The 288,358-nt window shown below is 43.7% G+C and overlaps 1 long non-coding RNA gene across 1 annotated transcript; it reads left to right on the top strand.

The window, feature by feature from the left end:
• Positions 1-81,280: 81,280 nt before the first annotated feature.
• On the top strand, positions 81,281-224,210 carry LOC138480884 (uncharacterized). Its single transcript, XR_011274157.1, has 3 exons — positions 81,281-81,367; positions 126,380-126,485; positions 223,776-224,210. It is a non-coding gene; the product is annotated as an uncharacterized lncRNA (long non-coding RNA).
• The last annotated feature ends 64,148 nt before the right edge of the window (positions 224,211-288,358 follow it).

Genomic DNA, 288,358 nt, shown 5'->3' with positions numbered 1-288,358 from the left:
GGATGTTAATGGAGGGGGGAGGAGATTTGCTCTGCTGCTCTGAGGAGAGACAATAGACTTCCTGGACTGAAAGGGTGTGCAAATTCAAGTGTCAACAGAAACCCCTGCCAGCAGGAAGAGAGGGCTGGATTGCTCTTGGCCCAGCAAAACTTTGGGGGACGAGACAGTCAGATATGTGTATCCGTAAACCACAAAAATATCTTTTTGAAAGAGACTCACAGAGAACTGTGCAAAATTGTAAAAATCTGTAAAATATAGGGTTGTTAACATGAAAATTCCAGTCAACTTTTGAAACTACTCAGAACTGTGCTATGGTCAGAGACATGACTACATACATTGTGATTTTGTAGCAGTTGTGATGATGCTAGAAGTATGAAACTTCACATGATTATGCCCAGGTGACATGCGCATATATGTAGAAAAATGCGGACAAAACTGACATTGGGTACCCAACCAAAACCGTGAAAAACTGTCAAATCTGAACCGAAGCTCTCGCCGAGATGGAACTCGGGCGGATACTTGCGCCACTAAATCTGTGATGTAAATATGTTATTGCTAGCAAGTTGGTAATATTGTAAATATGCCTTATATGAAAAATTAGATTTACTGTGCAGAAACAAAGGGGAGGGTCTCCCTGGATTGTAAAATACAGCACCATCATGGCACCGGATTTCCTTCTCAAATCAGGGGAGAGGACAGACCCTAACCAATAGGATTCCTAGAGGGTGTGCCTAGTATAATTCAGCCTACCCACCCCTTTGGGAAATACATAAATAGAGACAGCTTAGGACCGAGAAACACACACACATTCACTCATTAACTGGTTGCTGGCAAAGCACTTTGCAAGAAAAATCCAGATCCAATACTCCAGGTCTTTGAAAGCAGAGCAATCTGATTCAAAAGCTGAACCCTTCTCAGCTGGCCTTTTAAAATCCTGAAACCAGATTTTACCCCAGATCTCCAAGGGGCACCAAAAGAACAGCCTGGCTGTGCTGTTTCTGCTTTCTTGCCAAGAACTCTTGCTAGAATCCAGAGATCCAAACCAGTAGAGCAGACCTGTAACCAGATAGCTGCAACCCAGAACCGACCCATCAGATCCAGTCCAGAGTGCCGTGCAGTGTCCAGAGTGCTGTGCTGAGTGCAGAACCCATGCACCCTGAATCCCGTCCGGTGGACTAGCAGAATTCCAGTCCAGAAATCTTTGACCAGATCCCTGAAGAGTCCATTCCAAACAGTAGTAGTGAGTATCTATAGCATAGAATTGTTCCTATCATAAGTAATCCTATCCAAACCCATTCTATCATATCCAGAACTGCATTGTAGAAAATCATTTGTTATTCCTGAATCCTTCTCTCATTCCTATAGTCCTTTGATAATGGTAGTGATAATATCATTTTGCGCTAATATATTTGCTGAAGAAAGACAAGTGTCTCGGCAGGCAAAAGCCAGACAGAGGCGTCACTGATCTGATGGCTGTACCATTGGGTATCTTGTATCTTCATGGACTCCCTAGTGTAAAGAAAATCTTGGTTGTACATTCAAAAGCGCATCTTTCATTTGAAAATTTTGACTCTTTCTGAGAAAAAATTACCTCTACTAAAACCTTCCTAACGTCTGTACCGTTCATGCTAGAAACGAAATTTAAGTGTCAAATTGAAGCTAACTTCCTCAGCTTTCCAACGTCTTATAGTTTTTCCACAATTGCGCTTCTCGCATGCGGAAAAGTTTGCCGCAAATTTTTCATTTGGCTCAATTTCATCACGTGTAAAACAGCTGTCCTTTGCATCCGACCTCAGAATTAACTGTTCAATCTGCTAGTGACTCAATAATCATTGCTAATGTTTATCTGAAACTATACAAAGTGGCTCCCACTAGTTTTGAATCCAATTTAGTGAATTAAACCCATTTTTCTGTGTTTTTAACCATTCATTCAAAGTCACATTCAAAAGCATTTGACCTGTTTTGCCATCATTCCTGTTTCTCTCTGAGTTGCTGGGGGAAATTGGGATTGAAACTGTATTTGTTGAGTGTATATTCCTGAAACCTGTTTTCTCCCCTTCCATCTCTTTATCCTGCATATTGGGGGAATTGAGTAGTGTGCAGGGGGAAAGAGTGACATTGCATTTGACTGAACCCACACAAAGTATTATTAGATGTTGCATTATTTTTCCTATCCATACTCCTTCTGATTAAAGAGATTGTTGATTGCAACATCACCCCATTCCATAAAATAAATCTTTTAACTTTGCAAAACAGCCTGCTTCCTGGTTCAGTGAGGCCGGGGGGGAGGGGGATTCAAAGAGAGGGGCGTGATATAAAGGTACATCATTCAGAAATAAAAGAACTTATAGACAAAAGTATATAATTAAAACATATACTTTTGTCTATAAGTTAAGGTTTTCAATTGTGCATCCCACGCTAGGCATTGACTTAGGTGAAGTGCTGGGTTGAAATCACTTACAGCAACTTTATATAATATGCGCATGATGACACCAGGCTGCTTACATATGGTCTAATGGTAAAATGCTGGCCAAGTACTACTCCAAGAGGTTTCACTTTCTTCAGTGGAGCAATCATTTCTGTCCCTATATGAAAACTCTCATATGCCATGGCTAGTTTCTGTAGCATACAAATAGACCCAGTTACCATCAGCTTGGTTTTGTCCTTATTGAGTGCTGATTTATTGTGAATCATCCATGACTCAATGGGGTCAAATACTTGGTTAATTTCTGTTTCATCTAATTCATGATTCCCGGTAAGGGGGACGACTCACTGGGCCTCATTATAAGTTTTCTGGTCTGTGACCTACGTTACCAGTAAGCTTGCCGGCATCGTAGTTCCCGGACTGGAAAACTATGAGTTGTGCTCGCGGCAGCGTGGCACCCGCGAACACAGCATATCGCATGCACCAGCACCATTCAGAACGGTGCCGGTGCATCCGACCTCACCATTCCCATTGAGCCCTATTCCGTTCCTGGGCCCGCGAAAGAGCAATTACCGGGTCTGGCAGGGCCATAATGACCTGGTAATTGCCCATTCGCAGGCGCCACAAATTTTCGGAAGCTTGGCGGCAGCCTGCTGGTTTTACCGGCAAAGCTAGCGCCAAACTTCTAATGAGGCCCATTGCGTGTCGTCAGCGTAATCCGTAAAAACTACACCCTCATGTACCAGCCTAGCAAACAGTGGAACCGTGAAAATATTATAAAATATGGTGAGGTGCATACCCCTTGAGGGACCCCACAACCAACATTAAATGGTACTGATTCAGCTTCTCCAAGGTAAACCCTACTTTCGTGATTGCCAAGAAAAGAGGACACCCATTGAATAGCAAGTGGTGAAAAGTTTGCAACTTCCTTTACCCTGGTGGACATGATTGAATGGTCCACCAGGTCAAAAGCAGCCGATAGATCCAGCAACATTAATAATGAGGCTTCATTCCTGTCCATACAAGTAAGTAGCTTAGATTTAAGCTCAAGGAGTGCAGTCTCAGTACCAAACCCCACTCGAAAGCATGATTGATGGTCATTAAGGATGGGTGGGTTTTAAAATGGGCTGAGATTTGTTTGTACGCCACACAATCTTGGATTTTCAGTAGAAAGGCAGTATTAATAATAGGCTGATAACTACTAGGCAAATCGTGTGGCAATCCAGTTTTTTTTCAGAATTACACTGGTTGTCAAAGAGTTATTAATAAATGTACATATTGCTCCTAACAATTTGGGTGGGCATGATTTACTAATCATTGTTGATTACATCTCATTTTTTCATTTTGTGGGTTTGAGCCGTTTAATGATAGTATCCAGTTCCTTTAGTGAGATTGTCGTAAAGTTAATGGAATGGAGGGGATTTCTCATAAACCCACTTTGGTGTTGCATTTTCTTGACTCGGGTTATTATTTTTCTGCATAATTGTGTTTATGATTTTCTTCAGTTTATCCTGCAACGCTTGTATACAAGGCTCATCCCCTCTTATATACAAAAGGGATTGAGGTATTGTCCCAACTTTTGGCGACAACCTCTTTTGATTATACAATGGGTCATGCCTCCAGATTTAATTCCTAGAGAATGATATAATGTAAATTTGGTCACTACTGTATATCGGGCGAGGAAGGCAACTGACTGTTAGTTTGGATCACATTTCTTGAAGGCCCCCAAAGCTGTTCCATTATTATACATGCTCATCAGCAGCTTCTTGTGGGGACAGGATTATGAAGGACGTTCCATCTTGTGCTCATGTTGATGTCAGTGAAGATGGTTGTGAGGAATTTGGATTGTTTAAGGCCAATCAAGCACTGGGGTTATGAGTGAAAATGATAGTATCAGTAACCTTTTCCCTCAAATTGTAGAGTATGTATCCTTCATCACATTCCTTCTCCTTCATCACAGTCCTCCTTCTTCATAGTCATTTTCCTTCACTTCAGACATTTATCAATCCATTTCCTTCATCACTTTGATTTCCCATTTCCTTAGTTCTCCATCATAGTCCTTCATCACAGTCATTCTCCTTATCCAAATCCTCCTTCATCACACTCATTCCTCAGAGTCCTTCTTGTTCATCAAAATCCTTTGGCAATGTCTTTTTTCTCCCTCACAGTCCTCTTTATTCACAGTCCTTCATCATAGTCCTGCTCATTTACTATAGTCGTTCTACTTTTTCACAGTGTTTCTCCTTTATAGTAGTGAGTCCTTCCAGTCCCCTTCTTTCTCCTCCAATCCACTTCATCTACCTCTTCTCTTTTGCCCCCTGATATGCCAATCTTCTCTCTCTAATTTCTCTGTCACATTTCACTCTTGCATTCTATCTTTCTCTCATTATCATCACTTTATTGTGTAACAAAAATATTGTATGCCATTATTTAACTGAATAGTAGTTTGTCCATTCTTATACACTATTCCTATTGCCCTGCCCACCTCTTGTCTTGCCTCTGTCTATCCTTCTGTATCCTAAATAGGGTATTCCCTTTCTCTCTTTCTGGCACAGGTCCCACTCGCACCCACATTCGTCCTGTAGAGTTTAACTAGACTCTTTGAAATCCTTGCACCACTGATAAGCTGCCATGTAATAGTTTCTAGATAGTGCTAGATGGTTGGTGGAGAGCGGTTCGAGGAAGGACGGTTGAGGATAAAGGAAAGATTGGGATGGAGCCAAGAGTGGTGTGGGGGCCCTTATGACACATATACCTTATCCGCCATTATGAAACTAGGTGCAATTTAAGTCATCTGTGTGCACATGCCTTCTTAATAACAATGCATTTTAATGTAAAACGATAAAGATCATCATAGACATAAGGGCTAAAAATGTAATGGGTAAACCAGAATCTGTAAAATAAGGCATTACCAAACTAAGAAACAAGCAATATAAATGATGTATTAAATTACTAATTGCCCACACCCTCTGCTCACAGCTCTCCCAATCTATGTGTTAGCAAGGGCAAGAAGGCACGGGAATCTAGGGAGCAAAGACTCTTCTTTTATAGTGTCTGGTCTCACTGAAATAGAGGGTCACTACTTAAGTCACCCTATCATATTTAGTGGATATGCTGAAATCTATGGGCATTTTACACGTTCTATGTTTGTTAGACCTAAAGAAGGATAGGAATTTCTTTTGTCTCCATCTATGATAATGTTGGCATAAACATAAAAAGGGCACTGCAGTCTCAACAGTCTAAATATCACATTCACAAAGTGCAACCTCCGGCTCTAGGCTCCCTGCACCACTTAGCAGTAAACATATCCAAGAGGAAGGTTTCCCAAACTAAACAGCATACATAGCTCTGTGCCCTCCTTTTTTATACTTGAGGTCATGCAAGTCTCCATCACATATACATCACTCCCCTGCTTACATCCCACTATCTCTCCCTCACTTCCCCAAGGCAAGGTTTAGCAATCATAGGCAAAGAAACCACACATTTCCAAAGTCAAATATATACACTTCCTTCACTAAGGCCAGCTGGAGGATCTTCATTAAAACATCAAGCATAAAATATCGTTCAGTGTGACTTGGTGTGCCCTAGACTCCAGGTTAATACATAAACTAATCCAATTTGCAGTTGGCACAAATGCAACACAAACAGCCATAGGACACAACACAGTTTCGTGAGTCAGTGGTCTGGTTGGAGCTCAGTTTGATAATGAAAAGTAGATTCAACGGAAGGACCTTTCAGCTTCAGTCACCCCAGCACATGGTGCATAGTCGCAAACATCACCACCATAAATAGCTACAGGTACACAATTCTGCTGATGGACATCAAAGGCCTGTGCATGAGAATTTCCTAAAAACATCATATTGAGCATCAGAACCCTGCCAGCAGATTGGTCCAATTCATTCCCAGATTTAGTCCTGAATTATTATCATTATAGCAGAGGTGAGATACTACCTCTAGACATCTACCATTTTAATAGCAACTTGCCCTGAGGCATATTGCTGGGACTAACACCATTACCTATGTAATACTCCTTTAATGCTCCGCTTCTTACCAATGCAGAAATCACAAAGGCTTCCCAATAGTATATGCATTGTTACTAGCTATTCACAAGTAGCAGAGCGGCATCCACAAAGAGCAGGAGCAGAATGCCCTGGCCTCCAACCCTGGGTACATCTGCCGGCCAACCTGAAAGTCCTTTAAATTGATTAATATTGATTGATAGGTTATTTATAACGTGCTTAATACTCAGAGGTTTCTAAGTGTGGAACCCGGGGATCGAACCTGTGTTGCTCCATGTTGTCTTGCTTCCAAAGCAAACGTGTTGCTGCTGAGCTATCCTCCCCTGACCTGAGCTATCCACCCGAAATCATTCCGCAACACAGTTGGGAGCCACCACAAACCTTTTCTAATACCCATCATGTAATTTCTTCATTCAAGCCATGTTTGACTCTTGCCAGGTTTTGATTGAAAAAATATCTCTAGTATCACTGCATATTCTGTTCTAGGTCAAAAGACCTTTATTTAAAAAAAACAAAAAAACAAAAGAAGACCGGTTTAGAAAGACCGCTCTGTGACCGCACAGAGCAGTCTTTGTAAATCAAAGTGGCAGCCCATGCGACACACGCAAATGCGCGAAGGGGCTGAAAGGCTCACCAGGACCCGGAAGAGCCATCTCGGGAGTGTCAGGTAAGTGTATGTCGGTGTGTGAGTGTGCGTGTTGGTAATGAGTGTGTTTTGTGCTGGGAAGGTAGCGGTGCGTGGGGAAAGGGGGCGTTGGGGAGTTTGCCCTCCCGCTTAAGTATACGACCTGCGGGAGAGGGTGGGGTGGGGTGGGGATCACCTTGTCAGGGGCGCAGGTGGGGAGGACATATTGCCACATTTTAAAGCCGGCTCAAAAACGACAGAAAAAAATATTTTTTTTTGTGTTTGGTTTTTAAAATGCAGTACTAACAGAGAGAAAAGTAGGATCAGAGTATCCTCTGTTCCTGAGTGTGCTCACTCGTAACTCTCCTTCCGGAGTTTTATTTATGTTCAACAAGCTTTAATTCCTTCAAAACACTGTCCATCATCAGGGCTCTCAGGCACTGAGTGACAATTATTAAACAACTTTTCACAGTTTCCACATTTATGTGCTGTGAAGCTGTGAGTACACTGAAACGTACCACTGTCCCAGATGTGAACCTATGGGGCCCGTTCAGTATGGGAATCTCTGGCTCGCTGATATGGATATGCTGCTCAAAGGCTGATGATGGACGGAAGTCCGAAATGCATTGGCAATAATTAAAAATTGGGCACTGATGCCTCAGGCAAAAAATAAACAAGATATGATATTGGAGTGACAAAACATGTATTACTCTCTATTTTTACTTTATGGACCAAGTTAAACAACAGTGTTTTGAAGGAATTAAAGCTTGGTGAACATAAATAAAACTCTGGAAGGGGAGTTACGAGTGAGCACACTCAGGAACGGTGGGTACTCGGATCTTACTTTTCTCGATTGTTGCTCATAACCTAGTGCCAAGGCTACAGGGTGTGCTCCCATTGACATTTTGTTTACAATAATTATGGATTCGACAGCGTTTGAGTATAACTAAACTTTGCGGTGCACACCCTACCCCCTTGTTTCTTGTAATAACACATAGAACCACATGTTCTTCTCTCAGACCTCTCCTTCTCGGTGACTGCTGCAACAACTCCCTATTCATAGAGTAGAAAGCTGCCTTCACATATTTTCCCCTCACTTTCCCTTCATGTCACTGGGGAGTGTGGTCCCAGTTGGGATGGAAAGACTGCAAGAGAAGGCTACTAAAGAATTAAAGGCTGAACAGAGAGTTCTTAAGCGGGCTCGACTCCAAAAGCATAAAATGTGATGCAATGCATGAGAATATGGCTATGTTATGCTGAAACAGCTACACCCCCCTCAAACATGTATATGAATCAGTGTGGTATTTCACTGGTTTTCATCTGGGATCCTCAGTTGGTTGGAGGGTTTACACTTAACCTCAGTTATTACGTGTGAAACGTGCAGATCAAGGCTAAAGGAGCTGTTGCGTCATTTTTCAGAAAGATTCATGGTGAGGTATGATGAATGTTGCTCAAATGCTCCTTAGCTGGAAATGGACATATGGCCTTCCCACTGTTGGACCTTCCTTACATTAACTGTAACTAGTATGTTTACATGAATGTTGATGCCCCTTTTGCATGGGTGGCAATCTGTTTTTGCGACCTGGTACAACACAATGTTCTTTGCCAGCTGCAGACTGTTAGACAGAATCATACGCAGTACCCTTTGGGAACACCACACACAATTAAGACTACAATTGACAGTACAAATTCACCTTTGGTACAAGCCCGTAGTACACAGTAAAGTGGTAGCGATGGCTGAGCAGCCAGACTTATCTCAAGAGTAAAGTGAGCGGTATCAATAGTTACACAAAGGACAGCAAACACTATGGTTAAAAAAAACACTGACTCAAGGTTTCTGAGTAAAATAATATACATTTATTTACACATCAGTTATGAAACATTTCACTATTATCAAGCAGTCGAAAAACCACAATCTTAATACACTACACCACACCCAATAGATTGTGCACAAGTTAAGCTCAAAATGAAGTGTGAGCAAAATGGCACTCCAGTAATTTAAAAGGGAGGGAAAGACATAGTTAGACAAAAGTTGAACATAACCAACAAGTAAGTAAGCAGGGCAATGTAGAAAAAGTAACTACAATGAGGAAACCAAATCATGAGACCTGGGCCAAAGTCAATGGACCAAAGTCTTTGCAGAGGATCACACAGTTCAGAGTAGTTCACAGTTAAGTCTTTGCCAAGAGTTCAGAACAAAGTTGGTCGGATGAAAAGTTACTTTATTTATTTATTTATTTTATTTACTTTATTTAAAGTGCGTTTTTAGATGACTTGCATCTTGTTCACACTATATCACATGATACATCTAAAATATACATTTCTTATACACTTCATTTAAAAACAATTCTGCATAATTTTAACAAACATTCTTAGCTCACATCAACACCTGCTTCACTTCTGGAGTGTATAGTACATAGAACAGTCAAGTCTATACAAATGGCCGATGTTCAATGTTTTGCAAATTCTCATACATCGAATCCATTTACACAGGGTTTCTCTCCTCCATTTTGGCCATCTTTTGAATTGTTATCTCCCATATATGAAAGGCTGCATGGCTTAAAACGGATGCCTTGGCCATAAATATATCACTCCAGAATAGGTCAGAATTATAATTTCCATATTTTCCATACGCCAACCTGTGCGTTGCTTCCAGTTCCTGACATTGGGTTCGAATGTGTCTAGCCGTTTCGATACATCTCCCACATAGGCGGCATAATCTTTCCTCTCTTGGTATGCCACTCCAGGCACCAGTATTTTCCAGGACTTTGTTTGCAGTGTGAGAGACAGAATGAATCTGGTCATCTTTGGGTAGCGCTTCCTTACCAAGTAGGGGAAGAGCCTACCTCTATCAAAGGCCTGCCTTACATACTCTCTACATTTCTTTAACATGCCCAGATGTATTAAGGAGGAGTCCAGATCATTGGTCCTTGCCTTGAAGGGAATTTCGGCCAGGTTAAAATCTAGCCAGGTTTCAGGGACCTGGGTTATTCCAATTTTATATAGATAGTTTGTCACTCTGCCTTCTAATTCCATGTACCATTTACTGGATTCATATCGAAGGGCATGAGGGATCGTGTGTGCTAGTAAACTGTCTGGTCCGGCCAGGTCATACTTTAAAAGTTACTTAAAAGAATAGAGAAGGACAAGCCCTCAGATTGGCTAAAGATTTCAAGCACTTTTACCGCGGTCAGACGGAACGAACGACCTGATTTGAACAGTACCTTAAATGAAAAAGAAGGCTGTAGCTGAGGCAGACATTCCAGGGAGGTCCTGTAGGCTCACGGTTCCTGAAGTGACTGTCGGACTGACACAAAGTAGGAAGGCTGGAGGGTCCTGCACTGCCCAGGGAAAAAAACCAGCAGCAGAGCAAAGCAACAAATAAAAGTTACGCTCCTTAAAACCCAAGCAGGGTCCGGTCCTCCTGGCTATTCGGTTCACTGTAGCTGTGCACAGCAAATTCGACCAGAGTAGGGAGGCCTGGCTTGCAGTTTGGCGAACTAGTTGTTCCCACCAGCTCAAGGGGAGAAGATTCCTTGCGGATCTTCCCTGTCGTCGAAGTTTGTAGATTCAGACCCACAGCAAGGCTTCACCGGGAGGTTCAGTCGTGGTAGAGGTCCTCTACTGTCAGCTTCTCTTCGGTTCTCTTGATCCAGCGGCGACTCTGCCTTCTCAGTCACAGAGACCTGCTTTTTATGCAGTTTTACCCCATTCACACAGCCTGGCTGTCAATCACACAGCAGGGTGGCTGTACCGGCGGGACAGTCACCACAGCCAATCACACAGAATGCGACATGGGTCTCCAAGGAGACCCTGTGCAAGGAGTCTCAAACCCATCCCTCACATCCTGTCCCCCTCAGACATTCAGGTACCTAAGGAGGGCTTCTGTTCAGAAGCCCGCCAAAGGACGGCGAACAAAGGAACCAAACCTGGTTTGGCATGCAGAGTAAAACACGAGAAAGACTTTTACAAAAAGAAATGCTGAATAAACCCAGCCGGAACCAAATAAAAGTCATTGTGGTCCACCGGGTTTAAGTTCAAGGCTACTACGATAGCCTAAAATAATAACAAGGCTATTTAAAATAACCGCGGTAGGAAAAATAGGCTAGATGCCACTGCCACCAGCCAAATCTTAATGAAAAGGGAACGGAATAATGTTCCATGAGAAACAGACAAAAAGGGATAACTATTAACCCTTTCCAGAACTCTATGTAAGATAGTTTGTACTGGTTCTGGGAATTTAAAAAGACTAATAAAGTCAATGGCAACTTTACATGTTCTGGGAGACAGTAGTCAGTCCCGGAATATGGAGTTTAATTTGGGAAGTCTGAAAAATACAACCCTGTGTCACTGCACTAAAGGTGCTGTGTAACACGCAGTAAAAAGATGATGCCTATGGAGCAGGTGAGGCTCCACAGTCTATGAACACAAAAATGTTCAACACACACAGCAAAACACATGTAAGAGTGGGAAAAAGGGCTCATACTCTTACCAGGTGAACAAGATAAATTCTAGAAATCCAGCAAAGCTGCTGAGGGGCTCAGTAGGTAAGGGAAATTAGCCATTCTGGAGAAGTCTCCCTAACACAGACAATAGCTAAGAAACAGCATGCTTGCTCTCGTATATCATGTATGTTTGTATTGTGTTTCAGAGATGTACAGTGTTAGTTTTTTTGTCGTATGGTAAATAGATTGATATGGGTTTAAATATTCTGTTGTGCGTATTCACAGCCTAGGTAGTTGGGAGTAAAAGGTGTGTTGTAGCATTGATCATTGCATGATGGATTGTACAAAGATGGACATAATTGTATGGGTGTTTATCGTAGGCTGTGTAAGTTGCTGATTTTAAATGTTAGAAGAAGTAACAGAGGCTAACAGCTCACCTAATGACAGTCACGTGATGACTGGCAATTTAACCTGCATGTTCTTGGAGCTGTGCCCATTCTTTGCAGGGCCAATACAAATGCATGCCTACAAATGTAAAATGCAATCAACTGTAAACAGCAAACCTATTTGCTTTGCCAATACTTGTATGATTAAAGCAATCTAGGAACATTAGTGAGAGGATGTTGGTATGTTATGTTTGGGAGGGAATCTTCCAACAGGATCACTCAGCTATGTTCAGATGCATCTGCCCATGCGCAATTGGTATCCTAAAGAGTGCTGTTCTGAAAAGCACCTTTCATATCACCAGAGCCCGCGGGTAAACGCCAGGACCGGTGGCATTTTCATTTGCAACGCAATATTGCATTTGCGATGGCGCTGCGGACGCACAGCCCACTGATTCAGTTCAATGGACACGTGATCATGAACATCTGGGAAGGCATTGTTTTGGCCGCGCTTGTGTTTGTGGCTGCCATGATGAAATGCAGCAACAATAAATCATTCTTAAAACCGCTTCATTGGGAGTGACAGTCTGCGTCACATCCGTGCAGGCGAGTTATAAGGGACACAGATTCTCTAGAGCACATATTTCGTAACATGTTCTGTTACAATAACGTCCTTAATGTATTTTTCTGCGCATTCTTCAGCGAACAAGGACTATATGTATCCCATGCACTCACGAAGGGTATACGTATGAATGACGTTTAACTCTATCCAGGAGAATAGCACCGGAATGTGACCGTACGTCACTCTGTGATAATACAATGACATAAGGGACTGGGCGAGGTGTTGGTTTTGTGTCTACCCTGCTGCTGAATTTGCTTTATCCACAGCACATGGCAGCACTAAAGACACCCCAGCACAATTTATCCGACCATAAAATGCTCATTAGTAGAGCCTACCTAGAGGACACAAAAAAATGTCAGCCACTCACTTTTAACAGCTGCGTGCTCGTCTCGCAACAGTAGCAATGTTCCAAGCACATTTTTATTTGAAAATGATGAATTGCTCGAAATTAATTGCTCAAAACTGCAAGGCTGCTGATATGCATCGTGCACTAGGGGATGTGCAAACACACCATTCCCGCGCGACTGGGGAGGAGAAGTCTCAATGTTACACGTGATTGCGGGGGGTGGGGGGGTGGTCAGCAAGAGGCAGGGCCGGATGAGAAACTGGGATACGTGCTTGGCGGGCCTTTCATCCGGCGTGTGAAGAGGGGCATGTTTAAATGGTTTGGCGGGCGCTTGGACTTGATTGTGTATTTATTATATTTATTTATGTGTTGCATTTATAAAGCCAAACAAAACAGGCACTCTGCATGCCTGCTTTCTCACATAGCGAAAGGATGGATGGGTCCTTGGGTCAGAAGTGAACATATCTAATCACCTTTGATGACTGAGGTCCACCCGTGCACTCCGCGTGTTACACTATGGAATTCCAGAGGCTCCCTTGTGGTCATGTCCTGTCTTCCCTATTGTGAAGGAACTTACACTCGGATCCTAGCAATATACTGAAGAAGCAGCAGTGAGTACATAATCCAGCCGCCCACCTCATGCTTAGTTTCTCTCCAGCTATAAGACGCGGCATTACCTCATTATCTGCCATTCACATCACATGTCGTCATCACACGAGGTGTACAGCTACAGACAAACTCTGTCTGCCCTTTCCAACTCAATATATCAGAAAGTCTACCCAGTCTTCCTGACACTGCTTTCATAAAATCAGGTCCAATCGCTTTAGTTTCATAACCCTCTGACCCAGTTCACCCAACTTTTGTTTTCAATGCTGGTCTCCGCTGGGCGATCACCGTCAGCCACTTTCCAGCTACAACCAATAGGCACTCAATAATTTGTGTCATGGAGATGCTTAATTTAAGCTGTTAACCTTTCAGGAATAACTTGCATAATGTTAGGCAGTCCACAAAAGTTATTTGCATTTTCAATATCTTCAGTAAAATGGGGAAGTGTATGCACACCGGGTATGGCACACTTCTCTCTGGATCACAGAGGCACTCCGAAGGCGGACACTGTGCGCTAGATAGAGCAGGGCTGGGAAAAGACAATAGAACAATGATGGGCAGGTGACTGGTGAAATAACCACACCAACTTTCTACTGGTATTATACAACTAGTTGGCCAATCATTGAGAATTGCGGGGCCACGTTGATGGGACAATTCTGATCCGTGAAGCCTCATTTTCCTGGAGAGGGCCAGATCCCACAGGCTGCCTGACTTGAGAATGCCAGCTCTTCAGAGGTCTTCAGTGGTCTCCTGAGCTACCATAACTAAAGCCTCTGGTTTGCTGAGACTGGACGCTGAAGCACAGCTATACGGATGGATGCTTATCAGGGCCGCAGGGCCCGCAGCAAGCACGCACGCACGCACGTGGAGATTGCTGATGCACGAGAGCACGCAGCCACTCCTTTTATGTGAACTGGATCTGCCGCGGCTCCACCTGGGTAGGTGAGGAGTGGCTTCACCAGAGAATTGTCGCTGCTCTTATGCAATGGGAAGCTGACAGATTTTAAACTGTGTCAACCACAACGATAGTGGTATTGCAGTGTGTGCCAAGGGTGTGTCCTGAGTGTGGCGTTTGTTGGCTCTGCCTGGGGTACCTGTTTCTATTTCTATGTGTTTATAGAGCGCCAAAGCCGTCGGGAATCCAGGCGCTACATAGGAGACATACCAAGACCTTCGTCTGTGAAGGAAACGGGGCAGGAGGAAAGGAAAATAAGTGGGGGAAGAGGGAGTAGGAAGGAAACTAGATTGGATTGTATAACAAAACATGGCGTACTATAATATGACATGGTCGAAGTGTACGACAAGAGGTAGTGGAGCTATCTCTGCTGGTCTGCCCCGCTCCCTACAAACCCAATCCGTGCGCCCCCTCCCACACACAATCCAAACACCCAAACAAACACACCTGCTGTTTCTGGGAATGTGCAGTGCAGTGCACTGAAGTGCAAGCTTCAACTTCTTTCTACAATTTTATTTTAAAACTAAACCATTCCAGAACGGTTTCTTTTTAAAATAAAAGTATAGGAACTGTGAGATGTAAAAATAAAAAGTATGGGAGCACCGCTCCCGACCGCTCCCGCCCACTTCGACCTAACCCGACTTTCCATAACAAGTTAGTATATCAAAACTGACACTATGTTAAAAAAAAGAAGGAGGGATACATACACAGATAAATAAGAAAAAACATGAACAAATCTGCCTTAAAACCCATAAATTTAGTTCAGTTACAAAATAGAAATTGGAAAGATAGAAATAAAATAGTAAAACACAAGGGTGGAACAAGGTTAGGGACAGGTGCAGTGCCAGAGGAAGTGGGAACCCCCACAAAGCGTACGAAATGTTACCATGTAACCGTGTTACAATATCCAGCGAAGAATAAAACATGTAGATCCTAAAAGACCAACATTGCATAACATGTCACAGGTAGAGCAGGTCTGGGAAAAGATAATCTAACGATGCGGGGGCAGGTTATTGGTGAAATAAAAAAAAAACGATTCTCTCCTGTTATCATACAAAGAGTCGGCACTCGTGCATTGCACAGCAGCATAACATGGTTGGCATAGTGTGGCATAGCATAGCATGCCAAACCTAAGAAAGCATAGCATTTCCAAATAGGGTACAGCATAGTAAGGGTAGCCTGGTACCACCAAGAAAAAAGAAATCACGGTATAACGCAGATTTCCCAACAAATCATAATGTAAACGAGCAAAAAGTGCAGTGGAAAGATAGCATCCCCCAAATACGAGAGTTCAGGTGGTGCTGGAGTGCTTGGTGTGGGGATAGTGATAAGCTCAGCATGACATTCTTATAACGGTGTACCGTCCTTTGATCGCGGGACTTTTCATCGCAGGGTTTTTTACCGCAAATTTATTTTCGAAAAAAAAACTCGTTTTTTTTGTTGGGGGGGTTAAAAAATTTTAAAAAATTGTGTAAGGGAATAAAAAAATTAATAAAGTGAACGGGGGGTTTGTCGGGGTAACCCCCCCCAACAAAAAAATAATAATTTGATGGGGTTTTTTGGAAAAATATTCGCGTCAAAAAACCCCGCGATGAAAAGTCCCACGATTAAATAACGTAGAACCCTTATAACAGGGCTCGAAAAACATGAGAATCAGGAACCTTTAATGACAAACATACTTTTGATCCCCGACCCAGCGTAGCGTAAACATGCCATGGCATGCCACCACACATATATAGGCTTTCCCTACGTTGCTGCAACTGTGTCTGAATACCAACCTTGTAAGCACTTACCTCCCCTGAAGTCTTATCTTACAAATGTGATTATAGCAGAAATAAGTTCCGAAAAAAATCATTACAAATGATCTTTTTTCAAATTTGCAAACATGCCTATTTTAATCATGTCTATGGCACCATCGTTGCCGCGCCTTTCATCATTATTCGTGTTTGGAATGGAATGCATCCATACTCAAATGCCTAAATGTTTGCTTTGTAATATCTATTCATGTTATACATGAGTATCTGGCTGCATTCAAGCGTGCCACAAAAGATGGATTTTGTTTGAGTGTTCACTTAAAGGCAATTAATTCTGACATGAAACCATGCTATTTATACTATAATGGACAATTACATCAACTGTAAGGATTGCGCTTCTCCAATGGTTGTAATTTCTGGAATATGTTTCCCACGAATTCAACTTAGTAAACACATCAGTAGATATAATAAAGTAGCTCTGGTACATCCCAGCTACTTGTCATGAACATTTCCACTTAATTATGTCCCCATTAAAGTTACTAGTCGACATGTGTTTCGACCCCTATGTCTTTCTCAAGACTGTTGCACTATTTATGGCATATTTTCTTAACATATCTTTTAACTTCATAGAAGTAAAAGCACAATCTTCAAATGTATTAGTATCGGTTTCCTATGCTATGTTATCCAATTCTACTAGTTTTGTCATGTGAACAACTCGATTGGCTACTGCCCGTGCTGACCAATAGTTGTATGCCCAATCACTCACGTATGCACACAATCTTTCAAAGATTACCCCACTTCTAGAAATGACAACCAGTGGAGTAGCACAATCCTTACAGTTGATGTGATTGTCCATTACATGGTTATAATAGGTGTAGGGTAACACCTAGATCAGCTGGAGTTGCAGCTTTCTGAATTACAAACAAATGTATTACAAGGTCCCAAAGCACATCTGTACCCTGAGTTTACCCTACCGGTGTTTGACACACTATTAAAACCCCAAATGTGCCAGAAAAGACAACTAATGTACTGGCAGGTGAGACAGGTGTCCACACTATGGTCAAAAGTGCTGGCATGTTTACATGTTTTTGTGGAGGTAAATAGCGCTAACGGATACAAAAAGCCATCTGAGTGCTGAGTCCTCAAAGATGAAAGCAGAAAATACTCAACAAGACGAGGTGCTAAATAAGGTTTTCTGTTTTTCATGAAAGGGAGAAAGAAGGCCAAACGCTTGACTCTGTAATAGTATTCCAACGTTTGACCACTTTGAATTGAAAAGAACGGGCCATGAGGTTTTTGCCTCAGTATTGTGCCACAGAAAGCAGAAATTATCAAACTATCTTTGAAGCACTTCACTAAATTCTACAGAGAAATGAGTGCATTCCTTGTGAGCAGGGTCAAAGCTGTACACTTGACCCGAGACTTACTAGGAACCCAGTGTAGTTTCCTCAAGTCCTGGCATATGTGAGCCTGCCGAGGAGAGTTAGTAACAATGTAGGCATGCTTATTTTTCAGAACCGTAAGCCATCCAAACAGGTCCTTGTTAGCACCCATGAGAAAAACACGACATAGTCCAACTTGGCGTAATTATTGTATGGCCAATAGTTGCGAGGTTTTACATATTAAAAAGGGGTTGATATGTCGAAACAACATGAGATAGTACAAAGGGGAACTGATTATAGTATGTTCTTGTAGCGGCACAGACAGGGTTTGTCTAAAACAACACCTAGAGACTTGGTTTGATCCAGAGTGTCAATCCTTGCATGAGAAAGAGGAATGCAAGGATAGATGGATGAAGCCAATTCCTCCTTGTTCACATGTCATTCAGGTCAAAGATATACTAGAAACATGTAATATTTTTAGTGGGGTCTCCACATGAATGCTCAGCGGGATATATTTGTGGAATGACAATTATTCTGAAGCAGTAAGTCAAGAAGCAGAAAGGGAAGGGAACAATCATGGACCCTATAGGAAACCACAGTCCAGTTCATTTGGGTAAGATTTGCAGACATCAAGCTTGACTGAGGAACAACTGATTTATACAAAGGAAGAAAATCAGCATTTGGCAAAAGCTCCAAGCACAATCTCATCACTTAGACTGTTGAGCAGGATGCTTTGATCCACATTGTCAAATGCAGCCAACCGATCGAGCATTCACAACATATCTAACATATTGACTTTTAAAATGCATAGTAATCCCTCACATATCTCGGAGGGTAATCACGGTTCCTCAGTTTGAGTGAAGCCCAAGCTGCTTATCACTGAGGTGGTAACATTTTTCAATTAAATCCTGCAACTGTAAAAATACAAAGCTTATCCAGAATGGTGAGAAGAAAGGTGACATCAGAGCTGTGTCTATATTTAGAGCAGGCAACATTATCCAGTAACGTTTAGATAAGTAAAGCATAAATCCACGTTATTCCATGGCTTTCTGGTATAAAATCTCTCTTCAATGAACGTATTACCAATAGCCACAGGAGGTATTACTAAACCAATAGCACAACCATTGACAGTTGCCATTGGGCAAGGATCGCCATATAATTAGTCAATTTAAGGATACTAAGATCTCAGATAATATAATATCATCACAGCTAAACTGAGTGAAAAGAATACTCCCAGTTGACATAGCAAAGAGGCGGGGGCCATCCAATAATGGACAAAGAGGGACTTGTATCCATATCACCACTTGTATTAAATGTACACAGGACATTTATATTCTTATTTGAAAACAACATCTGGAGTTTATTGCAGCATAAAAAGAACGTAAAGTAATGGACTTGAATTCATTTGTCACTGTGTCACAGCTGCACTCTTCCGTACTAAGCCACCTAGAATGTTTATCAAGAGTCTGATGCTAAAGCTATTATTGTCATCTTTGGGCTTCTCTATGATGATAATGAAGTCAATTTCCCAATGGGGATGCATGTGAGTATGGTCATGTTAAAGTGCCCAACAAGATGGTTTGTGAAGATGGTGAATTCCCCATAGAAATGGTGTGTGTTAATGGTGATGTCTGCATACACCAGAGAGACAGCATTATTATAATGATGTTAAAGTCCCTATAGAGATGGTGCCATGCTGATGATGTGGTCACAGGGTTGGTGTTTGATTGGATAAAGCAGCTGCATTGTCATGCTGGCTGACTTCAAGGATCAATTTGCTGTGATGAAGGCTGTGTCGATTGAGGAAGACATCCTGTAGAATATCCCAAACATTAATATGACAATTCCAGCAAAATGCCCTAAAATGAGCCTTGATTTGTTCAGCATGGCATGAGATCCTGTAATGGGCATTTTTCCTAGTCATTATCCTGTACAACCCACATACGGGAGGAACCGTACATTTAGCCATCTGTATTATATCCTGGAAAACTTTGCAGGTTGTCAAAGAGGTCGATGACCTGGTAGTGAACAAAGAGTGTACATTGATCGCAACACAGTGGGCCTCATTACAAGTATGGAGGTAGCCATGCCGGGTACCGGGTCCGGGTTCCTGGAATGAGGAATTACCGGGCCTTTCCAGGAATCCGGACATGGTACATCCCCATTCCCATTTGAGCCCCCATAAGACTCAACGGGATTGTGGAGGATGCTAACAATTGGCCCGTTAATGACGGGCCCATTGTTAGCATCCTGGTCTGCTAGCGGGTGCCGCTAAGGACGCCTGGTATTACCAGACATCCTTTGCGGGACCCGCAAGCAGACCTCGTAATGAGTCTGTAGGGGTTAACTGTGCCGGCAGCTCTACCGGCGCTGTTAACCCCCCACCTGGGTCGTAATGAGGCCCAGTGAGTCCAAGATGATTGTTCTCCCGGGTGAAGTAAAAAGAAGGTGAAGACTATCACACAAACAGCAAATGCTAATTGTTGGATAATAATTTCTTAAAACAAGTGAAATGGTCATGTTTCGATTTAAAATTTCTTTTTCACAACCTAGTTATACAGGTTTACTGCCCGCCTTACATATATATATTCACTGTACTTTACATTTATACTAAGAATATAATTCCAGCCTTAATTTGCACCGTTTAATGGACAACATCAAGGTCTTTTTCACCAATTATGCAGATGACACCCAGCTAGTATTGGAACTAAGTGGAAACTACTCAGAGGATAGCAACTCAGTTACATCAGTATACAACTACATTGAATCACGGATGTTTCAAAACTGGTTATGCCTCAACAGCAAGAAAACCGAGCTAATGATCTTTGGCTCCCATCAAGCGTGAGCCAAACTAACCCCTCAATACAAATCTTTCCACATCAAGGACTTCCCAATTCAAGTTGAAGGAAAGGTCAAGACACTGGGTATGATCATGGAGGCATCTATGAGGTCTGATGCTCAACTTGCACATGTCACAAAGAACTGCCTATATCATCTTAGACTATTAAGAGTGTTAAAGCCCTACATTAGTGAAGAGAACTGTAGAATAGCCAGAGAAATTATACTACCGCGGCTGGACTGCGGAAACTCACTAATGCTTACTGCAAATAAACAGTGCACCACAAAACTCCAACATATACAAAACAAGGCCATAAGGATTATCAAGCAGAAACCCAAGACCAAACACATTAGTAATGACAGAAGGGAACTTCATTGGCTCAAAGTGGAGGACAGGGTATAGTTCAAGGCCATGACGCTTGTCCATAAATGCCTTTATGGGAAAGCCCCAGCATACCTCAAATCATACATTTCCAGATATGTTCCAGGCCGCTCATTAAGATCTGAACACAGAGGCCAAATCACAGGAGCCGCCCCACAAACGAACCAACGGAATGGGCAAGGCCTTTCCGATATATCCGCATCTGTCAAATGGAATAGTCTGCCTGTAGATCTAAGACTAGAAAACAACCTTTTGTGCTTCAGGAAAAAGCTGAAACCCCTCCTCTTCAAATAACTCCCAGAACTAAACTTCCATCTTTATATTGTCCTGTCTCCATGTTATTCTATTTTTTGTCTGATGTGTCTTCATGTGTGACGCCCTGATGCATGAGGGTGACCACCGCAATACAAATAAAAATAAATAAATAAATATGTCACAAAGCCAGATTCCCAGATGAAGCAGAATATACTGAATACTGATTACTGAAGATACCTGTAATTTGATAGGAAATGTACAGAGAATAATGCATCTTTTCTCCTAGGTTTAAAAACAAAAAGAAAGATGAGTAAAGAGGATAGGATCAATGACGTCAGAATATAAGCAGTTACAGGCAAATATACCAGGCATTTTTGTGACCTATATAATGATAGATCCAGGGTGAACTGTAATAATGATTATGCCTTTCCAGATGGTAGTATAAATGTGCCTTCAGTATTTTCTCCCAATAAAATAAAAAACACCTTGGACATGCAAAGAAATTAAAGGTGCCTCGCATCGACCAGGTAAACATCGAGTTATTTAAATCTGAACTGAAAATCTTGGTTCCATTATCAACTAACAAGATAGTTGTTGAGTTACTATTTTTAAGAATAACCCACCTGTTAGTGGTTGGGTACAAGGAATACAATCAGTTAATACAATCACTTAGTACAAGTATGGAAACAAAGATACATAATTTTGTTATGAACTACATTTTTTTGTTTCAGATTTCATATTATAGAACAAAGAAGAGAACATGTATAAAGGTATTTGGTAAGTAGTTTAATAAAGTCGATATATATAATTGTAATGCACATATACAGAGTTATATATATTCTTAGTTGCTGGTTTTTGCTTGCGCGGATAAGGCTAGCAACGACTTGGTTGCTTTTGTTTGCGGCTAAACTGTTTCCCCTGTTAACATTGTAACTGCGGCTACAAGCAAACAATATTGGGGTTTGATTACTGAAACTGCATAAAATAAATTACAATATGTATTGTGATATATTTTTGCAGTTTCTGTTCATTTTGTATCTATTTTTATAACTTAAAAGGTGGCCCTTAAAAGGGCTGTTTTGGGGGATGGAAAAGGGGGTGTGGAATAGGGGAGGAAAACACATAAGGATGAAACATATAACAAAGGGAAATAAAATTAAAATAAGCATTTATTTTTATGTATATTTGTTTTAGGAAAAATGGCGGGGATTGCCCCTTAAAAAAACTAACGATGACAGTTAATCTGGTTTTCTGCCATTTGTTAAATGTGGCCCCTTCCATGACTACCCATTTGCTGCATGTATTACACACGTGATCCTCCCTTGCTTGTTCACCACCAGGGTCAGGATCGAAAAGCGATGGACTTTCCCTGGCCACTTGAATACGGGATCACCAGGGACTAGGTTTTAAAAGACCCTCTGGCTTTTCACAGCGGGAATGACATATGAAAGGCATGGAATGTGTGAAAAGGGGTGCAGGAAACCCCAGCACAGGAAGGTTAAGAGATTTATGAAAGTAGAAGAAAAGGAGAGGCGTTATCCTTCAGAGTGGTCGTGCTAAGAAGGAGCAAAGAGACTGGCATTCTCGATAGTCTCTGTTACTGCCCCTTAAAAAAACTGTGATTAATGAAGGGTGGATACTGACAAGTGTAAATGTTGTGTTATGTAAAAAAAGGCCTAAGCTTGAAGAAGGGAACTCTGAAAGGCCTACAGAGTTATTGGAAGCTGAACGTTTGTGTGTTGCATCAAAGGGGCCTAAGCTTGAGGAAGGAAACCCGGAGAGGCCTATCAGGAACTGTGTTGTATTCTGTTTGGAACTTGAAAGAATTAAAGCTTTGGGAAGGTTATCCCAAGGAAACAGAGACCTTGAAAGTTTTTTGAACATCATGTTAAGATTGGGTTTCGGTAACAGAGCAGTCAGTGTAGTGGATACCACTGCTGATGTAGAGGCTTCATTTCCAATTAGAGTTGTTGATGCACTGGTAGATGGAGGGTCTGCAGGTGGTGCTGATCGCCTTCTATGCAAGGAATAAGCCCCATGCATTTTCCTTTTATGATGTTTGTGTGCTTTTCTATACTCATCATCCACCTCATCCCAATGAGCTTGCACTAGATGGTTTGTCACTATTGATGTTCCTAGGCTTTGATATGGAACATCAGAAGGACCACGGCATAGAGACTTGTTACAGAAGTTGCAAAGTAGCTTCTCCACCTTTTTTGTTGCACAGTGTTCCTTCACTTTGAAGAAGAGTCAACTGTCTGCTGTTTTTTTCATTCCCGTTTGCGTTTTCCTCAGTGTTGATGGATTGTCGACCAAAATGATGACGTTGTCTCTACTCGTGCTCCCAGGTGCAGACATGTTGCAATGTCTAAGTGGGAAGGAAAAAGTAACACTTTTAAAAAGACAACACAAAAAAGACAATGCTGCAAAAAATGAAAATGTTTTTAAAAAAATGAAAAAGTAAAACAAGAAATACACAAACCGAACAAACCACTGGACAAAGGGAAATGGGATTAGGGGAAAAGTGGGTAAAAAGGATAAGGAGTTTAAAAGGCAAAGTGCCAAAAGTTCTTGCAGTTACTCAGATGACTAGCAAGTACAGAAAGCAATGATAAATGTAAACTTCTTTTTTGTGGGAGTGGTTATTATTCGCGACTGCATACTTCCATGCCCGCTGAATGGACAGTGTAGTATGCGTGGATATCATCATACAGCGTGGGCGTAGCTACGTCAATTCCTCTGCACATGCAATTGGTCAGTCTTTAGGCGCATATGACAAAGACGCATAGATGCGAGATCGTAGTTTGTGATATGATCGGTTGGAGAGAGAGGGTTCGGGAATGCATAGCCATGTGATTCATTTTTTTGTGCTATTACGTGATATTGCATGTGCGGGTGATGGCAATGGCTTGGGCGTAGTCACGTTTATGAATCCCGGTGCGCAATTGGTATCTTTGTTAACAAGGCTACGCAAATAAGCAATGGATTATGTGATTGCCGGTAAAAAGATGTGCAAAGGCGTGTAGCCACATGAAAACAATTTTTGAACCAATTGGGCCTTCCATTGACTCAACTATACCATGTTTGTTTCGCTGTATTTAGTCGCGAATGCACGTTGGGTAGACAGGGCTATAAAATTAATTTATACAAAAAAATGTATACATATATATATTCAAGGAAAGCACTTTAGTGCAGGGACGTTAATGTGAGCAATACATTGTGACAAAACCTTTGAAATTGCAACTAAAGTTTTTTCCTTGAATATATATATAGATACATATATATTACCGGGCCTGCAGCAGCGGCCATGCAGTTATGGTTAAGTTGCTCAACTCATAGAAAGAGCACTTTTTGGCAAGCTTATAACTTTGGCACCATTTCGACAAATACTCACCAAACTCTGCAATACAAATATATGGCCAACCCAGAACGATTTCACAAAATTTGATATAGTTATGTCCGCTGGGGGGCAAAGTTATAGGGGTGGTGCCAAACTTTTTGAAAACATCATAGATGCAATGGAAAACAGATTGTGCTTGCACCCATAGCTCAAACCGCTGGATGTTTATTTTACCAAATGTGTTCCAGGAGAAGCGGCCTGGTCCCAAAAGCATGCTTTTGTAAATTTGCTTTAAATCTGTCCTGTCATTTTTTTGAAAGATGCCAAAAAGTAGGTAAAAAAAAGATTAGTGATATCTGGGTCCGGTCTGCTGACTCATTTCCTGTTTCGGAGTCTGCGGATGCCTCTGGGCCAATCAGGTGGTGAGGTTCGCGGACATCATACACACCCGCTGATTGGATGCTCAAATGCGTGAAGTGCGTCAGAATTTTGTAAACGGTCACCATATTGGATCCGCAGACAGCCACTGGTGTCCATGGACAGCACGCTGAGAAAAGGGTCTGGAAATTGCATTTAGGGTTATTTCGTGCCTGAAAGAGGGCCTGGAAAGGGTGGAGGAGTGGGAAAAAGGTTGATAGGTAGGAGTTTCAGAGGTGAAAAAAATCTGTGCAGCTGCTGCCGTGTACACATTCGCTGATCGTGCTCGCAGACACGGTAGCAGATGCACTGCTTTTTGTCACATATGATTTAAGGTGTACTGTATGTACTGTTATGTGGTTTCATTGTATTCTGGTGGTTGCGACCAGTGGCCAGATTCTTATGAGCATGACCATAGGACAAGTCCTCAAGAATCTGGCCACGCGTCAGATACACTAAAGTAATATGTGTACTGTTGGGGGAGTATACCATATTTGTAATATGATGGGATGATATAATTGAAGTGTATATGGTATTTATGTTTGTAGTACAATTGATAATAGTGCTTATGCAATCTGTAGGGGAAGAAAAAAGAAAGATAACACTGGGTATGGATACTTAGTTGCATATGGATATAATGCTGGAATCTGTGGTTAATTGTCTGTGAAAAAAAATGTATCATTTGCTAAACAAAATACTTTACAACATTTATTTGCATTCAATTGTACATATACATTTAGTTTTTAGACCCACATAAACAATATAATGTAATTACTATTTTTGGTACAACATTAGTGTGTCTTACACTGTTGTTGTATTGACTTGAAATAATCATTGGTCAATGGAGGAAAAAAATCCATAGCGGTTTAAAAAAAAAAAACCTACAGCATTTTAAAGAATATACACGTCACAGAGTACATGTGTGTAGTAGCATTGATATATGTTGTGAGTCTAAGTGTGATAGGATGTTTGTTTGAAATGTGTTGTAAGTACGGATATGTTTAAAGTAGTTAGATACACATTGGTGTATTCTAACTATATTGGATTTTAGATGAAGTATTGCAGTAACAATAAGTGATATGACATATATGAAGTGTATTAGTATGAAAGGGATTTTTAAAGTAGTTAGATACCCGTTGGTGTACTCCTACTGTGTTGGATATTAACATTACTATTGTAGTATTACTGATGTAGTTAGCTACCCATTGGCATATTCTAAATGTATATTGAACTACAGTTTAGTGAGCAAATATAGGTTGAAGGAATATTAAGTAGGTATTTGTTAGATTTGCTGGTAAGCTACGTTTTTGAGTAACGGAGGCGTTGTTACATTCAAACTAACCTCTTTCTTTTAACCATATGCAAACAATGGTCTCAAGTGGTTGTGGCACCAGTGTCGTATATTATGCCTACTGTTGTGAAAGTGTTCTTGCCAAGAGATTACTTGGCAGTGTGTGAAGCTAATCAGCTTACAGTTATGTTTTGTACCATCTGCATTGTACCTGGGAAGCATTAGTATCACATATTGGCCATGTGAGTTTATGTTATGCTGGAACGAGTACCTGAATAACAAAAATGGCATAATATGCCATGATTTGCATTTTGAAGAAGCTGCTGAAATAGAATGAATTCAGAAATTGCATGCAGAGAGTGCATGTATGTTTCCACATGTATGAAATCTGGAAGATTTCTCGTATAAGGATGTTTTTGTTTTTTAGTACTTGTAGTAAGTGCACTAGGAATTATTGGGGCTCTTCCTGTGTGTTTATGGTGAATTTTGCCATTCATGCACTGTAGTCCAATTCTTGCCTTATACATGAGACACTATAAATGGTGTTAGGATTATTTGTGTCATTTCTATGATGGATCAGCATTTGCAAACACAACCGGTCTGAGCCATTTAAGTAAATGTTGTAAACCATTGGTGGCAATTGGAAGAGAAAATTGATTGCTACATTTGCATAGCAATTTACTCCAGTTGTATTCTTGAATTTGAATGGACCAGATAATTGTTCCTCTTTATCCTTTGATGGGCCTCCGGCTCTTTATTGACAAGGGCCATTTCTCTCTTTGTTTTCTGATGCACGTGCTGTTATTTTGGAAAAGACAGTTTTGTAGTTGTATTATGTGATGGAGTAGTAGTTGTTCTTTCTTTTTTATCAGTGTTGCTGTGAGATCTGCTATGGCTTATGTTTGAATTTGTTTGTCTTTTTAAATGTTATTTATTTATTTTATTGTGCATTTATAGGTTTCTAGTACATCAAGAAATTGTGCTTCAAAGGTTGTTTTATAGGTACACAGTGCATAACTAGGTGGGGGGTGTACAGTGCACGTAGCCTGTTGTTTTCTAGGTACCACCGAATGTCAGTGTTGACTTTGTTTGCATCAAAGTTAAATAGAAATAGACCATTGAGTGTAGGAAGATGTGAAAGCGCTATGTAACTCATACCATCTTTGAAGAATGTGCTGCCAATGTCAATCAATTCCTGACATAGGGTAAGACCTTGTAATTTGTGAATAGTGACAGCATATGCAAGAGATGGAGAAAACAGTTCTCTGCAAACATACATGTCTTTGAAAAGAAGGAAACGTGATATTGTGCAGCCTATTTTATTAACTTCTGCAAGTTTGTCAAAGTGGATGTTGACAAACTGAATGTTGTTCTCATGTGGATATGTTTGGAAGCCAACAACTGTACCAATTTTAAATTGACTAAACCTTGTTCTATGTCAAGGTTACGTTTTAGGATTCCTCTGCAGTTTAGACACATAGATAATATTTTTTCTGATTCAACTGAGTTAGAAATACATTTTTCTAAGCTATTTAGTCATGCTGTTGCTTGTTAACACATAGGGAGCGAAATGCACTGCACTTCCAGTTTGTCTGTGGAGCTGATATGCAGTATGGATTGCATTTTTCTTTCAACATGGTAACGTTGAATTGACTACAGCTTGCAAGGGTTGACATGCATGGATTTGTCTTGTTTTTAAGATGGATTTTGTATCTTTAGTATGACTCCTGTTTTCAGTTCGGTCTCTGCTGTGAAAATATTGCCGGAGATTTACATTATCAATGCTGCAAAGTGTGTTACACCATTGTTTGTGTCCTAATGTTTTAAAGATAGGTTGACCTTTCACTGGTGTTAACTGTAGGAGGTCTCCGAAAACAATGACGTGTTTCCTTCAAACAGTTTTTCATAGTCTGTTTTTAGGACTTCTTGCATTCTGAGATGAATGAAAGCCAACATGATGTTGGAAACCATGCTTACTTCATCTACCAGGAGCGCGTTCATTTGTTTCAAAATTCTGCGTACTTCACGAGCAGCTTCTGCTGATAATTTGTAGTAGTCTAATTTGTTTTGGTGATCTACTGGGAGTTCACACCTCCTATGTTGTAGGCTGCTTATCCCGTGGGGGCTGTTACAACAACTGAAAGCGTGTTGTTTGTTAAGTCTTGTAGACATTTGCTGATTATTTTAATTAAGACATTTTTTATCAGAAGCATCTTCACCACTTACATACAGGAGCAGAGGTTTATCATTTTTACAGTTGCAAGTTTTAGTTTCATATTTAAGACCATGTTCAATTTCTTCAGTGACTTGAAGATAAATGGTGAGTTGTTCATCATTTAGCTGTGATTTGTACATGGACACATCTTCTTCAGATTGTTTAGATTGATACATTGTATTTTCTAGGTCAGTCATGTCTATTTCTGCTTCAATTTGAATGAGTGGTTCGCCAAGTGGTTCTTGGCTTTCTGTAAGTGAAGGTTGACTGCCCTCTGGAGTGTCTTTATATAGTATATCTTCAATTTCTTCCTCTTGTTGGCATTCATTGTCCTACTTTTTTTGTATTGTTTGAAATTGACATTTGTTATACTGCTTTCATTTGCTTTGAATGCAGCTTCAAGCGAGTCATGGTCACCAAATAATTCCCAATCTTTGCTCCAAGGTTTAAAAAGTTGTAGTAGGGCCATGTCATAAAGTTCTCAATGTTGAAGAGATTTAAATAACTTTATATGATTAATTAGGCTGGGTTTCATATGTTTTACCAGGCTTCCTTCACAAGCACAAGTTGAGACTTAATATTTGCCAGTTGTCTCATCTGGTGTGACATTCTTTTTGTAGGAGTGTTTTATGCTATGTTATACAGACACATGTTATCCAAACTAATACTTCTGTTTGGGTAGCATGTGTTAGTTAAATTGTTTTTTAAAATGTCCTGGCTGTTGGAATCAATTGTGGCTGTTGTTTCTATCTCTTGGTAGGAATTCAGTACTCTTTTACGGGATGAAGCTGGACCAAGTTTTAGCCAGACAATGTGTTCTGATTTGCCATATAACGATGTAACTGTTAAACGATCTGCAGCTTCATAGCACCCACATTCTCTATGCAAGAACATTTTTATACAGAAGCTGTACAGTTTGTGTGACAGTGTTTTGCCAGATGATATATCATCCGAGAAATCTTTTAGCTCTGTTTTCTCAGATCTTGTGGGATAGGCTATAACATATCTTGCAACAGCAGTGGAATTGTCTGCAATGTATTTTACGTCTATATATGGGGTAATGATTGCTTTGTAATAATTGATGTACTTCGATGCTTCATCCCTTTTAATGTTGTATGTGTTTTTAGGGGATTTGCCTTTTAACCTGTGTCTAACAGACAACATCAAGCTATTTGCCTTGGTGCAAACTGGTATAGGGAAGACAAAGCAACATTTGGTAGGTAAAGTATTTACCTTTGATTTTATATCTACGTCGGCAGTACTTGCCACACTTATGTTATTGGAAGCTTAAGATTTGTGTACTTAGGTCACTATGTGTAGTTTCTAAAGGGATGTCTCAGGTAATGTGTTTTTCAATAAACTGTATAACAGTGGCATCACTGTCATGGTCAAATTTGGGAGCATCTTTTATCCACAAAAGCATTTGGATGTGTGGTGCTCCTCTGGATTGATATTATTTTTTTCAAAAGAAGTGTTCCACTTCTCCTAGTGGAGCGTTTTATTGCAGATGAAGTGCAGCATGGCAATGAAGCAATGGTGAAAGTACCTTGATACATTGACAGCACAGGAGAGCAGAATTCTTTATTCCCACTTTATTTTGGTTTGCTGTGTGTAAGAAGTCATGCAAGCCAACCCATGTGTATTCTGCACAACTTAAAGTAACATACCATGTGGGTGGCCCAAGGTTCCTTAGCATACAACGTACATCAGCGTGACATAAGAACAAGTACTGCTTTGTACCACACTTGTATGCCAATAGATTTGTGATACTTGACTGCAAAACCCCACCTTTGTCTTTTGGCTTTTGAAGCAGTTGGGTAGCCGACATGTTTAAAACATTTGAGCCTGTTTTTAATGTGTGTGCAAATCCATAACATAGAGGTGCTACTTCAGTTTTGAACAGGAGGTGGAAAAACGTATTCTCTATTTTGTCTGAATCTGGGATCTTCAGAATACATTTGTAAAGAGCGATATCCAGATGCAGTAATTTGTGTGGATCTTTAATCATATCTTTCTCCTTTTCTTGTAGGAAAGAGTAAAGGAAAATAACGTGCTTCTACTCTTTTCTCCCATATGCTCATTGAGGATCCTTTGGCTTGACACATTTGATATGTTCCTAATGCATCTTCTATAATGTATTTGGAGTCTTGTGGGTGAATTGTATACTGGTCTAAAATTATGGCTGCAGTAACAGGATCTACATGTTGAAATTGGACAGTTGGTGTTGAATCTTAAATTATTTGGGTGTTTTCTCTTAGGTTTTCCACTATGTGTATATCTGTGTAGTATTCGTTGTTTTCTTTGAGATGTTTTAGGGCTTGTCTAACTTTGTTTAAGTTGATTTGTTATGGAATAGTAAGGAAGTACAATTGTCGTATAGACGTTGATGAGAAATGGATGTGTTGTTCGCCAGTAAGGAATGGGTGGTATATTGAATAAAGACCAATGTTTCAATGGGAATAGAATAGAATAGAATAGAATGAGTGTGAAATTTTCAATATCATGAGTAAGTCTGAAATAAATGTTGTTGATTCGAAAATAATACTCTAGGCTAATATCATAGTATGCATGCTATTTTAATGTACTTACTTTGTAGGATGTGAAGAGTGTTCTTTTTTCAGTAGCTGTCTTCTGCAATCTTCTTTTTTCCAGTAATTATATAAGAAAGTTAGTGGGTATATGTGGTAATGGTGAAGTACTTTTAGTTAGGGAGGTTGTTATTTGTGATGGTAGGAGGAGTTGTTAGGAAACAGAGTTAATAAAGTTGTGTTATGGGTGGTGTAATAAAGTATGTTAACTATGTTCTTAGAACAATTTGAGTATGAGAAGTGCTGTTTGGAACATTACAAGGAACAGGACATAAATGGGTTTGAAAAAAGATGCATATCTAGGTTATTTTTGTGCTAGTGATTTTAATAAAAGAATTGATGTGTTTGTGGTGCAATGTAGTTGTAATGTGTTTCAGTGGTTTTAAAGAATATGGAAACTGTGGCCTAGTGGTAATGCAATTGCAGTTTGTTATTGCAGCAGTGTTTGGTGTCTTATAGTAGAGGTTGGGAAACAACTGTACTTTATATGTAAGGTGAAGTGTTGTATATAGATACTTTTACAGTATACACATATTTGTGAACAGGTGGAGAATGGTGGTAGTATAAGGGATGTAAAGAGAGAGGTTGGAAAGTGTGACATTTCTATGGAATTAAAAATGGAAAATGCTAAGCGTTTAAAAAAGGTACTTTTGGGAGAAATTTCATGAAAGTGAAAAAATGTATATGTATAACAGCATTGTGATTAACTTTTTTCTAAAAGAAAGGAAAAGCAAATCGATGTTGATCCCAAAACCACTGGGACGACAAAGAGGCAATCTGGAGCTATGAAGATTACCCCTAGGAAGCAATGTATCATGTATTCCTATGGGCAGTCTCCATCTTGTCCAGTTAACGAAGGCAGGCTAAGTCAGACAGCGCTGGGCAACCACTCACGCCTGACTCCTCTTAAATCTCCCATCGCGTAGAAAAGAGTAGCTTACAAGCACACTCTGAGTGAGCTGGAGATGCTGGAGGAAGCACAGATTTCAGAAGGAAAGACCCAGAGCTGAGGGTACTCTGGAAAGCCTGGGACAAGAAGGAATGCAAAATAACTGAGCCTGTGAGTACAGGGGAGGCTGCAGAATGGCAATGGAGTTGTGACTCCAGGGAGCCAGCCCAGGGTCAGCTGGGGTTACTTGGCAGTGCCCAAGACAGAGCTCCACCCCTGGGTCAGATACTAAAACCCAGGCCTTTGAGAGGCAGGTGGTGAGACCCTGACCTCAGGAAACATCCCATTGTAAAGCCTGCAGCTCCCAACACCACCAGAATGCTGTTTTAAGGGGAGCTGGCGAAGTGGCAGCAAAATAAAAACAGTGCACTGTGGGACTTGAAGTCCAATGAAATGTTTTGTTCTGGTAACAGGAGAGCACGGTGAGGTATGAGGAAGCCAGGCGAGAGATCCATGTTTCCAAGAGATGTTTGCTGTAAGAAGCCGAAGAGCTGAAGGGAATATTCCTTTGATGTGCTAGAAAGTTGCCAGCTTCCCTCCTGTGTCAAGAGGAGTGTTGGGGAGGAAACAAAGGGCCGATGGTGGAAGCCCGACCTTGAAAAGACAAGAAGGAAAAGACGCTAAAGCCGAACACAGCCGGTGAGTTCTTGAATGTAGTGAGAGCCCGGTTTGTGAAAGGCACGTGTGATAACAGTAACAAGCAAGGTTCTGCATCTGAAATAAAAGCAAGAAGAGAAAGAGACGACTGTTCTGAAGCTATACTACAAGTTAGCAGAGTCTCTGTGAGAAGTGTTTATGAACTTTAAAGTGAACGCAATGAAAATAAATCAAAGCAGGAGGTTGCAAGAAAGTGAACCGTTATCCCAAAAAGAGTGTTTCTGAACTTTAATTTGCTTGTGAGAAAAGCAAGGCCAAGCGGAAGGTTGCCAGAAAGTGAAACTACAATACCCGAAAGGCATTTCATGACACAGGCTCGAGCCTGGCAGAGCCCAGCCTACAGTGGAGCTGGGTTGGTCGAAGTGATCATGCAGAGGTCTAGTTAAATCCTCTGTAGTTTCAAAATTCATCGACTGATGTTTTTAACTGAACACTCAAGCCTGACTGAGGGAGGTCTGATGGTGAATAGACTTGAGCCCGACTGAGAGAAATCTGATGGTGCGTTTTGTGTAAGAACGCGGGGAAGGAGCCCCAAGAGAAAGGACAGGTTTGAGGCCACAGAGAGAAGCATGTAATTGAACTGTGTACATGATTTGTGTAACAACTTGGGGAAGGGAACCCCAAGAAAGAGAAGGCTTGAGCCCAGCAGAGGGAAGCTTGTAGGAGTTTGTGTTTAAAGACATTGTGAGGGATGAGCTGCTCATTGATGCTATGGCTTAGGAAGCTTGGAAGACTGACAGAAGTATTGAGCTGTCCCAGCAGAGGCATAGACAGGGTAGGGCCTTAGTGAGCAAGACCCATCCAAAATCTGTAAATGCCCACTCAGCAGTGCTGGATGGGCATTTACAGATATTAATGTCCCTGCGGTGGGCCCAACTACATTAGCTTCAGGCCCCACTTGTTAGACAATCCTGGCTGTAAGCTAGAGTGTATTGAAAGTGATGAAACTGTGCCAGCCACTAGTCCTCATGAACTCTCAAAAACCCTGTGATATTAAACGTGGGAAGGGAACTATTATTTAAGCCATTCTCACATTTCTTTTGCACACACATTTCTTTCTTTATTTTCCCATACGCATTTGTTGTTTAAGAAGGAGGGCTAAGTTAGGTTTATTCAGTATAGGCCATTTATTTTGACCAAGACTGATGGGACTGGCTTTTCTTTTGGTTTCATGGCCGAGATTACTCCCATGTTAGGTTTAGGGCCAGTTAGGAATTACTCCATCCCCAACCAACATTCAATAAAGGTTTCTAACTTGAATCCATTGTCTTGCGTTGTGTACTGTTGATACCATGCCTTCCTTTCAGTCTACATATATATCACCTTTTCAATGTTCATATTCTGACTGTCAGTTACCAGAAGCACCTGGCCTGGATATGTCAATGAACAAAAACAAGTGTGCCAGATAGAATATTGTCATAAGTGATGTCATCAATGACATTTGTGATGTCATCTTTGTCCTGGGTGTTAGTCTTAGCAGTGCATTTTGGTGGCATGCTATGGTTGCTTAACTTACTATAACTGCCACATTTCTGGGGTTTTATATATATGTGTATATAAACAGAGAAAAGAATGAATTTTCAATTGAGTAATTGAGTAAAAACACACATTTGGAAATAGTTCCTGGCATATGGGTTTTTGTTTGAACCGCTGGTAACCTTTACTAATGGCAGAAAATAAATATCCAGCCTTTTTTGTTTTCCTTCACAAATGATTTTTCATGCACTGCGTAGCATTTGTGTGCTTTATTAAACGCACAGCACATATATGTTTATGTCCTTAAATGTGCTTCCTCACGAAACATGTTGCAAACAGTTAATCATTCCATTTACCTTCAAAACTAATTTAATGAAAGAAAACATTTGACCTATGTTTGCAAGACGTTTATTAAACACAAACAACAAAACAAATTAAATACATAAAGAAAAACGGTCATTTTCTTGAATGTCCTTTTTGGGAAAAGGCTTTAATCGTGTCAGGGCAAATATTATTCCACATAAACCTGCCTAATAAAAACATCGTCACACATACAAATTGCCTTCAAATTGACCAAATAAGACTGTTGTTTGCTGAACATAAACTAAATTCAATTTTTTTTTACTGAGTTGTATCCACACAATTATGGGTTTGTTAAATTTTCTGTTAAAACATTGGTATGCAGTAATCACAGTTACTTCCTGCAGAGACCTCAAGGCACGATTTTGTTTTTTCCACGGGGCATGCAGTAATCGTAACTTCTGCATGCAGAACATTTCCAAACTGAATGTATGCTATTTGGAAAATGGCATTATAACATCAGGAATGTCCAAGGACACATGAAATAGGAAGAAATGCTGCAGTCATTGTACACGTTGTACACGTCATTGTACACGTTTTTCTTTCAATCAATTCAAAACCACCTGTTTCCTGCATCCATCCATGCAGGAAGTCAAATGTTCAGATGAAGAGAAAATCATCAAAGAGCCAGACTGGCTCATTGGAAACCTCCCCTTCCAAAGTAACCCCTGGGAGTGCACCCAACTAAGATCTTCTGACCAAGGCAGGGTTGCTTCTGTCTTCACTCACATTCCATATTGCTGAACAAGAAGTGGCGGAGCGACATTGTTAGAAATGTTGAATCGTTTAGTCATTTTCCCTCTATATTCCATAGGGCCCAAATATTTTGCTTTTGTTTTTACACCATGTCCAGAGGAATTTGCAGAGAAGTGAAGCCTTCAGCTTCACCATATTGGCCTTTTGCTCATAGTTATGGGAAAACCGACTAGTCCTTCAGTCTGTCAGTATTGAGAAACTATGTTTCCCTTAGTCTTTTGACTTTGTTGCCTGTTTGGGTAACTTTGTTACATTGCACAATGTATCTTCCAATGCAGTGCAATGGGAGTTCTTGTGTATGACCCTAGACAACATTCAACGGCATGTTTTGTTTACCTAAGGACAAACTGGTGGCAGCAGTTATGATATGATATGGTATTTATAATATGCGTAGTACCCAAAAGTTTCTAAGTGCCGAACCTGTGGTGCTCCGTGTCGTCTTGCTTCCAAGGCGAGCATGTTGCCGCTGAGCTATCCCCCCAAAGACAAGTTCTTGTTACTTGTTCATACTTTTTACTATATTTTCTAGTTTCCCAACATGGGTATGCCACAAGATTTTTTGTTTGCTTTCTTCCTGCCTTGCCAGGTAAGGAACATCCTTTTATGGTCATGCGTTGCCTGGGAAAGGCAATGCTTTTCTCAGGCGGGTGCCTGCCTTGTCTGGTAGCTCCAAGGAAATGGACTGGGATGGTCGCGTCCCAATCTACATACTGATGCCTGAATGTCTAGTGTGCATCCATTGGCCAAATTCACAGTTGTCCCTGAATGGACCACTGCTAGCGTGCATCTGTGGGACAGATTTTGCCAATGGAGAACTGAGTCTAATCACTCATCTGACTTTGGGATAAGAAGTAAAGCCCTGCAGCCATTCCCGCAGATCCAAAGAGGAGCTAGGTATCCTGAGTACCCAGGCAATAGAAGGAAGATCCTTGGTAGCATCTAGAGAGGCCTGGCAACCAACTCTTGCTGCAGTCGCGGTGGAGCTCTGCCTGGCTACTGATCTCTGAAGACCCTTGACAGGGCTTCAACCCTTTGGACCAGTGGGAATAACTGGTCCCGGCATCTTCGGGTATCATAGCAAGATGGAGCCTTTGGAAGTGTCCCTGTACCACCCAGCGGACTGACAAACTCTAGATTGGACTACCGTGATAGAAGCTCTGTCATTCTAAGTTTCGGGCCAGAACTCCAGGGTTCTACAGCCCATCCATCAAGTAGCCCTCCTGCAAAATGTTGACATACCAGTATCCAGGGGTCCTGAGAATGGGGCTTTCTTCAACAGCAACATCTGTGTTCTCTGCTGTCACTGTGCATCAGTGACTGTTGCTGAAACTGGCTTTCCCACATCTGGTTGAGTGCCTAGAGGAGACATGCATTGGTTTGTGCTGCATTCATCTGCAGGAACAGGTTGCACCAGCTCCTGGACCCTACCTAATGTTTCTTGCACTTGCAGATACTGGGCTTCTTTGACTGGAAACCAATGGCGGGAAAACCGACCTCTGATGATGCTCGATCAGGAGTACATGGGTAAGTACTTACCTGCTCCCCTATTTCTACCCTTTTTAAAGTTGTTGATAACATTTTGAATAGTTTTACAACTGTTTGGCTTTGGCAATACTTGTTTCCGAAAGACCTCCAAAATCTAGGAACATTCTTAATCACCAGTACACATCCGCTTCTGACATTTGGACTCATCTTTACATCCCCTGGGTACATACCCTAACTCTTTCCCAGCTCTACAAACTATTGGAAACTTTGTGAACCTTTTTGGCACAGGGCCCCATTCAACTTAGAAATGCAATTCCTGTGGACAGTTGGTGCTACCACTAATTATTTGCCCCTTTTTTTAAGGTATGGGGTGGGTGATTTGATTTTTCTGCGCAAACTACAGTGACTGTATATTTTATAGTGTTTGGTATTGTGCGATAATATTACCATTTATTAGTCATTTTTCATAGTGTGTTTTCTGGGTCTAAAATAAATATAGCATTGTTTTAACTAACTGTCTAAGTGTAATCCCTGGTGTTTCATGGTGTGGACTCATTGTGGACCCCTGACCACTCACATCTCCTAAGACTTAGCCTTGTCCATTCTCCATGCTACGTTGATTGATTTGGCTAAACTCCCAGAAGATTTCCCTGCTCACTACAAGGGGGCTTCCTAAACATATGTCCACCAACACAGAGTTTAGAAATCCATTCTAACAAACTGGTGTACAGAGGTGAAGGTCATCTAGGGTACCCCAGTGTTGTCCACTTGTGTAGTTCCTGGATTATATTTACACAGAAGCACAGTGATTTGATTTTTCTGGTAATATAAAAGTCACCTACTATTGAATGCATCTAAAGTTGATCAGTTGTGAACGTTTTGACAGAGGACTCACATCTGCTGGAAACAAAGCTGAACTAATACAGAGGATATTAGATCAAAAGGAAAGTAGGATTATTCCTTTACCTTCCAATGGTGATGCAGGAGGTACTGGGGCTGCTACCGGTAGCAGTAATGGTGTTTCTGTGACTGCCACTATTGAGAGGGAAGAGGAGGAGGATGATGATAGTTCTAATGTCTCTGTAACAAATTAAGAGACTGAAGTGATGTGAGAGTTGAAAAAGGAGAGCGCCAGCAAAAAGAGCTTGAGTTTAACATGGCAAAGATTGAATTTCAGAGAATTGAGAGGCATAAGGACAGGGATCATAAACTGGAGCTTGCCAGGATTCGGGGTTCACACGGTTCTTCCAGAGGGTGTAGGAATGGTTCTGGTCCTTCTTCTTATCCTAGTACAATCTACAATCATGGCATCTGAAGCAGTTGTGCATGCAACAGCATTAAAAAACAAAGACAATAAATACATGGATAGTTGCATACATGTTGCACTCACACTAGTAAAGGTACATTTTACTGGATGACTGCGTGCACCATACAGTAGCCATGTATTTTTTATTTGATTTGATTGGCTGAAGCGTACACCTAGCCGCGAGCAGTGGAGGGCTGTACAAAGTGTGAGTAGCAAGCATTCGGGGTGGCATCTTTTAACAGTAGCACAGTACTGTGAGTTGAGGTCTGTGCATTGTTATGTGCATCCACTGGAATTAGACTTTGGTCAGGTCTTGTTGAAAAATACATGTTTTGAGAGATATCCAAAATTGAAGAATTGTGGGGGCAGTCTGAACCTACGTCAGGATCGTGTTCCAGAGGGTGGGTGAATGACAAGAGAAGGAATGTTTGGGGGTCCTCTTTCGGACGAGTTGTGATTCAAGGCAGTTAGTCAATTTGCTGTGCAAGAAGTGTGTGCCTTCAGATATGTGGAGCTTAGCCGCCACGTATGCTGGTGTGCTACTCGTGGCGGCTTTGTAGATGATAGATGCGTTCTTGAACTGTATCCTGGCCTGGAGTGGGAGCCAATGTAGTTTGCGTAAAACAGGGATAATTTGGTCAAATTTCTGTGCATCCATAATAAGACGTGCTGCAGCAAGGTACACTGATTTTAGGGGGGCCAAGTGAGCAGTTGCTGACCCCATCAGGAGGGCATTTCCCCCATCGATGTGTGATACAACAAGGGCTTGCACTATTATGGTCTGGAATTCCTACAGCAGAATAAAATCTGTTTGTGTCTTATTGGTTATGTTTTTTCTGGAAGGACAGGTTGCTCTAAATGGTGAAGCCTAAGGATTTTGCTGAGTCCAAGAGGTGCGGATCAAAGCAAGTTAAGCCAATCATACTTCCCCAATTGGCTGAATTTCAAAGGTTTTATTGTGATGAATCCGATCAACTTAACTAAACTTCAACTAAAGCTTTTTCAGCGAATAATATAGTCACCCTATAGTTAAGGTGAGATACTTAGGAACCCGTCAAAATTCTATTGTTAATAACTTTTGGTTCGAGTAAAAGATTTGACTGAAATTCTGAAAATGATTGAAAGTATTTGGATCTCCCCAGTTTCGTAAAGATCCGTTAAAAAGTAAGAAAGTTATTTAGCGTAAAAAAAAAAAAATGAAAAATGTAAAGGTACTTTTTTGCCAAAGCGCAAAGCCCAAACCTCTGGATGGATTTGGACCAGGTCTGAAACAACTTGGGCATTAAGCGTTCAAAAGAGTGCTTTGCTTGGTTTGGGGTTATTCTGTGGGTATAGGCCGATTTTACTGACAAAAATTGGTTGCAATGACCAAAAGGTCTAAAAATGCTACCACCAAAGGTTCGAACACCAAAAGTTCGAGCCTTTGGTGGTAGCATTGGAAAAAAAAACAGGGGCTGCGGGGGGTGTCCCCCGCATTGCCCCGCTCACTATACTCCATGGTATAGTGCGCGGGGGTTTGCGAGAGGCCCCCCTGCAGCTTTCCATTTAAAAAAGAAAAATGGGAGGGTTGCGGGGGTGTCCTCTGCATTGCCCCACTCACTACACTCCATGGTATAGTGAGCAGGGGTTGCAGAGGACACCCCCGCAGCCTTCCGTTTGAAAAAAAAAGAACAGAAACGGGGGCTGCGGGGGTGTCCCCCACATTGCCCCGCTCGCTATACTTTATGGTATAGTGAGCAGGGGCTGCGGGGGACACCAGTGCAGCCTTCCGTTAAAAAAAAAAGAGAGAAAAGAAAAGGACCCTGTGGCGCCGGTTCCCGATCACGGAAGTGAAAAGGAACTGGTGCTGCAGGAACCCAGCGTGAAGATGATGGTAAGTGGGATTTTATTATGTTGGGGGTGTGGGTCGGGGTGTACTGAGGGTGTGGGTGAGGGGGGTGTTATGGGTGTGTTGTGTGTGTGGGTGTGAGTATGTATAGGTGTTCGCATGAGGAAGGTGCAAACCTTTGGTAGTTCTCACCTTTGTCATGCGAACGTTTCGGCCGAAGTAGTTTCAGCCGCAGCCAAATCACTTAGATTCTATTCTGTGCAGTAGTTATTTAAATATTTGATGGAGAAGGGGTGTCCCCAGCCCCAGAAAATAGAGATATCTCCCATGGTGTACTGCAGCATCATGGTTTTCAGAAATGAAACAACAGCCATCTTGTTTTTGTCTCAATGCAAGAGATAATATCGGCTATAGCCATGGTTATGGGGAAATGAAATGCATTAAAAAGCTGTTTGCAGGTGAAAAAGCATACAAATGCCATCAGGGTAGAGGTGGGGGATGGCTAGAGGGCACTTAGTGAAATTTGGGAGTTGAAGGGGGTGATAAACCACTGGCCAGGGCCAGTTACTTGAATGACATCCATGTCACCCAGCCATACAGTAACCAGGACAAACTTTGCGTAGCTTCATAGCGACGAAGGGGCCAGCCTCAGCAGGCCTTGTTGCCAGACAAATGAGCCAAACCTGCAAGACCACTTAGAGGAGCGGTCTGGCCCATTCCTTGCTTTGAAGATGAGCAGGGTCAGTCCTGGTTACTGCATGGATAGGTGACCAAATGGGAATCAGAATTATTATTAAACCATGCTACTGTCAGTCCTTGAATGTTTTGCGCTAAGAGACCATTTTCTGCCTTTTGTTGAATTGCATTCTGGTATTTGTGGTCTCTCAGTCAATAATAATAAAATATATATATATATATATATATATATATATATATATATTTTCACAGCAACAGTGGGTTTCCCATCCATGCAGTAACTAGGATGAACCCTGCTTAGAATCAAAGTGAGGAAGGGGTGATCCCCCTAAGGGCACATTGCCTAATATATGAGCCTACCTTACAAGACCACTTACACAAACATGGCTTAAGGGTGCTGGATCGGTCCTCTTTTGAAACTAAGCATTCGGTGCTAGTCACTGCCTGGATGGCGGACAGTCTACAGTCCTGAATGCCGTGTGTGTTCTTAGTTTTAAATATCTCATAACACACGACATCAGCATTATTCTTTTTTTAAACCGTACTACTGTCAGTCCTTGAAAGTTTGCACTCAGCGACCATTTTGTTGGCCTTTTTGCTGAATTGCTTTCTGGTATGTTTAGTCTCACAGAGTAGATGGGGGAATAATGCCACAGTTTGACACTTCTGCATAACATATTTCTATAAGGATTTATATATATTTGAATGACTCCCTGGCCTGGAAACCTGGTAAGGCCCTGGCCTGTTTGACATCCTTTCTCACTGATTGACCCTACCAGGTCCTACTTGCGTCTTTCTTCTCTTCTATCTCTCTCTCTCTACTTGTGGTGTTCCCCAGGTGTCTAACCTTTCTCCCTGGCTTTTCATCCACTACCTGGTACCTCTTGCACACTGCATCGCTACATTCTGCTCTAACTTTCAGTGTTATGCAGATTGCACCCAGCTGCCCTTCATCCTCCCCTCAGCCACCTCTGCTCTTTCTCTCATACCAGATGGTCTGGCCGCAATTCAGGAGTGGTGTGCCACCAATGACCTCGGCCTCAATGCCAGTAAGACTGAGATCCTCCTCATCGGGACACCTTCTCCTTCCTTTGCTCTCTCTCTCTCTCGCTGCCCACCATAGGCCCTCTTCCTGCTCCTTCCAGTGAGGCTAAGAATTTTGCTGTCATCTTCGACTCCACCCTCTCCTTCTCTCCTCACATCTCTGACATCTCTAAGAAGTCACATTATCAGCTGCACCTCCTCAGTGCCATTCTGCTTTTTCTCCCTTTCCCCCAGAAGCTCACTGTCTCAAGAGCCCTGGTCCTCTCTAGGCTGGACTATTGCAACAGCCTCTTTCTAAATCTGCCTGTCTCTACTCTTTGACCTTTACAGCTTATCTAGAACAGTACTGCAAGACTTGTCCTTGGCCTCAAACCCAGGTATCGCATCGCTCTAGCTCTGAAATCTCGCCACTGGTTCCATGTGGCTGCAAGGATCAAAGATTTGCCCACAAGGCTTTCTGGGGCATGGGACCACACTACCTCCAATGGTCTCTTCCTAAACACCTTCCTTCTCGAGCCCTCCGCTCATTCACCTCCAACTCTCTGAGGGTCAGACGCTTCTCCAAGCAGAGAGTAGGGGGTAGATCTCAGTACTCGGCTGGGGCTTCCTTCTGGAACAGCCTCACTGCCTCTCTCAAACTTGAGCAGAACCACCTCCGATTCTGGAAGCAACTCAAGACCTTCCTTTTCTCTTCTGCTTTCTCTCTACCTCTCCCTTGCTGATGTCCCTGACTGCTCCACACACTGATCACCTGATCACCTTCTGAACTCAGGCACAGATGCCGGCATGTCCAGTTGCCCTCGCAACTGCCTCTGGACTCCCCCAGCACTAAAGGGTCTGTATCTGTAACCCTACAGTCCCTTGTCTCTCTGCACCTATGGGCCAGCGTCTGGCAGCACATTTTGAGTTACCAGCACTTCTCCCCCCTCCTCCCCGCACTTGTGCAATCTGAATGACACAAGGCCTAGTAATATTGTGGTTTTGTCCTCCTTCTGCCCCACCCTCCTTATCTAATCACGCCTAGAAACATTTGTGTACAGTTGCATTATACATGACTTATATCATATCATATGGTATGTGTAATTTTCAAGTTAGCTTTGTGAAGCAGAGTATTGTTGAAAGCCAGATATGGAGGCGAGGAGAAGGACTGATAAGAGGGCAAGTACGTCATGAGTATTTTCCCACGATGTGGCATGAGAATTTGCAATCCTGGACCCTGGTGCAGTTATTTTTCCCTGATTGTGGCTGCTTTTCAGGGCACCAGTAAAGGACACATGTGGGTGGACAGTGTAACCTTTTTCAGAGGGCGAATTAAAGCCCTTGTTTTTTTTTAGGGTGGTAAGCTTGTGCAAATATTTGGATACTAGTATTTTACTCAGGTTGTCATGTTCCCAGTGCAGGCGCTTACCTACAAAACCAAAAGCACTTGCTTCATAATGGAATATTTCACTACAGGTTGCTGGGTTTAAAAGGCACGCACCTTTTATACTTTGCCAGAATATTTATTGGAATATTTCTTCTCTCAAGTTATTTTTCTGGTGTTCATCACATTTTGTAAAAGTCCAATTCTTTTTTTTTATTGTGATATAACCAATTTAGGTCTTTTACACAAACATTCTTACATAAAGAGAAATAATTCATTACACAAATAAATCATTTCAATACAAAATTATCTTCTTTTAAAAAAGAACGTGAGGAATATCCACGTAGTGAAAATTAATCAGAATAAAAATAACATACAAGGAATAATAAAAAGATTTTTCCCTACCGGTAAGATTACCAAAATTCTTGTGCAATGAATCCTGTATGCTGTAGCACTCTGATGACATTTAATGTCAATTTAGTCTCATACCCAGACAACATTCTTTCCCAAAAAGTGCTTGATGAAAGGCGGTCAATAGAGCTAACTGAGCTATTCAAGTATTTAACCCTGATGTCCCAAGTTCTTCTGCTGAATCTCAATATATGCTCGGTCGTCTGATACATTCGGGACACAGAGTCCGAAACCCCTCTGCGATTCCCCATTTGGCCAGAACCGAGCCCGTTTTAATAAGGTTCAGACATACTCTCAAGACATTTTGCCTTCCTTTCACATCTGGGAACTTCGTTGAATACCTTGGAACGTATGCCTGCTTTTTACCATACTTGAAGAAAGAGACAGGTATTGAGGAAGCCCTCACAGTATCTAATGCTGTAATCCGATCTCTTACTGCGAGAGCATTCTTAGTAATCAATGTATGGTTGTTTTGCTCAGAGTAGACTAAGATCTCTTCTCCTCTTTTCTTGAGTTCTATTAAAGTTAAGGAAGAATCAGCGTTCAATTGGTCCAAAGGATCTTGATAAAGGGTATTGGTCATTGGCACCTTTATTGATCTATACAGAGAGAGCAATTTCCATTCAAAAAATGTCTTGAGCGATCTTAAGCCTAATTCATACCTTAGAGTTGACATCTGGAGGCTTTTAAGGATACTTAATACTTGCTTCCAGATGGTGGCTTCAATTTTTGCCAGTCCATGGTCCAGAGTTGGGGTTTAGCCTCGATTCCATAGAGTAACACTGGAATCGTTTTTGCCATGTAGAATTTTATTATCGGCAGAATGGAACATTTACAATAGAGGCCCAAGATCTTCCTCATTTGAGCTGTTAGCTGCGCATACTTAGCCAGTATTTCTGCAAGTTGCTTCCTAATGTAGGAACTGCATGCAAAGTATATCCTAAGTATACCACTTCCTTGACCACGGGAATTAACCAACCTCCTATTGTCCTGGGGAACCCGACTCCTTGTGCACCCCTTTCTCCAAAGATTACAACCCTCGATTTCTGTGGGTTAACAACCAGATCATTTTCTCTCATATACTGGTCAAGAGCTCTCAGAAGCCTTTGCAGATCTACTGGTGTCCTGTCTAACAGGACAATATCGTCTGCGTACATAAGCCACTTGATAGCCAAAGACCCCACCTTTCTACTTGCTAATGCTGAGGAATCTATTGCCTGACCAAAATCTCCCAGGTAGAATTTAAAGAGAAATGGCGCCACCATACATACTTGTCTGACTCCCCTATTTATGTTTATGTAATCGGATAGGTGGCCTACCAGATCAAGGGCCTCATCACGACTTTGGCGGCAACCGTTGAATCCGGTGGTAGTGCTATTACCACCGGATTTAAGGGTCCACCAAATCAGAAAATGTGCATTCATACCGCCGGCGGAAAATCCGCCGGCGGTATTAGCGCGAAATTTCCCCATTGAGCCCAATGGGGAATGGGGCATTCCCGAATGGGTTCAATGGGGAATGGGGATTTACGTTACCGCCGAAATCGTGATCCAGCTCTATTAGCGCCGTGGAGTTCGGCGGTAGGGCAGATAGCACCGGCGCTAATAGCGCTGGCGTTACCGCCAAAGTCGTGATCAGGCCCTAAGTCTGACTCTGGCTGTGTTACCTTCATGAAGACTTACCAGAACATTCATCAATGTTTTCGGCACCCCTTTCTGCTCCAGCTTAGACCAAAGCCTGTCGTGATTAACCAAGTCGAAAGCACTCGATGAGTCAATGAATGCTCCATAAAGTCTACCGGCATTGTTTTTGTCTTTTTTGTTTGTTAGTGAGGCAAGTATTATACCATTCAGTGATGTTGAGTTGCCTCTTCTGAAACCTGTCTGCTGTTTGGGTAGTATGTTTCCCTCTTTTGCCCAGGTTTCAAGTACTCTAAGTACAAGACTAGTGAACAGTTTGCTCTCTACGTGCAATAACGTGATTGGCCTGTAACTTATTGGACTTTTGCGGTCCCCCTTCTTGAAAATCAGCACTATAATTGCTGACTTCCAAGAAGGGGGAATCAATCTTTTGTCTACAATTTCTCTGAATAGTGTGTAGAGGATCTGCATCCACAAGGTCACATTTCCCTTAAGCACTTGATAGGTAAGGCCGTTTGGTCCCGCGGATCTAGATGAAGAAGATTTGTTAATCAACTCTAGAATGTCTCCCCTATTGAAATTTAGCCCACATTTTCCTCCATCCCCTTTGAAGACTGGCTCTCCTTGTGGTTTTTGATATTTTTCTCCAAAGTAATTCAGCCAGCTTAACTTGGTACATTATTCATTTGAGCAGCCTTCTGGTCGGTTTTAAGGTTATTAATAAGTGACCAGAAATTGCGCGCAGAGTTGTTGCTCAAAGCACGCAACATTGCTTCACCATCAATTAGCAGTAGCTCCCCTATATGATGTCTGGACCAACTCCTGTAGTTGTTTTTAATTATTTTTATTGCCACAATACGACTAGATTTGTTTTGTGCCTTCTTCCTTGCTGTTCTTATTTGTTTTCGTGTTTCACACTTTTTTGCCCAAATGGCTTCATCAAAATTGTGTTTATACACACACTGACGACCCCTCTGCGTGTTCTGTAGGTAATTTATGAAAGGTAAGTGGATTGTAATTTTTATCTAGAACTTCAGGAGGCGTCCAATTGTAGAGTTTGTCCAGACCATCATTAAGGCGAGCTCCGTCTCTATGATATTTAGCTAGACGGTTTTTCTGGGTGTTAACAACCCCAGGTTATCCCATACCTCTATTGTATTGTCGGTGTGCCAGCTTATTTGGGTTTCCAATCGCTTGTGATCGCTGGTACCCCCCTCCTTAACTGAGAAGTTTGTAAATTTCCTGAACCAATTTGAAGACAAGTAGACATAGGTCCTCATTCCGAGTTTGGAGGTAGCCATGGTGCTATTAGCGCCATGGCTACCTCCAAACCCGGGTCTGGGTCTGGTGTCGCTGAATGGGGACTTACCGGGTCATTCCGACCTTGGAGGACCCAGTTAGTCCCCATTCAGTACACCATTCCCTATTCCCATTTACGCCCTGGTCCCTTAGCGGGACCCGTAAACGACGTGTGGTCAGACCACATGCCCTTTACGGTTCCCGCTAAGGGACCTCAGAATTGGGCGGTAAGTGTTTAACGGCACCCGTCTCCTTACCGGTGACCGTTAACCCTTACTGCCCAACTCAGAATGAGGCCCATAGTCCAAAGTTGATTTTGTGTTCCCCCTTCCCCATGTAGTGGCGGGAGGGACATCTTCTATTGAACCATTCAGAAGCTTAAGGTCCCAATCGTCAAAAAAGCTTAGCCACCTTCTACCATTTGCTGTTATGTCCTTCCTTATTTCCTCAGAACCTTTAAGGTCATCTCTCAGCTTAACCTTTATTCCAATTCTGTTGGCTTCATTCCAATTCTGTTGGCTATCTCCATGATCACCAGTCTGGCTTCAGAGCTGCTAGAAGCACAGAAACTGCTATCCTGAACATCCGTGAAGATCTGCTCTCCAACCTTAACTCTAACATTCCCTCTGTCCTCATTCTCCTCAATCTCTCTTCTGCCTTCGACATGGTCAACCATACCATCCAGCTCAACCGTCTCTGTGAAAATCTGGGTATCACTGATCAGGCTCTGGCCTGGCTGACGTCGTTCCTCTCAGATCGACCCTCCCAGGTCCAACTTGGGTCCTTCCTTTCATCTATCTTCCTGTCTACTTGTGGTGTTCCCCAGGGCCTAACCTCTCGCCCTGGCTTTTCAACTAATACCTGACAACTCTCGCCCACTGCATTGCCACTTTCTGCTCAAATGTCCAGTGCTATGCTGACGACACTCAACTCATTTTCAGGCTGCCCTCTGCCACCTCCTCTCCCGCTCTCATCTCTGATTGCCTAACCGCCATTCAAGATTGGTGTGCCGCCAGTGATCTTTGTCTGAATGCCAGCAAGACAGAGATCCTCCTCATCGGCACACCTTCACCATCCTTTCCCCTCACTATCTTGCCGGCCTCCTTTGGCCCTCCTCCTACCCCAACTTGCGAGGCTAACAACCTCGAGTCACCTTTGACTCCACCCTTTCCTTCTCCGCCCACATCTCTGAGGTCTCTAAAAAGTCAAATTTCCTACTGTACCTCCTCAGAGGTACTCTGCCTTTCCTCTCCTTCCCCCAGAAGATCATGGTATCCCAAGCTCTTGTTCTCTCTAGCTTGGACTATTCTAACAGCCTCTTTCTAAATCTACCTGCCTCTACTCTCCGCCCTCTGCAACTAATCTAGAACAGGACTGCGAGACTTGTCCTTGAACTCAATCCCTGGGATCGTTTCTCTCCAGGTCTGAAATCTCTCCATTCGTTCCCAGTGGATGCAAGGTTTAAATTCAAAAGACTCTGCATTGTCCACAAGGCTTTCTGGGGCCTGGGTCCAAAATACCTTCTGCTATCCCTCCAGAAATATCTCCCCTATCGAGCTCTGCACTCCTCTACCTCCAACTCCCTCAGGATCAGTTGTTTTTCAAAGAAAGGAGCTGGGGGTAGATCTCTGTCTTTGGCTGGGCCTCTCTCTGGAACAGCCTCCCTGCCACTCTAAAACTTGAGAAGAACCACCTCCGGTTCCGGAAGCACCTCAAGACCTTCCTCTTTTCTTCTGCCTTCTCTCTCCCTCTACCCTGCTGATCTGTTCTCTCTTGGCACCATGCACCTGGCCACCCTCTGTCCTCCCGGCCCAGGTACCTGATCACCCTGCCACCCTCCTGCACTGCCTCTGCGCCACCCATTGCACTGGGGTCTGTATCTGTACCATACAGCCCCCCCCCTGTTTCTTCCTGCACTTATCAGGTCTACCCTGTCTGCTGTCTTAAACCTAGCACTTGCAACTTGCTGGCTGCAATACCACTGTTTGTTGCCTTTATTATTTATTTATTGTTATTTATCTGTTTCTCCTCTGCTTAGCACTTTCCACTTTTCCCCCTTTCATGCATTTTTCCCCTCCCCCTCTCCCATGCACTTGCACGTTCTCAATTTCACTGGGCCTAGTAGGATCGCTGTTTTGTTCTCCCCTGTTCCCCTCCCTTGCCTTGTCGCGCTCTGAAACACTTGTGTACGAGCGCAATAGAAATAAACTATCAATATCAATATCAATTCGAAAGCATTGTGAATTTAAGTCCCCTGCTGCAACAATGAATGCCTCAGGATGAGACAACTTGACTTCACTAAGGACAGCTGAAACTGAAGATATTCCAGCAGTTTTCCCAAGCAGGGTTCCAGTATAGATTTATGATTATGATCTTTTTTCATGATGAGCCGTTTGAGGGAGTGTCTGCCTTCATGAATTCCTTCTTGTTTACAAGGGATGATTTGTATTTCTTTAAACAAAGCCCATCTACATGCTATTAATAGACCCCCCCATCGGTCTTCCCTTAGCTTTACTTGTTGCTGGCTGTATTACCAAATTGAAACCCTCAATTTTGGGTGTATTAGCCAGCCATGTTTCCTGTAGTAGAATCACATCATTCCCCCCAAACAGCAATGCTCTCATCTCATTGTTCCTAAAGGAACTGGAACCACATGTACTCCAGCTGGTGACTCTTATGTTTTCACTACTGAAGAGAGGCCTGTGCTACTCCCAGCTTCTGACACACTTGCATTATTATTTCTGGTAGCATAGGCCAAGGTAGTGATTGCGTTCCCTCCTTCGGATGATTGTCTTTGCTCATTTGCCTATTTGTTTGTGCTTGTAGATCTTTTTGCTGTACTCCCCCATTTTATTCAGGAATTTCAACTCTCGCACCATAGACTGGTCTTATTTTGTGGACTTCCAAGCCCAAGTGGCGCAGTTCATCTGACACGTTTTAGAAGGCTTTATCCCCCATTTTTGAGACAAAACCGATTTCCACTAGGCTTGTCAGACCTGACTCTGGGAATCAGACATATTCGATATCTTTGGTGGCGAATAGGTAGAGTTCTGGGATCTTTTTTACTAATGTGAGAATCGCTGCCCTTTTCAATGGGCCTCATTACGACTTGGGCGGTAAGGGATACCGGGCACCGGTAAGGAGACCAGTGCCAGTAATCCCTTACCGCCCAATTCCGAGGTCCCTTAGCGGGAACTGTAAAGAACGTGTGGTCTTGTAAGCCATAATCTCGGGGCAGCAAAGGGAGCCAAGTCACCTGACAACAGCCTTTCACCAGGATCTGGGCTTCAAAGGATTCTATTCTTATTGAAAGAATCCTGATCCTGATTTTGAAAAGAAACTAATGATTTAGAAAGGTTTAGAAATCTATCAAAAGGCCTAAATAAAGCAACATTAAGCTTGCTCCTATTTATAAAAAGAGAACATCCCAGTGGCGTCATAACTTGCCTTTCAACTCATTCAAGTTAGTGCTATCTAAATTCCCTGAGATGCTGTCATTCCAATTGACCAAAGAATAGTGCCCTTAGAGAGGCATAGCATACAATAGTCTTAAGGCAAAGGATCAATATACCAGCCCCACCCTTTTCCCCATATTGTAGCAAATGCAAACATATCCATTAATTAATTCTATTTAAAATTACGTGGATCACATTCATAAAAGACAAAAGGGTATTGTTTGTAATAACCCCGTCTGTGTTGGGAATCCCTAGAGGATAGAGTGTGCAGATGCACGAAAGGAGAAGACATAATAGAAACATTTATCAGTGGATGTCAAAGTTTCGAATGGACGCACCCCCCTTCAATATACCAAAATCCTAGAGCGATGATTACTGTTAGACCAATTAACAAACTCAAGAGAAAACAATCAGTCCTCAAGGACCATGTTTTATCTGTCCAATGTCTTTTGTTAGCCACACAATCGATCAATTGCTCCGTACGAGTAGAGATAACTACAGGCACTGTTCCTCAAATCTCTTACCTGAAAAGTTCCTGCGAAAAAATACTGTAGTCCGTTTGCTGGTGATCTCCTGATCACAAGATTCTTAATTGAAGGTAGTATTTTCCGGTCTCCAGCCACTTGCTTATGTTTCAGCGCAAAGGTGGCAAACGACAAGCTCAACAGTCATTTCCTGTGAGCAAAGCCGTGCTGTGCAATAAGTCTAGTGCGTGGGTGCAGACCGTACCTTAAGACTCCAGGAACTACGTGATCTGCGAACAGAGTATCGTTGCTTCCTGATGGAAAACAAGGGAAAGATTGCTGAAGAGTGCAGAACGATCCAAAGAATATTTCAAAGACAAAGCAGCTGTCTTCTCAGGCCCCAAGGGCTCAGGAAGTATCTACGAAACGCCCTTGATGTTATTCAAAAATGATTGGTCCTCAGAAACAGAGCAAGTAGTTTTTCTTCTTTTCTTCTCCGTCGAGTGACAAAAGGACAAGGTATTATCTTGATGTGTGTCGATCCAGTGTCTTTTCCCATCTACTTGTACAGCAGTCTGTGTGGCCAACGGGACCCGGAACGGTCCTCTTCAGCGTGATGCAAGACTGGATGCTCTCTCAAATGACTTCGGGTGCACCCATCTACCTGGTCGGATACTGTGACATGGCTCCTCGTACTTAACTGGGAGGGTTTCTCGCACCTGTTGATGAATCAAAATACAAGTTTTCAGTTAACTGGTCACAGCATTCAGTAAAAAGTAAATACTCCACATTTTCTAACAATTTAGGTTTTTGGCAGGCTCCAAATATCAGCTGGCCTTCCCACCATTATTTCATCCAGGAGGGTTTCCAGTTCTAGTCTGTGGGGTCATCCATATGGAAAGTAGAGCTATACATAAGTTTCTAGTTATTTCAAATTACTGAGATGTTTTGCGTTTACCCAGACAGGTTCTACTATTTTATGGATTTGTCTAGCACATATGTAAACGGGACCATGAGCCATTGTGATCATGGAGGTGGCATGTGTATCGGATAGCATCCATCTTCCCTTTGAACTGTCTAGTAGCATCAGCTTGAATATCCTTCATCAAATCAATCCCTTCATCTACTGTACATATATTTGTGGTTTCTTTCCTGACATACATTTCCGAGTATAAATCAATAGAGGTCTGTTTAGCTATCCTGTCAGCAAAACCGTTTCCTCTCCCTACTTCAACTACTATCTTTTAATGTGCGGCGCACTTCATGATTGCTAGTTGAGAAGGAAGCACAAGTGCTGAGAGTAGCTGAACTATCGGGTGCCATATTGGATTTTTATGTTCTCTGTGCGAGGTCAAGAAACCTTGTTCTACCCATTGTCAACCCAAATTATGAACCACCCCAAAGGTATACCGGTTATCTGTAAATATATTCACTCTAAATATTTCTGAAAGTTCACAAGACTAAATCGGTGCAGTAATCTCTGCGGCCTGCACGGAGTTATGCAAAATTCTCCTGGTTTCCACAATCTTGCTTAGTGTAGTGATGGCATAAGCAGCAATGGAGGTACCATCCGGAAGTTTGAAGCAGGAGCCATCGAAAAACAGCTCCCCTTGTGGATCATTCAAAGGTGCAACATTTAAATCAATCCTGCCTTTAATTTCCTACCCTGTGGTATAAAGACAGTCATGTGACATTTTGTCACTGCAAGCAATATCTTGTGGAAGAGGAATCAATTCAGCCAAATTCAATACACAACACCTTTAAATTTAAATATGCAGTGCAAATCGGATCAGTTCATATTTTGTTGATCGTGCAGAAGTAAGGTGTTGCGTTTTGTGTTCTACTTAATAGAACATCTACAGAGTGAGGTGTCATGCCGGTTAAAGTATGGCCTAGAACCATTCCCTCACTGTGCTTTGTGAACGCAGCAGCAGCAGCGACATCTCTCAAATATTCATCTCTCAATTCAAGTGTATCGAACTGCCCTTTCAAAGCCCTTCTATAAATGCTTGGACTCTCCGTGTACCCTTGTGGTGCACGGGTGAATGTAAACGAGCCTCCCCCTAGGGTGAACGCGAACAAATATCTACTATCCATGTGTATGGGAATGCTAAAGAAGGCATTCGTAAGATCCACAATACTAGAAGGAGTAGCAGAAGCAGGAATCATTGTCAGTATCGTTGTTACATCAGGCACAATTGGAACTTGTGGAGCAACAATCTTATTGATAGCGCATAAATCGATAATGAAATGGAACAGGATCGCATTATCCCCTTTCTTGTACTCCAGTAAAATCGAGCTATTGCACAAACTTCCTGCAACTTCCTCAATCACTTCATGATGTAAAAAATCAGAAACTATACACTTCAAAGCTTGCTCACCATCAACTGAAATCATATGTTGTGGAATTCGTGGCAACTTAACTCCAAGTTTCAAAACAATTATAACAAGCTCAATCTGTAAAATACCGACATCATTGTCATCAACCACCCAAACACGCCGGAACTTCGCTAAATTCTGGTGGTAAAGGTCTTGTCAGAAACTGTGAGGCAGAAAATTGCTGAGGTGAAATCGTCAAACGCACTCCAGCCGAAGAACAATGAATTACCGCATTTAACTCCTTCAACAGATTCAACCCCAACAAATTCTCTCCACAGTTTGTTGTCAAAAGAAATGGACAGTGATCCGTAAATGGACCCAGTGAGATCGGTATCGGCAAAGAAACCAGACTAACCACTGGTGTACCAGAAAACCCTGCAGAAACGTTAGTCTGCCCTGACAGTGGAATGTCTGGAACCCATGAATGGTCAATGGAACACTTCTGTGCCACCGTATCTATGAAAAATAGATGCTTCCTATTCCCCACCATCATCTCCTAGACATCCGTTCCAGACCTTGCTTTGGGCTGTCCTAACGGAACAATAGATCGTCAAAGACAAGACCTTCAGAAAGATAGACAGTGGAAGGATTATGATTGATATTTCTGCTATCCACATTAGGTTGCTGATTATCTTGCGAAAAGGACTGAGAATTTTGAGCAAACTGGCTTCTCCTAGGACCCCCTACTCTAGGGCGGCCTCTGGGTCGTCTACTCATGACACCATATGTGTTATTCGACCTCTGCTGGAGGATCGTGCAATGTGCTCTCCGATGCCCCTCTTGTCTGTAATATGCACATTGGTTCATGTGTACAGGATCCAACTACTCATTATTCTGTGGAATAGACTGACCTTAAAACTATGTATTCTCACTTCCAATCCCTCTAACTATCTAAATCTCAAAATGTCGGAGGACCCTCCCTCATGGGCAACTGAGAAGTAGGAAACTCCGAACGTTTGTTGAGCAATAAAGCCAGATCGAGCGCTAAAAGTGGTAGGAATAGTATCAGGTGCAAAAAGGCTCTCTTATAAACAATCATCAATTCTGCAGGACAACAAATCTCTTTTTTTTTATACACTCATCCTTCAGGTATTCTACCATTACCTGTAAAACTTACCTCTGCATTTCTGGAGTATACTGACTATACATAGCATATACTTCTGTGGGAGACATCGACACATTCAAGATCCACCTAAGCGCATCCCCTGTGGAAATTTGCGTTTCTTCACTCATTGACTTACAAGGAGGAAGGAACCGTTTCTGCGCATAAAAACGTCCAAACTATCACCATCTATTTCATCATTCTGTAACCGTCCTAACTCCCTTCACAACTCAAAACCCTCTCGACATGCTCATGTACTTTCTCTGCAGAATCTGTTCAATAGTAAAAACCTTCAAATCCCTCAACCCTTGTGGGATATCTGCATCCGTCAATCTATTCCACATTACAATTAAATGTATCCCCTTCCCCTCAATAAAGACATCCTAATCTGGAATATTTTCTAGATTAAGGAGTTTTAGCTAAAACAGCAAATATTTCACTTTTCTCTATACATTGCTTAGCCCAAGCATTCAAATCTTTCCTCTTCTCTTTGGAAACCATGTCCTACGTTACAACTTTTGATTCAGTGCTCGTACCCTTTATCAGCTTCAAGCGGAGCAGAACTGCTTGGGAAAGAAAGAGAGTAGGCAAATCTTGTACAATAGGTAGTGGAGATACTACCACTAGCAACAAAAAAAAATGAACTTACTGGAACAGTAACAGTTGGTAAAGGTGGAGGTACAAGTAGAGGAACAATAATAGAAAGTGAAGCAATAACTGGTGGCGGAGGAACAACAGGAAGAACAGGAATTGCTACGGGAGAAGGAGTGACAGCAAGAAGGGGTAAGACAGCAGGAATAGGTACATAAGGAGGTGGTGCAGCGGCACCAGGCCTACATTCATTTTCAGAGTTTATCAATTAGTTCATCTAAGACATAAAAATCTTTAGACAGATATATTTTCAGTACACCAAGTTAGAAAAAACCCTTTCCATGTTTCTAACAGACTGTAACTGTTTTTGTTGATCATAAAATGATGGTTTTCTTCAGAATTTGTAGCATATGATGACGTGCATGCTTCTATTTACTTTCAGTTTGCTACATAGCTTCTCTTTTAAAATTCTGTATTACATCAAACACTGTAGATCTAGCATTTTTTCTTTAAAAATATAGTTTCTAAATACTCTATTCAGGCAATCTCAAAACTACCATTGACTGACCACTGAAATTTGGAAACATGTCTAGTTTGTCTGTGCCAAAAACTATCGAATACTCTACTACCAAATGCCGTTCTTACAGTTCATAGACATGCCGGCAACCCCTCCTGTGGTGCCGGTCGGACAAATATCAAAGATTGTCTGTCTCTGCAGAATAACGCCCTGGAACAAGCAGACAATTTCCAAGTTATATCTGATCACTGGTGTTACCTGGCATCGTTTGTGCTCATGAGGACAAAACTGCAACTAAATAGCAGGATACTTAGGTATCGGGGCACGACTCACCTGATTCAAAGGACTACGGGAGGTCCGATCGGATTACAAAGGACAACAAAGGACCCACGCGGTTGGTGATTTCGGCAAAACTGCCCGCCTCTATATATGGACCCTCGTCAAGATGCCGTCTCGGATTGCGTGCTCACCGTCCATGGATCGGATTGTGCAGTATTGTTGAGGTATCGCATCTCATCCAAAAAGGGGCCCCCTTTTCTCACCATCTGATCCTGGTCCGATAGCCGCGGCAACTCTTCAACAAGGTGGCATCAATCTAGACTCTAGATTCTAGAGGGTCCCTATTCGGGCGCCATCTGAAAGAACAGGGAAATATCGAGGCTGAGTACCACAAAGGAAATATACCAACCACGGGCTAAAAAGATTCACAGATCTTTTATTACTGTACAGTTTGCAAAGAAACAGATAGCTATCTAGCTTCCAACACCCTGCAATGTGTACCAGCCCAACAGAGAGAGGTGAGAGAGTGGAACATTTGTGCTTTTATACAATTCTGTGTAATATTGTCCAGCCTCTCTACATGTTAATAATTTGTGGTCTAGAGTTTGTGCCTAGTTCACATACAGCTTATACAATAATATGCAAAGGATTACATAGGTTTGCATTTCCATGAAGGCACAATGACGATGAATGTTCACAAATCCTGCAGCAAGCACCATTTGTTGTCTCTTCACAATTGCATTTGGCCTGTGTCTACGCTCGAGCTTTGCTTTGCATTGTCCCATTGTTTATACAAGGATAAGGGTTATGTGCGCAGACAATACTTAGATGACAGTTCATATGGAGCGCAAGGTCTCTTCACCTAGTCTAAACAGTCGGCTCTCGGACAGTCTAAACATTAACAGAATTCAAAGGTCAGGAGACTTAGTTGCAAGCTGAAAACATAGTCCACCATTTTAAAATGCAGAACACACAAGTATAAATCAAAATGGCGGATGAATCTCAAAATGGCGACGGAGCTAACTAAAAAATCAGAACTTTGCAACGCGGTCTTCTGTGTAAGGCGATTGGGCGTAGGCCAATATAAATATAAGGAGGCACTATATAATTACCGTTTAACATGTCATTCACTGATGTGCTGGGGCATGGTGAAGCTTTGTCTATTTTAGTTTCCGTTTCCCGGTGTTCAGATGACTTTATCGTTTGCCTAGATCTGAGATAAGACAGAGAGTCCTTTATCTCCTTATTTTCCTTCAACAACGCAATCAGTAGATCTTTTATCTATGTTTGCTCACCACTTTGCTTGGAAAATCCATCTTCCATCTTTGTCAACATAGGCAGTACCGAGCAATGTATTACGGTGCTTTCACCCACACAGTGAATTCAAATTGCTCAATATCTTTTCTCATTTCCATAAGAATCCCTGTGTGGGTCTGACCGTCTCTTTTCAGTAGTTCAAACACCTTCACTATTGAGTTCAGTACAGAATTAAAGGCTGTCAAAGTTGAATCCCCACCTCTTGTATCTTGACTCAAACTCCCAGGGACAACACTTGGTCTGTAGTCTTGATGGCTCTGTTTTGATTCACTAGAGACCGCTGGCTCCCTTCTAGATTCCTCTGTTGAGCTTAGCTTGCATCCCTGGTAGAATGGGTTTTGAATCAAGTTTGACAGGTGATTAGGGGTCCTTGAGAGATCCATAACTGACCCCGACAGTTCGGGTTGCCTGTTTTCGGCGATAATATTTAGGTCTTGATATTCGGGCCTAGGTGTGGTTGAAGTAACGGACCCATGCTATTGTGTCGTCGTCTTTGGAAATAACGATCAATAGTACCTTTGATGTTTGTAGATGACAAGGTGAAGTCATGTGGCCTTGTGCTTGTTATATTTTTCATTTCCTCAATTCGACTATCTTTTGTTAAAATTGTATTTGTGTCTGAGTCTTGGTGGATTTGATGGATTTGAGCCACCGCTTGAGTGGGGCTGCCTGATAAGGTAATAGAATTCACCGGGCCCGTGTTATCAATTTCCACATGTGTGGATTTCTCCATGTAAGAGCCGTCCCATTGAGGAGCTCTAAGATCATCTGCAAAAGGTCCACTCCTTATGTTATAACGGTTTGACATTTTTCCCTATGTGCGGGACTCCAAAGGAAAATATTCTGCCGTTGCCACAGCACAAGCCTAGTATAACTGACTTAGGTGGACTTGATGTGTAAATTCCCACTCAGGTCTAGTAACTCGTTTTGGGCTCCACCACAGTAGTAAAAATTCAGAACAGGATCAAAGGAGAATAAACTCCGGCAGTCTCCCGTTTCTCTACCGCTGCCTCTACAGACCTTTGTTAGGCTATCACTAACCAGAGGCCAAACTCATATTCCGCCCCTTTTATTGTGCCCCAAGATGTACACTCAGCGTTTGAATATCAAGGTGTCAGTCCTGCACACCTAACAGAATTGTACATCAAAGTGGGCGTTTATTTAAAGGTCTGGAGCACTTACCGTATTTGGTACTGAACGGCTTCCAGCGGAGTCCGAATATTCCTTTTCCCCTCACGCCAGCAGAGCAAAACAGCAGCTAAACATTGTCAGTATTCCACAAAAAGCACTGCCCTTTACACCGCGGCCGGGCTTCACGCCACAAGGTTCACGGGTGCTGTTTTTTCACTTCCTGCTTTCTTGGGGGCGTGTCTTGAGCCTCCCAAGTCCTTAAAGTCACAAAGCTCCAATTTCAGCTTCAAAATGCTGGGTTCGCATTCAATTAACAAAGTGTTCTCGAGTGTAACTCTATGCTCACTCCTTGCTTGAACTATCTCTGATTTCACCAGTTCACCAGGTCCACCAGAGCCAGCAGTAGCAAAACAGCGTCAGTATTCCACAAAAAGCACCACGCTTTACACCGCGGCCAGGCTTCACAAAAGTCCAATACTATTTTGCCTTGGGCACCTCCTTCTAAGGAGAATGTCAATTGAACTACATTTGTATATTTCACTTTAAAATATATGGTCACTTACCGTGTGTATATTCATGGGTGCCATGTTTTGATTTCGCTATGGGGGCAAAAGTACCTGGGCATGTGTTATTCTTGCAGCTGATAATGTTTTACCCTTTTCCGTGCTGCTTAAATGTGGTTAGTTGGGGTTGTGCAATGTATCACAACAGTCACCAAGTGACGGCCATAAAATAAGGGGTTTATAGCACAATGCTTCAAAGTGTGTGATCCTTGGCAATGTAATCACTCAGGTACATTAACTAAAAACATTGGGAGTACTCAAAACGTGCAATCTTTTATGCATAATAAAAAAATGGAAATGTTACAGCTACAATGACATCAAGGGTGAAAAATCACTAGTGATCCGTATCTCCCATCCATGCAGTAGCAAGGATCGACCCTGCTTAGCTTCAAAGTGAGGACAATGCCAGTCCCTTATGGGCATAGTGCCTAATAAGTGAGGCCACTTAGAGCAACATGGCCTGGATGGGAATTTTGCAAATTATATGGAGACATGCACACCCACACACACACACACAAACTGACATTGAAAACTCACACTCAGTGTGTCACAATGCTCACCTACATATATGGGTGCACACGCATGCACACACACTAACACTCACCTTTATGGAACAAATGAACACTGCACGCAAACTCCCTCACAAACCACTTCACACCATGCACACACACACACTTACATGCTCACATCAAACATACACACATTGCCTGCACACCCTCACTGAAGATATGTACACCGTCACACCACACATTCCCCTTTACACTGCACATATATTCACAAAGAGGACTACACCGTCTTTGGACAACATTAAAAAAATAGAAAAATAAGTCACATATTTGCTGAAATTGAAAGAAACCTGGACTGAAGAAGTTTGAGACACAGCACTTAACCATTATGCTACAATGATGTTATTGTTTGGATTCTCACACGATTCATACCTAGCCTTTTATCATTAAAATAGGCTAAGTATGAAATGTATGCTCTATGAAGCACCAAGCCATTGTGGCCTGGTGGTTAAATGCTAGGCAATAAACTCTTGCAGACTAGTGGTCAAGGCTGTATGTTATTTATTTTTTTATTTAACTAATTTCATTTAATTAAAAGAAAAGCAATGCAACTGGTAGGTGGTGAAGTTTATTGCAGTGCAGTCCTGTGATCTTATTTAGTATGAGAGCGTTTAAATCTAGCTGCAATGTCAGCCATGTCCAGATATCCCTTGCACCAAAATAACAGCGCCGGAATGGCTTTCGTGCCGAAAAGGGCGTGCCAAAATGGGTGGGGTGGTGGAATGACAGCACCAAATTGGCCTGTGCCAAACTGATGGTGCCGAAAAGAGGTGTTCCACTTGGAGCACGCTACTTAAGCAAAGTGTGTGCTCCATGGCAAATAATTTAATCTCATTGCTCATTGCCTAAAAACATTGGGTGTTCTCAAAGCCTGCAATCCGAAGGCCATGGCTAGTAGTCTGGTAGCGTTTTAAAATGGACAGTGGGCACAGCCAAAGGCCATGCCTACTGACCATGGCCAAAGACCATGCTAGTGGCCTGGAAGCATTCTAAAAATCTATGGAATAACAAAACCCTTGAAATTCAAGGAAAAAACTTTAGTTGCAGGAACAGTAAGGTGAGCAATACATTTTAACAAAACCTTTGTAATTCAAGGAAAAAACGTTAGTTGCAGGGACGTTATGGTGAGAAATACATTGTAACAAAACCCTTGAAATTCAATGACAGCCCTTTAGTTGCAGGGACGTTAGTGTGAACACTACATTGTAACAAAACCTTTGAAATTCAAGGAAAAAACTTTAGTTGCAGGGACCTTAAGGTGAGAACTTAATGCAACAAAACCCCTAAAATTCAGCTAAAGCCTCCTTAAATGTGCACCCCCTGTTGCGCAGCCTATGACCAAAATGATGATATCACAGATCACATCACTGAAGACTTCACTAATTACATTACAATAGTAACTGGCATGGGCAAATATATTTTAACACATGAATGGGTACTAGTCATGGCCCTCCGCTATGGACAGTGGTCACAACCTTCAACCATGTACACTGAATATTTTAAAACACAAACAGGGAACCAACCATAGATTTTGGCCTTTACCAGTGGATATAGCTTTCAACCTTGTCCACTGTATATTATACACACTGATTGGGCACTAGCTGTGAACTTTAACACAATACTAGCCACTGGCCACAATCTTTGGCTGTGCCCACTATCGGGGTAATTCAAAGATTTCAGTGCAGAGGCAGCGCACGCAAGCAGTGCAGAGAGGGATCGTGCGCCAGCGTGCGCCAGCCGTGTGCGCTAAACAGCATTCTGGCGCACCACGTATTCATGGAATTCCCAAGGAAAAAAGAGCCCTGGAGCAGAGAACATCCCGCAGCGCCAGTTACGCCCCCAAAAACGCCCCTCGCGCAAGGAAAAGCCATCAAAATCCCCAATCCAGCACAAAGGGCTGCGCTAACCCTGGACCAGCTAACAGGGACGCTACACATCAAACACCGAGCGGGGAACGTGTATTCCTGGGGTGCGCTGAAATCATCACATGCGGTAGGCCCTGTGCGAGTGGGGTACGTGTATTTGTGGTGTACGCAGGGACTATCACATGCGATCGCCTTGACCGAGCAGGGCACGTGTATTACTAGGGTTCGCGGGGAGTTTCACACGTGGTAGGCCCTGTGCAAGCAGGCTACGTGTATTTGGGGGGTTCGCGGGGACTATCACATGCGATAGGCCTTGGCTGAGTGAGCCACATGTATTACTATGGTTCGCGGGGAGTTTCACATGCGGTAGGCCCTGTGCGGGCAGGCTATGTGTATTTGGGGGTTCGCGTGGACTATCACATGCGATAGGCCTTGGCCGAACGGGGCACGTGTATTACTAGGGTTCACAGGGAGTTTCACACACGGTAGGCCCTGTGCGAGCAGGCTACGTGTATTTGGGGGGTTCGCAGGGACTATCACATGCGATAGGCCTTGGCTGAGAGGGGCACATGTATTACTTGGGTGCGCAGGAAGTTTCACACGCGATTGGCCCTGTGCGAGCGGGATACGTGGATTTCGGGGGTGCGTGGGAAGTTTCACACGCGATTGGCCCTGTGCGAGCGGGGTACGTGTATTACTGGGGTACGCGGGAAGTTTCACACTCGATTGGCCCTGTGCGAGGGGGTACGTGGATTTCGGGGGTGCGCGGGAAGTTTCACACGCGATTGGCCCTGTGCGAGCGGGGTACGTGTATTACTGGGGTACGCGGGAAGTTTCACACGCGATTGGCCTGTGCGAGAGGGGTATGTGTATTTCGGGTGTGTGTGGGAAGTCTCACACGCGATTACGCTGTCAGAGCGGGGTACGTGTATCCAGTGATATGCGCGGGGAGTCCCACACGTGAATTAGCAGTGTGGGTCCTCCCAGGTGTGCCCTCTACCCCCTCCACAGCCCCTGCAGGCAGCCTACTCCACAGGGGACTACACTGCACGCCTGGTCATGTCATGCAGGCAGCCCATCCACCATGGCCATGCCCCCCCAGCCTGGCCATGTGTCACCTTGCACTAGTGATCACCAACTCATGTCCCCCTGCACCCCCACCCCCCAGCAGTGAGGGGCACCAGCCACCAGGCCCCCACTCATGCCCCCCTGAAACCCCACCCCCCAGCAGTGAGGGGCACATGCCAGCAGGCCCCCACTCATGTCCCACTCATGTCCCCCTGCACCCCCACCCCCAGCAGTGAGGGGCACCTGCCAGCAGGCCCTCACTCATGTCCCCCTGAAACCTCACCCCCCCGCAGTGAGGGGCACCTGCCAGCAGGCACCCACTCATGTCTCCCTGCACCCCCACCCCCCAGCAGTGAAGGGCACCTGCCAGCAGGCCCCTACTCATGTCCCCCCAACACGTCAACATGACCCACAATCATGGCCCTCATGGCCACCCAAATCCCACGGCACGCCACCCCTGCCCAAATAACCAACCAAGCATAACATACACCCCAGATTGAAATGCCCATTACATGAAACAACCCAAATGGCATGTATGTACATTAACACATGTCCGTCACACACACACAATGGGTGCCAGTGAATGTGAAAACCCAAATTGTGACATGCATGAAACCAATGAGAGAATACCACACATTGACACATTGAAATATGGGAAAAAATGTATTGAACAAAAAATGTGGTGAAACAAATTCAAAGACCAAACAATGGACATAAGGAAAACAATGCAGAATTTCACATAATGATAAAAAAAGGAAATCAGAATCCAAAATGTATGAAATCAAAAATGTCTCCAAAGTCTCCCTCCAACAAAGCAAATCCAAACAGAAATGAAAAAGTAAAATCCATTGCTCCATGGAAAAATCAAAAAAGAAAATGCCGACAAATCCACACTCCAACTATTTAATGAAATCCTGGGTCCATGAGCCCAACAGTCCAAATGAAACCTACAAAAATACACTAACTAATGAAGAACTATATACAAAAATGTGGGGTATTGTCCAAGCACCCCCAAAAAAAATGAAAACAAAAATGAAACCTTACACTAACTAACTAACTATTTACAATGGCAGCGGGCTAGTCCGACGGCTCACTTTTTGATGTCCCGGGACAGGACATCATCGAACTCCCACTGAATGTCCTGGAGGCGGTCCTCTTCCATGGCCCGGGGGTTTGCAGTGATGATGACATGTTGACCTCCAACTCCCTGCGAATTGCCTCGAGGAGCCTGGCCCGCATGGAGTTCTCCACCCTGACCATTGTGAGCCGTACCTCTTCCGCCCGCTGCTGCTCCACATCTATGTTGTGGCCCAACCGCTGCCACATGGAAGACACTTGCAATCCTGGGTCCTCCTGCCCTCTGGCCAATGCCTGTCCCTCCGATGTTGAAGGCCCCGAGCCATCATTGCTCCCACCATGTTGCTGCTGCTGCTGTGCCTGTGCCTGCGCCCTGGCTCTTGCTGCCTGCATGTCCTCCTCTGGCTGGGGTGCAGTTGTCGTGGTGGCCACCCCTGCTGGACGTCCGACTCCCGACTGTGGCAGGGATGTGTCCTCCACCAGCCTGGCCGCTGGGTCAGAGGCAGCTCCACAGGGTACCCAGGTGATACATGGGTGGGAAGATGGCATGGAGGACGACTGGCGCGTAGTGGGTTCAGGTGAGGAGGGCGTCGCAAGAAGGTCCAGCACACGGAGGAATCCAGCACTGGTGACCCGTCCCAGTAGGTCAACGCGGTCAAAGAGGCATCCGAGATGACGTGCAGTATCTTCACAAAAACACTGCAGGTCACCTTGCATGCCCCGTTGACGCGACACTATCCCAGCCAGGACAGGCTCAACCCGGTCCCGGATAGCCACGTCCGCAGGGAGAGGAAGGCCAGTTGTTGTGCGCCCATCCCCTCCCTGAAAACGGTTCTGGACATAGGCATCCCTGATGGTGGCAGATGATGCAGTCACAGGATCAGGGACAGGATTACACACAGGCACCTCCGTGGCGGCCTGTGCTGCCTCCTGTCCCTGCCCCTGCACTGCACCACTGGCACCAGTGGAATACCCACCTCCAGACCCCGTGTGTGTCCCTTCCACGCCTCCTCCTCCTCCAAACCCCCCACCAACCTGGATGACTCCATGCCATCTTCCTCCATCGGACCCTGTAGGGTCTCAGCTGCCCCTTCTGCTGCCGAGGAGTCCATCTCCAACCTCCGCCTCTTGGACCTACCCTCGGCAGCTGCGACCTGGGACGTGGCACCAGACTCCTCACTCCCCGAAGAGATGACAATCTGGGGGGGGCGCCGGCCCTTGCGTCTCCGGCTGGTGGTGCGATCCCTGCCGCTTTGCTCCACAGCACCCACGCCGCCCTCTTCATCAGTTAATGCTGCAGACAGGGAGAGATAGAACACAGGCATCAGGGCACTGTACAATGGACTGATACACACATGACAGTTGTACATGAGTGGCAGTGTCAAACTTCAGACATGGCATCACACTCCCTAACACACATGTCATTTCTACTCACACACATGAGCAATTCCACAGCAATATTGCACCAGGCAACACCATCCATACACATACAACAGCATCAGCATCCAAAGGTGAGCCTGACGTCACATGAAACACAGGGAGTGCACAACACATGCACACACACCAACACACTTAAATGCATGTGTACATGTCCACCAACTGTCACAGTGATGAGATCGCCATCCATGTCACATCTGGCATTCAGCCTTCTACATGTCAGTGCCACATGCATCCATGTTTCATCACAGTTGCACACTTGTCAAATACACACACATGCACATGTACACAGTGCAGATACATGCAGCTGGAACCAACATCCATGTGTGACACCACAACCATGCCAACGTACATACATAGTAATTCAAACATGTGTGCTCCCACATCTGCATTCGGCCTGCATGCTTACCCACACATACACCATCCATGGGTCCCACACATGAGAGGACTTGCATGTGTCAGCCTCACGCCCCTGTACATACACATCCATACTTGGCCCTACAAAAACACATGTGCAACCTGCACACTACTGGCACACCACGACACGCACAGCGTCCAATCAGTATGCATGTACACTTACCGCTCGACTCCAGACGGGTCTGCCTCTCAAGGACCTGGACATGGAGCGCCGGGGATATGCGTTCCAGGACCCTCATTTGGTGGTCGGACATTAGGCCCCGGCACCCCTTGGCATCTGCTGCCTTCAATAGGCACCGGGCCTTGTCGAGGGTCCTGGACCTGAAGTCCTACCAGCGCTTCTTGACATGTTTGATGTCGCGGACTGCCACCCCCTCCTCGTTGATGGCAGTCACGATGTCCATCCAGATCCGGGTCCGTCCTTCATAGTTGGCGCGAACTTCCAAAGAGGGCATCATACTGCCCCAGGACTTGCTCCACCAGGACACCAACTTCCCTGGCACTGAAGCTGTTGGCCCTCTGCCTCTCTGGCTGGGGGTTGCCAGTGGTGCCAGATGGTGGTGTGACCGACATGGCAACCCCAGAGGCAGGTGTGGGTGGGCAACTGGGTCCTGGGGCTGGGCTGTGGAGCGATGGTATCCCAGTCGGGAGTCTTCAGATCCAGCAGGGGTGGTCACAGCAACTGCACCCCTGGCTGATGTGCAGACAGCAAATAGCAGGGCACGTGGGCAGCAGGCAGGCAGGCAGCAGCAGATGGCAGGTGGGAGCGTGCTCGGGGCTCTTGGGGGCAGTAATTCGGCCTTCTGGGCAGGAGCGTGGTCTTCCGTGTGTTGTCGCATGGCCAGCTTGATACAGAGTGATTTGGCACGTGAAAAAATTGCATGTCAGTGTGTAATTTGGAGGAAAGGCCCTTAGCGCGTAAGCACATCTGTGACGTGACGTGCATGGGTGTTTCCCTCGTGACAGGTGCATAATGAATCAGCACGTGAAGACACAGCACATACGCGAATTCATTGGACCAAAGGCCCTTTAGCGCGTAAGCGTGTCTGTAACGTGACACGCAAGGGTGTTTCCCTCAACACGGGTGCATGTTCATTGTACACGTGCAAAAACTGCACATCCGAGTGTCAGCTCGTGTAATTGGAGGAAAGGGCCTTAGCGTGTACACGCGTAAGTGACGTTGTACGTGTGGGGCGGTTGAAAAGGTACGTGTAGGACGCCATTTTCGTGTACGTGCTTTTCGTGGAGAGCGAGTGGGTGAATTTTGTACTTCTAGTCGGTTCACATGCGATTACTTCACAATGGTTCAAGTTCATACTCCCTGTTACCTCTGACAGTGTTCAATTCTTATTTTGGCCTGTTTCCTCAAACAGTGTTCACTTCTTCTTTTGTCCTGTTTCCTCAGAAAGCGTACAATTCTTCTTTTGGCGGGGGTGTTGCCAACGCGCACACGCGCGTCCTTTTCACGTTCTTTTTCCAGGCATACGGTGAGTTGCGCACATACTTACCAACTGTGTTTGCCCCGTGTGTCGTGTACCCCTTCAGAGGTCAGTGTAGGCTGCATGTATTACGCGTACGCTTATTTTTGTGTTTCTGGGTGCCACAGTGTAGTGCGGGTTCATTTTTCCACGCACGTGGTCTACGAGGGGTTGCGTGCACGTTCATTTTTGTTTTTGGTGGTGCCTGTGCGTTGCGTGACCCGTCATCTTCCCCCAGGGGTCACAGACAGCCTTGCTAGAGCACTAGGGTACGAATTCCATCTAGTACCCTACCCCTTTCACTCCCAATTGCCCAGGACAATTGTTTACTGCTACTCCCATACGCACAGCAACATCAGTGCCATGGTTGGGAGGCGACCAAGCGGTAAGGGAGGCAAAGGTGACCGACCTCCAAAAGGTGGGCATGATGGGCGCGGTAGGGGACGTGGCCAGGATTTGCAGGGTGCCCCTAGACCCCTGTGTGTGGAGGACCAATCAGGGACACCCATGCCCCCCCCCATGGTTGTGTGAAACATAGCTGACACCATGCCAGCTCAGCCCTTGTTGGACCAGCCCATTTTGGCACCTGAACCGGCACAGGATGACTCCCAGGCTGACTTCCAGGTCAGCAAGTCTAAGCCACGTGTGGCAGTGCAAGTTGCTGTCACCAGGCCATGTGGATCTGGGGCAGCAATGTCATCTGCTGGCCCAAGTAGGCAGGGTGGGGAGGCTGCAGGGGCAGCTGCAGCTCTATCCACCCCAGCTCTGGATCTCCCAGCCGGGACAGTGTCGCTCCAGGTCCATCAAACCGACTTTGGCCCTGCCAACATCACCCTGCAGCCAATGCCTGCACCAAGACCTATGATTATTGTGCATTCGCACACTCCTAGTACCCAGTCCACCGGCACTTCTGCCCCTACTGACCAGAGTGGCGTAAGCCACTCAGGATCCGCACCACCTTTGAAGAAGAAGAAGGGTGCTCTGGCAGTACAGGCTGAGACCCCAGACACGGCTACACACCCCGGCACGTCAAGGAAGCCTAGCTTTAATGACGCCAAACTTGATGCACTTGTGGCCTATGTGTCAGCACATAGCCGCGAAATGGTGGTGACTGCAGGGTGCAAGACCACACCTGGTCAACGTAAGGCACACTGGCAGACCACTGCGGACATCATTAGTGCCCTTGGATTTGTGAGGCACACAGCTGATGATTGCTACAAGCGGTGGAATGACCTGAAACGCAGGTCAAAGAACAAGCTGGCCACAAATTGTGCCTCTACTCTGGTGATTGGTGGTGGGTCTCCATCAGAGGACAACCAACTCACTGAACATGAGTCGGTTGCTGGAACCTTCGTCACAGAGGAACAGATCCAAGGCGTGGGAAACCTACCAGATTACGCATTGTCCGGTGAGTGCCCATGCATGTGTGTGTAATCCATGTGTATGTTGTTTGGATGACGGGTTCTGATTGAGTGCCTGGTGAGGGTGTGTGCTCCTGAGTGGTATGGGTCCCCCATGTGCTTCCTCCAAAACATTCACTGGCCTTGAATTTGGGTATGACAGTATCCCTTCTGCCCACAGTAGCCAATTAGCGCAACATTACTGCAGTTGCCCTTGAACTGTCATCTTGCAACAACATTGTTCAGATTTTTTCAGGGTTCATTCAGGCTGATTGTTTCAATTCTCCAATTTTTGCAACACATTTATCAGCCCTAATGCCACATATGTGACATGCTTCTGTCATTGATTACACCCCTCATTGGCCCACATTTGTTACCTTGTCATGTGAATGATTAGACCATTCAGGCTGATTGAGTATTGGCCTGCTCACATTAATTTTTGGTGCCTATTTGAATGTGGTAAACGATAGTTGTTTCCTGTCATGTTGAAGTGACCAACCATTGATCTGTACATCTGCCTGCCATCACTGTATTATTGTGCACTGGATGTGTTGCAGTGTGTGGCACATGCATATTTTGTCACACTATGTAGCATTTTTCATCTCATCATGTCCATCTCACATGGATGGGTGACAGTACTCATTCACTGACATATGGCATACTTGTCAAATGTACCATGGCTATCCTACATGCCATCTGTGTGCTGGCATGTGTCATGTATGTGTATTGGACATGCCACTCACAGGCTAATGTGTGATGCCAGTGCTACCCAGCATGCAGCAAATGTATTGCTTTTCCATCTTGGTGTCATCAGTGTCTGCTTTTTGCCTCCCCTTCTAACTCACTGACAGTGCATGCATGCCAGGGTTATAGTCATGTGGGACATGTCTAAATCATGTACTGGATCTCTGGCTTGTCAGGCCTATGTGTGTGCTATGGTGCTAATGCCTGTTTTCATTTTTTGTCTTTCATGTTTTTGCAGGTGATGACGCACTTGATGCTGTTGAGGAGATTGTGCAGACCCAGGAGGAATCTCAGGCATGACCGGGCACCAGTGGGGGACGTGGTGTGGGGGTGGGTGAAAACCCAATCTTACTGCAGACCATACTGTCCGGGGTGTCTCTGGGTGCATCTCCCCAGACCTCTATTCAGGTGCTGAATCGGATGATGAGACTTATGTGCCGTCGCAGGTGAGTGTTTCTGGAAGAGATTCTGTTCTGTCCAACCCACCTGCACCAGGGGTAGAACCCTCTATGGGGATGTCAGTGTTGGTAATGCAGGGTCACACTCCACAACATCTGATCCTGTTCCTGGGCCAGCAGATCAGATGGGGAATGCAGTCCTGCAGCCTCAGGCAGTGCCAGCACAGCAAGGTGCAGATCGCCTTGCCCCGAACAGGTGTGGTGCCCGCCGACGCGGTGGCCTTATGCCACCAGGCAATACTGTATGGGAAAACTCCATTTACAGTATAGCAGCCCAACAGGGAGCATCGGTTGAAATGATGGCTCAGGCAATGGAGAGGATGGCCACTTCCATTCTCCCCCCTGAAAGGCAGATGGAGCAACAACAGCAGGCAACAGACTCCATTTGCCAAACACACACGGAAAACATGTTGGCATCCAACAGGGACCGATGGGCGGCACTGGAGACTCTGCGCAAAGCCATATCTATAGAGTCACAGGGAAAGCTTGAGGGTGGAACTCCATAACCTCAGGGAGACTCTGGGTGAACTTGATGTTTCCTGAAATTTAAGGTCAGAACAGCAGCTGGAGCAGCTCACACGTTCGCTCTCAGCTGAGCTGCAGGCAACTCGGGATGAGATCTGGGCATTACGGGAGGCCAAGCGTGCAGAAATGCAGAAATGCAGAAAACCCGTCAGGTGCTGCATGGGTATCTCCGTACTATAATCCTCCAGAACGAGACCTTCCACACCCGCCTGCTTGCTACCATGGAGGACCATACCAGGGCTTTGCATGGGCTACCTCCCATAGCACCTCCACCTCCTGATGCAGCAGCAGAGGGTGATGAGAGTGAGAGTGACAGCAGCACTCCTCCCACACTAGCGTAGCCGTGCAGGCCATGAGCCCATGGAGTTATGTTTTTTTGCAACATCCACGCAGGTGGATGTTGGTGTGCACCCTGTCCTCGAACCTCCTGGGTGGCCTCCCCCCGTCCCTCACATAGCCTTTTTTCATATTTTTAATTTTTTTATTTTTTACATTGTGTTGCCTTGTGTGGCTCCTGTGGGCATCCACTGTGTATTCCAGATGGGCACATGCAGGCTTGTCCTGTGTTCGGGTTAGATGCTTGGGTTCCTGACACACACTCCCCTCCTGCTTCCCTTTCCATGGGCTTGCAAAGGGTGTGACCAAGTGACAGTGACTTACACAGTGATATTGGGCTCCCATGAGCTGTGTGGGCAGTCTGTAGTCACAATTGTGTGTACATCCCTAGTGGGGATTGTTGTTGTATTGAACACTGCATGGTGTATTGATATGTGCTTGTGCATCCATGTCTTCCTCCTTATTCACAAGTACCTTCTTCATGTCTTCACAGGGCCGTCTCCTTTGCGGATGCAGTTCATGTTGTATGCAGTACACTGACACATTTGCCTGACGTCAACACTCTGCAGTTGGAAGGGGTGGTTGTGCTGGCTTATTCAGGTTGTAAAACTTGCACTACTTTTATTTGGAACTGTCATATTTTGGCAATGTTTCATCCTGTGTTGCTGTATTGTGTTGCTGGCAAGTATTTGGTCATGTGTGCTGTTTGTTATTGATTACTGGGAGCATATTGTCTGTGGCCTGTTTCCATTTGGGACAGTGCACCTTGTGACACTTGTTTCATGTGTTGTGCATTCCTTTGTTCCTTTCCCCTCCCATGCGCAGCAGCCGTGCATCTGGTTGGGGATGTGGGGGCACCACCATGTCCACTGGCAGGCCCCTGCGTGTTGCAACGTTGCGCAGGACACATGCTGCTGCTATAATCCTGCACACTACCAGGGGCACGTATAGCAGCTGCCCACCAGAGCGGTCAAGGGAGCGAAAGCGTGACTTGAGCACTCCGAATGTGCGCTCCACTATGCCCCGGGTTGCAATATCTGTGTTGTATCTTACCTCGGGTGGTGTGGTGGGGTTCCAAATTGGTGTCATCAGGTGGGTGCTCAGAGGATAGTCACTGTCCCCTGGGCAGGTGATGATGTGTATCATTAGTGGGGTTGTGACATTACTCAGTATCTGACATGCATGCATGTGCAGAGGCATTTATACTCACCAAGCAGCCATGTATCGCCATGCCGCCCAGCTTCTAGGTCCTGGTTTAGGGTTGACATTCTGTAAATGAAACTGTCATGGGTGGACCCTGGATAGTTGGCATATACTGAGGTGATGATTCCCTTGGCATCACATACTACCTGCATGTGGATGGAATGCCAGTGCTTGCGGTTTCTATAGATGTGCTCAGTTGCCCTGGGAGGACGTAGAGCCACATGGGTGCAATCACCTACGGGGGTGGCACCTAGCACTTTGGGGAAGTGTGCCACCCCCGGAAAAATCCTGGACAGCAGCCTGCCTTTCTGCAGGTGTTCTGGGCAGGTATATGTGCCTGCGGACTGATGGGTATGCAGTCATGATGGCCAACACCTGGTGTAGGCAGCGTGACTGCGTGGCCTGTGACACCCCCCGCCCCCCCACTATGGCACTTGTCCACTGAAATGAACCAGTGGCCAAGAAGTGCAGTACATTGAGCACTTTTTCCAAGTGGCTCAGTGCTTGGGAGCACAGGGTGGGTGATGTGAGGTCATCCTCCCACTCACTCACCAGGTCAAGTATTATGTGAGGTGGAAACCTGTACCTCCCATACACCTGGTCATCAGGCATCCCAAAAAGGCTGGTCCTGGGTGTAAATATTCTGGCCCTGACTATCCTCCTCCTCCTGCGGTGTCCCACGACCACTGCTGCGAGGAACGGTATATGAATCGTAGCGTCTGAGCTTGTTTGTTGTTTGCGCACACTTTTATGCTGCACGGGTCTGCGTACGCCTGCTTCCTGCTGGCGTACGTGTTTCCGGATTAGCGCATCTTTTTTGGCGCACGCGTTTGCCCTGTTCGATACCATGAATACGTGTTGTAGGCGCGCGTGTGGGCGTTCCGCGCATTTGCCTCCTGTACTTCCCCCGTAACGCCCACATTTTCATGCATTGTTCCCCATTCCGTGTGTTACGCCCCGTGTTACGTCGACTTTTGTTGTGTGCGCTGCACTATGTGCGCTTTCGCTGTGCGCGTAGCGCACGTTGTTTGATGAGGTGTGCGCCCACGTGCGCCACGCAGAATTTTAGCGCACATCCCAGATTTTACACACGCACGGACTTCCATGAATCGATGTGTGCGGCTTTTGCACTGCGATTTTCGCACTTGTGCTGCGATTCGCACGCTTTTGCACGCTTGCACAGAGATTTTCGGTGCACATTAATTCCATGAATCGGCCTATATATATTCTAACAAATAAATGGGCCACTAGCCATGGCCTTTCACCTTGAGCAGTTTGTACATATTTTGCCCATGTCTACTGTATATTTAAAAAATTTTAAAAATGCAATAAGAGATGGCCTTAGGCCATGCCCACTGTTTATTATATAGCACTAACCAGCCACTGGTTATGGCCTTGGGCTGTGCCCACTGTATATTATATACACTAACCAGCCATGGTCTTCAACACAATACTAGCCAGTGGCCACGGCCGTTGGCTTTGCCGACTGTATATTATAAAATATTAATGGGCACCAGCTATGGCCTTAAGCCATGGCCACTGACTACAGCATTCAATGTTGCACAATGTATATTTTAAAACAGTGAAGGGCTACAAGGCATGGCTTTTAACCATGAACAATGGTATTTTTTAACATTAACCGACCACTAGCTATGGCCCTTGGTACTAGAAAGTTACCCCAGCTTTGTCATGGCAAAGTCCACGGCCTAGATTTTGTATTAAGGTAATCAAACTTTTCATGAGCTAACTTATAAATGATGTTATGTCTAATTCAATTTTTGATGTAATCAGTTATATTCAATGATATTCGTGTTGTCATCAGTGATGGCATTGGTAATGGGATTTGTAATGTCTTCTGTGTTCTCTTACAACATGTAATTAGTGATGTCATCAGTGATGTGATCTGTGATGTCATCATTGTGGTCATAGGCTGCACAACAGGAGGCACAAAGTTAAGGTGGCTTTAGCTGAGATATATATATATATATATATATATATATATATATATATATATATATATATATATATATATATATATTCAGTGAAAAAAACTTTGTTAAAGGGACGTTATGGTTAAGTTGCGCTACTAAAACCTATGAAATTCATGAAATTCAGTGAAAAAACTTTGTTAAATGGACGTTATGGTTATAAGTAAAACCGATAAACCCTTGAAATTCGCCAGTTATAGTAAGCTAAGCAACCATAACTCACGCCACCACCGTGCACTGTTAAGACTAACACCCACGACATCAAAGATTACATCACAAATGTCATTGATGACATCACTGATGACATCACATGTTTGGCTCCCTCTTTTTTCCATTACTGAAATATCTAGGCCACATGGTTTTCTTCAGTAACAGGCAGGAACTAAAAATTGTAAAAGTACTATATTTGTAGACTTATCCTTCAAGTATGTCCTTATAGTAATTCCCTTAGGGTCCAGTCATATCATATGAAACATATACATAGGGGAAGACACAAGCTTGGAAGATAGCAATCCTTTCTGTGCATGAAGATAATCAGTAGAGTTATCAGCACTTTCTGATAGTTCTGTTGTTTTTTTATTACTGTACTTTCCCTGTATATGCTCATATTTGTATGGATAGTACTCACATTACTTTCCTTAGGGTCCAGTCACATCATGTGATACATGTACATAGGGTAAATAGCAGCTTTCAAACAGAGCAAACATTTATTTGCATAAAGATAATCAGTTAGTTTATGAATTATTTCTGCTACTACTTCTGCTTTTTTGCTTACTTCACTTTCCCTGTATATACCCATATCTGTATGTGTTTTGTCTATTTGTGTTTTGTTTGTAATAATGCAATTATGTAATACGTGGGTTTTATTAGCTACTTATTACATATTTCACAGTACGCAAAACTCTAATAAGAAAACAGTTATCATTTCATTATTCAACATATCAACATTATGAATATTGTACCTTCATCATATATGCTGCACGCAATGCCTATGTTTCTGCATGAGTAGGTTAGTATACTGGATAGAACTTCATAATAGAATGCTATTTATATCAATGCATTGCTTAATGCACTAATTAGCTTATGACATTTATTCTAATGATCCTTGACAGTTTTTTTCTCAACATTATAATAAGAATCCCTTGTACACACATTTCATGAAAAGTAAATACACATGTGATATCATCAGTGATGTCATCAATGACATGTGTGATGTCATCTTTGATGTCGTGGCTGTTAGTCTTAACAGTGCACGGTGGTGGCAGAAGTTATGGTTGCTTAGCTTACCATAACTGGCGAATTTCAAGGGTTTTTCGGTTTTACTTATAACCATAACGTCCCTTTAACAAAGTTTTTTCACGGAATTTCATAGGTTTTTAGTAGTGCAACTTAACCATAACGTCCCTTTAACAAAGTTTTTACACTGAATTTCATAGGTTTTTAGTAGCACAATTTAATAATACTAACTCTGATTTTATCTACATGTAAAATTGAACATACTGAACCTTCTCTAATGAGTTTGATGTCCGGAAACTCTTTCAATGTCCGCGGACATGTTCGGACAACAGTACCACTACCTAAAAACTCTGTGGGGGTATGTTTGATTGTTATATCATAACATATGAACATTTTACAAATTTACAAACCAGCACACATGCACATTATATGTAGTAATACATAAAAAGTGCAACCCATATATGTAACACACTAACCATTCATTTTATGTTCTAAAATGGAATATACCAAAAGAAGATAAATAGGCTTCCAACATAATTACCTCACAGACACTCCACAACTTAGAGCAAGAGCAGACCTACAGAGTACTCAGAACATACCTTACCTGAAATAGTAACTGTACCACATTTTACTCATATATTTATAAATGTTCTGTATTAGATTAAAAAAAATGTTATTATCTTTTTTTTCTCACAGAAATGTCTAGTACTCTGGAATGGTTAGAGGAGCATTTCCCACATGAGGAAATGTCAGAAGATAGTGAAACTAATGGTAGATACTTTACAATATAAACCATTTAATTATTATTATTTTATATACATTTAACATATATATATATTTTTTGTACAGAGCATACCAAAATAGAAAATACCTCTGAAGAAGCTGTTATGGATAACACTCTTGACAGCATAAAAGAAAAAATGGATTTGTTGTTGACCAATTTTAATAATTTGAAAACTTTTGTTGAAGATCATTTTAAACCAAAAACCTCATACCATTGTCCCACGTGTACTTGTCCCCACTCACTATATCCCAGGCAAACCCTCTCTATGACCCAAAACATTTTGATGAGACTTCCATCACTTCTTGACCTGATACAAATCCTGTTGAAACCCCAAATTCTCCTGTTTTTGTTTCCGTTTCTGCCTCACCTTCTCTGTCATAAATTGTTAATATATAAATGGATTTATTGTTGACCAATTTTAATAATTTGAGAACTTTTGTTGAAGATCATTTTAAACCAAAAACCTCATACCATTGTCCCACATGTACTTGTCCCCCCTCACTATATCCCAGTCAATTATCCCCAAACCCTCTCCATGACCCAAAATGTTTTGATGAGACTTCCATCCCTCCTTCACCTGATACAAATCCTGTTGAAACCCCTAATTCTCCTGTTTTTGTTTCCGTTTCTGCCTCACCTTCTCTGTCATAAATTGTTAATATGTGTTAAATAAAGTAACATTTTTATATTGCGTTGTAATAAATTTCAGTTTTTAAAAAACAAAACAATTTAGGTGTTGCGGACAGCGCGGGTGTTCTGAAATGTTCTTAAATAAATGAAAATGGAGGTGTTTTGAAGAACACTATACCTGTTCGTACTGTTCGCTACCAAGTTGAAACTGTTCTAAGAACACACGCGGTGTCCTGAAATGTTCATAAACAAATGAAAATTGAGGTGTCCTGAAGAACACTATACCTGTCCGTACTCTTTGCTAGCAAGTTGAAACTGTTCTAAGAACACACACGGTGTCCTGAAATGTTCATAAAGAAACGAAAATGGAAGTGTCCTGAAGAACACTATACCTGTCCGTACTGTTCGCTAGCAAGTTCAAACTGTTCTAAGAACACACGCGGTGTTCTGAAATGTGCGTAAATAAACAAAAATGGAGGTGTCCTGAAGAACATTATACCTGTCCGTACTGTTCACTACAAAGTTGAAACTGTTCTAAGAACACACACGGTGTCCTGAAATGTTCATAAAGAAACGAAAATGGAAGTGTCCTGAAGAACACTATACCTGTCCATAGTGTTCGCTAGCAAGTTGAAACTGTTCTAAGAACACACACGGTGTCCGGAAATGTTCGTAAATAAACAAATATGGAGGTGTCCTGAAGAACACTATATCTGTCCGTACTGTTCGCTAGCAAGTTGAAACTGTTCTAAGAACACACGCGGTGTCCTGAAATGTTCATAAATAAACGAAAATGCAGTTGTCCTGAGGACGCTATTTCTGTCTGTATTGTTCGCAAGCAAGTTGAAACTGTTCTAAGAACAAACGCCGGTCCGTAACGGTTCGTTTGACATGTGACGCACTTTCAATTACTTCAGGACCCGAACATTGTTCGTAGAACATCAACGCACATGCGCAAACCAATGTCCGTACATTTGGTGCCCCGCGGACAGCCGCTCCCTTCGCGGACATGTTCACGAAGCAATCCTGTCCTCGCTCTCCTCCTCTCTCCCCCCTCCCTCTCTTCCCGGCTCTTCCTCTTGCTCTCTTGCAGCCGCCCCTCCGCCCTCCTTCTCTGCTTTTCCACCTTTTTCTGCTGATGAGGTTTCCAGACAAGTCCGATCTATGAAAGCCTCGTCTAAACAGGTTCACCCCTGTTCCTCCAAAACCATCAAGGACCACATCGACTCCCTGGCTCCTGCCCTGGCTGACTTTTGCAACCACTCATTCGCCTCTGGAGTCTTCCCATCCCCCCTCAAGCACTCCCTTGTGCACCCCCTCCTCAAGAAACCCTCTTCCGACCCCTCCTGCCCGGCCAATTATCGCCCAATCTCCATTACTCCCTTCCTGGGTAAGCTCCTGGAGAAACTGGCCATTTCCCAGCTTAACCTCCATGCTGAATCTGTTGGTAATCTTCATGACCATCAATCCGGCTTCAGAGCGGCCAGAAGCACGGAAACTGCTCTCCTGAACATCCGTGAGGACCTGCTCCTGAACCTCGATTCCAACACTCCCTGTGTTCTCATTCTGCTCGATCTCTCCTCTGCCTTTGACACTGTCAACCATGCCATCCTGCTCAACTGTCTCCGTGATAACCTGGGTATCACTGGTCAGGCTCTGTCATGGCTGACTTCTTTCCTTTCCGGTCGACCCTCCCAGGTCCAAATGGGCTCCTTCCTCTCTGACATCTTTTTCTCCACCTGTGGTGTCCCCCAGGGTTCCAACCTCTCTCCCTGGCTTTTCAACCAGTATCTGGCACTCCTTGCCCACCGCATCGCCGCTCTCTGCCCCTACTTCCAGTGCTATGCCGACGATACCCAGCTCATTTTCAGGCTACCCTCGGCCTCCTCCTCTCCTTCCCTCATCTCCGACTGTCTGTCTGCTATCCAGGAATGGTGTGCCGCCAATGACCTCTGCCTCAACGCCAGTAAGACTGAGATTCTACTCATCGGTACACCCACTCCCTCCTTCCCTGCAGCTCTCTGGCCGGCCTCCCTTGGCCCCCTTCCTGCCCCTACCTGCAAGGCTAAAAACCTCGGGGTCATCTTCGACTCCACACTCTCCTTCTCTCCTCATATATCTGACGTCTCTAAGAAGTCACACTACCAGCTGCACCTCCTCAGAGGTATTCTTCCCTTCCTCTCCTTCCCCCAGAAGCTCACTGTCTCCCGAGCCCTGGTTCTCTCAAGGCTGGACTACTGTAACAGCCTCTATCTTAATCTGCCTGCCTCCACTCTCCGCCCTCTGCAACTTATCCAGAACAGAACTGCGAGACTTGTCCTTGGCCTCAAGCCCAGGGACCGTATCTCTCCAGGACTGAAATCCCTTCACTGGCTCCCAGTGGCTGCGAGGATTAAGTTCAAAACCCTCTGCATTGTCCACAAGGCCTTCTGGGGCCAGGGACCTAAATACCTTCAACTCTCTCTTCCTAAATATCTTCCTTCACGAGCCCTTCGCTCATCCGTCTCCAACTCCCTCATGGTCAGCCGCTTCTCGAAGCAACGATCTGGGGGTAGATCTCTCTCCGCAGCAGGGGCCTCCCTCTGGAACAGCCTTCCTGCCTCCCTGAAACTTGAGGAGAACCATCTCCGGTTCCGGAAGCACCTCAAAACCTTCCTCTTCGCTTCTGCCTTCTCTCTCCCTCTCCCCTGCTAAACCTGCTTAACCCCCCACTGAATTCAGCACTAAACCTGCATCTGGGCCACTCTCAGCAACCTCGGTCCAGGGCCCAGCCACTCTCCACTTGCACTGCCTCCCTGGCTCCCCGTGCACTGTGGGACTGTCACTGTACCCTACAGCCCCCTTCCCAGCACTTGCTCTGCACTTACCTCGCACTTGCCACCAGCTGGCCCTTTTTATTTATTATTTATTAATTATTATTTCTTACGCTACTTACCTTGTACTGCACTTTCCCCCCCACCTCCTCCCCCTGCACTTCCTCCTTTTCCCCTTACCTCTGCACTTGCGCGATCTGAATGACACCTGGCCTAGTAGGATCGTTTGTCTGTCTTCCCCTTGTTTCCCTCCCTCCCTGCCTCGTCGCGCCTTGAAACACTTGTGTATAGGCGCGTTACAAATACCATATCATATCATATCATATCATAATCATGTGACCGTGCCCATGCTGATCGCGTGTTCTAAAATGCGGACACTGTTCATGTCCCCGAACAATTTAAAAGTACATTTTCAAGCAATCCACAACATTTTTCAATAAAAACTCACCATAGCACAAGTCCCACATACTAATCATGAGTTTCTACATACTTTTTGAATCTTTTTGAACCTTTTTTTGTGTTCGATCTGTCCGCGGACAGCGCGCATGTCAGCGAATCGCGTACAAGCACCCCTATAAAAGACCACGCCCTAGAGCTTATTCTCATTGTGTTTCTGGCTATTCTTCAGAGCACAGCGATTTTTCCTGCCACTTGCAGATTGATATCTTCATCAAGATGGCTTCCATGGCTGCACTAGTGCCACCTGGTGCTGCACCTGCTTCAGAACCACCCCACACAGCCTCCGCCACCACCACCTCTCCAAGGGCCTGAAGAGGGGAACAGGAGTGAGGATGCAGAGGAGGAAGAAGAGGATGACGAGAATGAGGTAGTGGAAATCCCTACTACCCGCACTCGGCGTGAGTCTTGGGTGTGGCAGTTATTTACCATTCATGGGAATGGTCCTAAGGCTCGTGCGAACCGAGTCACCTGTAATGAGTGCAAAGTTGTACTCAGTCGTGGGAGGCATGGTTCGTATAGCTTTGGGACCACCACCGTGAAGCGACACCTCAAGTCATTCCACACTGGGGCCGTTCGCAAGGTTGTACCTTGTGAGGAGCGTAGCAGGTTGATTTTCTCTACTTCATCCTCCCTTTCTGATCCTGTCACCACAAGGAACACTCCTGTGGGACAGCGTCATCCTCAAGCTGCCTCACAGGCCATACGCAATGCTGATGACCCTTACTATTTGCAGTACTCTGCAGGGGGGAGTGACTTCGAAGTGTTTTTGAGACTATCGTCTCAGAGCACGATAAGATCTGCTCACTACCCAAATAAAACCCACTCTACATCTTCCTCTCTCAGCTCGCCCTTTCTTATCCCTGTGGTTGGTGTCCCCCCTTTACCCTCCTTTCCCCTCCTCTCCTAGTGTGTCGTGTATAAAAAAACAAAAAAAAATATAAAACAGGAAAATTAAAAAAAAAATAAGGTTCTTTTCAGAGCCGCCTTTCACAGTTAAAAAATAGAAGTGAAAATAAATGAAGCAAGGCCCTTTGTATTTTTTAGAAGTCCGCGGACAGTCCGGGGTCATCTAAAATTTTGGGCTCTTGCGATTTTCTGTGGGAGGAAGTGGTGGCTCTGAAATGAGCCTTTGGGTGGTGTTTGTGTTTGAAAAATTAAAAATATCAACACCTACTTCAAAATGGATGCTGTAATTCTAAAAAAGGTTGCAATGCATTTTGTATGTTTCTTAGAAAAATCTGATTGCCAGCATAAATTAGATGTACTCCATCTCTGCTAAAAAAATGTATGTACTACGAAACATAATATTTTAATTGTGAAAAGAGGACATGCCAAAATCTCTTAGAAAGGTACAAACAGCCTTATTGACATTGCACCTTGCTTTTCTCCATTTGTGGACCAAATTAAGAAGAACAAAGCCAGATTTGTCTCTGCACAATCCGTGAAAAAATGACTTGAGAATTTGGAAACATGTCCATGACCTTCCCAAGTACTTCTTTCATTGCAAATTGCAAAGAAATTCCAGACACATGTCCTAAACTGTTCCGTCCGCAATGAATTATAATTATATCTGGATGTTGCTCTGTCTCCAAAGTAGCACAGAGAGGTAACAAGTCCAACCACTTCATTCCACGTACTCCATGCCAGTGTACTTCCACATATGGGAATCCAAGATCTACAGCTACTCCACAGCTTTCTGCATGCACCTTCAACCAATGTATCCACGAGTCTCCCAAAATCCAAACAATCTGTTTTCTGAAACGCACAGCCATAGCTATCTGTTCTTCTCTCAGCAAAAAGAGTATCTGAGAAACTCTCTCCTGGCACAACACACCCACTAAACTTTCCTGACCAATCCCTTTCTATGCTCATTCTCATTTGCATGGCTTCCTAACCCAAAAATTCCTGGATGTAACACCCGATGTCCGCGAACTACCACCATGTCCGTGGACATATCGTAACATGGATGTAGCTAAGTCACATGACCATCCACCAATCACATCCAAGACCTCTACATCTAACTGCATCATCATAGATCAGCACTGCCAATGTACTGTGAATCTCTCTGAGTATAAGTGGCAATTCATTAGAAAGCACCTTCTACAAGAAATACTGTACAAGTCTCCAAGAATTATACTTGCAGCTCCATGCATATCCATATGCATGAACACAAACTACAGGTATGCATATTTTCTGTAAAGTACATGAACACATTTTCTACTTTCATATAAACAGATTAACAGATTAACTGACTTTTAGCTTGTATAATCTGTAAAATGAATCTACTGTCTTTTTTTCAATCTCCTAAAATCAACTGTCACTTACAAACCTTTATACTATTTAATTTCTTCATACACACACTCAAATTATGTTGAACTAACATTTTTTAAATAAAATATATAGACTACATATAGTCAAACAAAATTGCATGCACTCTATGTTCAAATCTCAAAGAACAATACTTGTACAATTACATAAACATGTTTTAATATTTTTATTTGTTTAATTACTTACATTTATATAGGATAAGCAGCCCATGACATTGAGGCACTATTACTTGCAAAAGCTTAGTTACAGGAATAGTGGTATTCAGTGGTACATTATGAACTCCACAAGGCATACTAAATATATTTTGTTTGCTACAGTTAGTCATTGCAATACAGTTTATTCATTAACAACATATGATTTGTATTCAACTGGTGCGACATATCTTATGTGAATAAGATAGTTTTAATGGTTTTGAGGATGGCGCTGAGGATGTCAATGAAAAAAATCAATGTCTACATTTAAAACAGTGGTATATACAAACAAAATTACTCATACATTTCTTTTACAATTGCAGTGAAGACCAGTCTCCTGAAAAGAAGCAGCCGATTTTGAAGTACAAAGAACAACTAAGAAGTAACCTGCTCATTTTAGAAAAAAAAGTAAGTTGAATACCACCATAATATTTCTATTATTACTCAAACAAACTGTAAGATTAATTCATGCTATTTCTGTGCCTAAAAATAGAGATTCTGCACCATTCTGTCCAAAAATCCCCATTTCTTAAACAGCGATTTACACTAATTCCTATTTTTCGACACACAAATTACCCAACTCAGCCGCTAGAATTTTTATGTTTTAGAACAAACAACTGTTTTAATTGTATAGCATTAGATTTACTATTTGGACTTCTGCACACCACTAGCTTACTTTTTTCTGTAAACTGAACCGAAGTTTAGTAATACATTAATTCAAGAATACCCATCACTACTAGTTGTAGTTGCCCAATGCACAATCACACACCATTGCATACATCTTTATCATCTTACTCAAACACTCATGCACACAGCCCACATACATTGCTGAACACCCCAACCCATTAACAGACCCTAAAGAATGGCTGCCAAAAATCAAGTCCATAGAAAGCAACGCATAAGTAGAGCAAATGAAAATAAAAGTGTCCAACATGAGCATCCATCTCTAGCAGAATTTGCAAAAAAAAGTTGAAACAAAACAGCTAATACAGTCATTTAGTGAAACAAAAGAAGTTTCAAGTACAAAAACTTTACCTCCTCTATCAAAATGTAAAACAAACCAGAAAACAATTAACAGAAAATCAGCTATCACTACAGATAAAAATGCTTCTATAAATCTTGATATAGTGCAAAGTAAGCATACCAAGAAAAGTATTTTAGCCAAAATGTTCTGTCACAAAGTCCTTCAAAATCTTATAAAAACAGGAGAGAAACCGTTTTCAACCCTTAAAATCTATCGTAGGAAATTAATCTTAGAAGCGTTGATAGACAGTGCAATTCTTCTCAAAAGAAAGTTATTTATTTTAGTGTTAAACAAAATGAAACCACTAACAAAACTAATAACTAAATTACAAAAAAGACTTCTCAATAAACAAAATGTCAACAGAAAGAACTTCTTAAGTATCTGCGGAGGTGAATGGAGTCACACTACAAGCACAGAACCATACTTTAATGAAGAAGCATACAAACAAAAGCAAACAAATACAATTGCCATACATAGCAGCGGTCGAGTTTATGAAAAAGTTAATAATACCATAATGGAACAAGAAGTACTCCTTACAAAAATATGCCCTGAAAACTTAGATTTACCCCTCCATTCAACTGAATCAGAACGTCTAGTGTACAAATGGCCGTGCACGTCAATGTGTAACATTCCCAAAAAGAATTTCAAATCTTTACGCCAATTCCTCAATCAATATGTGAAAAGCAAAGACAAAATCAAAATTAAACTACTGCAAAATATGGATACCTTTCCAGTACGCAGGTACACAGGACTACAAGGACATTCATTGGCCTGCATTACAGGACATACTTGCAAAACCACCTTCCATGATATCAAAAGGATATCAACAAATCATTCAACTATAAGAAATCTAGTTTATCAACTGTACTATGCTAAAAGTCCTGATTTAACACTAGCCAATTTAAATAACATTCTTCTACATGGTACAGCAAAAGACCTACTTGAAGAAATCCACTATATCCAGAAAAATATTTTGGAAATGAAAGCCACTTACAGAATGAAATAGCTGTAAACCAAATTAGTAACAATTCTACACATGGCAACCTTTTACTACACATTCAACTTGCCAAAGAACAATACGGACAGAGTCCTCAGAACACCCCCATTTTGTTAATTTACGAACCTTTAACGGACACCACGAGTGTTCTTATAACACTTTCAACTTGCCATCAAACAATACCGACAGTGTCCTCAGAACACCCCCATTTTGTTTATTTACGAACATTTCAGGACACCGCGAGTGTTCTTAGAAAACATTCAACTTGCCAGCGAACAATACGGTAAGCGTCCTCCGAACACCCCCATTTTGTTAATTTACGAACATTTAGCGGACACTGCGAGTGTTCTTAGAACACATTCAACTTGCCAGTGAACAATACGGACAGCCTCCTCGGGACACCCCCACTTTGTTTATTCACGAACATTTCAGGACACCGCAAGTGTTCTCAGAATACATTCAACTCGCCAGAGAACAATATGGACAGTGTCCTCAGGACACCCCCATTTTGTTAATTTACAAATATTTAGCGGACACCATGAGTGTTCTTAGAACACTTTCAACTTGCCAGCGAACAATACGGACAGCCTCCTCAGAACACCCCCATTTTGTTTATTTACGAACATTTCAGGACACCGCGAGTGTTCTTAGAACACATTCAACTTGCCAGCGAACAATACGGTAAGCGTCCTCCAGACACCCCCATTTTGTTAATTTACGAACATTTAGCGGACACTGCGAGTGTTCTTAGAACACATTCAACTTGCCAGCGAACAATACGGACAGCCTCCTCGGGACACCCCAATTTTGTTTATTCACGAACATTTCAGGACACCGCAAGTGTTCTTAGAACACATTCAACTTGCCAGCGAACAATACGGACAGCGTCCTCAGGACACCCCCATTTTGTTTATTTACGAACATTTCAGGACACCGCGAGTGTTCATAGAACACATTCAGCTTGCCAAAGAACAATACGGACAGCGTCCTCAGAACACCGCCATTTTGTTAATTTACGAACATTTAACGGACACCGCAAGTGTTCTTAGAACACATTCAACTTGCCAGCGAACAATACGGACAGCGTCCTCTGGACACCCCCATTTTGTTTATTTACGAACATTTCAGGACACCGCAAGTGTTCTTAGAACACATTCAACTTGCCAGAGAACAATACGGACAGCGTCCTCAGGACACCCCCATTTTGTTTATTTACGAACATTTCAGGACACCGCGAGTGTTCTTAGAACACATTCAACTTGCCAGCAAACAATACGGACACCGTCCACAGGACACCCCCATTTTGTTTATTTACGAACATTTGAGGACACCCCGAGTGTTCTTAGAACACATTCAACTTGCCAGCGAACAATACGGACAGCGTCCTCAGAACACCCCCATTTTGTTTATTTACGATCATTATAGGCCACCGCGAGTGTTCTTAGATCACATTCAACTTGCCAGCGAACAATACGGACACCGTCCTCAGAACACCCCCATTTTGTTTATTTACGTAGAATTCAGGACACCGCGAGTGTTCTTAGAACAGTTTCAGCTTGCTTGCGAACAAAACGGACACATATTGCGTCCTCAGAACACCCCCCATTTAATTTATTTAGAACATTTCAGAACAGCCGTAATGTCCGCAGACAAATTGAACACAACAAGAGTGTCTACCACATAAAAAATACAACATTTAACCTATCTCATACTCTCCCACCCTCCCCAAACACTTTTACACACCAACACACTCTACTAAATACAAATTTGAAACCAAGTTTCACCACGCTGTTCGCGGACGTCCGCAAATCCAACATGGCGGGTGCTACCGAAAATCTGACGCGCTTCACGCTCTACGCCGTCCAATCAGCGAACACGTCACATGTCTGCGGACATGACGCAACCCGATTGGCCAATCAGGACACTGTCCGCGGAGCGAACAGGGAAGTGTGTCCGCGGACCGAACACAGATATCACTAATTTTTTATGACCTACTTTTTGGTAATTTAAAAAAAAACTACTGGATGGATTTTCACCAAATCTGCAAAAGCACGCTTTCGGGACCATGCCACTACTCCTGGTCCAAATTTGGTGACAATCCGTCCAGCGGTTTGGGCTGTAGGCACGAGCAAAGTTTTTTCCCCATTCAGTCCATGGGAAAAAAATAAGTTTTGGGACCCCCCCCTATTACTTTGCCCCCCTGAACGAATCCTCACCAAACTTTGCAAAAAATGAAGAGTGGGCCATATACTTTTTTTGCAAAGTTTGTTGAAGATTCGTCCAGGGAGAGCAAAGTTATAAACTGCCTAAAAAGTGCTCTTCCTATGGAAACACTGTGGCCATGTAATATATATATATATATACACACACACACACATGCAATGATCAGATAAATCAGGCATGCATGACCTGATCCCCATTTGGCAACACAGACTGAGAGGCTGCCAAATGGCACATGTTTTCTTGCGCATTCATATCTAACTATATACTGCATGTTACAGCATGCAGTCTTCATTTCCAACAGGTGTTGCAATTTCCTGTGAGAATATATTGGCAGAACCCAGGAGAACACTGAGACACCAGTCACAGAGACTCCAAACAACATCTGTATCATTATCTCAGTCTCAAGCAAACAACGGCAGTTTCCAATATGCCAGAGGCAGCACATGCATCACAGCAGCTGCTGCCTCTTCCCGTGCCACCTTCACACCTTCATCACCGCAGCCACCTCCACCATCACCACCAATTGTCTCCCAGCCTCTGAGCTCATCCCAGTGGCACCCACAACCTCAAGTGGCCAGAGGGTCATATATAAATAGCTGTGTGATAAGGTGTGCAATGTCCTGCCTCCTGTAGAGACTGTGCCAGTGGGGCAAGAGATGGAAGTAGAATCAAACACAGGTGATTTGGAACATCTACGGGCAGTACTATCAAGATTAGCTATATAATAATGGCAGATCTCATAAGGTGGATCCAGTTCAGAGAGGCACACTCACAAGGATTTAACAGAGGAATTCAGGATGAGTAATAGGTTAGCATGTAACAGACTAAGATCACTATTGACAGACCAGTAAGGGAGCGGACAGGATGATATAACAAGACTGAATGCACAATTGGATTCTGCTCTGCGGGATTGCAAGGTTGAGTATGGGGTAAAACTGCCCGCTCAGCTCCAACACTTCTACAAACAAAGAGTGAACAGAATCATAAAGGTAAAACAGGGACAGTTAAGAGATATATCTCCTTCTGCACGTGGCTAGATGTAAGGCTATACTCTTAAGAGGGGTATGAATGTGATTCAGCAGTGAACCAAATAGCACAGTAATACCGTCTAATATAAAGGGAATGTATACTCAAGGTTCTATAAAGATACATATATAATTTAATTAAACACACCATCTGCAATAGAACACAATAGAAAATAGTGTACACAAACCCCCCTGTCGAAGAAGAGAAAAGATGTAACATACTGCAGAATGTAGCATTCTGAGCGTGAATATAGGGGTGATAGGCAAAATACCAACCACAAAAAGGATATGTTTTTTGGTGAATGAAGATGTAATAGGGACCTAAACAGTTTCTAGAGACCAAGTGGACTGAGTGGGCAGCTCATGAGCAACAGCACCTTGTTTTGGTTCTTAGGTGGATTGACGTTGTCCAACCCGGTTCGAACATTGATCGAAGAGGATCAAGTTTGGTTCGGGTACAGTGGTTTGTGTGGGACCAAGCAACAAGCGGGCGTTGAGCAGTTAAGAATATGGTCAATTTATGTGGTTCAAATGGGAGCTTTCAGTGCCACAGGTCAGGCGAACACCAGGATGTCTTAAGGGTTGTGCCGGGATGAGTCGAGTTATAACCACTGAGAAGGGTCGATGAGTTTCCAGTGGTTCGTGTCAGGAGGCGACGACCATCAAATTGCTCATCTGGTTGTTATGAAGTGTGGTATGGTGAAGCAGCCATTTGAGGGCTAGTCGGGTTGAGATGTAATTGTAACCCCTGTACATATTTGCCATGTGACTCTCCCATGGTTCAGATCAGGTCCCGGCAACGTGCAGTTGATGTAGGCCTAGCAAGTGACGGGCTCAGCAAGGGCATGATGCGTCAAAAGATGCAGGCAATATAGTTTGAATGGGTGTAGGGGAGCAAATGACAGCACCCGCGTATTGCTTCTGGTTCTATGTGTTGTTAACATGGTGTGGTCGGTTCAGTGCAGCAGAACAGGCAGCTGGTCTGGTTCTTCAGATGCTGTGAAGCCTCAGAGTGACTTGAGGACAGGATGGTTCTTTACAGGGTCTGCTCTCCCAGCTTTAGGAGACTCTGGCACAGAGTAGCAGGTCCTGGTAGATAGAAAAGTGACCCCAATGTGCCCTGGGAGTGGGTAAGGGACAGAGCTCTCCTCTGCCTTGGGTGGCTCCTTCTTCATCTCAGGCTGTGGCCTTTGTAAAGAATAACTATCCCAAAAGTTGCCCAATGAATCCATATCAGGTGTTATTGCAGAGTGAATCGAAGAAGGGGTGGGAGACTCATTTTATAGGGACAATTCCACAGATGACTGGGCTAAAGCTAGTCTGCCTTCGTGGTCTATTCACTGCTCTTGGACCTTGCCCTTCTAACATCACCAAACAAAGTGCTTTGGTTTGGAGGAAGTGGAAAGGACCGGAAGGAGTGTGAGGCAGAGAGAAACAATATAACCAGATTGCTTCTGTCTACTCTAATCCCGCCCCTTCACACTAAGAACAAAGGACTTTAGAGATGCAGCAGCCTGGTGTGAGGCTAGACCTTTTGGATGGGTTTGCACATTTGATGCCCGGGCCCAGGACAGCTCCCTGTTGTGTGCCTATCTCTGGCAGTGGTTGTTACCTGCCCTCACAAACAGATCAAAGAAGAGGCATTGCCATTCAGGTTCCTGTCCTGTCATTTGGAAGTCTCCACTAATCTAGCAAGAATACACATCACCTGCCACAGCAGGGCTGACTCACAGCGGTTTTCACATGTGTGATATCAATTTGGATATGGGGCCATGATCCTCAGTTGTGCCATGCACTATGCCTAAACCTAGACATAGCTTTATTTTAGTTTATTCTGCCACCATCATGGGTTACTTATGATCATCATACTTTTAGTATATCTTAAATGCATCCCGGTGTGGCAGAGACCTGGCTGTCACTGTTGCAGTTGGATGGGCACCTCTGACCTCTGAACCTGCTCCGTGCCACTGGTGAAGCAGGTGCGGCAGATCAAGCTACTATGCACATGTACACACTATGCTGTCAGCATGGTGGTTAGGAAAGGGGAATCTTATATGATATGATAGGTTATTTATAATGCGCTTAATACCCAGAGGTTTCTAAGCGGAGACCCGGGGATCAATCCTGTGTTGCTCTGTGTCGTCTTTCTTCCAAGGCGAGCACATTGCCACTGAGCTATCCTCCCGAATCTATGATCATCAGATTACGCTTTTAGAGACAAAAGGACCTACATCATTTTATTTGTTAGTAATATTTTAAAAAGCCAGGGCTTTGACCCTTGCCAGATTGGAATTCCTCACAGGATCCCAGCCAAACACGTTGAGACTCACCCTGCTAAGGGTCTAGAATATCCTACTGATGAAAGTACCAACGGAGGCCATCTGCGTTGGAGTGCTGTGACCCAGGTTTGCATTGGATGTCCAAGTCCAATCCCTGTAGGGATATGGCCAATTCAGTAACTTGGGATTCGCTCTCTGCATGGCCATAAGCCACCTAAGAAGTCTGTGGTCTTTTTGGACAGTGAAGTGAGACCCAAACATGTAGGGCTTCAGCTTGTGTACTGCCCAAACTACTGCAAATGCCTCCTTCTCAAATCTTGATCAAGCACCTACATAGTATGCAAAAAGTTGTTCTACCCATTCAGAGTTCAGTTGCGCTACCACTGCACCAATACCAAATTCACCAGCATCTGTCTGAAGGATAAACACTCAACCAATATCTAGGATCATTAAAAATGGGGCCTGGCACAGGCCATCCTTCAAGCTCTGGAAGGAGGACTGGCAAGCAGTCCATGTGACCTTCATTAGTTTCACTAATTTCACATCATTTAGAGGGGGGAGAGAGTGCCATACCCCTTAATAAAAGGCAGGTAATAGCCCGTGAATCCTAGGAAGACCCTCATTTGAGTCTATGTGGTGGGGATGTCACAATCCATCACTGCCTGGACTTGGTCCTGGATAGGCTGTTTGTTACTACCACCCACTTTGTGTCCTAGGTACGTCACAGTTCCCTGCAGTATCTGGCACTATGAAGCCTTGATAGTCAAAACAGCATTGTTTATGATTCAAAGCACCTGTTTCACTGTTCCAAATGGGATAAATGATCTCATCAGGTGTGGCTGAATACTGCAATGCAGTCTTCAAGCCCTGCCAAGACCTGGATCACCATTCTCTAGAAAGTGGCAAGGGCATTCTTTAGTCTGAACAGCATGACCATGAACTGGTAATGCCCTTCTGGGGTGTAGAGTGAAGACTTCTCTTTTGCTTGATGTGTCAGACCAATCTGCCTGTGCCTCGCTTTGAAGTTGAAGGTACTCATGAACTTGCCAGCAGACTTTGGTTTTCGCACTGCTGAACTTTTTAGGGGCCAGTAACACTTGGCTAGCCCAGGGTCTGCAGGAAATCTTTATAAACCCCAGGGGCCACATCTTAGAGACTTCCTCTTTGATTGTGCCCTTAACTTTGTCAGAAATCCTTTGAATCCTACTTTATGCCGGCTTGCTGTTTCTGGTGTCGATATCATGGACACACCAATCAATATTCCCTTGAGTCAGCGAGAATAGTCTTGCAAATTGATCCAACAGCTCCTGGCAGTTCTGCGATTGCTGCTCAGTGAAGTTTGGGGAGATCTGAACTCCCTCTAGAGAACCGCCAATTGGCTCGGCGTGTAACATGTCTGGGAGGAGCTCCGACTTGTTATCAGTGACCAGAGCCATCACTAATTCATACCAGCTGTAATGGGGTTACAGTCAGTTGGCATGGAAGACCCGGTGCGTCCGCCTCAGGCCTTGGTGTGAAGGTGGTAGTTAACCTCACTGATGTTCTCCAGCACGACATAGGTTTCAGTCCACTTGTCATGCAAGGAACTAGGCTTGACTAATTCCATGATACAGATCATCTGGCTGGGCGTATACTCAGTCATGGTGGTATTCTGGTCATCACTTACAAGGGGAGGAAGCCCGGTATACTGCTGTCTAATTGGGATTAGCAGTGTATACTTTGTCTATATCCGGGAGGATAAGAGTCAGTGTATAGGGAGACAAAGTTAAAGCACAGGTACTAGAGGTGCTAAGCCTTAGCACTTTTAGTAAAACGATACAAGGGACCACATGTAGTTAAAAGGTAGTATCAAATTTTAATAACGGAAAAATCGTACATTTTAAAACGTTCAATTGAATTAATTGGTCAGGATTACAAAAACGTATTATTAATATCACTTCTAATGTGTAAAACCACACAACAATAGGAAATACGTGACGGGCTTGGATACCCAGTTTACAGAGATGTTATTCACAAAATACGACCACTGTGGGTACTTGTTATCTAAATAGTTTGGTACCCATCCAGAAATGGATCGATGTGTCATGAGTTAGAATCCCTGTTTATGGTCCAGAGATAAGTCTCGACATGTTTCTGTTCCGTATGACAAAGTGTGGAACATTCATCAGGAGGTAAGTATTTTACAGTATGGCCTATTTGACAAGAGGAGTAATACACAATACAATTATAGTATCAAAGCACCTGTGGAAGATAAAAAACAATCATCAAAGGGTTAGCTACTAAATAACTCAGTCCTTTGGGGTGCTCGAAAAAATGAGCTCGACAGCAATCAAGGATAAAGTTACCTATCATGGTGCGGGTGGGCGCTCTCTACTTAGATTAGTAGGTGCGGGGAGGCGAACATCGCTACCCTATGAGAGAAGTGAAAAAACACACTTCAGCTAGAGATACAGCTTAAATCTCACGAAGCCCATTAGTACATATAGTGCAACAGCAATTACAGGGAGTGGATTTTAAGCACGCAGCTCATATTGTATGGGGGTAGGAGACCCAATGAAGCGGAAGAGAGGTGAAATCCAGTGGACCGAAAAAGCGGGTGCCTAGGTTCCCGATAGTTACTTATAAACAATTAGCCCCACTCGTAAGGTGGAGGGGCTCGGCACCTAGACATAGCCCGGGTGGCACACATTATCTACACTAAGTCAGAATGTGCACAGTGGCTCCCCATGGAGAAGGACTACCGCGGTGACTTAAAGTGGAGCTCTAGCGTGCAAAGAAGTGAAGGGCACAGCATTGGTTTATTACCTGCAGTTGTCGGCGATGGTGAAACTTCGCGGTCCGCACTAATACAGGGAGATACAAACAGAGCGAATTCTGTAAGTATCAGCGCGTTTACTCAAGGACAGATTAAAACATATGAGCGGTAACCGGGAACCGGTAATCGAGATAGAGAGAACCCCATGACACTTACCAAATGCGGGAGTGAGAAATGTCGCGGTCTGTCGCGCACGGAGGAGCCTGTAGTGAGTGTTCAGTGGCTACCCAGAGCGGCCGATGCTGCCTGGTAGTCTAGGCAACCGTGAGAAGTCCTACAACTATGTCGGAGCTACCGAACGGTACCGTGAATAGGGGAAGAGCGGCGGCCATCTTGGAGTGGAGAGGTAAAACTGGAAACATGGGGCTGCAAAAGACCCTTAATGTAACAGCGGTACTAATAAGTAGAGGGAACAGATATAACCTGCAAACTCGGGTGACAGGGTAAAAGACACCCAGCTGCTGGACCTTAGAAATGATAAATGTATAGAGCCTAGATAAATGCAACCAGAGTCAGCATAAATGATCTGTGGGAGTAAAAGGCAGTATGTTACACATATATTAGAAACCTGCTATTGTTAGGTGACAGAAGGCTACTAGATGTTGTACCAGTCAATCGACTCGTTGAGCCCCGTCACATCACTGTGAAGGGTGAAGATCATCTTTTGCTCCATTTTCAATAGTTTCTTTTCCCGTGTTGTATTATTCGTTCCCTTCAGGGCCATGAGGACCGTCCATGTGAAGTCCTCATATTTATGTTTCAGAAGATTGAAGTGTTTTACCAAAGGGGCATTCTCAGTTCTGTTCTTCAAACAGCTCCGGTGTTCCATAATGCGTGTTTTGACTTTTCTCACTGTTTTCCCAACATAATGCAAACCACATATACATGTAATCATATACACCACGTAATCAGTATTACAATTGGTGAGACTCTTTTGGGTCCAGAGCTTAGATAGGCCAACATCAACTTCTTTAGCTCTAGTTGTTAATTTGCAAACTCCACATGTACCGCAGGGGTAATGCCCGGTGGCATCAGGGAGACCCCATAATGTGGTCAATTTGGGTTCCATGGTGTTAACTGATTTTAGTCTACTGTTACTAACTCTGTTACCAATGGTGGTACTTTTTTTGTAAGCAAAAATCGGTGTGGAGAGAGGTAGAGTAGTGGTCCTGAAAATGTTCCAGTTTTTCTTAATGATGTTGGTGATTTCCAAGCTGTGGTCCGTAAAGGTAGTCACACAGACGATGCGATCATCTTTAGGTTTTGTTGGTTTGGGTTCAAGTAGGGCTTCTCGATTGTTGTTGAATGCCCTTTTGGCTGATTTTTTAATTAGCTTTTTAGGATAACCTCTTTGTCTGAGTTTTTTGCTAAGTGTGGAGGCTTCCACTTCATAGGTTTCTTTATCAGAGCTATTCCTTTTGAGGCGAAGGAATTGGCCAAAAGGGAGATTGTCACGTAGATGTTTAATGTGATGGCTAGAATAATCCAAAAGGGAGTTTTTATCTGTGGGTTTATGAAATGGTTTTATTTTCAGTACACCCCTTTGGTTAAAGATAGTGAGATCCAAAAAATCAGTCGACTCATTACTTGAAGTCAGAGTGAATTTCAAATGGGGATTCAGACTATTCAGCCATGTGAAAAAGTTATTGGCATCAACCTGTGTGCCCTTCCAGAGTACTAGAATTTCATCAATATAACGACTCCATTTCGTGATGTTACTGTTGAAAGGATTATCGTCGTTATAAATGTGTCTTTTCTCAAAAGTTTCCACATTGAGGTTGGCCACACTCAGAGCCATGGTGGCCCCCATGGCTGTACCCTCAATTTGTTGGTAAAATTTCCCGTTAAACTCAAAATAGTTACGTTTCAGCGCGAGTTCTACACACCATAAGATGAATGAGGTCGGGACCGGATCATGATCTGTACGGGTCAGGAGTATCTCTTCGATGGTGTCCAATGTGGCTTGTTGGGGGATGTTAGTGTATAAGGAAATAACATCGAGGCCTATGAGTAGATTTCTGGTAGAGTCAAAGTCCAAATTCTCATAACTATTTATGACATCTCTAGAATCCTTGAGGTAGGATTGCATTTTATGAATATGTCCTTTCAAATAGTGATCGGCAAAAATGGAGAGTGGTTCTAGGATTGAATCAATACCCGCTACTATGGGGCGCCCAGGGGGGTTCAGAAGAGTTTTATGAACCTTCGGAAGAGTGTAAAATGTCGGGATCGTAGCTTTTTTGTTAATGAGGAAATCTGCTTCTTGTTTCGAAATCCATTCCCGGTCTTTAGCCTTGCCCACTTTATCAGTTATAAGTCGTAGTAATTCTGGTGTGGGATCTTGAGTTAGTAGACGATAGTAAGAGATGTTACCTAATTGTCTTTCACATTTATCAATGTAGTCGATACGGTTCAGGATGACAATGCCTCCTCCTTTATCCGCCTTCTTGATAATGATCGTAGGGTTATTGGACAGAGAATCGAGGGCTTGACATTCTTGGTTTGAAAAGTTGTGGAATGCTCTCTGGTGATTCTTTTCCATAGCTATAACTTCCGAAATGACTTTCTTTTCAAACACGAGTGATTCCGGAGAGAAGCTCTGTGGTGGAGGATAAAATGTGGAGGGGTTACGTAGTCCAGTACAGTTGGGAGGTCCTCCATCGATGGCGTTGTCCAGAGAACAGAAGAATTCTTTTAGATGGATTTTTCTCATTAATTTTTTGAACTCAATTTGGAATTCGAAAGGGTCGTGTTCTTTCGTCATTACATATCCCAGTCCTTTATTAAGGACTTGTTGTTCCATTTCAGTAGGTATGTAGTTCGATAGAATAATCAGAAGCGATTCCCGCTTCGCGTTTGTTTTGATCCGTCGTCCCAATTGTTTCTGTTCTGGGCCTGGTATAAAAAACTGCCCCGATTTTGTCTTCTTCCTCCATTGCTTTGTCGTCTTGTGGGTTGACCTCTGCCCCTTCTATTAGGGGTTTTGTTGCCTGTGGAAGTACCTTCTCCTGCATCATCCGGGTCACTACTATCGTTGCTTGTGCTGTAGGACGTATTGCGGAACCTCACCCGCCTGTTCTGTCTACCTGGTCCGTTCGTTTGTAGGGACTTATTGACGTAGTCATCTTTTACATAGGGAAAAGCTTTTTCGTGCGTGAAGCGTGCTAAATCTTTTTTCATACGTTGAATACGTTCATTGGTATTGGTAGATTTAAATTCCTTCATTTCTTTGGCAATTTCTTCTTTAGGTTATCTTCAATCTTCTGAAGCTCAATCTCGATTTTGGTAGATGTTTCTTTAACGGTGTCAATGATCAGAATGAGCCAATCCCGCCCACAGCGGTTGGCTATGTAGCTCCATTGTACTCTGAATTTTTCGTTGTCTAGGAACAATCTTGGTTCGTTAAGGACAGTAAGTCCTTGAGGTAGTGCTTTATTCTTGAGGTATTCGAGCATAATATCCCCATGGAGTTCAGTACGTGTAAGTCTTTTTTTTAATTGAATCAGTTCGTTCCATTCATCTTTATCTTGTGAGATATCAACAATATCATCATGGTTGAGAATTGAAATGGCTTTCATAAGGGCTGCTGCATAGTCATCACTATAAGCTAGAGTTCTATCTTCGGCCATGTTCAAGCGGGAGATAGTGTCAGATACCCCGGAATTGCTGTGCGTGAGTACTAATGTTTACCCACTGGAGAGGAGTTTCCTGTGACCAAAAGGCCACTATGAACCACTTACAAGGGGAGGAAGCCCGGTATACTACTGTCTAATTGGGATTAGCAGTGTATACTTTGTCTATGTCCGGGAGGATAAGAGTCAGTGTATAGGGAGACAAAGTTAAAGCACAGGTTTAGAGGTGCCAAGCCTTAGCACTTTTAGTAAAACGATACAAGGGACCACATGTAGTTAAAAGGTAGTATCAAATTTTAATAACGGAAAAATCGTAAATTTTAAAACGTTCAATTAAATTAATTGGTCAGGATTACAAAAACGTATTATTAATATCACTTCTAATGTGTAAAACCACACAACAATAGGAAATACGTAACGGGCTTGGATACCCAGTTTACAGAGATGTTATTCACAAAATGCGACCACTGTGGGTACTTGTTATCTAAATAGTTTGGTACCCATCCAGAAATGGATCGATGTGTCATGAGTTAGAATCCCTGTTCATGGTCCAGAGATAAGTCTCGACATGTTTCTGTTCCGTATGACAAAGTGTGGAACATTCATCAGGAGGTAAGTATTTTACAGTATGGCCTATTTGACAAGAGGAGTAATACACATTACAATTATAGTATCAAAGCACCTGTGGAAGATAAAAAACAATCATCAAAGGGTTAGCTACTAAATAACTCAGTCCTTTGGGGTGCTCGAAAAAATGAGCTCGACAGCAATCAAGGATAAAGTTACCTATCATGGTGCGGGTGGGCGCTCTCTACTTAGATTAGTAGGTGTGGGGAGGCGAACATCGCTACCCTATGAGAGAAGTGAAAAAACACACTTCAGCTAGAGATACAGCTTAAATCTCACAAAGCCCATTAGTACATATAGTGCAACAGCAATTACAGGGAGTGGATTTTAAGCATGCAGCTCGTATTGTATGGGGGTAGGAGACCCGATGAAGCGGAAGAGAGGTGAAATCCAGTGGACCGAAAAAGCGGGTGCCTAGGTTCCCGATAGTTACTTATAAACAATTAGCCCCACTCGTAAGGTGGAGGGGCTCGGCACCTAGACATAGCCCGGGTGGCACACATTATCTACACTAAGTCAGAATGTGCACAGTGGCTCCCCATGGAGAAGGACTACCGCGGTGACTTAAAGTGGAGCTCTAGCGTGCAAAGAAGTGAAGGGCACAGCATTGGTTTATTACCTGCAGTTGTCGGCGATGGTGAAACTTCGCGGTCCGCACTAATACAGGGAGATACAAACAGAGCGAATTCTGTAAGTATCAGCGCGTTTACTCAAGGACAGATCAAAACATATGAGCGGTAACCGGGAACCGGTAATCGAGATAGAGAGAACCCCATGACACTTACCAAATGCGGGAGTGAGAAATGTCGCGGTCTGTCGCGCACGGAGGAGCCTGTAGTGAGTGTTCAGTGGCTACCCAGAGCGGCCGATGCTGCCTGGTAGTCTAGGCAACCGTGAGAAGTCCTACAACTATGTCGGAGCTACCGAACGGTACCGTGAATAGGGGAAGAGCGGCGGCCATCTTGGAGTGGAGAGGTAGAACTGGAAACATGGGGCTGCAAAAGACCCTTAATGTAACAGCGGTACTAATAAGTAGAGGGAACAGATATAACCTGCAAACTCGGGTGACAGGGTAAAAGACACCCAGCTGCTGGACCTTAGAAATGATAAATGTATAGAGCCTAGATAAATGCAACCAGAGTCAGCATAAATGATCTGTGGGAGTAAAAGGCAGTATGTTACACATATATTAGAAACCTGCTATTGTTAGGTGACAGAAGGCTACTAGATGTTGTACCAGTCAATCGACTCGTTGAGCCCCGTCACATCACTGTGAAGGGTGAAGATCATCTTTTGCTCCATTTTCAATAGTTTCTTTTCCCGTGTTGTATTATTCGTTCCCTTCAGGGCCATGAGGACCGTCCATGTGAAGTCCTCATATTTATGTTTCAGAAGATTGAAGTGTTTCACCAAAGGGGCATTCTCAGTTCTGTTCTTCAAACAGCTCCGGTGTTCCATAATGCGTGTTTTGACTTTTCTCACTGTTTTCCCAACATAATGCAAACCACATATACATGTAATCATATACACCACGTAATCAGTATTACAATTGGTTAGACTCTTTTGGGTCCTGAGATTAGATAGGCCAACATCAACTTCTTTAGTTCTAGTTGTTAATTTGCAAACTCCACATGTACCGCAGGGGTAATGCCCGGTGGCATCAGGGAGACCCCATAATGTGGTCAATTTGGGTTCCATGGTGTTAACTGATTTTAGTCTACTGTTACTAACTCTGTTACCAATGGTGGTACTTTTTTTGTAAGCAAAAATCGGTGTGGAGAGAGGTAGAGTAGTGGTCCTGAAAATTTTCCAGTTTTTCTTAATGATGTTGGTGATTTCCAAGCTGTGGTCCGTAAAGGTAGTCACACAGACGATGCGATCATCTTTAGGTTTTGTTGGTTTGGGTTCAAGTAGGGCTTCTCGATTGTTGTTGAATGCCCTTTTGGCTTATTTTTTAATTAGCTTTTTAGGATAACCTCTTTGTCTGAGTTTTTTGCTAAGTGTGGAGGCTTCCACTTCATAGGTTTCTTTATCAGAGCTATTCCTTTTGAGGCGAAGGAATTGGCCAAAAGGGAGATTGTCACGTAGATGTTTAATGTGATGGCTAGAATAATCCAAAAGGGAGTTTTTATCTGTGGGTTTATGAAATGGTTTTATTTTCAGTACACCCCTTTGGTTAAAGATAGTGAGATCCAAAAAATCAGTCGACTCATTACTTGAAGTCATAGTGAATTTCAAATGGGGATTCAGACTATTCAGCCATGTGAAAAAGTTATTGGCATCAACCTGTGTGCCCTTCCAGAGTACTAGAATGTCATCAATATAACGACTCCATTTCGTGATGTTACTGTTGAAAGGATTATCGTCGTTATAAATGTGTCTTTTCTCGAAAGTTCCCACATAGAGGTTGGCCACACTCGGAGCCATGGTGGCCCCCATGGCTGTACCCTCAATTTGTTGGTAAAATTTCCCGTTAAACTCAAAATAGTTACGTTTCAGCGCGAGTTCTACACACCATAAGATGAATGAAGTCGGGACCGGATCATGATCTGTAGGGGTCAGGAGTATCTCTTCGATGGTGTCCAATGTGGCTTGTTGGGGGATGTTAGTGTATAAGGAAATAACATCGAGGCCTATGAGTAGATTTTTGGTAGAGTCAAAGTCCTTATTCTCATAACTATTTATGACATCTCTAGAATCCTTGAGGTAGGATTGCATTTTATGAACATGTCCTTTCAAATAGTGATTGGCAAAAATGGAGAGTGGTTCTAGGATTGAATCAATACCCGCTACTATGGGGCGCCCAGGGGGGTTCAGAAGAGTTTTACGAACCTTGGGAAGAGTGTAAAATGTCGGGATCGTAGGGTTTTTGTTGATGAGGAAATCTGCTTCTTGTTTCGAAATCCATTCCCGGTCTTTAGCCTTGCCCACTTTATCAGTTATAAGTCGTAGTAATTCTGGTGTGGGATCTTGAGTTAGTAGACGATAGTAAGAGATGTTACCTAATTGTCTTTCACATTCATCAATGTAGTCGATACGGTTCAGGATGACAATGCCTCCTCCTTTATCCGCCTTCTTGATAATGATCGTAGGGTTATTGGACAGAGAATCGAGGGCTTGACATTCTTGGTTTGAAAAGTTGTGGAATGCTCTCTGGTGATTCTTTTCCATAGCTATAACTTCCGAAATGACTTTCTTTTCAAACACGAGTGATTCCGGAGAGAAGCTCTGTGGTGGAGGATAAAATGTGGAGGGGTTACGTAGTCCAGTACAGTTGGGAGGTCCTCCATCGATGGCGTTGTCCAGAGAACAGAAGAATTCTTTTAGATGGATTTTTCTCATTAATTCTTTGAACTCAATTTGGAATTCGAAAGGGTCGTGTTCTTTCTTCATTACATATCCCAGTCCTTTATTAAGGACTTGTTGTTCCATTTCAGTAGGTATGTAGTTCGATAGATTAATCAGAAGCGATTCCCGCTTCGCGTTTGTTTTGATCCGTCGTCCCAATTGTTTCTGTTCTGGGCCTGGTATAAAAATCTGCCCCGATTTTGTCTTCTTCCTCCATTGCTTTGTCGTCTTGTGGGTTGACCTCTGCCCCTTCTGTTAGGGGTTTTGTTGCCTGTGGAAGTACCTTCTCCTGCATCATCCGGGTCACTACTATCGTTGCTTGTGCTGTAGGACGTATTGCGGAACCTCACCCGCCTGTTCTGTCTACCTGGTCCGTTCGTTTGTAGGGACTTATTGATGTAGTCATCTTTTACATAGGGAAAAGCTTTTTCGTGCGTGAAGCGTGCTAAATCTTTTTTCATACGTTGAATACGTTCATTGGTATTGGTAGATTTAAATTCCTTCATTTCTTTGGCAATTTCTTCTAATCTTTTCTTATAATTTTCAAGAGGTAGCTGTTTCTTTGGGTTATCTTCAATCTTCTGAAGCTCAATCTCGATTTTGGTAGATGTTTCTTTAGCGGTGTCAATGATCAGAATGAGCCAATCCCGCCCACAGCGGTTGGCTATGCAGCTCCATTGTACTCTGAATTTTTCGTTGTCTAGGAACAATCTTGGTTCGTTAAGGACAGTAAGTCCTTGAGGTAGTGCTTTATTCTTGAGGTATTCGAGCATAATCTCCCCATGGAGTTCAGTACGTGTAAGTCTTTTTTTTAATTGAATCAGTTCGTTCCATTCATCTTTATCTTGTGAGATATCAACAATATCATCATGGTTGAGAATTGAAATGGCTTTCATAAGGGCTGCTGCATAGTCATTACTATAAGCTAGAGTTCTATCTTCGGCCATGTTCAAGCGGGAGATAGTGTCAGATACCCCGGAATTGCTGTGCGTGAGTACTAATGTTTACCCACTGGAGAGGAGTTTCCTGTGACCAAAAGGCCACTATGAACCACTTACAAGGGGAGGAAGCCCGGTATACTACTGTCTAATTGGGATTAGCAGTGTATACTTTGTCTATATCCGGGAGGATAAGAGTCAGTGTATAGGGAGACAAAGTTAAAGCACAGGTACTAGAGGTGCCAAGCCTTAGCACTTTTAGTAAAACGATACAAGGGACCACATGTAGTTAAAAGGTAGTATCAAATTTTAATAACGGAAAAATCGTAAATTTTAAAACGTTCAATTGAATTAATTGGTCAGGATTACAAAAACGTATTATTAATATCACTTCTAATGTGTAAAACCACACAACAATAGGAAATACGTAACGGGCTTGGATACCCAGTTTACAGAGATGTTATTCACAAAATACGCCTACTGTGGGTTCTTGTTATCTAAATAGTTTGGTACCCATCCAGAAATGGATCGATGTGTCATGAGTTAGAATCCCTGTTTATGGTCCAGAGATAAGTCTCGACATGTTTCTGTTCCGTATGACAAAGTGTGGAACATTCATCAGGAGGTAAGTATTTTACAGTATGGCCTATTTGACAAGAGGAGTAATACACATTACAATTATAGTATCAAAGCACCTGTGGAAGATAAAAAACAATCATCAAAGGGTTAGCTACTAAATAACTCAGTCCTTTGGGGTGCTCGAAAAAATGAGCTCGACAGCAATCAAGGATAAAGTTACCTATCATGGTGCGGGTGGGCGCTCTCTACTTAGATTAGTAGGTGCGGGGAGGCGAACATCGCTACCCTATGAGAGAAGTGAAAAAACAGACTTCAGCTAGAGATACAGCTTAAATCTCACAAAGCCCATTAGTACATATAGTGCAACAGCAATTACAGGGAGTGGATTTTAAGCACGCAGCTCGTATTGTATGGGGGTAGGAGACCCGATGAAGCGGAAGAGAGGTGAAATCCAGTGGACCGAAAAAGCGGGTGCCTAGGTTCCCGATAGTTACTTATAAACAATTAGCCCCCCTCGTAAGGTGGAGGGGCTCGGCACCTAGACATAGCCCGGGTGGCACACATTATCTACACTAAGTCAGAATGTGCACAGTGGCTCCCCATGGAGAAGTACTACCGCGGTGACTTAAAGTGGAGCTCTAGCGTGCAAAGAAGTGAAGGGCACAGCATTGGTTTATTACCTGCAGTTGTCGGCGATGGTGAAACTTCGCGGTCCGCACTAATACAGGGAGATACAAACAGAGCGAATTCTGTAAGTATCAGCGCGTTTACTAAAGGACAGATCAAAACATATGAGCGGTAACCGGGAACCGGTAATCGAGATAGAGAGAACCCCATGACACTTACCAAATGCGGGAGTGAGAAATGTTGCGGTCTGTCGCGCACGGAGGAGCCTGTAGTGAGTGTTCAGTGGCTACCCAGAGCGGCCGATGCTGCCTGGTAGTCTAGGCAACCGTGAGAAGTCCTACAACTATGTCGGAGCTACCGAACGGTACCGTGAATAGGGGAAGAGTGGCGGCCATCTTGGAGTGGAGAGGTAAAACTGGAAACATGGGGCTGCAAAAGACCCTTAATGTAACAGCGGTACTAATAAGTAGAGGGAACAGATATAACCTGCAAACTCGGGTGACAGGGTAAAAGACACCCAGCTGCTGGACCTTAGAAATGATAAATGTATAGAGCCTAGATAAATGCAACCAGAGTCAGCATAAATGATCTGTGGGAGTAAAAGGCAGTATGTTACACATAGATTAGAAACCTGCTATTGTTAGGTGACAGAAGGCTACTAGATGTTGTACCAGTCAATCGACTCGTTGAGCCCCGTCACATCACTGTGAAGGGTGAAGATCATCTTTTGCTCCATTTTCAATAGTTTCTTTTCCCGTGTTGTATTATTCGTTCCCTTCAGGGCCATGAGGACCATCCATGTGAAGTCCTCATATTTATGTTTCAGAAGATTGAAGTGTTTCACCAAAGGGGCATTCTCAGTGCTGTTCTTCAAACAGCTCCGGTGTTCCATAATGCGTGTTTTGACTTTTCTCACTGTTTTCCCAACATAATGCAAACCACATATACATGTAATCATATACACCACGTAATCAGTATTACAATTGGTGAGACTCTTTTGGGTCCAGAGCTTAGATAGGCCAACATCAACTTCTTTAGTTCTAGTTGTTAATTTGCAAACTCCACATGTACCGCAGGGGTAATGCCCGGTGGCATCAGGGAGACCCCATAATGTGGTCAATTTGGGTTCCATGGTGTTAACAGATTTTAGTCTACTGTTACTAACTCTGTTACCAATGGTGGTACTTTTTTTGTAAGCAAAAATCGGTGTGGAGAGAGGTAGAGTAGTGGTCCTGAAAATTTTCCAGTTTTTCTTAATGATGTTGGTGATTTCCAAGCTCTGGTCCGTAAAGGTAGTCACACAGACGATGCGATCATCTTTAGGTTTTGTTGGTTTGGGTTCAAGTAGGGCTTCTCGATTGTTGTTGAATGCCCTTTTGGCTGATTTTTTTATTAGCTTTTTAGGATAACCTCTTTGTCTGAGTTTTTTGCTAAGTGTGGAGGCTTCCACTTCATAGGTTTCTTTATCAGAGCTATTCCTTTTGAGGCGAAGGAATTGGCCAAAAGGGAGATTGTCACGTAGATGTTTAATGTGATGGCTAGAATAATCCAAAAGGGAGTTTTTATCTGTGGGTTTATGAAATGGTTTTATTTTCAGTACACCCCTTTGGTTAAAGATAGTGAGATCCAAAAAATCAGTCGACTCATTACTTGAAGTCATAGTGAATTTCAAATGGGGATTCAGACTATTCAGCCATGTGAAAAAGGTATTGGCATCAACCTGTGTGCCCTTCCAGAGTACTAGAATGTCCTCAATATAACGACTCCATTTCGTGCTGTTACTGTTGAAAGGATTATCGTCGTTATAAATGTGTCTTTTCTCGAAAGTTTCCACATAGAGGTTGGCCACACTCGGAGCCATGGTGGCCCCCATGGCTGTACCCTCAATTTGTTGGTAAAATTTCCCGTTAAACTCAAAATAGTTACGTTTCAGCGCGAGTTCTACACACCATAAGATGAATGAGGTCGGGACCGGATCATGATCTCTACGGGTCAGGAGTATCTCTTCGATGGTGTCCAATGTGGCTTGTTGGGGGATGTTAGTGTATAAGGAAATAACATCGAGGCCTATGAGTAGATTTTTGGTAGAGTCAAAGTCCAAATTCTCATAACTATTTATGACATTTCTAGAATCCTTGAGGTAGGATTGCATTTTATGAACATGTCCTTTCTAATAGTGATCGGCAAAAATGGAGAGTGGTTCTAGGATTGAATCAATACCCGCTACTATGGGGCGCCCAGGGGGGTTCAGAAGAGTTTTATGAACCTTGGGAAGAGTGTAAAATGTCGGGATCGTAGGTTTTTTGTTGATGAGGAAATCTGCTTCTTGTTTCGAAATCCATTCCCGGTCTTTAGCCTTGCCCACTTTATCAGTTATAAGTCGTAGTAATTCTGGTGTGGGATCTTGAGTTAGTAGACGATAGTAAGAGATGTTACCTAATTGTCTTTCACATTCATCAATGTAGTCGATACGGTTCAGGATGACAATGCCATTGCTTCATGAGCTCATGGCTGGAATTTTGGTGCTGAGTGCTCTGCTCTCTGTACTTGGCCATTCTGGATCCAAGACCAAGCACATTGTCTGCTAAATTGTGGGAAGGAGTTTGGGGAATACCTTCCCATCCTTCCCTTGCCACACTTAGCGGAACTCCAACGTATTTGCAAACAGGAGCTCGAAAGGGTTGTACCCTTCATTGTAGGAGTACAGGAGGCATGGCAGGAGAGTATCCCATTTTATCCTGAGGGTCTCTTCCAAACTACCTAGCATGCTCTTGCGGGTCTTGTTGAACTGCTCAACATGCCCATTGGTTTCTGGGTGAAAGGCTGTGGCGAGCTTGTAGGTTACTTCACACTCATCCCACATAGCCTGATATGAATTTGGATCCCCTTTCAAAAATCTTTTGGGAACCATATACAAGAGAATTACACAGTGAGGGCCTTTGCCACCACAGGGCCTTTCAGGCTACTCAAAGGTACAACCTCAGGGGACAGGGTGGTATGGTCTACCACTACCAAGATGCATCTGTTTCCTAAATCGCCTTGGGGATCCAGAGGACTGACAATGTCCATACCTGTCCTATCGAAAGGCTGACCAACCACATATAGTAAAATTATGCAGGATTGGTGGTGTGGCAGGACTGCACACATTATTTGATTTTTGACCCCATCTGGGGCCAATAGAAATGGCCAGACAGACTGTTGGTTGTCTTAGTCAATCCTAGATGCCCTGTCAATGAAATGGATTGAGCAACGTCCAAGAGGAACCTCTTTTGGCACTGGGGGACCACCAAATGACAGATGGCCATTGCCTCAGAGTTCTTGAGCTCACTGTACAAGAGTCAATTTTCCCAGTACACCCTGAATATTCCACTGGCTTGCCCCTGGGCCTGCCTCGCTGCCTGCTCAAGCAGATATGCAAAAATTGGACAATCGTGTTGTGCTTGGCAAATGTCAGCCTGGCTCAGGCCCCCCGCTATGGACAAGTCACTAATCTCTGGGATAACCTTGAGGCCTGAAGCTACTGTGTCCCCCACCCCAGGTTCTGGTTCTATGCTTGTAGGCAACTCTGAGTCTGATGCCTCTGCAGTTGGCACCTCAGTGGCCACTAGACACTCTCCGGCATGAGCAGGTGCTTCTGTGGACTCTGGATCAGGCCTAGGTAGTACCAGTGGACCAGTATTTCATTATCTCCAACTAGAAGAGTCCCTGAACCCATGGCTGCTAGGGCAGCTTCTTGAGTTGCTTCTTTAGCCCTAGATTGTGTGATTGTGGCAATGATTTTGGTTGGATGGAGTAAGATGTATCCTTTTGTAATAGACTGTATACTGGAATGTCATCTTTGACAGTGACACAGAGCTGTGAGGTTTCACCCATCCAACTAAACATAACAACTAGTGGGCATTGGATGAGATCATCAAATCTGCTAAATAGCTCAGGAGGACCAGGAATGATCTGGTCCTCACACACCCACCGTCTTCGGACAGTGTTGATACTCGTAGCAGTATCACAACTTGTTGGACCTCCGTTCCGATTGATGAGCACATGGTCCTAGAAAATTTATTAACCAGGACCTTGCTGAAAGACCAAATACGCTTCCCACTCAGTGATACCAGGGTAAATTTGGCCAGCCCCTGGCCTAGTGGGAATTCACCATCTAAGATGCCCACATTTACAAACTCTTAATTCTCTTCTTTAATAAGAGTATTGGTAATTGCCAATAGCTTAGGTCTACCCCTGCTGGCAGGATCTACCTTCCTATGTCTCCAATCTCTATAGTTAAGGCAGCCCTGTGGGGCTGTGAATGTGGCTGCCTCGGTGCTAGGGGTGCCGGCATTCTTACTTTCTTTGGGAGCAGATGATTGAGGTGACTGGAATTTCTCCTCAAGTTTTTAGGGCACTTTTTTAGAATGAGGGTATTTGTATTTTGTATTTGTAATGTGCTGACAGCCAGCGGGCATAAGGGCACAGAGAGACAAAACCAGAATCAGATAGACAGGTGCTGGTAGGAATACTGTTTAGTGAAGAGTTTACTTAAAAAGGTGCGTCTTCAGGTTTTTCCTGAAGATTTTGTGATTCGGTTCTACTCGCATTGTCACTGGGAGGTTGTTCCATGGCCGGGCTGTCTGGACCGGAAAGGATTTCCCATACCCAGGGCTACATTTGCTGATGGTACCAATAACTTGCCTGGCGCTTGTGATCTCAAGGCCCTGTTAGGGATATCGCGGGTGAACTTGGACCTGAGGTACGACAGAGCTGCGCCATATAAGCATCTATGCACCAGCGGCATGGATTTGAAGAGGATTCTCTTCTCGACCCTGAACCAATTAAGAGATCTCCTGCCCTCTGTCACATGGTCTCTTCTATTGATCCCTTTTACAACCCGAACCGCGTTGTTATCCATTATCTGAGTTTTCTAGATGCCTTTTTTAGATGCTCCCAGCAATAATGAATTGCCGTAATCAAGACGCGACAATATAATGGCCCTGGCTATCGTAGCCACGTTGTTCTCACTAAGGAGTGGGCGGATGGCTCTCAGGTGCCTTATATAGTAGGCGTTGTTTTTTTTCAAAGGTAGTTCGTCTGAGCCTCCGTACCCAGGGTGGATTCCATCATCATCCCAAGCGTTTTTACATACGTTGGGGCAGTAGTTTTTCCGATCCGTATGACATCTTATTCGGAGTCCCACAAGGGGCCAGTCTGTCCCCCATGTTGTTTAACATATACATGCGCACATTGTGCAGTCTACTGGTGAATGCGGGGGTGTCGTTTACTAATTACGCAGACGACACCCAACTCATTCTGGAACTGGGTGGCAGCCACTATGATTCAGACAGTGAAATAATAGCCAGGGTTTATAAGATAATCGACGATTGGATGCAGACAAACTGGATGTGTCTGAACGACTCTAAAACCGAGCTGATGCTGTTTGGATCAAGTAATCAGCTAGGGAACTTGGGGGCTGAGTATAAATTGTTTAAAATCAAGAATGCCACTATCCACGTGGTCCAGGAAGTGAAGCCCCTGGGAATAATGGTCAACTCACAGGTGGATTCTCATGCCCAGACTAGCTACCTACAGAAAAATACGGCATATTACTTAAGGCTCATGAAAGCCATTAGGCCGTTTCTTAATGAGGGTAATATGGCCACCGTAGCCAGGGCCATTATACTATCAAGGCTTGACTATGGCAATGCCCTGTTATTAGGGGCCTCCTCTAAGGATGTTTCTAGTTGTCAGGTGCTTCAGAACAACGCGGTTAGGCTGGTAAAAAATCTGAAGAAAAGAGATCATGTTACTGCAGAGAGAATAGCCTTGCATTGGCTCAGAGTGGAGGAGCATATTAAATTCAAAGCTCTCTGCCTGGTGCATAAATGCCTGTACGGCTCTGCTCCTGAGTATCTGAAAAAGGGCTTAGTGCTTCATACCCCCAGTAGGAATCTTCGTTCAAAGGGTAAATGCCTGTTGATCGTCCCCAAGTTTAAATTGAAATCTGGGCTGGGCAGTTCCTTTTTGGTGCAGGCCCCCAGCTTGTGGAACAGTGTTCCAGAAACACTCAGAACCGTTACCAACCTTACTGTTTTTAGGAAAGGGTTGAAGACTCATCTTTTCAGATGATGAACTGGGATACGGGGGATTATGACCACCTCATGGCTTAGCGCAGACGTTCCTATTGTATTGTTTTGTTTTTCGTTGTTTGCCTAAGCGCCCTGATGCCCACGGGCTATCGGCGCTATACAAAAATTAAATACATACATACATACATACATGGGAGACTACCTTAATACGTGAGTCTTTGTCCACAACTCCTCATATTCTGTTACGAGCTTGTCCCTTGCTTGGCTAGAGCCGAAAATTATTAGCTCTGTTTTTTTGCTATTTATGCACATCCAATTATCTTACATCCATTTGTCAATCACATAGTATAAGGTCATGATCTTATCCTTGTCTGTGTGGTAGTCACCCTCCAGTTCTAACACTGTGTATCATCGACGTAGTTGGTAAAATATACACCGATGGATTCTAGGAGGACACACAGATATTTCATAAAGAGGTTGAAAAGAAGAGGGGATATACTAGCTCCTTGAGGGACCCCTGCACTTATAGGGGTTGGAGTTGAAAACTTCTCTTCCCAGTGTACTCTGGCTACTCGATCTGTGAGAAAAGATGCCAGCCAGGCCAAGGCCGCTTTGGAACATCTTGCTGTTTTCTCCAGTACCTGCTGTAGTAATGGGTGATCAACAAGATCAAAAGCAGCACTTAAGTCCAGAAGCATTAGTATCCCTTTGGTGCCCTTGTCTACTATAGAGAGCATTCGTGATTGCAAATCTAGCATTGCAGTTTCCGTGCTGTGTGCAGCACGGAAACCCGACTGCTTCTCATGCAAAATGTTATTGGCTTCAACATGTGCCTGCAGTTGTTCTGTGGCAATTGTATCCATAATTTCCTTGGGTGCAAACCTTTGTCCTTACCCTCCTTGGATTTACTTTTCTCAATCCCCTTGTCATCTGGTTTGGATGCACTGGCCACTGCGATTTTCTGGACGTGAGTATCCATAAACCTGTCAGCCGCCTTTGCAAGCTCCCGAGGCTCTGTGATAGTCTTGTCTGTCAAATGCTGATGTATGTCCATCGCATATTGTTTAAGGATACTCTTGAATGCAATCAAATTAAACATGCACTCAAATATGTTAAATGTATTACCTGTGACACAACCAAAAAGAGACTGATGTGTAAAGGTCTCAGACATTTGACTAACCTTTTTGGTGAGCTCTTTAAAGCTTCTGAGGTATTGTTCTGGGGTTTTACATAACTTTCTGAGGACTGCAAGCTTCATTAAACAGGCTCTCCTAAGAGTCAATGGAAGAATTACATCAGTTCAAACCCTCAGTAGGCGGCTCATAAGGGCTGCACCCCACAACTCTAAGGATAACTCCAGCTTTTAAAACCAGTCCAAAATGTACCTCCCCTCACCTATGCTGTCCTTTGGAGCCAGCACTGGAGACACTTCCTTCCTGACTAGAAGCTTTGCTGGTTTCCCTCTGGGCCTCAAGCTCGAGCTTGCACAACATCACATAGTCCCTTTACTTGTTTTCACCCAGTGTCATGATGCCTACCCCCGGGGATCCAGATCAAGTCCAGCAGCCCCGGAAGCAGGCATCAAGTTATTCCAAGCAAGCCCACAACCCCTGCTAGGGACCATTTGGGTGCAGTCCTAGCGTCTATGGCGCCAGGCTCATATGGAGAGTCAGTCCTGGCGCCATAGGTGCCAGGCTCATAGATTAAAACTTACCTGATGCAGACCATGCTGCAAACTTACCTGATGCAGACCATGCTGCAGAGCTACAAGCCAAAAGAGGCTTGGAAGGGACTACTTTACCTAGGGACTATTTTTTACTTGGGTGGGGTCGGGGAGGAATACTTACCTGGGACTACTTTGGAGGCTATTTAAACCACGCCCGAAAAGCAGCACATGCTTCACGTTATTCTGCATCCAGCAGCGTAACGCACATCGTGCCTGCAAGTCTGCATCCAGTCTTCTGCCACGCCCGCCTCGCATCTGGAGCCCCTAGAAAAAGGGAGAAAGAAGGATAAAAAGGTTAGAACAAGAGCAATACCTTTGATCCTTACCTGAATTCCCGATCCACCGCGCCTTCGGGCTGGAAGAAAGAAGTTATTTTATGCGCGTCGCCTCGCCTGCTGCAGCGCCGCGCTGAACTTACCGGCCTTCGCAGCATCTTCACTATTCACCGCATCCTTCTGCATGTTCCCGCTGCACTCCGGCACCTAAGGGGAACACAAGAACAGCAAGGTGAGCCAATGGAATAAACTGAGGCAATATTAGTTACCCCCAATAGACTTACCTGATTTTACCGCCGGGGGTACTATTCCCCTTCACGGGTCGGCGCAGCCTCCACCGCATCTTCGCCGTACCCCGGCCCCTAAGGGGAAACAAAAGGACAGCAAGGAGAAACAAAGGGACAAACAAGGGGAATCCTCCTCACCACAATAGACTTACCTAATTTTACCGCCGGAGGCATTATTCCCCGAGACTTCATAATTTCTCTCAGCACCTGAATAAGGGAGAAAGCAACAGGTTACATACTGACATTATTTTATAGAACTGTGTTGGATAATACAAATCCTTACCTGAATGTTACCGGTTGCCACGAGGAACTCTTCGCTAGGGTCAAGTTGCAACCTGCAAGGAATCGGACAAGAGTGAAAGTCAGACATTTGAACTCTTACAAACTAGCGTCTTGCCAGAAATCTCAGAGTCAATATTGTTCTGGAATTAACCTATTCCTTCGAACCAGTGAAGCAACTGCTTATCTACGCGCCCCTGCACTCAATGCAGGATGGAGAGCTCATCTTTCCAAACCATCAGGTGAGACTATAAGAGGGAACATTAAAGGTGGGGAGAACAGCGGGGGTGGGGGTTAACGCTCAACTCCACGGGTGGTTAATTCCCTTTCTCCATTTGCAGGAGAATACTCCTACGGGCCAAGCAAACGAAGCTAGGTGGGCCAGTCCAGTCTGTCATCTCGGCACTATGCATCACATTGGTGGAGACCGCAGCTGTCCAGTTCAGATAGACGCCCCTGTGGGAGCTAGGTGAGCGTAACACCCAGGGCCACAGCAGCCTGCTGCTTTCACTCTGCTAAGGCCACCCACCTTTCTTCCTGGAAACAGAGCCTATTAGAGTCGACCCCAGAAAAGTTCCCTCAGGGCCTGGCTGAAGTGTGGGATCCAACAGATGAGCTCAATTAGTGGGAGGCTTGTGACCCTTGGGACACCAAAGTGCCTTCCATTTTTGAGGAATATTGGGAATTACATTCACTGTCGCTTCCTCAGTGGCTTCCATACCCTCTAGTTGTATGGGGGATAGGACTAAGGGGTTCAGCTTGCTGCTGTCCCCCTGTGAACGCTCTACAACCCAACCTTCCTGAAAAGCTTGGAGGCTCTTTAACAGTTCAGCTTTCCTAACCTTACTGACAAGATGGGGTCCCCTCTATTTAAAGAGTTTTCACAATACCCTTACTTTAACGTCTGAACTATGCTCATGTCGAGTTCCATGGTTGAAAAAAACCTTTGGAGTGAAAACAAACCACAACTGCACACTTTTATTCTGGGTAGCTGAGTTGTAGGCTCTGTTAGGGTTCAGACAATATAAAGGGCGCCTGGCAGAGTCCTGATATGCCCAGGAGGGTACCTGTGTGTAAAAAACTTTCAATCAGGGTGAGAGACCCACAGACAAACTATCAAGTTTTGAAGCTATTTTGTTTTGCCTTCAAAACGATTTTGCACAGATGAATATATTTAAACATTTACAAGACTTTCACTAAGCACGAAAGTTTTTAGGACAGACATTTCTTTTTCAGTGGAAATACAGGTAAGCATCATCCTCATTTCTTGTTTGAGGAACAGTTTCCACAGAGGTGCACAAGTATACAGTACAGGTGAGTGGTGGCTTAGGATTAGACCAAGTGCGACCCAGGACTGTGGTAGGTCCGGGGGTGCTAAACACAAAAGTGTACACAACACTTATCTACAAACACATATATACAGGGGTTGTGCCACAGGACATCGACATGGAAGTGTTTCGGCCAAACAGGGCTTGGTAAATGCCCCAGGGGGTGGTGGCCTTCATCAGGATAGTTGCTTGATAGTGGTGCTGTCCGTATGGGTATCGTCTGCAATGGTGCAGCGGGGACGCTGTGCTAGGAGTCCTGTTGGGGGTGCTGGACTCTTAGATGCATATCTGCATATGACATGCCGAGACTCGTATGAATCGGGTCACTGAGGCTACTCAATACAGCCTATGGTCTCAAGAAGCAATGTCAGAGATTGGCGGATGCGCTCCTCGCGGCAATGGATTCCCTGTCTGGTTAGAATACACATTACCTTCCACAGCAGAGCTGACACATGTGTGATATCATTTTGGATGTGGTGGCAATGATAGTATGTAGTCCCATGCACTATGCCTAAACACAGGCCTAACTCTATTTTAGAGTTTATCCTGCCATCATCACAGGTTGCTTATGATTACTGTAGAGAGGGATATCTTATATGCAGACCCTGTTCAGCAAAGACGTGGCTGTCACTGCTGCAGTCAAATGGGCATCTGTGACCTCGGAACTTGCTCTCTGCCACTGGTAGAGCAGGTGATACAGATCAGACTACTGATGCAGCCGTGCACAAGTACTCACTATGCTTTTTGAATAGAGGTTAGAAAAGGGGAGCCTGATCAGTAAATTACCTTTTTGGAGATGAAATTATCTGCATCCTTTTATTTATTAGTAAAAAACAAACAAAAAACATCTGGGGCTTTGTACCGTTGCCAGATGGTATTTCCTCACACTTGTGGACTGGACTGACACAAGAACCACTTTGGAGTGGGTGACTGGAGCTGGCTGGAGTCTGCAGTGTAAAGAGAGCAGAACAGGGAGGCACTCAAACAAGCATAGGGAACAATGCAAAATGTATTTCAACACCATGAAAGAAAAGATAGTTTGTTGGGTGCATGAATGTGGCCACCTGGTGCTTGCAAAGAGATTAGCAAATCAAGTTGAAGCTGTGGCTCTTATACTGAGACCAATAATCTCTACGGGACAAGCATGCCAAAGTGGTCTCAAAAAGAGCCAACCATTACAAAGCATCCACTCACTGTCAGAATTGGTAAAATATACATATCGCAGGGAAACAGGTACAAATCACAAGATAACATGGATTGACACATTGCCACCCAGCATACTAAAGCTATGACGGAGATCTAAGGAAAGGATGGGATGGATCTTTGCATCAGTGACTGGGGCAACGGAACCACAGCAGGGCCTGTTTCTCCCAACAGGAGAAAAGGAGACAGAGTTAAAGAAGAAAAGGAAAAAACAAGCAGGAAACAGGCCTAGGAGAGCAAAGCTATCACTAACTCAGGAATTAACTAAAGATATCAAAGTCTCATACTAGACTTTGTCACTATCACAGATTCATGAAATGACACTAGAAACTGATAGCAATCCATCATGGAGAAAAGGTATGTGTAACAACAAGGGAAGTTGTAAGGCGAGGCCCTTTTGTATAAAAAATAAATAATCCAAAGAGCCAAAAAATGTGATGCACGAGATATGAGAAAAACAAACATTTATTATACTGCCAGGGCAGGGAAACATCTAACAGACATTCAAATGTAATTAGCGAAAATGGCTGGTTATATGGCAATTATAGAAATGAAAAGACAACACATGCTTCAAACTTCTTCTCAGTTCATTGGTTGGTGTGATCAATAATATAGGTGCTTCTATACATTTTCTAACTTTATAGGCCTATTCTAACCATGTGATAAAAGTTATGTGGTTGCTGGTTAGCTCATGTGCAGTGAAATCATTGACATTCTCACGCGCTCCCATTTGACACTTCCTTTTGAAATATGTATCAGTCAAAACTAATTTACTATTAGCTACTCCAGGAGGAGTAGATTTCGAGTGAACAATTACACAAATCTTGACCAATCATTATGTGAGATGTGACAGTGTGACCCATGAAATATAACTTTTAACTCTCTTGCTATGTACCTCAGTGGTTGGCACCATCGTACTGCTCTCATCTTTGTAAACTGCTTACCATGAGTTCACATTGCAATTCCATTGTTGGAAAGATTACTTGCATCCTGCCTGTCTCCGACCTTATGGGCTCGGGCTCAGTTGCTTGCAGGCTTAGTTCTCTCACAATGGCTATTATATGTATATATATATATATTCACTAACAAAAAACGGTGTTAAAGGGACATTATGGTAAATTGCACTAGCAAAAACCTATGAAATTGAATGGAAAAACGTTGTTACAGGGACGTTATGGTTACAGGTAAAACCGAAACCCCCCGAAATTCACCAGTTATGGTAAGCTAATCAACCATAACTCGTGCCACCAGTGTACACTGTGAGGACTAACACCCATGGCATCAAAGATGCCATCACAAATCTCATTGATGACATCACTGATGACATCACATGTGTGGCTCCCTCTTTTGTGTTCACTGACATAAGAAGGCCAGGTGATTTTCTTCACAAACAGTCAGGAACTAACAATTCAAAAGGTTCTATCTTTGTGTACGGCACCCTTCTCATATGTTCTTGCACTACTTTCCTTAGGTGTTCACTCACATCATATGATACATATACATATAGGGGAAGAAGAAAGGGTACAACACAGCAAGCATTTCTGTGCATGAAGATAATCAGTTAAGTTTTTTTTAATGAATTTCATAGGTTTTTAGTAGGGCACTGTAACCAGAACGTTGCTTTAGCATAGTGTTTTCAGTAAAGGGGATTGATTTTTAGTAGCGTAACTTAACCATAACGTCCCTTTAACAACATGTTTTCAGATAGTACGGACTGGAAAGTACCAAGACCAGAATGTCACTACAATGTAGTAAGCACACTGAAGTTTATCTTCTAACTGCATAGGTGCTGCAGTAAACAATTGTAGAGAAGCATAATATTTTATTTATTAGGGAGCAATGGCAAGCACCTTAGAGTGGCTGGGAGAAAATTCACCTCATGACGCAATGACTTACACTACTAACCCCATTGGTATGCACAGTACTGTGAAGCACACATTATGTAATATATATTGCTATATGTACACCAACCACATTTTCTTTTCTGTGAGAGAGCATATTGGAAAGGAAAGCAAGGCAGCACAAGCAGCAAACCTTCAACAACAGCCTACGGCCATAGCAAAGGAAAGAAATTCTATGCATAGCAAAAAGGACAGGCTGGAAACCAAAGTGGAAACATTTATGAACAAGTGTGCCACCTGAAAAGTTGCATACAAGGGTGTATTATTGTCAAAATGAAACAGCACTAGCAGACCTGCAAGTGTACCCCTTCCCCATGGCAAAGGGTGCCATCCCCTCAAAATCCGTGTGATGGGAGACATTAAGGTGATACCTGAATGTATTCCTCCCCTCACAACCAACTTGAGGAAATCCCCGATTTCCCCACAACAAGTATCCACTTATGCTACTACCCCTTCCCTTTCCTAATGGTGTGTATGAATGTGTACAAGTACGGTAATAAGTGAAAGGGTTTTGAGTGTATATGTGATATTGTTTTTTGTTGAAATGCCGTTCTCTTTCAGCGGCACACAGTCCTCGTTGGAATGACCGCAATAAAGGAAAAGGCAGTTGCACGGCATATACATAAAGACAATGAAGGCATCCGTACGAAGCCAGCACACTCTGCATGTCCGCATCTTGTCCTCCACCTACGATTACATGTGGGAGGGGACATTTGGTCGTTGTGCAAGTACACATATGTGTATCTGTACCTCTGTGTCCTGGTAACACTGCCACTGTGCAGCATATGCGGACGAATGTTATTTAGGTTGCGGTGCCCACCCACGGCCTACAGGTACATATACAGATGAATATCCCACCTGTTATACCCTATAAACAGCAAGCACCTGGCACACGTATGGTGCCCTATTATTCAGTACAAAAGTGGCAATGGTATGCACATGCACACAGCGTATTCTGCCCAAAACGCATCCTGCAGACAGCAGTTGGAAAGGAGTCCAGTGGCGACATCACCATGCGACCGCACCCATGCTGCGCATGGGCCCTTATTTCAGTGCCACAATACGGACCCATGGACAGCAGCAAAGGACAGTGTTGAGGAATGTAGGGAGTGGTTTCTGGAAAGTACACGCTTATAAACACACCACAATGGGCCGTTGTACATGTATATAGGTGTTTTAACAATGTAGGCCTGTTTTCCGGGTGCAGGTTCTCCACAGCAGCCCAACAAAAGGCCACACCCTAAAGCTGCTCCGCAATCTGTTTTCAGCTTTTCAGAACACAGGAGCAGGCCACATAGGTTTGGCGTGTAATTGATATTGGACCAAATGGGCTGTACTACATTGCGTTTGCACATAGTTGCAACCATGTCAGTCCAGCTCAGTGCACACAATAATGGAGAAAATTAAGAACATCTGTTCCTGTGACCTAGTCCTCACTGCCCCAATGCCATGGGTAGAAAGCTGACAATGGGAGTATGTGCACGTGTGTTTCAAGAAGGACGGTGAGTGCGGTGCCCCAATAAAGCAGAAACAATCCTTCTTCCCTTTGTACTGTCTCCTTTCCAGCATACCGTCATTGCTTACTGTTAAAAAGTTCCACACGCATCCACCAATAACACTGAAGATCTCCTGATGTAACAGTATCAATTCTGTACAACAGTCCTCTGCGTACACACCATGCCCAGAAACGTTATTGCACAATCCCTCTGCTTCCACAGTCCCATTTCCATTACCACCATCTTGAAAATCCCCAAATGTGGCTTTCGTGCTGCGTGCAGGCTTGAGGGAATGCATTGCAATCAGGGTAGGGGGAGTTTGTTGTAAGGGGCAGCCCTGAAAAGAGCTTTTTTTGTAGATGCTTCTAGAGAAACACCTTTTTTTAAAATTTGTATTTGATTTTGTGTTTTTTTATGCTCACATTATTACAGTAAACTCTTCAGCGCATCCTGTAAATGAGCAAAGAAAACTGCATTACCAATGGATGACAACAAAATGCCATTTTCCTGGAACAACTCTGCATTTCCACAACTAATGGGGTCATTGTTGCAGCAGAACATCCCACAAACGGACAACAAAGTATATATGCTTGTGTTAATGAGATCCCTTCCGATCTCTAGCTGGCGACATCCATCATTGGAAGAGGTGCATAGAAATCTTGGTAGTATACATGAGAACAGCACCTTGGCAGTGGGAAAAATACACTGCACTACTTTCATCGCCTTCTTCAGTTGACGGGACAGATGGGAACAAAAATTGGAACCCAAATGCAATGCTCCATAGTGCACAACCACACTATATACAGTAGCTAAAGTGGCCACTCGTCGACATACTGAAAGCACAGCGCCAAAGCTGCACACATCGCCACAGCACCACAAAACCTCCACTCCCTCCAAATCGAAATTGCCCTGAAAGCCTTTTTTTATGGCATACTGCAACAGATTTTCCACAAAGGCATCAGCGACTATCAAGACAGTGCGTCCCTCCATCTCTGCCTGCAACTGTCAGGTCTCAGAGTAATGGGAAAAAATATTGCCACCCTTTCCTGTGACGGACACCCTGAGCACCTGATAGGACAATCCCTACAGTCCCATTTCCATAGGCCAGTATGGTGAGAAGCACAGAATGTGGCACGTGCACTTCTCCAAGTACCGCGAGGGCTGTTAGGGAGAATTCTCCAGAATGGCTAATTTCCCTTACATACTGAGTCCCTCAGCAGCTTTGCTGGATTTTTAGGATTGATTTTTTTCACCTGTGAAAAGTGTGAGCCTTTTTTCCCACTTTTACATGTGTTTTGCTGTGTGTGTTTTACATTGTTGTGTTCATAGACTGTGGAGCTTCACCTACTCCATAGGCATCATCTTTTTACTGTGTGTTACACAGCACCTTTAGTGCAGTGACACAGGGTTGTCTTTTTCAGACTTCCCACTTTAAACTCCATTTTCTGGGACTGACTACTGTCTCCCAGAACTCTTAAATTCACAGACCCAGGACAAACTATCTTGGAAAGAGTTAATAGTTATCCCTTTTTGTCTGTTTCTCATGGAACATTATTTCGTTCCCCTTTCTTTAAGATTTGGCTGGTGGCAGTGGTATCTACCCTATTTTTCCTACCAAGGTCTATTTAAATAGCCTTGATACTGTTTTAGGCTAAGTTAGTAGCCTCGAACTTAAATCCGCTGGAACCCATTTATTTGGTTCGGCTGGGTTTATTCGGGTTTATTCGCCATTTGTTTTTGTAAAGGTCTTTCTCGGGTTTTACTCTTTTTTACTCTGTGCAAGGTTTGGTTCCTTTGTTCGCCGTCCTTTGGCGGGCTTCTGCACAGAAGCCCTCCTTAGGTGCATGAATGTCTGAGGCGGACAGGATGTGAGGGAGGGATTTGAGACTCCCTGCACAGGGTCTCCTTGGAGACCCATGTCGCACTCTGTATGATTGGCTGTGGAGACTGTCCCACCGGGACAGTCACCCTGCTGTGTGATTGACAGCCAGGCTCTGTAAATGGGGGAAAACTGCATAAAAAGCAGGTCTCTGGGACTAAGAAGGCAGAGTCACCACTGGATCGAGAGAACGGAGGGAAGCTGACAGAAGAGAACCTCTACCACGACTGAACCTCCCGGTGAAGCCCTGCTGCGGGTACGGATCTCCAAACTTCGTCGACAGGGAATATCTGCAAGGAATATTCTCCCCTTGAGCTGGTGGGACCAACCAGTTCGCCAAACTGCAAGCCAGGCCTCCATCCTCTGGTCGAATTTGATGTGCACAGTTACAGTGAACCGGATAGCCAGGAGGTCCGGACCCTGCTTGGGTTTTAAGTAGCGCACCTTTTATTCGTTGCTTTGCTCTGCTGCTGGTTTCTTCCCTGGGCAGTGCAGGACCCTCCAGTCTTCCTACTTCGTGTCAGTCTGACAGTCACTTCAGGAACCGTGAGCCTGCAGGACCTGCCAGGAACGTCTGCCTCAGCTACAGCCTTCTTCTTCCTTTAAGGTACTGTTCTAACCCAGTTGTTCGTTCCGACCGAGTGCGGTGAAAGTGTTTTAAATCTTTTGCCAATCCAAGGGCTTGTCTATTCTTTAAAGTAATTTTTCTTCTGACCAACTTCGTTCCGAACTCTTGGCAAAGACGTAACCGCAAACTGCTCTGAACTGTGTGAACCTCTGCAAAGACTCTGGTCCATTGACTTTGGCTCAGGCCTCTTGATTTGATTTCCTCACCGTAGTCACCTTGTCTAGATTGCCCTGCTTACTTACTTGATGATGCTGCTTAATTTTAGTCTAACCATGTCTTTACCTCCCTGTTAAATTACTGGAGTGCCATTTTGTTCACACTTCATTTTGAGTTTAATTTGTCCAGAATCTATTGGGTGGTGTGTAGTATATTGAGAGTGTGATGTTTCTACTGCTTTACATTAGTGAATTGTTTTACAACTGATGTGTAAATAAATGTATAAACTTTTACTCAGAAACCTTGAGTCAGTGTGTGTTTGAACGATAGTAACTGCTGTCCTTTGTGTAACTATTGATACTGCTCACTTTACTCTTGAGATAAGTCTGGCTGCTCAGCAATCACTACCACTTTACTGTGTAGTAAAGGCTTGTACCAAAGGTGAATTTGTACTGTCACTTGTAGTCTTAATTGTGTGTGGTGTTCCCAAAGGGTACTGCATATGATTCTGCCTAACACTGGTGTACAGCTGTGAGGATCAAGTATAGTAATTCAACTTAGAGTGGTGCTATTACCTTGGATCAACTAACTACAACGCTAAACATCACTAAAAAGCAATATTAATCATGCCTGACATGGAAAGTTACAGTCAAGAGACCCTCCTTATTTACACTGTGGATTATCTGAAAAACTGTGTAGAGATAGGAATCTCTCTGTTAAAGGCGAAAAGTCACAAAAAACAAAGTTTGGAGGGTTGGTCTGAAATACCTAACCCCCCAGCAAATGTGGAAAATTATGAGGATGATAATGTATCAATTGATGAGTTAAATGAGGCAGATGTGTCTAACAATGTAGGCCTCACTGCTCCTCTGCCTGCTCAGCAACCTCAACCTTTGTCCACTGGGGCCCCTACAGGTCCTACACTCAGTCCTGAATTAATTGCTCTAGAAAAGATGAGGGTTGAATTGGAATTTAAACCTATAAATGCTCAAACTGAACAAAAGCATCAAGAACTAAAGCTCAGAGAAATGGAGTTGAATCATGCCTTAGAAATGAAAACGTTGTCTTTGGAACATGCTGCCCTCCCAGAGTCTTCTAGGTCTTCCAGTCCTAAGAGACCCCATATGCCTAAATAAATTGTTGGTATATATGAGGCTAAGCTTGATATTTTGGATTGGTTGGCAATGTTTAAATATAACCATGGGATTCAAGACATTACAGGGAATCAGTTGCTTCCTTGACTCTTCTCTTGGCTACCCACTTTTGCATATGATGTTGTGATGGCGTTGAGGGAGGTGGATAGGATGGATTATGAGTGTGTGAAGATAGCTTTAATTGCTAGATTTGGGAAGACCCCTTCCCAGTACCTTTAGAGGTTTAGGACCCTCAAAAAGCATGATGGTACCCCTTGGGCTACCTGGGTATGTGAATGTTTGAAAAACATAGATGGTTGGGTTAAGGGTTACAAAGTAAATACTTATGAAGGTATGAGAAATCTTGTTATGTTGGAGTCAATTTATGATGCCTGCTCTCCTGAGCTTAGACAGCACTTGGCTGATTCTAAGGAGATAGATCCAAAGAAGTTAGCTAAGGCTGATGACTTGTGGGTTGCCAACAGGGCTACTCACGAGGATTCTGGGGCAACTCAGAATAAGGATGAGGGAAAGCAGCCAAAGAAAGATAACAAGGAGAATCCTAATACCTCCAATCCAAAAGAGGGCCCCAAACAAAACAATAAGGGTAAGCCACATGGGAAACCAAATCAGGCCAGTACACCATCTGGACCCAAACCAGATGGAGGTCAGAACAAACTCCCATTCATCAAAACATTTGGGAAATGTTATGTTTGTGGGTCAACTGACTATGTGAAAGGGGATCCCAGATGTAAGGTTAAACCTTCAGTGGTCCACAGTGTCTCCTTAGCCTTCTCCCCAGAGGAAGAAGTACCTATGGCAAGTGGAAACTTTCACTTACTGGCTGCTGAGCCCATGAGAGTCTCAGCTAGTGTTTCTTTAGTGTCCCTGGGTTTGTGGGAACAACATAATTTAAATGTCTATAATTCCATCCCAGATAATACTAAAGAGCATTATAAAGATAGTGTTCTTGTGAATGGCCAGGAGACTCCTGCCATCAGAGACACTGGAGCCAGCATAACTGTGGTTTATGAATAATGTTCCAAGGTGGAGGATGTTGCTAAGGCACCCAAATGTCTAACCAAGTTAGCTAGAGGCCCTGTGCAAATGCTTCCCCAGTTACCAGCTCTCATCCAGTGCAATGACATGACTGTCAAAATACCTGTTAATGTGCAGAGTGAAGTGCCTGGGAGAGTCCTGTAGGGTAATGACCTGAGGAATTTGGAGTTGTGTCTAGTAGTCCCAGGTCTCCCAGTAAAAGGAGACAGGAGCTCACTATGCCTGCAAGGGAGAGGACCTTGAGAGGATCTCCTAGAGGAAACTATCACTCCCAGTCCACAGGAGTTGCTCACTGCTATTTCTGGAAAGAAAGAGGCAAAAGGGAAACCCAAGCCCTCCAAGAAAAAGACAGATAGCACCCTGTGCTACCATCCAGCACATCCCCACGGTTGTCCAAATTCACACCTGTGACTCCTCCACCTGCTGATGCTGAGTGTGAGCTACAACCCTGTGTGGTTGATCTAATTTCTGAAGAGTCTGATCTGGAAGAACACATTGTATTAGTTGGAGATCCGGACCCTGTTGACCATCCTGAGCTGCAGTCTTTACTGGCAGAAGGTGGACACAACAGGGCAGACTTCAGCAGAGGACAAAGAGAGTGTCCTACTCTTGAAGGTCTTCACCTACAGGCAGCTTCTCAGCTCGATGGGCAAGAGCCTGGGAATCATAGGTTGCACTGGGAAGATGGCCTCTTCTACAGTGAACCAACTAAGTCTATCCCTGGGGACTGCAAAAAACTTGTAGTGAACCTAGCAAACAGAATCTAGTTCCTACAGTTGGCCCAAGAGATACCTTTGGCTGGTCATTTGAGTTTCAAACAGACCAAGGAAAGGCTCTCCCTATACTTCTAATGGCCTAAGATGGGTTAAGAAGTTGACAAATTCTGTAGGAGCTGCCACACTTGCCAAACCTCTGGCATGAGTGGAGTCAAGAATGTGGCACTCTTGGTGCCCCCCCACAGTGGTGGGAGTTCCTTTTGAGAGAGTAGGAATTTACATTGTTGGTCCCTTAGACCCTCCCACATGTTCAGGAAATAGGTTTATCCTGGTTGTAGTAGACCATGCTACTAGGTATCCTGAAGCTATACCTATGAGGACTGTTACAGCTCAGGCTGTTGCTAAGGCGCTACTTGGTATTTTTACCAGATTAGGTTTTCCCAAAGAAGTTATTTCTGACAGGGGATCCAGTTTTATGTCTCACTACATGCAGGCCATGTGGAAAAACTGTGGAGTAACTTAAAAGTTCTCAACTGCCTACCTTCCTCAGACAAATGGATTGGTAGAGATGTTCAACCGTACAATGAAGAGCATGATAGGTGCTGTAGAGGAACCCCTTAGTAGAAAGTGGGACCTTCTAATGCCATGCCTTCTATTAGCCATCGCTACCACTTAACTGTGTAGTACAGGCTTGTACCAAAGGTGCAATTGTGCTTACACTTGTAGACCTAATTACCTCTAGTGTTCCCAAAGGGTACTGCAGGTGATTCTGCCTAACAATCTGGCAAATTCACTGCATGGTCGCGCAGGAGGCATGTGGGGGCCAGGAAACCTTAGTACGTACTCTGCAAGGACATAAAACTACCCTTCCCAGCAAACCTTGAGGGAAGTCAGTAGTTCCATTTGCGTGCCATTACGCAGCTGAGCTAATTATTCAGGTCTACTTTTACGCCGGCCGCCCGTGCCCAGGTGCGGATTATTGCAGCGTTCGGCACAGGCGGATGCAGCTCCTCACAGGAAGAATTCTCGCAACGTTTACAACGCCGAAGGACTGTTGGTGAGCTACGTGACTTTAAAACAGCATTCCAACCATACGATGGAGATTCAGAGCATGTCCATTTCAGCCTCGAGCATTGTTAAGAGGCAGACGGGGCTGCGACGGTGATTGCACGCTTGGAAGCATTTCTTTGCATCATCTCTTCAGGTCTGGGTGTTCTCAGGGGCACGCTGACACTCAGATAAGTACAAACAAGAAGTATTGATTTGTGCATGTATGATTTTGGGCCAAAACTATGTCAGATAAGGGCTGTATTTTCTGAGTTTACTGGAGCCCTGGTTCCCCTCAAAAAGTCGGAGATTAGAGTTTGCTTTGTGGACTTATTCATGACTAAAGGACGTTCAGTTGGAAACTACCCAAAAAGACTATAGTATTGGGGGCCTTACTGCAGGGTTTTCAGTTTTCATGTACACAGTATGTGCTTCACTCGCCCAATGGGCCATGAGTTTTGTCATATTCATTGTAGGGTGACACCCATGTTTGTTCTATTTTGTGCTATGCTCCATGTTTTTAAGTGTCATAATGTCTCGCTACTGTTTGGGTTGCTGTCATGATACATGGCTTACTATGAATAGGTTCCATTTATAGCAACTAGGTTACAGGTTCAGGCAGGGTTTTGGAGGTATTCAGGTTAGGAGGCAGGTTTTGTAAGTGTATGCATATGTATGTTTTGTTCCTATTTACCCCATTCCTATCCAACTATGTGTCCCTTAATCCTTTTTCCGGTGTTCCTTATCACCCCCTGCCATTACACAATCTCTACCTAATCCCCCTTCCCCACATTGGCTGCCACGTGATGTTCCTGTTACAACTGACATCAGGTGCCCGTGCCAACCACGGTGAGAGGGTCGAATATATTTTGGCTTCTGTGGTTCGGGGGAGAGTGTCGATACTCTACCCCCTCTGGTATATTTGACACAATATTTTAGTCCTTTGGCTTTAACAATTAGAAAACAGAATACTTAGCTGCACAAGACTGGTCAGGTATATGTAGGTCAAAGGCATTTTGCCCGCAGTCCCCGCAATACCTGAGAGGAGGCAGCAGAGAGCGGCTAAGAGCTGCTAGCTCGGTGAAGTAAATGAGACCTACTGTTATATCTATCTATTTCTGTCTGTTTCTGCCTCCACCAAACTGTTGAATGGCAGGGGACCCAGGGCACTTCACCCGCGGCCCCCTCCCAGACCACCAAAGTCGCCCAACCAGGAGAGAACAAAGTTCGATGGACCAAGAACTATGACACCACGCGGGATAGTGAAGGGGAGAGTTAATTAAAGGTTGTACTGAAAGCGCAGGGGGTGTGGGGTTGAACTTCAAAGATTGTTGACAGTACATTTAACAAACACAACCCGACCACTCGATCCACTCAATCCAAACAGTTTAAGAGTGAAGTCAAGCTCTTAAGAACACGACAAACAATCAATAGAGCTCGTAGTATTGCAGCTCGTGATGATGTGCCATTTCCATAATATTGATACTTAGTCCCCAGATTACCTTAAACAATGTTAACAACAGACTCCACAGTTCCGAAAACAGCGCCGCGTACTCCACACATCCACGCTGACCACCACGGACTGCCACAGACTGTAACTATCACTCAGCAGCCTCAGTCCGCGGCCCGATCCGCGGCTGCAATGGGTTTATGTGCACAAACAGTTTACCAGGGAGTATAACAGTTTACCTCCTTCAAAGTGATCATAGCAGAAAGACTCCACAGTTCCACAGACTTCAGCCATCACTCAGTAGCCTCACTCTGCAGCCCGCTCCACGGCTGCAATGGGTTTATGTGCACAAACAGTTCACCAGGGACTCCTCCTCCTTCACAGTGAACACAGCAGGAAGACTCCACAATTCCACAGACTACAGCTATCACTCAGCAGCCTCACTCAGTGCATTTCTTTTTTCAACATTGTATTGTTGAAATGACTACAGCTTGCAAGGTTGGCAATAAGGACATGCATTTTATATTTTGTTGTGTTAATTGTTGCATGACATCAGGGGAAGATGTGTTTTGCCCATATAGCTTATGGATTAATCTCGTTTTTAAGATAGCTGGATTTTGCATCTTTAGTAAGCAGACCAGATCTAATGCTTTTTGAAATGATAAGTGAGATCTGCAGATTGATGCATATTTTCACTTAGTTCTCTCTAGTGAAAATATTGCCAGAGATTTACATTTCCAATGCTGCTGGGTGTGTTACAGCATTGTTTGTTTCCTAATGTTTTGAAAATAGGTTGACCTTTGGTGTTAACTGTAGGAGGTCTCCGAAAACAATTACATGTTTTCCTCCAAACAGTTCTTTGCTTTCGGTTTTTAGGACTTCTTGCTTTCTGAGATGAATTAAAGCCAGCATGAGATTAGATCTAATCTATTAGGAGCACTCTCATTTATTTTTTGTTTTAGAATTCTGCATACTTCAGTTGCTGTTTCTGCTGATAATTTGCAGTTTTCTAATTTGTTTTGGAGTTCTACTGGGAGGAGCAGTAGTTGGTGTAAAATGACACCTCCCATGTTCTAGGCATGTTATAACAGCCTCCTATATTGTGTGCATGTTGCAGGGATTCAAATAGGTTTCAGCAGATAACCCCCACTTTCCATTTTCACTATCTCTACTATCAGGGGATATATAGATATATAATGATTAACAAAGAATACCAAACAAAAATGAACAATTGCAGGTATCAACAAGGGAACACAATTACTTTTCTAAAAGATGTACCAGTACTTTTATCTTGAAAAAAATAGATAAAGTACAACCAAATTATTCAAAAATATATAATTTATTGCAAAAAATAGAGGGACCCTAAAAACACACAACAGTGAATCATATTAAATACTATTGCATTGCTCAATTTTCATAAAAAATCACACCTTTGGACAAATACATGGACACAAATTTAGCAGCATATCACAACATCACAAAACAAATGTATCACATCAAACACATATATTCCCGACATGTAGAATGTTTCAGTTATTTGTGTCTTTACGTGGCTGAACTTTCTTCGGGGGAATACAATTATTTTCATTTAAAATTCCTTCAACATTGTGCGGTAGGGGTCCAAAACACATCCACCAACGGATGTAGTAAATAAGGCTGGCGTATGCACATGGGTGTCCGCAAACTGATGAGCTGTCTGTGTACTAATTAAAAGTGCGTCATGCGAGAACAGGCATGTCCGGACATGGCTTGATGTCTGAGGACACCCTATTTCGTAAAAGGACACCCCAAACAGCCTTATAGTCTTCAGACTATTAATTATTATTATGTTTTTTTTAGACAATTTTGCCAGAACAATATACAAGATATGTATAGTATACAAAATAAATGTATTTATGAAAGGGATGGGGTATAAGAATGGGAAACATAAATGGGAGAATTTGCAATTTCTATACCATGATCATTAGGGGAGGGAAGGAGTGAAGTATTATCAAAGCATCTTTTATTTATATTTTGGGAATTTGATGGGGTGATTGCTAGGGGCAAGTGGAACAGGTACAAGAAAGACAATGATAATCAACATTTCTAATAACATGATTTTTAATATAATTTGAAAGTTCCTTAAAGGCGTTATTAAGTTCATCCAATTTTGCAGACAAGATCATCATTTTGTTTTGTTTTGTTGGGAATGGAGAGTGTCTTTGAGATTCTTGGGATTCTCCATAATTAAATTGTGATGTTTCTTCATGTAAAGTATGTACTAAAAGAAAAGAAGAAATTATTATTTCACTGAGCTCCGTAGACATTATATTAATTATTTATATTGAAAGCTATAGTGTTTCCCAATAGAGATGTTATCATCACTCCTTTTTGTTCATAAGAAATGTTTATATAATGGATGTTAATAATAGAGAAATAAATATAGTATACTTACTATTTGGTAGGAGGTTGTTTTGGAATGAGCGTCTGGTGTATGAGAGTCTATATGAAGATTTGTACTGAAGTGATAATATGAGGTGTACAGTTATTATTTGTGCTTCATGCATTCCCTTGTATTGTGTGACAAATGAAAACATACACTTTCAAATGATGATTTGTACAAAAAGTTATATTTGGGTGCAGTCAATATAACTAATGTTTATTTATGTATATATGTTTCTTGGTTTAAGGTTACAGCATTTTCTGTTGACCCCTGTGCTCCTGAGCTTTGAGAATGCTGCCTGATGTCTGCAGACATTCGTACTGTCCATGGACTCTAGAGCTGCTACAGTTCGGGTGAGTATAATATAAGGAACTTGTATCAAATTAAGGGTGCACTGGTAACAACCTATGACATGCAGTGAAAAAACTTTGTTTAAGGAACGTTATGGTTAAGTTGTACTAATAAAAACCTGTGACATTCAGTGAAAAATCTTTGTTAAAGGGACGTTATGGTTACGAGTAAAACTGAAAACCCCCAGAAGTTCTCCCTTTATGGTAAGCTAAGCAACCATAACTCGTGCCACCACCATGCACTGCTAAGACTAACACCCAGGACATTGAAAATGACATCACCAATGTAATTGATGACATTAAATATACTCTCCTGTATTTTCATACTCCCCTACAAAGTAACAGAATACTATTACAATATGTACAAACTGGAAACAGGAACATAGTATTGCATGGGTTTCTGGGGAACACACAGGGATCAGCACCACACATGAGAGCTGTAAACACAGATTTCAAACTTGTAAGCATGTGTATCAATCTGGAAACAGAACATGCAAACCAGGCTTCAGAATAGAAAATAAGTAGTAATCAGTCCTCTGGCTCAATAGGAGTGGAGCTACCTCTTCTTAATCTAGAAATAAAGTAGAACAAGCAAACCAACAGGGCCACAATCAGGTTCAGAGTGACAAAGGTCTGCAGGAATTATCAGTTGCTGAACCACTGTAGTGAAAAATGAGAGGTCTTTTAAAGGCAGTATAAGCTAATGTATGACTGGTGTGATACGCTCTACCCACTGGTTATACATACATCTGAATTGGTGATGTTATTCCTAAACAGAATTTCAAAATACAGCTAATTGACAGTTCGAAAGAATATATTCTTTTAGCAAAAGATGTCAGCCCACACGTGTTTCGACAAGCGTCATTTTTAAGGCAGTCGTCCAGGATTCATAGGAAAAAGTTTGATGGAATATATTCGCCAAAATGGATTTGCGAAGAATAGAAACTCCAATTTAATGAAGATTCATAATTCTCCATGGGTATAGCGCACATACTGTGGTCCTTCACCCATACCCACATTCAGTGTACGTCATTTAAAAGCATGCTGCTCGCAGTTGAAAACAACTGGCAGTTGACCCAGCTTAAATTTTTTAAAAACTCCTCTTCTTGAGCAGGGTATGTGCATTATTGTAAGAAAGACAAGGCTGCAAAGCCTGAAATTAATTCTGGACTGGAGTGTGGTTCTTTGCTTAATCAGGCAAGCATGCTGAGAAGCAGCAGGAGTCATGAACTGTTCAGTGGCATGAACGTATCCAGCACAGCCCGTGCAAATGGAGATGTACAATGATTTCACAAAGGCAAGACAGTAAGGCAACATTCTGCCTCTGCAAGAACGAGAACTGGATTACATAGTGAAGTCAATTTCGGAATGTGTACTTGATGTTTGTGGATTGATGTCAGGACACTTGAACAGTTCAGGAGCATATCCAGCAGATGACTAGACTCTAAAGCCCCTTCGAGTGCACAACCTGCTGGCTCATTTATATGATCCTGATACCTCATCTTCATACTTATATCTTGGTCACCACACATGACGAAGATGAAGATGATCTTGTGGATGCTGATGGTGCAGTCAATCACCTTCATTGCTCAACACCACAACCTATGGGGTTGGAAAGACAGATTTGAGAACTGATGGTGGCCAGATTTCTTATTGGCAACCAAAGGCTTTTCGAACAGGCTGCAGGAGATAGAAGGACAACATATGACATAGGATCAGATCTCTTACCAGACTGTGGCTGTGCTACATGTAGAAGTACCTTGGACAGTTGGAGAGGTAGGTGAGGTGGTTCTTCTTTACAAAGCAGTGAAGGAGTCTCTAGTGACTACATCAGTGACAGGGGCTATGATGTCCTTGACAAATGGCATCTCCATGCCCTTGTGTGGGAGCAAGGAGACGTTTAGGCCCCCTTCATACATTCAGCATGATGTAGACCACTTGCTCGTACAATAGTGGTGGACGCCTCCATTGCCCGCATGCATGCTAAACAGTGAGCAGATGCAGGGATATCGTGGGGGACATTTGGCTTCCATTTTGTGTGCCCTCAACTCCATCTTTGGACTAGGCCTCACTGCGATAATACGAAAAGGCTTCTCTCCCCTCTGCAGCGCCACACACTCCGCGCTCATGGCCCCCACCTTTTCTCACTCTGTCTGAAAGCTTCACAGCTCCACTTCTCACGGATGCGCCGGGGACAATTGAAACAAATATACTAATGTAACATCTCACTCTTCCTCTGAGATCACTGTCCTGTGTGTGAACCAGCCCTAACCATGACTTGTAGCTCATCCATCTCCACAAACCTGCCTGTGCCCTTTTACCCCTGCTGTTGGAAAATTACTGCCACTATAATCCTGTGCCCCTTAAGGTATTCCCTTGATGTACCAGAAGTGTGACCCTGCTGTGAAGCCCACCCCAATGCGCCCCCTACAAAAACTAGACCTCTGTCACAGTATATTGCACCCAAGAACTAACACATTTCAGCATGCCCCATAGTTGCTTTGATGCGCTCAGACCTACCCCATGATCAATGTTATCACACTGACCAAGACCCCTAAGCCCTGTACTCCATATAATTCCCAATAAGTGGTGTTCTGATTGTATGCATGCAATTTATAGATTTAAAGGGATTTACTTAAGAATATACTAATGATCATTGTTTATTATATGTCTAATGGTAGTTTTTTATGCTAGCTTAGTTAGTGTCTGCCCTGCCTCACAGAGACCTGACCTTCACCCCTCCTGGACACTGGCAGCCGGACCACTTGATGCTCAGCCTCCCACCAACGGAGCAACCAATCAGGATGAACCAGCACCCATAGCCATATGTATCAATGTTATTCACCCAATTCCAAGCAATTGTTGTCCCATATAGAGTGATGTCAGTGATGACGCTTTGTCACTTCATAAGCACATATTTGTGTAATATTTGCCAGAGCGCTCTCAGGGCAGCAGAGTTCTCTGGATTCCAATTTTATATAAACACAACTTAACACTTGCAACCTCTTCTCTTAGTCGTATTCCCTATTGGGGTATGTCAGATTATGTTTGGTATTGCATGTGTAAGTCGGGGAGTGAGCTTTTACATTTGGTGACCCCGTGACCTGATTGGGAGCAGTGCGCTGAGGTCCCATGCCGTGCAGCGAGATCCAGGACTCCCCCAGCAAAACCATTGTGTCCGTGGTTGACCAGTTTGCGTGCAAAACTAAAGGTTTCAAGGGTCCCCGTCATCTTTGCAAATATCCAACTAACTGCTCGCCAAGGCGGGTCACGGCTTGGTTGGGGTGCGGACCAGATTATGGATAGACCATGAACAGCGGCGGCACCCTACTGAACACGTGAGTACTGGTTGCGAGACTCTCAGGGGACAAAGGAAGAAATTGGGAAAGGGGTATAAAAAACAAGAGGGACCAATTAGTGGGAAAATAGAAACTGAGGGTGAGGTTCAGGGCCTGCGTGAATGTGACTGAGGCTTTTACTTATCTATCGTTTATATGGCCATTAGGTTGTTTTGGAAAAAGAGATCAAAAGGAATACAGGATCCTAGCTCCGAAGGGGGGTAGAAGGCGGCGCCGCATAGCATTGTCTCGACCAGTGCAGTGAACAAGTGGAGATAAAGAGAAAAAAGTAGGAGTCTCATTTATTCAGTAGGCTTGGAGTAGTAATTTAGAATATTCTTTTTCCGTGTTGTTCACGAGGAGAGGAATTCGCTGACGGGCCCATTGGTCAGCACTCACCCTATAGAACTTGTAAGGCAAGATAGCTGCACCATGTGAGAACAGGGGGTGCAGGATTCACTTACTCCGACACGACTCAATAACAAGGACTCAGTAGTTTGGCAAAGGGAAGTCCGTTTAATGATACATACATCAAACAGGGAAACAAATGGGAATCAGCTGTAATGCGATCTCCGGTCTCGCTCCGACTTCAACACACTTCAATTGAACAGAGATTCTTATAGGCAATGTCGTCATCATTGACGTCTAACTTTACAAAACTCGACATGCAATATAATTGGTTAGGAAAGGTAACTTAAGTATAGCTGTTATATCTGTACATGATAACAGGGTATGCGGATTGGATAACTCTTATCGGGTGGGCGTCTACGCCCATCCCTCTACATCACGCGTCATAGACGTCACTACAACTGCAACATCCTATAAGTTACAATATCTATAGGACTTAAGATAACTTGGTCCATTGTGATTGGGCAGGTTACACCCCTAGACTTACATTTCCACTTTTAATTAGCAGCATGCAGAATGGACACCCCTGTGCCTGGTGTCCCAAGTTTCACCCTGCCTCCCTTCCATCAATCAGTGTTTTAAGGTGACGTGTCAATTAGTTGGCTAAGGATAGCCTTGAAACTGTAGTCTCTTATCGGGAAAAGTTATGGCATCCTCGGGTCCTGGATGACATCAGGCGTTGGTACTTCTTCACGCCTGGCTGGTCATGTGTTAGTTCACCATGAATCTGCTTCAGTTTCCAGCTTTTAGTGCATTTAATTCTGTGTCAGCCTAGCCACCTGCATGGGCCCCCCTTTTCTTGACCTTCATGAGGCAGGCTGGTATGCTCTGAAGCTTTCTGCTTTTACAAAATGAGTCGCACTTGTATAATGTTCCTTAATCAGGTAGGTATACGGTTGGCGCTTGCCAATCTATCCTCTACTAAGCATTGCAAGCAGTATCGATTTCTTAGCATCTTGCATTTCAAGCCTATTTACACACGTTTAACTGGACGGTTGCTTCCATCTTGTCTCGTAACACTGTTTCCTCACGTTGTAACATTATCTCCTCTCTGTGCCTATTCCATTCAATTTCGTAGTTACTCGCACTGGAGTGTTATCTTCGATAGCTTCTTTTGTTCCTTCACGGATCTGTTCAGGCCCTTGTGTCATTTCTACTGGTCTTCCATTAAGGTCTTTTCATGGACCGTGTGTAGGTACTCCTCATTTCATATCAGTGGCTGGTATGGCTATCTGATAGGTTACCATGCTGCCTAGGGTTGTCTGGTTATGGGTGCTTCAACCGTTATGGATCTTCTGATGTATACTGGGCAGAGTCCCAGTGCAGCTCTTTGTAGGTTCATTGGCTCTTCATATGTCACATACATTGGCGAGCGAGATCCTGGTACCTCGAAATGAGGGGATGGGGTGCAGGCCATGTCTGGGACCTCCTCTACTTTCCCCCCTCTGGTCGGTTCATCGACCACTTCTGCAATCTCCTTTGCATTCATTTCATTTGCTTATTCAGTGTCATGCTCATCGTCCTCTGCGTTGGTACATGATGGTGTGAATGTGTGAGCCTTTGGAGTCCATATTTTTATCATTCCCTTCAAACTCCCTGCTGTCTTCACATGTTCGTCTTTGTTCCATGTCATTAGCTGATATTGTCCATTTGGGCTGCAGTAGATCCATTTTCCTTCATACCTTCTTCGTTTCCTAGGGTATGTGAACTTTGTTCCCTCTGGCGCAAATTTGCTGGCTATCACAAAGTCTCTTATTTCTTCATCAGTCAGGTATCTGGGCTTCCATCCTGGTTTGACATCAATCATTATGTTCATCCCTATGGCTTTCTTTGCAGTTTTCTGGCACTGTGTAATGATTATCTTGATAACACAGAATCCTAGCACGATCATTGCTAGTAGAGCTCCCAGAAACTTGAATATATCTGCCATCCATTGTGGGACCCATGAGAATAGGTCTCCAAACCAGCTGTCATCGTCTACTTCGTCACTTTCATCGATCATCTGGTTTTTCAGGCTTGTCAGCATGCTTATGGCCTCTGTTAGGGTTCTATTTTCTTCATCGTGTGATGGTACGAATGTGCAACATGATTCTCCGATTTTTGCACAAACACCTCCATCCATTGCTGTGATCATGTCAAGCACATATCTGTTTTGGAGGGTCATCAGTCTGATTGTTCTCAGCTCTTCTTTGATCGCGTTGAATCCTTTTATAGTGATAGTGATGGTCTGCAATAGCTCCCATCTGGTTATCTGCAACCATTCAGTATTCACTCCAACTTGGATGTGGGGCAGGAGTAGTGTTGTGAATACTGTTGACGTGAGGCTAAACAGCCTATGTTCGTACGGGATTGCATGGAATGCCTCTTCTGATTTGGGAGAAAAGTAATTTTCCCTCTTCATCCTGGATATCAGTTTCACAGATCTTCTTCTTCTTAGATGAGCATATGCTTTCGGGAAACTGTCCAACTTCAGGTCATTCTTAGGGATCACTAGTGCGGGAATGTGGACGTTCACTAGTGTGCATATGTCTCCCCAGTTTTTCGGCAGCCTTATGTATGCCTTGTATCCACATGCCCAGTAATGGTCCATAATAACTGTGATTCCTTGTGTCATTCCTGGAGCGTCAAAGATTCGTCTGCAGTTTTGATTCTCTCCCATCTTCCTTGTGCCATTGTTTCTGAAGCATAGTTTCGGGCTCTCCAGTGGCACTATCTGTAGGGGTCTCCCTCTATCTTCGACCCATGTTAGTAACTTTACTAGCTTTGGCCACAGAGGTTTGCATAACCTCTGTGAATTCTCTATTGCTTCCCTGCAGGCTCCAAGGACCATCCACGCTCAGCAGATTACTACTCCGTCTTCCCATCCATCTGACTGCCTTCGTCCCACTTCCTTCATGTGTTGGTACCATATGTTGTTTCCAAGATGGGCTGTGCTGTCCAGGTAATCATTAAGTTCATTGTTATCTTCATGAGGGCTTCTCTTAATTCTCAGTGTTCTTCTGTAGTTTGCTATGACTACATCTCTGAATGCATCTGTGCTGCTTTTCCACTTCGGGTATCTCGATGGAGCAGGCTGCCTCGACTGCATCGCTGTGTTAGGAGGAGGATTTGTGCTTCCTTTCCTTGCCTTTTGCAGTCTGCCATAAAATTCCCGTAACCACCGTTGGTTCATCAACTTCCCAACTTGTGGCTGTGTTGTAGGCCTGCGGCTTGTTCCTTGCGTTGGAGCAGGTGTGCTTGCAGTTATAGTTTCTATAGTTCTGTTTTTCAGCTCCTCGTGTAGTTTCTTTGCTTGGACTATGAATGGGAACAAATACTCTATCAGCATGTGAGTCTTCTCTGTGAGTTCTTTTGTGGCCACGTCTGTTCTTTTGAGGGATCTTGCTATTCCCTCCTTCTTTGGCATTTCAGTTGGCTTTTCTTGGTTATCTCCACTATTCTCTGGAATTGAAAGTTCGGCAGGCAGTTTCTCCTTTTCTGCTGCCTTCGTTGGAGGCCTTGTAGCCATTGACACTTGCCCTTGTTTTTGTGCATTCTGTGTGTGGGTGCGTGCCGTAGCCAGTGCTACATGATCATTCATTCCGTGCTGACCCTGTCTCCAGCTTTTTCTCTCATTCATCAGCTCATGTGTATATATATCGCTGCTAATTAAATTTAATTTTAAATCATTTGCTTCATCGTTAGCTTTTCTTGGAACTGGAATTACTATATAGGGTCTGGGTGCTTTTGCGGGATTCGGATGTACATTATCTGGCAGCTGCACTGACATTGGGACACTTTGTGCACCAATAAAAAATGCAGTTCTTATAGTCAAGGATAAAAACACAACGATAATTACTATGCATATACACATTATAGTCTTATAGGATAGCTGGCAGCATTTCCTTCCAGGGAAGCAGGGGCGTCCCTCTGTTTGGGGTAAAACTAAGTTACTGTTCGTGGGGTAAAACTAAGTTACTGTTCTGGGCCCCCATGTCGATCAAGTCCATAGTCAATAGTTTATTTATTTTCTTATTCTGATCTTGTTGCTCCAAGGTTCAGTAACTACTAAAGTGAGGAGTGCTATTCAAAGGTCCCTTCTCACGGGTGAAGACAGTATTCTCTGGATATGCAGTACAGTACTGTGTGCTAAACTATGGAGAAAGGTTAGACTACCGGGTTTAGCACATCACATTCATTCTGCATTTCTATAATAAACACTGTCCCAGGGCACTTCTCCAATTTGCCTCGGCCTCGAGGACATGCAGGAATCTGTTCACTGTGAAAGGCTGAAAAGATGGAACTGCTAAAAATCATACAAAAATAGAATGTCGTAAAAATAAAAACAAAAATAAAAATAAAAGTGAACACATGAAAAAATAGACAAAAATAAGAAAAATGAAGAAACAGGAAAATAAAATGGTAAAGTTCTTGGGTCTGCTCCTTTCTCTCGGTCCCTCAGCAAAAAGTTGAAGAACAGTGTTTCTGTTCTCTATCTGCTCCACAGTGAAATGATGATGACAAAGTTCTCTTTGGATTTCCTCCTTCTAAGGCTCTTCTCAGCAGTGGATGTCCATAATTGCTTCTTAGATGCACTGCAATAGCCCTCAGTAGCCTGTTCCGTTGCGCGTTTTTTGCTGGATTACTGAGGAATGCGGGTATGTCAACATTGCTGGGTCTACCCACTAGTTCTGGAAAGTTTTCAATGAGGTAGAAGAAAACACGGTATGCATATTGTCTGTCTTCTGGTGTTAATGACATTTGCTCTGATTTTCTAGCCTCTAGATCACAGGCCCTTTTTTTTTTCAGCGTTAACAGTTTTTGTCTCCTCGATCTGTCCCACGGCTAAAAATCTCACTGGAATCTCCTTATGAATTCTCGCTGGAAGTTGGACAGCTCCACCTGGAGCATTATGCCTTGGAGGAGTGTGCCCATGTGTGGGGTGTTGGCCGGATCTCTAAGAAAGGTGATGAAGTCAACATCTGCAGGTCCCCCCACCATTTCCGGATACCCTGTGACTAATCTAAACAGGACATTGTGCGCCAGCCGGGTGTCCTCGGGTGACAGAGACATTTGCCCTGTATGGTTGTGTCCTGATCACAAGCTTTTCTTTTGATTCGCACAGTTTTTACACCTTCCTGCTGTGTGGATTGCAACCACGTAATTTAATTTGTACCACTCTTGGTTAAGGAGTTTGTTGTTTCTTGGATCTCTGATGAAGGTTAGGGTGTCTGTGGTTCTCCCAACGAGTCCTGGGCATTCCTCAATGATGCTGAAAAATAGGGTATATGTGAGTTCATCACTGATCGCTTGAGGCGGGAGCATTTGTATCCTCTTCGCTGTGCTCGGGCAGTTTGATGAAGGCTTCCGTTATGACAGTCAGCTGTTGCTAGATTACCTTCTTGTTTGCAGGATCTCAAATGAAGTCTGTGACGCTGGCTTCTCTCCCTATGAGTGACGGGTATGATAACAACACAAGTTGAAAGTAGGTTAGCACATCCCACTTGAGATTTCTGCTGGAATGTACCATGAATTCTGTGATCAAAGTCTCCATACTGGTTGCTTCAGGATACTGTGTTGCACTCTCAGTAAAGGTTTTGGTTACAGTCTATCAGGGTCTTGATTCTTGTATCACTTTGGACATGTCGTGCTTTCAACAGTTCATTTTAACAATGTTGTTGTGGCTTTGGATGTGCTTCCCTTTACCCTGCAACTGGGATGTACAGAGTGTTCGTTATGTCCTTATCCCCCTTTGCTTGGGGAACCTGTCCAGTTTTATGCCACACTTGCATTTGGGTTTTTTGTCCTGGTTTTCTGCTCATGCGTCCTTCTTCTTCACCATGGATCTTGTCTGCACATGCTGAGGTTCTTCCCTGTTGTCTGTTGCTTCTTTGCAGTTGGATGCAGCAGGAGGGGTCTCTCCTATGTAGGGTTTAATGTCATTTAGGAAGATCCAGGCTTTCCTGCCCTGGAGCTTGACAGCTGACGGGGTGCAGTCCTCTACGATGAAAGGGCCATTAAACCTTGGCTCATCCCACCCTTTTCTGGTAAAGTTTCTTACGAGGATGCTGTCACCAGGGAAGACAATAGGCACACAAAGGATGTGAGCTGCGCCTGCATCAGCACTATCTGTTGTGGTTTGTGCTGTGCTGTCCCCCTTCTGCTGTCGCTGCAGTTGGCCTCAAATAACAAAGGCGCTGGATATCAAACAGTCAAGATAGGCTTTCATCTCTGCTCCCAGAACCTCCCTAGTTGGCTGGGCATCACATCTAGCTCTGTCTCGGGGGTTAAGAGGGGTCCTCATCCTTCTACCAGTAACTATTTTGTGCGGCGTGAGGTGATAGTCGGAGCCTGGTTGGTTCCGAAGTGTATACAATGCCAGTGCTAGGCAGTGCATCCATCCCTTTTTTAATGTGAGCTTCAACTTGGATATCCTCTCTTTAAGCAAGCCGTTGATCTGTTCACATATCCCATTCCCCTCTGGATGATATGCCGACGAGAACTTGTGCTTTATACCAAGCAATTAACTAATATGTTCGAACACTGATTTTAGAAAGTGGGCCCCATTATCTGATCTCATTACCTCGCACACCCCCCATCTAGGGAACACTTCCCTCACCAGTAACTTAGCAGCAGAGGCAGCGTTGGGGTGTGTACAGGGGCCTGCTTCTATCCATCTGGAGAAGGGACACACCACCACAATTAAATACCTGTACCCATTGCACACTTGAATCATGTCGACGTAGTCGATATGTAAGTGCTGGAATGGTACATTTGGTCTGGGAATGATTCCTCTCACTACTTTTAATGTGTGCCCAGCTGTGAATTACTGGCAGATAATGCAGTTCACCATAAAAAATGCAACATGCTCCACTAAATTCGGCGTGAACCAGTCTTCTGCGAGCGTTGCAGCAAGATTTTTTTTTGTCATGTGGATGGGGTAGTGCAGTTGTTCTAATGCTACCTTTAGGAGGGCGACAGGCATTACTGGTTTACCAGTGCTGTCTTGCCTCCACAGCCCGTCAGAGGGGTTTAAAGAACACCCTCGATGCTTGAATACATTTTTCTCCTCTTGTGGTGCCTCCCCTTGGAGCTCCATTAGCTGGGTCTGCCCCATATTGCTATAGGCTTCCGGTGTGGCTCGCCATACCTTCGCGCTACCATCATTCGTTCATGGGTACGTGCCACCTACACGTCCATGATTGTTTCAGTTTTGGATGCCATGCGCTTGGCTTCCGTGTCCGCTTCATGATTTCCGCGTGACACGAAATCTGTCCCCTTGGTATGAGCGGCGCATTTCACGACCGCTATGCACACTTGAGCTGTAGTGTTTTTATCAGCCTGTCCAATAAGGTGTACCATCTGCTCGGAGGTAGCCCCTCCTTTTCCAGCGTGCTAAGCCTGCGTACACTGTGGATGTCACATAGGCGGAGTCACTGTACAATGTCACTTCCTGGTCTGCATGATTCTCAATGGCGAGTATCAATGCCAACAGCTCTGCAGCTTGTGCCGAATAACGAGATGGTATTCGTGCACTAACAAGTACTCGAAACTCCCCATTCGCTAGGTGTTTTATCACAGCAACACCTGTATACCTTTGTCCGTCTTCTTGGTCGATTCTTGAAGACCCATCAATAAAGACAATCTCCCCACTCGCCAGGGCATCCTCTTTTACCCTGGGGATCTCATCATAGAATTCCTCATAGTTCGCACAGTCGTATATAGGTTCTCCCTCTGTGACTGGTTCAGCTATGAATGTAGCAGGGTTCACAGTTTTACATTGCACTATTTTGATGGATGGGTTAAAGATAATTACCTCATAGGTGGATGCTCTTTGAGATGTCAGTGTTCCCTTTGGCTTCTCTAGTATGGCAAACAGTGAGTGCTCAACAAACAATGTCATGGAGCATCCCATCACAATGGACGATGCCTTTTTGATAGCGAATGCGGCAGCAGCTAGGTTTTGTTCGCATGGGAAGTGGGTCCAGATTCCTGCTGTAGTATGCTGGGGGCTTGTACCCCAGCGAGGTTCGCTGTGCGAGCACTGCCGTCATAAAACTGCCATCGGTATGTGAGAACAAGTAGGGCCTGAAGCAAGGGCTTGGTGTAAGAGCTGTAGTCAAAGACCCACGCTCTGACATAATTGCACAGGCCTAAAAAGCTTTGCATCTGTTTTAGTGTGCGTGGCTTGGCCCTTTTCATGATAGCTTCAGCCCTTTCTGGGGTTACCTTTTTCCCTTCATGAGAGATCAGTTGGCTTATGTATAACACTTCTGGCTGACAGTACTGCAACTTCTCCTTATCAACCTTGTATCCCTTCTCAGCCAGTATAGTCAATAGCTGCACAGAGTCATGCCTGCATTGCTCTTCAGTGGTGCTGCAGATCAGAATGTCATCTACATACTCCAAAACAACACTGTGCACCGTAATATTGCTTAGGTCCATCTGCAGGATTCTGTTGAAAATGGATGGAGACTCACAGTACCCCTGTGGAAACATCGTACTTTTCAGGCCCATTTGTCTGACAGTAAATGACGTCAGGTCTTGAAAGTCACGGTGCAACAGGATTGAGAAGAATGCATTTTCCAAATCGATCACCGTGAATTATATGGGTATGTTGCACAGAATTGTGGATGTATTAGGGACTACAGGGAATCCGGCTTCAACTATATCGTTTAATGCTCATAAATCTTGGATTAAACGCCAAGACCCTGCTTTTGATTTTTTGACAGGGTAAATCACTGTGTTGCAAGGTGATTCTGACGTCACTAGGATACCCTGCTCCATCATGGCGGAGATTGTCTTCGCTATTCCTTCATCTGCCTCTCTGGACATGTGATATTGTTGCGCTCATGGTAAAATTGCTCCTGGTTTCAGTTTGATTTTTACTTCACCCGCCCCTTTCAGGAGTCCTACATCATAGGGCCCTGTAGTCCATACTGCGGCAGGCACTTGGGCCATGTCGTCCTCAAAGTATTCTGGGCGTACCAGTGCCAACATCATTCTCTGTGGCACCTCTTGTTTGATCATTTTGACCCAAAATATGAGACTCACCTCCACTCTTGTCTCTTCTAGGTCAGGGTGTTCTTCGAACAGATCATCATCAGTGACGTCAGTCACTCGATACCCTTCTTCAATAGCAATAATCGCACACCATTGTCTGCCTTCATCATCATATCCTTCAACCGAGACCACTTTTCCTCACCTTGCGGTGGATTGTATTACCAAGGGAAATACTTGTCCCTCCTCTTCGTGCATGGGTATTCTTGGTCTGAATAGAAACTCATCAGGCGTCCTCATAGAATTATCTGCGAGGCCTGGCAGTCCCGCCATAAGCACCAGCACGGCATATGCGAAGACTTCTGGTTCTAACGGTATAGCTCTCATAGCTATATATCCTGAGTATTCTCTGATCATTTCGCACACGTTTGAATAATGCATTCCTGGAGTGGAGCATACTATACCATCCTCGGTAAACAAGATGGTCATGTTTAGTTTAGTCATCAGGTCCCGACCCAGAATATTTACTGGGGTTTGGTGTGAATATAATAGTGGTACATTCATTTTGCACTCTGCCACTGAGACTGGGAGTGCCTCTGTAAAGGGAACTCTTTACCCCCTATGGTGACATTCACCCTAGGTTCACTATTAGGGTCTGGTGTCACTGATAGGATAGAACACATCAGGGTCTCCCGTGAGCTGTCCTATTTTATATATAGGTTTGGTCCACTGTACACTTGTGGGTTCCCTCATTTCCAGGGTTAATTCCCCCTCCAGGATTATTGCCCTGAGCCATCTGCGGCGGTGCCTGCTGGGGTTGTCCTTGTGGCATATTCCCCATGTTCGGTGGTTGAACCACTTGCTGTGCAACTTGCTGCAAGCCTGCCGCCAGCTGCTGCACTGTGTAATTTTGGGCACCGCCCTGTTGCGGGACGGCAGGTTGATTCGCCATGCCTGCCCCCATCCCTTGATTATTTTACCACATGCCATGACTTCTGCACATGCACACCACGTGTCCAGTCATTGCACACACCCAACAAACTGGCAGTTGTCGTGCCATCTGTCCATCTGGCACAGTTGGATTGCCCATCTGTGTGTTCTTGAAGCCACCTTGAACATTCTGAAACCCTCCTTGGTTACTTCAAAACCCTCCCTGATTACTCTGCCATCCTCTATTTCCAAACCTTCTTCCCCTTGGGTAAAATCTTGTGCTACCTTGATTATTCTGCGAGGGGTTAGTCGCTTGCTGTATGCTTGGTTCGGCCGGGCTGGTGAGCATTGCTCCCTCAAAAGCCTACTTCGAGAGCTTCCTTTGCACCAGCTTTGCCTCCTCTCCCTTATGTGTTGCCTCCTTTTTCCGTTTCTTTTCCTGTAGCAATCTACAATAGTGCGCGATTGTCAATTGTATTTTGGCCCATGGTTTAGCTTCTATTCCCACCAATTTCTTGAGCTGTTTTTGCACCGGTTCTGGTAACCCTTGGCACAATATGTGATAGAATACAGGGATGGATTTCGTCCAAGATTCATGTGTTTCGAGCACCCACGCGTCTTGAACATTCTGGATATAAAGCAACGGATCCTCTGACTCTTTAATTTTTGGAGTCATTATAGCTCCCAGTGTCATATAGCTGAGAGCTTTCTAAGCGCTTATCCTCCCTTCCCCCTTGGGAAATTAGTTCCAGCCCCATCTCATCATAAATTTTATCAATCGTTGACCCGATGCTTCTGGTGTCGAAGTCATCTTCAATATTTGTCCCGCTTGTACCTGGTACTGCATCACTTGCAGGAAATAATTTTTCTATGTCTTCCCATTCTACAACCGGGTTGGGTTTTTTAACTTCCCGTTGCAAATATTCTAGATCTCGTGCCCTCTGTCTGCACTTACGTTCTGCTTCCTCATCTATTTCTTTTTGCTTCTTCGCTTCTTCTCTAGCCTTATCTACTTCCCTCTTCCATTAATTTCTACATTCTTTTGCCCTTCTACTTTCCTCATCTTCCCGCTTCTTTACTTTCCTTTCTTGCACTCTCCTTTCTTCCTCTAACTTTAGCATGTTCTGCCTGTACCTTTCGTAGGCTGTGTATTGTGTGCGACTGAGCGGTATTCCTTGCTTTTCGTGATATAGTTATTCTCGCCTCAACCTATCCTTCTTTCTTACCCTCTCGTCTCTCATGTCATTTTCTTTCTCTTTTTCCTTTCTTTGCGCCTCATCGGACCGTTCACTCAGCCTTACATCATCACTTCCTTTTCCATCTAATTTCAATAGTATATGTCCTCTCATCCATTCGTCCTTTGCGAATGTTAACTCATCGTCCCCTTTCTGCTTTTTTCCCTCTCTCTCTTTCTCGAGAGATGTTCTATTCTGTATCTGATCCTTTTCTTCATCGCTGCGTCTCTCCTTGTCCCTCGGGACTACGGAGGCAAGATTACTTTCCGGCTCCTTTTCTCTGATGTCGTCACTACTGTATGTAGGCGACTCATATGCCGGGCTGCTGAACCCCGTGGCTGCCTTAAGTTCTCTTAGCGGGTAAAGACCCTCTGACTTACTCCCTTCGATCACTGGCTCAAGCGGGGCAGGTGGCGCGGTAGGCGTCTCACCCCCCTCTGTACATACATTTAATATCCAATCTGCGGATGGTTCTTCCTCTTTCATCTGCTCGAACTTTTTCCAAAGTTCGAGGATGGCAAGGCGTTTCTCTAGCTTTTTGCCGGTGTATGTGACATGTAGGAAGGTGGTCATGTGCTGTAAAACAGCCTTAGAGAGTGACCCGTTCTGGGGCCACGACATAAACATCTTATTTGCGGTGCCCTTAACCCACTCCTGGCTATATTTCTTCAGCTTTGTTGCATGCTTGGGCAGTTGCTTGCATAAATGCACAAGCGGGGTAACTTCCTCCATTCTTAATTCCGTCACCAACAATAATTATACAGCTCTTTCAATCTTTCAATAGTATGAGCGAGCACCAAATACGCAAGCTCCGATCCAATATTTTCCCACCAAAATTTTATACCAACAATTTACTCAAAACTCATCAATTCAGTGGCGATTCCCTTTCAGTTACAGAATCGCGTAAATCCAAAATGCATTTTAAACAATCACCAATACAACTATTTTACATTTGACATACAACAGAACACATATGACAGACGTTTGACAGACTAGACAGACACCAGCTGGTCATACGTATACCTGCCTTTTAATTGATACCCCGTCATGGGATTTGAACGAACCCCCTTTATGATTTCTTTAAACGTCATTGTAGCCCAAATTGTCCCCCCATTGTGGGCTCTGGGTTCACGTTCCTTCTGACCACTCTTTAAAGTGCAGGAACAAGATGAATCTGTACGTTTTTGCTCAGTTGCCCCCCTGGTATTCCTTATGTTTTATTCTTCTCGGGTGCCCCCCCTGGTATTCCTTACGTTTTTACTTCAGGTGCCCCCCTGATATTCTTTTATGTTTTTACTTCAGGTGCCCCCATGATATTCTTTACGTTTTTGTTTCAGGTGCCCCCCTGATATTCTTTACGTTTTTACTTCAGGTGCCCCCTGATATTCTTTATGTTTTATTTCTTATGCTTGAGTCATTACCCCCTATATATATACAGTCTTCTCTACTTCTAACTATTTTATTGTTTCTCCGCCACCCTCCGTTACCTTTCCCTTACTGGCTCTAATGCATACACGACATTTGCCAAAGTAACGAGTTGTATTGCTTTACTCACCGATCGCATTGTTTCCTCTCTGGAACTTCGGGATCACCGCCCCTTCCTCTTCCTGCTTTTAAGGTTTTCGTCCGATCCGCTGCCTGTGGGAATGAGAAGGGTTATGCTTGGAAAGGCGGGTTCCTTCAGACCCACTGCAGATTTTTGACATTTTACTCTATCATTGTCCATGGGGAGCTTCTCAGTCTACTCAGCAGAATGACAAAAGGACTTGTGATCTTACCGAAGGCCCAGAGTTACTTCGTGCCTTCGGTCTAAGGGTGTCTTACACTATATCACTCGATAATCTATAATCGATGGCCGGAACCATCCTCTGCTACCAAGTGTTCATGAGGAGAGGAATTGTCTCGACCAGTGCAGTGAACAAGTGGAGACAAAGAGAAAAAAGTAGGAGTCTCATATATTCAGTAGGCTTGGAGTAGTAATTTAGAATATTCTTTTTCTGTGTTGTTCACGAGGAGAGGAATTACCTGACGGGCCCATTGGTCAGCACTCACCCTCTAGTACTGGTAAGACAAGATAGCTGCACCATGTAAGGAGGGGGGGTGCAGGATTCACTTACTCCGACACGACTCAATAACAAGGACTCAGTAGTTTGGCAAAGGGAAGTCTGTTTAATGATACATACATCAAACAGGGACACAAATGGGAATCAGCTGTAGTGCGATCACCGGTCTCGCTCCGACTTCCATGAACTTCAATTGGACAGAGATTCTTATAGGCAATGTTCGTCATCATTGACGTCTAACTTTACAAAACTCGACATGCAATATAATTGGTTAGGAAAGGTAACTTAAGTATAGGTGTTATATCTGTATATGATAATAGGGTGTGCGGATTGGATAACTCTTATCGGGTGGGCGTCTATGCCCATCCCTCTACATCACGCGTGATAGATGTCACTACAACTACGACGTCCTATTGGTTACAATATCTATAGGACTTGAGATAACTTGGTCCATTGTGATTGGGCAAGTTACACCCCTAGACATAAATTCCCACTTTTAATTAGCAGCATGCAGAATGGACACCCATGTGCCTGGTGTCCCAAGTTTCACCATGCCTCCCTTCCATCAATCAGTGTTTTAGGGCGACGTGTCAATTAGCTGGCTAAGGATGGCCTTGAAAGGATGGTACTTCTTCACGCCTGGCTGGTCAGGTGTTAGTTCACCAGGAATCTGCTTCAGTTCCCAGCTTTTAGTGCATTTAATTCTGTGTCGGCCTAGCCACCTGCATGGTACCCCTTATCTTGACCTTCATGAGACAGGCTGGTATGCTCTGAAGCTGGAGTCTTGTGAGCTGACGCTCTCCTCCGCTTCTCTGGTTGACCTCGATTTCCTAGGCATGAGCCGCTCTTTGTTGAGTTTCGATTCCGCTCCTTTTCTTGCCTTTGGCTGGGTTTCGAAACTTGGCCTGTCAGGCCTCTGGCTGCCTGGGTACATTTCTGCTTTTACAAAATGGAGTCACACTTGTATAATGTGCCTTATTGAGGTAGGTGTACGGTTGACGCTTGCCACTCTATCTTCTACTAAGCATTGCAAGCAGTATTGATTTCTTAGCATCTTGCATTTGAAGCCTATTTACACACGTTTAACAGGACGGTTGCTTCCATCTTGTCTCGTTGTGACATTATCTCCTCTCTGTGCCTATTCCATTCAATTTTGTTGTTACTCGCACTGGTGTGTTATCTTCGATAGCTGCTTTTGTTCTTTCATGGATCTGTTCAGGCCCTTGTGTCATTTCCACTGGTCTTCCATTAAGGCTTTTGGGGTCTCTTCGTGAACCGTGTGTAGGTACTCCTCATTTCGTATCAGTGGCTGGTATGGCTGTCTGATAGGGTACCGTGCTGCCCAGGGTTGTCCGGATATGGGTGCTTCAACCGACCGGTATGGATCTTCTGATGTATACTGGGCAGAGTCCCAGTCCAGCTCTTTGTAGGTTAATTTGCTCTTCATACGTCACATACCTTGGCAAGCGCGCTCCTGGTACATCGAAATGAGGGGATGGGGTGTAGGCCATGTCTGGGACCTCCTCTACAGTGTGAGCAGCATTCTTTGAGAGGTAGCCTAAGGGGGCTCAGAAGTGGGGAGTGCCTGAGAAAATAAGAATGAGGGATAATAAACTAAAGTAATTCAAAGGGCAAGTAAAACTGAAAGGTAGTATATGTTACATGTTCAATGTGTTAACGTCTTCTGTGTTGGTTTGTCAGCGAGTACATGTCTATCTGTGTAGTCACAAAGATAAGGTCTGATGAGAAATGTTGGTAAATAATTTGTGATTCCTGAACAAAGGTGTAAGTAAAAAAGGTTATTGGTATTTTTTGATGATTGACAGTGAAAGAAGGTTGAAAGGAGGTGCTAAAGAAGGGAATTTATTTTGGTAACTGACATTGTGTAACTGTACCCAGGAGGAACGTGAACGCTGGTAAGAGTACGAAATACAGTATCATGGGAGGGACTACACTGCTAGCACATATCTGACAACACCTCCCTTTGTATAGTGAGAAAATACAAAAGTACCACGACCAGTGGGTGTCTGAAATAAAAGGAGAGGGTGTGTCACCAATATGGCCAGAGGGAGGGTCGTTTGAGAAATGAGCATTAGATCTTGTATCAACACATTTGCCAGCGAAATACAGTGGAAAGCAATTGCAAAACAGGAGGGAGGTATTAGACCTATGGCAAATGTTCAAAGAGGTAATCTCTAGCAGTGAGCTAAGTAAAGACACATCAATAGAGAAAAACAAGGCCCCGGATGGGGGAGAGGGTGTTGCAGGGGAGGAATGCAGAGTAAAAACAAGACAGAATGACCTCACCAGTATGTACCCGTTATTGACAAGGCCTGCAGTGGGATACAGCGAGCCCATGTACGTGCCGGCGCCAACTGCACCAACTACCCCGGCAGCAGCTGCTGCAAAAGCCCCGCCACCGTATAAAACAGGAGGGTTATACGGGCCAACTAGTGCCCCTCCAGTGAACCTGGCACAGCTGACTGGAAATTTAGACAGGCAGCTCGCACATGACCAAATGGAGATAACACGATTAAGAGTATTGTGCAATAAAGGCCAGATGTTGCCCAGGGGAGGGGAAGTGCCACCATTAGTAGCAGTTGATATCACACCTCCACCAAGTGTAGCGGGGGGATCTACACCATCCCCACCACCCCCAGCCCGAATACCGAAAGGACACGAGCAGGAGTGGCTATCAGGAGAGTTCCTTTTCCATTTAATTGGCAAACATGTAAGAATAATACAACCTGAAACGCCAGACAGCCAAAGAGGGGAGGGACAGGGAGATAGGGAGTCAGAAGAAGAGATAGAGGAAGTATGAAGCGACCTAGACGAATATGAAGATGGGGCAGTAGCGGGGTCTCCGTTGCCATTCCCATTCGACCAAGAGGATGAGAGGGCCAAGCCAAGATGGCAAGGGAGGTTAAGGCAAAGAGTAGGGAACATGCTGGTAAGTAAAACAAAGAAGGGAACAGTAAGTAAGAAAGGAGGAAAGGTGAAACTACAAATGCCCCTGATGCACAAGGGAGCAGGCAGACTACACTATATGCCATAGGCACAGATGGACAAGAATAACCTGTTGAAACTTCTCCCTCCACTTTCGGGGGGGGCGGGTAAGTGGATACATGCATTTGAAAAAAACACAGTAGGAGTGCCAATAGCTATAGGAGATGTAAAAAGTTTACTAGTGTGCATCGTTGGTGACCAGGCAGATGCAGTGTGAGTGAAGGCGGGCTTCCCGGGGGTTACAATGAACTGTGACCACCATGATAAGTCATCATTTAATAACATTAGAGCGCAAGTATGGGATGCATTGCGGAGAACTTTTCCAGACACTCCAGATTTACACTTAGTGATGCAATGCACTATGGGAGAGGAGGAGGAGCATATGCAATTAATTCTCCGGTGGCAAGACCTGTGGAGATCTGAAACAGGCACAGCGTGGGACCAATCCAACACCTTGTTCTACTTTATAATTAAAAAAGGGCTCCCGAAGGAGGTACAGAAGGCCTTGGATAACATAGCTGGGATAGAAGCCAAAGGCTGGCCAGAGATTCAGAGCACATTTGTGCACCATTGTAGGGGGATAAAAGAAAGAGAGTTAGCACAGAGAAGGATGGCAGATGAAGCAAAGCTAGTACAAAATAAATTAGTGAAGGTCGCAGCAATGAATGCAACAACATCCACTGACAGGCAGGGGGAAGGAGAGGAAGGGGTAGGAAACGTACCAGCAAGGACGGCAGCAGTATGGTCTACAAACAGACAAGAGCAATGTGATGGAGAGGAGCAGTACGGATGCCCCCAGTGGCAGGGCAGGCCTGCAAGAGGACGAGGTGGGTACTGAGGACAGAGAGGGGGATTTGGAGGTACGGGAAATAGAGGGTTTGGAGGGCTAGGAATGAGAGGAGGACCACAAGGGTCATGTTGGATTTGCGGGAGGTGGGGCCATTTTTCAGGAGAGTGCAGAATGCGACCAATGGGTTATTACCAAGGGCAACACCCCATGGGAAACGAACAGCAGTATGGCAACCCACACCCAGGCAGTCCCTATGGGTTACCAATGGGAGGGAGTAGGCAGAACGAACAATGTTATAATGAACCACAAATGTAACAACGGCAGCAACCACAGAAGAGGGGTATGCAGCAACAAATGGCAAGGCAGAACACTATGGGAAACGCAAACACCAATATTTTGCAACTTCTGCAAATGCACGCCGGAACCTTTTCACGGTGCAGCCGTAGTGGGGGACAATGTATTCTCCGTTCCAGGAAAGGAGACATGTGCAGATTAGGACAGCCCACAGAAAGCACTTGCGTGTCCGTTCCTATCCACTACCCTACGTGCAGAAGAGGAACCACTAGTGTGGGCGGACATAGGCAACAAACAGTTCATCTTCATTGGGAGCTGAGAAATTGTGTCTCATGGAAGGCCGGTTCCCTGCTCTCGGGGAAATATTTGGAAACGCAAGGGTTCTCTGGGGTTATTTTAAAAGTCCTTACACAAAAGATCTTGACATAAGCGTGGGAGGAAAAACAGTGCGAGCACCTCTACTATATCATGAAGATTCGCCAATAAATTTGTTGGGAAGAGAGTTCCTGAGTAAATTGAATATGACCATCTCTTTTACTGAGCGGGGAATAGTGTGTTCTACCTCGGGGGTGTGCCCAGTAAGAGCGATGTTGATGATAAGCACCATGAAAAACAAAATTGCTGTAAATTGGGTGCCCCTAGATTTGGACATGTTCATATATGGGATAAGGATGCTTGCCAGGGTAGTACCAGAAATAACAAGAAAATAATGGAAAGTGCCTTCTGATTTTGTCCTTCGCCCAATTGTAAATACAGATGTTGTGCCTGGCACAATTTTGTCTATTGATCTGGAAGGGGGACAGGTGTCCAACAAACATATTGCAGTGATAGGACTGGACACAAAGGGCCTCATTACGACCCTGGCGCTAAGTGAAAAACGATGACGGTAAATGGTTACCGCCATCGTTTTCCGCCAGGTCCGATCATGACCCGTGACCATTAACTACGATGCCATTAGCGGCATCGTAGTTAACGCTGCCGCTAACTGCGCTAAGGGTGCGTGCACGCGACCGGCCACACCGTACTTAACGCCATGGCGGAAAGGTACGCAAATGCCGACCCAAGCGGACATGCACCTAACGCCATCACCCAGCCTGTTAAGTACCTTACCGCCATGGTGCTAATTACGCCATCGCGAACCAACCGTAAAGGGCCATGTAAAGTGAATGCAGCTGCCACAGGTGCACAGAAACAGCACAGGTGAAGGCAATACAGACTCAGGAAGTACAAAAAGAGCACACCCCACCCCTTCCCACACCCAGTCACACTCCACAATGATACCAATACGACTAGCAATGTTGGGGCTGGAGGACCTGATAGCAATGCATGTGCTACAACAGCAACAACAACAACAGGCAGCACAGAGGAGACGCATGAGGAGAAGGAGGGCAAGGTAGGCCCAGCAAGCCCCACCAGCACAGCCAGTGCCACCACACAGGCAACCCCCAATCCCACGCATCAGAGCCAATCCATTCAACCTCACTGCTGAGCAGATCCACACCCTGTACCGTTTGGACCGGGACACCATCACCGCCATCGTAGACATGATACACAACGACATCGTCAGCATGATAGAAACTCCAACCGCCACCCCCCCCCCCTACTAAAGGTAGTGTCTGTACTCCACTTCCTGGCCACAGGCACCTACCAGCACACAGTGGAGCACTTTTAACCATTATTCTCACGAAAACTCATCCAAGTGCTCGATGCCCTCCTCAAGCACACAGACGACCACATCTCATTACCACGGACTGCCCAGGACATTGCAAACACCAAAGTGGGTTTCCATGCACTAGCCGGCATACCCGGTTGCATTGGTGCCATCGACTGCACCCATGTGGAATTGGTGGTTCCACGTGCCATGGAGGTACCGTACCGCAACCGGAAACAGTTCCACTCAATCAACGTGCAAATGGTCTGTGACTCCAACAAGATCATCACACATTGTTGTGCCCGATTTCCCGTATCAACCCATGATTCTATGGTCCTGAGGAACTCCACAATACCACGCTACATGGAGCGACATGCAGGCCCAAGATCCTGGCTACTCGGTGAGTCCAATGTCATGGAAGTGGGCAGGTGAATGACGTACCGATGCATACTCCACCTGGCTGAAAGGGGGGGGGGATGATGCATACTCCATCTGGATGATAGGGGGGGGGGATGATGCATACTCCACCTGGCTGAAAGGGGGGGGGAATGATGCATACTCCACCTGGCTGAAAGGGGGGGGGAATGATGCATACTCCACCTGGCTGTGAGTGACACAGAGAACGGAGACAGAGGATGGGCACTCACAATGCACTCAACCCCTCTGCATACATTGGGTGCTGGCATGCAAAACAGGCCAAGGGAACCATGAGCATATACTGGTTGGATTGTGTGAATCAATTAGTGCATGTAGAAATGAGCCAAAGTAACAGTTGGATGCAAGCCATGTTGGCACATCATGTTCTTGATCAGACGACATGACTGACACATACATTCTCGCCTACATACAGGTGATGCAGGCTATCCCCTGAAAAGGTGGCTCCTTACACCAGTCCGTAACCCGCAGAACCAGCACGAGGAGGACTTCAACCGTGCACATACACGTACTCGTGTGGTCATAGAGCAGACATTCGGCCTATTGAAGGCACGGTTCCGAAGCCTCAGCAGGTCTGGTGGGGCACTCCTGTACCACCATGAGAAGGTGGCAAAGATCGTCATGGCATGCGTCATGCTACACAATATGTGCGTCAGACGGAATGTGCCCCTGCCCCCTGACGCAGAACTGCAACCACCTGACGATGAGGATGAGGAGGGTGCAGATGGGGCGGCACCCCATGGAGGAGGCGACGCACAGGAGGGGCGTGCAATGGGCCAAAGTATTATCGACCACTGCTTCTAGCACACACGGCTGGTGTGAATCACATGGAGACTGCACTTGGGGCACTGTGTGTCTCTGGGACATGCACACTGTGGACTGTACACCAATAAAGCACACATATGCAATGAAAATGTCCACACATTTCATTTTGGCAAAGAAAAAAGTGTATTTAAACTATGAAACGTCGTGACACACCCCCTCCCCCCTCCACCCTGCACACCCCAACACACCCCCTCCCCCCTGCACACCCCAACACACCCCATGTAGGTGTTAACAGATGCCTGTGACAGTGGGCACAGGCTGTTAGAAGCCCCCTCTCCCGGCCCCCGGGGCACCCCTGGCTGTGGAGCGCAGGTTACATCCGGAACGTCGGACGGGGCTGCTCTGTGCAGAACTGGCAGTGGAGGATGTCCCTGCCTGCCCCCGTGCATGCACGTCCTGTAGGGTGTGGGTGAGCTCAGTGAGCGCACGATACAAGCCGGCAAGTTCAGCACAGATGTCCCTGGACATGGCCTGCATGGCATCCCTCAGGGTGGCAGTGCTCTGCGCAACTTCGGCCCTTATGGTCTCCGTGGCCTTTTCAATGGTTGCCCTAGCCCCCACACATTCCGCGGCATGCTCAGCCAGCATCGTGGACAGTTGTTGCTGCCGTTCTGTGATGTCCTCGAGGGACTGCTGCCCCTGCTGGCCCATGGCCAGTGCTGGTGGTGTGATGGAGGCGCTGCTCCCCTCCTGTGGACTGAGGACTGGGCATGGGGTAGAAGGCCACTCCTCTACCTCTGTGTGCCCCTGTGTGTGATCCTCATGGGGGCTGGCGTCTGACAAACAGGGGGAATGTAGTAGGTCAGTGGGGCTTCTGACTTCCTGCTCCTCAATGTCTGAGTCTGAACATGCAGCTATTGCAGCTGTCTCACCCATTTTGCTGCTGGCCGCTGACCCGGTGCCTTCTGTGGCAGGCAATTTTGGTAGAGGTGGAGCAGCTGCTGCTGGCCTGCTGACTACAGGGGTGCTTGCCGGTTGGACGTCCGGTATGCTTGCAGTGGGTCCTGCTTGTTGTGGGGTCTGCCTGCAGCTGAGGTCGAGGGTGCGGGGACGGTATAATTGGCCTTCTTGGCTCTCTTCGTCGCAGGGGTGTCCTGGTCCTCGGGGTGTGAATCTGTGCCTGTGGTGGAGCAAAGGAGGGAGGGCGTTATTGATGGGTCTGCGGACTTTGGAATGACAATGATGGACATTATTCTGGTCAGTAGATGAGGCAGATTTCAGGCAGGGCCATGCAGGTTGTCTCCTTTTAGTGTGGAATGTGGATGCAGGTATGCGGGTGCCAGCAGTGTATACAGGGTGGTGCTCGCATGTGGCTATGGGCAGTGTGGAAATGTTTTGCATTTACACTCTAGGGCAACCTTGTGCTACACATGAATGGACTGCAGTGACTATGGCATGTCTTGTTTGAGGCACCTACCTTCATCGCCTGATGTCGGAGCTCCCCTTTCCATCCCTCCGACGCCTTCAATGGCTTCCATGCCAATCGTGGTTGCACAAATCTCCTCCCACGGTTGGAGTTTTAGTGGGGATTCCGACCCTCCACCGGTACCCATTGCAAGGTTGCGGTTCGCAGAGATGACCGCTCTGACCCGTATGCGGAGGTCGTCCCAGCGCTTCCTGCACTGCTGTGGGGTGCGGGGTACAGTCCCCACCGCGCTGACGCGCTCGGCCACCAGGGCCCAGATGGCCTTCTTTTTCCCTATCGCTGTCCTGGTCATTTCAGGGGAGAAAACGACAGCTGCGTTGTCTTGCAGGGTCTCCGCAAGCATGCAGAGTTCCTCCCGGCTGAATCTTTCCTGGCGCTGGAGGTCACATGCCTTCTTAACAGCTTTAGGCATTTTTGGGTAGTTGGATGGGTGGGTGATTGTTTGGGACAGGTGTCAGGGTTGGATCTGGTGTTGTTCGGTAGGATGGCAATGGATTGTGTTTTTAAAGATGGCCGACGTGCTGTTTCCCGTTCCGGCGCGATGACGCTATTTCCGGTCCTGCTTTTTACGGCTACCGCAAATTACGGTGGCCACTAATTATGGTGGCCGCTAATTACGGTGGCCACTAATTACGGTGGCGGAAGTGCACCTTGCTCGCTTTACGATGCCGGTAGGGGCCTTTTCTGCCATGGCGTTAATTGCATTACCACCATGGCGTAATGCTCGTGCGCGATGGGTCGTAATGTGGCGCTCTTTACGCCATCGGCCCATGGCGTAAACGCTCATTACGCCATGGCGGTAATGACGGAAGATTACCGCCTGGGTCGTAATGAGGCCCAAATTGTTGTGGTGAATGGAGAACAGTGCTGTGCATAGACCCAAACATAATGTTACGTGATTTAACTGATGAAGAATTGTTTACTGACAGTGATAATGATGGGGAAATAATGATGGAAATAAGTGTACCATGTGACATCATGATCCAACACAGAGAAATACACCTCTCATGGCTAGTGTTAATGTGCCACCCACTATATTCGAGGAAGATATGGAAAAGGTACTGCCAGAATTATGGACCACAGGCCCCCATGGCATGGGGCTATTACAAGAGGTCACACCCATAAACATAAAATTGAAACAAGGTGCAATCCTGCCTAGAGTAAAACAGTACCCATTATCAAGAGAAGCAGAGGAATGGATCCGAGAAACAATACATGCATTATTACAACAAGGGATAATAGTGCCGTCCACATCACCATGTAACATTGCAATTTTTCCAATCAAAAAAGTAAGGTTAGGGCTTGGAGGATGATCCGGGACCTACGCCCACTTAAGCCCACTTAATGACGTCATACAGAAAGAATTTCCACAAGTGCCTAATCCTGCATCAATTTTATGTAGCATACCGAAAGATGCTCCTTGCTATCACAGTAGTGGACTTGAAGAATGCCTTCTTCTCAGTACCGCCTGACCCAAGTTGCCAGTACCTCACAGCATTCACATTGGGGGAAACAGGTATGAGCATTGTAGACTACCACAAGGGTACTGTGAGAGCACCAGTTTCTTTAACCAAATCTTGCATGAATATCTTGGTAACATAAATGTAGCGAGCACAATAATTCAGTACGTAGATGACTTGCTCATTTGCAGCAAGAGCGAAGAACAGTGCAGGGCTGATTCAATATCATTGCTAAATTTATTAGCCACAAAAGGATACAAAGTGGACAAAGGTAAGTTGCAATATTGCCTAGCAGAGGTACTCTACTTAGGACAACTGATTTCAAAAGATGGTAAAAGGATAATACCAGACAGAGCAGCAGCAATACGCCACATAATAATGACAAAAACAGTAAAAGATATGCAAAAATGCCTTGGTATTTGTAATTACTGTCACACATGGATACTTGACTATGCAGCATACACACACCCACTATTACAGGCTTTAAAAGAAGCACAGAAAGATAACATTCCATTAAAATGGACACAAGAGAAGATAACACAGTATTTCAAGTTGAAGGACCTCATTGCGCATGCACCAGTTTTAGCGAACCCTGACTATGATCAGGAGTTCCATCTGTTTTCACACTGTAATTGCATTTTAATGACAGCAGTTCTAACACAAAAGACAGGCCTACTACAGCGGTACTCTAGATTTAGTAATGTAGGGCCACTTTGCGTGCGAACAAGCTCTCTCCACAGCAGCCTTCACCATAGAAAAAAGCACCGTCATCGTGATGGGTTGTTCAGTGACACTATATGCAGAACACTCACTGTTTGCCATTCTAGAAAGGTCAAAAATTCACCCTCACCACCCAAAGGGCAAAAGCATATCAAATAATAATTTCAAGCCCAAACGTTCATGTAGTAAGGTGCAAAACAGTGAATCCAGCCATATTCATTACTGAACCATGCACAGTAGAAGACATACAGGAACACAATCGTGCTACATATGAAGGTGAAGAAGATGATATTCCAAAGGCAAGTGAGAATGCACTGGAGGAGGGGGAAATATACTTTGTGGATGAGTCAGCATCTATAGACAGCGAGACAAGTAAAAAACATGTTGGGGCGGCAGTGGTAAGGATGGAAGAAGAAGAGTATGAAGTGATTGTACAAAAACGCCTCGCCTCACATTATGCAGCGGAGGCAGCAGAATTGATAGCTCTAATTGAAGCGCTATATACAGCCAAAGGTTGTGCTGTGACAATATATTCTGACTCAGCATACGCAACAACAACCGTGTATTCAGGATTGTCATGTTGGTGGTGAAGAGGGTTTAGAAGGGCAGATGGGTCACCAGTGCAGCATGCAGCCCTGTTGAATGAGCTGATAGAAGCATTAGCGGAACCGTCAGTGGTAGCATTGGAGAAGTGCCAAGCACATACCAATAACACAGACACAATCTCTTTGGGGAACGCGGCAGCGGATGCCGCCGCAAAAGAAGCAGCTTATTTTAATATCCCGCAAGCAGTAGAGTGCATTGTAAAAAGGTCGGGTACAGGTACAGCAGAGGAGTGATACAGCCATACACCAATTGCCCAAATAATTGAGCGCCAAAAACGTGCACCCATGGAGGAACAAGAATTATGGGGAAAAAGAGGATGCAAACAGTCACCAACAGATGTGACATGGTGACAGGAGCTCACAGGGAAGGTAGTAATTCCCGTAGAATTGTTAGAAATACCTTTTCAACAACTGCACTTCCCAACGCATGTGACTAAACAGCACATTGCAGCTGAAATACAGGAACACTGGTTTGTTCCAAATTTGCAGGAACATTTGTCAAGGTTCACAGTGGAATGCACAGCATGCCAAACATACAGTTCAGGAATGACTCTCAGAACCCTGCGAGGAACACTACCGCGTCCTGTGGGCCCATTTAGAGAGCTCCACGTCGACTACGCAGATATGGAAGAAAGATGCAATGGAGCAAGATATCTGATTGTAGTAGCTTGTCCATTCTCAAGATAGGTAGAAGCTGGACCATGTCCTCACCCAGACGCTAAGTGCGCTGCCAAATTTTTAGTACAGGAAGTTTTCTCAAGGTGGGGCATAGGTGACGTCATAAGGTCAGATAACGGCACGCATTTTATAAATGATATTTCAAGGAGGTAACTACATTGTATGCAAAACACTGAGACAGATACCACAATGCCAGCGCAGGACAGCCGAACGGGACAATTAATGCCTGGAGAAAATGTGTATGTGCAAAGTTTTTTGCGGAAGTGTAACTCTCTGAGATTTCATGGACCCTACGAGTTCATATATTGCAAGGGTTGAAATATTGGGTGCATCAGTCAGAGGTGAGAAGAGCACACCAACCCCTCAAAGTGAGCAAAACGAGAGCAACAAAGTTGCAAGTGGCTAAAATAAAGATGTGCGAAATACAACAAATTAAAAAAGGCAACCAAAAAACAGTTTACCAGTAAAATTGCATGAAAAGAAAAAAGGATATAAATAATTGTATATATATAAGAAACAGCATATAGCTCTCTTTCTCTCTCTCTCTCTCTCTCTCTCTCTCTCTCTCTCTCTCTCCCACTTTCGCTCTCTCCCTCTCATTCTCTCTTACTGAACTTTATATTAAAAAAAATGTAAAACATTAAATAGCTGTCATTACTAAAGTGTTTATGGTTTACAAATGAGTGTATTTTTTCCTTCCTTTAAGGAGAAAATTAATAAAATAGAAGAGGATTGTGCAAAGAGAAAGTATAAAGAGTTAAATAATGGAAAAGTAAAACATGTATTTGATATAGATGGAAAAGAAAGTAATGTAAGAAATTATCAAAAGTATGTATGCATTGTATTTAACAATTTTATATCACCCCTTCAGGTGGAAAAATGTCAGAAAGGAGGGTCCTCACTGATAACAAAACAAATGTAGATAGTGATAGAGTAGATAATAGAACAAATATGCGGTATAGCTTTGAATGTGGACTTAAATTTTCAGCAATATTGTTTTCTGTGATGTTATATTTTGCAGCCTGGTATTGGACAGTGTCTTTCATAATTAAGGTTATGAAAGAGAGGGGGAGTGGGGTAAAGCTGATATGCGAAGGCTCAACACTCATATGGGCTGGAGTTACAACTATGTGGAAACATAATGGCTCTGTAAACAACAATCTTACCACATTGTATAAAAGTCGACTGCCAAAACTCCACTTTTCTCTTTTTCCGCCATAGAACTAAGCAAAGATAACGAGAACAATCAGTATGATGAGGACTACTCCTGGGGTAGTGAGCCTGATCTGACAAATACTGATGTGTACACAACCGTAGGATCTACCCCACAAGGTACTGTAATGCACTTTAATCCTGATGTTACAATCACACAAGACACTCCGCACCACAGTCCTGGCAAGCTGCTAGTGAAGTGAGTGATGCAACATGGACAGATGTCGTCCCCATAAATTACCGGAGAGTGAAAATGATAAATAATTGGGAAGGGAGGAGGAGGAGAGGAAAAGGGGGCGGGAGGGAAAATATATGATGTTTACCATGGCCTGGGATTAGATGAAATTGAAGACCCCCGCCACCCAGATCAGTCAAACAAGTGGTACTCAGACATGAGAGCAACAGCAAAACAAGCCACAAATGAGAGCTGTTATGTCTGCTCTCTTATACTGCATGCTTCAGGCACACCAAAAAAACTATACCTCAAGAAGTACCCTTGTTGGATGCCCAATGTTTAATTCATCTCGTATTATGTAGGTTTGTGAGCACCTTCCAGTCACTCACAGTTACAATAGAAATGCTGCAGAACGAGAAAACCTGCATGAGTAAGCCGCAAGGAGTGATTTGTATCAAAGAACCATTTTTTGTAATCAGAGGGACAAGGTTTACAGAAAAGAAGTGGCATGACGAGACAATCACGTGTAAAGCAGAAGCGCTGAGAGGATTAACTGAAGAGAACTTTCAATGGGGCAAAGAAACCTGTACTCCTGTCTGGTCCGAGCATATTGCAAAGCTCACATGGGTTACTGCTCTTGAGAAACCCATCAAAACACAGAATGAAATTCCGCACAAACTTTGTTTTCATGGTGAAGGGAAGGTACAAATGGGTTCCAACAGGAAATGCAACAAAACATTCATCATTCCAGATATGAAAAAAGGCACAGCACCGCTCATGGACATATATTGGGTATGTGGCAAGCAAGCCTACCTGCATCTACCAACAAATCTGAAGAGGGATTCAATGTGGTCAAGGTGGAACTCCACGCCTTGAGCCTAATGACAATGCAGAACCGGTACATCCTAGACCTTCTCACTACAATGGATGGCATTGTTTGCCAAAAAATTGGCAGCGCGTGCTGTACATTCGTACCTTCTGAAGATGCAGATATCGGGACCCTCTCCCACGTCATCTCAGCAGTACACAGCCTGGGGGAGAGAAAGCGGAAGGAAGGAGGAATAGTGCTGAGCAACTGGTTCGACAACATGTTCAACTGGATACCCTTGTGGTTCAGCATTATTGTGAAAATGTTTGTTCCAGTCGTCATTTTTCTTTTGCTATTCTTCTCTGTGTGCCAGTTGGCCATACAATGTTGTGCAAAATCTTTGCCTAGTTCAACAATGATGATGGTAACTATGGGCAAACCGACAACGGTAGCAACCATGATAGACGTGCAAATACAAACTGGGGAGTCAAACCCACCAAAATATCACCTGACAGCTGTTTATCATCAGCATGGGGACAGGGTTGACAACCTATACCACACCACAATTAAAGATCCATGGGAGTTGCAATGGTACAGGGACGTTTGAGTGGACCTAGATGGGGTGGGGGTATATACATGACATGCACACCTGACGAATATGCAAGTAGAGGGTAAAGTTTAAGAGGGGTATGCAGGGCTTGTATGCCAATAAAAGGTACACCGGCATGGGATGAGGCAGTACAAGAAGCAGAGTATTTTCGGAGGGAGAATAATAAAAAGGATTAGTTTGTTACTTTAGATGTAATGAAAGGGGGGAATGTGTGGGGGCGATGGGATGTTAAGGCCCCCCTCATACATTCAGCACGATGTGGACCACTTGCTCGTACAATAGTGGGGACGCGTCCATTGCCCGCATGCATGCTAAACAGTATGCAGGTGTGGGGCTGTTGTGAGGGACACTGGCTTACATTTTGTGTGCCCTCGACTCCATCTTTGGACTAGGCCTCACTGCGATAATACGAAAAGGCTTCTCTCCCCTCTGCAGCGCCGTGCACTCTGTGCTCATGACCCCCACTTTTTCTCACTCTGTCTGAAAGCTTCACAGCTACACTTCTCACGGATGTACCAGGGACAATTAAAACAAATATACTAATGTAACATCTCACTCTTCCTCTGAGATCACTGTCCTGTGTGTGAACCGGCCCGAACCATGACTTGTACCTCATCCATCTCCACAAACCTGCCTGTGCCCTCTTACCCCTGCTGTTGGAAAATTACTGCCACTATAACCCTGTGCCCCTTAAGGTATTCTCTTGATGTACCAGAAGTGTGACCTTGCTTTAGAGCCCACCACAGTGTGCCCCTACTAAAACCAGACCTCTGTCACAGTATATTGCACCCAAGAACTAAAAAATGTCACCGTGCCCCATAGTTGCTTTGATGCGCTCAGACCTACCCCATGATCAATGTTATCACACTGACCAAGACCCCTAAGCCCGGTACTCCATATAAGTCCCAATGAGTGATGTTCTGATTGTATGCATGCAATTTATAGATTTAAAAGAGTATACTAATAATCATTGTTTATTATATGTCTAATGGTAGTTTTTTATGCTAGCTTAGTTAGTGTCAGCCCGGCCTCACCAAGACCTGACCCTTACCCCTCCTGGACACTGGCAGCTGGACCACATGATGGTCACCCTCCCACCAATGGAGCAACCAATCCAGATGAAGCAGCACCCATAGCCATATATATATCAATGTTATTCACCGAATCCCAAGCAATTGTAGTCCCATATAGAGTGATGTCAGTAATGACGCTTTCTCCCTTCATAAGCTCAAATCTTTGTAATGTTTGCCAGAGCGCTCTCGGGGCAGCAAAGTTCTCTGGACGCCAATTTTATGTAAAGAAAACTTAACTCTTGCAACCTGTTCTCTTAGTCTCATTCCCCATTGGGGTGTGTCAGATTCGTTTTGATATTGCATGTGTAAGTCGGGGAGTGAGCTTTTACACCCACTTACATCCTTAAGAAGATTGAGCAGTTCTTGGATATTGAAGGTGACAGGACAAGTCCACACCAATCATGTTTGTCTCCAGAATGAAGGAGTCCTCAACCAGCAAAACTGTCAGAGGTCCCCATGGGCTGCTTTTCACTCCCACACAATCTCTTCTGGCTAAACTGAAAGAGGATGTGATGTTGTGGGGTGTCACCATATCTGTGCTAGTCAAGGAAGGGGTTATTTTGCATGGGGTGTTGTTAGCGAGTAGTGTGAGGGTGTTGATGAAAGGGAGGTATTGTTAGGAAATGGGAGGGTTGATAGGCTAGGGATGTGTTGTTAGGAAGTGGTGCATGTTAATTCACTGGAGGTTGTTGTTTTGAAGTGGGGGGTGTTGATGCGCTGGAGTATTTTTACAAAGTGGGGGGTTCATTGATTGATTGATTGGTTGTGGTGTCTTTGGGCAATAGGGCTGTTGAATGACTTGGCTGGTAAGTGATTTAGACAATAAATGTCAGAGTAATAAATGTGGAAGAAACATAATACTGTTACCCACAGTTACATTTGCAGTAAGGATGTGGTGTGGGTGGTATCCAACATAAAACAACGGCATTTTAATGGTAGGTCTCAGAATAGTTGCTTTCAAGGAGCTAGCACAATAATCACCCCTTCTGTGTCATTACACTGGCCAAGTTGAAACATCTCCTACTCTTCCTTTTTCATAGAGACTGTTTGGATCCTGCTGCTCCAAGTCTGACATACACACCTGGTGCTTCATATCTATATTGTGATAACTGCATAAGAGGATGAGAATCCTGTAAACTTTCTAAGTGCCAGAGCTCACTAACTTTGCAATGTAGAAAATAGAGCTTGGTTCTAAAAGCCATTGAAGATATTTAAGGTTCAATTTGACATAGTATTTCTGTCACCACAAACAGACATGTGCTCTTTACCAGGTGCATGATGCCTGCAATGGCTGTTAGTCTTCTAGCATCCACCACTCACCTCTGTGCGTGGGACTGACATTGCCATCATTTCACACCATCTAAGGGGGACAGAATGTGGGAATGGAGCAATGTGTTTTAATGGAAAGGAGTGTGGGAAGTTGAATGGGCAACAGTGATGCAGAGAGTGGGGATCACATTGGGTTTCCCCTGCCACATACCTTGCAGCCATATATGGGTTTCACTGTACGATTTCACTCAGACCTAGGGAACAAATTATGGCTCAAAGACAATGCCTATCATTCAAGGATTTTCAGTATACCTACATAAACGTAAGACATTAAGCTTAAATTAGGTTCCTCTGTGGCAGAAAAAAAAGAAAATAAACCTTTTTTATAGGGATATGGTCATTGGTCCTTCACTTACTCACTTAGACTTTGGGGCTCATTATAAGTATGCCAGTATCCCCCTGGTAAATCTGGCAGGATACCGGCAAACTGCCCCTACCGTTTCCGTCGTTTGATATCCCAGTATTACTGGCATATTACAAGCGATGGAAAGGGTGATAACTTCCCATTCCATGGAGCCCCGTAGGATTCCATGGAAGGTATTGACAGAATCACTGGCACCAGTATTACTGGTGCCAGTGATTCTGGCATTTATTTGCCAGAAGGTGTCTGATTTAGTGACAGGTCAGGCCTGCTGGTAGATCACTGCCTCTACCAGCAACCAGCAACCTTGTGTTTCCCCGGTCCATAAGAAATGCCAGTGCTGGAATTGTGAAAACATAAAAATTGATATGAGGCTGGGAAGCCCAAAAGAAACACACCAACACAGGTTACAAAGGACATACAAGTGCTTTATTTAAAAGCTACAACAGTTACCAAAGTCAATTGACAAACGGATAGCTATTCGGCTCTCAGAGTAACGTAACGAACTTCAATGAGGGTTCGATGCATTAGTAGAGAGAGCATACATTTGGAATACTTGGGCTTTTATATCCTTTATCCAGCCCTTGGGCAACCCCCTCGCGGGTTAACCATCCTTGGGATCAGGCCTAGGGTTCCTTGCCAGGTCAATCCTATACTGTATGCATTTTGATCAGTTCCGCTGATACAGTTGTTCATTTACACATATGTCAGTAATAGGACAAGGTCTCAGTTTGCGACCCCCACAAGTGGCCTGCAGGTATATTAATTATTCGTGTGTGCGGAGGTCACAACGGCCAGAATCTCACTCAGAATGTCATTCAGCCTCCATTTTGATGTTCAGGGTGACTTCCACATTACAAGAGAACCTAAAATGGCGGCTAAATCCAAGATGGCGACTTACATTACTTTTCGTTAAGGTCAAGACCTTGCCGCGGAGTCTATTTACATGATATTTTAGACAACTTGGCGTAGGCCAATACACATTCAATTACTGCGATAGGAGGAGTAATATTATTTCAATTCCAACAGACCCTCCTTTTGGCCTATGCCAAGTGCTAATATCATTTCTAATACTTTTGCAAATAACTCCATGTATTGTCATCCATACATCCCGAATCATATTCTGCAATATCTATAGCCATTAGGTCGTTCATCAGAACCTCTTGTAACACAAACTCTTTGGATGCTGTATCTGGGGCATACATTCTATGCCCTATTGTGCTCACTGCTTGGGCACAACATCCCCCTAGCATTCCACATATACTCGGAAGACATTGAAAACAGCAACAAAGAAATAGCAGGATCCCCAAAATAACCAGAATAACAGAAAGCACCTTCCAACCCCAAGATCGTAAAGAATCCCAGACCAGGTGCTAAGATTCCAATCTCCTACAGGGATATGTACTTCAGAACTAAGGATATGCAAGTTCTGTATTGCTTTAAAAATTGTCAGCGAGGAATCTGGTACGAAAACACAGCAAGCGGACCCCACCAATTTGCATACTCCACCTCGTTCTGCCAAAATGACATCTAATGCCATCCGATTTTGGAGTGCTACCAATCTTATTGCTTTTTGTTCTAGTGTCATATTGTAGAGTATGTCCGTGGTCCGGTTGATCATTCTCTCCAGCACCCTTGCTAATCCCCTAATGTTCTCAGAGTTTGTTATTTGTCCCCAAAAGGGCACAATTGATTTTGCTATATCTCCCAATACTTGCCCAGGGGTATCTCCGTTCTTGTCCCGCCGTGGGCGAGCCTTAGAAACCTCCAATGTACTAGCTACAAATACCCCGGGTAACAGGAATCCTAAATAACAGGTTCCCTGCCAATCCTTGGGCAACCAGGGAAATGCTAAACTACCACAAACAAAATAAACAGGCCCCCCTACATACAGAGGCCTGTTTTCTCCAGGCAAATTTACAATGTTCATACAACCTTCAAAATCTCCCATTGGCCGAGTGCCATTTCTTTGTACACAAAAGGGGACCGAATCAGGACTATGATTTATAGAGTAAGAAGGAGGCACGGTGTCCTTATTGCCTATCAGAGCCATTTTAAAGGAAATTAAAGTTTGAAAAGGAAGAGACAGTTTATCAGACAGCCTAATAGAAGCGACATTAGGTTTACTTCTATTTGCAAAAAGCGAGCATCCCAGGGGAGTTAATTCACGTTTCTCGAAATCATTCGAATTAGTTCCATCAAAGTTCCCTGAGATGCTATCGTTCCAACGGCCAAAGAATAGTGCTCTAAGAGAGGCATAGCAAGCAGCCGTTAAAGGTAAAGGGTGAATATACCATCCTAGTCCCTTGTTCCCATGTTGCGGTAAATGAGTGCAGATCCAACAATTACTCTTATTAAAAATGGCATGCGTTGCATTCATTACTATCATTAGAGTGTTATTATGATACTTTTGTCTATGTTGGGAGTCTCTAGGGGACAGAGTGTGAAGGTGTACAGAGGGAGTCAAAGCAGTTGGTACAATCTCGGTCGGTAGTAGAGGTTTTAGAGGATAGATTTCTTCAAAGCACCAAAGTCCTACAGCAGTAATTGCAAAAATAACAGTTATCATTATCAAAACACAGCAATACGTTTTCGGGGCCCAGGCACATTGTTCATTGTCCAAGTTGTTCACCCCCTTATTCACAAGTCCAGTGCGGGGAGCAGCGGTGGAGGTGGCAGGCATTGCAGTTCCTCAATCGACGACCCCAATGTTGGTTGCTGGCGACGCTATGGTCGCGCGATTTCTTAGTCCTTCCCAACCCTAGCCAGCAGAATCCCTTTTTCTTCCTGTTGTTCAACAGAAACTTTCTTATACAAAAGAAAACTTTCAATCACTTCTCTTTTCCAAATGCACGGAAAGACCCGTGCCGTAGTTCTATTTTCTTCGTCGAAGGTTGTACCTGGTGGTACCCAAGATTGTTTGATCCGAAAATAAGGTGCCGTCACTTCCTGAGGGAAGCGACGTATCGGAGGCGACGGAAGTCGCAGAACTTGAAACAGTGTTTTCCGGAAGTGATTTTTCAAAAGAGTGCGGAGACGAAATGGACTGTTCCCCAAGCTCCACGGGCTCAGAGAAATTCTCTGACGCACTCACAGTGCGGTTTGCTACTCCAAGATCAGGGACTGTAGCATCAGCGAGGGGATCTGCTTCTTCTGTAACGTGTGGCGTCGGGTGAGGAAGTTTCTTGACATGCGTCGCGTGGATCCAGTGTTTCTTCCCAGCCACCCGCACCGCTGTCCGGGTGACCAACAGCACCTGGTAGGGTCCCTTCCAACGAGGAGCGAGACAGGAAGACCTTCACTAGGACCCAACTTCCAGGCTGTATATCGTGTCCTGGGCCCGTGAACCGTACAGATAAAGCTGAATATACCTGCTGATAAATGAAATACAGGTTTTTAGTTAACTGGTTACAGTAGTCTACAAGCAATACATTTTCCACCTCTCTCAGGGCTTTAGGTTTTGGGAGACCCCAAATGTTAGCAGGTCTCCCCATCACTACCTCAAATGGAGAAAGCCCAGTCTTAGTTTGAGGTGTGGTACGCATAGCCAATAATTCAATAGGTAAGGCATCTGGCCATTTCAGTTTGGTATCGGCACATGTTTTTCCAAGCTTATTCTTTAAGATACCATTATGTCTTTCCACCAACCCAGCACTTTGAGGATGTCTAGCTGAGTGAAATCGTTTCTCAATATGTAATGCTGTGCATATCTGCAAAATTACTGCTGCAACAAAATGAGGACCATTGTCCGACCAAATTACCCTTGGGAGCCCAAATCGAGGAAAGAATTCTTTTACCATAATCTTTGCAGTGGTCGTGGCGGTAGCATCTTTAACGGGGAAAGCCTCGACCCATTTACTAAAGGCACAAATAATTACAAGAACATATTTCAGATTGTTACACCGTTCCATCTCAATAAAATCAAAGTGAATGACCTTGAAGGGAACAGAAGGGGCCCAAAGCTTCCCCTTGGAGTTACTGTCCCCTTACCCACATTGTGCTGTAAGCAGATCATGCAGTTCCGAACATGACGTTTTGCAGTTTCCAGAATCTTGTTATTCACCCAAACTTGTTCTAACATTTTCGTGATCTGCTGAGCACACACATGTGTAGGACCGTGTGCCATCGTAACCATTGCCAGTACATATGAATCAGGGAGCAACCATTTTCCTTCAGATGTATCCACCCAACACCCATCATCATCTAGTTTCCCCATTCCTTCGACCCACCTTTTAGATTCTTCTACTGTAGCATCAGTTTGAATATCCCGCACAGACCCAATACCTTCATCCATTACATAGGCATCTTTTGTTTCTCTTAGCGCATACATGTCTGTGCTAAGGTCTGTGGCCGTTTGCCTGGCTATCAGGTCCGCAAAGGCGTTCCCTTTTCCCACATCATCTATGACCTTACGATGTGCTGCACATTTCATGATCGCTAACTGCCTAGGGAGCGAGAGTGCCGAGAGCAATTGCACTATCAAGGGGCCATGCTGAATCTTGGTCCCATGTGAGGTCAGGAACCCTCTTTCTGACCAGAGCCTCCCAAAGTTGTGAGCCACCCCAAAGGCGTACTGGCTATCAGTATATATATTTACTATACGCCCTTCGGAGAGTTCACAAGCTCGGGTCAATGCTATAATCTCTGCGGCCTGCGCGGAGTTATGCGAAATTCTCTTAGTTTCAACAACTTTACTCAATGTAGTAACTGCGTTAGCAGCTGTAGATGTACCATCTGAAAGTTTGAAGCAGGAGCCATCACAAAACAGCTCCCCTTCTGCATTGTCCAAAGGAGTATCTATAAGATCTATCCTTCCCTTCGTTTCTTGTTCAGTGGTATACAGACAGTCATGTAATTCTTCGTCACCGCAAACAGTGTTTTGCGGGACAGGTAAGAGTTCTGCCGGATTAAGAACACAACACCTCTTAATTTGAATGTGAGGGGCAAACAGAATGAATTCATACCTTGTTAACCGTGCAGAGGTGAGGTGTTGCGTTTGGGTTTTGTTCAATAGGATATCTACAGAGTAAGGTACCATTAAAATCAAATCACGGCCTAGGACCATTCCCTCACTCTGTTTTACAGACGCGGCAGCAGCAGCGACAGCTCGCAAACATCTTGGCAAAGCGCATGCGACAGGATCAAGGGCGGAGGAGTAGTAGCCGCACGGCCTATTCTTCCCTCCGTGTTCCTGTGTTAACACAGCCAAAGCACATCCATCACATTCATGCACAAACAACACAAAGGCCTTATCATAATTTGGAGTACCCAGAACCGGTGCAGAGCATAACGCGGTTTTGAGAAGCTCAAATGATCGTTGATGTTCCGATTTCCATGGCAGTGGCAGAGAAATGCCCTTCCTCGTCAAAGCCAACATCGGTTTTATCACTAGCGAAAAGTTCGGGATCCACAACCTACAGTAAGAAGCCATACCTATTAAGGCTCTGACTTCCTTCTGTGTATTTGGAACAGACATGCCAGAAATGTGTTTTATTCTTTCGGGTGTCAATCTTCTCCCCTCCTTTGACAGAAGGTAGCCTAAATAGGCGACCTCCTGACAACAATATTGACATTTTTTGAGCGAAGCTTTATGACCATTTTTTGCTAGATGAACAAGCAACAGTATAGTGCCTTCTTTACAAGCACTTTCAGAGTCTGCAGCCAAGAGCAAATCATCAACATATTGAAGCAGTGTACAAGTAGGTGGCAATTCAAGGGTATCGAGCTGCTCTTTCAAAGCTCTACTATAAATGCTTGGACTTTCAGTATACCCTTGACGTGCCCTAGTAAATGTAAATGAGCGTCCCCCCAAGGTAAACGCAAACAAATATCTACTTTCCTTATGTATAGGAATGCTAAAGAAAGCATTTTTTAAATCCACAACGCTGAAGTGTGTAGCCGTAGCAGGGATCATTGTCAATATCGTCGTTACATCAGGCACGATTGGAAATTGTGGGGCGACAACTCTGTTAATAGCACGAAGATCAATTATGAACCGGTATGGGATTGCATTGTCGCCTTCCTTATATACAGGCAAGATCGGACTGTTACACAAACTACCTGTAATCTCCTCAATCACCCCACGATGCACAAAATCGGAGACAATGCATTTCAAAGCACGCTCGCCCTCAACTGATATTTTATACTGCGGAATGCGTGGTAGTTTAACTCCATGTTTCAAAACTATTTTAACGGGCTCAATCTGTAGTACCCCGACATCATTGTCGTCAACCGCCCATAAACATTCCGGGACGATGCTAAACTCAGGAGGTAAAGGTCGAATCAGAAACTGAGAATTAGGGAGTTGCTGTGGTGAAACCGTCAGCCGTACTCCATCAGAGGAACAATGAATTACTGCATTCAATTTCTTTAACAAATTCAACCCCAGCAAATTCTCTCCACAGTTCAAAGTCAAAAGAAAAGGGCAATGGTCCGTAAAGGGACCCAAAGAAACAGACACCGGTGAAGAAACCGGACAGACAGACAATTGGTATACCAGAAAACCCTACGGAAACATTAGTTTGCCCTGACAGTGGAATGTTTGGAACCCGAGAAAGATCAATGGAGCACTTCTGTGCTCCAGTGTCTATCAAAAACTGGTGTTTCCTATTCCCTACTAATAATTCAACGTAGGGGCCTTTTTGATTAACGGGAATAGGTGAAGGTTCCAAACCCTGCTTCGGGCAGTCCTAATGAAATAGAGTATCGTCGGAAGGAAGCTCTTCAGAAAGGTAGGCCGCAGAAGGGTGATCAAATATGTTCCTCGAGTCCACACTCGAGGTCTGATTTTACCGCGAAAAAGGTTGCTGAGGATCTTGCAAAAACTGACCTCTATCAGGGCCCCCTGCTCCAGGGAGGCCCCTAGGTCGTCTACCCATATTCCCAAACGCACTGCTTGACCTTTGTCGAAGGACGGGGCACTGTGCTCGCCAATGACCTTCCTGGCGGCAATAAGCACATTGATTAATATTCACAGAACCCAAAGGAGCATTTCCTTTTGGAAGATACTGACCTCTAATCTGTGTCGTGCCTCCTCTGGGGTTTCTAACAATTTGTTGTAATAATACTTTGGTTTTCAAATCTCCTTTCCTCTTTTCTATTTTCTCCTTCTCATTATTAACACGGTTCTCATAATACTGAGCCATGTGCAAAACCTCAGATTGAGATTTTGCCTGCCAAGCGCTCTCAGAGGACATAATCTGTGACTGGATGTCGGGCAACAATCCACGTACACATTTGTCCACAAACAACCTTTTCCCAGACTCTGTACCCAAATCCTGCCCACTGAAGTCAGAAAATACCTGCCCGAATCTGTTAAAGAATTCGGTGGCGCCTTCAGTTTTCCCTTGAACACAGGCTGTAAGCTTGTCCCAAATAATTATTTTCTCTGGAATTATAGTTTTTGATTTTGCGACAATTCTATCAGGCAAAGTAAGTATTACCTGTGGTGGTTTCTCACCTGCTGGTCTTTCCCCATAAATCCTAATCATATTAGCCCACGTATCTCGCAACCCTGGCACATCGTCTATTGTCCGAACCTGCTTCCATATATCTACGGGTAGGAGTAAGGGAATAGCAAGTCAATATCACTTAAGGTGAACACAGAGGACTGCAAGACGGACTCTATCTCTTTGTAAAATCCCGTCAGGTTTTTCCTGATATCGGGAACTGATTGTCTAATAGTGTTCACTTCCTGTCGTCAAAACGGGACGTGAACGAATTGCGATACATAATGTGCAGGCATATCCACAGCGGGTGCACCAGTCCCAGCGTTGGCGGGAATCTCAACCTTTGGGACGAAGGTCGGAGGAACCTCTCTCATAGGCAACTGAGATATAGGTACCTCCGGCCGCTTACTAAGCAACAGAGCCAGGTCGAGCGTTAAGGCAGCCGAAGAAGTGTCGGGCGAGAAAGCCCTTTTACAAATCCCCAACAATTCTATGGGGCAACTAACCTTCTTTCTTGCACATTCTTCTTGCAGGTACTGTACCATTACCTGAATTACCTTTCTTTGCATTTCTACTGTATACTGACTATACGTGTGATATACTTTATCTGGCGGAATCGATGAATCCGAGATCCATCGAATCGCATCTTTGGTACAAATTCGTACTTCCTCAGGTGCCGATCTACGACACGGAAGGAACCGCTTCTGTACATACATACTATCGTCTTCGTCATCCTCATCTCGTGACTTTTCAAAGTCCTTCCTATACTCAAACAATCTTTCAACATGACCATATACTTTATGCTCTGTGTCCCTCGAAAGTGCCAAAGCATTTAGATCTCTCACCCCTTGTGGAAGATCTGAATTTTGTGATCTACCCCACATCACACATAAATGAGTCCCCAAGCCTTCGATAAAAACATTTTTCTCTGGAAAACTGTTCAAATTAGGTAATGTGGAAAAAACATTAACTTGATCACCTTTCTCCATACAGTGCTTAGCCCATGCAAAAAATTCCTGTTTCTTATCTGCAGAAACAGTATAACGAGTGACGATCTTTGATCCTGCACCTTGATCAACTTCAGTCAATACGGGACCACTCGGGAGTGGAGGTGCAGGTAAATTTAATAAAGGTGCAACTATCGGCGCAGGGGGAAGGGGCGGTGCGATAGGTGGAGGAACAACAACTAGAGCAATAGGAACAATAAGTTGTACAGGGGGAACAGGAATAACAGCAGGAACAACAGCAGGAATGGGCAGAGCGCCCAAGAAAGGATCATACGGAGGTGGCGCAGAGGCACCAGGCCTGCGTTCGTTTAATAATTTTTCAATAAATTCTTCGGAAACATGAAAATCTTTAGAGGGGTAAATTTTCTGGATTCCAAGTGAAAAAGCCCTATCCATATTTTTAACTGATTCTAAATGTTTTTCGTTATCATATAACAACGCTTTTTCGGCAGTTTTTTTTATGACGGCGTGCATGTTTATCCCTACTTTTAAGCTGCTGTAACGCTTCTTTTTTCCAATTCTGTAAAACATCAAAGGCTGCAGGTCTAGCCTTCTTTTTTAGCAAGACCGATTCTAGGTATTCAATACGGGAGATCTCAAAACTGCCATTGATTGGCCACTGAAATTCGGAGGTATGTCTGGTCTGTTTGTGCCAAATATCATTAAATACTATACTACCAATGCCATACTTACAGTACATAGTACATGCCGGTGACCCCTCCTGTGCTGTCGGCCGGCTAAATTCCAAAGATTGACGATCGCTGCGGAACAGAGCCCTAAAGCAGCTAGACAATTTCCCAGGCATTTCACAAAAAATTGGTGTTACCTGGTCAATAATTGTGTCTGCAGATACAATACGCCAACTTCAAATTGTCAGGGTTAAATTAAGAACCGGGTCACGACTGCACCTGACCAAACCTAAGGAGGCCCGTACGGTTTATCAAAGAACTTACCTAACAAATTTTACCTTGTGTTTGGTGGTTTCGACAAATATGCCCGCCTCAAAAATGGACCCTCGTCAAGATGCCGTGTCAGACCACATGACTATCGTCCAAGGATCGGATCGTGCAGCGCTGCCGAGGTATCGCGTCTCGTTCGGTCGGGCCCGCAGTATCACACCGTCCGATCCCGGTTCGATAGTCTGTGTCAACCTTCAATGATCCGGCATCAATCTTGAGGGTCCCTATTCGGGCGCCAACTGTGAAAATATAAAAATTGATATGAGGCTGGGAAGCCCAAAAGAAACACACCAACACAGGTTACAAAGGACATACAAGTGCTTTATTTAAAAGCTACAACAGTTACCAAAGTCAATTGACAAACGCGTAGCTATTCGGCTCTCAGAGTAACGTAACGAACTTCAACGAGGGTTCAATGCATTAGTAGAGAGAGCGTACATTTGGAATACTTGGGCTTTTATATCCTTTATCCAGCCCTTGGCCAACCCCCTCACGGGTTAACCATTCTTGGGATCAGGCCTAGGGTTCCTTGCCAGGTCAATCCTATAATGTATGCATTTTGATCAGTTCCGCTGATACAGTTGTTCATTTACACATAGTTCAGTAATAGGACAAGGTCTCAGTTCGCGACCCCGACAAGTGGCCTGCAGGCATATTAATTATTTGTGTGTGCGGAGGTCACAACGGCCAGAATCTCACTCAGAATGTCATTCAGCCTCCATTTTGATGTTCAGGGTGACTTCCACATTACAAGAGAACCTAAAATGGCAGCTAAATCCAAGATGGCGACTTACATTACTTTTCGTTAAGGTCAAGACCTTGCCGCGGAGTCTATTTACATGATATTTTAGACAACTTGGCGTAGGCCAATACACATTCAATTACTGCGATAGGAGGAATAATATTATTTCAATTCCAACAGAATTACCAGCATTTTTTCCTGACCGGGGAACTTATAAAAAAGCTTGTTAGACTTCATAGCAGGAAACACAAAACGTGACTCACTGACTTTGCACTACACTTCTTTCTTGGTTCTTGATATTACATGATAGCCTTTCATAGATATTAGCCTCATTATAACTCTGGGGGTAGCTGTGCCACTAAAAGGTTGTGCTTTTTTTCCGGTGCCTGGCAATGGGGAATCACTGGGGCATTACAGCCCCGGCAGTCCCTGAAGCCAGACGCTGGAAAAGATAACTCCTCATTCAAGTCCCATAGGAATCAATGGGAATGGGGAGGAAGGATGCACCAGCTGCATCCGTCAAAATCTGCGGTCGGGTACCGTTCTGCCCACCAGGTCAGATCTGGCAGGCAGGAGGGCAACCCGTCTGCAAACTTGTACTTTGCCCGTCTGGTAACAACAGTGCCAGCAAGCCTACCAGCAAAATTGTGACCGGACTGGCAATGTTATAATGATGTCAATTGTCAGAATGTAGAACTGTTTTTTAGGTTAAGCTGGTACCTCCTTCTCTTGTACCTGAGGTCATCTAGACTTGGTCCGGGGGGTATCAGACACTTTAAGGAAGATGTGCAGATTTGCATTGTGGCCTCGGCTATCAGGCCTAGCCCCTTGGTAAACTGTCAGAGACCGCTTCTAGTATTGCTTCTACTCCAAAATAGGTATCTTTCCCAGAGCATAGGTGTCGACCAGCCTCCTCTCCTGTGGTCCCTCCCTTTTACGACCTCCTCCTTATATCTTCACCCTTTTCCTGTTCTCGTCTTAGCTCCCCTTGCTCTCTGACTTCTCTCACCTCACTTCCTCCTCCAATCTGCAACACTTCAATCTGGTCTTCAGCACTCACTATCCTGCTGTTGTTTCAGCTTCCTTTTATTGTGGTATGATCACTCTGTCCTCCTTTAATATATTTCCCTCCTACTCTGTTCTCATGTTCCAATCTTCCTCTTCTCTGTCTCCTCCTTAAGCCAACCCCCTCTTTGAGCCTTTTTGCCACCACCATACCTTATGTTCCTTTCACTCTCTCTGAATGTCTCCCCTTCTTCATGAAGCTCCTCTTCTCCTTTCTGTACCTCTTTACTCCATCCATGCCTCTCCTTCTCGTATAAACCGTTTACCGTTGTCCTCCCCTTCTCCTATTTTCAAATCCTCCTCCCTGCTCTACCACACACTAGCCTTCACCTCTCACTGCCTACTCCTGACTCCCACACCTCTCTCTTGTCCCCTCTTCTCTTTATTGTCTGACTTCCTTACATTAAGGTCTCTTGATTGTCACATTGATTTCACTTGTCTTCCTTTGGCATGTGAGTGCTATGATTGTGTGCTATACAAATAAAAATAAATATATATGTATCCTACTGAACTTAAGTTGCAATCACATGTCTAAGGTGCCACTTGTTCACTGTAACCTATGCAATGCGCACATCTGTGTGTATACTTGTAACTCATGATCTCACTGTATAACAGCAGCGTGATGCTCTTGGGCTGATGTGCGCTATACAAATAAAATAAATAAATAAATGTTGAACTTGCCACAGTACTATTTTACAAGCATCCCTGCTGTGGCTGATTGTCAACAAGCAACTGATGGCTTAAATTCTCAAACATAATCCAGGAGGGATCAAGAGTACATGACAAATACAAAGCAAACGAAATCCCTTCGGTATCACGACAGTGTAAGCAGCACAACACTAAATGTTTGCAAATATTTTAATATGGAGGAAAATGATCTTAGTTAAATGTATAGGTTGCATGTGGATAGAAAATTATATTTATTTAGAGTACAACGTGCATGTGAAAAAATAAATGTGAAACATACAGTATATGATCCATATTAAAATATGGGAGACTGGCAGACAATAGGACAGCAACCATATAAATCTCATCTTGAAGTTTAGAGCTGGGTAACCCACCGACAATTGCACAAATAAAGATGAAGTATATCACGCCACAAACTCTAACTCAAAACAAGTCACATACATCACCAACATAAAAGCACCCAAGGCACATCACAAACAAAGCATTGGGGCAGCTAAGATGATCTATTTACAGCCGTTGGATCTGATAAATTGGCAAAGGTGGTGAACAGATGCAACATAAACTGCACATAAAAGGTTGCTGATACATTTTATATTAGCAATAGTATAATCAACTCAAAGCTTGAGTTTTGGATGTAGGTTCTTTCATGTTTGATCAGTTGCCCAGCCTTCTTCGGGATGTAAAGTGTATTTGGTCTCGAGCAATGTGGCTCGAGATGATCTAATATTGGAATTGTTTTCTTATACTTTACTCTTTGAATGTTCCATAATAGAAACTAGTGTCAAGTTGATCAAAATCAACATCAAAATCTATGTGCATCCAGTGGCGTAACACAAAATGTGGGGGCCCCCCTGTGAGCCATGCTGAGGGCCCCCCCCCCAACTCAGCAACAAATCATGGGCGTGCCACACTCTGGGACGGCCTGCATTATCATGCTTGCACAATACGCGCTGATGCTGAAGGAGTAAGCCGTGCACTGTACTAAGAGAAAGATATAAATAAGTGTTTTCATGCAATATACAACTAACACTTTCTGAGAATAATTAGCTAAAAAGGCATATTGTTTGCAATTGTTTTGCAGGGTAACACCAATCCAATACATGAAAGTCACCAACACTGCACAGGAACATTAATGCTTTGCTATTAAAAATGCCATGCCACATTGAAAACATGTCCCACATGCTGCACAATGTAGACCAGTGTAGACACGTAAGAACATTACAGTAGAGCATGCCAGGTCACATTTAGACATACATAGACTGGTTGCACCAAAATGCCAGTCAAAGCAATTACACTCATCAAAAAGAGAGCACATTTTGAACCCAGGTCTCTGCAACCTCTAACAACATGGCCAAACTCTTTAAAATCTGCAAGGATCTGGTCATTCCCGCTGCAGTCTCTACCTCTCCTGTGCCCTGCCAGGCACTCTGTATGGCTCTGCCACTCACTGCTCTGCTAAAACTCAGGGCATCCTGTCATCTATCTCCTCTTCCTCTTCCTCTCCCGGCTCCCCTTTGGCCATCTCTACCTCTCCTCCTCCTTTCTCCTATTTCTCTCTGACAACACCTAACAAGGTTTCTAGACAAGTACGATCTATGAAAGTATCATCCAAACAGGTGCTCCACTGCTCCTTCAGTACCATCAAGGACCATATTGACACCCTTGCTCCAGACTCAGCCGATTTCTGTAATCACTCTTTCACCATTGGAATGTTCCCCTCTCTCCTTAAGCACTCCCTTGTGCATCCACTCTTCAGGAAGCCATCTGCAGATCCTACTTGCCCGACAAACTATCGCCCAATCTACATCATCCCTTTCCTGGGCAAACTCTGGAAAAGGTGGCCATCTCACAGCTTAATCTCCACACTGAATCTGTTGTCTACATTACCATCAGTCTGGCTTCAGAGCTGCAAGAGGCACAGAAACTGATCTCCTGAACACTCGTGAAGATCTGCTCTCTAACCTTGAATCCAGCATTCCTTCTGGCCTCCCTGCCCTTCTAAAACTTGAGCGGACCACCTGAAGTTTCAGAAGCAGCTCAAAACGTTCCTCTTCTCCTCTGCTTTCTCTCTCTCCCTCCCCTGCTGACCTACCTGACCTACCTGTCTGCCGTACTGACTGGTTGCTTGGCTACCCTCAGAGTTTCACTGAATCCAGGATATATCTTGATCAGTCACCCATGCACTGCCTCCGGGCCTACCATGCACTTAGGGGCTGTAATTGTAACCCTACAGTCCCTTGTTCTCCTTGCACTACCCAGAGCCTCGCTGCCCTGGCTGCACTTACTCAGAGCATTAATGCCCTATTTTCACTTCCCTTCTTCCTTGCACTTCCCCATCCCTTTCCTCTTGCATTTCTCATTCTCGAACTTACACTATCTGAATGACACAAGGCATTGCAAGACTGTGTGTCTTGTCCTCCCTTTATCTTCCCTCCCTTGTCTTGTCACGCCTAGAAACACGTGTGTACAGTAATTTTATAAATTACTTATATCATATCATATCATTTTATCACAGATGCCCAGAAAAATATACAATGCAGCAATAAGAAACGGCTGGACAGGAACCCTCCAAATGCCAGTCTTGCCAGGTAATTACACTTAGCAGGACATTTTTATCAGAAATGCGCAGTTCACTAGACAGGCTGCACCAAAATACCTCTCTAACCACATATCATGCTTGCTTAGACTTGACACGGACAACCATTATGGTTTATCACACAATCCCGCCCCCTCATCCTCCTACCACCTACCACAAACTGCAAAATCAGCTCTTTGGCCACCCAGAATTACCCTCACGTCCCTCTTCCTTGTCCCAGAGCTTACGTATGATATGATACGATAGGTTATTTATAACACGCTTAAAACCCAGAGGTTTCTAAGCGTGGATCCGGGGATCGAACCTGTGTTGCTCTGTGCCATCTTGCTTCCAAGGTGAGCACGTTGCCCCTGAGCAATCCTCCTGAGACTCCTACATGGCTACATGACAAGAGGTAAGCAACCCCTTAGTTTACAGTGCCTTTGGTTAGAAGAAAGTGGTTCCAGTTGGCTTCTGTTCCTGTGAAGATCTGCAGATCCTGGTGTTCCTAGGCCTCAGTCATGGGGACAAGAGGGAGGACGTCTGGGGGATCCTGCACTACGAATGGAAGGTCAGCGGCAGCAATGGGCAATCTTCAGATCAGTGGCACTTTGCGGTTTCAGCTCCTCGTTTCTCTCGCAAATAGCACCAGCGCAGTTCATGGATACCACTCTGGACTTTCCTCACATCTGGGTTCCAGCACTCTGTTGAGGTGGCTCAGGCTCGGTCAGTTCCGCTTCCTGGGAGTCTGCAGGATCTTCCTGGAGCTTGGGTCCAACTTAAAGACACTGTTCCGCTCCATGGCACTTGGTTCCTGCAGCACCAATGGAAATTTAGCAAGCTCCAAGAGGATGTGCAGATGAGCTTGTCTTGGAGTCAACTGGTCACACCAACCCAAGAGGAGGAGTTGTCCTTTGCAGGTCTTCTCTAGTCGAGGAGAATTCGGATCTTCAACACAGCAGCAGGGCTTCACTGGGCAAACCAACGGTCCAGGAGGTGCCTTGCCTCATAGGTAAGTACTGGGATGAGGAAGACTGGGACCAGTAGTAAAGAACATACAGTAGTAAAGAAAATTACAGGTAGATAAGTCAGGCATTACCTCCATGTACACCTACCTTATCCCAGTACTTTGTATGAGGCAGAGTGCCTCATACACAAGTACTGCCTCATACACAAGTATAGGGACGAGGAAGAATAGGGCTAGGAGTAATGACGATCACCATTAAGTAATCAAGGCATTAAACACAAGTAGGGGGATAACAACATTGAGTTGACAGGACTTCAGCAATCCCGCCAGCACCCCCCCCTGAAATTTTGGGCAATGTTGACTCAACCTGGCTGACCTTCAGAGCAGTTGCCGGACAGAACAGGCTACAGATGTTAAACGACACCTTGGTTAACAAAGGCCCAGCAATTAGGCAATTTAAATTGTGATGTGGGTTTAGTACTTGCATCTAAGGGGAGTGATTCGAAGGGTAGAGAGGGAACAGGAGACTGCTCATTCTCACAGCAGTCCATAAGTGGGTGCTTTCATACTTAAAGGAGAGAGTTAACTGCTTGTACTATTGAAGCTGCAATAGAATAGTCTCATTAAAATGCGTAAAGAAGTTAGATGCCCCCACACAAATCAGTTTGCCCCACCCCCACCACCCATGAAGTTAGCGCCTCTCCCAACATTTGAAGGATTAGCCCCTCGAAATGTAGGTTTCGTTGCGCCCATGAACAGAAGAACACACACCATTCACCATATACACACATGCACACCCAGCCATCCATACATTTAAGTGTGTAATCTTTCACCGTACAGGCCATGTAGCCATCCCTACATTTAGGTGTGCACCATTTTGTCCATAAAGGCACTCCCAAGCAGCCACCCGTACATTTGAGTGTGCACCCTTTCACCATAGAGGCACACACACCCAGGCACCCACCCATACATTTAAGTGTGCACCCTTTCACCATACATGCACACACGCACACCCAGCCACCGATACATTTGTGTGCACGCTTTCAATATACACTCACACAGGCAGCCACCTACACATTTAAGTGGACACCCTTTCAAAATACACTCACACATGCACATGTCATGAAGTTGAGGGGAGCCCGATTACTTAAAAAAGAAATTGGGCCTCATTCTGAGTCTGGCGGCAACCCTGCCGGTGCTACCGGCGGGTTGTCACCGGACTCAGAATGATTTACTGGTGTCTGACTTTCCAGTGTCCCGGAAGACCGGAAAGTCAGGCGTCGGTAAATTGTAGTCCCCATTCCCATAGAATCCCATAGGACTCACGGGAAAGGGGAACACGGAAGCACTGGCACCGTTGGTAACGGTGCCGGTGCTTCTGTGACAATCTGACTACCATGGCTGCTGGGCCCAGCAGGGTCTGACCTGTTGGGCACAGAGGCTCCGGCAGACAGACCTGTAGTATGCCGGTCTGGAAACAAAGGTACCAGTAAGCTTACTGGCATCATTGTTTCCAGACCGCCATACTTATAATGAAGCCCATTGTTTCTTTTTGAAGTCACTTTGACTTCATAAAGACATTTTTTCCGTAAAGGACCGAACCATAACGGAAATAATGTCTTTATGAAAGCACAGTGCCTTCAAAAATAAACAATTTATTTTTTAAGTCATAGGGCTCTCTCACCCCATAACATGGAGGCCACCAGCCTGGGGTCTTCCATGTCATAGGGTGGAGGGAGCCCTCGGTCTTCAAGAAGATAGTTTCTTTTTGAATTCACTCTACCTTCATAAAGAAATCATTTCTTTAACAAAGTGGGGCCCCCTCCAGGACATGAGCAGGGGGGGGGGGCAGAATGCCAGTGTGTGCATCACAGTGCAGTGGCTCGCAGATGACCAAAAGGAATGCAAAATTTGGCATTCTATAAGTGTCTAAGCCAGAGTCTATATACCTGAGAGTGTTTAGTCTATCGTGCTGATGATCAAAGGGACAGAACCCTGCAGTCTCCTCGCACGTTTAAATGCGCAAGGCTTTGCCTATTGATGTAGGTGTCACACGATGTGCATTATGAAACTTGCCAACAAAGACAGACTGGAAAACCACAGCACACTGCAGGGTAAGGAAGGGATCAATATTGAAATGATGCCAAGGCAGTGGCGGGGAGGGACCCTTTCTCACCTTCTCTCACAGAGTGTGCACTCACTGCTAGGCACTGGCTGCTGAAGTGTGAGGAGTATACCCTGTACTGCGGGCTGTGGGCTATGAGTAGTGGGCTGTGTAGGATCTATGTAGCCCCTCTTCTCAGGGATGCCATTTAGTGGTTGCCAGAGGTCGCAACTGCGACTTCTGAGGTGTCCCTTGCTACCTCGGTGGTCTCCCTTGCGACCTCTAAAAATAAAAAACAAAAAATCTTTTTCTTTTTTGTAATACAAGCTCCTGGGCTGTGGCCAGCACCATGTGGCTCTTTACTTCTGGAGTGGCTGGCTTTCTTGTTCAGGGCCCTTAAAAAAAAGGAGAAAAATAAGAACAGGAGTGCCACAAGTCTAACACTTTCAGCACTGACCCTAAATAAGAAAGAATAGGAATACCAAATAATGTGTCTTTCAGGAATTCTATGCAATAAATACTAGACTCCTTAAAGTTTCATTTCAGGCACACTTCAGGGGGTGAGTCACTGATTTAGTCTGTTCTTAAACACCTCAACTCAGCCTTTCATCCTTCTGAGGTCGATAAATGAGTACCAACACAGGTTGGGTGATATTGGGTGTATATTTTTTCTATACAAAGAGCTTAAGCGTAAGTGCTATATAATAACACATCATTATCATTTGGTCATGGACGTCTGCTTGCATTCACAGTAATTTGGTAATATGGGCCTATACGCACTGATCTTAACGATACATATGGCAATCCATTATTGTATGAAATGTACATCACATTATAGTGTATCGTAACCATGTTTTTCGTAGTGTACAATGCTATGTGATGCCACTTCCTGTTTTGTCAACGGGTGAAAGGTTGTGTTCCATCGCTTCTTGCGATCTCTCTTTGGGGTGGGGTCAAATGACATCACTTCCTGTGATGTCATCAGGGGGTCAAGGGTCATTTGATGTCACTTACACTAACGCTGCCATTTTGGTGAAATTACGTCCCTGCCTCATCTCCTCCTCCTCCTTTCTTGCCACCTCCTTACTTGCCCGCGATGTTTAAAGGTGCTCCAAGTAGGTTTTCAGTTGAGTTGTTCTGCTTTCCCACAGCTCACAAGACTCACAGGGCACAGCACTTCAAACTCGCTAGTAAACTCACCAACACGGACTCACTAGAGGAAGGCACCTAGCAAGGTGAAAAGCAAACTTTGTCAAACCCCAGCAGCCGCTTCCGACAATGTACACCTTAGGCAATCTGGAATTCATTAAATGTGTGTTTTTCATTTCAAAGTTGCGTTTTCAAATGCTCTAGTGATGGCTTTCTTACCTGAAGGTCTCTTTATTGTTGGTTTGATTTCACGTGTGTTCTTATGGCCAGTGTGTGTGGTGATTCGGGAACTTGCCACAGTACTGGTGGATTCCATGGAATGGGGATTTACCACTGTTACCGGCACTCAGAATATGGTGGACATTCGACCGGACAGGGTGATGGTAATGGTAGTACCGTTTGCTGGTATCGTGGTGGTAACGTAACCAGGATGCCGGCAAACTCGTAATGACCCCTGTCGTTTCTGTAAGCATTCCACAACTGTGCCCGTGTTCTTCAGAATCCAGCGGTATCAGCTTCTTTGACATTGCTGGCTTTCACAATGTGTTGGGCCACAAGACAGTACACATATTGCTATGGTTAACCCACCAGGAACGGGAGAGGATGTTTAGGAAATGCAACACTCTCTCAATGAACAGATGTGATGTGCCCACTTTCCAGGATTAACACATAATTTGTTCCTGCCGTGCAAAGGTTTATGCTATCATAGTCCATGACTCATACCATGTAATCCCCGTCCCTACTGAGTCCATAGGTGCAGGGATTAAAATATGCCTTGTGATGTAGGCCCATAGGCAGTTCATGGGGTATCCCTCTGGTTCACCAGTCCATCCCTAGCCTTCTGTGTCTGCGGGCCCATGTAGCCCCAGATAGTACCTTTTCTACAGATGAGGACGTTTCTCATTTATTAATTTTTATTTATTTACATGTTTAATGCGCTCACACAGGCGTGGGCATGGGGGCGCTGTTACAGCAATATGTTGCGTATTTACGCAGAAGTTTTTTAAGTGCGGACCCAGGGATCGAACCGTGCTGCTTTGTGTCGTCTTGTTTCTAAGGCAAGCACGTTGCTGCTGAGCAATCTTCCCAGGACGTCATGCATGTCAGGTAAGGCGTTCTACGTTTAGTATTCAGAGAGAGCCTATGAATTTCCCTTGAAGAAATGCCACCTTTCTAAATCAAAGAGGACGTACTGTGAATGGAGCAGAGGACACATCTAACAAACAGGCATTTGGAGTACAGGTCGCAATCTGTTTTTTTCAAATGGTGAAATTGTAAAAAGTCCCCAACTTCACAATTACACAAAGATCAAATTCCCCACCAGTTCTCGGTGTGCCTAAAAATCACTCAACACATATATGTGTGTGTGAAGTACATGTGCCTGAAGTTCAGGAACATGCAGTTGTTCAGAGATACATATACTCATTTACTGAATTGCATTACTGCTCAAGCATGTTTAGTGGGATAGAAAACATTTAAAACTATATTTGTGTCCCATTTGCAAATTTCAAACCCTCCCAAAAAAGGTTAAAAACTTCACCAAAAATAAACGTATTTGTTCTAATAAATGTCATTTTTTATTATTTGTTTTTTATTATGAATAAAATGTGATGATAACGCAGCCGACCAAAGGATGCATCCCGAGTGATGCAGTCATAGGGCTGAAGTCAAAAGTCACTCCCAAGGCAGAAGTAACAGGAGAAAAAAAAGGTAGTGAAAGTGGAATACTGTTTACCCTACTTAATGCCTGCACTACATGGAATGCCCGTGCCTTTCATCCATTTCAGAGCTGGAAGTAATTGGTTAATAAGACATTATTTCAGCAAATAGTGCTTTCATGAAGTTTTTCTCTGCACCTACTTCTTTGCTTAGACTGGTTTAATTTAGCAGAACTAGATGTTTGGTGACAGCAGTTTGCAGAAGTAAATGGTGGCACCATCTAGCATTCTCATAGTTACATATGCACACTGAAATCGTGCAAAACCTGATTGTGGGCTTGTATTGGAGTTGGGAGGAACCACTCAACTTTGTGAACTTTGTAAAGTTGTGTGGTAAACTTAACCAAGTATGCAAAGGCAAAGCCCCACAACTTTGCAAAGACCTCATTTGGATGCACCTGCAGTTTGGGACAAATGTTGACAAACCAAATTGGGTAACCTAGACGATTCCACTTCCGTATCCTGTGGCTAGAGGAACATTTTGGAAGTATTTTCGGTGGTTTTCCAACTCTTAATCAGGAGGCAAGTACTGTTTTTGAGTTTTTCCTTACAATATGTAAAACATGCATAGTTCTTTTCCATTCTGAAAGCAGTAAACACAGCTTGCAATAACCAACTTGTAGTCATGCTAGCAGCTGCTCTTTAAGGTTTTTATTTGAAGGCAGGATGCCTCGGTGGAAATTCCATTTAGTCATGTCCAAATGGTTTCTATTGGATCTAGTTTATGACGTGAGGGTTTTTGTGCAACTCCTAAATTGCTATGCAGGAAAGTTTAGGTGGTGGTGTATTGTATTCCCCCCGCACGCTGCAACTACCTTAGAAGCAAGACAACACGGAGTAACACAGGTTCGATCCACTGGTCCACGCTTAGAAACCTCTTGGTATTAAGTGCGTTAGAAATATCATATCATATCACACCACTGCACACCTCTCTCTGTCCCCACTTGAGCATTTTCATGAGGCAGCCTGCAACCTCCTTCCTTTTGCTTGCACCTCAATCTCTCTTCCCCTTCAATCCTCACCTCTTTTTCCCTCTGCTCCACTTCTCAGCAGGGGCGTTGCTAGGGGGGGGCTAAGAGGACTATAGCCCCTGATCTTTTGGTTGTAGCCCAGGATAGAATCTCAGGAGCTACAGCCAAAAGTCTAGCTAGCCCCCAGTCCCAACAGTTCCGACATCAGCGGAGCCCTGGGTCTTTTCCAGACCTAGCAACTCCCCTGCTTCTCAGGGAGCCTCTGTTCAAAGCTTAAAACAGAGCACAACTAAATCTGTCAACTAAATCTATCAACTTTGCTACATGACGTCCATTCACGCTATAATCATGTTTTTTGTTCTCTAAACACTGACCCAGAATTAAAAGGTAATATTCTTAAAAGTATAAAAATGGCAATACATTTAAGCAATTTTAGAGAAACAATATAAGACAGAAGCCACCAGAGTAAACGTGTAGCCCATTAGTTTGAAACAGATTACATTAATTTGACAAGGGAGTGTGATTTCATTCGCATACATTTGAAAAACAGGGTGCCCAGAGCAAAGGCACTGGTTAGGGTCATCGAAAACCTTCTTGCAAACACTCTTCAGTTTTTGCTGATGTGACGTGGGCCACAATTGCCTACATGACATGTGTGTGGAGAGTGCGGGGACACGGGTAAGAGTCCTGTCATATATGCATCCCTAAACAAGTGCCATCTTTCTTCCTCAATGCTCTGCACCATTAGTGTGGCCCATAGGGCGGTGCAAAAGCAACTGCTTATCAGCCAACATTCATTTGAAGAGAACACAAACAATGTCATGCTATTTCGATAGGAGAATTGCAATAATGAAACAATTGAATTGTGTCTCTACACTGCTTTGAGGTTGAGCACAGCACTTCTTTCCGCTGATAGTACATGATCAAGCATTGCTCGCCTGTCGGAGGCAATCCATTTGCAATTTCATCAGTGTTAAATAGGGAGTAGGACAGGCTTAAGCTTTTGCAAACATGTTCAAAGAGAAAGGAAATAAGAGCCAATCGGGGGAAATTCCGTAATTGATATATTATGTGAAGTAAGCCAATGCCTAAAACGTTCGCAGATTGCCAGGGAATTTAGTTCACATCCCAGGCATTCACTGAAAAGGCCTTTCAATATATCGGAGCAATTCTAAGGGGACAAACATACCTTCAAGTCCTGTAGCTAAATGATTGGCTTGAAAAATAGAGTTTTAATTAGCTCATTAGCTGAGCATTTGCCTCGTGCAGCCTAGGATGTGGAGGACTGCACGCTCTAAATGATGCTTCAGTTCTTGGAAAATAATGCCCGAGGCATGACGCTCATAAGATGTGAATGTGACAAGATTCTCCATTTAAGATTCATTTTTCCTGAAACTGAAAACCTTGCAACCCTGAGCTTCCGGTAGCGATCATCTCCCGACCGAGGAGCTCGTTTTATGTCCTGTTTGCAGGGGGGAAGGAATGTAGTGAAATGACAGCTATCTGTCCAAGAAGAGGCCAAGGATATGGCATTCGAAAACACGCAATGTTACTTCCCCACAAGAGAGATGTATGAGGCGCGTTATCGGGCTAATGCAATGGCTGCGATGGAACAGCAATAACGCAGGGTGTTGTCAGGACTATTACTCATTGTTTGGTCGAGAAAGAAGCTTGTTGCTGTAATGCTGCAGCTGTGTTTACAGCGCATCATTTTGAAGACACTCATCATTGTGGGAGTAATATTTCATAGCAGAGGGGTCCCTGCATAAGCAAGAACACTTCCTGCTGACGCAGTAGAAGAACGAGGTGGGGAGGGATGTCAAGATTTGTTTAAAAATAGCAGTGAATGGCATCGGTGAAAGGACAATTCAAACCCTGGGTCATTGCTCAGAAGCATGGGTGCCACAATACAAGAATTAAGAAACAAATGTAGCATTGCAAAATTAGACAAATAGAAACATACGTTAGTTATACAGTTAAACTATAGAGGGGTTCATTTTCGACGTCCCCAGTATCCCACGGTGGGGACCTGTTACATGTAGACATACACGGAGGCTTGTCCCCGGCGCAAAGTTTTCATCGTTTGCCTGCCAGAATGCAAAGGTGCAGTGCAAAAGGCAAAGTACAAGCATGCACGTCATCTTTTTCCCTGCACCTTTGCACTTCGCCATGCAAATTGAGTAAACGCTGCCTGCCATGTACGCATGGCAGGCAGCACTAACAATTGATCCCTCTGGCGACCGCATGCGCATAAAGTCCGTGGCCCCTAAAGAGTTCCACAGCATTTTTGCCTACATGAAAATGCATGCAGGCGCAAATGCTTCTGTGTTTGTTTGGTCGGAGAGGAAGGGGGGCAGGGAAACGCAAGTTGCATTGCGCCCCTTCCCTCCACCATACAATTCATTCAAATTGGGCCTTCGCCTAAGAAAAATAGGCTTTTATGCATTGTACTTATGTTATGGTTCATTGAAAATAAGCCCCACACTGTGTGATTATTTTAGTTTTCTCAAAACATCAACACTATTGCAATTCATTTAGAATTTGTATAAATAATGGGGCTACCTCTATCCTTGCCAGATTCTGAGATGGGCCTGAAGGCTAGCCAGGATGGGGCTAGTAGGTCCACCTGCAGCCATTCTCCATCCAGCCTCACACTCAACTAACTGCCACTGCAAAACATGTCGACCTATTCCCCTGCCTAGTCCCAGTGGAACAGGCCCTCTAAAGTGAGGGTGCGTATTGGGGTGCAGAACATCTCTAAAACAGTCCCGCTGGGTGCTTGCACCATTTTGGGTGGACTCAGTATTCTCCGTGGGATTACGGTTGCAATTCTGTTCGGTCAAAACGCAGCTCAGACTTGGAGGCATATTCTGAGATCTGTGGTCCAAATGGGGAACTTGAAACTCGTAAATGGGGTTCAAGCAGACACTTAGAAATGTTCCCTTGGCTCTTAAGAAATGTTGAGGGTCTTCAAAAGGCCCAGTCTACTTCCAGTTTCCTTAGAGTGGTCGGTTTGGCTGTTGAGATGAGTGGGAAGGGCAGGCTCACTGTTTTTTGGAAGCAGTTTTCTGTGCTATTGGATTGTGGTGTTGGCTCATTATTTTGAGATCCATTTTGTTGGGCTGAAGTTTGTAGCACTGTCAATCCGTATTTTAAATCCCTGTTATGTTTCTTAAAGACCTCTCTCTTAAATTTCAATTTTTACTCCTACCCCTTTAGAGTAAATGTTTTAAACATTCTCCTGTAATTTCTAATGTTCCTTTTCAAACTTGGGTCAACTAAAAAAATGGCAATCACCCCCAAAACACATTCCTCTTGTACGCTCCCTAGTTCATGTTTCCCTCTGTGTCAGCTTACATTTAAAAAAAAGAAAAGTTTCCAAACACCTATCCTTTTCACGTAACCTTAGAAACCAGTTTTGTAAACCGGTTAAACCATCCGGTATACTACGGTTTATGTTTCTGAAAACCCTTTCCAATGTTATGTGTGAGTCTTGCATGAATGTGTTTCTTTGTCGGAGTCATCAGGCAGGTCAGTGAAGCCTCCTCTTCGCCCACCTGGCAGATTACTCGACAAAGAAACACATTTCTGGTGGTGGAAGAAGGTGACAGGAGGGGGATGTCATAGCAGCACACACACTCAGAGTTGCTGCTGAATGTGCAGCAGTATGTAAACACTGGATTTGCGATAGAAGTGGTGATTTCCCAGAAGCAAGGAGATGTAGCCACACTGGTGCAAGGGGGCAATGGGGAGCGGGGACAGCGGGTTTTGATGCAAGAGCTTGACAACCTCCATACAGAGGAGCAGGTGCAGTGTTTTACTTATTGCATTTTTGCTGTGGATATGTCAAGAGAAATAGAGGACAGAAGACGTTTTTTGTGGTATTGTTGTGTGTTAGGGGTGATTGGGGGTTGCAACAGGAGAAAGGGCAAGGCTTTTATTTAGCTTTTGTATTTTTGAGGGGAAATACATACATAAAATGGGAAAAATAGAAAATGGGAAACATAGAAAAGGGGCAATACAAACATATAAAACGGACAAGAAGAAAGGGGTGCAAGAAAAGCACTGCAAACTACAAAAAGCTTCACACACTCTCTTCCAAAACTCTTCAAAAAATGTGCAGCACTTATCTAACGTCCAATTGTGAACTTGCCCTCGTATACAACCCTCTGACATCATGACAAACCCCACAATATTAATAGGAAGTGAGCTGGGCCTTTTATAAAGCCTTGTTTCTACTATGAAAGATTCAGGTCTTTTGATTGATTGCTCAAACGCCATTCCTCTAATACTATGCTCCCAAATGGTGTCTCAAATCACTGGAAACCTAGACCCTGGCTCAAGAGTCCACCGCAAATTATATCGCTTGGAATATTATAAGAGTCCGTTCAGAGAGACTTATTGAAATCCCCTGAAAATAATTGAGTATTTTGTCTTGGCTTGTTCCCACCATGGAAATCCCACTCCAACATCTGTGACAAAAAAGGCTGGTTTTAATCTGAATATTCTGTTTACTTTGAAATAATACATCAAGAAATTAAAGGAAGTCCCCTTCCTTCCAATACTGGGGAGGCCACTCACAACGTTCCACATACAGTCAGGCAGATTGACGTAATGAAAAGAAATTCAACCTGCCTGCTATTATCTCACTAGGTTTTATATCCACAATATACACAGACACCCGTTCGTATAAAAGCAGCTTTGAATAACTATACTAGACAAATAATCAAATTCTCGTCAGTATGAAATTCACATTGTCAGTTAGTATCAATTAAAAAACATTTTAGAATATGTTTTTTAAAAATTCACTTAGTTTTCATCGACAAGTGTTGGCATTAGTAAACAATTAGTTTAACTTAGAAATAGGTTTTCTTAGAAATAAGTATGTTGGATACTCTTAGGGGGTAATTCATAGAATTCAGCGCACAAGTGGCGCACGCGGCTGGTGCACAGTGTGCGTGTGCGAATCCCTGCGCCAGCCGCGTGCGCTAAAATCCATTTTCGCGCACAGCGTATTCATGGATTCCAGCTACCAAAACCAGCCGTGGCGCACAGTGGCGCAGCGACCCTGCAGCAGCGCCAGTTACGCCCCCAAGAACGCCTCTCGCGCAGGGAAAAGCCATCAAAATCCCCAATCCAGCGCAAAGGGCTGCGCTAACCCTGTACCAGCACGGCAAGCGGGCTACGTGTATCACTGGGGTGCGCGGGAAGTACCTCATGTCATTTCAGCTGGGTACGTGCATTTCAGGGGTGCGCAGGAAGTTGCACACGCGATTCCATCAGGGTATGTGTATTTCAGGTGTACACGGGAAGTTCCACACGCGATTGGCCCCGTGCGAGCAGGGTACGTGTATTCCAGGGGTGCGCGGGAAGTTCCACACACGATTCCATCAGGGTACGTGTATTTCAGGGGTGCGCGGGAAGTTCCACACACGATTGGCCCCGTGCGAGCAGGGTACGTGTATTTCAGGGGTGCGCGGGAAGTTCCACACGCGATTTCAGCTGGTTACGTGTATTTCAGGGGTGCGCAGGAAGTTCCACACGCGATTGGCCCTGTGCGAGCAGGCTACGTGTATTTCAGGGGTGCGCGGGAAGTTCCACACGCGATTGGCCCTGTGCGAGCAGGGTACGTGTATTCCAGGGGTGCGCGGGAAGTTCCACACGCGATTCCTTCAGAGTACGTGTATTTCAGGGGTGCGTGGGAAGTTCCACACGCGATTGGCCCCGTGCGAGCAGGGTACGTGTATTTCAGGGGTGCGCGGGAAGTTCCACACGCGATTTCAGCAGGGTATGTGTATTTCAGGGGTTCTGGGGAGTACTACACGTGAATTGGCCATGTGGGTCCTCCCAGGTGTTCGCTCTACAACCTCCACGGCCCCTGCAGGCAGCCCACACCACGGGGGACTACCCTGCACCCCTGCTCATGTCCCGCAGGCAGCCCATCCACCATGGGCATGCTCCCCAGCCAAGCCACATGTCACCTTGCACTACTGATCAACAATGCATGTCTCCCAGCACCCCCACCCCCCAGCAGTCAGGGGCACCCTCCACCAGGCCCCCACTCCTGTCTCCCAGCACCCCCACCCCCAGCAGTCAGGGGCACCCTCCACCAGGCCCCCACTCCTGTCTCCCAGCACCCCCAACCCCCAGCAGTCAGGGGCACCCTCCACCAGGCCCCCACTCATGTCCAACTCATGTTCCCCTGCACCCACACCCCCCAGCACTGTGGGGCACCTGCCAGCAGGCCCCCACTCATGTCCAACTCATGTTCCCCTGCACCCCCACCCCCAACACTGTGGGGCACCTGCCAGCAGGCCCCCACTCATGTCCAACTCATGTTCCCCTGCACCCCCACCCCCCAGCACTGTGGGGCACCTGCCAGCAGGCCCCCACTCATGTCCAACTCATGTTCCCCTGCACCCCCACCCCCGAGCACTGTGGGGCACCTGCCAGCAGGCCCCCACTCATGTCCAACTCATGTTCCCCTGCACCCCCACCCCCCAACACTGTGGGGCACCTGCCAGCAGGCCCCCACTCATGTCCAACTCATGTTCCCCTGCACCCCCACCCCCCAGCACTGTGGGGCACCTGCCAGCAGGCCCCCACTCATGTCCAACTCATGTTCCCCTGCACCCCCACCCCCCAGCACTGTGGGGCACTTGCCAGCAGGCCCCCACTCATGTCCAACTCATGTTCCCTTGAAACCCCACCCCCAGCACTGTGGGGCACCTGCCAGCAGGCCCCCACTCATGTCCAACTCATGTTCCCCAGCCAACATGTCATCACAATCTAGATCCCTGGTCCCTATGGTCAGCCTCCAAATGCAAAACACCCACCCGAGTATTGCATCCACCCACTTAGAAATGGTAATAACATGATAGAACACCAATTGCAAGTTTGGAAATGAACACATGTCCCTCACATACACCCAATGGGTGTCAGTGAATCTCAAAACCCATATCATGATATGCATGAAACCAATGAGATGATACTACACATTGAAGTTTGATCAACAAATATGTATTAAAGGAAACATGAATTGAATCAAAAATAAACTAACAGAAATGGGAATGTAAAAAAAGTAAAAAGAAGCATGTCCGTGAAAAAATGCAAAACCAAAAATCAGAATCCAAAGGAATGGTGTCCAAAGTCACAGTCCACAAAAGAAAGTCCAATGGGAAATTTTAATTGAAAGCCATTGCTCCATGGGTAAATTGTAAAAAGAAAAGAAAATCCAACAGTGAACTATGTACAGGTGAACAAGCCAGGGTCCATGATCCCAACAAAAGAAATGAAACCTATCTAACAACACTATCTAATAAAAAATAACTATATACAAAAATGTGGCCCATTGTCCAAAAGGCCCAAAGAAAATGCAAAAACAAAGGAAACCTAACACTAACTACATAACTATTTACATGGGTAGCGGGTTAGTCCAACGGCTCACTGGATGTTGTCATGGGCCAGGGCATCATCGAACTCCTGTTCAATGGCTTGGAGGCGGGCATGTTCCCTGGCCCCAAGGTCTCGCAGGGATAAAGCAGTGTCCAGCTCCAACTCCCTGCGAAGACCCTCGAGGCACTCAGCCCGCCTCAGCGCCCTCCGCATGGAGTTCTCCGCCCTGACCATTGTGAGCCGTTCCTCCTCTGCCCGCTGCCGCTCCGCACCTATCTGCTGGCCCAACCGCTCCCACACGGAAGCCACTCCCATTCCAGGGTTCTCCTGCCCTCCGGCTGATGCCTGCACCCCTGATGTTGATGGCCCCGAGCCATGATGCCTCCCACGTCGAGCCTGCCGTTGCCTCCGACGCAACGGCCTGTGCCAGCACGACGGCATCCAGGCTGATGGAATCCACCGACGCCGTTGTGCACGTGCCCTGCCCGATGATGCGTCACATCCTCCATCTGCTGGGGTCCAGTTGCTGGTGTGCCAACCCCTGCTGGACCTCCGACTCCCGACTGTGGCAGGGATGGGATCCCCATCGAGCCGGCTGCATTGGTCGGGGCAGGTCCACAGGGGACCCTGGTGGCATCTGGGCCAGAAGACGGCATGGAGAACGACTGGTGCATAGTCTCCACAGAGGAGGAGAGGGTCGCCAGATTGGCCGACACATGTAGGAAACCCCGACCATGGCCGATCCCAACTGGGCCACGTCGGCACGGTGCTCTCTGTGATGACGTGCATGCTCCTCCCGGGAAGCACGCACCTCATCACGAATGCACCTGTGCGCAACGCGACACCAATCAGGACCTTCTCCATACGGCCAGGGGTCCCCTCGTCCGCAGGTGGAGGGGAGTCAGATGACATGGACATCCCCCATACCTGCGGACGGGCCTGGGATGGGGCATCCCTGCTGGTGCATGGTGGTGCAGTCACAGTGTCAGGGACAGTGACATGCACAGGCCCCTCCACGGCGACCTGTGCTGCCTCCTGCCCCTGGACTGCAACACTTGCACCAGCAGGGATGCCCCCACCAGGCCCCATGTGCGCCTCAGGAGCGGCCTCCTCCTCCTCTGTGGAAACCACCAACCTGGATGGCTCCACCCCGTCTTCCGCCATTGCAAGCCCCTGTGGGGGCTCACCCACCCCTTCCGCTGCAGCCGTGGGGGCATCCCTGCCGCTTTGCTCCACAGAGCCGTCTCCGCCCTCTTCTTCACGTGGTGCTGTGTAGATGGAGACATAGAACACAAGCATCAGGGTACTGTACAATGGTCCCCTAGACAGGAAGCAATAGCAGATGAGTGGCACTGTCAAAGATCACTTCCATCATGTCCCTCCACAACACATGGCTCAGTGCAGGTAAAACACATGCGGTAACAGGCATGGCGCATGCTATGGACATTAGCATACATGTCCAAGGTATTCTTGAAACATACACTGTTGTTTTGGAACTCACATGCATCATGGGCCAAGCCTATCACATGCACACACTTCACCCTAGTTTCATCCATCTGGCCTCGTACACCACAGACACAGTGGATACAAGGATGACTAGGCTGCATCAGTGAACCTGAACATTGAGACAGACATGTGTCATGCATCCCTGGCATTCATAAGTCACAGACACGCAGGTCAGACACACAGACATGGACAGCATACATGTACATGGCATCAGCACCCATCCCTCACCCCCACCCATGTCCAGGAACAGAGACTGACATGCTTTCATGTGGCCATTTCGCATAGGGCAACCCATGTTGCATTTGAACACATGCACCAACCGTGTGGTTCACACATTACTGGTCTCACATGCATGATGTCCCTGCACACACACATGCATACATGGCCTATGTCACACATACAGGCAAGTATCAGACAACCAGCACACTGCAACATGCCCTGTCTCACACAGCAATGCTTGGCCACTTACCGGTCAACTCCAGACGGGTCTGCCTCTCAAGGATCTGGGCCTGGAGCGCTGGGCCTACGCGTTCCAGGACCCTCATCTGGATGGTACTCATGCGGCCCCGGCCCCCCTCCACGAGGCGCCGGGCCTTCAAGAGGGTCCTAGACCTGCAGTCATCCCAGCGCTTCTTGACATGTTGGTAGTCGTGGACTGCCAACCCCTCCGCGTTGATGGCAGTCACGATGTCCGTCCAGATCCGAGTCCGTCCTTCCTTGTTGGCGCGCTTACTTCCAAAGAGGGCATCATACTGCCCCAGGACTTGCTCCACCAGGACACCAACTTCGGTGGCAGTGAAGCTGGTGCCCCTCTGCCTGTCTGGCCGGGGGTTGCCAGTGGTGCCAGATGTTGCAGTACCCGACATGGCAACCCCAGAGGCAGGAGTGGGTGGGCAACTGGGTCCTGGGGCTGGGCTGTGGAGCGATGGTATCCCAGTCGGGAGCCTTCTGTTCCAGCAGGGGTGGACACAGCAAATGGACCCCTGCAGATGGCTGATGTGCAGACACCAAATGGCAGGGCACGGTGGCAGCAGGCAGGCAGGCAGGAAGGCAGCAGCAGATGGCTCGTGGGAGGCTGCTCGGGGCTCTGGGGGGCAGTAATTCGGCCTTTTGGGCAGGAGCGTGGTCTTCCGTGTGCTTACGCGTGGCCAGCTTGATACGGAGTGATTTGGCACGTGAAAATCTTGCACGTCTGCGTGTAAATCGAGGAAAGGCCCTTAGCGCGTAAGCGCGTCAGCACGCATGCGCCATTTCATTGGACCAAAGGCCCTTAGCGCATAAGCGCATCAGCACGCATACGTGATTTCATTGGACCAAAGGCCCTTAGTGCGTAAGCCCGTCTGTGATGTTTCGCGCACGGGCGTTTCCCTGGCAGGGCTTGTAGATCCCACGTGCCTTTACATTGCTCTGTACGTGCTTTTCGTGGGGTGCGGTGCGTGTGTTTTCCAGCGTTGGGGTTCACACACTACTACTTCACAGTGGGTGTTGGCTACGCGCTCTTCTACACGCAAGGCAGACGGTGAGTGGTAGCCCGCTCCCCCAGGCCTGATCGCGTGAAAAACTTCATGCGAACCCCTGTAATACACGGATCCCGCTCCCCCAGGCCCGATCGCGTCATAAAAACTTCACGCGAACCCCCTTAATACACGTAGCCCGCTCCCCCAGGCCCGATCGCGTGAAAAACTTCACGTGAACCCCCGTAATACCCGTAGCCCGCTCCGCCAGGCCCGCGAACCCGCGTAATACACGTAGCCCGCTCCCCCAGGCCCGATCGCGTGAAAAACTTCACGCGAACCCCCGTAATACACAGAGCCCGCTCCCCCAGGCCTGATTGCGTGAAAAACTTCACGCAAAGCTCTGTTATACACATAGCCCGCTCCCCCAGGCCTGATCGCGTGAAAAACTTCACGCGAACCCCCGTAATACACGTAGCCCGCTCCCCCATGCCCGATCACGTGAAAAACTTCACGCAAACCCCCGTAATACACGTAGCCCGCTCCCCCAGGCCCGATCGCGTGAAAAACTTCACGTGAACCCCCGTAATACACATAGCCCTCTCCCCCAGGCTCAATCGAACCCCAGGAACAATAGCAGTATGGGACATTCATCATTGCTGTATATTGGCGCTTTTGTGATGCGCAGGGACGCTACCGCCTGCCTTCGTGTGGCGGACGTGTTTAGGCCTGTGCGTGTCTTTGGCCATGCGCGGCTTTGTCCTATTCGATTCCATGAATATGTGTGGTTCGCGTGCGTGTGGGCGTTATGTCTGCTTCCCAGCAGTACATCCAGTTACGCCCTTATTTTCGCGCGTTGTTCCCCATTCCGCGCGTTACGCCCCGTGTTCCGCCCCCTTTTTGGTGTGTGCGCCGAGGTTGTGCGCTTTCACTGTGCGCGTATCGCACGCCGTTCAGGATGTTTCAGTGACGTGTGCGCCATGCACGGGTTTGGCGCACATCCCGAGGAAAACACGCGCAGGGACTTCCATGAATCGCACCTGTGCGCGTGCACCTGTTTTTTCACGCTTGCGCCTGCTTGCACCTGCTTGCGCATAGATTTTCGGCGCACGTTTCTTCCATGAATCAGCCCCTTAGTTTCTAGCTTGGGCATAGATATCAGACAGTTCGGTAGGGTTGATCTGCTTATGCTGTTAAACGGGAAATCATATTGTGCCTCCTTCTAATATATATTGGCCTAAGGCTAGTCGCTCTGCGAAGAAAACCGCGTTGCAAAGTTCCGATTTTAGATCGACTTCGCTGCCATTTTAGGATCATCCGCCATTTTGATTTCTGTTCATATGTAATACTGTGTTCTAAAATGGTGGACTGCGTTTCCAACTTGTAACCGAGCCTTCCTGACCTTTGCTCCTAGTTAATGGTTAGACTATCCGCGGGCCAAATGTTTGGACTAGGTAATGAGACCTTGTCCCAAGCACGACTTGTGGTCTTAGGATTGTCTGCACCAACAAGCCTCATCCACGAACATACATCAAGGACAATGTAATATAAATGTCGAGCGTGGACACTGGCTGTAACGCATTGTGAAGGGATATGTGCTAAGGCTTACTTCTAAATCCAGGAATACACTTTGCCATTGTAACTTGTTTGTAAAGTAAACCAAATGTAATCGGTGTGCATATTGTTGTATGAGCCATAAGTGAACTCGGCACGAACTCTAGACCACAGATTATTAACCTGCAGAGGGGCTGGACATTATTACTGAAGTGTATAAAAATGTGAATGTCCAGATGTCCAGTACCTATCACTCCTCACAGTGAAGGGCTGGTACTCACTGTGATGTACTGAGGGCCAGATAGCTATCTGATTTTATTTCTTTGTAAACTGCACAGTCGAATAAAGATCTGTGAATCTTTATAAGCTAATGTTTGGTGTATTTCCTTTTGTGGTACTCAGCTTCGTTATTTCCTTTTGCTTTTACAATGCATTCTTAATGTTTGGGTTTAGTGTAGAAATCTTTGGTTTAGAGAGCAAACTTGCATGATGTATTTTACGGGACACACAAGCCTGAGATAATAACATTGAAATAGAAACAGAATCAGCAAATTAACTTTACTTTGCATTAGGGGTCCACTTAAATCAGAGAAACCTGGTGTTGGTTATTTATATGATGTTCTTGGAAATTGGGGAGAGTAAATAGTGTCCTTCCTATTCTAGGTTTAGGGGTAGAAAACTCTATTTAGGATGTTTCTTTTATGTAGATTCTACAGAATTCTATTTTAAATACCCTTTCTCAAAATGTAATTTACTGGCCCTGTCCTAATTTAGTGACGTAGCTTGTAAACAGGGTTACCCATAATACACTTCCAATTGCTATCTGGGAGTTAAAAATATTATTGATCCATTTATCGAAATGCATTCAGGTTCTTGTACTCACTTTTGGTTTGTCATTTAAATGCCTAGGACAGGGACATCAACAGCTGCAGAGAACTCTGGCAGGTAAGCTATAACCCCCTTCTCCATAATGCCTCCATAATGCCTCTCATGCAATCTGCCCATCTTTTGAGAAAGGCTGCTGCCTTCATATCACCTGGGATAAAGACCTTTATAAGGATGTTTTCCATTGGCAAGATACAGGTGAAACCACAATTAGCTCTTCCCCAGTTCGACAGGCACTCTTCCTCTGCTGCTTCCCCAAAATGTCTCCCAACTTCCTATGCATTTCACTTTCAGTACTCAACAACCTCCACCCATACAGCATTGTTTGATGCAGCGATTTCGGATTGTATTTAGTCTCAAATAGGTTCTCTTCACATTACTCACATCCACCAGAATCCTCATCTTTGCTTGGATTTACCAATGTTTTTGCCTTGCCATAAGGAGATCTATTTAACTAGGAGTTAGACCTTCTTCAGAAATTATTTTTTTTATTTTTTTTTATTTTTTTTTTATTTGTTCTAGTTGAAATTAATCAACCTTTCAAAACAAAATGTAAGTATAAATGCATCGATATTCACACATTTAAAACATTGTAATACACATTATACAAAGGCAAAAAGAGAAAAAAAAGAAATATAAAACATACATAGCAGAATTATGCGATACCATAAAATCAAAATTAATCCAACGCATCACAGGTTTAGCTAATCACTAAGTACCAGAAAAGTGAACCAAAATATTGCGGCATCAATTCATTCTGATTCCAATTCTAAGTGTAAACTTTGCAGAAAGTTTATAGCAGCAATCTGTAGAGGGAGATAGTTTGATCGTATGATTAAGGACCAAGTTAGATCTTCGGATGCAAGCTGTAAATAGTTGCAATGTCGTGCGAAATGTATTTCACGAAGTGGACGGAGAACAGGGCATTCTGTAATTAGATGCCTCATGGTCTCTCGTACCTCCGCCAACAAGCAAAAACGACAAAAGTTTTCTGCTTGAGTTATTAGTTTTCTTTTTGCCAACAGATCTTTGGTGTCCCATAAATTAAGACGCAATTTCATAATGAGGCGTCGGCATTTGGCTGAGGGACAACGTATTAAATATGCAGGCAATATGCGCATTTTTTTGTGAGGGAATCGGATTACATCAGCATCAACATATGTGAGACATCTCTGCCTATTAGCAATCCAGTCTGTTTGATATATTTTTGATTTCGCTTTATCTGGATTATATAACAAGAGGTTTAATGATACCTCTGCTTCAATTAACACATGATAGACAGCTGATAGCCATGATGTAATAAACTGATGCTTACTTGAAAATAAATATGATGAAATAAGTTTCAAGAATGCTTCAGTAGCGTTAGAAACTAGGCATTTTCTAAGAAAAGCACATTTTCGCCAATTTATGACAGCTTGTAGTGAAATTAATCCAAGCTCGTACCTCAACCAGGGGACTGGTATACAGTTTGGCAAATGCAAGACACGGCGCCAGTATCTCCCCTCCCATTTTGTTAACAAGTCAGATGGGATATCTTGAAAGGTGTCTAACCCATATATAAGTGCTGGGATAGCTTTTGATGTCCAGAAGTGCCAAGCTGGTAGGACCGAAAATTTGCCATATTTATGCATCAATATGTTAGCCTGTGATGTAAGGGATGTTAATCTCATTTCAATGCGCAAAATATGACCCTTTGGGTGTTTACCAGTCTCAAACACAATACCCAAGTAGTCATACTGTGGCACTCTCATGATTGGTATGTTATTCATGGACCATACATATGAGTTTCCACGTCTTTTGGGACAATACACAACAATTTGTGTTTTAGTGAAATTCACTTTCAGTTCATTGGAAACAGTATATGTCATAAATGCATTTAAAAGGCGCTGGAGTCCCACTTGTGTCCTAGCAATTAAGACTAGGTCGTCTGCATAAAGGAGAGTTTGTATGGGATAACCGTTCAGTTTTGGTGAATCCGAGACAACATTCTGCAGTGCAAATCTTACATCCTGAATAAAGTAATTAAATATGGCAGATGCTAGTAAACATCCTTGTTTGAGCCCTCTTGTGGTCAAGATTTTTTGTGACAGAAGGCCCCCCAGAGTCAATCGTACCATAATTAATGTATCTGAATGAAGGGCATGTATTATATCCATAAGCATTGTAGGACAATGATCTCCGCGCAGCTTATTCATTAGGAGTACCCGGCTAACAGAGTCAAAGGCTGCATGGAGATCAATGAATGCAATAAAAACTGACTGCTCCCCATGTAGACACTGCATTTTAATTGCATTTAAGCAAAAAAGGTTTATTGAAGTCCCCATGCCCGCCACGAAACCCATTTGATGGGAATCGCGTAAGTTTGTACGGAGTGTCCAAGCATTAAATTGGGATAGAATGATCTTTGCAAATACCTTCCCCGGCGCATCGAGGAGGGCTATCGGTCGGTAACTAGCAGGTAAACACCGATTTCCCTTCTTGAAAATTGGTATTATGATTGACGTTTTCCAAGTTGATGGTATTTTATGGGTATCAAGAATGTTTTTAAATATGAGATGCAAAATACATGCCCATGATTTTGGGTCTGATTTGAACATGGCGTTCGATAGTTCATCTGGACCTTGAGCTTTTGATGAGCTGAGTTTTGCTATAATCGACAAAATCAGCTCTTCAGACACATCAAGTTGCCAGGGATCATTTCTAGCCGGTTTGTATTCAAAATTGGCAAAGGCTGGGTCATCATATAAGTTAGAAAAATGCATGCACCAGTTTTTTTCGGAGACACCATTAATTTGGGCGTCACCTTGTAGAGTGTCATGCTGATTGTTGAACATTTGCCACATTTGTGCTGAATTTTTATGTTTCATGGCTGCCAACATAGTGAGACTATCACGTTGAAATCTAAGGGATTTCCTTTGTCTGAGCCAATTTTTATATCGGCACCTGGCAGTGTTCAAAAGTTGTCGACAATATGGGCCATTCTGGAAGAGTATGTTTTTCCTTATTCTCCGATATTCCACTTTTGTGATCTTGATGGAAGAATCGTAAATATGCGGATGACTGACATGATTATGTTTTACAATGGCAATAGTGCGAGTAAATGGTTTTAAAAGGTCTGAATATGAGACCCCATTGGTACGCCATGCATCATCTTCCAGAATGGTTGTAAAAGTCTCCATCCCCCGAGCACTCCACTTGAGTCGATTTCTAGCATTGTTAACTAATGGTACAGCAGTGTGCATCTGATGTGGTAGGCTGTGATCACAAAACCATGCCAATTGTGCTACTAAGAGACAATTATCACTGTTCGGATGGGGCATGATTGAGAAATAGTGGACACTTTGAAACAACATTGTGCTCACGTAGATGTAGTCTAGCGTGCTTGTGCTAGCTCCCCGATGCCAGGTGAAATTGGAATGTGTATCCCCTTCTACTGACCCATTTAGTTTATGTAGATTTCTGTCTGTCATCAAAGTTGCCCATTTATGGGCCGCAGGGGAGAGATTGGTACCATCACAGCAGTCCAGATTAAGGTCTCCAGCTCCGATGGTGTGAATAATCGATGTTCGAGCAGAAATTAGATTCAATACTTCTTCCATACCATCAAAAAAGACTACATCACTCATGGTGAGGGGATTGCGATAGATGTTCAATAGGGCTAATTCTTGTGTATTGCCCTTAATAAGTACTAATTGGATCTGAGCGCCTACCGTAGCCCACGGAGCAAGGGAAAACCCACTAGCACTGTGAACACCCACTAATAGACCTGACGAGGGACGGCCTCCACTTGGAAGCGCAGGAAGTAGAACGATATCATAGCCGTCCCAGATTGGAGGAGCAAGGAGCCAAGTCTCTTGTAGAGCTATCAACTGATATTTATCATTAAAATCTGCAAAAGTACGCGGAAGATGATGATAGCCCCTCGTATTCCAACTTAATAGAGAATTGGTACTTGCCACATCCACTATTGATGGTTACTGTTGCATATAATCATCAATCGGGGCATCATTCAGCTCATACTTCACACCACCATAAAGATTCGATTTAGGTCTTAGGTATTGGGTTTGCTCAGACATTTTTTTAGGTTCTTGCGCTAATAGAAAGCCCATAGTGAACAGTTGCATTCTGCATTGCCAAATTGCATCTCTAACCAGTCCTGAGGGAATCCATAGCCTAACAATTGATGTTGATAGCTCGGAAATGAATTCTATTTGTTCAATGTCATTAGACACAAGTTTTTTTAAGATTGTTGATGTCTCGGAAGATGTTAAGAACGCTTTTACGGTTCAGATCGTAAGTAGGAAAATTTCCCTCTCTGCATTTTAGAATAAGTGTGTAAAAATGTTCACGTCGTGGAATGAGATGACGTGACACCGTCTCCCTAATATTTTTCGGGGGCGCCCATTGCAAGCTGGGCATACCCTGTAGTTTATACTCACGGTAATCCTCGTCATCTTCTCTCTTTTGATTTTGAGTAGAAGCCAAAGATGGAAGCTTTCTGTCTTCCATAGCACCAGAGGACTTAATCAAGGCATTTTTCGCCTGAGCAAGACTAGTGGCCAGGTAGACATCAATCGTTTGTTTAAAGTTTGCTAACTGTATGGGCAATACAGAATCAGTTGGAGTTAATTTGAGCTTTTGTTTATTTTGCACGTCTAAGTATGGTACAGTACTAGTTGGAGGCATCATTGATCTCAGCCCACTTTTGATATTCAATGTACCTTGACTCTGCTCATTATCTCGTTCTCTCATATTTCTTATGTCAGGAGTGCAACATTTTCCAAAGTGTCTTCTATGAGCATCATTTTGTGATTTTAGAACCAAATATTGCTTATCGGCCTCAATATTCCGCTCTATGGAGGATACCAGCTTTGACAAAGGTGACGAAGAGTCTTCCAATATTTTGTCATTAGACTGTGTCGCTAATATTACAGGTCCATGTGTGTACTCTACAGAGGATTTCACAAGATCAGAGTGAAGCAAATTTTGTTGTGTGATTGATTTAGATTTAGCAGTCTGATCTGCCAGAGATGCCGAATTTGCAAGAATCAACTGAGCCTCCTCATTGATTTTTTTCAGAGAGTAATCAGTCCGTGAGGCACCTGAAAACATCAGCGGTTGCCCATCCTTGAAAGGGAGGTTTGTATGTGGTATTTCTTTACCTTGTAATGCAGATGACTTACCCAGGGCTTTGAAAAAGGAATTCAAGGTTTTTTTTGTTTGTTTTACATTGACCATATTCTTGGTCTTTTTTAAGGCCAGTGGTTTCTTTGGAACAACCTTGGGGTTCCTAGCTTTTAATGCATCCAAATGGCCCATACATTGTATATTTTTTTTGCTATGAGACGACTCAAGTAACAGAGGTACCACTTCAACAACTGATGTGGTGTCTGTTTGAGCCGTCAAATCAGGTTCATGTTGCACTAATGGGCTACCAGTCTCTTTTTCAATTGGGCGAATGATGCCAGTAATAAATGGTAATGCAGTATATTTTACGTTGTCTGGAACCGGCACATGAATAGGGGTAGACTCAGGCATTGCCGACTTCGACGTTTCGCTCCTCCCTGTGTAGTCAGAGTTCGTTGTAACACTTGTTGGTAAAACTATGTTTTTTTCTACAGATGAAACATAATGGGCTGATAGCCATTTCATTAGATTGTTGAATTGTCTTGATTGTTGTGACACCTTTGTGTCTAAGGACTCAAATAACTTACAAAGGCTCATAATAGTTGTATTGATGGCTAACATAGCCGGTTGTATCATAGCTGCGTGTTGTGAGAGTAAATCAGTCTCAGCTATTTTTGGGGGTCTCGGTGTAGGCAATGCAAATGAATGTAACATAGAAACAGAGGTGTGTGATTGAGACAGCAATTGAGACTGATCATTCGTACATAGTTTACTATGCTGTTGATCTACAGGTGGATATACTGACATACTCCATGCGATTGGAGACTCACTTAGATTAGACTCTGCAGTAGAGTTTGTATGATCTTGCAACAGGGGGGGAGAGAAAATTGGAGAAGTGCCAAGCCGTGATGAAGATAAGCGAGGACAATTTCGCGTTGACGCCAGCATTGTAATATCTGATAATGGGCGTGCGTTCGCCGCCGCATTCGGAATGTTGAGAGCAAGAGAATTGCTCTTTAAATTGGAATGAGCCCCTTCCTTTGAAACCTTCAAATGAGAAGTAGACATTGAGGATATGGATACAATAGAATCGTCTGTATTCACATCAAAACAAAACTTAGGTGTTGCCGATGTAGTTTTACCTGTGTCTATGGAACAGACAGAATGGGCAGAGAGGAATTCTTGTGGATTTATATTAATTCTATCATCCAAAATCGGATTTGTGCAGACTGTGGATGGAATATACATGTTTGCAATTTGCAGAGGCATGTTAGTCGTGAGCCGATATGCCATAATTTATTGGAGGTGGATATCAAAACCTCCAACTCAAAATTCACTTTGTATGGACAAGTTTGAATTATGACACACGATCTCACATAAAACAATTAATCAGGGCCGCCCCAGCCGCAGCGCACCTCGCACAGCGAACAGCCAACAGTACTCGTGGTACTCGCTAGGTGCGCAGCGCGGGTGCGCAGAAGTGGCGGTTTTTGAAGAAAACAGGAAGAGGTGCGGCCAAATCTGGGGCGGGCACTCTTTCAACTTCCTGAGTCAAAGTCAGGCAAACAAGTGTTGCCAGTAGAGACGTCCCCCGGCCGAATTGTCACGAAGTGGAGGATGTGGAGGATTCCCAGGCAGCCGGTCCTCACAGCCAACAGTAGCCAACAGAAATTATAATCAAACCTGGGCTGAAATGTATATTTGCCTTATTTATTTATTTAGTTGTTTATTTATTTGTACTTGTATATTTATAAAGCGCACGTAGACCAGAGGCATCTAGGCGCTACACCTAAGCAGTTTAGCCTGATAATTTCACGTACGGGACTGTGCAATACAGATTGCCTATATATTGCGGATCATAATTCAGAGAATTTCTTGAAGCTTATGTAGATGCAAGCATAATATATATATTAAAATATGTGTGTATATTAGATATTACTATATGCATTATATATGTGTGTGGGCTGGGTTGCTTTGATGAATTGATATGTATTTTTGGTTTCTAATTTGAACATAGGGTTCTCAATTATGTTTTTCATTAATTGTATTGGTACCTTTATATACACTTAATTTCCAATGGCTGTAATTAATAAAACCACATTCTGAACAGATATCCTAGACACAAAGGCTTCATTTAAGAGGGTGCTTTTCTTGATAATGGATGATTTGTTATTGTTCTGCGAGGACAGGGTTCAGAGTTTTATATGAACATCTGTTCTTCGGAAGTGGCCCTCTCCTCATAAAATATGTAGGTCCACTGGTTTGAGCTAATTACAATTCATTTATTTTATTTATTTATAAAGCACACAAACAATCCAGAAGTATTGAGGCGCTGTTGCAAGTGAAGGAAGCGTAGCTTGTCATAGAGTTAGCAGATTATGCTACACAATGCTGTAGAGTGAGTGGTGGGTTTGCATGCTAGGAGAAGTGCTGTGTTTTAAGAGCTTTACGGAAGATCCAGTATGATTTCTCAGCCCTGAAGGGGAGGGGGAGGTTGTTCCAAAGTTTCACAGCAAGCTAAGGGAAGCTGGAACCTCCTGCTTAGCATCTGTTGACTTTGGGCAAGACTGGACGGTCAGTGCAGGGAGACCTGGTAGAAGAGGGTGCCTTGGTGAATCTGTGTTTGAGGTAGGGGGAGCATTGTTGGATAAGCATTTGTGGGTGATGGAGAGAGTTTTAAATCTAATGCTCTTCTATATGGGGAGCCAGTGTGCTTCTCTTCTGCTTTTGGAGATGTTGTCTCTTTTTGGCATGTGGAGGGACACTGTCAAGACATCGTTTTGGACCACTTGTACTCTTTGTATGTTTCTCTCTGAGGTTCCTGTGAAGAGGACATTACAGTAGTCTGTTAGGGAGAATTCTCATAAATGTGCTAATTCCCTTCACCTTAGAGACCCCCAGCAACTTTGTTGGATATTTGAGGACTTGGTTTCTCACCTGGAAAGAGTGTGAGCCTTTTTACCCACTCTTTTTATGTATTTTGATGTGTGTTTTACACTTTTGTTCTTTGATTATGCAGTTTTAGGTAACTCCATAGGCATCATTTTTTCATTTGTGTTACAGAGCACCCTCAGTGCAGTGGCACAAGGATGTCTCTTAGACTTCCCAAAGGTTTAAATACCTTCTCTGGGACAAAAAACTGTTTCCCAGAGAATGTAAAGTGAAATTCACTTTACCAGTCTTTTCAAATTCCTAGACCCAGCACACACCATCTTTCAATGGAGTGCTGGAGGGGTTACATAGTATCCCCTATGTCTAAATACTCATGTAGCAGTCAAATGCTACCCTTTACTATTGAAAAGGCTGGTGGCAGTGGTTTTACAACAAACTACCATGGTTTTTCCCAACCGCGAACACCGGTAGCTATGAATCACGGGAGCCATGTTTTTCAAGATGGCGCTTTAAGCCCCTTTGTTTAAACAGGTCCCGGTCTTCTTTTTTCACCATTTCTTTTTGGAAAGGTCCTTCTAGTGTTTATCTCTGCACGCCAAACCAGATTTGGTCCCTTTGTTTGTATGCCTTTGGCGGGCTTCAGGACTGAATTCAGATTCAGATTATGCGATTCACACATAAGAGATAAGGGGGGGTGATCACCACCAAGAACTGGAACTCTCTACCTATGACACTGAGATCTGAACAATCTTACTGGACATTATGGAAACATCTTAAGACATATTCTTCACTCGGAGCTCGCACATCATCTCTGAGGCAGTTCTGTGTCCTTGTACTGAATCTATAAACTTTAGACTTGCTACTATTAATAACCAGCACCTTGAAGCCTCCGTGTTTAGTGCACTTAATAAATGCACATAAAAAATAAAATATATCAAAGTATTATCTCTTATCAACAGACTTAACACAACAGTAATCTTCTCAGAGGATATTCAGGTAATATGTGTTTAAGTCAGCAGGTTCTTCATTCACAAGACTGCAAGTACAAAAACTCCTTTTGCATTAGCTAACATATAGAACTATAGTCATTCAATAATGCACTTTGTTTAATTAACCACATTACATTAATTCAGACAGTTATGATACTGTGTAACAATTGATGATTTCTTTCCCTTTACCCTAATGTAGATGAATGATCAATGGTCCTTTCCTTCATGGGACTAGTGGTTCCTCCTACATGCATTTTCTCACATGGGCCGTTGATGCTGGAAACTATGAAAGAGTTGAGACATGTGGCATACTTTTTTAATTATATTACATGTGCTGATGTAGGGTGTTTGAAAGATTTGTAAGTGATGACATCATTGCATGTCATACACCTCAGATATGAAAATGTTTCTATTTGTCTTTGCATCAACAAATTCTGCATGTCATTGTTACTGATTGAGTTATGCCCTACCGAAGTACAAGGATGAGTATAGGATAGCCCTCACACTTCTACACACCAAGGGCCTCATTACACGGAAGGCGGTAAGGGTTAACGGTCACCGGTTATGGCCAAAGCTGCTTACTACTCCACCACCATTGTGTCAGCTTACAACAGGAGCAAAACCCTCTTTGAAGTAGTAAAGCATTACACCAAACCCTCACTGACCCTGAGATACCAGCAACTCAGAAGAAATTTGATGGAATCAACAAATGTTTCCTTGAAAAATAGACAAAATCTGAGATACCATCGAATCAACCTCTCACATCATTACCATCACCTTCGCCCTGGCATGCACACTGCCCCTCTGAACCAAATTCTCTTCTCTCTTTCCCCAATAACTCCTAAAAATGATTACCTCCCTCAAACCTACTTCTTACTCTGATGATACAATTCTGACCCTTGTCATTAAACAATTGACAGGCCCGGCTCTCAATGTGCGCCTCAGCATCATCAATGCTTCCCTCACAGAAGGATCATTCCCAGACACTCTCAAAACTGGTCTCATACAACCTCTTTTGAAAACAAAATAACTAGATCCAGATTACCTAGCCGATTATGAACCTAGCCAAATCTTGGAAAAAGTAGTTGCTAAACAATTGCCAGAATCAAAGAATTCCACCTCTTAAATGACTATCAGAGTACCTCCCCAAGTGTAACATCGAGACATCCACCATACAGGTGGTGGATGATGCTCTCCAAATCATAGATAAGAGTGACTCATTCCTCCATGACTTCTTGGTTGCATTTGCCATTGTCGACCACCAATCCTTCTCTCCCTCCTTGCTGACAGGATGGGATTCTCTGGCAGTGTCCTGAATTGGCTTACCTCCTACCTCTCAGACAGACACCAGATTGTTCAACTGAAGGTGTCGCATTCTAACCAACTTCAGGACTCATATGGAGTCCTCCAAGCCTCCATCCTCTCACCAATCCTTTTTAACCATTACATGGAGCCTTTGGGCACTGTCCTCAAAGATCCCAATATAGCCATTCACCAATATGCAGACAATACTCAGTTGCACATTAGAGTAGATAGCATGCAGGACATCATTCATCTACCCGATTACCTAGCCATCATCCAGTTCAGGATGTTGACTGCCTACCTCAAACTAAACCCATCCAAGACTTAATTCATCCTCATCGGTCCACCTGCTAAAAAACGACTTGTCCAACAATTGTTCATTGATATGTGCCTAGAAGGGTTTGATCCTCAACTCTCAAACTCAGCAAAATCATAAAGCTTCCCAAATATCCTAGCTCAGAATATCTATCCTTTGAAAAATCAAACCCTTCATCCCACCGCAGGACTTCCGGCCCATAGTTCAGACCCTCGTGGTCTTGCGCTTCGATGGGGGAAATGCTCTCCTGACAGGACTCCCAGCTGCTCACTTGGCTCCACTAAACGCAGTCCACCATGCTTCAGCATGTCTGATTGCAGGAGCACCGCAAATTGATTGAATTACCCCCATCCAATGCAAACTACATTGGCTTCCACTCCTACAAGATACTGTTCAAGACTGCATCTATCATCTACAAAGCATTCATGAGTAGCACATCAGTGTACCTGGTGGCACATGCTTCTCGTTTCAGCAAATTGACCAACTGGCTTGTATCACAATGCAACTGCAAAGAGAGGACCTGCAAACAATCCTTTTCTTGTCATGCAAAGACCCTCTATAATTTGATCCAGGTGACAGCTCGCATGCCACCACAATTCTCTATTTGGCAACTCTCTCAAAACATGGCTCTTTCAGTAACACCTAACCAAGGACTAATTGCAATAGACATACACACACACACACAGACCTCACAATACTGTGCCACTGTTAAAAGATGGCAGCCCAAGTGCTAGCTACTGACAATCTGTGCAGTGCTCTGCTGATCTCGAGCTAGGTCTGCGCTTTAAACAATACATGTAACCAAAAAAAAGAATGAATAAATGAAAGTCATGTGATCAAATGTTTTTGCCCATTTATCAGGTTGTCTGAAGAGTGAAAGAGTGCAGCAAGGATTTTGATGGGGGCAGCATGGTGTGCAGACCCATCAACACTATTTTGCTGCCATCCAATCTGAAGATCACTCAAGCTCCTACTACAGAACAATCAAAAGAGTCAGTGAGGGAATGCAATGTTTAATCAGCTTTAATAAAGACAATTGGCAATTATTACTTTTTTTTAATCTGAAAACATGAGACTTCACATTTCATGTTAAAGGAGAACAGATCACAAACAATGGCTGGAAAGAAAAATGTGCCAAAAGCAGACATTCCTGGAATGCAAGACAAACGTGATAAAATGAAGATTTAGAGTTTTCCTACAAATCCTATTGTGGAATTTAGAGATTGTTTCAGGAAATAAAGAGTGCAATGTAGAGGAAGGTGTTTAGCAGTTAAGACATTGATTAACCAAAGGGAAAACTTCACAAGTTCAATTCAGGGATTCTGGCATCTGGACTGAGAAGTCTAAGGGGTGAGCAGACTCCAGCTGGTCTTTCTGTGATAAATGGGTTTAGGATTGGCAAGGGTCTAGGTATTTGTCCGATTGTTTTTCAGAACTCTGTATATCTTTCTGGAGTTCCTGAAGCACAATAGAGATAACTAGCACACCAATTCCCAATTTCCCCAACTTAGAAAGGTTATAAATTATGCATGCACTTGTTTCTGGGAAGATCCTCTAGTGCAAAACTGCTTAAGTTTGGGCTAACTAAAAATAAATGTCTTTCAGAACCTTGAAGTGGGACTTGCTTTATTCTCCTTGCGTATTCCCTATAACACTGTGTTTCCTAATCCCCCTCCTGCTCCCTACTTATCTTGTACCTCCCAGCACTACTCGAGGGCAGTGTATGTGCCAAACAAACAACCAATCCCACTTAGTATCATGTTGGAGCACTTGCCCCCCCTGCTTCATTCATCTCTCACTGCTGCTGTTCAACTGGCCGTCCTACTCTTAGCTTTACTTCAAGCATGTTTCCAGTTCTCTGGGTTATGTAAGGTGTATGCAAGCAACTAATGTAACATAACAGTATGTTGTCTACTTGCACTTTGAGAGTCCTCCTTCTCTCTCTGCTACCAACCTCTTGCACCCTCTTTAACTTCAATTCTTTGAGGTTTTACAGTGTAGTACATAAATGCAACCAGCATAACATTACAATTGTTTTCTTTCTTTTATCCCTGCTACCTATCTTGCTCTTCCTCTGTTTTCAGCACGTTGAAGTTGCACAAAGGCGGTGAAGCTGCTAACAAAGCATAACATTATGTTGTCTTCATAACCTCCTGCTTTCCCCTTCACATGTAGTTTGCCACCTCCATCTGCGTTTATTATCTTCCCCTCGGTTTGAGATCCCAGAATACAGGATTAATGAAAATTGAGCAAAATCACATTGGCTCTAGGACAAAAACTCATCAAGACTGCATCGTCTGGTGGCATAAGTCTGAAAATGCAAAGGAACCTAGAGTGTGGCTTGGAGAAAGCCTTTGAGCTGATCTGAGGTAAGCACAACTTCGGTCAAACCAGATGATAACTGGTCGATCATCCCCAACAAATGAATGAAACAGAAAACAGTTGTGCTGATTTCGGTGGCTGCCTATTCAGATTCAGATTTTAGTTGCAACATCTCCAGGATGGAGGATTGGTGACATGTTAGAAGTTGTTAACTGACTGGCCCTCACCAAGCTGATTTGAAATTGTTACATTCCCATCAGGGTCCAACTGCAACCTTCTCGCACTTCAGAGAAGTTTGATTTAAGTTAACGTCTACGAATGAATCAACAGGGCAAAACTGAAAGGGTGACCTGATTGACACCTATGCAGCCATGGCCACTGTCAGCAATGTTGTCACAAAGGCATTGTCTTCACTTTCACACCTCATCACAATGAGTTCTAGCAAGACAATCAAAGCCTGCTGAAGTATCTTCAGACATTGCCTATGAACAGCCACCACTTGAGCAAACTGAGGACCTAATTCTGAGGAGGGTGGAAATATAGGATCTCTCCCTCCCTCCCTTCAGGCTTTCCAGCAGAAAAAGCTGCAAAAATCACACATCGTGGGGGAAACATGTTCTCAATTGACATTGCGAGCATGTCTTAATAGACTGCCATGTATCTAGTTTAAGAAAGGTTTTTATAACTAGAAATGTGGTGATGCAGTCTAAGAAATGTATTGTTTATAAATGGAAGTTTAACTGCAACTCAGAGGTGCCGTATTGTTGCTCCTTTTTTGGTCCTAAAAAAACAGTGCTGCTGGGAGGAGAATCCCCTCCATGTGGCTACCCTGCATTCCTGAAGGTTGCTAGGGCTGTTGTCAAGCTATAAATCAGGCACATGCAAAAACCAAAGCGTTAATGTCCCTGTACCAGGTTCTTTCTTCATCAGAATATGGTGTTTGTAAGTCAAGTGTACCTCCTTCATGGCGGAACACTTTCTTACATTTGCACACACCTCAGAATCGGCCCCTGAGTGCCATAAAGTCTTCATATGTCCAAAAGTAATTCTTATAAAGACCAACATAGTGCATCCATAGTCTACCATGGCCACGACTGTGATTGTTAAAATCAGTTTCTTTTCTTAGTTTTACCCATGTCTTGGTGGGGATTGACATTAACATTTAAATTAATTCATTTGTTTTATCCATATGAATATGGTGTGTGTTCCTTTCTCTATAACAAGGGTGTCATTAGTCCATATATTTTTTTTTATTTATTGAATATAGTTGAAATTACATCATCTTTTTCAATTTATAAGAAATAGCAAAATCCATAAACATCAAATCCAAATAACAAAAATATTCATAAAAAATTACAAAATGCTAAAATATCATCATACAAATTTTTTTTTCAGAAAGGGGTAAGCAAAGAACTCTTAATTTCATTCCATATTCAAGGCTTTTAAAAAATTGATGGTTGCAATTCTTATGCTCATGCATTCAGTGGCTGCCATGGCAATCCATCTATTTCTAGGATCAATTTGTGCAAAATACGTAAAGTGGTTAACAAAGTACAATTTTCTTAAAGTAGATAGCGCAGGACAGTTCAATAATAAGTGTTGTACAGTTTCGACAATCGTTATATTTTTGCAAAACCTACACCAGTTAAGGTCAGAGGGAATTTGCTTTCTTTTTGTTTTAACCTCACGGGTGGGCCAGATGTTAAACCGCAACCGAAGAATGGCCGTTCTTATAGCAGCAGATGGTACCAACCGTGAATAAGCAGCTGTGTCTTTATAACGCTTGGGACCAAAGATTGCAGAGTCAAAGTCTTTGTAGGTTAAGCACTGAGTTCTAGTATCAATCCAGTCCATCATGTACACCTTCTTCTTGGCTTGCTCCGGATGAAGTACAAGAAGCTCAAGTGATATGTCAGCGTTCACCATAATTGATAAGATTTTTGAAGACCAATCTCTCGGAAATTTTTCTGCGGAGCAAAGCAAATAGCTAGAAATGGAAGATAGTGTGGAGTTATCACATGGGGATAACAAACATTTGCGAAATAGGGCACATAGACGCCAGTTATATATGGCAGTTAGAGAGGTTAATCCCAATTCATAGCGTATCAGCACACCAGGAATACACTGTGGAAGATGTAAAGTTACACGCCAAAACTTGGCTTCTAATAAATTGAGAAAACCTGGGGGAACAATTAACGTTTCTAAACCATAAAGGATAGTTGCTACAACATTCTGATTCCAATATGTGATGGCAGCTTTGATAGAGAATTTGCCATATTTAGAAACAATTAGTCGAGTTTGACAGATTGCCGTGACTAGCTTATGTTTAATTTTATTCAAATGCGAGTCTAGCGTTGGACAACCATCAAAAGTTAGGCCCAAGTAAACGTAATTTGGTACCATCATTATGGGTATTCCCTCAATTTGCCATTCTAACAAGTGTTTACGTAACCCTTTCGGGACATACGTGACAATTTGTGTTTTCCCAGTGTTTACTACTAGTTCATTTTCTTTAAAATATGAGCATAGTGCTGACAAAAGATTACGTAAACCACTGGGAGTTTTAGATAATAAAACAAGATCATCCGCATACCACAAGGCGCAAATTTTTACACCGTTCAGTTTGGGAGCATTAGTTGTTATTTTGCTAAAGATCCAGCGTACATCATTGATAAAAGAATTAAACAGGGCAGATGCTAAAATGCACCCCTGTTTCAACCCTCTAAATGTTGGAACTGGGGATGAGGGAAGACCCTCAGAATTCAATCTCACATAGACCTTAGTGTATGAATGGAGGGCAAAAATAATATCAATAAGAGTTGGAGGACACTCCGCTATGAGTAACTTATCTATGAGTTTTGGTCTTGAGACCGAGTCAAAAGCGGAGTGGAGATCTAAAAATGCAAAATATGCAAAGTAATTACATTGATGCCAGTACCTAAACCTGCAACAAAACCAGTTTGTGCTGGGTCACGTTGATTTGCTTTATTTGACCAAACATTAAAATCTCTTAACACCAACCTAGAGAATATTTTGCCTGGAACATCCAGTAACGTTATTGGATGATAGCTTTTCGGGTCCATTCGATCACCTTTTTCATAGATCGGAATGATCACAGAAGAGCACCATGAATCAGGAATATGTTTGGTTTGTATGATGTGGTGGAAAGCATTGTTCAAAATTAGTGCCCATTCTGTTATATTTTGTTTGAGCATTAAATTAGTAAGACCATCCAGGCCTGCTGCTCTAGATGAAGAAGATGATTTGATAAAATCTTGAATAATAGATCTTGTACAGTACAAAGCCCACCCATTTATAGCGCTGCTGTTGTACTTATAGCCAGTCATCTTGGAGTCATCATATAGAGTAGCAAAATGTGTGACCCACACGAATTCAGAAACTCCATTGAGTTAAGTATGACCTTGGGGTGATGTATTACATTTGTTCAACAAATCCCAAACCAATGCAGAGTTTTTGCTACGACAAGCTACCAAAAAGTGTTCACTATCTATTTGATACATAGTTGCTCGCCTCATGCGAACCCAATTTCGATATCTTGATACAGCAACCTTAACTGCCTTAATTTGATCGATCATGGGGAGTTTACGATGATTTCTGATCTCTCTTCTGTAAGCCTTTTTTCTTTCACATAGAGCTAGATCAAACCCATGCACATGTCTTTTAGGTAATTTACTATGAGTGGGATAAAGATTCGCAAAAGTGCTTAACACGTATATATACGAACCAGTCTTATGTAACCGTTGGTTGTCTAAAATAGCACCATTCAAGGCTAGTCATTTATTATCAGACCATTTGAAGCGGTTTTTACCATTATTAACAGATACAGATTGATTATAGTAAGATGCAGTTTTCGAATGATTTTCAATTTCGACCGCCCAAAATAGTGCTAAAAGATGGTGATCACTAGATGACTGTTTTACTATGGTAAATTTGGTGGCATTCGTGAAGATACTATTGGACATACAGATGTAATCAATTGTAGATTTTGAGTTGCCTCTCTCCCAGGTGTTCATTGGGGGAATGTCACCTATAATTGCACCATTTGCCATCTTTAAATCGTGATCTTCCATATAGGAGATCCATTTTGCACCCTCACGATTCAACTTTCTAGTGTGCGAATCAAAGCAAGAAAGGTTCAAATCACCCATAAGTAGGATTCCAGAGATATTTTTTTGTGCAGCAGTGTACTCAAAGAAAAGAGAAAGCGTATCATAAAAGCAGTCATCATTGATTCCTACCGGATTTCTGTAAAGATTAATAAGTGCGTATATGTGTGAGCTAAAGGAGATTTTAACCAATTGCATACATTTATTTGGTGCTTTCCAGGGAGATATCTTTAAACCCCTACTCACTTTCACTGCAACTAACAGTCTAGCTGTAGGTCTACCTTTATCAGATTGAACTGCTGGTAACAGACTAATCTCATGGTCATCCCATATAGGGGGATTTACTATCCACGTTTCTTGCAAGGCCACTATGTCATAAGTGTTCAACTCATTGTTTATAGTCCACTGCAGGTGAGAATAGCCTCTGGTATTCCAGCTGGCAAGTGAAAGATCAGTAGTGGGCATAACTGCTCGTGGTTATAAGTGAGGATTACAAGATGCTCTGGGGTCTGATGAAGAGTCTTTAGTGCAAAAATTGCAGGCACAAGATGATGCAAGAGTGGTACCTACGACAGATTTATTACCATCAATCTCCTTAGATTGCTGACGTGCTGGATCTTGGGCTAGTAAAAAGCCAAGGTTGAAAAGATCCATTCTGGCGTTCCACAAAGTATTACGAACAATTCCAGACTTTATCCAGAGTCTAACGATGGAAAGATTTTTGTCACAAAGAAACTCAACTTGATCCAAATCAGTGGAGGAGATGGCATCTAGCCCCTCAATATCTTAAATATATTTAGAACACTAGCACAACATAAGTCGTATTTTGGAAAGGACCCCTCGCGACACTTCAAAATTAAAGTATGGAATTGATTAAGTTTCTTTGAAAATGCAATGTTATCATCATTTATGTAAGGTTTGGAATCATCATTATGTAAATCAGAATATCTCTTATTATTTTGGTTTGAAAGATCTTGAGGACAAGTCCTATTACAATAAGAAGGTTTTGAATTCATACAATTATCTGATCTGCTTGCAAGAAGTGAAGCTTCATTTTGGGTATTATGAGAGGGGTTATGTGTTTGAAGGGGTTGATCAATGGCATGTGAAGCTTCGAGCAACACTTCAGACATTTATTTTAGTAGATAGGAGTCTACAGCAGCTCTTAAGGAGCTTAAACGGTCTTCAGCTCCCACTGTAGAAGCGGCAGAGAGAAATAACTTACTAGCACCTGTGTTAATGACATCACATTGAGTAGGTACTGATGTTTGTACAACAGGAAGGGAATGTTTTATTTGTATATTATCAGGCTTGAATGTTAACAGGTGTACCAACTCATTCAAGGGATCATACATAGGAGGCGACCTTGAAACTTCCTTTAAAGCAATTTGAGAAGATGGAAAGTTGGCTGGCGTAGCTTTAACAACAGGAGAATTTTCGGCTATAGCGGCTGATTCGCTATTCGAAACAACATTGCGACTATCTAAGGGGGCAGTAGCACTGTGAACAGCAATTTCCATCACCGCCAGAGTTTTTTTATTTCTTTGTGTAGCTTTGGATGAGACAGATTTTGTTTTTTTGTTGTTCACTAGTAAAGATCCAATTTTTCGTAGGTTTTGGTTGACGCCCCCTTTTTGTTTACTGGCGGCAGATTGAAGATCACTCTTCACAGGAGAAGCCACACTGATCCAGGACTCATTATTTTTTAAAGTCACAATTTCCTCCACACATTCAATCGGACGGATAATTTTAGGAAATGTTGGCACTACTGAGGTAACAGTCAGAGGGTTTCGAGTCAAATTTTCTAGATGTAAGAGACGTTGTGTAATTGGTACCCCAGAGTATTCATTTGAACCTTGATGGGATAATAAATGAGATTCTAGATGAACTACTCTTTGTTCCAGGTTTCCTAATGAAAGACTTTTAGCACATTTAAGTGAGGTGTCCTTCATCCAATCACTTATATGGTTTAGTTTAACAGTTTGAACAGCTATCTTCTGGTATAAAGAGTTGAACAGCTTAAATAGAGTGGACATAGTAGTGTTAATGGCCCCCAAAGTAATTTCTAATAAGGCAGGATTAGCCGAGGTAGCAAAAGATTGTTGTCAGTAGATTGACAGTGGCGGGGGGTCGGATGCAAGAAAGACACCTCCTCGTCATGTCTTATTGAATCCATGGAGCACGGTTGTGCATAGTCAGTCATTATTGAAGCTCTAGAGCTTTCTAAGTCCCTGCAGTCAGGAGAATTTTGACAGGGAGGAGATGTGGATTTATTTGGACTGGCATATCCCACATCTTCAATAATTACTGAGGCCAGCGAGACGTTCTTGGTCTGAATATCACGTGCTACATTATGGCTTTCGATTGTCGTGTCTTCAATATGAAGAGTCGACTCTTCTAAAACAGTAGCAAAGGTTTGAACGGATCTGATAGGTTTAATAGGCAAATGAGGTACAGTTAATAAAGTTTGATCCGAAATAGTAGAACTCAAAGGGCAAGTAGAAGCCTCATTGTTAATGGTAGGATATTGATTTAAGGGTTCTCTACCTGGACAACAATTAGAAAGCTGTGGATTCGAAGAAACCTTAACAAGAGATGCCAAGTTAATCGGATCAGACATTGCTATACCACCTGACTTTATCTCATAAAACTTACAAATGTCAGGTTGAGTCGGAGTTTTATTAATTGGGGTTAAAATAATATTTTTCTTAGAAATACGAGTTCCACTTTTGGTCTTTTCCTGTGATTTTGGGATATTTTGGTTCACAGGTGTCTTTGAAAGCAAGGCTAGATCCGTTGAACTAGGCATAGAACTTGGAGAAATAACCATGGGGTCTCTAGTGATCTCCAATGGCATGCCTGTTTTCAGGGTATACATGAAATGATTTATATCAAAACGTTAAAAGGCAATGTAATTTTCTCCTTTGATAAAAATGCAGGGCACCAAACTCAATTAGCAATAAGAGCTGATAAAATTTCAACCACACATCAATTCGGGGTTTAAGCGATTAATGTTAGTAGGTGCAGCGGCAATAAACAGTACCTGAGGCAGGGTGGTGGTATCATGCCACCATCCGCCAAACAGCCGCTCAACAGCCGGTGGGCTTGACGCCACAGGGCTTATCGCCGCAAGGGTTCCTTCAGTCGGCTCAAATGGTGTTCCAAAGTCACGTGATTGAACACGTGAGCAACACGGGTCCTGCCTCCTCCTGCAATCACGTGACCAGTAGCAAGAGCGCGACTCGCTTGCAGTGCCACTGGGAGATGAAAAGTACTTGTGCAGCTTGTGCACAGTTCAGGGAACCAGATTTAAAAACACACGTTCTTCCTGGACAGAATGCAATGCATAGTCCATATTGTGTAATGACTTACTCAGCAGCAGAGAGATAGTATAGCTCCTTGGACTATAATACTATGCACTGTTTCAAAGTCCATCAGGGATTTATTATTGGTCTGTTAAAATGCTGAAGGGTCTTGTGAGGTTAGTGTTAAAGTACAAACGTAGGGTCAGACCTGGGGGTGGAACGGCACCTGCCTGCAGAGTTTCACAGAATCACCGACACCGCTATTAATGGTGCCGGTGCTTCCGTGGTCCCCATTCCCATTGAGTCATATGGGACTCAAATGGGAATGGGGATTTACAATTTACCGGCAAGCCGGGTGCCGGTAAATATTGCAAGTCTGGCGGCAACCCTGCTGGTAGCACTGGCAGGGTTACTGCCTGACTTGTAATGAGGCCCCTTGTGTTTTACTGCCATAATCACGCCCTTAAAGTGTCTAAGGTGTCTAATGCTAAAGACGTGCAGCTCTTTACACAAAAGGTTTGCAACCGAGCCATATCTATAGCGCTGATGATGAATGGATGCATGTTCCAGGATATGTGAATGCACCTCCTAGTCTATCACTTTCTGCCTTAATTGCCACCACATTCATTTTACCCTCAGGCTGTGCCACAATGAAACTCATGTTCTTTATTGAGTATTGTAAAATGAATGCGCAAAAGTAACACGTTCAAATTGTGTGTACGAACTTTACTGCTGTAAGGGGGCACGGAATCTAATATCCATTTCTGCTCCCCATCCTCTACGCCACAATGAAGCGACAGCTTTTATACCAGCAATGCACTTTCATGCTGGCATAAAAGCAGTGGATTCCTTTGGAGTCTGACTCCTTTTTACAGCACCAAATAGCAGATGGATTACATAAGAATACTCAAGTGCTCAGTTTAATCAAAATCACAATTTGGCGGCAGGGAGACATTATTTGTTGACATACATGTAGGTGGCTCCCCTAAAGGACATTTTTCATATTTGCATGGCAGAGTGCGAAAGTGCAAGGCAAAAGGCCGCTGACACTTGTGTATGCTGTCTTTAGCCTAGCACTTTTAAACTCTGCCGAGCAAAGTGAGTAAATGTTGCCTGCCATGCTTGCATATGCGGCAGGGTTTAATTGTAATTGGGAACGCTGCTTGCCATGCGTGCATGTTGGGGAGGGTTTTATTTAAATTATGGACACTGCTTACCATACACAAATAGTAAGCAGTGTTCACAATTACAATTAAATGTCTGACAGAGTTTAATTGTATTGTACACACTGCCTTTCACGAAAACACTCTAATTTCGCCAAAATGGCAGAGTATCTATACAAGACTTTATTTTACATTACTGCAATAAGGCGCTGCCACTTTTCAATTCAGTCCCACTGCCCTTAGAACCACTGAGTCAAAGGCATAGCCTCTGTTACCGCAATCAGCCGCACATTCCTTTTGGCACCTGTTAATATAAGAAGGAGCAACTACAATGCAGCTGCACACACATTTCCCATCTGACAGCGTCACTTGCGCCTAGAAGGTATCCTTGACAATTCTGCGCTGCTAGCAAAGCACTATACTAGTTTTATGGATCTCTCTACGGTAAGCCACCTGCACCAGGGCTCAAACCTCTGGTTCGAATGTCCATAGCTTGTTTACGTGAAGACATTTGTCATGGCCAACATTTTGGAAATGTGCTGTCAGCACAGAGCCTTCCTACCAGACTTTTGTACATAGATTCTCACAAAACACAGAATACAACCTTAAAGCAGCAGCAAGATAACAACCCAGACAATTACTATAATTCATAACTTCAAACGTTCTTCTTGCTAGACAGAATTGAGTTAAAAAGTTAATTTAGTAACACGATTTTATTTTGAAGTGCTGTCACCCAGGGATGCTTATCATACAAACAATACTAGATGCTCAATGGCAGAAATATATCGTCTACTTAATAATGGTTTATTGCCTAACATCTGGAGAAGTGTCAGTTTTCTTCACCAGGGAGTTTCATTATTTCATATTTTCTGCCTTAATTACTGCAAGGAATACATCGTAAGAAATGATAATGGGGGTTAATTAAAACTGTTTGACAGAATTCGCAATAGGAACGAAACACAAGAAGTTGAAGTGTTATTCTCACTATAATACCAGAAAATTCAACACCTTTTAAGAGAGTGTTATTAGCAATGCAATTTATGAATGGCACTGATTCATTGTGGCATTAGCTGGGTGAAGCCGAATTCAAGAGGACATGTTTTGCTTTCGTTCACCCTGTTATGGGACCACCTGAAGAAAATGACACAATTATAATTTACACATTCCAGAGTGCCAAATCCCATTAACCAAGATGTGAAAACATTTACAAATAATATGCGAGTTACTATATTATCAAAGTAGCTCAATGCAACAGCCGCAACCTGTCATACACATATGATGTTAATGAGCACCTCAAACAAAGATACAAAGATATTCATGTGTAAAACAGCAGGTATAGTAACTTTGGTCTGAACCACATACACGCGATGTTAAGTAAAACTGTCAGGTCATATTAAGGTCATTGTGAAAGGTGGTCAGTGGAAGGGAGGAAAGAAAAAGACATTGGACCTCATTACGAGTTGGACGCAAAGGGATACCAGGCACCGGTAAGTACACCGGTGCCGGTAATCCCTTTGCGCCCTATTCTGAGGTCCCTTAACAGGTCCCGGTATGGGCGCCTGGTTTTACCAGGCGGCCTTAGCGGGAGCTGCAAAGGGACCAGGGAGCCAATAACAGTACCACAAATTGCGGTACCTTTATTAGCTCCCTCCCCATTCCCATTGAGCCCCATGGGGGCTCAAATGGGAATGGGGATTGCCTTTTTCAATGGGGATTTACCGGTCCCGCAAAGGTCGGACTAGACCGGTAAGTCCCATTGAACCCGGTCGGAGTCGGAACCGGTTTTGGAGGCAGCCATGGTGCAAATAGCGCCATGGCTACCTCCAAACTCGGAATGAGGCCCATTGAAATGTCCAGAATATACATAGTCATTCCGGAAGTTTTTTCAATTTAAAAGTTACAAAAACCCAAACTGTTCAAATGTGTTTCCTTTTGGTGTGTCAAGGCATCTATTCTCCAGCTTGTTTGGTCTTTATAAACAGCTGAAACCGATCCCTTACTATTTGCTGTAATGAGAGGTTTTTAGCAATGTACAGAATATTTGCCATCATTTGTGAATGCCTACAGGACAAATTTGTCGTACAATATAACAAGCAGATCTTCAATGTTGCTCTTTTGTAAAACAAACCAGGAGAACATTTCCACATCTGGAAAGAGCTAAACCACAAACACATGTGTTCCGAGTTGCCCTGGTTTCACACAAAGACTAGCCGATAATTTAGATGCCTACTTCTCAGAGAAAATCTCCAACATCAAACAGAGCATCCAATGAAATCTGTGATGCTCTGAACACTTCCGCCCCTGAATCAAAGCTGCAGGCCCCTTTCTGTCTTTTTGGACCAATCTCTTCAAGTGACCGAGAAAAACTGAAGCAAACATGATACTTCATGGGAGCAGGTCTAATCTAGCACCACCATGATCATTACAGAAAACATATGCACTCTTACACCAGCTCTGGAAACCTTCAAAACTCGCTCATTCATACACATCACCAACCTGGACTGTCTGAAGACAACAAACATCACCACCTCGTCTCAAGAATAACACAGCTGAAACCACTACTATGGCAAACTATCAACCTATTGGCAACACCGTATTTATTGTCAGGATCCTGGAGAAAATTACCACTCTGCAACTTAAGTAACACAGTGAATATAAACATATAATTCACAAGCATCAGTAAAGATTCAGAACGAAAAGTGGAACATGGTTTCCACTCCCGTTCATGAAGCATGTATGCCTGAATGCACTTTCCAAAAATATCCCTCTCATTCTCATCTTCCTAGGCCTTACCTTAGCACCCTTGTCTGGATCAACTCTTTCCTGAAAAAAAAATATATCTCTTCTGAGATCAATCAAATTATTCTTCACTGCTTCCCTGTCTCTCCATGGTCAGTGCCATTGCCTTGGCTTTTCAACTTTCATGCAAATCCGCTTGCTTGCCTCATTGCTTCTTTATCAACTACTTCCAAAGGTCCTCAGTTGTATTCAACTTGTCTTCAAGCAAGACATAAACAGCAACAATGTGAGCACATATCTGCCCGCCTCTCCCACATCCAACACTTGATGATTGAAAACGTAATTTGCCTCCATGACAACAACTCAGAAATCCTTTTACTGGGGCTCACAATTCAAGATCACCTCTCTTTTCAACTGGCCTCCGACCATGGGTTTCCCACCAATCACAGTTAAACATTCCAGGAACTTTGGGACCATCTTTAAGACAATCACTCTTTCAACAATCAAATACATGACCTCACCAAATTATCCCATTATCAGATTCATCTTCTGAAATGTATATATCCCAATGTAAACAGGTCACACACAATTAAAGTTAGCAGGGACGTCGTCCCAACAAGCCATACCTATGGCAACTGCCTTTACTTCTGTCTACCCAAAACACAGATCAATCAAATTCAACTCATTCAGAAGAAAGCAGCCAGTTGGATCTTGGGCTTAAGAAACAAGGGCAATTTGACAGCAGAACTTCAATACCAGTCAGGGACAAAATGTCCTCAAAACTCTGTTTATCATTCACCATGCTTCATAGAAAAGATGCCTAACATACCTCTAATGAATGAAATGAAGCAATACCATCTGTCAAGGCAATTCAGACTTGCTAGCACAATGAAAATCACTCCCATGACTAACAATAAGAAGACTGCCCATGGCAGAACCATGGTCCACATATTTTCCCACCCTGTGGAATGAGCTCGCCATCTCACTGCAGGGGGAGGAAAATGTCATGAGGTGCAGGAAACCTTTGAAAGCTTTGGTCTTTAAACAAGTTTTTGACAACAAGTGGAGACCCTCCTTGGTCTCCCTGAATGAACCGGATCCCCCAACTGACATCCCCACGCATCCTCCACATCTTAGTGTTTCATTACCAGAACCTCCACTAATTCAAACTAAAACACTTGCTTCTACACTAATTGTTGTGCTTTGTATCCTCTATGGTACCAAGCAAGGTTAATTCCTTCTTTACGGTTTTCCATCTTAATTTCTTCTGCCTTTGTCTTTTAGGACTCATTGATGGGCAAATACATTCAGGAACATTTCACCAAATTAAATTCTCCAGCACCTGCAGGACATGCGGGAGCAGGATAACTTCAAAAAGAGAACAGGGTTGTATCTTTGCCCTGCCTGAGCTGTCACTTTTCTTTTTCCCTTTGGTCCTGCGTTTCAAGGGCTGCTCTTGCCTATCAATGTGGAATGTGTGTAAGCCTTCTACGCATGATCTTGGAGGCCTTACAGATAGGCTAGGATTAGACTGCATTACAATGCACACATTATAGCTGGATTTACCAATTTTCTCTGCCAAACATAACAAAAAAGTTAACTATGGTCTCAAGGCTCCGGTGATCCTAACTACAATTTAGATTAACCTGCTCATATTAACCCCACGGGCAAATAACAGTTGCTAATTGGAAGTTATCCATCTCAGTTGGAAATAGAGCACCATAGCAGAGAATCTCAGCTCTGCACCCTAGTAGTTTTCTTTTCCTGGAGCTAACTTCCTAGCAATGTAGTCAGACACTGTGAAAGACTGAAGTGCATGATTAAGCCGTAGCCCCTTACCATAAGAGAAGAGTGCCTATTGGTTATTCTCAGATATTGCTTCAACATTCTCTTTAGACTGTTCCATTAATGGAATATATCTAAATGGTAGCAACAGCATCTACTATGCCGGACTGAAGGCATACAAGCAGAAACATGGGTTGAAATAATGTTGTGGATATGTGGCAGATGCACTGAATCAAATGGCATAAGCCACTGTTAGAATGGTTTCTCAAAGTCTCTGCCTTGGCTAGAATGTGGAGAATGCAACCTGTGGCAACCAATTTGCTTCACCCAGAGATGAACATAACTAGTCTCTTGATAGTGGCAAGGCTGAGCAGTCAGGCCAAAATAAGGAGGGAGGTGGTACTGTTGAGGAGTACAGCTATCACTTCAATGGATGAAAAATAAAAGACATTATACAGGCAGGTAGAAAAATACACCGATTCATAACTCTATCACTCTAAAGCACACTTTACCACTCGACAAATCTGCATGAAACTATGTAAAAAGAGTATATGGCCCGTCATATAGATCTATCCTGCTAAGTTTGCTGAGGTTTCGTCAAGGGGTGCAAAGTTATAGGGGGGTCCCAAAATGTGTGGTTTTACCCACAGAGGCAAAGGAAAAAAAAAATCTCACTTCTACAACCCAAATTGCTGGACAGATTTTTACCAAATTCACAGCAGGATCGGCTTCTTGATCTCGAAAGTGTGCTTTTGTAAATTTGGCTTAAATTTGTCCAGTAGTTTTTTTTAAAACAACCAAAAAGTAGGCTAAAATAAATTAGTAATATCTGGATTCGGTCTGTGGACTTACTTCCATATTCCGCCTGCATACGGGCATCTAATTAGTCTGGAAGGCAGTGTGAGGTCTGCGGGTATCGGACGCACAAGACCGTGATGAGCGTCACATTTTTTGAGATGCCCGCCATGTTGGATTCACGGACATCCACCTCTGACCACGAACATTGCAGTAACAACAAAGTGTGGCAGTGTGGCAGTGAAAGGCAGTGGATTTTACTGCACAATTACATATGTCATAGTAACATTTTACTCAGAACATTTTGCATAAAAAACATGAAAAAGTTCCTTTGGGTACAAGGGCCCGTGTGTGTCCCCCTGCCCCATGCTGCCTCCTTTTGCCACGGCTATGTGAACACGTTTTTTGTACTGCCATTCTCTTTTGTGTTTGTCTTTCTTTTTTTTATTCTTATTTTTCCAGGTGTGTGTGTTGGGTGAAAAAGTGGAAGTCTTGCGGTCGCAGAACGGCTCTTTTGTCCTTCATTCGGAGTGATGTGCAAATGGAGACCCTTGCTGGCAGGGCTCCTTTCATTTGCTTTTTGTGGCCTTAGGCCATTTGTTTGGTGGTGGCCTTGATGCCCTTGTCGGACGGCTGGTGCCAAAAATTGTGCATATGCGTGTGTTAATGCCCCGTCCTCCTATGCCACCCTTCCTTTCTTGTTCTTCAGATTAACACCTCAGTCTTTTTGGCACTATTTTGCGAGATCCTAACTTGCATTTTGGTTCCCTTGGTGGTCCCCTTTTTGTAGTGTGGCTAAAGGAAAGGAGGTGACAAGAAAACGGGAACTTAGGCGGAAAAAGGAGGGATAACAACCACTGTTGATGTTCTGTACTAATTCTGCTGTACTAATATTGTACATATTCAGAGCTGCTGTACTCACCCTATGGGTCCTCAAATACCCCGCTTACGTTCCGGCACCTTCTAGCTACATATGGTGCCTTTATTTCGTGGCACTGGCCCTTGTCATAGTCATCCTCTTACATTTACGTAGAATGAGTGTAGAGCAATGGTACTTTGTAGACAGCATTGCTGTTTGCTTTAAGGATGAAATTGAAGATCCTTGTATTATCGACAAGGCAGACCGGCCGGTGGAAACACACTATCTGCAGCTCTTTCTGACAAACTACTTTTCTTCATGATACATTTGATGTTACGTGCCTGTGTGCACCGCAAATAAGGTTACTTTTGAAAGAAAAATGTAATTGTTTTGTAAACGTGCGACTTGATAACAGTAAAATGGAAGTAAATATTATATGTGGTTTACTTGGAATATATATATATTTTTTATACTACACTGTTTGCAAGTAATTGTGTTAATTGATGTGACATGTGTTTCCAGAAACAAAATCGACTCAGGTATGCTGTGAACGCTTCATGAAGGGTGGTATTGTTATGTGCCCTTGAAAACAGTGGACTAAGAATTTGTGGGTGTAAATGGGTCTACAATCTGCAAAGAAATTATTAGATACACTAGATTAAAAGCACACATCGGAAAGTAGTTTCTATTTCAGAAAACTTGGTTGTCAAGCAGTTCGTTCTGTACAACATTGGAAAAATGGATTTGCAAAATGCAATGCAAGCAACATTTTTAGTGAAAGCTATGGAAGTGTGCAAAGTGTACTGTCTGTCATATGATCAACGCTGTGATGCATGAATTTTGAATTTGCCTCAAACAGTAGATGTTGTACATGTTACGAGAAACATTAATTTATAGTCAAAATATGAATATATTTGTCTATTGAACCATAAAGTGCTTACTAAAATGTGATTTTTTGTTATTTTCTTTACATAGTTACATACTCCCGCTGTGTGCGTGTCATGGGTGTAGTCTACCGGCTCATGGCATTTTCAACAATGTTTGGACAATAATTATCAACAACGCCTCTCTTATAAATATTGTGTGGGATGATTGCCAGACAACAAGTTGTCCATTTGGCATTGCAGTAACAAGAAGCAACATGGTCGCATATAGATTCAAGAAAAGTGCATATGTGAAAGTATTGCATTTATTTCAACTTCAAAGCAGTAATTTGTCCTGAATAACGGAGCGGCATGTGCACAGATTATTCGTTGCTTATGGAAAAGTGAGTTTCAGTGAAAATGTGAATGCTGCGACACCCGGTAGCTATGAAATGTGCTCGAAAAAGTTAAAAACCTTTCGTGGATTTAAGTGAATGTTTTCATCGTTGTGTCAAAACGAAAATGATTTTTTACGGTCCCCACTATTGCTGTTTTCTTCAAAATAAAATATTTCTATCATTTCTGTAAGAAAAAGACCAAAGTTTGGCATTTATTGTGAATGTTTGTGTTTAAGATACCTTGGGCCTCATTACGACCCAGGCGGTAAGGGGTTTACGGCAGCGTAAACAGCGCCGACCCTTACCGCCTGAGTACGAGGTCCCTTAGCGCCATGGCGGATTTAACACCTGCTTTTAGCAGGTGTTAAAATCCATGGCGCTAAGGGACCATGGAGTTAATTACGCCACCGTAATTTACGGTGGCGTAATTAACGCCTTCCCCACTCCCATTATGCCCTATGGGGCAAAAATGGGAATGGGGAAGGGTAAATGGGGATTGGGGACTTACCGCCCCGCCAAGGTCGGAATGGGGCGGTAAGTCCGCCAACCACCATGGCGTAAACATAGTTTACGCCATGGTGGTAAAGTCACGGCCCAGGCGGTAACTTACCGCCTGGGTCGCAATGAGGCCCCTTGTTCAGCATAACATAATGTTATGACATTGGCGATGACTGTGTACATTTGGCTATGCTGCCCACTAATGTAATTGAAGTAGGTGAAGCTCATTCTGAGCGTATAGTGATGTTAGCGTTAGGGGCGGACAAATCAAATCTGTGCCACGCGGCTCTTTGAAGTTCGGACAATATAATCTTATTGAGTCTATCTACTTTATTGAATGATGCTAAATTGATGAATTCTGCAAGATTACCTTTTTAGTTCTATATTATTAACTGTGAGAGGTGGTTCGTACCGGATTGATTCTTTTTAAAAAAAATGGTTGCTTTTTTTTCTGGAAAGGTGACAATGTAAGGTGAGGTGGGAAATTAAGGAATAGGCATCAACCAGTAATATGGATTGGCAGGGGAAGATGTTGCACATGTGTTACATCAAAGGTTGGGGGCAGTGTTGTTCATGCTCTTTGCTTACAGTTTCAAAAGAACTTCAAAATTGCTCCCCCCTGCAGAGTGGTGTGTTGCAGTATATACAGAGGACGGTTGTCTTATAAATATATGGATCAACTGCCTCTTTTATTGCTTGCAAAGTAGTTGGTGAAATGTTGTGTCCCACAGAACCAGGCTGTGTGGTAATAGTGCTGGTTGACAAAGATAAGGTGGAGGAAGACAGGCTACTTCTTGATAAGAAAGAAACAGCCTTTCTGAGAGCATTGTAGGGGTTGCATTGGGTGTGGCGGTGCTTGGAGGTGTTCCCATAGGATTACTGTCCAGGTAGTCTGTGACTGAGTACAGCATTGCACTCAGTGAATTTCACTTTGGCAGCTTAAACCTTTGGTTAATTCCCAACAGTCGTAAAAAAAATTGCCACACCCATGATGTTCTCTTTATGGTAGAGGTAGGCACTTCCTCTACCTCATTTTCCTGGTCCTCTTCTTTATCTTTTGGAAGTGCAGTGTTTTTTATTTATTTTATTTATTTATGCATTTGTAAAGCTCGCAAAGCCCATAGGCAGCTAGGCACTAAAAAAAATCAAAATTTAGGATATGGTTACAAGCTTAAGACACTTAGATAACAAGAATTACGCTACAAAAAACATCATAAACGGTAAATATCCTCATCATGCAGCTAGTAGTCGTGATAGGGGCTCCTGGGAGGAGGGATGTCAGTAGATGATGCAATATTTTATATAAATAGCAGTTTTGCTAATATTTTGCCAAGGATGTGCAGTGTGTAACAAAGTGGACCTCCAGTACTTCAGGTAAGTTACAGGTTCCTTTATTGTCCATGTCCAGTACTCTTCCTCAAGACACAGGGATGGTAGGGGACACAGGATGACAAGGGAAAAACACCGGGCTCACCCCCACACCCATCTTCTCTGCTCACTCTTCACTCTCACTTCCAACCGTCACTCCCAGAACCCTGCACACCAACATTCCACCTCAACATTCCAAGAGGTGATGTCACTCACTCACCTAACCTGAAAGCAGATTACTACACATCTCCCCCCCTTAGAAACACAAAAGCCAAATACTACGCCAACGCTTCCCAGGGAAGACAAAGAGGAATGACAAGGTATGTGACCAGCACGGGACCTTAACACCCCAACACACCACGCTACCAGAAATGCCACAACACAGCGGCCGCCTATGTGTAGAACCTCTGGCAAAACCAAAAGCGGAAATCCAACAAAAGGACAACTTAACTGGACACCAACGGACCAAGAAGGAAAAGATTGCCAACGGCATGCAACCAATCAAAACAACTCCACTCCCTCGGTCACACCTCGAGGCCACAAAAATAAAAACACAGCACTTACGCCTGTCCCGAGCTGCCCCTCAGGACCTAGAGCTGCCACCCCTAGCCAAACTATTGTTAGTTAACACTAACGCAACTAATGCCTAACCAACCTAGCCACCTTAGCACAAATCACCTTCCACTTCGGTCTGCCACCCCAAAGTCTCAGAGCTGCCCCTCCAAGCGCTAACCAACCACCCCCAAAGGAAGCAACAACAAATGCCAACAAACCGAGGGACCACTTAAACCACTTTGACAACAGTATGGGGAAGAACCACAACACCACGCTGCTACTCTGCATAAAACCGTTGGCCATTCCCTCTAACCACAAAATCCATTTCAAACACACCAGGAGACAACCTGACATACCATACATGGAATCAGGAAGCACACTGGCAAAGCAAAATATAGAACACCACCTCGTCCAATATGATGCACTCAACTCAGGCATAGCGATCAAATCATAGATAACAACGCTATGTATCACTACAGCAACAACTGTCCTGAGTATAAACTCCGTCAAAAGTGACTTACCCTGATTAAAGCCCAGGCACTAATGACCACAACATACAGGCCACAGTGACCAAACCTGAACTATCAGGCACTCATAACCACAGTAATGATGGAGATACTAAATCTAAAGTGACCTACCCTGGAAAGACCAGGCACCTAAGAACATCTAAAGTGACCCACCCTGGACAGACCAGGCACCCAAGACCATAATCACACCTCACTCCAAGACACCTAACCTGAAACCACACAGGTAGATACAACCAAAGGTCAAGAGATCAACAACACACGCAACATAGTGACCCACCCTAGCACAACCAATGCCAGGCACTAAGAACCGAATGCAGTTGAAAACACTTGACCTCAATTGCGCCAGAACACTCGCACACACTCATACAGTGCACTACCGGACCAAACACTGATAACATTTACCATACGCAACATGACATAGCAATAAGCATTAATGCAGGCATCATAAAACACATGTCAATATTGGAAACAATTGCACAACACATGTTGAAAACATTGCACAAAACATGTTAATATTAAATGATGACCCCCCCTGCACAGTCCTCAGATGTAAATAGCACTAAAAATGTGTGCAAAGACAATGTCACTGTTGCTTGCTTGAAATCATTGTTCCCAATGAAGGTTGACACGTGGACCACCACCCTCAAGTCCATGAAAATTCTAGACGCTACACTTTTACTTCAAGTAAGAACGCACCCCAATCTACATCAACAGGGTTAACTTCCAAATGGTGGTTAATCAGTACACCTCCGAAGAGCATTTAATTACAAACCTCCCACACCAACCCTTCAATTTCAAAAAGGGACCACCCCGAGCCCTCTATGCTAGGGTACAGATTTCCCACAGGGCCACAACACAGTGACACCACAGGAAACAAACAACGGCCTCAATAACATACTAACTAAGGGCACCCCACAGGATTAAACTAAGGCGCTTGATACCCTACAGGTTACATGGGCCACTACACATAACATGCACCGATACTCATGCACACGGCCCAAAACACTAACCTGACCAAGATAAAATGTCAGACAATATGGAACTCCTGGACGTCACCACCAAAAGGGGCTGGCATAACAGCTGTCAGGATACATGCTCTCCTCTCCGGAAGTACCTCCCGGCACAGACTTGTTGTTTTTTCTTTTTTTCTTACAAGTATGCAGCTGTAGCCACGTCCATTCGGCACTCATATGCGCAACATAAGGCAGTTCATAGACATCCCTGTTAGTCCTCACATACTCTCCAGAAATCCACATACATATGTGGTGTTCCGAACACGCCCACTCCCTGGCGAGTTCCTGCTTCCTTAGGGCCCGCTGGAAACGAGGCTTGTAACGCAGGAAACCAACGTCCGCCGCACACGTGACGAACTGGGCAAGCCTCTGCCAGCTGAAACGTCACCATTACTGTTTGATCGCGCAGGCACAACAACCAAGGATCACGTGACTGCTGTAGGAGCAGCGCCCCTACTGTGACGTCACCACTCTACAGGGAGCACTGACCAGGCAGTACCCCGGGGATTGCTGCCCACCGACATCAGGCGCAGCCTGCATGGAGCGCAGGCACTGGCCCGATCCCTCGATTGAGACGGGACCGCCTCCTCCTTCATCCCGACTGCGACCACGGACCAGCTGACTACACGCCGGATGGAGAGCGGGATCTTGAACTGTTGCCGCTCCGCCCTCCGACGCCGCAGCAAGGAGCCGGCACCGCAAGAAACGAACTGCGGGAACATGTCCTGCCCAAACATCAAGGGAAGCACCATTATATAGTGCCATTGCAGGAAAGCCGGGAACCGCAGGAACACTGTGTGCCCCACACGGCTGCGCAAATAGAAACATGCACATCAACGGCCCCAAAACTCCTCCAGAGCCTAGCGCCTGATACTTGGCATAGCTCCGTAACTGCCCCCTCTTCTTGGACAAGGGAGCACTTAAAATCCATGGGCTACCGAATCCGCGGCCTCCAGGACACACAGCCATCCGCAACCAAAATGGCAACAAAAGTCACAACTGCACCTCCCACAAAATGAGGCGTATTTGGCACGGGCCTCACTGAGGGCAGCAAACAGGATACTCTTGGGCCAAACGCGATAAGGGCCCGCCTGGGTGTGGGGGGACTCACGGGGGCGGTGTTCCCGAAGTGCTGCACCCCCCCCCAGCAGCGCCAACGTGAAGGCAGTCCACCTACCATCCCATCCTCGTCGCCAGTGTAACAAAGTGGACCTCCAGTACTTCAGGTAAGTTACAGGTTCCTTTATTGTCCATGTCCAGTACTCTTCCTCAAGACACAGGGATGGTAGGGGACACAAGATGACAAGGGAAAAACACCGGGCTCACCCCCACACCCATCTTCTCTGCTCACTCTTCACTCTCACTTCCAACCGTCACTCCCAGAACCCTGCACACCAACATTCCACCTCAACATTCCAAGAGGTGATGTCACTCACTCACCTAACCTGAAAGCAGATTACTACACAGTGTTCTAGATTGTTCGTGGATCATTCGTTAGATTAGGTGCAGGAGCTGTGCGAGGGTATATTTTGAGGTTCAAAGTTGCTAACTTAGTAGAAAGTGAATTCTGAACTGTCTGTGAAGCACAGACCCAATCACAAAGTGTGGACGCGTTCATGGCCACGTCATCATGCACGTGGTCACATGACACTGTCCAGAAGGCTCGCAGTGACATTAGACGTTCCTGAACAGAAGCAAAAAAACTGTGGAAAAAGTTGCAAGAAGTGTATAGAAGTGTTAGAAATGATGCTACAAGGTGGGAAATGGCAGAGTTTTAATGTGAACCTTTGCAAACTGGACACACATTTTGCTATTTTGGGGTATGATATTAGTAAGTTGTAGGAAATTAGCATGCACTTGTAAAAACCTATGAAATTCAATGAAAAAACGTTGTTAAAGGGATGTTATGGTTAGAAGTAAAACCGAAAACCTCAGAAATATGCCAATTATGGTAACCTAAGCAACCAAAATTCACACACCACCATGGTGCACTGCTAAGACTAACACACAGGACATCAAAGGTAACATCACAAATGTCATTGATGACATCACTGATGACATCACATATTACATACATTTTGATGAAAAGTCCCTATACGGTGTTGTGTTTATAATAATGCAGCTGTGACCCAGAGTAGAGCCCCTGCCACTCCTAGAGTTTTTTTTGCACCTCTAACTGGAGACTGGGGCTCCAGAGGGGCTGCACCTGGGCTACTCCTGCCTAACCTTGAGTGACATACTGATGGTAACTCCTTCCCCCTCCCCAAAATCGGGGAAAGTTGGATCCTAGCCTGCTCTACACTACAGTAACCAAAATTCCCTGCTGCCTGGTACATACCAGAGGGATTGAACCCTGAACACTTGCATCCAATCAGCCTCCCTGATGATTGCTGAGGCATGAAAGAGTGCTAGGAGGAGAAGATCTTTGGCCCATTTGAGCTTATTGCAGCTTGGACCCAGAGTGGCGCCCCTACCACCCCTCAAGTTTTTGCGTATGTATATATACCAAATGGGCGAGTGAAGACTTAATGGAGGATAATCTAATTAAGTTTCTTACCTCTGCATGTTACACCACACCTACGATTTATTTCCTTCCGAAGATACATAAATCACTTAACTATACCCGAGGCAGGCCTATTGTTACTTTATGTGGCTCACTGTTGGAACATTTGGCCCAATTCATTGACAAAACTTTGTTTCCATTCGTATCAGTGTTGCCTTCCTACCTGAGGGATACTAAGGATTTTCTTCAACATATCACTAGCACACCTTGGGAAGAGGGTTTAATTTTGGCTACACTAGACGTGGTTTCTTTAGATACCTCGATTAACCACACTGTCGTCGTTAATGCATGCAAATATTATTTGGACACTCGCTCTCTCAAATATCTTGGGCACAGTTCTATGATTTTAGATATGCTTTTGTTCTGTCTACAAAACAATGTCTTTCTCTTTGAAGGGTCTTTCTATCGGCAGGTCAGAGGGACTGCCATGGGAAGTACCTTCGCACCATCTTATGCTAACCTTACGATGGGGTGGTGGGAAGCTACTTTTCTCTCTGACTTGCTTCCATCTTGTTTTCCAACACAGATTGTTTCTTGGTGGGGAACATTGATGATGTCGTTGTTATTTGGAAGGGTTCAGAAAATTAGTGGTTATCTTTTGTCAAAAGCATTAACAACAACAAGGTCAACCTTTGCTTTACTAAATGTCAGAGCTATTCTGAGATTGTTTATTTGGACGTCATTGTCATACTGGACAGTACAGGTTTTTATACGGCACTCCACAAAAAAACCTACCAATACCGGTTTGCCACTTCATGCCAATAGTTGCCACCATATGGTGAATTTATCCGGTACCGCCGTAACTGTACCAATATTACGTGTTTTGACGACCACCGTGCACTGACAGCTGCTAACTTTGTGAGACAAGGATATAATAAGAAAAACACCGAAATGGCATATATCCGAGCACGTGAAATGGCGAGAGACAAATTGCTGTATGACACCACTCCCAAAGCCAAAATCAATGATGACCTGAGATTGATCATTACGTTTGATACTGCCTCAAATAACATTCAGAAAATCATTGGGAAACATTGGTATGTGCTCACTCTAGACAATGATCTTAGGCCTATTTTGGCTAATCGTCCTACTCTTACATACAAACGTGTGCCCTTCCTGAGAGATAAACTAGTGCCCAGTTTCTTATCGCCAGGTGGCAAAAACTTGACATCTACGACTTGGCTCCCTGTCTCCAACTTTGGGTTTACAAAACGCATTAAGTGCAAAGTTTGTGCACATACCATTCCATAGAAATCATTTATACCTCCGGTGACTAAAATCTAGCAGAAGATACAATTATCGATCAATTGTGATACCACCTTTGTTGTATATGTGCTCTCATGCCTGTGCATGAGATGGTATGTTGGGAGCACCACATGCAAATTGAAGTTGAGAATTTTGCAACATTTGAGAGCCATTACGAACTCTGATCCGACGTATCCAATGGCCAAGCATTTTAAACTGGAACATCAGAATGATTTTAAACTGTTAACCTTTTTTGCAGTGGCGCATGTGCCTGCTCATCCTAGGGGTGGTGACCGGGTCTTGAAATTGAGACAGCTAGAAACCAGATTTATTCTGGATTTCGACACAAAGTACCCAAGGGGTCACAATATAGATGAGGAGTTATACACTTTCCTGGGCACTTAGGCCCTTCATCCTTGGCATTCTTTTACCACTCTTGAATTGTCTCCTTTCTCTGTTGTTTCTTGTTCCTTATTGTTTTGATCTGCATGTCCCGTTGGACTTTCATTTCTTGTTTTTCTCTAGTTTCTTTAGTTTTGGGATGTTTTGTCCAAATTTTCTTTCATCTGTTTAAATATTTGCTGTTTCTAATTTTGATTTGGCCATGCACTCTGCAATTCATGGGGATTGTTTTTGCACATAATTGTGGTCCCACTTTGGGTTTTATCTGCAGTCTTTTGTATCTCTCCTTTCTCTGGTGGTGTAGGTTTATTGTGTTGTGTTTCTGCTCTTTGCAGTTGGCTTTGCCCATTTCATCAATTGATTCATCTAATGTTATCATTGGCTTAGTGTGTTATTGTGTGCATCCTATATTACCAATTAGGATTGTCCTTGCTGCTTTTGCACTTCCCACCATGAGGCTTGATGGACACTTTGGTGTCTTGCTGCTATATTGGGAATATTACCTGTTCTTGCTGCTTTTGCACTCGCACTTTACTTGCTGCTATATTGGGAATATTACCTGTTCTTGCTGCTTTTGCACTCGTACTTTACTGTGGCTTTGCCACCATGAGGCTTGATAGACACATTGTTGTCTTGCTATATATGCACTTTATTTGGTAATATTACCTGCACTTGCACTTTATATAACACATAACACTTGTCTTTACCATATAACACAATAATGCCAACCTCTGTATGTGTCAGAAGACGAGGCTGGGTGGTCTTTTGAGGTTGCTGGGCATTGAAATCTTGGCTTCTCTATATGATTAGGGATTGGATTTTTATTATCTATATATACGGTTTTTAATCTTTTGCTACAACTGTTTATATGTATATGTGTTCATTTTAGCAATGCTATATTTGGGATTTGCTGTTTGCTGCATGTTGGTTTTAGTACTGTATTACCGTCATGATAATTAGCTTACTGTCATCCATGCACTTGCACTTTAGCATTATGTTTCCTTTTTAAAACAAAGGTTTTATTGTGGTTGCTGGCATCCGTCATATATTTTGTAGAACTCTATGATTATCGATATGCCTTGATTAAGATGGGATGTTTTTTAGTATCTAACTTTCACCCATCATGTATTATTCTGTCCTGGTTGCCAACTTGAGATTCTATATTTCATTATGTGCATGTTCAGTGGTATTTATGCAATGTTGTCATTTCAAGCATTAGACCGGCTATATCCAAAGACTACGCACTTACATCTGCACATCAGAATATACGTGGGGGTTGTTGATTTCTAACTCCATGCAGAATCCGACCATCATTGTGCACTATGCGTTTAGTCTGTTATTATATTATTTGTGCTGTGCTGATTTTCAACACTGGCTGTGTTTAGCTCGCCCATGCATTCAACTATATTATGTCATGCACTTTTACCCCTTTCCATCATGGCCGCCTGCTTTTCCATCCTCAGCTATGACTTGTCATTGTAACTAACAGAGTAATAGGACTGTTTTCCACTGTGTGCATTTTAACCAGTCTTTCTTTCTTTCCCCATACGTGATGAAGCGCTCGGTGTAACGCGAAACGTGTTGTTTGCAAGTCGCATACCATGGCGTCCTGCCTCTGTTTGTCTGTGTTTTGTTGCATTTTTGTACCACATGTTTGTGTGTACAAGTATATTTTTTCATGTTGAACATTAAAGGTATCCGTATTATATACACAGCGTGCCTTTTTTTTGTTTACATCCAGAATTTTGGAGTTTTTGCAACCTATGCCTGGCTTGCGGGAGTGTGGTTCATCTTTCCTCCTTTTTGTTCAATATATATATATATATTTATATACATAAACTTGAGGGGTGGCAGGGCCACCTTAATATATATTATTACATGGCCATGTAGTTATGGTTAAGTTGCTGTTTCCATAGGAAGAACACTTTTTGGGGGGCTTATAACTTTGCTCCCCCTGGACGAATCCTCACCAAACTTGCAAAAAATTATATGGCCCACTCTGAATTTTTTGCAAAGTTTGGTGAGGATTTTTCCAGGGGGGGCTAAGTTATAGGGGGCGTCCCAAAACTTTTTTTCCCCATAGACTGAATGTGGAAAAAACTTTGCTTGCGCCTACAGCCCAAACCGCTGGACAGATTTTCACCAAATTTGGACCAGGAGTAGCGGCTTGGTCCCGAAAGCATGCTTTTGCAGATTTGGTGAAAATCTGTCCAGTAGTTTTTTTTTAAATTACCAAAAAGTAGGTCATAAACAATTAGTGATATCTGTGTTTGGTCCGCAGGCACACTTCCCTGTTCGCTCCGCGGACAGTGTCCTGATTGGCCAATCGGCTTGCGTGATGTCCACGGCAATGCGATGTGTTTGCTGATTGGACGGCGTGGAGCGTGAAGCGCGTCAGATTTTCGGTAGCGTCCGCCATCTTGGATTCGCGGACGTCCGCGGACAACGCGGTGAAACTTGGTTTAAAATTTGTATTTAGTAGAGTGTGTTGGTGTGTAAGAGTGTTTGGGGAGGGTGGGAGAGTATGAGATAGGTTAAATGTTGTGTTTTACTATGTGGTAGACGCTCTTGTTGTGTTCGATTTGTCTGCGGACAACACGGCTGTCCTGAAATGTTCGTAAATAAACAAAATGGGGGTGTTCTGAGGACGCTGTCCGTATTGTTTGTTGTGAAGTTTAAAGTGTTCTAAGAACACTCGCGGTGTACTGAAATGTTCGTAGGGGGTGTCCTGAAGACACTGTCCGTATTGTTCTCTGGTAAGTTGAATGTGTTCTAAGAATACTCGCGGTATCCTGAAATGTTTGTAAATAAACAAAATGGGGGTGTCCTGAGGACGCTGTCTGTATTGTTCGTTGTCAAGTTGAAAGTGTTCTAAGAACACTCGCAGTGTCCTGAAATGTTCGTAGAGGGTGTCCTGAAGACGCTGTCCGTATTGTTCTCTGGTAAGTTGAATGTGTTCTAAGAACACTCGCGGTGTCCTGAAATGTTTGTAAATAAACAAAATGGGGGTGTCCTGAGGACGCTGTCCGTATTGTTCGATGGGAAGTTGAATGTGTTCTAAGAACACTCGCAGTGTTCCGAAATGTTCGCAAATAAACAAAATGGGGTGTCCCGAGGACACTGTCCGTATTGTTCATTGTCAAATTTAAAGTGTTTAAGAACACTTGTGGTGTCCTGAAATGTTCGTAGGGGTGTCCTGAAGACGCTGACCGTATTGTTCTCTGGCAAGTTGAATGTGTTCTAAGAACACTTGCGGTGTCCTGAAATGTTTGTAAATAAACAAAATGGGGGTGTCCTGAGGACGCTGTCCGTATTGTTCAATGGCAAGTTGAATGTGTTGTAAGAACACTTGCGGTGTCCTGAAATGTTCGCAAATAAAAAAAATGGGGGTGTTCTGAGGACGCTGTCGGTATTGTTCTCTTGCAAGTTGAATGTGTTCTAAGAACACTTGTGGTGTCCTGAAATGTTCGTAAATAAACAAAATGGGGGTGTTCTGAGGACACTGTCCGTATTGTTCTCTGGTAAGTTGAATGTGTTCTAAGAACACTCGCGGTGTCCTGAAATGTTTGTAAATAAACAAAATGGGGGTGTCCTGAGGACGCTGCCTGTATCGTTCGTTGTCAAGTTGAAAGTGTTCTAAGAACACACGCAGTGTCCTGAAATGTTCGTAGAGGGTGTCCTGAAGACGCTGTCCGTATTGTTCATTGTCAAATTTAAAGTGTTTAAGAACACTTGTGGTGTCCTGAAATGTTCGTAGGGGTGTCCTGAAGACGCTGACCGTATTGTTCTCTGGCAAGTTGAATGTGTTCTAAGAACACTTGCGGTGTCCTGAAATGTTTGTAAATAAACAAAATGGGGGTGTCCTGAGGACGCTGTCCGTATTGTTCAATGGCAAGTTGAATGTGTTGTAAGAACACTGGCAGTGTTCTGAAATGTTCGCAAATAAACAAAATGGGGTGTCCTGAGGACGCTGTCCGTATTGTTCATTGTCAAATTTAAAGTGTTTAAGAACACTTGTGGTGTCCTGAAATGTTCGTAGGGGTGTCCTGAAGACGCTGACCGTATTGTTCTCTGGCAAGTTGAATGTGTTCTAAGAACACTTGCGGTGTCCTGAAATGTTTGTAAATAAACAAAATGGGGGTGTCCTGAGGACGCTGTCCGTATTGTTCAATGGCAAGTTGAATGTGTTGTAAGAACACTTGCGGTGTCCTGAAATGTTCGTAAATAAACAAAATGGGGGTGTTCTGAGGACGCTGTCCGTATTGTTCTCTTGCAAGTTGAATGTGTTCTAAGAACACTTGTGGTGTCCTGAAATGTTCGTAAATAAACAAAATGGGGGTGTTCTGAGGACGCTGTCCGTATTGTTCGTTGGGAAGTTGAATGTGTTCTAAGAACACTCGCAGTGTTCTGAAATGTTCGTGAATAAACAAAATGGGGTGTCCTGAGGACGCTGTCCGTATTGTTCATTGTCAAATTTAAAGTGTTTAAGAACACTGGTGGTGTCCTGAAATGTTCGTAGGGGTGTCCTGAAGACGCTGTCCGTATTGTTCTCTGGAAAGTTGAATGTGTTCTAAGAACACTCGTGGTGTCCTGAAATGTTTGTAAATAAACAAAATGGGGGTGTCCTGAGGACGCTGTCCGTATTGTTCTCTGGCAAGTTGAATGTGTTCTAAGACCACTTGCGGTGTCCTGAAATGTTCGCAAATAAAAAAATGGGGGTGTTCTGAGGACGCTGTCCGTATTGTTCTCTGGTAAGTTGAATGTGTTCTAAGAACACTCGTGGTGTCCTGAAATGTTCATAAATAAACAAAATGGGGGTGTCCTGAAGACGCTGTCCGTATTGTTCGATGGGAAGTTGAATGTGTTCTAAGAACACTCGTGGTGTCCTAAAATGTTCATAAATAAACAAAATGGGGGTGTCCTGAGGACGCTGTTTGTATTGTTCATTGGGAAGTTGAATGTATTCTAAGAACACTCGTGGTGTCCTGGAATGTTCCTAAATAAACAAAATGGGGGTGTCCTAAGGACGCTTTCCGTATTGTTCTCTGGTAAGATGAATGTGTTCTAAGAACACTTGTGGTGTCCTGAAATGTTTGCATGTTTGCAAATAAACAAGATGGGGGTGTCCTGAGGACGCTGTCCGTATTGTTCTCTGGCAAGTTGAATGTGTTCTAACAACACTCATGGTGCCCTGAAATGTTCATAATTAAACAAAATGGGGGTGTCCTGAAGACGCTGTCTGTATTGTTCTCTGGTAAGTTGAATGTGTTCTAAGAACACTTGCGGTGTCCTGAAATGTTCGTAAATAAACAAAATGGGGGTTTCCTGAAGACACTGTCCGTATTGTTCTTTGTCAAGTTGAAAGTGTTCTAAGAACACTCGCAGTGTCCTGAAAGGTTCGCAAATAAACAAAATGGCGGTTTCCTGAGGACGCTGTCTGTATTGTTCGTTGTCAAGTTGGAAGTGTTCTAAGAACCCTTGCGGTGTCCTGAAATGTTCGTAAATAAACAAAATGGGGGTTTCCTGAAGACACTGTCCGTATTGTTCGTTGTCAAGTTGAAAGTGTTCTAAGAACACTCGAAGTGTCCTGAAATGTTCGCAAATAAAAAAATGCAGGTGTTCTGAGGACGCTGTCCATATTGTTCTCTTGCAAGTTGAATGTGTTCTAAGAACACTCGCGATGTCCTGAAATGTTCGCAAATAAAAAAATGGGGGTGTTCTGAGGACGCTGTCCGTATTGTTCTCTGGTAAGTTGAATGTGTTCTAAGAACACTCGTGGTGTCCTGAAATGTTCATAAATAAACAAAATGGGGGTGTCCTGAAGACGCTGTCTGTATTGTTCGATGGGAAGTTGAATGTGTTCTAAGAACACTCGTGGTGTCCTAAAATGTTCATAAATAAACAAAATGGGGGGTGTCCTGAGGACGCTGTTTGTATTGTTCATTGGGAAGTTGAATGTATTCTAAGAACACTCGTGGTGTCCTGGAATGTTCCTAAATAAACAAAATGGGGGTGTCCTGAGGACGCTGTCCGTATTGTTCTCTGGTAAGATGAATGTGTTCTAAGAACACTTGTGGTGTCCTGAAATGTTTGCATGTTTGCAAATAAACAAGATGGGGGTGTCCTGAGGACGCTGTCCGTATTGTTCTCTGGCAAGTTGAATGTGTTCTAACAACACTCATGGTGCCCTGAAATGTTCATAATTAAACAAAATGGGGGTGTCCTGAAGACGCTGTCTGTATTGTTCTCTGGTAAGTTGAATGTGTTCTAAGAACACTTGCGGTGTCCTGAAATGTTCGTAAATAAACAAAATGGGGGTTTCCTGAAGACACTGTCCGTATTGTTCGTTGTCAAGTTGAAAGTGTTCTAAGAACACTCGCAGTGTCCTGAAATGTTCGCAAATAAACAAAATGGCGGTTTCCTGAGGACGCTGTCCGTATTGTTCGTTGTCAAGTTGAAAGTGTTCTAAGAACACTCGCAGTGTCCTGAAATGTTCGCAAATAAACAAAATGGCGGTTTCCTGAGGACGCTGTCTGTATTGTTCGTTGTCAAGTTGAAAGTGTTCTAAGAACCCTTGCGGTGTCCTGAAATGATCATAGGGGGTGTCCTGAAGATGCTGTCCATATTGTTCGCTGACAAGTTGAGTGTGTTCTGTATTGTTCGTTGTCAAGTTGAAATGTTCTAAGAACCCTTGCGGTGTCCTGAAATGATCATAGGGGGTGTCCTGAAGATGCTGTCCATATTGTTCGCTGACAAGTTGAATGTGTTCTAAGAACACTCGAAGTGTCCTGAAATGTTCGCAAATAAAAAAATGCGGGTGTTCTGAGGACGCTGTCCATATTGTTCTCTTGCAAGTTGAATGTGTTCTAAGAACACTCGCGGTGTCCTGAAATGTTCGCAAATAAAAAAATGCGGGTGTTCTGAGGACGCTGTCCATATTGTTCTCTTGCAAGTTGAATGTGTTCTAAGAACAATTGTGGTGTCCTGAAATGTTCGTAAATAAACAAAATGGGGGTGTTCCGAGGACGCTGTCCGTATTGTTCGTTGTGCAGTTCAAAGTGTTCTAAGAACACTCGCGGTGTTCTGAAATGTTCGTAGGGGGTGTCCTGAAAACGCTGTCCGTATTGTTCTCTGGTAAGTTGAATGTGTTCTAAGAACACTCGTGGTGTTCTGAAAAATTCGTAAATAAACACAATGGGGGTGTCCTGAAGACGCTGTCCGTATTGTTCGATGGGAAGTTGAATGTGTTCTAAGAACACTCGTGGTGTCCTAAAATGTTCGTAAATACACAAAATGGGGGTGTCCTGAGGACGCTGTCTGTATTGTTCGTTGGGAAGTTGAATGTGTTCTAAGAACACTCGTGGTGTCCTGCAATGTTCGTAAATAAACAAAATGGGGGTGTCCTGAGGACGCTGTCTGTATTGTTCTCTGCTAAGTTGAATGTGTTCTAAGAACACTTGTGGTGTCCTGAAATGTTTGCATATTCGCAAATAAACAAGATGGGGGTGTCCTGAGGACGCTGTCCGTATTGTTCTCTGGCAAGCTGAATGTGTTCTAAGAACACTCGTGGTGCCCTGAAATGTTCGTAAATAAACAACATGGGGGTGTCCTGAAGACGCTGTCCGTATTGTTCTCTGGTAAATTGAATGTGTTCTAAGAACACTCGTGGTGTCCTGAAAAGTTCGTAAATAAACAAAATGGGGGTGTCCTGAAGACGCTGTCCGTATTGTTCGATGGGAAGTTGAATGTGTTCTAAGAACACTTGTGGTGTCCTAAAATGTTCGTAAATAAACAAAATGGCGGTGTCCTGAGGACGCTGTCTGTATTGTTCGTTGGGAAGTTGAATGTGTTCTAAGAACACGTGTGGTGTCCTGGAATGTTCGTAAATAAACAAAATGGGGGTGTCCTGAGGACGCTGTCCGTATTGTTCTCTGCTAAATTGAATGTGTTTTAAGAACACTTGTGGTGTCCTGAAATGTTTGCATGTTCGCAAATAAACAAGATGGGGGTGTTCTGAGGATGCTGTCCATATTGTTCTCTTGCAAGTTGAGTGTGTTCTAAAAACTGTCGCTGTGTCCTGAAATGTTCAGAGGAGGTGTCCTGAAGACGCTGTCCGTATTGTCCACTGGCAAGTTGAATGTGTTCTAAGAAAACTTGCGGTGTCCTGAAATGTTTGCAAATAAAAAAATGGGGGTGTTCTGAGGACGCTGTCCGTATTGTTCACTGGCAAGTTGAAAGTGTTCTAAGAACACTCATAATGTCCGCGGACATTAAAAGTTTCCATAGGCCATAGTTGAAATGTTTGACTCTATGGGTGTAATATGCTGCAGTGGTTGTGGCCAGGGCATTAGAGTCTTGGGTGCATAGCCATTTGGCCACGCACCCAAGACTCTATGCCCTGGCCACAACCACCGCAGCATATCACACTCATAGTTGCTTATAACTTTGAGTCAATAACAAATTTATAAGGAACAAAGTTATAAGCCACTATCGGTGTGATATGCTGCGAGGGTTGTACTTATTATAATATAATTACTGTTTGGTTTAGTAACTGGAGTACATGTATTTCTTGTTCATTTCTGTGATAAAAGAAAATAGCATGTTATTATTAGTATTTTGTAATGACTTATTACATTGTATAATCAAATTTTGTTTGAGCGCGTCAGCACGCATACGCGATTTCATTGGACCAAAGGCCCTTGGCGCATAAGCGCGTCAGCACGCATACGCGATTTCATTGGACCAAAGGCCCTTAGTGCGTAAGCGCGTCTGTGACGTTTCGCGCACGGGCGTTTCCCTGGCAGGGCTTGTAGATCCAACGTGCCTTTACATTGCTCTGTACGTGCTTTTTGTGGGGTGCGGTGCGTGTGTTTTCCAGCCGTTGGGGTTCACACGCTATTACTTCACAGCGGGTGTTGGCTACGCGTTCTTCTACACGCAAGGCAGACGGTGAGTGGTAGCCCGCTCCCCCAGGCCCGATCGCGTGAAAAACTTCACGCGAACCCCTGTAATACACGTAGCCCACTCCCCCAGGCCCGATCGCGTGAAAAACTTCACGCGAACCCCTGTAATACACATAGCCCGCTCCCCCAGGCCCGATCGCGTGAACAACTTCACACGAACCCCTGTAATACACGTAGCCCACTCCCCCAGGCCCGATCGCGTGATAAACTTCACGCGAACCCCTGTAATACACGTAGCCCGCTCCCCCAGGTCCGATCGCGTGAAAAACTTCACGCGAACCCCTGTAATACACGTAGCCCACTCCCCCAGGCCCGATCGCGTGAAAAAATTCACACGAACCCCTGTAATACACGTAGCCCGCTCCCCCAGGTCCGATCACGTGAAAAACTTCACACGAACCCCAGGCACAATAGCAGTATGGGACATTCATCATTGCTGTATATTGGCGCTTTTGCGATGCGCAGGGATGCTACCGCCTGCCTTCGTGTGGCGGACATGTTTAGGCCTGTGCGTGTCTTTGGCCGTGCGCGGCTTTGCCCTATTCGATTCCATGAATATGTGTGGTTCGCGTGCGTGTTGGCGTTTCATCTGCTTCCCAGCAGTACATCCCAGTTACGCCCTTATTTTCGCGCGTTGTTCCCCATTCCGCGCGTTACGCCCCGTGTTCCACCCCCTTTTTGGTGTGTGCGCCGAGGTTGTGCGCTTTCGCTGAGCGCGTCGCGCACGCCGTTCGGGATGTTTCAGTGACGTGTGCGCCATGCATGGGTTTGGCGCACATCCCGAGGAAAACACGCGCAAGGACTTGCATGAATCGCACGTGTGCGCATGCACCTGTTTTTTCGCGCTTGCGCCTGCTTGCGCATAGATTTTCAGCGCATGTTTGTTCCATGAATCGGCCCCATGGTGTTTTCTACTTCTATCATAGCTAATTCTGCCTCAATTGTTATTAGTGGCTCTCCCAGTGGTTCTTGGATTCCAGTTACAGAAGGTTGACTACTGTCAGGAGTGTCCTTATCTAGTTGGGCCTGGAGTTCTTCTTCGTGTTGCTGTTCATTGTGCAACATTGTTTTGTACTGTGTAAAGTTTACATCAGTTATAGTGCTTTCATTTGCTTTGAAAGCGTCTTCATATGAGTCATAGTTATCTAGTATTTCTTCTTCTTTTCTCCATGGTTTAAAGAGTTGTAGCAGGGACATGTAATATACTTCTTTATGTTGAGGAGTCTTTAATGACAATTTGATATGATTAATTAAATTTGGTTTGGTGAATTTTACTAAGCTGCCTTCACAGTTTGTCACTCTATATTTATTGTTTTTTTTCATCAGGTTTTATATAATTTTTGTATGTGTAGTTTTGGGCTATGTGGTATAGACACATGGTTTCCAAAGTGGTACTCCTGTTTGGGTAGTATGTGTCCAATAAATTGTTTTTTTGAAATGTCTTGGCTGTTGGGATCATGTTTGGCTATTGTTTCTATATCTTCGTATGATTTTAGAACTCTTTTTCTAGATTTAGCTGGACCAAGACTTAGCCATGCTATATTTTCAGATTTACCATACAGTGCAGTACCAGTTAAACGATCAGCTGCTTCACAGGAACCACATTCTCTATGGGACAGCATTTTTATGCCCAAGCTGTATAATTTTTGAGACACTGTTTTATCTGATGACAGGTCATTCCAGAGGTCTTGCAGCTCTGTCTTTTCTGCTTTGGTTAAGTATGCTGTGACATAACGTGCAACTGCAGTAGAATTGTCTGCAATGTACTGCACATCTATATTTGCATTCCATAAGTGGGCAATGATTGCATTGTAATCATTGATATATTTTTCTTCTTCTTTTCTTTTTATGTAATATTTATTTTTAGGTGATTTACCTTTAACACTATGTCTAACTGAAGACATGAGGTTGTTCACTTGACCTGTATTTGTAACTCGTCTAGGGAAACCAAATCGGCATTTGGTGTAGTATTTCCCTTTGTTTTTGTATTTGCGACGACAATATTTGCCACATTTGTGTCTTTGAAATTGTAAAATTTGTGCATGAAGATCACTATTTTTGGATTCCGATGGAATTTCACAAGTAACATATTTTTCAATAAACTGTAAAACAGTGGCATCACTGTCTTGACCAAATTTAGGAGCATCTTTTATCCATAAAAGCATGTGGATATGTGGTGCTCCTCTGGCTTGGTATTCTTTTCTCCAAAAGAAGTGTTGCACTTCTCCAAGGGGAGAAACAGTTTTATTACAAATAAAATGTAGCATAACAATGAAGCGATGGTGAAAATATCTTGAAACATTAAAAGGATCGAGAGAACAAAGTTCTCCAGGTGTTAGTATATCTATGTTTGTTTAGTTTTTGTTTGATATGCGTAGGAAATCATGTAAATATTCCCATGCATATTCTGCATAACTTAATGTAACAAACCAAGTGGGTGGGCCAAGGTTTCTGATCATACAACGTACATCTCCATGATGTTGAAACCAGTACTCTTTAGTACCACGCATATTTGCTAATAGATTTGTAATATTTGATTGTAAAACCTCATCTTTTTGTTGCACTTTTTGTAATAATTGTGTAGCTGTCATAGTTTGAAAGTGTGATCCTGATTTTAATATGTGTGCCTTTTCGTAACATAAAGTTGCTAGTTCACTTTCAAAGAGTAGGTGGAATATGTATTTCCCATTTTGTCTAAATCTGGGATCTTCAGAATACATCATAATGAGCGGTATTCTGATGCTGATATTTGAATAGGTCTATAATCGTACCTTCCTCCTTTGCCAGTAGGAAAGAGTAGAGGAAAAGCATGTGCTTCTATACTTTTTTGCCATATGCTGATTGGTGATCCTTTTGCTTGACGCATTTGGTACGTTTCCAGTGCATCTTCTGTGGTGTCATTAGAGTGCAATGGTCTAAAGTGTTTGATATTGTAGCAGGATCTAGGCGCTCAAATTGACCAGCTTCTTGTGTCTCTTGATTTATTTCAGGTGTATCCTTCAAGTTTTCTTCAGTATTAATTTCTTTGTAATATTCATTATTCTCTTTAAGATATTGAAAGGCTTCTCTAACTTTATGTAAATCTACCAGCTGTTGCCAATTTTTTTTGTCTTTTGTAGGTACTCCATTTACCAAGAAAATTAAAGATTGTTGCATTGGATGTTGCACTCCTAGAGTGTGCACATTTTCTTTTAGATATAATGGTAAATACACTACTTTTCCACGAATACCTTCCACTAATTCAGAGGGAGGTAATTTTGCAGTGTTTGGTTGAAGGCGTATTATTGTTTGAAATGGGTGCACTGTTTGAATTATGATGCTCGAATATAAATTAAGTTGTTGAAGGGGTTTTGGTAGTGGTTATAATTCCAAATTATTTGTGATAGCACGTGAAGGAGTTTGGATGCTGTCAAGTTTTGTAGTGCAGTAACTACAAAGTATTACGGGGTCAGTTATTTCGCATTTGTTTTCTGCTATAAGGTAGAGAGCTAATTCAAACCATTTAGAATCTTCATTGTGTTCTATTTTGTATGATAGGTCTACAGTTTTTGTGTTACTTTTATAAAAAGTTCTGCGGCAACATACACAGACATGCTTTGGTACTTCAGCTGATGTACTTTTAAATTTGAGTATTTATTTTTTGTATGTGTGTAGTAAAAGGTTGCCATGTGTAGAATTGTTACTAATTTGGTTTACAGCTATTTCATTCTGTAAGTGGGTTTCACTTCCAAAATATTTTTTCTGGATATAGTTGATTTCTTCTAGTAGGTCTTTTGCTGTACCATGTAGAAGAATGTTATTTAAACTGGCTGGTGCTAAAGCAGGACTTTTAGCATAGTACAGTTTATAAAATAGATTTCTTATAGTTGAATGATGTGTTGATATCCTTTTGATATCATGGAAGGTGGTTTTGCAAGTAGGTCCTGTAATGCAGGCCAATGAATGTCCTTGTAGTCCTGTGTACTTGCGTACTGGACAGGTATCCATATTTTGCAGTAGTTTAATTTGATTTTGTCTTTACTTTTCACATATTGATTGAGGAATCGGCGTAAAGACATGAAAAATTGTTTGGGAATGTTACACATTGACGTGCATGGCCATTTGTACACTAGACGTTCTGATTCAGTTGAATGGAGGGGTAATTCTAAGTTTTCAGGACATATTTTTGTAAGGAGTACTTCTTGTTCCATTATGGTATTATTAACTTTTTCATAACCTTGACCACTGCTATGTATGGCAATTGCATTTGTTTGCTTTTGTTTGTACGCTTCTTCATTAAAGTATGGTTCTATGCTCGTAGTGTGACTCCATTCACCTCCGCAGATACTTAAGAAGTTCTTTCTGTTGATATTTCGTTTATTGAGAAGTCTTTTTTGTAATTTAGTTATTAGTTTTGTTAGTGGTTTCATTTTGTTTAACACTAAAATAAATAACTTTCTTTTGAGAAGAATTGCACTGTCTATCAACGCTTCTAAGATTAATTTCCTACGATAGGTTTTAAGCGTTGAACCTGGTTTCTCTCCTGTTTTTATCAGATTTTGAAGGACCTTGTGACGGAACATTTTGGCTAAAATACTTTTCTTGGTATGTTTACTTTGAACTATATCAAGATTTAAAGAAGCAGTTTTATCTGTAGTGATAGCTGATTTTCTGCTAATTGTTTTTTGGTTTGGTTTACATTTTGATAGAGGAGGCAAAGTTTTTGTACTTGAAACTTCTTTTGTTTCACTAAATGACTGTATTAGCTGTTTTGTTTCAACTTTTTTTTACAAATTGTGCTAGAGATGGATGCTTATGTTGGACACTTTTATTTTCGTTTGCTCTACTTCTGCGTTCCTTTCTACTGACTTTTTTGGTAGGCATTCTTTAGGGTCTGTTGAAAAAAATAAAGAAGGTATGGGTTGGTCTGCAATGTATGTGTGCTGTGTGCATGAGTGTTTGAGTAAGATGATAAAGATATATGTAATGGTGTGTGATTGTGCATTGGAAACTACAACTAGTAGGGATGGGTATTCTGGAATTAATGTGTTACTAAACTGGGTTTCAGATGACAGAAAAAAGTAAGCTAGTGGTGTGGAGAAGTATAAATAGTATATCTAATGCTATACAATTAAAACAGTTGTTTGTTCTATAACATATAAATTCTAACGGTTGAGTTTGGTAATTTGTGTGTCGGAAAATAGGAATTTGTGGGCCATTCTGGCTGTAAATCGCTATCTAAGACATGGGGATTTTTGGACAGAATGGTGCAGAATCTCTATTTTATTTTTAGGCACAGAAATAGCATGAATTAACCTTACAGTGGGTTTGAGTAATAATACAAATATTATGGTGATACTCTTCTTACTTTTTTTCTAAAATGAACAGGTTACTTCTTCGTTGTTCTTTGTACTTCAAATTTGGTTGCTTCTTTTTCAGGAGAATGGTCTTCACTGCAATTGGAAAAGGAACAAATTAGTAATTTTGTTTGTATATAGCACTGTTTTTAATTTAGATATTGATTTTTTAAATTGAAATCCTCAGCGCCTTCCTCAAAACCATTAAAACTATATTATTTACATAACATACGTCGCACCAGTTGAATACATATGATATGTTCTTAATGAACAAATTGTATTGCAATGACTAACTGTAGCAAACAAAATATGTTTGCTATGTCTTGTGAAATTCATAGTGTACCACTGAATACCATTATTCCTGTAACTAAGCTCTTCCAAGTAATAGTTCCTCAATTCATGGGCTGCTTGTCCTATATAAGTAATTAAATGAATAAATAAATAAAAATATGTAATTGTACAAGTATTATTGTTTGAGATTTGAACATAGAGTGTGCATCCAATTTTGTTTGACTATATGTAATCTATATATTTCATTTCAAAAATGTTAGTTTAACATGATTTGAGTGTGTGTGTGTGTATAAAGAAATTAAATAGTATAAAGATTTGTAAGTGACAGTTGATTTTAGGAGATTGAAAAAAGAGAATAGATTCATTTTAGAAATTAGACAAGCTAAAAGTCAGTTAGAAAATTTGTTCATGTACTGTACAGAAAATATGAATACCTGTAGTTTGTGTTTATGCATATGGATATGCATGGAGCTGCAAGTAGAAATCTTGGAGACTTGTACAGTATTTCTTGTAGATGGTGCTTGCCAATGATATGACACTTGTATTCAGAGAGATTCACAGTACATTTGCAGTGCTGATCTATGATGATGCAGTTAGATGTAGAGGTCTAGAATGTGATTGGTGGATGGTCATTTGACTTCTTAGCTACATCCAATGAGGGAATGGCACAGAGAGTGAAGTGGGAATGGTAGAAGGGCTGTTCATGTTACGATATGTCAGCGGACATGGCGGTAGTTCGCGGACATCGGGTGTTACATCCGGGGATTTTTTACTTCAGAAGTCATGCAAATGAGAATGAGCAATGAAAGGGATTGTCAGGAAAGTTTAGTGGGTGTGTTGTGCCAGGAGAGAGTTTCTCAGATACTCTTTTTGCTGAGAGAAGAACAGATAGCTATGGCTGTGTGTTTCAGAAAACAGATTGTTTGGATTTTGGGAGACTCGTGGATACATGGTTGAAGGTGCATGCAGAAACCTGTCGAGTAGCTGTAGATCTTGGATTCCCACATGTGGAATTACACTGGCATGGAGTACGTGGAATGAAGTGGTTTGACTTGTTACCTCTCTGTGCTACTTTGGAGACAGAGCAACATCCAGATATTATTATAATTCATTGTGGAGGGAACAGTTTAGGACATGTAGAATTTCTTTGCAATTTGCAGTGAAAGGAGGACTTGGGAAGGTCATGGACATGTTTCCAAATTCTCAAGTAATTTTTTCACAGATTGCGCAGAGACAAATGTGGGTTTGTTCTTCTTCATTTGGTCCACAAATGGAGAAAGCAAGGCGCAATGTCAATAAGGCTGTTTGTGCCTTTCTCAGAGATTTTGGCATGTCCTCTTTTCACAATGAAAATATTATGTTTCGTAGTACATACATTTTTCGCAGAGATGGAGTACATCTAACTTATGCTGGCAATCAGATTTTTCTAAGAAACATACAAAATGCATTACAACGTTTTTTAGAATTACAGCATCCATTTTGAAGTCGGTGTTGAGTATTTATAATTTTTGAAACACAAACACCTCCCAAAGGCTCTTTTCAGAGCCACCACTTTCTCCCAGAGAAATTTGCCATGGTTTTGATAAGGTAGCACCCTAAAATTTTAGTTGTCGGCAGACTGTCCGCGGACTTCTAAAAAATACAAAGGGCCCTGCTTCATTTATTTTCACTTCTATTTGTTAACTGTGAAAGGTGGCTCTGAAAAGAGCCTTATTTTTTTTATTTTTGTTATTTTATATTTATTTTGGTTTTTTATACATGACACACTAGGAGAGGAGGGGAAAGGAGGGTAAAGGGGGGGCACCAACCACAGAGATAAGAAAGGGCGAGCTGAGAGAGGAAGATGTAGAGTGGGTTTTATTTGGGTAGTGAGCAGGTCTTCTCGTGCTCTGAGACAATAGTCTCAAAAGCACTACAAAGTCTTTCCCCCCTGCATAGTACTGTGTCGCAGTACATACACACAACTGTGACCCTCGAAAGGTAAGGGTCATCAGCATTATGTATGGCCTGTGAGGCAGCTTGAGGAAGACACTGTCCCACAGAGGTGTTCCTTGTGGTGACAGGATCAGAAACGGAGGATGAAGTAATGGGAAATCAGCCTACTACTCTATATTGTAAAGTGTGTACCATTAGTTTCATTATCTTCAGACATTTCCTCATGTGGGAAATGCTCCTCTAGCCATTCCAGAGTACTAGACATTACTGTGAGAAAAAAAAAGATAATACATTTTTTTAATCGAATACAGAAAGTTTATAAATATATGAGTGAAATGAAGTACACTTACTATTTCAGATAAGATATGCTCTGAGTACTCTGTAGGTCTGGTCTTGCTCTTAGTTGTGGAGGTACTGTGAGGTAATTTTGTTGGAAGCCAATTTATCTTCTTTTGGTATATTCCATTTTAGAACATAATGGGCCTCATTACGACCCAGGCGGTAAGTTACCGCCTGGGCCGTGACTTTACCACCATGGCGTAAACTACGTTTACGCCATGGTGGTTGGCGGACTTACCGCCCCATTCCGACCTTGGCGGGGCGGTAAGTCCCCAATCCCCATTTACCCTTCCCCATTCCCATTTTTGCCCCATAGGGCATAATGGGAGTGGGGAAGGCGTTAATTACGCCACCGTAAATTACGGTGGCGTAATTAACTCCATGGTCCCTTAGCGCCATGGATTTTAACACCCGCTAAAAGCAGGTGTTAAAAGCACCATGGCGCTAGGGGACCTCGTAATTGGCGGTAAGGGGTCGGCGCAGCTAACGCTGGCGTTAACCCCTTACCGCCAGGGTCGTAATGAGGCCCAATGTATTTAAATGAATGGTTAGTGTGTTACATATATGGATTACATTTCTTATGTATTACTACATATAATATGTATGTGTGCTGCATTGTGAATTTTTCAAATGTTACTATGTTATGATATAACAATTAAACATACCCTCCCAGAGTTTTTAGGTAGCGCTACTGTTGTCCGAACATGTCCGTGGACATCAAAAACGTTTGCGGACATCAAATTCAGTAGAAGGGGTTCAGTATGTTCCATATTACATGTATATAAAGTCAAAGTTATTATTGTTAAGTTGTGCTACTAAAAACCTACGAAATTCAGTGAAAAAACGTTGTTAAAGGGACGTTATGGTTAAGTTGCGCTACTAAAAACCTATGAAATTCAGTGAAAAAAACTTTGTTAAAGGGACGTTTGGTTCCAAGTAAAACCGAAAAACCCCTGAAATTCGCCAGTTATGGTAAGCTAAGCAACCATAACTCGCGCCACCATGGTGCACTGATAAGACTAATACCCACGACATCAAAGATTTTTCACTGAATATATATATAAAGACCGTTGCAATTCTTAGTGATCGCTGCACTTTAAAGAGTTTGTTGTATTCCAATATGTTGCTGGCACTATGTACTTTATAACGATCCTGGCATCTCACTGAGATATCTTAGTGATGAAATCTAATATATAACCATTCGAGTTAAAAATGATTAGATTGCCAATTGATGTTGTTTTATCATTGAACATATTTGCACTTTGCACTTTACAGCGACTATTGCACCTTCAAAGACCGGTGCACTTTACTAAGTTGTTTGCACTATGCACTTTACAGTGATTCTGTATTTCATAGAGGTACTTCAATTATAAGATCTTATATAACTAAGGCCAGCCAATACATGCACTGTATTTCTAACAGGCATTCGGCATATAATGGGGCTCCACGGGGAAACTTTTACTCTTCGAGGCAGACCATGGCAGATCAATATTGAGTTTGAATCATAATCAGTTTCAAACCCAGACCACACACTCTCAATGAGGGTACCACTCCAATTAGGTGGAAGTGGTACGCATAAGCATGCTATCAGTGCGGCACTAACAACACCAAGATGGCCGCCATGAGTTAGTTTCGAATGGGCTGAGTTTTGAAGTGGAGTCCCCTTTTCTGTGTCGGCACAAAAGGTTGCCGTCTGCTCTGCCTAATGGTTTAAAACTCTATGGTTTACTAGGAACGAATTGTTGTGACCAAGCGGCGAGGCAAGCCGCGAAACGCGTTAACGTTCCAAACGCGCACGGATACTTGCACTTTGGGAGAGCCTTACCTTTATGGCTTTTTAAATTGAATTTTGCCACTTGCAAGGCATTAATAAAGAATACATTTATTTCAATCTGGATGTCCGGACTTTGTTTATTTCTGAAACTATGAAGAGTGCTACTCACCGAGCCTGACGTCTTTCAGTGCTTCGAAGATATACATATATATATATATATATATATATATATATATATATATATATTACACAGCCACGTTAGTGGCTGTGTAGTTATGGTTAAGTTGCTGTTTCCATAGGAAGAGCACTTTCTGGGTGGCTTATAACTCCGCTCTCCCTGGATGAATCCTCACCAAACTTTGCAGAAAAAGTATATAGCCCACTCTGAACTTTTGGTGAGGTTTGGTCCGGGGGGGCAAAGTTATAGGGGGGTCCGGAAATGTCTTTTTACCCATAGACTGAATGGGGAAAAAACTTTGCTCACGCCTACAGCCCAAACCGCTGGATGGATTTTCACCAAATTCGGACCAGGGGAAGTGGCTTGGTCCCGAAAGCGTGATTTTGCAAATTTGTTGAAAATCTGTCCAGTAGTTTTTTTAAAATGACCAAAAAGTAGGTCACAAAAAATTAGTGATATCTATGTTCAGTCCGCGGACACACTTCCCTGTTTGGTCTGCGGACAGTGTCCTGATTGGCTAATCGGCTTACGTCATTTCCGCAGACATGTGACATGTTTGCTGATTGGATGGTGAAGAACGTGAAGTGCGTCATATTTTTGGAAACGCCCGCCATCTTGGATTAGCAGACTTCGCCGCTATCCGCGGACATCGCGGTAAAAACATGTTAAAAAACACAACATTGCAGTTGGCAAACTTATGAAATAATCTCTGGGGAGGTTAGGGGTGATGAGGATGGGATGGGATATGGCTGCAAGAAGCAAAAACACTGGTGTTTTTTGCCGCGAAAGTCAGCGAACATTTCGGATGTTCGCGAACAGTTCTGTGAAAGTTTGCGGACACCTCAGCATTGCAGGGTTGGTGAAATGCAGTTCTTGGATGGCTTATAACTTTGGCGCCACTTAATGGAACTACATGAAATTTTCCTGACCCGATTCTGAGTGAATATGCAATGATTGGTGAGATTCTGTCATGAGGGTTCAAAATTAGAGGGGGGTCCCAAAATAATGTAAGGTCTTATAAATGAGGTGCCATTTGAGAAATCTACACTTAATTTGGGAAATTGATCATATATTTAGATATGATTCTTTTTGCGAAGTTTGGTGGGATTTTGTGAAGAGGGGCAAAATTAGAGCGGGGGTCCCAAAATAATGTAAAGATTTATAAATGAGGTGCCATTTGACAGATCTACACTACATTTGGGAAACTGATAATAGATCTAGATATACATGTTTTTGCGAAGTTTGGTGGGATTCTGTCAAGAGGGAGCAAAATTAGAGGGGGGTCTCAAAATATTGTAAAGGCTTATAAATGTGGTGTAATTTGACAAATCTACGTAAAGGTTTGCAAAACTATTATAGATCTAGATATAGATTTTTTTTTCGTAAAGTCTGAATGGATTTTGTCAAGTGGGGGCTAGGTTATATGACGATTGTATGTGCATACATTTGACACTTTTGAAAAAATAAAACATGGGTGGATTTCCAGCGAACTTGGATAAGGAGCATTGGCAAGGACCTACAAGCATGGTTTTGCAAATGTGCCAGTGTTTTATTATTTGCCAAGTGTCATAATGTAGCTACAAAAAATAGCGGTATACCTTTAGTGACTGAGGGGTAGCCTGTGGCCATGGGCAGTTGCCAGATTGTCCGGGTCATGGAATAAGGTCATGATCCAGACAATCCGGCTACTGGCCATGAGCACAAGGGAAAGAACATAGGATTCAAGTGGCCATGTCCACCTAGGACTAGCTTTGTGGTAAAGTTATTCAAAATTTGGATAGATCTGAAAGGGAGAAAAATGTGCTTGTGGTAACATGGTCATAGGGTTCTCTTTTTGCGGCCTGTATGGAACCCTCACCTTCCCTTTCTATGGTGGACATCTTGGAAAAGGATTTTCCTTCCTACACCGGGACGCCTGTAGGAAGAAAACTCCTCTTTTTTAGTACCCCGGGTTCCTGCTTTGGATGTTATCCACCCTTGCTTCACTTGGGCTGATAACTTGGGCTGCTGGGCCGGTATCCACCAATCCGGTCCCTGGAACGGAGGTTGAACGCCACAATATTCCCATTAGCATAACACAAAATGCAAATGGAAATGTTAGAAAATCTTATTGAGTCTATGTACTTTACTCAGAAATATGAAGTAGATGGAGTCATTTTTTTTAGTTCTATTTTTTAACTGTGAAAGGTGGTTCATAAAGGAATATGTCTTTTGTTGTTTTTGGATGTATTTTTTTTTTGGCAGGAGAGCTGAGAACAAAAGGTGGGGAGGGAAATGAGGGAAGAGGAACCAAACGCTAATATGGAGGGGTAGGTGGACAAGGGAAAAGAGTTGCGCGTGTGTTATTCCTAAGGTAGGGGGCAGTGTTTCTCATGCTCCTTGATTACAGCAGTGGTGGTGGCTCTTGGGGAGGAGGGATAGCATTAGCTGATGCCAGTTTAAGATAAATAGAAGTTTGGTAAAAGTATGTACTGTATACTAGATTGTTAATGGATAATGAGTAGGAATAGGTGTTGGAGCTGTGCAAGGGAAATTTTGAAGTTGAAAGTTCCTAGATCAGTAGAAAATGCAGTTCTGAACTGTCTGCGAAGCAGAGATCTTATCGTGAAGTGCAGATGGGTTCGCGGACACGTCATCATGCTGCGCACCAGCGTATGGTCATGTGGCACTGTCCGGAAGGTCCGCTATAAAGTCAGATGTTCGTAGACATTTACTGATGCAAAACTAGTTGAATTAGTTGCAAAAAGTGTATAGAAGTGTTAAAAATTATTCCAGAAGGTGGGAAATGGCAGAGTATTAAGGTGACACTTTGTAAATGGGACACAAATATTGCTATATTGGGTAAGTATGATTTTACTAAGTTGTAGGAAAATAGCATGCACTGGTTAAAACCCATCAAATTCACTGAAAACAACTTTGTTAAAGGGACCTTATGGTTAAGTTGCACTAATAAAAACCTATGAAATTCAAATAAAAAATGTTGTTAAAGGGACGTAAATGGTTAAGTTGCACTAATAAAAACCTATGAAATTCAATGAAAAACTTTGTTAAAGGGACGTTATGGTTAAGTTGCACTAATAAAAACCTATGAAATTCAAGGAAAATACTTTGTTAAGGGGACGTTATGGTTAAGTTGCACTAATAAAATCCTATGAAATAAAATCCTATGAAATTCAATGAAAAAACTTTGTTAAAGGGACGTTATGGTTATGTTGGGCTACTAAAAACCTATGAAATTCAGTGAAAAAACTTTGTTGAAGGGACCTTATGGATCCAAGTAAAACCGAAAAACCCCTGAAATTCGCCAGTTATGGTAAGCTAAGCAACCATAACTCGCGCCACCACGGTGCACTGCAAGACTAACACCCAGGACATCAACGATGACATCACAAATGGCACCAATTATGTGGTGCAAGTTTCCTGAAATGATGTGTAAAATGCATATGGAAATTGCAGGAGCTCTAAAAAAATGCTTGAGGACTTTGTGAAGAGAGGTCAAAATTAGAGGGGGGCGTCAACATTTTTAGATGGTTTATAACTTTGCTGCTGTTTGACGAATTTGGAGAAAAGTTTTCAGAAAGAGTATAGACCCAACCTTAAAAGTTTGTGCAAAGTCTGAATGGATTTTGTGAAGTGGGGGCTAAGTCAAATGATTATTGTATGTACGTACAGTTTGACAGTTTTGAAAAACTAATACATAATATGATATATATGACTGGTTATTGATAATGCACTGAATACCCAGAGGTTTCTAAGAATGGACCCAGGGATCGAACCTGTGTTGCTTTCTGTTGTCTTGCTTTCAAGGCGAGCACATTGCCGCTGAGCTATCCTCCCGAGACTATTCTCCGGAGAAATCCACCCAAAACACTGCTCCATGTATGAGGCAGAGGAATAACTTTGCACATTCCGAAATGAAGCTCTAAGCCATGGGACTTCAAATGTTCTGTATCAAAGCTTGGTGTCACGGCTCGCTCTCTTCGCTCCCGTTCTCGCTCCCTTCGTTCCCGTCCCCGCCACTTGGGGGCATGTTCTGGGGTTTATTCCTTACTGGACATTTCCTTCGAGCCCTATGCTACAGTGTTCTGATGAATGGGGAGCGTTAAAACCTTATTTTCCCAGTTACTTCCCTTCCGGATCCATTCCTGGTTTTTGGCAGCCAGCATGCTATTTAAATCAAATGACTATGTTTCCCAGAATGCCTTGGCTCACTGTTTCACCTCCTGCTTCCCAGAATGCCTGGCTCACTGCTTCATCTCCTCCCTGGCATCCGGCATGCTACTTAAATCAAATGACTATGCTTCCCAGAATGCCTTGGCTCACTGCTTCACCTCCTGCTTCCCAGAATGCCTGGCTCACTGCATCATCTCCTCCCTTGCAGCACAACGCTGGGAGGAGGATAGGCAACACCTGTGGCTGCAGGTGCAGCAGGCGGCACGCCTGAGGGGTGTGCTCGTTAAGCAGCTTTAAAAGCCTCAGTTTGCTTCAGTCCGGCGCTGGTCATTGTAGCAGTGTTCCTGTTGTGACTAGTCCCTGTTTCCTGTACTTAGTTTCTGTGCCTTGTACCTAGTTCCTGTTCCTAGCTTTGTGCCCAGTTACTAGTTCCTGTATCTTGTTCCTCTGTCCTGGATTTCGGATTTATGCGCTTATTTGATTTATGCTTTCTGAATTTCCCTTTCTGTCTTCCTCTGTCTGCAGACAGCCTTTCTCTGTACTTTACTATTTGATGCAGCCCAGTTTGCCGGTGTTTTCTGTCCCTTTATGCTGTCCTGGTTACTGAAAAGCAGGATGTATCTGTAAGAGCATAGTGGGTAAAGAGTTTGCCGACTTTCCTTTCAGTCATAAGGAGGTCCTAAGTGTTTACCCCACATCCCTTTTCCTATATTGGTAATACTGTTTCACCTTATTGACGTTCCTGGGTTTTACATATATACACAAGACTTGGGTATTATATACACGTTGTTAGATTCAGAGTTGTTCACAGTGCAACTGTGTGCATTTTCCCTTTTGCCATAGTATGCCTTCTTCCTTTCTTAACACTTGGGCACATGAATCATTATAAGTTATTTAGTGCAACTCTTCTTAAAAGATGTGGATGATGCGTATCGGAAATTGGACAAGATGGTCTGGCCAATACTGGGCTGCAGTCTTTTTTGATTTATATGTGGTCTTATATCTTTACTGTAGCTGTGAGCTGTTGTTGTGTATAATCAACCTGCACCTATTAAAGGTGTGGCTAGCAACAGCTAGAGTTTTCAAGCATTTGCAGCATTGGCACACTCTTTTTGAAGAGTTATTAGAAATTCTAGAGAGGTGGCTTGATTTTATGTGGCATTGTCTTTTTAGAGTTGTCATTTATGTTATTAAAAATTGTCATCACCAGTTGGACATTTCAATATGTGCAACATTGATCATGAAAACACAAAGATGTGGCCCTTTTAATGTGTTGTCAGAAAGCTTGGGGATGTCACTCATGATAAATCATGTGGGGAGAGTGACCTGAGATGATGTGGATGATGTGTATTGGACATTGCACTAGATGGTTTTGCCCATACTGGAGGACAGTCTTTTTTGGCTTATATGTGATGTTATATCATTACTGTAGCCGTGACCAGTGGTTGTGCAGAATAAACCTCCCCCATTAAAGGTGCTGCCAGCGATAGGCAGGGTCTTCAAACACTAGCAGCACTGGAACACCAAATGAAGAGTTATTGGAAATGCTAGGGAGGTTCAGAGAGGAGGATTTTCATGAAGTGTTTACAGATGTGGTGCTCCTATCTGCAGTGGTAGCACTTGGATGAGCGAGAGGGCTTCGTAGGATCTTTTCTTTCTGATAGCATTCGTCTTTCAGATGTTTTCATCCACTCAATTCTGTGATACTAATAGTGTATTTATTTATTTGGTTGAAGACACCAGCATTTTAGAACTGAGAAAAGAAAAACAAGATGTGAGAAGAAGCTTGGGAAAATCAATTATGATAAAGCATTTGGTGCGAGTCTCTTGGAATGATGTGCATTGGAAATTGCATGAGATGGTATGGACCCTACTCGACTGCAGTCTTTTTTGACTTATATGTGGTCTGATATGTTTATTGTAGCTGTGAGTGGTGGTTGTACATAATTAACCTCCATCCATTAAAGGTGCTGCTAGCAATAGCCATAGTTTTCAAACACTGGGAGCACTCGTGCACTCTATGTGATGAGTCATTAGAAATGCTAGATAGGTTCAAAGAGGAGGCTCATTACGACTGTGGTGGCCACGGTATGAACGGTGTCGGTAAGGGACTTGCACCGTTCATACCGGGCCACCGCATTACGAGTTCTGCAGTGGGTCCCCTCTGTACGCATGGTCTGACCATATGTGCAGAGCGGCACCCGCTAGCAGAACTGGATGCTAACAACGGATCGTCAATAACGGGTCCATTGTTAGCATCCTCCCCATTCCCATTGAGCCCTATGGGAGCTCAAATGGGAATGGGGACGTACCAGGTCCGGGTCCCACAAATGGGAATTACCGGGCCCGCAAAGGTCGGAATGGCCCGGTAATTCCCATTTTGCGGGACCCGGACCCGAGTTTGGGGGTAGCCATGCCGTTAAAAACGGCATAGCTACCTCCAAACTCGTAATGAGGCCTACTGGCCTCATTACAAATGTGGTGGTAAGGCAACAACGGCGCCGGTAGTGGCAGAACTCCTGATTGCACTGGAACCGTTATAAACGGTGCTGGTGCAACCATGCTCCCCACCCCCATACTGCCCTATGGGGCAGAATGGGGGATCAGGAGCCCGCCCACACCGGCACCCACGAATTGGCAATTACCGGCCCATTCATCTCATAATGGGCTGGTAATGGCCAATTCACCAGTGCCAGTGCCGGTAGCGAGTTTGGTGGTAGTCCTGCCCTTAATAAGGTCAGAGATACCGCCAAACTCGCAATGAGGCCCATTTTCTTTTTCGAGTTGAAATCTTTGTTCTTTTATATTTTCGTCACCAGTTAAACAATTGAATATGTCTAACATTGTGCAAGAAAACAGCAAGATGTAGCCCTTCTAATATTCCATTTTTTTATTTTTTGAGGCATAGAACCTCATCACGAGCGGGCCGGTAGCCCTTAAATGCGGCAGCAATGCTATTTCCACCGCGTTTAAGGGTCTGCCTAAACATGGGTCTAGCGTGTTTACCCCCAGCTCAGAGCTGGGGATAAACACACAGGAAATATTCCCATTTTTGGGTGCAATTAGTGCTATTAGTGTGCCCTAGTTGCGCCGACAATTCCCCATTGAGTCTAATAGACCCTTGGGGAATGGGGATTTACAGTTACAGGCCAACCCTTGATCTGGCACTTATAGCGCCGGACTGGTTGGCGGTAAAGCTATTAGCACGGGTGGTAACCCAATGGTAATACTGCCGGGATATCACCCAACTTGTGATGAGGCTCTTTTCATGTTGTCATTTTTATTGTTTTACCTATTCCTTTCTAGTTGGACATTTCCAACATGTCCGACCACGAGAATACCAGTAGTGATGACGTTGTCATTTGGGTTTCGAATCCATCAGCACTGAGGAAGAAGGGAACTGGGATGGAAATCACTGCTGACAGTTGGTGTTTCTTTAAAGTTAAACAACACTGTTCTAGAAAAGAGGCAGAGGAAGTATGTTGCACATTCTGCAACAAAACTCTACATGTTGGGCCTTCCAATGTTCCATCTGAAAGTTGGGAAGATCTATCATATTTAATCATGTAGTGTGTGTCTGAACCCATATACCTAGTCCCCTTTAAGATGAGGTAGCAATACTTAGAGATGGATGCAGATGCAGAATTTACTCAATCATCAATAATCATACTGACTGAGGAAGTTGGCAAAACTTGGTGCTGTTTTATTTGCAATGATCTAAAACAGGGTGTCACAATGGACATCAACGGACGTTCGCTCAATTTCTCACAACACATGTTATAAAAAACAAAAATCTTATAGTAAAAACTCGTCATCGGCGATGTCCCACTATGCTGCAAACTACAAAATCCTACTTGGGGATGTGATAGGATTACAAGGAACATATAAATATACGTTCCATACTGACGGGTGAAGTGATTGAGTCTCTACTGTCAGGTGGCCAACTAAGCCCATCCAAAGTGCAAGTCATCTTCCGTGTCATACTAATACTCAACACTTTATTGGTTAAACAAACTATAGGGATCTTTGATATATGACCCTCTACAATTGGTTTTGCACCCTTGTGCCCTTCCTGAATATTCCACATGCTAGTAGCACGCAGGCTACCACTCTAGGTGCAGGGAGAGTCGGCATGATCATGCCTCCCCTCCCAATTAGCCCAACATATATCATCACTCTTGCAGTTTGCCAGTCAATTAAGACTTTGAACTCGGCCTCGTAGAAGCTCTCTGTGCCTGAGAATAAAAGGAGTATTGGTGTGTAGCTCGACCCAATGTCTATTTTGATCTGACCATGTGATTGGAGACCGCGTTTGCGAGCTCTTTGCTGCATTTAATACTATTAAATGATGAACTCTTGACACATTCAGTGTTTTTCCATTTCACCTCAAACAGAAGTTTGTTTCTTCCCCACGTTCATCTAACTACTGGATGAACAACCAGGCTCATGGTGGCCTCGACTTCTAGATGCTGGGCCAGCCAAGCCTTTGTTGTGTTTCTCCTCCACCATCAGTTATTTTCCAACTGCGTCACACTGAAAACCCTTTCCAATCACAGGGTTTCAAGCCATGCTAAAGTGCATCGTGGAACATCCAGATTCTATACATTCTAATGTACATACATTGGTGCATTTCTGCAAACTATTCACTATGTAGCCAGCCTTAAGATCACTTTGTCTACTTGTGTTACTGCATCTGTAAAAGTGTAAACTGGTTTTGCATTTTCTTCAGTGTTTCTGTAACATGAGCATCTTCATCTTGAGCCCGAAATGTAGCTCATCTTTTACACCTCCTCCTTAGATCTTATAGAATGTTCATGTTCTTTTTTTTATTTTATTTTTTTATTGATTTGGCTGAATAAATCAACCTTTCAAACAGTACAGATTCTCAACAACAAATTGTCATACATTTTAAACCTAATTAAAACCAATTTTAAAAAAAGAGTATATACAAATTTTCACATTTACAAAACTTTGCAATCTTAGCTCATTTGATCAGGAATCACATGGTTAACAAATTGAACCAAAGCAATTTGGAAAGAGGAATTCACACTAGTTAATAGATAATTCCAAATTGCTTCATTAGAATGATATGTATAAAAGTTACATTTTGCATGGAGAAGTTTATACCTCAAACAATTCAGTGCTGGGCGCTCAACCACTCAATGACATAATGGCTCAATTACTTGGTGATTGAGACAGTATCTACAAAAGGTTTGATCTTGAGACACCAGTTGTCTTCTTCCCAAGATCTGTCTTGTCAAACACAAGTTTAGCCGAATTCGCATCAACTGAGTACTCACAAAACTAGAGGGACATTTAATTAGGTAAGGTTCAGGACAACGTATTTTTTTATGATAAGACTTTACCAATTCACAATCCACATATTCTAAGAATTGTTTGTGCGTGTTTATCCAGTCGTAGTGATATAGTTTCAATTTTGCCTTCGTTGGATTCATCAACAGAAGTTCTATCGAAATGTCAGCTTTTACTAAGATGTCTAAAACACACTCAGACCATTTCTTCGGAAGTTTCATATTAGAAGTTATCAGGTAATTAGCTAACACACCCAAAACATTGTGAGATGATGCTCCGATTAAACATTTTCGAAAGAAGGAGCAGAATTTCCATAGTACTTGGCAAAACACAGAAGTTAGTCCTAGTTCATAACGAATCATTGGAATTGGAGTACATTGCAGCAATCTCAAAACACCCTTCCAAAACTGAGATTCAAGACGGTCCCAAAAAGCTCTTGGCTTTGTTGCTACTGTCTTGGCCCCATAGATAAGTATGGGCGTTACATGTTCTTTTACCTCGTGCATATTTTCCAGGAGCATCAGTTCTACTCTGCATGACGTCACCAGTCTACTTTCTCACTCATTTTCACACTTCTTCTGGGACTTTGTCCAAAGGCCATCATATCTTTTTCAAGGCATATAAGGTTTTCTCAATGAATACCTTGTTTCAAGAGTTCTCTGCAGTACAGCATTCTCACTTGCACTGTACGTGTCACAACATATAGGTAACTTGGGGGTGGAGCTTTTTGGTGGGGGTACTTCACTCCTTCTCTACAAGTCCACTGGGATATCGTCTATAATGACTATCGGAAAGCGCACAAACATTTGTCGGGGGGAAATTCTGCCGGGGTCGGCCGGACCGTCCGCAGACCTCCGGGGAGGGAGTCCCCAATCCTCCCGTATATCCCAAAAGAGATAGAGTATGAGACACACGCAAGAAGCAAGGTGACTCTGCTGTTTATTAGACAAAACGGCAGGGATGGGTCAAGGAGCGTACGCGTCCGTCCTGACACACACGCAATCGTGGGGCTCGCAGGCCCTTTTTACCTTAGTATGACGCGCTACTTGCGTCACTTGGAAAGTTTAGCAAAAACCTATCTCCACTCTGGATTGGTTACTCGAGTGGTAGGGTTAGTATAGCGCACATATAGAGAACGGTGTTAGTGGCTGAGGGTTAGTCAGGTGGTATACCTGGGCTGTCCCTTCAATTTGATACATGAAAATTGTTACATGAAGACCTCTGAGGATTGGTCAATGTGAATGGCGTCAGTGATAAGAACCCCATGTTCTAATTGGTCTGCTCGCGAGCCTCCCAGTCTGGGACTATCGCTATTCCCAGCTCGCGGTGCACCTGTCACTTGCAACAATGTTTTAATATGGGTAGGTGTAAACAATGTGAGGATTTATTCATATGTTGGGAGGTCGAATACTCCCACTGCTGCAGATGTCCAATGAGTCTTTTAATTGTATCTGCCTGTGTCTCGAAATGTGGGATTCAGGCGTCTCCTTCCTCCTGGGCTTGGCAGCTTGTCAGGTTTGACTTTGTCATGTGAGGTGGGACCGTGTTTGAGGCAAAATTCAGCACAATTAATATTGTTTTTCCTACTGTGTGCCTGGTTTATCTTGCAGGTGCGACTTTGGCATTGGCTTGCAGCGTGCGAGATTGCAACATCGTGCCCTTGGCCATGTGCTTTAGCCGGGCTCATTTTGCAGGGTCAGCAACCCAGTTCTTGCTCACTCAATGTTCATGGAAGCTTTTGCCTGCGGCCTACTTGGGCCTGGTGCATAGGTGGAACCGTTTGATGCAGAGCGCTTTAGGTTGCGGTACCATATTTCTTTATCCTCAGTATCGTGTCCCCGTTATATTCTTCATTATGGTGCATGGCTCTTAGAAGAAGCGTGAGCAAGCCTTTTTAGATAAGTTCATGATGCGTCTTGCGTTTCTGCATTTTGAGAGCCTATGTGGAAAATAATAAAGATGTACGTTCGTGAGTATGTCTGTCGCCTGCGTCATAGCACTGAGTATATTCTTCGTGTAGATTGGTGCGGGAGTGTCCGGTGTGTATATTTGCACAGGTGTGCTGACCGTTGGCTAGGTCGTCATGGCATCTCTAACGACGTGTAGGTTTAGTCGAGTTGGTCCGTGCCGCAGGTATCGGCATGGACAGGGCGGGCTGCTGGGCAGGTAGATGGGCACATCCGTATGTTCCTGTACCAGGGTATTTGGTCGTCCGGTAGATAGGCAAACTCCTCTCGTGGCGGGTGTCTGGGCCGTGATCCTCTAGGCCAAGCGCGAGAGGGGAAGGGCGGGAGCCTGTTCTTCCATTCTCCCACTTCAGTCCCCCCTCTGGTCGACTTGTCGACCACAAACATATCCTTTTCTTTATCTCCTCTTACTCTCCATATTTTAGTTATTCCTCCCAAATATCCATAGTGGTTAACATGGTCTTCAAATGACCAATACGTATATTCACATGTTCCTCCAGGAGTGCAGTATACCCATTTCCCTATGTAGCTCCTTGAGTTTCTTGGGTTTTCGAGCTTCACAGATGGTGGGTCCAGGTGGTTGGTGATGATCTGGTTGCGCAACCTCTCTCTCTCCTTTATTATTGTGCCTGTGTGTTGGCCGTCATCTGTTGGCATCAAGAGGTGTATACCAACCATTTTGATCATCTCGTCTGTGGTGCGTGCCTTCCGGGCCTTCCAAAATCTTATTATGATCAGTGCAGCTCCAGCCAAAATAGTGCATCCAACTATAATCTTCAGTCCATTTGACGGCCAGGATGGCATCCATGACCATAATATTGAAAACCAGCTCTCATCCTTTTTCACACCTTTACTTTCATCCATCATTTTTGAGTGCATCTGGGCCAATTGTGACACAGCTTCCGTGAGGGTACCATTGTCAGCATTGTTAGCAGGAATGAATGTGCAGCATGATTGTCCTAACTTTGCGCAAACTCCTCCTTCCATTGCTGTGAGGAGGTCCAGTACATATCTGTTCTGTAGTGCAACCATTCTTACTGCTCGCAATTCCTCTTTTATTGCGTTGAATCCATTTACTGTTGAGTTAATTGTCATCATTAGTTCCCACCTAGTTATCTGGAGCCATTTCGCGTTTGCGTAGGCCTGCAGTCCAGGATGTATTATTGAGGAGAAGAACATGGCTGCTCTGCTGAGTAGTCTGTGTTCCGGCGGAATTGAGGCGAGTGCTGTTTCCGACCTTCCCCACAGGTAATTTCCTGCCAGGGGTTCTCCTTGTCTTTTCCTTCTGTTGAGGACAGTGTTGTTGCCGTTGTGTCTGTTCTCTGGCCCTTTCCGAGGCTGTGCAGATCTCTTCTTCCTTTTGTTTCCTTCATCCATCTTGGGGAAATTTGCCATATTCACATGCTTCTGGGGTACCACTAGTGATGGTACATTAACGTGTACTATAGTGCATACACCATTCCACAAAGGGGGCAGTGTGTGATACGCCTTGTCTCCACAGGCCCAGTAATGGTCCATTACTACTGCTGTTCCTGCTCCCCCCTCAGGTAACTCCATCACGCTTTCACAGTTGGTGTTGTATCCTACATCCACCTCTCCTTTATGTTGGTAGCATACCTTAGGCGCAGTTAGCGGCAATATTGTTATTGGGTCTTCATCCTTCTCCATCCACGTAAGCATGGGTACGTACTTGATCCAAGTCATCCAACATCTATGGTTATGTCCATCAATAGTTGAAATATTTTCTCTTGTTACCATGTTGCTGCCAACCACTCCTATGTCCCATTTGTTGTCCATGTACACCTTCCCTGTTATTATCATCAGTGGTCTTTCCCAACATCTGTTTTTACCAGGGACTTCAGCGGCGTACCAATCACATGGTAGGTACTGCAGTGTTACCTTCTTTGTTTCTCCTTTTTCAGGACCACTTGTTATGTATCTGAATCCTTCAGCATGTAGACTGCTCTTGTGGTAACTCAAATAAGTCTTAAGGAAGTTGTTTTCATATGGATATGTATCTCGTGTTTTCCACACCAGATGCACCACTGTCCCTTGAAATCTTCCTTTCGTTTGGAACAGTGCCAGGTATATTATACATCGTGCTATTTTTCCATCTATCTCCGTAGCAACAAATGTTCGAGAAGCGCTCATGGCGTATGGGATCAATGAGCAAACGTAGCAGCTGTCTTCTTTTGTCTGCTTGCCTATTTTGGTCATGTGTTGGTACCACATGTTGTTAGAGACGTGTGCTGAATCTTGTACATAGTTGTCAATGCCTTTATTATCTGAGTATGTGCTGCGTTTAACTCTATTTTCCTGGTGTGGGGTTTTACTAGTACCACCTGACGTAACACCTGTTGCAGCTGGGGGTGGGGGTATATTAGGTTTGGGTACAGCAATAATATCAATAGCATAGCTGTACTGCCATACAGAGGCAGCCAAGAACCCGGTGATCATTAAAATCCCTATCAATTTTATTACAAATGCTAATTTCACCGGCATTTTGCTCTTACCTTGCTGCAGTCCGGCAGCTTATTCTTGCGACGTTACAGTTGCCCGCCTGAAAATTCTTAATATGCTCGTTATTAAGGTTAGTTATTGTTATTAAGCTCTCCCTATCAAGTAGTCATTCAGTGCCCAGGCGAAGAGCTGTTCCCACGCCAATCTAAGCGATCTATCACTTAGGGAAGGCAAGTATGGTTGGAGGTGGGGCATTGAATGTTCTATGGCCAGGAGGAATGCTGTGTAGTAGACACGTACCCTCCTTCCTTTCAGGTACGTTGGCCGTTTTATTTCATATACAAATTGGTGTGACAATTCTTCCAGGTAATTATCGTCTGAGGGTACCATCTACTCCTGGGCAGTGAATTAGTTAGTTATCTACTTTCTTAACAGTACAATAATACGCTTTACCTGCATATGAGAGAGAAAAGAAAGAGAACATTCAGGTGTTTACATGTGTATGTGTGCAAAAACAATGTCCTTCAGTTCAGTTATTACTACAGTGGGTAGGGGATCAATGGGCAGTGGGTTTGGGGCTCAGGCTGGCGGGAGTCTCTTTACCCTTTGATCGTGTAACCATGGGGTGGGCGGTATGGGGATCACCCCTTTCTTTTCTAATAGTTGTCTCTGGGGAATCTGGGGGGTGGCAGGGTATGGGGACACTTAGGCTGTTAGTTGTGGGAGAAGTCTCTTCCTCCGTTGGTGATGCTGTTGTTGTTCTTCCTGTGGCCCTGTCGGTGGCGCTGGGGCGGGTCTGGAGTTTGTAGATCTTTACGTCGTGTAGGTGGTTCCAAGCACGTTTGTCCTGTAACTTTACTGCTCTCGTTGATACCTCTTCTACCAGATGGGGGCCAGTGAATCGTGGACTGTTCCACTTTCTGTTGAAATTGCGAAGTAGTACGTGGTCACCTTTAGCAACTTTGCACAGTCTTTCCTTTTCCAATTCTTTATCCATGTCTTCTTGTTGGTCGCTGTTAGACCCGCCCCGCGTGTGCTCGAGCTGTTGAGACACAAACACTACACTAGTAATCAAAGAAGACACATATTGGTACATTTCATCACCAAGAACACTCGCAGTACTCTCGTGGTCAGTAAATGCTCTTGATGTTGGCGTTAGGGGAAGGCGCATTTGACGTCCGGTAACCACCTCGTGAGGGGTGAGGTGGTGGTCGGACCCTGGTCTATTCCTTAGCTCAAATAGGGCTAATGGAAGGCAATATAACCAACTCTTCTTTGTTGTTTGCTGTATCTTTGCAATTGCCTCCTTTAATAGGCCGTTCAGGCGTTCACATACACCGTTGGCCTGTGGGTGGTATGCACATGCAAATTTATGCTTGATGTTCGGCAAGGATGTAATGTGCTGGAACATTTCGTTTGCGAAATGTGGGCCATTGTCTGACCTTAATACCTCACACACTCCCCACCTAGGGAAGACCTCCCTCACTAGGAATTTAGCTGCTCTAAATGCATCTGGGTGTGAACAGGGCCCTGCTTCAATCCACCTCGAGAATGGGCATACTACTACAATCATATACCTATTTCCTTGACATACGTTGATCATATCAATATGGAGATGTCCGAACGGTCCCTCTGGCCGGGGTATAGTACCTCTTATCACCTTCAGAGTGTGGCCGGCCGTAAACTGTTGACATGTGAGACAGTTGCTGATAAAATTTGACACATGAGAATTTAACTCGGGGCAGAACCAGTCTTCCCTAATTCGTGCTGCAATTACTTCCTTGCCTGTGTGGGCTGGGTAATGTAGTTGGCTCAGGGCGGTGTTCAAAAGTGCCAATGGTATTACAACCTTTCCAGTGTCACCCTGGCGCCATAGTGCGTCGGTTGGTGACATTGTGCATCCTCTTTTTACCCATATTTCTTTTTCGGCCATTGGTGCAGCCGCTTATAGCTCCATAATCTGTGTGGCTGGGAGATGGGTGTACCCTTCTCTATCAACATCTCCTTAGCCATTCTCCTCCCTCTCTCTCTCTGTGACTCTGGGGGGTTCCATATCTCACCAAAGTATGCAGCATACTTCGCATGTGCGTCTGCTGCTGCATTCCCTTTTGAGATGTGATCTTCACCATTGGTGTGTGCGGTGCATTTCACTAAAGCTAATTCTTGGGGATCATTTATTGCTTCAATTAGTTCAGCCAATAGGAGGGCATGTTGCACTGGAGTGCCATCAGCTCTCCTAAACCCTCTTCTTCTCCATTTCGACAGCCCTGAGTGGACAGTGGATGTAACATACGCGCTGTCGGAGTATATGGTCACTCGTTTGTCAAAGCTTTCCTTCAGCGCCAAGATCAGTGCAACTAATTCCGCTGCTTGAGCGGAGTAATGCTGTGGTAATTGTACACATTTCATAGCCACACACACCGGTACCTCCATCATTTTTACCACTGCTGCCCCAGTCCTCCTTACACCATCCCTTTGGTCGATAGTTGATGACCCATCAATGAACAAGAGCTCACCTCCCTCTAGCGCGTTTTCTTCAACCTTTCTAGTACATGAGTACATGTCAGTTATTTGCGTACAGTCGTGGGCATAATCTCCCTCCTCAATTACTTCTGCTAGGAACCTTGCAGGGTTGACCGTGCTACATCTAACAATTGATAGTTCAGTTCTGGATAAGATGATCTCATAACCTGATGCCCTTTGTGTGGTTAGGGTGGACTTAGGTTTATTCAATATGGCAAACAGTGTAGTTGGGCACCCCATGGTGATTGCTGATGCTTTCTCTACCGCAAAAGCAGCTGCGGCGAGACCTTGTTCGCAAGGGAAATGACCTAGCATCACAGGATCTAAGTGGCCGCTGTAAAATGCTACTGGTTTGTAGCCCATGCTTGTTTTTAGGGCCAACACTGCTTTCATTACTGCTGAGTCGCAATGTGAAAATATAAAAAATTGTCGCTCATAGTCTGGGGATGCCAGTACCGGAGCAGTTGATATCGCATCTTTCAACTCATCAAAAGCCTCTTTCTTTTCCATTGTTCACCCCAGCCTTTTCTCCCCTTTATTAGCTTCCTTTAACGCCTCAAGCAGGGGCCCTGTGTATGAACTGTAATCAAATACCCATGCTCTACAGTAGTTGCATAGACCCAGGAACTGCTGCAGTTCCCTCACTGCATGTGGCACTGGTGTGTTTGAAATGGCCTGTGCTCTTTGTGGTGCAATCTTTCTTCCATGTTGGGATATGAGCTGACCAATGTAAAGTACCTGTTCTTGACAGTACTGTAACTTTTCCATGTCTACCTTGTAACCTTTCTCAGCCAATATTGTCAACATCTTTAATGTGTCCTCTCTGCATGTCCTTTCATTTGTACTGCAAATTATTATGTCATCGACATACTGCAACACTGTGCTTTCCACTTCAATGTTACCCAAATCCATCTGTATTACTCTGTTGAAAATTGAGGGTTATTCACAATACCCTTGTGGCAATCTGGTGTGTTTCCACTTTGTGTTCCTGTAAGTGAAGCTAGTCAGATCTTGTGAGTCTGGGTGCAATGGTATTGAGAAGAATGCATTTTTAAGGTCGATCACTGTAAATCGTGATGCTTCTGCTGGAATGCCACACAATATTGTGGCCGGGTTTGCTGCTATGGGATACTCTGCTTCTACTATGTTGTTCAAGGGCCTGAGATCCTGTATGAAGCGCCAAGAACCCCCTTTAGCCTTGCGCACTGGGTATACAGCCGTGTTACATGGTGACTCTGAGGGGACCAATATGCCATTATTTATAAGGGCCGTTATGGTTTCATATATGCCCTCATCTGCCTCTTTTGATAGTGGGTACTGTTTCACTCTGGGGAGTATTGCACCTTTTTTCAATTTTATCCTTACTCCCCCTATACTTTTTATGCACCCCACGTCATAGGGGCTAGTAGTCCACAGTGATGTGGGTACCTTTGTCATATCCTCCTTAAAGAAGGGGACTGGGGTGCATGCGGGTGCCTCAAGTGCCATTGCAATTTTCTGTGCTACTTGTTTGTACGCCACTCTTAGCCATATTTCCACACTCATCATAATCACCATTTCACCTTCCTCCTTTTCTTCTGAGAACAGCTCCTCATCTGACACCTGGGTGAGTCTACATCCTTCCGCTAGTGCTATCACTGACCTCCATGCCCTTCCTTCTCTGTCTTGGGCATGTACAGCAATGTAATCAGCTGTTGCTATAATGCTCTCAATGTCCACTGGAACCACCTTTCCTTCTGGCTCATTGACTGGTGTTTCTGGTCTGAACAGATAGGCTGCTGGCCTCCTCCACATTTTTCCCTCTATCCCTGGCATCCATGCAAATGCCATGTCTGTCCCGTACTGGAAGAGCTTGCCATCTACTGGCTCCGCCCTAATCGCTGTTTGTCCGCAGTATGCTTGCATAATCTGTCGTGCTGTGAGCATGTTAATCCCTGGAGTGGAGCAAATTATGCCATCCTCAGTAAATGAGATCGTCATATTCAACCTGTTCATTATGTCTCTCCCCAGTATATTTACTGGTGAGGCACTATAATATAGAAATGGGACTGACAGGTGATAATCTCCTATAGATAAGGGAATGTTATCAGTAAAAGGAACCAACCCTTTAGCCCCAGAGAATCCTTGGGTGTTCATGGTTTCGCCTGACATCTTAAATTTACCTTCCCTTATGCAAGACCGGGTCGCCCCGGTGTCAACAAGGAATGATAACTTTTTGTCACCTATCGTTACCTCTATGCGTGGTTCCTCCGCACTATTAGGTGTTACTGACAGGATGGGACACACCAAGGCCGTCTGTGGGCTGTCCTATTGAGGGTACAACGAATGACCATTTCCTGTGTAAGGGTTGTGTCCCAGGACCGTCACCCTACCCAGTTGTGTTTGTTGTACTTGGGGTTGTTGTGTTATCGCTACCTGCTGTTGTGGCAGTGAATGTGTCTGTGGCTGTTGTTGTGTTATTAGTTGTTGCTGTTCATTTCCCTGTTGCAACATCTGCTGTTGCTGTATGCCCTGCTGTTCCTGTGTGGGCCTTGGTTGTCCCTGTTTACTCCATGATGGTGTTCCTGGTCTTACTATACACGTGCGTGACATGTGCCCTAATAATCCACAACTCCAACACACCGGTGGTTCCCTACTCTGCCATGGAAAGCTCCCTGTGTTGTCCTGGTATACTGGTTGCCCTGTGGGATAGGAATTTCTAAGTCCTCCCACCTGCTGTTGGGTATTATATCCGTATCCTCTCCCTCTCATAATTCCTCCTCTCCCCCTGTTGTAATTATAATACCCAGCTCCTGGCATTGGGTATCCTCCTTCCATGTTGGTCGTGTATGGTTGGAGTGGCGGCACCTGTTGTGTTATAGTCTGTGAAGGTGGTATTTGGGAGGGATCTTGTGCAGCCACTACTTGTGTGGGGCTTTGGGTCATTGTTGTAGGCGTAGTTATTAGTGCCCCTTCCATTGTGTATTTAGTAAGCTTTTTCTGTACTAGTTTAGCCTCTTCCGTTTTCCTGTCCTCTTCCTTTTGTTTCATTTTTCCTTGCCATGTCCTGCAATGATGCACTATAGTCAGTTGTATTTCTGGCCATGCTTTTGCTTCCATTCCCACTACTTTCTTCAGTTGTTTCTGAACTCCTTCCGGGAGCCCTTGTACTAGTATATGATAAAATATTGCGGGTGTTTTGTCCCATTGTTCTCTAGTTTCCATGCGCCACTTCTCTTGGATTTCCTGGATATAATCAACAGTATCTTCGTTCTCACGCATCTTGCGGGAGGGAATTGCTCCTATGTCTGATGTGTCTGGGTACTGTACCCTCAGTGCCTGCCATAGTGCATGTCTGCAGTTTGCGAATGGTGCCCCATCATGCGATGTGTTTGTTATTGTTACCCCAGGGAATCCCGCTCTCTTCCAAATGTCATCCGCTGCATCCCCTAATATCGATATTAGAAGGCCCTTCACATCTCCTACTGCCAGTTTCTGTCCTGCGGTGTGTTTTTCCATTTCATATATCCACTTACCCGCACCTCCACTTAATGATGGGAGCCTGCATTTTATATTTTCTTTGTCTGTATGCTTCCAAGGGACATACTGTGGCCTAACCCCTCCCCTCTCCAGAAGTGGCATTAAGTTATGTCTCGTTTTACCCTTTGTGTTCCATAAAATCGAGTCCTCATACCCTTCCTCTTCTTCCCTTTCTTATACATCGTCAATTTCATCCGTATTTCCCCTGCTCGTAACTCTTTCTTCTCCATCTTTTCCCCTTCTTCCATCATTTCCTGTATTAAATGTGGGCATGTGTATTCGCCTTTCCTGCCTGCGTCTAGGGAGGTCCCTAAGCCGACATGCATAGGGTGTCAGTTCGTCTGTGAAGGGTGCAAGTTTTATTGTGCGTAACGAGCGTGAGGTGGTTGAGCATGTAGGGTGCGATGGGAGAGGGCGTGATGGGGACGGTGCGGCCTCATGTGTCTGTCTTTCTGCTATTCCTTGCTCATCCTCCTCACTTCTCTCCAGCTCATCCTTTCTCCTCCGGATCCATGACGAGTCTGTGTTGGTCCGGGTGATGTATAGTTTATCTAGGCTTTCCCTTTCACTGTTTCTTCCTTCCTTCTCCACTCCTTCTTCTTCCTCACTACAAAAGTCAGTCATAAACGGCACCCCCACTCGGTCTTTTTCCCCTTTATTGTTACTGTTTGTAAGTCTATTAGGTCCAGTTCTCCTTTTTCTCCTTTATCAGCCGCTCCCCTTTGCGCTGATGTTGTTGCTACTTCTGTGTCTCTATATACATCCCCCCATACTTCACTCTCCCTTCTCCTATCTTCTCTTTCTCCTTCATTTATCTCCTCCATCTCCCTACCATTTTCCTCCCTTTTCCTTTTTAATTCCTCCATTACTTCACTACTCATCTGTTCCAGTATTCTTTCATCCTCTTCCTTCCTTTCCCATTTCACCCTTTCCCTTTCTAATATGCTCTCTATCACCCTCCCTTCTTTGTATTTCTTAGTCGTTTCTGATAGTAATCTCCTCTTCCACATTGCCATTTCTTTTTCTTTCTCTCCTTCTTCCCTTTTCTTTTCTCGCAGCACTGCTCTTGATACCCTTTCTGCTGCTGCTTTTACCCTTTCAGCTTCTCTCCTTTGCTCCTCAGTTCATTCCCTTATTTTTTCCAATTCGTTCTTACCTTCTTTCCTTTTCCTCGCTCTCTCTCTTTCCTCCCTCTCAAGCTGTTTGATCAATTCATTCTGCTCATCCCTTAATTCTGCTAGTCGTTCCTCCAAAATGTCTTCCTTTTGCCGTAACAGCTCTTCCCCTCTCATTCCACTCTCCCGGGTATTATCCTCGTCTGTTTTCCTTACTACCTCCTTCTCTTCCCCTGTTAATGAACCTCATAATTTTAATAGTATCTGTGCAGCTACCCACTCATCATTTCCTATTTCCACAGTTTGTTCTTCTCCAGTCCTCCCCTCCCCTGCTGGCATCTTCCTATGAGCCACATATGGCGGAGGGCTGTATGCCAGGTTCGAGTACCCCTCAGCCGCCCTTAACTGACCTCTTTCTATTTCTCCTAACTCCCTTAAAGAGTACAACCCCCCTCCGTCCGTTTTCACTCCCTTTGCTAGGGGTGTATTGTTGCTCGGTTCCTTTTTTATTTCATTTGATGTAATATTCTTTTCTCCTCCCTCTTGTCCGTTCCCCGTGTTCTTTGGGTCTTCACTCCCCTTTTTCCCATCCTCTCCTTCCTCCTTAATCTCTTTTTCTTCCGGTATTTCCTCCACAGTGAACATTCCATTTGGTCCTGGTCGGGACCCTTGGAACATCCTCCATAAGTTAAACACCTCCACGTGGTTTGCCAACTTCTTCCCTTTGTATGTATTATGCAGATGGTTTAGTAGTGAATGTTGGGCATATGGATCGAAGCTACCATTAGGCAGCCACGATGTTATCATTTTGTTGTCCGTCCCCTGGGTCCATTCTATGCTATACTTAATCAGTTTCTCCCTATGGGGTGACAGTGTTGTACATATGTGCTGTAGTGGGGTAGTGAGGGTGTTCCCCCACCCTCCCGATCCTGTCTCGTATGACATAGTAGCGCTCCACTTGTTATCCTTCCCCTATTTGGTAGCGGTTATCTCACTAGCAGTTTACAATATACAGCCTTATATCGTTACCTAGCCCCGTAAGTTTGGGGACTTGCGATAGTCCGCTAAGGAAAATTATAAAAATATGGTATTTACATTTGTATATTTTCTTCCGTCTTTCTTCCTTTACACGACACCCTTACGGCCCCCTGCGGCCGAGGCGCACGTAGCCCCCTGCGGCTGCGTGCCCCTTATGACGTTCTTATACAGTCGTCCTATTTTCACTTGCTCCTCCTCCTTCTTCTACACTTGCCGTGGCCGGCGTTCTCCGTGCGCAGCCACGTCCCCCGTTTCACCTTTCCCCGATCAACTCATTACCGTTTGTCTCTGTTTCCACTCCCTTACCACAGTTCTCTTCCCCACCACTCTCAGAAAGAAAGATGCCTTGTGCTCGGGATATCCTATGAAAGCCCTACTGGTGATGTCACCGATCTCTTCGAGCTACTGGTAAGTTCTTCATATATTCTTTAAGTTCAAAATACACTTGCAATCTACCCCCGTTAACCTCACAGCTGTCTTCCTGTCACTCCTGGAACAAGGTAATCAATAATATAATCGGACTGCGCAAGCTGCGTCGCCTCGCGTGTGATACGCCCCTCGACAGGAGCGCTTAACCAGCCAATTATCTTCCGTATTGGGCAACTAACTAGCTACCGCCTACAGGGAAACGTCATCTACCTATCGAGTTTCTTGCTCGAACAATAGGGATCCTCATCTACTCATTGATCAATAAATGCCAAATCGTAGGAAACCACACACACACACACACCCTTACACGTAGTCGCGACCTAGGCCAATCAGTGTCTACGAGCGGCCGCACGTGATGTTTTCGTGCTCCGCCCCCCCTCGCGTAACGTAGCCGACTGCTCTCACACTCGTTCGGCTACCATTCATTCCATTGCCAACACTAAATTGTCAAACCTTTGCCGCGCACCTGTGCAACACCTCCCACCTCCCGTATTTAATTCCTCCCCCCTCCCTCACAATTTCACATTGCTTGTTGTGCGTGGCATGCTCACCAAGTTCTCTTGATGCGGGGCCGCTCGACTGCGTGCACCCCTCCAAGCGGCTTGCCACCTCCCCTCGTCTGGACCACGTCTGGACACTCGCCAACCGCGGGCGGGATACTTCTCAACCGGCTCCCGAGGGCCAATATCCGGATTGCGCTGTCCGGTCTTCTCGCAGCTCCGCGATGGTCCTGTAGTCCTCAGAAGGGGGCAACGGCAGAGGGGGCTGCGCCGCCGGGCCTCCTCGCAACGAGATTACCTGGAAAAAGTAAAAATAAAAAAGCAGATCTTAAACAGATCTCAGCAGTGCCTCCAACTTGTCGGGGGGAAATTCTGCCGGGGTCGGCCGGACCGTCCGCAGACCTCCGGACAGGGAGGCCCCAACTCCTCCTGTATATCCCAAAAGAGATAGAGTATGAGACACACACAAGAAGCAAGGTGACTCTGCTGTTTATTAGACAAAACGGCAGGGATGGGTCAAGGAGCGTACGCGTCCGTCCTGACACACACACAATCGTGGGGCTCGCAGGCCCTTTTTACCTTAATATGACGCGCTACTTGCGTCACTTGGAAAGTTTAGCAAAAACCTATCTCCACTCTGGATTGGTTACTCGAGTGGTAGGGTTAGTATAGCGCACATATAGAGAACGGTGTTAGTGGCTGAGGGTTAGTCAGGTGGTATACCTGGGCTGTCCCTTCAATTTGATACATGAAAATTGTTACATGAAGACCTCTGAGGATTGGTCAATGTGAATGGCGTCAGTGATAAGAACCCCATGTTCTAATTGGTCCGCTCGCGAGCCTCCCAGTCTGGGACTATCGCTGTTCCCAGCTCGCGGTGCACCTGTCATTTGCAACAATGTTTTAATATGGGTAGGTGTAAACAATGTGAGGATTTATTCATATGTTGGGAGGTCGAATACTCCCACTGCTGCAGATGTCCAATGAGTCTTTTAATTGTATCTGCCTGTGTCTCGAAACGTGGGATTCAGGCGTCTCCTTCCTCCTGGGCTTGGCATCTTGTCAGGTTTGACTTTGTCACGTGAGGTGGGACCGTGTTTGAGGCAAAATTCAGCACAATTAATATTGTTTTTCCTACTGTGTGCCTGGTTTATCTTGCAGGTGCGACCTTGGCATTGGCTTGCAGCGTGCGAGATTGCAACATCGTGCCCTTGGCGGTGTGCTTTCGCCGGGCTCATTTTGCAGGGTCAGCAACCCAGTTCTTGCTCACTCAATGTTCATGGAAGCTTTTGCCTGCGGCCTACTTGGGCCTGGTGCATAGGTGGAACCGTTTGATGCAGAGCGCTTTAGGTTGCGGTACCATATTGCTTTATCCTCAGTATCGTGTCCCCGTTATATTCTTCATTATGGTGCATGGCTCTTAGAAGAAGCGTGAGCAAGCCTTTTTAGATAAGTTCATGATGCGTCTTGCGTTTCTGCATTTTGAGAGCCTATGTGGAAAATAATAAAGATGTACGTCCGTGAGTATGTCTGTCGCCTGCGTCATAGCACTGAGTATATTCTTCGTGTAGATTGGTGCGGGAGTGTCCGGTGTGTATATTTGCACAGGTGTGCTGACCGTTGGCTAGGTCGTCATGGCATCTCTAACGACGTGTAGGTTTAGTCGAGTTGGTCCGTGCCGCAGGTGTCGGCATGGACAGGGCGGGCTGCTGGGCAGGTAGATGGGCACATCCGTATGTTCCTGTACCAGGGTATTTGGTCGTCCGGTAGATAGGCAAATTCCTCTCGTGGCGGGTGTCTGGGCTGTGATCCTCTAGGCCAAGCGCGAGAGGGGAAGGGCGGGAGCCTGTTCTTCCATTCTCCCACTTCACATTATTCAAGAAAAATACATGGGTTCCATTCTTTGCGTAGAGGGACATCAGCACCGCTTGCAGCACTTCCATTCACCAGTGCAACAATATTATAAACTGCAAATTAAGTTTCAACTTCAGAAATGGTATCAACTGCACAGTCTCCTGTTTTACCAACTCCTGTTCTTTCCATGATGCAAGTCATGTGTAGATTATGGACTTAATTACGGGGCTGGTGGTAATACTGCCGGCGCTACCGACGGGTTGCCGCCGGACTCGTAATAATTTGCTGGAGCGTGATTTCCTGGTGTCACCGGCTCATTACGAGTTTGGCGGCCAGGAAGTCATGCACCAGCAAAAATGTAAGTGCCCATTCCCATAGAATCCAATAAGACTCCATGGGAGTGGGGACTCAGAAGTGCTGGCACTGTTACCCATGGTGCTGGCGCTTCTGTCTGCCTACCATGGCCGCTGCTCCCAGAAGGGTCAGACGTTTCAGACACAGCGGCTCTGGCAGCCAAACGTGTAGTTTGCCAGTGCAGAATCAAGGGTGCTGGTGAGCTCACAAGCACCCTTAATTCCGCACCGGCAAACCTGTAATGAAGCCTGATGTCTTGAATGTGTAGTCAAGAGAGGTGCTATATTTGTGGAATGGTAGAAGTTAATCGCTGACTATATGATTACCTGTAATTCTAATTTCTTGTTTTAAGTGGCAGTTCCCCCCTTTTTTCAAAATATTAAATACAAATATATATATATGTTGCTTTTTATTTTAATTCCCTTTGTTAGATGTTTCATTCTTATGTGTTTTCATCCCCCATTCCTTTGCCCTCTTTCTGTCCCCCAAAATGGCCCTTTTAAGAGTCACCATTACAAAAATAGATAAAATTGAACACAGACTGCAAAAATATATTACAATATCTATCAGTTTCAGTAAGTCAAATCTCCCAATTGTTTGTTTATTTCTGGGGTTACACTGCTAACAGGGGCAGTACTTTAGCTCCAAATAAAACACTCCAGACGTTGGTCATGTTAGGTTCTCAAGTGAAATCATGCAATTCATTGGTTGATGCTGTAGCTGTGGCTACAAATAAAAATATTAAAAAATATGCATCTTTGTGTATAGAATAGGAAAACCTGTGAAGTTCAAGGAAAAACTTAAGTTGCAGGGAAATTAAGGTGAGCAATACCTTGTAACAAAACCCTTGAAATTTGAGGAAAATACTTTAGTTGCAGAGACATTAAGGTGAGAACATAATGCAACCAAACCCCTGAAATTCAGCTAAAGCTGAATCTCGTCCTTGGGATTACCTCGCTGTTGCCAAGGACGAGATACCTCGTCCTTGGCACTTAAGGGGTTAATGAAACAGAAAACGTTAGAAGGCATTGAATGGTGAAATACCAAAATCACCAAAAAAGGCCTTGGCACTTGGGGCGAAAACTTATGGCAGTTAAAAGGTTAAGATCATGCCCCCCGTTGCGCAGTCTATGACCACAATAATGTCATCACAGATCACATTAGTGATGACATCACTATTTAATGTTGTGAGAACAATGATGACTTTAAAAATCCATCACTGATGCCATCACTGGTGCCAACACTCATTACATTGAATACAACTGATGACATCAAAAATGGAATTAGACCTAGCATCATTTATAAGTTTACTGAGTGAGGAACTTCTTGAGTGGGGAACCCATAAGGTGTACTCTCGCGACCCGTATGTTAGTGCTATTAAGGTTGGCAATGGTTTTCTTATTTTATTATTTTATTCTTGTGTCGCAAGGATGTAGGTCAACACGGAGGCATAGAGTCCCTCAGCTCCGTTTGTGAAGTAAGCAGTAGTTTGTTTGTGCCTACACCTCTTTGCGCCAAATTTCTGATGTAAATGAATAAAAGTACGTAGTCAAGTTTCTTCAAATTTTCTTAATTTATTTGATATATGTTCTGCCCATATGGATGACACGTGTTTCGGCGTTTCATTGGCGCCTTTTTCAAATCCGGGCCTTATTGAATGTAATGCGAATCTCCCTTTCCTTATTTCTGGGAATTAGTTTTTAGTTGAAGTGTATCACGGTAGTTCCAGGGTTAAATCCCACCTACAAAATTCTCTTGCTCATGCCTCAAGCGTCAGGGGCAATGTAACGCCGAAACACGTGTCATCCATATGGGCAGAACATATATCAAATAAATTAAGAAAATATACTTGAAGAAACTTGACTATGTACTTTTATTCATTTACATCAGAAATTTGGCGCAAAGAGGTGTAGGCACAAACAAACTACTGCCGATCATTTATAAGTTAGCTCATGAAATGTTTGATTACCTTAATAAAAATGTAGGCCATGGACTTGGCCATAACAATGGCTGGGGTCACTGGCCAGTACCAACGAACATTGCTAGTGTTCGGTTACTGTACAAATATACCAATGTGCATTGTTAAAAGCCATGCCATGCCTAGAGCCCATCACTGTTTTCAAATAAACAGTGGGCAATAGTCAAAGCTGTGGTCAGCGGCCATGGCTAAAGGCCATAGCTAGTGCCCATTAATATGTTAAAATATACCATCCGCATAGCTCAAAACCATGGCCACCGGCTAGTATTGTGTTGAAGACCATGGCTAGTGGCTGGTTATTTTTGTATAATACACAGTGGGCACGGCCAAAGGCCATCGCTTATTGCATTTTATTATTGTAATATATACAGTGGACATAGCCAAAAGATGTACAAACTGCTCAAGGTTAAACGGCCATGGCAGGTGGCCCATTTATATGTATAGAATATATACTGGGCAAGCCAAAGATAGTGGCCACTGTTCTTTATTATGCCAATGTCTATGGCTAGTGCCTGACCAGTGTATATAATATACAGTGGACACAGTTGAAAGCCGTACCACTGGTAAAAGCCAAAACCATGGTTGGTAGACTGTTTTAAAAATGTGTGTACATGGGTGAACGTTGTCACCACCGTCCATAACTGAAGCCCATGACTACTATCCATTCATGTGTGAAAATATATTTGGCCATGCACACTGACCATGGCTGATGGTCATGCTTAAGGCCAGTTATTTTTGTAATGTAATTAGTGCTGTCACCAGTAATAGTGATGTGATTTATAATGTCATTAGTGTTCTCATACTACATGTAATTAGTTATGTCATCACAGAGGTGATCTGTGATGTCATCATTGTGATCATACACTGTGCAGCAGGGGGCCTGAAGTTAAGGTGGCTGAATGTCAGGGATTTTGTTGCATTACGTTCTCACCTCAACTGCAACTATATTTTTCTCTTTGAAAAAAAATAAATGTATATATATATATATATATATATATATATATTTGTATATATATATATATATATATGTATATATATATATATATATATATATATATATATATATATATATATCGCACACTTTGGCAGCCAACTATGAGTTGCTCACTACTTTTGGATGGCACACAAATATCATACAAATACTGTAATTACAAAAGTAGAGAAAGGAAGGTTGTTAGACCTTTAAGTACATAGGTCTTACCTTTGTGAGGCTACTCCAAACACAATGTAGCTAGCTTTGAAGTCCAATTCCTGTCTCACAGAGTCTTTTGGTGTCCCAAAAGGTTACTTAAGGTCATAGCTGAGTAGCACTCGGAAATGTCTCCCTGATTGGGAGCTCAGGAGAAGGAACCCGCAAGTTAAGATCCAACTTTTTCAGAATAGGAAGTATGTGGCTTGAGCCGAAATGTACTTGCCCAGTCACCATTGACCTGGGACAGCCCCGGGTAGTGCTAAAGTAGACAGGACTTTGTGCCCAATACAAACCTAAAGGGCATTGGGGTGGGGGGGTTCAGGGAATATTGGTTATCCCAGTCCTTGGAGCCCCTAAAGTGGTAAGAACACCCCCAGTCTCTCATGAACCACTGGAGAAGTCTTCTCCAACCATTGTTGTAATCAAGCTGTGACCTCGAGTTATGGCTTTGAGGGTGTTTACTGGTGGTTGTCTTCCGATTTCTCTGGAGACTTCGGGTGGTGTTGGAAGTGCCGTGGATCAATCCTATCATATAGTAGAGACCCTAAAAACAACTGGACAGATGCACCTCTTGCGTGTCTTGGCCAGACAGGGTCAGCAGACTCCCACCAGCTCGATGGTTGGACTTCCATTATTAGCAGGCTCAAATTCTGTTGAAGGACAGGACAGTAGGGTTCCAGTGTCACAGCATAGCACAGAGAATGCCCATGCACTCAACCTGGATTTATGTCATTGCCTCAGAAGAAAGCTGGTACTAGGTGTTGCAGATGCACTGCAAAGATGCAATCTCACATGGCCTGGAAATAGTTAAGGAGGTTAAGTAGAACAGCTGACTGATTAGAAGCTCATCATCTGAAATGCAGTGGTGTTGGGTGAGTCAATGTTGGTTCCTGAAGCAATCTTCTGGTGTGCTTTAGTCGCCTTCCTCTTCGAATCAATTTAAGTTATATTTTAAAAATCTTTTTTTATTTAATACGTAATATGGTCATGAATGGACAAAAGGTCATAATATAAGTCATATTTCGTAAAACACAATAGCACAATTTAATAGACAAAATAGGGTATTAGGAAGAAAAATAAATATTAAAATTTCAAGAAATCAAAATTCATCCCAATTAAATCCCCTTTAAAATACCACAGTGATGTAGTTCCCCATTTGCGTTAAACATTCTAAAAATTAACAGTATTGTTTGCTTTAGCTCAAAGTCAGGGTACATTCTGTAACCTCATTGGGATACATAGCCAAAGTTGACTAATTGCTGAATTTATGCCCAATTGATCGCCACCCGGCAATGCATGGAGAACCCCTCAAAAGGTAAAATGCTTCATCATTTAATAAGTTGCAAAAATAACATAATCCTTTCCCCATCAAAGCCAGACAATTAGTAGTTAAATGTTTAATCGATTCTTATTCGTTCTTCTGGATCTATCAATGCTCAACCAAGGACCCATGACCTACAGTGTTTCCAGCAAATGTAAGCAACATGTAAGACTTATGTGCACATATATCTATTAGGGAAGTACTTAATACAATTAAAGATGTATGGATAATTTAAGTCCATACCTAGATGGCATTTTTAACTCTTCTTTACATGACATTAGTCAAGTTATAACACCAGAGGGTATTGTCCTGTTTCAATATAAAGGGTTGCATCACACTCATTTGGAATGTTTCCATTAAGAACATACTAAATTACTAATCACCACAATTCAGATGCAGAGTGCCTTATTTAGGTACCTTGCATCTCCCAAATGTTCACCAGCCCCTGAAGAAATCCCCCCACTTCACACAAGGGATTGAACCATGTGGGGTTATTTTGAGGTGTCTCTACTCAATAAGAAATAGAATTAATAGTAATTCACAGGACCAATGAAACTTTTCTACCCAAAAGTTGTATATATTGTAACATGATTTGTTATATTGCATTGTGCTTTAGGTGACATAGGAAGCAATGCACTATATTGGGAAAATGTCATTATCGTGCTGTATTTGATTATTGGTACCTGTCATGTTTAATGTTTTTTCACAATTTGTCATATTTGTTGCATGTGTGTCATATGATTTTAACCATTTTTCAATTAATGTATATGTACCTTTTTTAGGTGTCCAGTTATCATACATGGATCAGGTTCATAGAGTATTCTTTCAATCCAGACACTGTATGGAATTTCCTGATGTGTCTGATTTTTGGTTGATCAGTGTCAGAATTGAAATGTGTGCCTACTGCCACAAAGAGCCAGGAGGCCATTTATTCTTTTGAGATGGGCTAATCTTCAAGTGCCTGTAGTTAGAAGGTCAATCCGATCCTTTGGCTTTGACTTTGGCTCTTTGACGTTACTAATGTTGCTCTCTAAGGTAAGCTCTTTGTCCTAATTAAAATCCATCAACTTTAAAAAAAGGTTTTTCTCTAAAGATATTGAGGCAACTGGACTTCTTTACTAGAACAGACCTTTTTAGTAGATCTCTAACATCACCTTCCATTGGTGCCATGCTATTTAGGAAATACATGCCCTGCCTAATTTTAATCGTGGAGCTTATGGAAATCAAACTCATTTTAAGGCAAATTAATGATAACGCTGTATTCTTGGGCAGTACCAGACAAAAGCGCCAAAATTTAAATTCTATGTTATCCATAGATTTATCAAAGTTAGAAGTTATAGCTTCTAAATCATACATTATAGCCAGAATACATTTTTGGCTCTACAGTGTAATAATGAGAATAAGGGAAAAACTTACAACTGTTCTGTCAGAAGCACAATGCCTTGCTCCTAGTGCTATAGCTATATTCATTCTGGCTTTAAACAGATGTTTGTCGGATCTGCCCGAAAAGATATCAAGGCTTCAGACAAGAAATTATATAAATCAGCCAGGCAAATGTAAAATAAAAGGGGGGTCAGTATGCAATCTTGTTTAAGACCTACATTTATATTGATGGAATTAGAGAAGGACCCCCCCTTTGTATCTAGTCTAACCTGGACTGAAGCGTTGGTGTATAGGAAAACAACATATGAAATTAGATAATTCAGTAATTTGTTTTCTCTACAGCTTTGGTAGACTGTATTGAAAGCTCTGGAGAAATCAATATAATGCAAGGTAAATGGCAGTGAATTTCTAGAGTATATGTTTTCACAAGCAAGTCTAGAATCATCAAGGAAAGTATTCTATAACACGTTTTACAAAAGCCTGTTCAATTCGTAATACCGAATTGCTTTATAGCTTAGTGATTGATCTTTTGTTTGATCCAGACAGCATACACTTGAGGGAGTCCGGAATAACAATCAAGCAGCATGCAGCCGGGTTGGAATGTTTGCCTTTCTTAATAATGGGAATCAGTAATGCCTTTTGCCATGAAGGATGTGCCTTGTTAACTATTGAAAAGAGACAAGACTAATTGGCCCATTGCTCTGGTTGACTAATCAGTAACACAATTTTGGGAGGCCCTCAGGGCTGGGCACACTACATTTCTTCATGGATTTTTTAGTTTATAGAATTTCATCAATTTTAAAGGAAAACTTTGAATTTACATTGGCCAAGGATTGGACGTCTTTCGTCAGATTGGTACAGTAAGAGGCCAAAAGGTTGCTATTGATATAGACTTCTGAATATTCTCCTGTGTTAGCGCTAGGTTGTGTTTGGTTAGTTTTGCAGTTGATATTATGAATATGATGCCAACGAGCCTGGCTGTTTTGCTTCATTAAAATCTCATTAATGTGCGCCCACTTTGTTTCGCACTAGGAGGCCTTAACATAGTGCAAACACAATGTATGCTGTGATTTAAGCTGTTTTTTTCCCTTCCAAATAATTCTTGAATGTAACACTGTTCCAAGTGCCATTGGGCCTTTATCAAGCATCATTTTCTTACTTTAATAAGTGGATCCCAACTGTTGTTTTTGGTGAACATGTTTCCTGACCACAGGTATTTTATATCCTTAAACTGATTGGCTTGACAGTTTTTCATCCAACTCTTGTATTCAATGTGCATACTTAGTTATCCCCTGCTCGATTGGGTAATTTGGCAAGCACATGCAGTCCAGGAATCAAACAAACATGCACATATTCTTTTCAGACCAGCTTATTACATTTCCTTGCAAGTTCAAATCATCTGTGTCTTAACTCTTGGTCTCCATCCAAGGGGGAGACAGAACTGTAACCATCAGAGAAAGGCATTCATGACAGCTAAATGTGTTTGTAGCAGTTCGCAAGGACAAACAATTTGAGCAAAGGTTCTCTGACACATGTATAATCAATAGTATAATATGACTTCCCTTCATATCAGGTTTATTTCCGCAGGATATCTCCTCGGGTTCTCACGTTAGTTATTAAAAAAATTCCACCCATTAGAGAATGTTTCCCATTTCTCAAAAATATGTTCCTTCTAGATAGCAACATGGTTGACTCATGTGTCAAAATAGCATGGCCTTTGTACCACCCATCTGTGTATTATTTCCCATGCATCTCAAATGAAAGTCCCCCACAAAGAATCTGTGGATCAGGTTCTTATTCTACCAATGTTTATAGGATCCCATTGATGTTCTTCTTGAGAGCAAACCTACTATTTGTTAAGGTGGGAACATACACATTCAGGACCGACAAAAAACAGTTAACCCCTACAAAGTTAGAGGTGGTTTAAGGTGAGAACTTAATGTAACAAACCCCCTGAAATTCAGCTAAAGACACTTTAACTTTACACCCCCTGTTGTGCAACCTATCATCACAAAGATGACGTCGCAGATCACATCACTGATGACATCACTAATTACATTACAACAGTAACTGGCACTAGGCATGGCCTTCAGCCATGATCAGTGTGCATGGCCAAATATATTTTAACACATGAAAGTGTAGTAGTCATATAGCCTTCAGTTATGGACAGTGGTCAAAACCTTCACCCATGTCCACTGTATATTATATACACCGATTAGGCACTAGCTATGGTCTTTAGCACAACACTGGCCAGTGGCCACAATCTTTGGATGTACCCACTATATATGCTAACATATAAATGGGCCACTTGCCATGGTCTTTGACCTTGTACATCTTTTGGCCATGACCACTTTATATTTTTAAATTATAAAATGCAATAAGCGATGGCCTTCAGCCATGCCCATTGTGTATTATACAACACTAAACAGCCACTAGCTATTGCCTTCAGCCAAGCTCACTGTATATTATATACACTAACCATCCACTAGCCATGGTTTTCAACACAATGTTAGCCAGGGGCCACTGCCTTTGGCTGTGCCAACTGAATAGTCTAACATATTAATGGGCACTAGCTATGGCCTTTAGCCATGGCACAAACTACAACTTACAATGTTGTCCATTTTAAAACAGTGATGGGCTACTAGGTATGGTTTTAAACCATGCACATTGATATTTTTGAACAATAACCAACCACAAGCCATGGCATTTGGTGCTGGCTGGTGACCACAGGCTTTGTCATGGCCAAGCCCACACCCTAAATTGCTATTAAGGTAATCAGATAGCATCTGGGATGTGATTTTATAGGATGCGCAACAGGAGGTGCGAAGTTAAAGTGGCTTTAGTGAATTTTAGGGGGTTTGCTCAATAAATTCTCACCTTAAGATCCCTGAAACCAAAGTTTTTCCTTGAATTTCAAAGGTTTTGATGCAATGTATTGCTCACCTTAACGTCCCTGCAACTAATGTTTTTTCCTTGAATTTCAAGGGTTTTGTTATTCCATAGATTTTTAGAACACTTCCAGACCACTAGCATGGTCTTCGGCCATGGCCGGTGGGCACGGCCACTCTATATTTTAAAACACTTGCAACCCATTGCTCAAAGTTGTTCATCAATCACAAAATGATTTTGTCCTGTTTTGATAGTGGTATATTTTATTATTAATACCGTGTGCTATAGTTTACAAAAAAAACTTTTCACACTTTAGAAGAACATTAACTACATACCTGTATAAAATAAATATAAACAGCTTAATATTAAAAACTTACCAACAACAGCAAAAAAACAAAACCAAATCCAAGAATACAATTACATTTCAAATTCAATTGCCATGGTGCTAACTAAGAAACTTTTTCAATTCTTTAGACCACCTAATCACAATTAATATCAAATTGTGAAAATTCTGCTTATTATTGAAGACAGCTTGAAGACATATCGTGCCTCACACAGACAGTGAACAAAAGTGAACAAAATTGTATGACAGCATATGACAATAAACACAAGGCTACATTTGAAACATTTGTAACCATATTCATTCTCTGCAAAAATGTACTTTCAATTTTGAAGAGGAATCTTCCCAATGCACACATGAATGACATGTGAGGATTATTCATGCATTTCTCGTGCAGATACAGAATTCATTAAATTTCTCTCACCTAGGGAAGCAAGTCTATCATTTTCAAAGAAGCTACACTAAATGACCAGGTGCTTTATGGTTTCCTTTTGGGGTGCTTTCATACAGAAGCAACATATGTCAGAATTAAAATGCAACCACTGACTAATGCGTTCTTTTGAGTGAAGCTGATTGAGGCGAAACCGCATATATATATCACGTAGTTTGGTGTTGGGGGAAACATTCAATATACATCAGCCTTGGAACCCTTTTGTGTGTGTGTAAAGCAAATTCTTTATAAAGCTGATAGGAACCAATTTTGTCATGATATTCGACCCAATCCAACTGATATAATTCTTTTTTAGAATAGCCAACTCGAGTTTTGAGATCCTCTTTGGTGATGTTGATACGATGCAAAGCAAGATCCATTCTCTTCTTAAAAAGAATTATTGAGTGTGGATTCTCTAGTGCCAACATCCTAGAAAATTTTACATAGATAGAATTTCAGGGAGGATCCAACATTTTGACATAAGAATTTAGTTGATGCCACAAAAAACGAGATGACAAGATAGACAGACCTAATTCAATCCGTAAACACAAATTTGGCACAGAATTAGCCAGATTTAATACTTGTTTCCAAATACGCCCTTGCAGAGAGTTTAGTAAATCATCGATGTTATGCAGACATCATTTTAGATTATACAAGAGTATTGCTTCAATCTTCAATAGGTGACATTGAATCGCTGGACTCAATGAAAATGTGCAATATTTGCGGTAAACTATTTTTAATTGTCAGTGGTCTAATTTTTGCTGTGAGAGAGTCCTGCCAATGTTTTTTTTAGAAAAGTCATTGGTGATTGGTGATATCAAAACCTAGATATTTGAGTGTCAAAATTCTCTCCAGCTTGAGATTGTTGATCGTCCATGAATATCGTGGAATTTTTTTGGACCCTGACAGAATTAAAATCTTAGATTTACCTACATTGGGACACAAGTTATGATTGAAGGCAAAAGTAAAAAAAGCCTGTAATTTATTTTGGAGACCACAGGGAGTTTTGTCAAAAATTAAAATATCATCGCATATGCAAGCCAATGTATTTTTAAAGGACCGTGTTTACCCAGGTAACATTGAATTAGCTCCCAAATTGCTTCAATGTCCACCAAATATAAATTAAAGAGTGTAGATGCAAGGCTGCAGCCTTGCTTCACCCCTGTACAAGTAAGAATGTCATGAGTTACATCACCCTGCCTATTAATACGGATTTTGAAGTAAGTGTCTGTATGTAATAATGCCAAAAGCTGAATGATGTTTTCAGGAAAACCGAGTTTTCTCAGTTTGCACCACAGAATGTTATGAATAACGCAATCAAATGCTGGAAATAAGTCCGAGGAGGCCATATATATGTTTCCCATCAAGTATTTTTTACAAGAATGTAGCATGCGTGATAAGTTGATCGCATTAATTGAAGTGCCCATTTGTTTGAGATAACATTGGGCAAAGCCAACTCAGTTAAACTAGGGCCAGATTTTTTGAACATCTGCCAAATAGATTTGGTGTTGTGTTTACATAGATACTTTATTATTTTTTGATTATCATTAAGATGCATTAAAAAACAATGTCTTCTACAATAATAGTTGTATATCAGTACGATTTTCTTTTTTGTAGCCATATATTTATCGATAGATGTCTTTTGAGAAGCTAGATGTCTCAAGTCCCTATGCTTTTGTTTCCTAAGTGCAGCAATATATGAATCAAAGTGGTGAGGATGAGTTTTCTGCTTCTTTGCATATATTTTGGATAGCCACAACAGCCTATCATGTATGATGGCATTATTGAATGTTTCCACAAAGACATAATCTTGGCAAGTGTAACAGACCCTTGAGTCATATGAAACCATCATGCTCAGACTTTCAACTAATTTTAAACATAAGAATTTATTCAAACGAATTGTGCCCGGAAGATGCTCTACTTCTACCAGAGCCAATTCCGGAACAGAAGCAAGCTGCACCCAGGATAACTCTATTGTAATTGAATGAGACAATGATAACTACAACTCAGGTCCCTCGAGATGCTTGGAGAACACAGTTTTAGTATTTTATCAGATATAACAAAAAATCAATTGTAGAGACATATTTCTCCCTGTGCCATTTGTATTGAAGAGTGGCATGGGAAAATCTAGCAAACTTCATATTCCAAGCAAAAAAGTATTCCTTCCATTTTAGTCCAAGCGATCCAGATTTTGTTTGTTTGTTTAAACCTTTTTGAGGGACACTGTCATAAAAGTCCCCAATACAATTTGCATTAATATAACCTCCAAAAATGAGACTTATTGCTTAACACTGCATTTTCAAGAATTGAGTCAAAGGTGTTCATAACCTCCTCCAGATTATGTTTGTGTGGGTTGAAAATCAAATTAATCAACAACAACGATTCCTTATTTCCAACATTCAATTCTAAGTTAATGGCAAGAATATTGCTTGAGGAATAAGAGACCACAGAATTGGCATTGATCACATTGTTAACCAATATTGCTAGACCTCCTATTGGCCTACCCAGCCAATACTTTACTGCAGGACTGGA

The sequence above is a fragment of the Ambystoma mexicanum genome, chromosome 5p (assembly GCF_040938575.1).
Source record: "Ambystoma mexicanum isolate Mex_15411 chromosome 5p, UKY_AmexF1_1, whole genome shotgun sequence".
NCBI lineage: Eukaryota > Metazoa > Chordata > Amphibia > Caudata > Ambystomatidae > Ambystoma > Ambystoma mexicanum.
This window is presented reverse-complemented; position numbering and strand designations above follow the sequence as displayed.